Source organism: Nomascus leucogenys, chromosome 11 (genome assembly GCF_006542625.1).
Source record: "Nomascus leucogenys isolate Asia chromosome 11, Asia_NLE_v1, whole genome shotgun sequence".
Lineage (NCBI taxonomy): Eukaryota > Metazoa > Chordata > Mammalia > Primates > Hylobatidae > Nomascus > Nomascus leucogenys.
This window is the reverse complement of record NC_044391.1, coordinates 10,179,937-10,468,294: the sequence shown is the minus strand read 5'-3', so window position 1 is coordinate 10,468,294 and position 288,358 is coordinate 10,179,937. Positions and strand designations below refer to the sequence as shown.

At 39.5% G+C, this 288,358-nt stretch overlaps 1 protein-coding gene across 1 annotated transcript; it reads right to left on the bottom strand.

Annotated features, from left to right (window-relative positions):
- Positions 1-74,387: 74,387 nt before the first annotated feature.
- Positions 74,388-243,560, bottom strand: MACROD2 (mono-ADP ribosylhydrolase 2). The gene is made up of 10 exons (XM_030822001.1): positions 243,519-243,560; positions 236,302-236,385; positions 195,480-195,542; positions 190,835-190,903; positions 160,623-160,700; positions 139,278-139,352; positions 138,919-139,011; positions 84,578-84,655; positions 81,219-81,287; positions 74,388-74,601 (listed from the first exon to the last, which is right to left on the bottom strand). The coding sequence occupies exons 1-10, from the start codon at positions 243,532-243,534 to the stop codon at positions 74,558-74,560; spliced, it is 669 nt and encodes a 222-aa protein (XP_030677861.1). The 5' UTR covers positions 243,535-243,560; the 3' UTR covers positions 74,388-74,557.
- Positions 243,561-288,358: the final 44,798 nt, after the last annotated feature.

The window sequence follows — 288,358 nt, the reverse complement described above, 5'->3', positions numbered from 1 at the left end:
TCTCTGTGTAAACCAGCACAAGATAAGGATGCCCTCTCTCACCACCCTTATTCAACACAGTATTGTCCTGGCCAGGGCAATCAGGCAAGAGAAAGAAATAAAGGACATTCCAGATAGGAAGAGAGGAAGTCAAACTATCCTGGTTTGCAGATGACATTAACTTATATCTAGAAAACCTCACAGTCTCAGTGCAAAACCTTCTTAAGCTGACAAACATCTTGAGCAAAGTTTCAGGATACAAAATCAATGCTCAAAAATCACCAGCATTCCTGTATGCCAACAGTCAAGCAAGAACCAAATCATGTATGAACTCCCATTCACAATTGCCACAAAAAGTGTTTAGAAAGAAAGCTAGAAACAGGCTTAATTTGGTTTGGGTGACTTCTGTTACCATTTTGGACAATTGATTAGCATGGATTCTCAAATACACATGTCTTAAGAGCTTTTCAGAAGCTACATTCCACATTTTGTAATCCAACTAACTGTTGCAGAACAAAAACCCATTAAAGCAAAACCTTAACTTCCAGCTACTGAAATTGACCAATTGTATGTTGCAATTTCCTGTACAACAAGATTTTACAGCAAAGAATTTGGATAGTCTTTTAAAGTCTGATAGAAGGCTAGATTGTGCTTTTAAAAATAGAATCTGTTCAGTACTACCCTTTGCCAATTGTCAAGATTAGTGCAAATCCCACTTAACACTGCCTTTGAAAATTGTCTTTGTGCTATCTTAGTCCCCTTGGGAAATCAGTGAAATGGTTAAGGAGGTTGAGACTCAGTGGTGTCAAGTGACTTGCCCCAGGTTGCAAAGCCTTTGAATGACAACTGGTACTTGGACTCCAATTATTCTCCAGGAGCATCGCCAGGTTCTAGGGAGAAGGACGCTGCCTCTTCTGTGTGCCATAGGAATAGTAACCCAGCCAAACCCCCAGATCTCCTCCTGTCAGCCTATGAAAGACATGGTCAGAGTGACAGGAGCTGCTCTCCCTCAGAGCTGGTGTGGACAGGCACGGGGCCCTGTGACTCCTTTCCAGCACAGAGGGACCCATTTAAAGGAGCTTTCCACTCAGTTGGAAAGGGGCTGCTTTGTGGGATCTTGTGAGGAAACAGCAAGGGTAACAGTCTCTGTAATATTTTGGAAAACGAATAAATTCAGCAAGCTGAGTTCACCCATAAGGCATATTGCCTAGATGGGTCCCATGCTCAGAACACACTTATTCTCTCTTCCCCTTTATAGCATAACAGGTTCCTTCAGCTCACAGGACCTGGCCCCTGGTGGGAGGTGGGGAAGTAGGGAGAGGGAATATTATCTGTATTTGATGATGTGAACCAGAGTTTTCTTGAATGGGTTCAGAATATGAGTTCACACAGTTATTTATTTGTCCCTTTCTTCCCTTAGGTAGTCAGGCTCCAAGACAGAATGAGAGGAAAATGGGGACCTTTGTTATATCCAAAACTAAAATTTACAAAAGGCTCTGCTTTTGAAGGAAGAATTCTGTTTGCAGGGAAGAAGTAGTTAGCAGATTTGTTTAAACACTACTTTAAAATGAATTTGTTGGTATATGTAACATGGCAAGGACATATTGTCAGCTGGCAAGGAGCTACTCGTTATGAGTTTGAGATCTTGAAGACATGTGAATGCAGAAATCATTTTCTGCTGCCTTGATCGTACAGGTATGTTGATTATTTCATTCTGCTTTAGAATCTATGTCTGTATCAATTAGCTTTCACTGTATAACAAACTGACAAACTAACCCTAAACTTAGTAATCTAAAGCAACGATTTAGTTTAGTTCACAATTCTCTGGGTAGGGTGAGTGGCTTCACTGATATCTGCCAGGCTCTTTCATGTGTTTATGGCCTGGTGGGAGCTGGATGGTCCAGGATGGCCTCACTTATGTGTCTGGTGATTGGCAGGTAGGTTGGTCTTGGGGGAACCAGCTAGGGTGCCTCAACTGCTCCGTGTCTTCTATTCCAGCCTTCTTCACATGGAAGCTCAGTTCCAAAGGCAGCCAGAGGGCAAGTCTTCCTGAGCAAGCACTTTTCACGCCTTTGTTTTCATCATGTGTGATGATATCTATTAACCAAGTCAGGCCACATGGATAAAGCTGCCGTATCTTGATTGACAGAGCTTTCAAGTCACATTGCAGAAGGAAACAAAAATGGAAAGAATTTGTGGCCATGTTTGCTATGCGCCACAGCTATATAGTGGCATAAAATATGGCATATTGTGAAGGAACATGAGGAAGACTGTCTGTGCCAATTGATAGCTCACTTTTCCTTCTTTTCACTAAATTCATTTTCCAGATGTGAGATCTCAACCTAAAAGTGGTGAGTTTACATATATATATTAGGGCCAGTGAAATATTCAAATTCTTTGCCCTAGGAATTGTACTTTTTAAGACATTTTCTAAGTAAATAATTCTAACTGTGGAAAAAGTTGCATTCATAAAGATATTCTGCAAGCTTTATTTATAGGAATGCAAACTGTAAATAATTTAAGTGGCCAACTAAAGTGTGGTTAACACTATATCCACTTGGGGGAATAGTATAAAAAGTGAAATCATGTTTAGATGTCTAATAATAGAAAAAATTATCCTACTATAATGATAATTTAAAACAGAATATCAAATACTAGCCAAAAAACAAAAAGAAAATATTGTATGGAAGATACAGAGAAGCCCAATATGTGTATTATTGTTATTTGGGGAATCACGGGACTATGAATGACTGTTTTTTTCTTCTTTTACTATTCTCGTTTTTTCCTTCCATAATCATGCTTACTTTTGAATTGAAAATAAGTTTTTTATTAACAATGTTTTAAAAACAGGGAGAATAAAACTACCTCTGGTATTATTCTTTATTCTTTTACTCTGAAAGAATAACCACCATTTTTATGTACTTCCTCTGGGATTGTTACACATTGACTAAGTTGTTTTGTTATTTTCTTTAGGGTTGGTTAGGATGTAATTTCTTTCCTTTTGGGTTCCTGGCTGCTTTGAGTATGAAAAAGCAAGGATTTTGCTACCGTGTGACCACAAACTCAAACAGCATGCTCTTCCCTAAGTTAGCTGTGTTGTCATCCCTCATGTGACTTGCCTGTCATCTCAAACACACCAAGTGTTCTTGCTGATATGAGTCAAAAAGAAATTATTTAGGCAGATAGTGAGGGTAAGGAAGTCCTCGGTGAGGTTTTTGTTTTTGTTTTTAATGAAAAGTAGCCTGAAAATCATTTCTTTTCTAACAAACAGGAGCCTGGAAAATCAAGCTGCAGACACAGAAAGGCAAACTAGAAGCTTGCACAGGTGAATGCGGGCAGTTGTGCCAGTAGGAAAAGGCTACCTGGGACTAGGTGTGTTCAAAATGGCTGCTCCATCTTCTCTTCTCTTTGCCAAACCACCAGTAAAGTAAGGAGAATACAACATGGCTCCAGCCAGGCAAAGACCCCATGTGCATAATAATATTAGGGTGGGGCAGTGTGCTCCACGTGCTATGTAAACATCACACCTGGTTCAACCAATCTCTGGGCCCTATGTAAATCAGACACTGCCTCTACAAACCTGTCTATAAAATCTGGTGCATTCTGCCTTGGGCCAGAAATCCCATTCAGGTGTCTCTCTCTGTCTGTCTCTCTCTGTCTCTCTCAGTTCTCTGTTCTCTTTCTTTTGCCTATTAAACCTCAGCTCTTAAACTCACTCCTTATTTGTGTCCATGTCCTTAGTTTTCTTGGCACGAAGCAACAAAACTCAGGTATTACCCCAGACAATGATGCAGCTTCAACATTGCATGAGGAGCTCTGGAAAACGCTATGAGAGGGCAAACTAAGCCATCTCTGTTCGATCTGTGCAGTTTTGACAAGGCTTCATGAAGTAAGTAACTGATACAGGCCAGGCTCAGCACTCATACCAGGGTTGGATGAGCTTGGCTTCCGGGAACTAAATTCTAGTCTAAGTAGCAGGTGTGTTGATCCCTGGCTCTGTGGCCAGGCAGACAGTGAGCATCATAGAAGGAGAAGTGAGTTTTATTTAAGGGTAGAGGAAAGTGAAGTGTGGAACTAACCTCAAGATCAATCCAGCACAGGTGGATGGTTAGTGCCTGGGAGGTGGGACGGAGAGCTTGAGGGCATGCTGAGAAAGCCTTAAGTAGCAGGTTGGACGTTTGGGTTTTATTGAGAGGTGATGGAGCAGAGGTATAATAAAGTCATGTTTGCTCTTAGGAAGTTAACTAGAGTAGAGCTTGCAAACTGGTGACCCATGGGCTGAATGAAACCAGCAGGAGGGGTTGGTTTGGCTCCAAGATACTTCATTTTTAATGAACTTTTTCATGATGGAGATTTAACATCATAAAAAATTAAAGATTTCAAACTTTTTCTTCAAGAAAAAAAAAAAGAAAAGGAGATCTGTGAATGGCAGATCCCGGTTTCTGTGTCTGTCTCAAGTTTTCTACAAACTGTTGCTCCCACATTCTGTGCATTTTGTCACTGGCCTTGTGCCTATAAGCCTGGAGGCTGAGGACATCAGCTAGGTGAGCTGTGGAGAATCTGCTGCTGTGCTGTTCAATGCAGCAGCCATGAGCATATGTGGCCATTTAAATTTACATTAAAAAAATTTAAATGTAAAAACTCTGTTTCTCATTGCACGGGCCCCATTTCAGGTGCTCACTGGTCGTATATGGCTCATAGCTTCCATATTGGACAGTGCTGACATAGAACATCAGAGAAAGTTCTATCACTCAGGGCTGAGATAGGGGCAAATTAGGAGACTACTGCAGCAGTCCAGGGGAGAAACAACAAGGCTTCTAAAATAGGCAGTGGAAATGGAGTGTGACATCGTTCCTCTAAAGAACGCTATTTAGGTTGGCTTCTCACTGACACAATTAGACTGAAGTCTGCTGTTGAAGTCTCATTTTGTTGAGTGCTTGAAAGTACATTTTTGTCACTTGTGGAACAATGTTTGACAAGTGTTCCAGGAGTATGTATTGTGTATGTTTAACAATACTGATAATTTTCACCCTAAGTTGGTTTCTTTGGTTTCTGGCAAACCCGAAGAGCTAAGTGCTATAAACACTCATGAAAGCCCCAAGTGGAAAGTGTTTTGAGTGCTTTAGAGAAATGGTGCTCCAAATATTTGAAGCATTACTATTCTCAAAAACAGTATCAAGACACTTCTATCTGTAACCTCCATCTATGAAGATCATAGGCAGAGGGAACTTGTTGGTTACAAGGGTGGTTCTGCCAGATTGATTATCCCGGATACAGATTTCTCACTGAATGCTGCTAGGAAACTCAAGGACCTGCAAATGTAGGCCTCATCTCCCTGTGCACAGTGCCTCTCCATACACACAAACAATGTTGAGGTTGGCGGAAGTACAAAGGGCTCTTTGGATTGACCCTGCTCTGTTCCTCTATAGGAGTCTCAACCCCAGGTGCAGCCTGGAGACTGAGAGATGGTGCTTAGTCAGTTAGTCAATACAAATAAATGTCAGGAGTTATGTGCTGGGTGATGGATGGACAAAAAGAAGGAATTCCCAGTCTCTGTCTTCGAGAAGCACTGAATTTCAAGACAGGAGAGCTAGTGATTAATTATGGGACTTCTAGGGAATTCAGATTCTTCATCTCGTTCCCTGGACTCTTGGCAAGGCTGATGGTATCCCCATGTGAACCTTTCCAAGCAAAAACATCCAGAGACTTACCCACTTTTCAAGTCTTCTTTGTTGGAGAATAATGAACTCCACTCTTCAGCCCAGTGAGTCTTCTCTCGGTGAATAAGATCATTGTCTTTGTACAAACAATAATCTTCACAAAAGCTAAAAATTCTTTCTCCTTTTGGAGAGAATAATTTTATTTCCTCAACTATTTTGCATGTCTTACCCTCCCTTCATTAGAAAAAAAATCTTTAGGGACCATGTCTTCTATTTCATTGATTCTCCCTCACTTCTATGTCCAGCAGAACACATGACATTTTAAAAATTAATTTAAACATTTAATACGTGTTTTATCTTTTCTACTTTCCCGGTATATCTCAATTAACCCTTCTCATCCCTAAAGGCTCCACTCAAAGACTACCCCTCTCCAAAAATCCTCCTTCTTTGCTTTGTCTGCACTCCCTTATCATGGGTAATATGAACTCCTTTCCCAAGACTCATGTGGTAGTCAGCCTCCAGGATGGCCCACAGTGGTTTTCATTGCCTGATATTGACCCCTATGTAGTCACCTACTATATGGAATGGGATATTGAGAAAATGAAGGAGCATGACTTCAATCATAACAAACATTGTGACTTCAACTTTGCTCTCTCTTGCATCGCTCACATTGGGTGAATCAGCTGCCATGTTGTAAGGACACTCAAGCAACTCTATGGAGACGTCCATGGGATAGGGAACAAAGTAAGTCCTCCTGCTAACAGATGGCATCAACTTGCCAGGTATGTGAATGAGCCACTTGGAAGTGGATCCTCAAGCTTGGCCATGCCTTCAGATGACCAGCTCTGGTCTGACCAGATCTGCAACATCCTGACTGCAACCTATTGAGCGATTCCTCCCAAATTCCTAGCTCACGGAAACCGCATGAGATAATATATGTTATTTGTTATTTTAAATCACTAAGTTTTTGTATTGTTTGTTATGCAGTAATAGGTAACCAATACAACTCAGCTGAAGCATTATCTCCTCTGTGAAACCATGCCTGATTCTGCCACGTGGTCTTCACTACTCCCTTCTTTGAGACTATACATTTTTAAGTGTATCCAGCATCAGAGGTGCTATTAGAGAAGGTTCCAAAGTGACTGTGGATCAGTTTGCAAATTTCTCTAATAGCACCTCTGACACTAGACACACTTAATAATGTATATGTCTGCATCACAATAGCGGACCACTGGTTTTTTTCTACTTAGAATTTTTCCCTCATTCCTTACTTCTGGCATCAACCCCACTCTTCTCATGGGAAACTGCCCCACCTCAGTGTGTTTTCTCTTAACGGTTCTGAAACTCTATCTTCCTGGAGTCATGTCATTAATTTCTGCTAGGTCAGTCATAGTACCCCTTGCTCCAGCCACTGTGATTGGCTCAACAATCAGCACAGGAACTTGATGGATGTTTCAGTTGGGATGATTCGTTCTGACTCAATGAACAATAGACTTATTTTATCACATAATAGAAAGTATACAGGGAAGGAAGGGCTAAGGCATTGTGCAATAATGCCTTTGGTTCTATCTCTCTGTCATTTTCTCAGCTGCAGCCTTCCTGTAATGATTGTTTTCAGGCTGGCTTCTCTCATGGTCACAAGATGGTTACCCAGAAACTGAGGTCTTATTTTTCACTGTGAATGTTTGGAAAGAAAGAAAGAGGAGGGAAGAGAGAGCAAGTGAATGAGAAAATGTCTTCTCCATTTCAGTAAATATCCATTCCTTTAGCCTGATAGACCAAGATTGAGTTAGGTGCTAATTGGAGACCTATAACAATAGCCAACAAAATGTCCTGTATTGATGAGCTTCAGTCGAGATTCTAGAACCAGTCATTCTCAAGAGCAAAATGATTACTTGGATTGTCTTAAAGAATAGACCTACCACGGGAATTAGGGATGGGGTCAGCTTCTCTGATCCCATGAGATGTTTAAGGGAAGAATACATATTGAACAAGGAGGAAGGGTTTCGTTAGCCATCAGGCTTCACGAAAGACTATCCTTGCAGATTTTCCAAACTGAACCTAAAAAAGAGAAATTTCTTTTCATCTCAGAGCTCTAGCATTGAAGGATCCAAGGCCAGAACATCTCTTGCATATTCCTTGCTATTTGAATGAAGGAATGATGGCCTGTGGTTAGCAGAAATGAATGAGTACAGAGGAAACAGAAGATGAGGAACTCATGAGAGTCCTTCCAGCACAGACCCTGGGTGCAGCCAGCCATCCCAGAGGCAAGAGCCAACCTGTCTGTTACTTGTTTACATGGATCAATAAATCCTCCTTCAGCCTCACTGAACTTGAGTTGGTTTTGGCATTTGCAACTGGAAGAATCTTTATGGTATATGCTCCTCCTAGGTTATATCTGGCTGACCCAGCCAAGTCTCAGCTCTCTCAGCTCTATAGCTTCTGTTTTTCCCCTGCTATGCCTTGAATACGTCAGGATGGCCCATTGGTGGGAGGAGGGAAAAGGATAGAGAGAACATTAATTTTTTTTTTTTTTTTTTGGGACAGAGTCTCACTCTGTCACCCAGGCTGGAGTACAGTGGCATGATCTTGGCTCACTGCAACCTCCGCCCCCTGAGTTCAAGTGGTTCTCCTACCTCAGCCTCCTGAGTAGCTGGGATTATAGGCTCCTGCCACCATGCCCAGCTAATTTTTGTATTTTTAGTAGAGTTGGGGTTTCACCATCTTGGCCAGGCTGGTCTTGAACTCCTGACCTAATGATCCACCCACCTCGGCCTCCCAAAGTGCTGGGATTACAGGTGTGAGCCACCGAGCCCAGCCTAGAGAACATTAATTCTATCTGCAGGCCATTATCTCCACTACCGGTTTATCATTATTAAGAGTGATCCCCATCTAGGCTCTTTAGTCTATTTCTAGCATGGTTTAGGCTTTTGCTTTTCAAACTGATCCCTGGACCAGCAGCATCAGCATCTCTCAGGACCTGTTGGAAATAGAGAATCTCGGGCCTCGTGTTGGATGTTCTCAATCATAATCTGCATTTTAAAAGGACCCCCCAGTGATTGTTATGGACCCTGCAGTTTGAGACACACTGGCTTATACTTGGCAGTGAGAGGGAAAAATGATTCGTTTTTTCTCAGCTCCAACAGTCCATATGGTGGATGGATGTCTGACTCTGCCCTGACCACTTGGCCCAACCATCTTTGGAAGCCTGCACAAATGCTTGCTGGATCCCCTGTAATATAAAGTAAAAGTGAACCTTCAGTTTTGTGGTCTCTGATTATTCTGGTCCTCTTGCATGCCGTGATGTCAGAAGTGAGTCTGAACACAAGAGATGAGTGTTTGACCCAGTTCCCCTTCCACTAGGTGTGATCACCTGTCCTATACGTAAGACAGGTGACCTGGAGGTTTCTTCTTTCTCCCTGCCGCCATCACCTGCTCTTGACCTTGCTCAGGATCTCTATAAACAGATGGCCTTGGCAAAGCCGAGGCTGCTGCTACTCCCTCCTAATCTGCCTTCCTCTATCCTTCCCGGCCCCAATCCCTTCCACTGCCCTTCCTCTACAATTCCTACATAAGGGTGCCGGGGACAAGGCACAACTGCTCCCTGGACCTGCTCCCAAAGGACAATAAGCCAAAAGCTAAGTCAGAAAGTGTGCCAAGCCGAAACCAGAGCCAGTGCTGCTTGGAGCCGAGGCTGTTGTGCCAGGCTGAAGTTATCAGATGACAAGGTGCAGGCTGATCTGCTGCTCCAGTCCCCTGCCCCTGGTTGGCCTTGTTTTGGTCACCTCCTTCTTCCCTTTCCACACGCTGCTGGCAATTCCATGCGAGAGCATTGCCAACCGAGGCCACTGTCTGCTGCTGGGAGCTGCTTCTTCCCTGCTGTTTGTGAAACCAGTTCTTCGCAGGAGCACAGCCTGATGCCTTCCACAAAGAATGACTTTCATCAAGCCTGTGTCCTGGAGCTCTGCAGTGGGGGCTGCTGGACAGAGAGCCAGGAGGGAGGGGAGGAGAGCTGGCCACAGTAGCAGATGGAATCTGGCCCAGGGCGGATGTCGAGTGCCTTCTTCAATATGCCTTCTCCCTTTTAATCTCCTCTTGAGCAGAGCTGATCAATTAGAGCTGTAATTATTTTAATCTTCTTCTTTGCTGTCCTGTCTGACTGCCTGCCACCGCCCATTGACTCTTTCTGCTAACAATGTACTTAGGTGGCAACTTTGCAGAGGCCACGTCAGGCAACACAGCTTCATAATAGCCCAAAGAATGATGCGACATTGCCTGGCCAGAGGCCATCCCTTCCCTTGCTGGGTGACCTTTGGTGAAGCTTTCACCTGTCTCTTTCCTTTGCAAAGTGGGTCAGCTCCATGGGGTGGGTGATGGAAACAAGATATCAAGATAATAGCTCTACAGCCTTTAGATCATACATTTCAGCATCACAGTGGTTTAAGAACATCAGTTTTGGAATTAGCAAGATCTGGCTCTTCCACCTGTGTGTGGATCTTTTCATCTTAGACTCTCTGAGCCCTTGTTTGTAAAATGGGTATCATAATAAACTCTCAGAGCATTGTAATGACCGGGCAAGGTGATGGAGATTCAGGTCAGAGTACAAAATGCAGGTCTCCCGGTGACATCTGGCAAGGGTGAACTATTTTTTATCATTATTATGTCCAGCTATTCCCTATGACCAAGGGAAACTGGGGTTTGGGGAAAGAAGTAAAACTGGTAATCCTGGATTTGTGATGTGTCATATGGGCATACAGAGTCCGTTCCTGTCTCATCATGGGAGGTGAAATGAGAAAAATAACATAAAATGGGTGTCTTTGAAATCTTTGAATAAAACATTTTTTTTTCCTGTAAATTGTTATGAAATGAAAGAGGTAGATAATCCATCTCTCACAGGACAAAGACCTCTGTGTTCTGATGGTCCTGGGCCAGATAAGCATTAGTTTATTTGGATTTTGTGAGTTTGGTGGGTGTGGATTGTTCCAGGGGAGATTCTAGACTCCAGCTTGTGAGTAATGCAAAGCATTGCTGGCTGCTTTCCCTACCCTCCCTCCCCATGCTCATCTGAGTCAAATATTTCGTTTGTGCAGCTCAACATAACACAGAATAAATGAGTTAGGGGCTGCAAGTACAAAGACAATTAAGACATGGTTTCTGCCTTTAAAATTTCTCAGTCAGAGAGTAGAGGGGGGCAGATAAACATAACTGGAAATTATAGGGACAAGTATTAGGCAGACATAAACACTGATTTTGTAGAACATCTGAACGGTCACCAGCCTAACCTACATTGGAGCTAAGGCTACATGGGAGACAGATGCTCAGGGAAGGCATCCCAGAGGAGGTAACATTTCCGAGATGATTTCTTTCTTCAGATAATCTTTAGATGTAATCAATATAACTTTTTTTTTTTTTGAGACGGAGTCTCGCTCTGTCAATAGAATCAAGTGTATCGGTTAGCTTTTGCTGTGTAACGAACAACACAAACATGAGTGGAACTATTTATTTAGTTCACAATTCTGGGGGTCAGCTAGATAGTTCTTCTGTCTAGGCCAGGTTGGCTGATCTCTGCTGGGCTTGTTCATCTGTGGTCGTTTGGCAAATTGTCTGGTAGGATGAACTAGGATGGTCTCACTCACAGCTAAATCACATGGATTCCCCTCTACGTGGCTTCTCATTTTTAAGCTACTCACGTGGGCTTATTTACATGGCAGTCTTGGCATGAAAACAAGCCCCAGTGCTCAAGGATTTTTCAAGTCTCTTCCAGCATCAAGGTTTCTAATGTCCCATTAAGCCAAAGCATATCACCAGGCCAACCTGGATTTAAGAGGTGCTAAAATAAACTTCACCTCTTGATGCAAGGGGAAGAATCTTTGGCCATTTTTGCAACCTACCATATTGTATATCTTTAGGAAATGGAAGGCAAAAGGGGGTAGACATATATAAAATGTGGGTTAAAGACAGCTTGATGCCAAAGAAACAGGTAATTATCTAAAAGATATGGTCTGTTTTTCAATGAGCTCAAGCGTTCAATATTCTATCTCTGAAGGCACATTCTGCTGCATTAAGCATGGCCCAGCCTAGATGTTTTCTTTTGGAATAAATATACCCTTGGGAGGTGGTGACACATTCAAGTTCAATCAGCCACTTTGTTGAGCTGTCCTCCAGGGCTGGAATAACTTAATAGCAAAGAACAAAGCCTTCCTTGGAGAATCATTGGTTGTGGATAGAAAAAGAGAGAAGGGGCTAGGAAAGGCAAAGGTGGAAGACCCAAGCTTGGTTTACCTACATACCAATTTTGCCTGAAGCTGAACCTGCATCTGAGTATTCAGAGGTGAAACCCATTACAAAGTAATTTATAGGCCTTATCTCATAGAGCTGAGAAACCAGATGTCCTGGAAAGGATGTTAGCTGTGTGTCACGGTACTTCGCTGACAGCCTGATAAATGGTCTCCTTCCTTGTCCTTCAGCCACCCCTGCTCTGATGGAGCAGTTGGTGCATCCAGCCCACTATGGGCCTGCCACCGTCACTGCCCCTAGATAAGAGTCCAACTTTCAGGGACTCATTTACAGGGAAGCCAAAAGCTTAGACTAATAGTTCCCCAACTTCAGCAAGCCTCAGATTCACCTAGTGTTTGTAAAACAGATTGCTGGGCCCTACCCTCAGAGTTTCTGATTCTGCAAGTCTGGGATGGGGCCTGAATTTGCTTTTCTAGTAAGTTCCCAAGTGCTACTGATGGTTATGCTGATACTGCTGGGCAAGGGACCACATTTTGAGAACTCCTGACCTAGGGGTTTGAATATCATATAAGTCTACATAAGGTTCCCCTTATTGCAGAAGTTCTCAACCTTGGCTATACCTGGAGATCATTTTAAACACATTAATGCCCAGACTTTACCTGTAGAGAGTCTGATTTAATTAGTCTGAGTGGAGGCTGGTATTTATACTACCTAAAAGATTTCTGGGTGATCTGAGAATCACTGTTTTATTGTAGCAGTTTTCAAAGGGTGGGTCCCCAGACCCACAGCAGCACTACCTGGGAATTTGTTAAACATGCACATTCTCAGGCTGTACTCCGAAAGCCTGATAAATGGCCTCCTTCCTTGTTCTTCAGGGTAGGAGGCCCAGAAACCTGTATTTTAACGAGCTTTCTAGGTGATTCTGATGTGCACTGAAGTAGGGTTAACCAATTTTTAAAAATGAATGGGCCCCATGAGAACTATCTTATGTTCTTATAACATAAGAGAAACTTCAGCATGGAGAGGGGTTCTTTGGAAGATGGGCTCTCAAGAAGTGACGTGCAGTTTGCAGGATTTGGGGTTCCGGGTGTTCCAACAAAAATCTCTGAAATAAAATATTAAACAGAAACATGAAATACATGCAGACTGAAGAATTCTTAGGCTGGAATGGAGGAGGGGCTTTGCACACCTCCCTGGCTGTGGCCTTCAAGGTAATCCCTGAAGTCCCTCTTCTCTATCCCTCAACATGGAGTGGGGACTGGGAAATTCAGCCCTATCTGAGGCACTAAGTTAATTGTGTAACCTCTCTGTGTCTTTGTTTCCTCATCTCAAACATATGACACAATTTGCATCAACCGAATCATCTCCCTTATAGTTCTAAGTAGGTCAAGTGAGATTTCACAGATATAGTTTTATAGTGTATTATCATTGTTGGGTATGAGGAATATTAATAAAAGCCTTGTTCTTGTCATGTGTATGTGCAACTTGCATGACATTCCTCTGCTTGGGAAAAAGCAAAGCTATAAATCATATCCTTCTGCTTTTAGAAATTCATTGTTTTGAGTCCCTGCATGGCAGAGTAGCAAGGGAATGTAAGAGCTCCTCATTGGAGCCTCCCCAGACCCCAGGTGTCTGAAGTCTTCTAAGATTTCCCAAGTTTAAAGCCGTCAGACCTGCTTTCAGATTTTGCTTAGAGAGGGCACTGGAGCATAGTGAGGGCACACCATGGCTGCTTCTTCCTCTACTGCACAGATGGATCTGTGCCACTGGGGAATGCTCTTTACTGCTTTGTCGTGCTCTTGCCAATCTCGACAGGACATAGAGATGACCTCTTATTAGGCCCCAAAGACCTAAAAAAGATTGCACTTTCATAGACACACACACACACACACACACACACACACACACACACTCTTCATGCTCAACAGGTTCCCAAGTTAGAAGGTCACAGAATCCAAAGAGGCTTTCAGCCTTAGCCCTGGTTGAGCCGGAGCCAGCCCATCCCCATGATCCTGAAACCCTCACCCATGTACCTGCTGGGGGTAGCCAGGACATATAAATGAGGGATTATGGCCAGAAACCACAGCAAAAGCGATACAAATTCCCCTTGCCTAGGCACCCATTACCACAGTCTGGTCTCTTCTCTTGTATACATATAAATAGTCTCAGAACCTAAGAAGTTCCATGAGGTCTAAGAGATAGGAAGGCTGTATTTCCACTGGATGTTGTCATTATTGGATGTCTGCTTCTTAGGGCACTCTCCTTGGCGCCAGATCAATGTAATGAAAATCATCTTAGAGAAAAGTGTTGGCACTAATTATTTAAGCCAGTGGTTCACACAGGGTGGTCATTGGGCCAGAACATCAGCATTGCCTGGGATCTTATGAGAACTGGGGCTCATCTGCACCTAGGACTTGGTGGTGGGGTCCTGCAATCTGTGTTTTATCCAGCATGCTGGGTGATTCTGAGGCGTGCTAAATTTGAGAACCATTGTTTTTAGCCAGTAGATTTCAAGCATGGCTGCACATGAAAATCACCTGGAGAACTTGAAAAGCTCTCCATGCCCAAGACACACCCCAGACCGACTGAATCAAAATTTCTTAGGGTGAGACCCCGGCATCAGTATTTTTTTAAAATTCTGGGTGATTCCAGTGTGAGCCAGGGTAAAATAAGAAACAAGAACAACAAAAAACCAAGCAAACAGAAAACCCCCCCAAACAAAAACACTTCTTTAAAACCACTGCAAATAACCAAATTAAATCAACTGAACAAGCGGCTTTATCTATTGCATCTGTTACTGATGGGTGACAGTAAAGACTGAAACCAAATAGACCTAAAAATTTCAAACACCGACTGAGTCTCGTAGGCAAGGTACACCAAAGAATCGGGCATTAACTCATAAATCTCATCATTGTTGATTGTCCCACTGATAACTCAGGCTGTTTTTCCTTTTAGTCTCCTGCAATTTCTTGGTGTGGGAGAATCACTAACCAGTGCAAGAGAGTGAAAATGGGCAGATTCTCATGAGGATCAAATGCCATAGATGTGAATCTGTTTTAATGTAGAGACTTAGTTCAAAGTAGTATTTTGTTTGTCTAGAAGCCAAATTCAGAAAAGTCAGGTTTTTGTTTTGTTTTGTTTTGTTTTGGAGATAGAGTCTCACTCTGTCACCTAGGCTGGAGTGCAGTGGCGCAATCTCAGCTCACTGCAGCCTCTGCCTCCCAGGTTCAAGCGATTCCCCTGCCTCAGCCTCCTGAGCAGCTGGAACTACAGGTGCATGTCACTACACCCCTCTAATTTTTTTTTTTAATTTTTTGTATTTTTAGTAGAGATGAGGTTTCACCATGTTGCCCAAGCTGGTCTCAAACTTCTGAGCTCAGTGATCCGCCTGCCTTGGCCTCCAAAAGTGCTGGGATTACAGGCATGAGCCACCGTGCCCAGCCCAGAAAAGTCAGTTCCTACTCATAAATGCCTTTGCCTACTAAAGTCCCTGAGTCCTTTTGGAAGCACTGAATTTAATCAAAAGCCTTATAAAGCAGCCCCACCCCTGCTCTGTTACTACACCTTGCAGTGAGATCACACTGCTGATTTCCTCCAGCTGCCTTCTTTCTGGGGTTCTGAGGACCAAGCCAGGGGTCTGACCCTCTGACACTGTCAGGCTCAACTTTAGCAGTGTTCTGTCTCTGTAGTGACTCTGGCCTTAAGAGATGTGTGAGGTGATTTAACGTTAAGTTAGAAAATCAAGCTCCCTGATATGGATGGGCAATTCACCCGTGTGATTGATTTCACGAATCTGTTCTGTTGCCTCTTGGGTATCATGGGCCTGGGATAAGAAAGGATGGGGGAGAGAGAAGGAGAAAGAGAGGGAGAGGGAAGAGGGAGAGGGAAAAGGGAGAGAGAAAGAGGGAGAGGGAAAAGGGAGAAAGAAAGAGGGAGAGGGAAGAGGGAGAGAGAGGGGGTTGGGGAGAGACGGTTCGAGAGAAAGAGGGAGGAGAGAGAAGGGAGAGAGGAGAAAAAGAGGGGGAGGGGACTGAAGTCTTAGAGGCATTCATCTGCATGCAGAACAAGCAGGTGGCTTCTATTCTAACTTTGAGCACTACCTTTAATGAGAGTAACAGTCCCTCTTCTAATTGCCTTAGCAATGCTCGTTTGAGGTCACCTATCCCTTCATCTGTTCTCTTTGTCCACGGCGCCGTTTCTGCATTCATGGCGCACCAGCCTGGTTTCAGAATTCATGACACCTTTGAGTTTCCCTAAAGGATCTGCTCTTATAAAATCAACAGTGGCCTAATAGATTTTTCTAAATAATTTGTATCAGAATGGAGAAGCGAATTTCTGTAATATATTCCAAAGCAAATGACTAAATCTGCATGGAAATTTCCATTCTCCAAGGTTTTTCTTTAGCCACACCATCATAGGGTTGCGTTGTTGAAAATCCACCCTAAGATATTCCCCTGAGAATTGCAATATTTTTCTCATCTCTAATTGATTATCCCAGGAATGATCGAGGTGGAGAGAGGTGAAAGGGTAAGGAAGGGGCGCTGTGGAGGGCACTGTGTGGCTGCTCCGTGGCTCCCCAAGTTTTCTCCTTTGGTCTCCTTGTCACTGATCTGGACTTTGGCTGCCAAGCAGAGGCTCTTGGCAACTGACATTGACTTTGTCTCTCAACTGAATCTGGCAGGCACCATTCCCTGTCTGAAAGAGATGGCCGCTGACCTTTGCTTTGGCTCAGTCCTCAGCTGGTAGATAACATTTACTCACAGAGGTTTTGCTCGACATTCAGCCTAAATCCCTGCAGTTGCACTTGAAGTTCTTTCCCCTTTGTTTTGTCCTTGGTGAGGGAGAATGCCCACCTTTACAAAAATTTATCTTGCCAGATTGAGAAAAGGAGGCTCTCATTTGTATTTGAAGCAGCTAGTTCTCATCAGTCTTATTGCAGATAAAGCATAGCTGGAGATACTTGGGATCATGCGAAAGAGATGGCTTCTCAGCTCTGTGACATTTGTCCCTTTATCAAGGGCTCCAGGTGAACATCTTCAAGTTGCATCGACCAAAACTATATATCATCAAGAAGAGAGACCAAAAAATAGACCATGTGGGACGATGTCTTTAAATGCTACCTCTTGACCTTGCATTTTGTGCTGCAGTTTTAAAGGACTGAAGGCAAAAATGGAGCTTAGCCTGTTTTAACACACACACACACAAATAGCCTACCAAATAAAGCTGAAGAACTGGAATGGTATAGTTCTTTAAATGGTGTTTGAAATACAGTTTTGAAATGCAGAAACATGATCCTGTCCTTCTAGTTGGGGTAAATAGGAAAGAAAGTTGTTGCGACACAAGAGTAGGGTATATATTTTTTTTTAAGACTGCAGAGCTAATAGGAAAAAAAATGAACTAGCAAATTCTATCTTGGTTTTGAGAGAAGATAAATGCAAAGGAAGATTTCCCCCACAGCCAGGACTGTTTACATGCGCCGCTCAAATCAATCTTTCCGAAGCATGCGCATTGCATCCCATTCGTAATGATCTGGTGCCTTTCTCATTGCCTCTGTTCATTCTCTCCTTGCTGAATTTCATCCTCTGCTGGTTAGAATTGCGACTTGATTTAAAAAGAAAATAGGCTTTATGTTTTCTAATGAAAGCTTTCTTTTAATCCAAGTAAGTACAAAAAAGGGTTTGGTTTAAATATGTGTTTCCAGCCAGTTTATGCGAAGTGTGTTTTCACCAAGTAAGAGGTTGGCTCTAACATTTACCAATGGAGGCTGTGTAACTTCAAAGGCAGTGCACACCAGGGCGGGCTGGCTTTTCCAGTGCCGCCAAATTTTTGTCACTGTACTCTTTACTGTCTTAAAAATTATTGCAGATGCCAATGAGCTTTTGTTTACATGAGTTAAATTTATCAATATTCACCATATTACTGTCAAAAAATTGACACAGAGGTCAAAGGAAAGACCACTTATTTAGGAAACCAAGATGTGCAGGTTAGGTAAACTGAGTCAGATCAGCTCTGAATAGTGTCCCATAAGGTAAGCACAGAGAGGTTTTTTTAATAGGGGATTTCCACCAAAAGTTATTTCTGAAGGTAGTTCAATGGCTGGTCAGAAATCCTCAATTGCAAACCCATTCTGATTGATTACTTAGGGTATTCCCAGCTGAGAGGTGTTGAAGGCAGACGAAGACAGACTTCGGTTGTTTTCCGAGTCTATTGGAACATGCTGTGATTTGACTTTTAGCAGGTGAGTGCAATCCCCTTGAAATCTTCCAACCCCTCTTTAAAGCCTTAGCCTTAATTACTTCATTTTCTTTCACAGAGTTTAACATTGAGAAAAAAATGTAAATACTGTACTTAGTTATTAATTCACTTAAAATAATAAACTGATTACCTGTTAACATAAAAATATATTTTATTAAAATAACATTTTCCAAACAAAACAATTTTATGGAAAGAGCAGAATTGTTTTACAGTTTTGCAAGTGTTTTAAGTGTCTGGCCTAATAGAAGACAGCCTGCTGGGTTCTCTTATCTGCTTTTGCCTTCAACCTCTTGTGATATCACATCATGCAGCCTCTGGAAAACTACACTGTACTCATGAGACTAATGAGGGTGAAAAGGGTAAATAACATCTCAGGATTATTACGAAAATAGTTTTGATCCTACGAATGTACAAGGGTCTTGGAGGCCCCAGGATCCCTGGAACACACTGTGAGAACCACAGTGGTTCATGAACAAAGGCCGTTCAAGGGTAATTTTATGAGTATACAGATGCTTATTTTTGGCTGTGGTTTTTTTTTCCTGCTTTTTTTTTATGTTTGTGTTATTTAATAATAAGATAAACTGATGGAAAGATAGAAGGATAGATATGTGATAAAGCAAATATAATAAATGTTAATGATAGAATCTCTTTATAGTAACTGATACAATTTTTATTTTGTTTTAGTCGTAAAATGTTACTTTAAAAATTATTTAGTTTGAAAAAGTTATTACCATATAATGTCATTTATATGAAGTTTTAGAATAGGCAATGGGAGGAAAAACATCGAGACAGTAGTTGTCTCAGTGTGGGGATGGGGATTGACGTGAAGGGACTCCGGGGTGACAGTAACGTTCTGTATCTTGATAGTGGTTTAGGTCAAAACTCAAAGTAGTATACTTAAGATTTTTGAATTTTATTTTATGTAAATTTACAACAAAATTGTAAAATGTATTTAACTCTAATCAATTATATGCATGCTGGAAGTAAGGAGGAAGTATACTGATATCTGTAACTCACTTATAAATGAACCAGAAATAAGATTAACTGATAGAAAGAAGAATAGACAGATATGTGGTAAAGTAAATATAATACAATGTTAATGATAGAATCTAGGTGGTAGGTATATAGGTGTTTTACGTAAAATTCTTTCACCTTTTTCTTATTATAAAAACTTCCATCTTAAAATTTTTGAGGAAAGGGAGTAGATGTGAAAAAAATCAAATCATAATGGTGATACGTGGATGGGCAAACATTGTGACCCTTGACTGGCCAGTGGGGAATCAATGATCAGAACGGCGAGTGGATGTGTTTCTCGCTTCTCCACATCACTGCCTCTGGTTACAGGTTTCAGTCGACCTGTGGATAATGAGGGCTTAGCAGGTGCCAAGGCCTGTGGTGGTTACTGGGGGCAAGAAACAGACATAGTTATAACATGGGCCTTTCCCTCTTGGAGCTTACAATTGAGTGGGGCAGAGAAGGGGCCAGAAAAATAGTGATGATGTTGTTAGAGTGTGAGCGTTCAGTCAAATCCTTTTAGAGATGGGGGTCTCACTATGTTGCCCAGGCTGGCCTCAAACCCCTGGGCTCAAGCAATCCTCTTGCCTCAGCCTTTCAAGTAGCTGGAACTACAGGCACACCCCACTGCCCCTGGCTAACTTGAATCTCTGTAACAGCGTTTTGATCTAGCTTTTATCAGTCCTGCAAACAGGTGGAGAAACTGAGGCTTAGATAGCTTGTAAGTAGAGGCCACACAGTTAATATGTGATGGAGCTACATTTGAACTTATGACTCTATGGCTCCTACATGTAACTACTTAATGAACCAATTAGAGCCATGTGCACATAATGATGTTTTGGTAAATGATGGACTGCATATACAGTGGTGGTCCTATAAGTTTATAATCCCATATTTTTATTGTACCTTTTCTATGTTTAGATACATAAATACTTACCATTGTGTTACAATTGCCTACAGTATTCAGTACAGTAACATGCTGTGCAGGTTAGCCTAGGAGCAATAGGTTATACCATCAGCCTAGGTGTGTAGGAGGCTCTACCATCTAGGTTTGTGTAAGTTCACGCTATGCTATTTGCTCAAGGACATAATTGCTTAACGATGCATTCTTGGGATGTATCTCCATTATTAAGTAACATGTGACTATATAATAAAGGGCAATGTTAGATATTAGGCTAAATAGCCATTCAAGTGAATTGGTACACAAATATAGAGGAAAAAGAAGTCAATTCTGACGTCATCCAGGAAGTCTTAAATGAGAACAGCCTTGAAGAATAAGCATCATTTTGATAAAAAGAGAAAGGGATGGGGAAATGCTGTACAGACAGCATGAGTTATGGCAGCAAAAGGTCATTGAAGAGAGATGCCTCGTACACATCCCAGCCAGCTGTGTGACTTTGAAACATGTCCAAGGTTTAGTTTCCTCACCTGTAAATGCCAGTAATATTAATAATAACTTCAACTGGCTGTTATGAGAGTTCAGTGAAATGACGCATGAAAAGTATTTAGTTCAATGCTTTTTAACGGCTCAATGAATATGAGCTATTACTATTTTAGCCATTGGCAAGAAAGGGTGATTTCTTGTCATGTGATTTTTTTTTCCTGTTATATTAATTTCAGTCTCAAATGTATAGAACATCTTGGCCCACAAAGTGGGAGAGGAACACATAGAGTTGCTTACCCTGGGGCCCACAGGCAATGCCTTGATTATGAACCCCAAAGGGGATTCTAGAGGGCGTAGCTTTTATCTTTTTGTGCTGACTCCTGTGGTAGACAGCACAGTGCCGGTTCTAAGCAGAATCTTAAAAATATTTATCAAATTGTATTGTGAGTTCCAAACTCCATCTAGTCAGCCTAGGTGAGAGTGATTTTCAGGCTCTTTATCCCCATTCATGGCTCCCCAGCTGTTTCTCTTCTTCCGGGGCCCTGCCCCAGTCCCTGCACACTGCCCATTGCTTTTCTGTATCTCTACCCTAACCCTAACCCCACTCACAAATCTGTCCCTTCTTGAAGCTAGTCATACTTCATATCCAAATGTCTCCTCTTGCCTTCTTCCTCACTTTCCCCACACCCCTCCCAATCCCCCAACACTGAGGTGGAACTGGATAAAATAGGTGATCAAAGGGTTGAGGCTGGCATCTCAGGGCTAGTGGCTGGAGTGGAGGTTTACTCACTCAAAAGAATGAGGGATGGAGAAGACCTAGATAAAAGCTGGAATATCCAGTTGGTGGCTAAAGGCAGATGTTAAGTCAGGGCATTAAACCAGAATACCAGTGCCTGAGAAATGGAAGCAGATGCATCTGCAATAAATGGCCCAAAAGAATGTTGGGGCAGAGTCTCAAAGCCATTAAGTTCATTCATGCTTCCCAAACATTTACTGAGCTGTGGTCATGGCAGACACGACATTGGGGAAAGAGCTGAGCAACAGGACAGCCAGACTCTCTGTCCTTATGGAGTTTCCATCCTGGTGGAATGATCAAGATGCATAATGCATGAGGAAAAAGCAATGTTCAAGGTAATTGTCAGGGACTAATGAGTTAGGAAAGAAAGAGAGAAAGGGAGAGGTGGTTCAGAGAGGCTTCAGGGAGAATGGGTATTCTATGTGGTCTGAGGAGCTGAGAGCTGAGGGATGGGACAGAGCCAGCCACATTAACATGGGGGACAGAAGCTAGCAGTGGGAACTGCAAGAAAAAAGACCCTGAAAAGGAGACAAAGCTGGCATTTGCAGGGAGGAGAAAGATGGTATGGTGGATACGAGTCATTGGTTGGCTGCCCTGTACTGAGCCCATCTCCTAGTTTTGGAGAATGTTCCATTGACAAGAGGCAGAGCCCACTTTTCACTAAGAAAGGAGATACAGTCTGATGCTTGCTCTCTCCTCATATTAGCCGCCAGAATTGAGCATGTGGCCTAGGGCCTCCAGCTAACTTGATGTTCCCCACGGGATTTTGAGCTTTGAGCAAGTTATTCAAAGATGAAGGGTCAGAGAGATTAGGACCCGCCTAGCCTGTAGTTAATGAACACACGTTGAATACAATCACACTGAAAACTTCTGCCTTTAATAGACAGACAGGAATAAGAATGCCAGACGTCTATGGTTGGGCCAGAAGGGGAAGGTTTCTTCCTCAGATCAGATCTTCATCCTCTTAGACATGAGACTGGCTCTCACTAAGCCATCTTTTGGCCTAGGACTAGACTGGGATAGTGCCTTCACCTCTGCAACCATCTGGCCAATGGCCTGTCTATGTGCCAGGGAGATGTCGTGGTTTAGTGTTGACATGCTGAGTTTCTTTGGTTGCACATTATGGCAAGTCTAGGGTAAATTCTAAACACTTTCGCTGCAACAAAGCGTGTTTGACACAATTCTGTTTGCTTTTATTTATTGCTTTTTAAAATTATTATCTTATAGTGATTCATTCCCTGAACTAAGAGTGCCAATATTTGGCGCTAATTGTTGAGGCTTAGTCCCGTGTTTATGGACTGGTGGTCCTTCCATTGAAAGATATGATAATTTCTCTTGCAATTCACTCTTTTGGTGCCTATGATTTCACTCATTATGCTTTTAAAATGTGAATATTTAAATATGTCTAAATAAATTGTTTGTAAAATGTTATAAATAAATGTAAATAAAAATATACTTTCTCACCGAAGAAGATACCTAGATGGCACATAAGCATATGAGAAGATGCTTCACATCATATGTCATTAAATAAATGCAAATTAAAAAACAATGAGGAATCACTACACACCTATTAGAATGGCCAAATCCATAACATGAACAACATCAAATGCTGATGAAGGTGTGGAAAACAGGAACTCTCATTCATTGCTCATGGGAATGTGAAATAATACAGCCACTTTGGAAAACAGCTTGGCAGTTTTTTACAAAACTAAATGTACTCTTAACATATGATCTGGCAATCACACTTCTTGGTATTTACCCAAATGACTTGAAAAGATGTCCATACAAAAATCTATACACACTGTTTATAGCAGCGTTATTCATAATTGCCAAATCTTGAAAGTAACCAAGATGTCCTTCAGTATGTGAATGAGTAAATTAACTGTGGTACATCCAGACAATGGAATATTATTCAGCACTAAAAGAAATGAGCTATCAAGCCACAAGAAGACATGGAGAAATTGTAAATGCATATTACTAAGCAAAAGAAACCATTCAGGAAAAGGCAAAACTATAGAGACAGTAAATAAGGATACATAGGTGGAGCACTGAGGATTTTTAGGGCAATGAAAATACTCTGTAAGATATTATACCGTTGGATATATGCCATTATACATTTGTCCCAGACCCATAGAATGTACAACACTAAGCATGAATCTAATGTAAATTACAGACTTTGGAATATAATGTGTCAATGTAGATTCATCATTTGTAACAGATGCGCCACTCTGGTTCAAGATGTTGATAGGGAGAAAAAAATAAGTGTAAAATCTCTATAAAATTAACCTTTCTTAAAGAAAAAAGCTCCATGGAATGTTTCAAAAGATGTTATAAATAAAAAGTAATAAATGTAAAAAATAATTTAAAAAATTTTAAATGCTATTGTGATTCTGTTTTAGGTTTTAGGATTGGAAGCAAAACATCTGGTATCTGGTTGTCATTAGAGTAGGCTAGGAGCCCCAGAATAAGCATGGGGACACTGAGGTTTGAAGGGGCCTTTAAGCAGACCATCTGTAGGGATGTCATGCCATCCTGCCCAGATACATAGGTAGTAGCACTATTTTATTTTAATAGTCAGGATAAAAGTAAATGCCTTTCCCCATAGCGCCCTTTCACTACTGCCTTTGGGATTTGGAAGACCATGGCTTCTGTTAGAATAAGACAGCAGCTCAGGAAGAGACAGACAATAGCATTTCAAATTGCAACCACATTTAGCGTATTTAATAAAGACTGCCCTCCACATGCGACCTTAACCTAGCAATTCTTATCAATGCCGGAAACCTGACTCATTAATTAAAGCTGCCCTTGGACTGAGCTGCATCCAAAATGATAATTTGCTGAAGAAAAACAAAAAAAGGCCTTGCAGGCAAGGATGCCTAAAAGGGCGTCTAGGAGCTAATACCATCAGTGCATCTGGTCAGTTGAGGATTCTGGGGCTTGTTCTCAAGGATTCAGTATCTTCAACCTCACATAGGACCTTTAATTATAATACCCTGACGTCTAAAAATCTCACACAGGACAGCTTCCGTATTTCTCACCAAAGCAGATGTGGGAGCCTTACAGTATAGCAATGTGAAAATATAATAAATCAAATTTATATAGCACTTTGTGGTTAAGAAATGGAGATTTTGGACTTGGAGGATCATAACTAACAGGTGGTGACATCCCAATTTGAACCCAGGGCTGTGTGCCACGATCTTGTGCATTAAGCACCTAGCACAACGCTGACACTTATTCAATGCTTGAAAAAAGTATCTGTTGGTAGGAGGCATAGTTAAAAGATCATCACTGAAATTCTAAAAAGTATTTGGCGAGCAGGTGATGGTAAATGAAATGAATATTATAATACCCAATAATACTACTATTATTCATTAAAACTGTGGAAAACATAAATAATATTCTTCTAATTGCCACTTAGTGTTTTTTTCATGAATGAGATGAATGTACAAGTGTTTTCAACAGTTTGTTCTCATCTTCTATCCCCTATGAAATACAGTTTTTCTTCTTAAAGTTCTAAGTTGCTTCGTGTGAGCTCTCTTAACTTGGAGTCTTTAGAAACTTAATGCTTGAAGTTGGGAAAGGTTTAATATCTAAGTGAAGGAACATGACCAAGCCTCTGCTTTCAGTAGCATTTAGTAACACTGTTTCTATGAGATTTAGTTGAAGCAAATCTCGAAAGTGATTTTTTTTTCTCCTCAAATATCATCATCAGGTTATTTCCACCTTTCAGGATGCTATAATTATACTTTTCTTTGAAAATGTCAAATGAGTCTATGAATACAGTATAATTACTGTGCAGGAAGGGAGCTAAACAGGTGACTATTGATGCTAGAAAGAAAAATCAAAAGAACTTAAAAGTGTGGTTTTTTCCAGAGAGTTCCATGAGCAGGCAGTAGCTGGCTAGGGGCACAAGGCTCGCCTGGGCAGGGAGCATGGCAGATCAGGGATGCGGAGGAGGTCTAGGCAGTGGATGCTGCAGGAATCTGCGTGGGCTGATGAGGAGGTAAGCCTGAGGAGGCAATTCCACAGGGCTGCCCTCGCAAAGTGAGCAGTGTTTCAGGCTGAATAAAAATCAGGAAATTGGGTATAAGAATTGAAAGAGACGGGACTTCCTCTAACAGGGCTCAAGTTTATACACATAGGTTCAAATCAGTCCTTGCGACTGAAAACTGCAATAAGCATTGCTGGTTTGGCTTTTCTCAAATGGCGGCTTTAGGTTGTGAAACAAAAAGTCCCTAAGGTCCCAACCATGGTGACTGCCTCATACCACTGATTTTACCTATATGGCTTTTAAACTTGCTTTAGTGAACAAAATCTCTATGGAAAGAGATTCTAAAAGTAGAAAGGCTTGCCTTTTTATAAACAACAGTGTTATTGAGAAATAATTGACATAGAATTCACCCATTTAAAGTGTAGAATTCAGTCCTTTTAGGATACTCACAGAATTCTGCAAACATCACCACTAATTCCAGAATATTTCATCACTCCAAAAAGAGAGCTCATATCCATTAGAAGTTAGCCCCCATTTCTCTCTAACACCCTCACTTCAGCCCTAGGCAACCACTAATTTATTTTCTCTTGCTATGGATTTGCCTATTCTGGACATTTCATACAAATGGAATCACACAATATGTGGCCTTCTGTGACTGGCTCCTTTATTTAGCATAAAATTGTCAAGGTTTATTTATGTTGTAGTACATATCACTACTTCATTTCTTTTTATTATCAGATAATATTTTATTGAATGCATATGCAATTTTGTTTATGCATTTATCAGCTGATAGACAGCTGGGTTGCTTCTCCTTTTTGGCTATTAGGAATAATGTTTCTGTGAACATTTATGTACCCGTTTTTGTGTAGAAATATGTTTTTATCTCTCTTTGAGTATTAACCTAGGAGTTTAATGTCTGGATCATCTAGTAACTCTATCTTTAGCCTTTTGAGGAACTGCTGGACTGTTTTTCACAACAGCTGCACCATTTTACATCCTCATTAGTTGTGTATGATGATTCCAATTTCTCCACATCCTTGCCAACACTTGTTACTCTCTACCTTTTTGATGATAATCATTTGAGTGGATGTGAAATGATATCTCATTGCAGTTTTTGGATAGATTTGCATTCGATTTGCATTTTCTGATGGCTAATGATGTTGAGCATCTTTTCATGTGCTTGTAGACCTGTTGTATATCTTTTTGGAAGAATGTTTGTTCAAATCTTTTGCCCATCTTTTAATGGGATAATTTATATTTTTATCATTGAGTTATAGGTTTTTAAATATATTCTGGATGCAATCTCCCTATCAGATATGTGATTTGTAAATATTTCTCCCATTTTATAAGTTATCTTTTCATTTTTTCATAGTGTTCCCCTGAAGCACAAATATTTTTAATTCTGATGAAGCCCAGTGTATTTATTTTTTCTTTTATTGATTTTGATTTTGAGTTCACATCCAAAAACACATTGCCTAAACCAAGGTCATGAAGATTTATGCATATGTTTTCTTTTAAGATGTTTACTTGAATATTTTGAGTTAATATTTACCTCCTGTGAGGTAGGAGTCCAATTTCATTCTTTTGCATGTAGATATTTAGTTGCTCTAGCACCATTTGTTGAAAAAACTATTATTTCCCCCACTGAATTGTCAAGGCACCCTTAAAAAACCAATGGACTATAGATGTGTAGGTTTACTTCTCAACTTTCAATTATATTCCATTTATCTTTATGTCTGTCCTATGGCAGTACCATACTGTTTTGATTACTATAGCTTTGTAATAACTTTTGAAAATCAAGAAATGTGAATATTTCAACTTTGTTCTTATTTTCCAAGATTGTTTTGGCTACAAAAACAATTTTTATATGGAAATCTTGAATTCCCACATAAATTTTAGGAACAGCTTGTCAATTTCTTCAAAAGAGCCTGCTGTGATTTTGATAGGGATTGAGTTGAATTTGTAGATCAATTTGGGGTATAGTGTTATCTTAACAATATCATTTTCCATTCATGAACATAGGATGTTCTTCTACTTATTTGGGTTATTAATTTCTTTTAACAATGTTTTGTAGTTTTCAGAGTATAAGTGTTGTATGTCTTTTGTTACATTTATTCATAAGTATTTTTTCTTTCTGATGCTAATGTAAGTGGCACTTTTTCAAATATCATTTTTAGTTTGCTTATTGCTACTGCAAAGAAATAAAACTGTTTTTTGTACGTTGATCTTGTATCCTGCAACCTTGCTGAACTCGTTTATTAGTTCTCATTTTTTATTTTATTTTATTTTTAGACAGAGTCTCGTTCTGTTGCCCAGGCTGGAGTGTAGTGGTGCGATCTTGACTCACTGCAAGCTCTGCCTCCTGGGTTCGTGCCATTCTCCTGCCTCAGCCTCCTGAGTAGCTGGGACTACAGTCACCCACCACCACGTCCAGCTAATTTTTTGTATTTTTAGATGGTGTTTCACTGTGTTAGCCAGGATGGTCTCGATCTCCGGACCTCATGATCTGCCTGCCTGGGCCTCCCAAAGTGCTAGGATTACAGGCGTGAGTGGATCCCTTAAAGTTTTCTCTATGCAAGATCATGTCATCTGCAGATAGAGATAATTTTACTTCTTCTTTTCTAAACTGGATGCCTATTGTTTAATTTTCTTGCCCAATTGCCCTGGCTAGAAACTCCAGTACAATGTTGAATAGAAGTGGTGAGAGCAGACATCCTTATCTTGTTCTTGATCTTAGGGAGATAGTCTTTCTTATGTGACACCATTTTAAAATGTAATACCATTGAGTATAATGTTAGCTGTGAGGTTTTTGTAGATGGCCTTTATCAGGTTAAGAAAGCTCTTTACTTAGCCCACGCCTGTAATCCCAGCACTTTGGGAGGCCGAGACGGGTGGATCATGAGGTCAGGAGATCGAAACCATCCTGGCTAACACTGTGAAACCCCATCTCTACTAAAAATGCAAAAAACTAGCCGGGTGTGTTGGCAGGCGCCTGTAGTCCCAGCTACTCAGGAGGCTGAGGCAGGTGAATGGCGTGAACCCAGGAGGCGAAGCTCCCAGTGAACTGAGATTGCGCCACTGCACTCCAGCCTGGGGGACAGGGTGAGACTCCGTCTCAAAAAAAAAAAAAAATTCCCAGTTTGTTCAGAATTTTTAATCCTAAGGGGTATTGAATTTTCAAATATTTTTAAGCATCTATGGAGATCATCATGTAATATTTGCCCATTATTCTATTAATATGGTATATTATATTAATTGATTTTCTTATCTTTTTCTACATTGATAAAATGTGAGAAGTATGGAGGGAAGAACTCAATGCTGGCATATCAATAGCATTTTTTCTGGAAGGGCCTTGCATAATTAGCTAGTATAGATATCATCTCCTAGAAAATTGTTTTTGGGGAGATATTGTTACATTGATTTAAAGTTTAAAAAATTGCTTTAAGAGGAAAATATACACACACACTACATACAGCAGGTTTGTTTCTTAAAGGACTCTTTTTTATTAGGCCACCTTTAGCCCCCCATCAAACTCTCCCTTTTATCTTTCTGTGAAAGTTGTCAGAATCAAAGTAGAGTGACTTGTGTTAAAAGTCTGACAAATGGAGCCAGGAAAAGTCACAAAGAGAGGGCTCTCATTCACATATACCTAATAACAAGAACTATCACAAAAGAATTTGCAAATATGACAACCTTGCACAAATACCACCATAACCTTACACAGAAAATACTTCTGCAAGGACATCTGTCTGGCAACTGCCTGTCTAATCTTGGACTAATTACACCTCTGTTATTGATGCTTGTAGCCAAGGATAATTGATTCAAAATAATTTATGTAATCTTCTTCATTTCGCCTTTAAAATCTTTCTTTTACCCCAAGAATGCACACATAATTTACTATGGCATGTGTATTCCCATTGCAATATTCTGAAAAATATCTTTTTATTTTACAGTCTCCTCTCTGCCTGTTATTTAGGTTGACATATCTAGAGTCAAAAGTGGGATCTAAAGCAAGACCACTTTTGGAAGGAACTGACAATTCTTGGAACCAGTGTGCAGTGCTCACTTGAGCCCTTTGAGCACTCTCCTTCCACAACCCACCTTTTCTGCCCTGGTGAGTCTTCTCTCAGGCCAAGGCTTGCTCTTATTGGCAAAAGTTCTTTGACTTCATTTGGATTTGATTTGGAGAAGACCATCTTAATAAAGGACTTTTCATCCTCCTGGGATGGTAAAAGACTTTTTGTCTTTTCTGGCAAGCCCTTTCTGATATAAAGACAAACACTGTCTTTCTGGTTTGAGAATTCTAGTTAATCTACAGAAATTACATTCTGCCTGTGAGGACCTTATATCTTTTCTGATAAATTCACTTTTTAAAAATATTTTTAAATTGACACAATTGTACATATTTATGGGGTACATATTGATGTTTTGATACGTCCAATGAATAATGATCAGATATGGGTAATTAGCATATTATCATCTCAAACATTTACCCTTTTTTGTTTGTTTTAGTAACATTCACTATCCTCCTTCTAGCTCTTTGAAACCATATATTATTGTTAACTATAGTCATCCTCCAGTGCTGTAGCACATGATAACTTATTCCTCCTCTCTAGCTGTAATTTTGTATCTTCTAACAAATCTCTTCCTATCCTTCCCAGCCTCTGGTATCATCTACTCTACTTTTTACTTTTATGAAATTAACTTTTTTCAGCTTCTACATATAAATGAGAACAGGCAGTGTTTGACCTTCTGTTCCTGCCTTATTTCACTTAACATAATATTCTCCAGTTCTATCTCTGTGTTGCTGTGCATAACAGGATTTCATTCTTTTTCATGACCGAATAGTATTCCATTGTGTAAATATACCACATTTTATGCATTCATTTATCTGTTTTTGGATACCCAGGTTGTGTTTATATCCTGGTTATTGTGAATAGTTTTGCAATGAACATGGGGGTGCAGATGTACTGATTTCCATCCTCAATGTACTGATTTCCATTCTTTTCAATAAATGCCCTATAGTGGGATTGCTGGATCATACGAGAGTTATATTTGTAGTTTTTTGAGGAACCTTCACACTGTTCTCACAATATCTGTGTTGTTTACACTACCACCAACAGTGTATAAAAGTTTCCTTTTATCATTTGTTATAACAATGATGTTGAGAATTATTTCATATGTTTGTTGGCCATTTGTATGTCTTCTTTTGGCAATGTCTGTCCAGATCATTTGCCCATTTTTTAAATTAGATTGTTTGTGTGGTTTTTGCTGTGGATATGTTTGGGTTCCTTTTATATTCTGGATATTAATCTCCTGTTAGATGAATACTTTGGAAATATTTTCTCCCATTCAATAGGTTGTCTTTTCACTTTGTTGATTGTTTCCTTTCCTGTACAGAAGATTTTTTGTTTAATATAATCTCATTTGTTTTTGCTTCTGTTGACTGTGCATTTGCAGTCTTATTCATAAAATCTTTCCCTAGACTAATGTCCTGAAGCATTTCTCCAATCTTTTCTTGTAGTATTTTTATAGTTTCAGGTCATACATTTAGGCCTTCAATCAATTTTGAGTTGATTTTTACATTGGGTGAGAAGTAGCAGTCTAGTTTTATTCTTCCACATATGAATATACAGTCTTCCCAGCACAATTTATTGAAGAGAGTGTCCTTTCTCTAATGAATGTTCTTGGTGCTTTTGCCAAAACTAGTTGGCTGTAGATATATGGATTAATTTTTGGGTTCTGTATTCTGTTGTATGGGTCTATGCATCTGTCTTTATGCCAGAACGATGCTGTTTTTGTTACTATACTTTTGTAGCATATTTTGAAGGCTGATACTATCATGCCTCTAACTTTGTTCTTTTTGCTTAGGATGACTTTGGCCATTCAGGGTCTTCTGTGGTTCCATATGAATTTTAGCTTTTTTTTCCAATTTCTGTGAAGAATTTCAATGGTATTTTATTGGGGATTGCATTGAATCTGTGTATGGCTTTGGATAGCATGGTCATTTAAAAAATATTAATATTTCTGATCTATAAGCATGGAATGTCTTTCCATTTGTATTTTGTTCAATTTATTTTATCAATGTTTTATAGTTTTTCCTTGTAGAGGTCTTTCATCCCCTTGGTTAAATTTATTCCTAGAATGTTATTTTATTTTTGCTACTATAAATGGGATTATCCTTATTTCTTTTTCAGTAGTTTGTTGTACGTGTATAGAAACACTACTCATTTTTGCATTGGATTTTGTATCTTGCTGCTTTCCTAAATTTGTTTCACAGTTCTAAGAGTTTTTTTCATAGAGTTCTTAGGTTTTTCTATATGTAAGATCATGTGATCTGCAAACAAAGACAATTTGGCTTCCTCATTTTAAATTTGGATGTCCTTTATTTCTTTCTCTTACCTAATTGCTCTGTCTAGGACTTCAAGTACTATGTTAAATAAGAGTGGTGAAAATAGCCATTCTTGTTTCAGTTCTTAGAAGAAAGGCTTTCAGTTTCTGTCTGTTTGGTTTGATGTTAGCTGTGGGTTTAATCAGATATGGGTTTTAATTTATTGCGATACTTTCCTTTTATGCCTGGTTTACTGAGAGTTGTCAATCACAAAGTAATGTAGAATTTTATCAAATGCTTTTTCTGATCTATTGAGATGATTGTATGGTTTCTGTCTTTCTTTTTGTTTATGTGATATATCACACTTATTGATTTTTATATGTTGAGCTATCCATACATCACTGGAATAAATCTCACTTGATCATGGTGTATTATTTTTCTAGTGTTTTGTTGGATTTGGATTGCTAGTATTTTGATGAGGATTTTTGCTTCTGTATTCCTCAATGTTATTGGTCTGCAGTTTTCTTTTTTTGTTGGGTCCATGTCTGGTTTTGGTATCAGGGCTATGCTGGCCTCATGGATGAATTAAAAATAATCTTCTCTTTAATTTTTTGGAATAGTTTGAAAATAATTGATATTAATTCTTCTTTAAAAGTTTGGCAGAATTTAACAGTGAAGCCATTCAGTCCTAGACTTCTTCGTTGGGAAATTTTTTATTACTGATTTAATCTCATAATTGTTATTGGTATATTCAGGTTTTCTATATCTTTTTGGTTCAATCTTTGTAGGTTGTATGTATCCAGGAATTTATTCATTTCCTCTATATTTTTCACTTTTTTGAAATACAGTTGTTCATAATAGTCTTTAGTGATCCTTTGTATTTCTGTAGTACCTGTTGTGATGTCTTCTTTTTCATTCCTGATTTTGTTTATTTGGGTCTCTTCTCTTTTCTTAGTCTAGTTAATGGTTTGTTGCTTCTGCTAATCTTTTCAGAAAACCAATTTTGTTTCACTGATTTTTTATATCTCAATTTCGCTTATTTCTCCTCTGATCTTGATGATTTCTTACCTTCTAATTATTTTGGGTTTGATTTGTTCTTGCTTTTCTAGTTCCTTGAGATGCATCATTAGGTTGTTTGAAATCATTTCTTTTTTGATGTAAGTTTTCTCTTTTTTTTGTTTGCCATAAACTCACCCCTTAATACTATTTTTTGCTGGGTTCCATAGGTATTGGTATGTTGTATTTCTAGTTTAATTTGCTTCAAAAAAAATTTAAATTTTCTTCTAATTTCTTACTTTACCCAGTGGTCATTTGGAAGCAAGTTGTTTGATTTTCATGTATTTCTATAGTTCTGAATGTTTCTCTTGTTATTGATTTCTAGTTTTATTCTATTGTGATCAGATATGCTACTTGATGTGATTTTAACTTTTAAAGTTTTTTGAGACTTGTTTTGTGTCCTAACATATGGTCAATCCTGAAGAATCTTCCATGTGCTGATGAAAAGAATATGTATTCTGCAGCTGTTGAGTGAAATGTTCTCTACCTGTCTATTAAGTCTATTTGGTCTATGATGTAGATTAAATCCAATGTTTCTTTACAGATTTCTGTCTAGATGATCTGTCCATGCTAAGAGTGGAATGTTGAAGTCTCTACCTATTACTTGTTGTGTTTATCTCTCCCTTTGGTCCTAATAATATTTCCTTTGTATTTAATATATCTGGGTGCTCTGGCTTTGGATGCATATATATTTACAATTGTATGTTCTTGCTCAATTGATTCCTTTATTATTACATATTACATTTCTTTGTCTTTTTTTTTACAGCTTTTGACTTAAAGTCTGTTTTATCTGATATAAATATTGCCACTCTGCTCATTTTTGGTTTCTGTTTGTGTGGAATGTTTTTTTTCCATCTCTTCACTTTCAGTCTATGTATGCCTTTACAGATGAAGTGATTTTCTTCTAGACAGTATATAGTTGGGCCCTTTTTTTAATCCATTCAGCCAATCTATATTTTTAATTGGGGAATTTAATCAATATCCCTTCAAAGTTATTATTGATAGGGGAGGACTTACTCCTGTCATTTTATTAATTTTTTCCTGGTTGTTTTGAGTATCCTTTGTTCCTTACTTCCTCTTTTATTATTTATTTTTATAGTTTGGTGGTTTTCTGTAGTGATAAGTTTTGCTTCCTTTTTCTTTCTCTTTTGTGACTCTACCAGTGAGTTTTATAATTTTACATGTTTTCATGATAGTGTTATTGTTTTTTTTATTTCTGAATATAAGACTCCCTTGAGCATTTCTAAAGGGAGAAGAACTTCTAGTAAGACTGGTCTAGTGGTGATGAATTTCCTGAGTTTTTCCTTGCATGTATGTAAAAAATTGTATTTCTCCTTCATTTCTGATGGATAGATTTGCTGGATATATTATTGGCTGACTTATTTTTTCTTTCAGTACTTTGACTATACCATTCCATTCTCTTCTGGCATGTAAAATTTGTGCTGAAAATGTTGTTCTTAGTTTAATAGAGATTCACTTATATGTGACTTGACACGTTTTTCTTGTTGTTTTTAGTATTCTTTGTTTTTGACCTTTAACAATTTGACTATAATGTGCCTCACAGAGGACCTGTTTGGTTTGAATTTATGTAAGGACCTTTGAGCTTCCTGGATCTGGATGTCCATGACTCTCCCAAGACTTGAGTAATTTTCAGCTATTATCTTACTAAATGTTTTCTATATCTTTTTGTTCTCTTCTCTATGACTCCCATAATGGAAAAAATGGTTCATTTAATTGTGTCCTATAAATCCTGTAGGCTTTCTTTATTCTCTTTTATTTATTTAGTTTGCCTAAGTTATTTCAAAAGACCTGTCTTCAAGTTCAAAAGTTATTATTTTTTGCTTTATCTAGTCTATTGTTGAAGCTCTTTGTTGTATTTATTTCATTGATTGAATTCTTTAGCTGTAGGGTTTTTTTTGGTTCTTTTGTTAATGATATCTGCTGAATTTCTCAGTCAAATCATGAATTGTTTTTCTGATTTTGTTAAATTGTCTGTTTATATTCTCTCGTATCTCATTGAACTTTCTTAAGATTATTATTTTGAATTCTTTTTCCGGCATTTTGCATATTTTCTTATGATGAGGATCTGTTATTGAAGAGTTATTGTATTCCCTTGGAGGTATCACATTTCCTTGCTTTTTCATATTTGATGTGTTCCTACACTGATTTCTATGTGTCCAATAGAACAGTCACTTCTTCCAATTAGATGGAATAGGTTTTGTAGGGAGATACTTATTCATATGGATAGGTGGTATCATGTGAGTGGATGCATGGTTTTGGTTCTAGTTGGGTATACTAGTGTTGTCTTCATGTAGTTTCTTCAGCTATAATCCATGATATCATAGTAATCTTTGCAAGTGTCTTGGTGACCTAGGCTGCTAAAGTTTTTTTGGTGGTGGTGGCATGACTTTGCTGGTGATGGGCTTGCTAAGTTGTTTCTCAAGTCAGGGATATGTGCATGCACACAGCGGGTTGGACAACTTGGGATCTGGCTTGCTGAAGTTGGAGCCTTGGGGTTGTTACTGTGTCAGAGGGCTGCCTCACTGGCTTGGATGTGTGTCTGCCTGGGATGGGACCGCTGGACTGTTCCCTGGCCCAGAGTGTAGCACACAGCTGCTCCACCAGCCTGGGGGCATGTCTGTCAGGAGTAGGCCCACAGGGCTCTTTCTCAAGCCATGCTGGTGGGTATGTGACTTCCTGGCTGACCTGTGGGCATGTCCATTGGGCTGTTTTTTTTAGGCCCTAGGAGTGGGCACAGGGCCACTGGGCAGGCCTGAGGGCATATCCTCCAGGAATGGGTCCCCAAGGCTGTTTCTCAGGCACTGGGTGTGGTGTGTCATTGCTCATTCAGCCTAGGGGTATGTCTGATGGTGGTGGCTTGTGGGCTAGCTCAAGGGCAGATTCACCCTGGGCGGGACTGCCAGACTGTTTCTCCAGCTGGAAGTGTATCCAGTGGAGGTAGGTTTCCCTGCTGTATAGGACCAGAGTCACAGCCAGCTTGGGGTCTAGGCTTTATGTAGCCAGAGTTGTGGCATTCAGCTACTCATGTGGGCTTGGCAGAGTGAAGATAGACCCTCTGGGCTGGAGAGGCGCAGTGGCTATTGGCTTCCAAGCAGGATATACCCCAGAGGTGGCTCTGGTATCACAATGGTGCTCTCTTGTAGCAGTTTCTCTCAAAGGGGGTAGATGGGAGATGGGGAGTGCACACCTTATGCTTCTAATTTAGAGCAATATAGCTGTGTGAATTTCTGGTAGCTCCCTAAATTGGGCTAAGGGCTGGTGAAGACCGTGGGCATTCTTCTGTAGCAAGGACTGCAGGTGTTGCAGTGACATTGGGGGCTGGTAGGAATCTTCTGCTTACCTTTGTTCTGCAAGGGAAGTCCCTCCTGACTCTGGGACAATCTGGACAAGAGAGACGGGACAGCAAAGGCAGGGTGCCTCCATGCTGGGCAATCACCACAGGTACCTCTCTATATCCACCATTGCACTCCAGCACTCTTTCATTCAATACTTCAGTCACATTTTAGCTGTTTATCTGTTGCCTTGGTCCTGTCCTGTGAGGGAGACCAGAGCCAGGTGCCTCCAGTCAGCTGTCTTGCTGACTCTGATTCCTGCTGAATGCCTCATTTTGTTTGGTCTGCATGCCTGGGCTAAAATTTTTGTGAGAACCCTTACTTTAGTTTCATTTTGGTTTGGTTATGCACATCTGTAAATAATGCGGATCTTTTATTGTTTTTCTTCCTGCTTGTTTCTGAAAATATTCTAAGAGCAAAGATAAACATTCTAAATGAGGGACTTGAGATGGCCAGTTAAAAGCCACTAAGGCAGTGCCATCATCTAAAACACTAGTCCAAACCCCCAACATTCCCTGCCAGGGTTTATAGGATTTTCTCTCAAGACAGTAATAAAAAATGGAATGGAATCCTCAAATTCTGAAGGCATACAAGGTGCAACCTTCTTTCAGGGATTCCAGCTGGCTATATATGGCTCATCCTTGTGCACATTCTTAAGCTGATAGGCAAATTTCATCAATAAAAATTTGGTTTCTGTTTTTGTGGAATTTTTTTTTCCATCTCCTCACTTTCAGTCTATGTATGCCTTTACAGATGAAGTGATTTTCTTGTAGACAGTATATAGTGGGGCCCTTTTTTTTTCATCCATTCAGCGATCTATATTTTTTAATTGGGGAATTTAATCAATTTCCATTCAAACTTCCTAAGAAAGTTTGTGCTTCTAATTTAGAGCAATATAGCTGGTGCCATTATTGGCTGTGGCCATTATTCAATGGTTGTGGCCATTATGCAAACTTCCTAAGAAAACCACAACTATAGGGTTAAAATGTAGAGACTTTAAGATATTTCTCTCTTTTTCTTTCATTTTCTGCTTACTCTTAATCTGTTTCACTTGTATTAAAATAAATCTGTTACTAAATTCAAGGCCACTTGGAGTTAGTTTAATTTTCCAGCCAGTCCTAACTGCAATATTAACATCCAAGAGTAAACTAAAACAAATCATCTGAAACTTGAACAAAGCAGGGGGAAAGAATAGATTTTTTTTTTAAAGCAAACTACTACCCCAAATTTTGGTTCACGGCCTTTATTAGATTACCAGTCAGGGACAAGTAGAGCTTAGCCATGTGTACAGATCCCAATTAGTCAAAAATAAACTGTTAAATTTATATTACTATGTCTTACTATCTCATGACTAAAATTATTAAATTAAAGCTATAAAATCTGTGTGTTTATATATGTTTATGCATACGTGCACGTATTATGTTGTATACCTACATGGTAGAATCTGATGTTGTTGGCCAGAGATCCCTTAATTAATTCTATCCAGACTGGATTATGTGCTCATATAAATTGTTAAAATGTACAGTAATTAACCCAAATGCCTTTTAGTTCATGTGACTTCAGCATATCTTTGATAAATAAACTGGTTTTAAAATTGTTGGTAAAATTGAAATAGAAAATGTCTTCGGAATTGTCAGCATACATTTTTGCCTGGGTTTACTACTGGTCAATTTTATATTTTTCTCTGCTAGATGTTTAAGGTTATAAAACTCTAAGCTCTGCCTACAAACAGAATGATCTTTGTGTAACTCTTGGATACATAACGCTAATATTGTTGGTTTAATTGAAATGGCTGTTATCTTCTGATTTGTCTGCAAAATATTCATTTATTTAAGTTGTTTGCTTAGGTGAGCACCTGATATTCACAGGCTATAGAAATAGTTAACAGGGAAATAACATGAAATGATAACTAGTTTTGTTTAGTATCTCAGTTTTTATAAGTACTCTAGGTATAATTATTAAAATAAGTAAATTGGGTGAATATAAATGAAATAAACATTTATGAATGGGTAAAATACTGAAACATTTATTGCTGAGCAGAAATGTAAGTTTATTCTTGTCTTAAATTTTATTGAAAAACTAAATATATTTGGGTCTATTAATACACATACAAATGATGTTACGGGGGAAACATGTTTTAAAAATTATAAAATGGGTCTCATCTACCAAATACTGATATGTGACAGTTCAAAATTACCTGCTAGCTAGGCTTTCACCAGAAATTAAGGCTAGTAAGAGTTGAAAATTCTAATTTTTATATATATAATTATGTATACAAAGTGTGCTGAAAATATAAGACATGTTTTTGATTTAAAAAATTTAAAAGGCCAGTGGCTCATGCCTGTAATCCCAGCACTTTGGGCAGCTGAGGCGAGTTGATCACCTGAGGTCAGCAGTTCAAGACCAGCCTGACCAACATGTTGAAACCCCATCTCTACTAAAAAAAGGTACAAAAAATTAGCTGGGTGTGGTTGCAGGCACCTGTAATCCCAGCTACTTGGGAGGCTGGTGCAAGCGAATTGCTGGAACCTGGGAGGCAGAGGTTGCAGTGAGCTGAGATTGTGTCATTGCACTCCAGCCTGGGCGACAAGAGCAAGACTCCATCACAAAATAAATAAACAAATAAATAAAAATTAAAATTAAAAAGGCATTAAAAACATGTTCTTTATTAAAAAAACATACTTTAATCTAAATTCAGACGTTATTTAAGGTCGCTTCAAAAAGTAAATTTAGGAAGGAAATACAAGCAAGATACAAAGGAACAAATAAGTAGGAGAAAGATATGAAAAAAGTTATAAGCATGAAGATGTATTTTTGGTAAGAATTCTGCTATATCTTACTGCATGTGATTGTACTGGTCATACATCATGGCCTTCTGCCCCTCCTTCTCTCTTTGAGAAGGTACATGTTTTGCTTGGCTGGAGTGATAAAACTCGCTTTCAATTTTTTTTCTCACCTCCTGAAACATTTTTCTCTGGTTCTAACTCTGCTGTGATGGCCTGATGCTGAAATGTTTGTATTGAAGGCCTAGAAAAGCAGTGCTTTTCTCCAGTATAACTTGATTCTGTACTCCTGGCTTCTGAATTGTTCTACTTAACCAGAAAAATTTCCATTATTTTATGGAATGCCATATATGTTCCTGCTCAAGGTACTGGTTTTCTTGTTTATCTTCCTCTATACTATGGTGCACCCTTACAACGTCGAACAGACACTTTTTCTATGTTTGATTAAATTTAAGTACCTTTTTATCAGGTTTGACTTCCCCACTATCTAAAAGAGCTTCTCATAAGGAGAAAAAGAAACCACACTGTAGGAGGTTTTTCTTTACCTTTTTGGTAACTGGCCTACAAAACAAAGATCTTATGCTTTTCCAAATAATTTCCTGTGTTTTATGTTGTCTTTATTAGGATTTTTTTGATTGCTTAGGAAAATGTAGCTTTGAAAAGGTTACAGTTCTTTTTTTTTTTTTTTTTTATAACCATGTAACTTTCTATATTGCTTTTGAAGTCTTTGATTATTACTCTGGTGAAATAAGTGACTATTATTTCACAGTGACCTGTGATCCTGTTTTAATCAAGTGTTTTGAACACTTTAACATCTTTGGCAGGCTTCCCCAGGATCAAATTCTAAACTGTCTATTTTAATCTTGAACTAACTTTGGGATGTTCCAGAGGGTCCCAGCACCTCTCAGAGGTTTATAAAAGAGAGATATTAAACTGACTCAGGCTTACTGAAAATACTAGATTATATAAAAACATTGTCAAATTATAAGTGATGCTAAATCTTTTTTTTTAATTTTTATTTTTTAAGAGATGGGGTATCTCTATTGCTCAGGCTAAAGTGCACTGGGGGGTTGGGGGGGCTTTCCAAATTTTATTTTTGGTTTACAAGATCAATGGGCAAAATAAAAATGTTTCAATACTCTAAATAAAAAACTTATACATTCATGAAACTGCTAATCTAGATCAAGTCAAACAAAAATTAATTACATAAAATTAAATAACTAACAAAGATAATGTTTTTATAACTTTTATTTGAAACATAGTTCTTTACTTAAATGTTTTCCAAATGTAAGTAAGTTTCTCTCTTAAGCTATCTACAGTTTACAACAATTTGGTGAAGTAAACTTTTATTTAAAAGATAAAAAATTTACTTTTTCTTCCTACTTAACCCCTCCAAAATTCTGAAACTATTTGCAAGAGTTCATATTTTTATGACAATAAGAACTTGCTCTCTTTATAATGGGATACAATAAAAAATGGTATATTCTAAGGCTTTGAAATGTCATATTTAAGTTGTTTATAAGGTACTGCAGGCAAAATCTAAAGTCAGTCCTCAATCTGGCTTTTTAGCCTCAAGAGGCTTTAAAAATCTGAGATTGCTACACAATCAATCACTATCCTAGTTGTACTTATGTAAATAATTGAGAAAACTAAAATTATTTTAGAAAAAAATTTGTCTTACTCTGATTATCTTTGGTAAAAAAAAATGGAAGACTATAGAGAAAAAGTTATGTTTTTTTTTTTTGAAAAAAGCTGGAATACCCCTGTTATTAAATTATAGCCCTATATATTATTTTCAAGATTTTATTTTCTATCTGGACTGGACTAGATTCTGAAGATTTCTAAGTTCCTCCAATCCAAACTTCCTCCATGGAATTACTAAGAATGGAAACTGCTCTGCTCCTGAAGCCCATAAGCCCAAGTGAAATGAATTTTAAGGAAAAAATATTGTTCCTGATGTGTGGACCGCACAGAGTTCACCAAACTACTCAATGCCATAGTCAGAGATGTTCAAACTGCAAACCAGGTTGAGAAATTGATGGCTTCATGCTGTAGACAGCGTTTCCCAAGACATCAGAACAAGACTCCATATTATAATAAGACTTATGTCTCTTAATGCCTTCCCTTTTCACTTGGCAGGATAATGGTATAATTGAAATTACACCATTAGTAGCTTCTGCTGGTAACTTGACAGAACCTGACCTACGAGATCCTTCAGTCTACCTAGTGGATAACTTTGGCAATACCCCTAATATAATTGTTGCTCACTTGCTTTAATTCAACCCAGTCATGGAGTGCTAGACGATAAATTGATCTATATTATTTATTGGCTAAATGAAGACATGTCTGTGCTATTTCTAATACTACCTACTGCACCTGGATACTTTTCTCTGGGGAAGTTGAGACCCATATACACAAAATAAGAGAACAGGCCACATGGTTACAACAGGTTTTACCTAATTTTCCACGGATATTTAATTTATTCAACTGGTTTTCTTTAAGCCTAGGTTCATGGCTCAAAACTATTACGCAAACTGAGATCATTCTATTACTATTAATTTTACTTTGTTTTTTTTTTGTGTTTTTTTTTTTTTTGAGACAGAGTCTTGCTCTGTTGCCCAGGCTGGAGTGCAGCAGCGTGATCTCGGCTCACTGCAAGCTCCGCCTCCCGGGTTCACGCCATTCTCCTGCCTCAGCCTCCCGAGTAGCTGGGATTACAGGTGTCCGCCATCACGCCCAGCTAATTTTTTTTTTTGTATTTTTAGTAGAGACGGGGTTTCACCGTGTTAGCCAGCATGGCCTCGATCTCCTGACCTCGTGATCTGCCCACCTCAGCCTCCCAAAGTGCTGGGATTATAGGCGTGAGCCACCGCGCCCAGCCGTATTTATTTATTTATTTATTTATTTTTAAGCTTGGTACCTGTTACTTATTAAAGTTCTGCAGCAATACAACTTCTAACAGAGTAATACTGGCCCAGCACTTTGACATAATAACCAACACCTATGAAACAAACACAATTGAACTTAACAATGGGCTCCAGGTAGATTTAGCCTGAAAGCCACTCCCTCAAAGCCTCTCTTGTAGCTCACTTGTGGCTAAAAGGGTTTGTTTTTACACTGATACCTAGCCACTAGTCACTCCCTCTGATGTGAGATCAGACCAACAATCCAGGACAGGTCCATTCCAGCAATGAGGAACAATTAAAACCTAACTACGAAATGATTAATCAGCAATGGCTTCAGAGTTAAGATCTTGCTCAAGAGAGAAGCGTGAAAGTTGTCAGAATCAGAATGAAGTTACCTGATTTAAAACCCTGAAAATTGGAGCCAGAGAAGGCCATGAAGGGAAGGCTCTCGTGCACATACACCTGACAACAATAACTATCACAAAGGCTTTGCAAAAAACACAACGTTGCATAGGTTTCACATGCAAAGATAGTCTTGACAGACTCAAAGAGATTTGACTCCAACATAGAAATGAGACATCCTGCACAATGGCCGACTCTACTCTTTGCCTACCCAATGGTCATCTCTCCTTCTTCCTTGCGAATAGAATTTTAACTTTGTTTTTAGGTAGTGAGTGATAATCCATTGATTTCCAGGAAGCCTAGCCTCTCCATAGGAATGAGTTATGGTAGGTCAAATCCAGTCACAATAATACTATTTCTTTTTCCCATGGATTGGTCCAGAAATCAACACATGATCCAGTGTGAACCAATGAGGCATGAGAGAAGTCTCTTAGGGAGTTTACTCTTCCCATGTAAAAGATAAGAGACATCTCAAGATAAAACCCTTTGCCTCCTGCCCATCCCCTATTGCTTAGAGGGTCTACCATGTGCCAGGAATATTTTGAACTCTTGAGAATAATGTCGTAAAAGACAGCCAATGTCTCAGCTACCAGAGGGATTATATTCTGTTAATGAAGACAGAAAATAAACAGTGGACACATGCTTAAATAGGTCATGTACTACGAGGGGGAATAAATCAGGGTTATTTCACAGAGAGTGAGCGAGTGTGTCTTTTTAAGTTGAGAACAGAAAATATCTGGGGAAAGAATCCTTTATCAAGTGAAGAGGTCATTCTAGAAACAAAAACAGCCAGTGTAGGTGGACTGTGGAAAGTAAAGATGAGAGGGAGAGTGGTGGGAAATGAGGTAGGAAAATGGTAAGAATAGATGATGTTAGAAGCCATTACAAGGAATTTCGAGTTTATTCTCAAATGCGATATGAGTCACTGGAGGGTTTTAACCTGGGAACTTATTTCTAGAAAAATGTTAACACAAACTAAGGTTTTGATTAATTACCATGTATTTTAAAGGCCTTGAGTTGAAGGAGAAAAATCTAAGTAGGAAAGAACCAATTTACTAGCAATCCTTCTCCTAGGCTTGCTTATTTATTTATTTACTGAATGGCATTTTCTATAATCTTATTTGATAATTTGGGTATTTAAAAATGTTTGGTTTTACTTTTTCATTGTGATAGTGTTCATTTATAATTACATACAGACTTTTACAGGTTATAAAATAGGAATGAATTTAACAGATATTTTGTCACAGAGTTGACGAGTTTTATCAACTTACTGGGTGTGGAGAATATAGTAGAAAGTAACATAAAGACCCCACTATACTTTCAGGTCTGCCATCTGTTGCAGCGGCCTCCAGTTTTACTGCTGTTGAATTTTTGTTAACAGTTTATCTTCCTCCAAATAAGCAGTGAGTTTTTAAGGCAAAAGTCTATGTATTTCTATTACTCCCTCAGAGCCCAATAGGGTGCCTCATAAGAAGGAAATGCCCATACATTTAGTTGATTAATTATTAAGAGTCTGAGTGTCTGTTTTTCTGACTCCAAGCTGCAAGCTTTGGGAAGAGCTCTGAGAACTTCTATTTGGGTCAGCTGCCCATGCTTGGGCCATCGTGGTAGTTAGGGGCCTGTGGTCCAGTTCACATCATGTCTTCCCCTCATTCCTTGACTTAGGAGGAGTGAGGGCTACATGAAGATCTTGACATCCCTATTTAAACCAGCAGGTTGGGGCCACGGGGTGACTGTTTCAAGTAGAATAAACATTAGATGTCCACCTTACCTCTCTTCTGAGCTCTTCACCTACACATGGAACTTTCCATTCTACATTTGCCTTGAATGTTTTGCGAGTACTTCAAAGTCAATCTCCTTTCCTTATGCTATGTCCAAACCTGACACTCCATGGTGTATGGCTCTGCCACATGTCCAGCTGCTCAAACCAGACACCTAGAAGTTATCCTTAACTCCTTCTTCTCTCTCATCCCTCATGCTTTCTTCCTGTCTAAGCCAGGTTTATTATTTTGCTCTGTTTCCTGCTGCCAACACCTTATTCAAACCAACATCATTTCTGTCCTGAAATAGTTGTCCCACTGGTATGCTAGCATCCACTTTTGTTTATCTCGAATCAATCTATTCTCTGTACCCATGCTGTCTAATATAGCAGCCACTAGCCACATGTGGCGATTTAAATTTAAATTTCTAGTTAAGATTAAATACAGTTAAAAGTTCAATTCCTCAGTTGCACTAGCCATATTTCAAGTGGTCAATCAATATCTCCATGTGGTAGGGACTTCCATATGGAGGCCCTTGTGAAACATCCAGCTGGAGATAAAGCATTGAAACTGTCAGCTGCAGGTGGATTGCTCCGAAGTGACTGGTAAGCTTGGCTAAAGCAGACTGTTGATGTCCAGATGTTAACACTATTTCCGGCATCTTCCCATCCTCATTTGCTTATTCCATTTCTATAACACAGCATGCTCTTCTCACATTGTCTTGGTCAGCTAAAGATGCCATAACAAAATACCATAAACTGGGTGGCTCATAAACAACAGAACCTTGGAGGTTAGGATTTTAACATATGAATTTTGGGGGATACAAACATTCAGACCATAGCACACCTCAAGGATTTCATGAACCCTAGGCTTACTCCTCCTCATCCTTTCACGCTTTTTCCCAGGTGGCCATCCAGTCCAGTTTGAGCACTTAATGCCCTATATCCCAGGAAACTCCTTAGTGCCAAGCAAACGAGAACAGCTGGTCTATCTATCTTTAACCTGGCTATCTATTGCTTATTCTTCAGATCGCAGCTTGAGTGTCCTCCAGGGCCTTGCTACTCAAAACATGATTCCTACACTACCACTCCAATCCTATTTAACTGACTCTCTGTTTAACACAATCCACTGGTGATTCAGATGAACGATAAAGTTTGGATACCTTCAGGGAACCTGTCCTGACCTCTCAGACCAGATCACATACACCTGTCTTCTCCATTAGACTACAAATTCATGAGGGAAGGGACATCTCTGTCTCATTCTTAATATGCTGTGAACCCTAAGTTTGGCACCTGACGAAGTGTAAAGGCTGAATAAATACTTGCGTGGGTGAATGGACAAACCTAGAATACATGAGGTTAAATCAGGCAGACTGTGGTGGATGTGGTTGCTACTCTAGCCCATAACCCCATGACCCAGCTGAGTTCACCTGAAATTGCCCCTCTCAGGACAGTCTCAGCTAAACACTTCAATTCCTGGTAACTCTTCTTTTATGCCTAAGGCCTTTCTAAGAGTTTGAGAACCTAAGTTGAAACAGTTCTCGAACTTCAGTGGACATCAGAATTCAATGGAAAGCTTTTAAAAATACAGATTGCTGGGCTCCACCCTCAGGTATTCTGAATCAGTAGGTCTTAGATGAAACCCAAGACTGCATTTCTAACAAGTTCCCAGTGGATGCTGCGGCTGCTGGTGGTGGTCTGGCAATCACAGTTTGAGAACCACTTTTCTGAAAGTCTTAGCCAGAGCGATCAAGTAAGAGAAAGAAAGGGCACCCAAATAGGAAAAAAAAGAAGTTAAATGATCTCTCTTTGCAGTCTATATGATTCTATACCTAGAAAACCCTAAAGACTCCACCAAAAGTCTCCTGGAACTAATAAACGGCTTCAGTAAAATTTCAGGATACAAAATCAATGTGCAAAAGTCAGTAGCATTTCTATATACCAATAATATTCAAGCTAAGAGCCAAATCAAGAACACAATTCTATTTACAATAGCTGCATATACATACATACATACATACATACATACATATATACACACCTAGGAATATATCTAACCAAGGAGGTGAAAGATCTCTACAAGAAGAACCACAAAACCCTGCCGAAAGAAATTATAGGTGACACAAACAAATGGAAAAGTATTCCATGCTCATGGATTAGAAGAATCAATAGAATTAAAATGAGCACACTGCTCAAAGCAATCTACAGACTTAATGCTATTCCCATCAAACTACCAATGTCATTTTTCACAGAACTATAAAGAACTTTCTAACTTTCGTGTGGAATCAAGAAAGAGCCTGAATAGCCAATGCAATCCTAAGCAAAAAGAACAAAGCCAGAGGCATCACATTATCTGACTTCAAACTATCCACAAGGCTACAGTAACCAAAACAGCATGGTACTGGTACAAAGACACACAGACCAATGGAACAGAATAGAGAACCCAGAAATAAAGCTGCACACTTACAGCCATCTGATCTTTAACAAAGTCAATGAAAATGATAATAAGCAATGGAGATATTCAATAAATGGTGTTGGGATAACTGGCTAGCCACATGCAGAAGAATAAAACTGCACCCCTACCTTTTGCCACATATAAAAATTAACTCAAGATGGAATAAAGATTTACATTTAAGACCTTAAACTGTAGGAATACTAGTAGAAAACCTGGGAAACACCGTTCTGAACATCAGCCTTGGGAAAGAATTTATGACTAAGTCCCCAAAACCAACTGCAACAAAAACAAAAACTGACAAGTGAGACCTAATTAAGATAAAGAGCTTCTGCATGGCAAAAGAAACTATCAACAGAGTAAACAGACAACCTACAGAATGGGAGAAAATATTCACCAACTGTGCATCTCACAAAGGTCTAATATGCAGTATCTATAAGTAATTGAACAGGTGAAAAACAACCCCATTAAAAATTACATGAATGAACACTTCTCAAAATAAAACAAATAAGTGTCCATAAACATATGAAAAAAAATACCCAACATCACTAATCATTAGAGAAATGCAAATCAAAACCACAGTGAGATACCATCTCACACCAGTCAGAATGGCTATTAAAAAGTCAGAAAACAACGGATGCTGGTGAAGCTACAGAGAAAAGGGAATGTTTATACACTGTTGGCAGAAGGAAAGTTCAGACACTGTGGAAAGCAGTTTGGAGATTTCTCAAAGAGTTTAAGACAGAATTAGTATTCTACCCAGCAATCCCATTACTAGATATATATCCAAAATAAAATGAATCATTCTCCCAAAAAGACACCAGCAACAGTGGATTAGATAATGAAAATGTGATGCATATATACCATGGAATACTATGCAGCCATTAAAAAGAATGAAATCCTGTCCTTTGCAGCAGCATGGATGCATCTGGAGGCCATTATCCTACGCAAATTAATGCAGGAACAGAAAACAAAATATAACATGTTCTCACTTATAAGTGGGGGCTAAACACTGGGACTCATGGACATAAAGATGGCAACAATAGACACTGGGGACTACTAGAGCAGGAAGAGGTGGGGAGGGCAAGGGTTAGAAAACTAACTATTGTGTGCTATGCTCAGTACCTGGGTGAAGGGATCAATCATATCCCAAACCTCAGCAGCATACACTATACCCAGGTAACAAACATGCATATGTACCCCCTACCTAAAATAAAAGTTGAAATTCCTTTTTTTAAAAAAGAACTACATTTCAGTAAGGTAGCTCAGCTACTCAAAAATATAATTTGGAAGTTTAGGAGAGTTCATGTCCCCTGAGAACCCTCAGTCAATGACGAATTGAAGTCATTGGATAAATGCACTTCTACTTCCTGGACATCACATGGGATGACTCTGAAGTTTGAAGTATGTCTTACCCAGTTTCCCTAAGGGTCCCCAATAGTATTGACCCCCAGCCTCTCACTGATGTTCCCTTTACTGGGTTCCGTTTTTTCCTTTCACCCATTTCTGTTTCATGAGATCTCCTCACACATAAGCTATCTGTATCCACGTCCTTGTCTCAGACTCTGCTTTGAAAGAAACCTTACTTGGTCAAACTCTTATATCCAAATCTTTCTAAGTCTCTTGACTTGAATCATTGATTTTCCCTGGTACATTCCCACTGCACCTTGTAGGGAGCTCAGAGAAGTAAAACCCCTCAACTGAGACACAGGGAGGTGGTTGCAATGTGTGCTCACAACACGGCTTACTTTCCTTTTGTGGCATTCATCAAAATTATATTTTTAACTAGTGATATAATTAAGTGTTTAATATCTGTCTTTCCCACTAGACTTCGAAGTCTTGACCTTTCTTGTTTACTACAATATCTTTTGTGTTTAAAACCACACTTGTCAAATAGTAGGCATTCATTTAATATTTCGAATGAGTGACATAATAAACCAGCTATTCATATATCAGTTAATATTAGTACCTCATATTTGTAAAGCTGTTTACAAAGCACGTTACCATAAGTTTCTGTCTTATTCTTCAAGACCATGAGAATCAGAATAGACATTTTCATTAAAATTTCTCTAGAATTTATCAAGCAGCTGTTACATTCCAAGCTCTTTGCTAGGGGCTGGTATACAGAGGTGTATGCTTCTCAAATGTCAACAGGCAGTCAAATTACCTGGGAATCTTGTTAAAGCGCAGGTTCTAATTCAGTATGTCTGGGATGGAATCTGCAAGTCTATGGGTCTAACAAGTTCTCAGCTGTTGCTTATTTAAGCTGCTGGTCTGGAGATTACGCTTTCAGAAGAAAGGATCTAACAGCAAGGTTCTCAACCGTGATTACACTTTGGAATTTACTGGGAGCTTTAAAAATACTGAGACCTGGGTCCCAAACCCAGCAACTCCAACTTAGTTGGAGTGGGAGTTTTGAAAACTTGCCAGGTGATTCTAATTTCCATCCAACTGATCCAGGATAGTGGTTCTGATATCTCAGTGTGCACCAGACTTTCCTGGACAGCTTGTCAAAACACATGTTATTGGGCCCCAACCCCAGAACATCTGATTCAGTAGGTCTGAGGTAGGGCCTGGGAGTTTGCTTTTCTAAAAATTTCCCAGATGATGTTGATGATGTTGGTCTGAGAAGCACTAGTCTAGAAGCAAAGACAGGCAAGTAAATAGGTAAGCTGCAGTAAAATGGAGGCAAACAACAGAACGGTGTACAGATTTCCAAGATGACGCTGACGCTATTGGTCTGAGAAGCACTAGTTTAGAAGCAAAGAGAGTCAAGTAAATAGACGAGCTGTAGTAAAATATGGGCAAACAACAGAACTGTGTACAGACATAATGAGAGAGAGGAACCAGGGTTAGAAAGGGCTTCATGGTCAAGGTGGTGTCTAAGTTGGGTTTAGAAGGACAAGTCGAATGGGAAGGATGCATGAGAAGCACAATTTTAGCCAGAGAAAATATGTACAAAGATATACAGAGGTGAATGGGCAGGGTGCATCTAGGGGACTATGAAGCTTGAGATCGTGAAGGCATCAACTCAGGGCAAGGCAGTTACTGCTGTAAACACTAGATATGATCAATAGGCTAGAACCAAGCCATGAAGGAGAGGTATTCCATGTGATTCTTAGACTTCATTCTCAAAACAACAGGGAGTCAGTGAATGGGAGAGCGAAGGTCACTGAGGTAATAGCCTGGAGGATAGTGACTGTGTGTCTAAGAAATGATAGATGCACCCAGGAATAATTGGAACATCTCAGGATGGAGGCAGTGAGTATATAAGCCCAGGTAGTGAACATCCATGAGAAGGCAGTGGGATGAACAGAAACGAGAGTATCAATCTGACGGCAATACCAACCTGATGGAGTTGGGGTCAGGAAATGTTGGCTTAATTAACCAAATTGATGGCAGCACCAAATAAACTTGGAGGAAGGTGTTTGGGAGTGGAGGGGGGAAGAGGATGGAGGAGGTGAGAAAGATTTGTGTATATTGGGACTATCTGGTGGGCAATTAGATATACAGCTCTGTAGCTTGAGGGGGTGAGGGGTCCAAGCAGATAATAATTTAAATAATGGGAGTGGTCAGATTGTGCAAAAAGAAAATACAGAGTGAAAAGAAGACCCATGGAGTAGTTAAAGCCATGTTTTAAACACTATGATTGCATTCAAAAATATCCCCAAACTTTGAGGTTAAAAGGAATAAGGATCATTTCTTTTGCTCATAAACCTGCCATTTGGGCAGGGATCAGTGGGTACATTGCTACTCCACATACTTTCAGATGGTGCAACCTGATGGGAGACAGAGAATCCATTTCCAAGATGGATCTGGGGAGTTTTTAGACGTACAGCTCACTTATGTGGCTGGTAGGTTGATGTTGGCTGTCAGCTGAGAGCTCTGCAGGGCCAAGGGGCAAATGGCCCCCGTGGCCTCTTCACTCGGGTCTCTCCATGGATGATCCTTGGGCTTCCTCCCAATATGGTGGCTGGGTCCCAAGAGAATCATGGGGAAACCACCTCACATTTTTATGACTTACCCGTAGAAGTCACAGTATTACTTCTTGGTATTGCAAGCCCAGCCTAATTTAAAAAGAGGGCACGTAGGCCCTACCTTGCAATGAGGAGAGTCAAAGTCACATTGTGAGGACAGATAGATCTTTGGAAGATACACCTGCTACACCCTATGCTTTGGGGGAAGTCTGAGGAAGAGAACTAGCCCAGGTATTGTAATGACAAGTCTATGCCCAGGCTACTCCAAGGGTGAGCCACAGAGCAGCAGCACCTGGTGCTTACTCGCAATGCAGACTCTCAGCCCAGCCTCGGGGACTGGAGTCTAATAGGAGTCCCAGGTGATGCATCTGCACAATAGATTTGAGGAATAGTTCTCTACACCACATTAGCTCCTCTGGCTGCGGATGTCCAGGGCATCATCCCAGACCTCAAGTGCTTTGTAATGTCCCCTCGTGCCTTCTCTCCAAGTCCACGACACAAGATGTGTCAAAACTGCATTCCACAGAGACGCCTCAGAGGCAGGTGCAAGGGTTTATGAAGTGGTGTGTACACACTTCCTTCATGCTCTAATCACTGGCAGGACTTTGCAGGGAGAGCATTTTTCTAGGACATGGCAAACATCCTCTGACAACAGGCTAGTCCCAGCTGACCTGCAGACCGGCACTTGGAGAGAGCTGCTCAGTTCATTACCTTCCTGCTCAATGCCTCAGCCCAGGCTTTCGGGAAAACACAATGTACTTGAAGAGCCTTTGGAAGTCCCATTAACCTTTATGGGCAAGGACACAGACCCTCAGGCCATCTGCCCCTAGCAACAGATTTAAAAAGAGAAAAGAGCTTCTGTTGTCATTTGTCAGAGTTTTGTACAGCAAGGGAAGTAGAGACAATTCATTTGGAACAAAAAAAACCTCCGGCCCCTTCTGCATGCTGATATATGAAGGCCACTAGTCAATTACAGATACTCCAGACCTAAAGACTGATGCCACCAAACATTCAGCATCTGATCCTCCGTGTCTATTTACTCATCAGTGATTTTTGAGCTCTGATCCTGTGCCATGCACTGGGATGCGATAGCTAGCAGGCCACCTCCCTGCATGGGGTGGGGATAGATGTAAAAGCAGGAAGCCACATGTTCGAGTGACTAAATCAGGTTGGTGGCATTCAGCCTCACCAGCCTATTCCAAGACTGAGTTCTTTAAACTCACAGTCATTGCCCCTGGGCTCTGCAGTTGTGAGGCTGTGAATGGTGGGCTTGGCAGAGACTGGCCTTTAAGTGTCTTGGCCTCTGAGATGAGAGCCTGTGCTGGCCAGGCCTTCCCAGCCTTGTCCTGAGTGATGACGGAGCACCTGCTTAAGGGACAGTTCCCTCACTGGTGAGAAGCCAGGGCCTTTGCTGCCATTATCAACTATTCACATTCCTGCAGTACTTTGTACCTTTCAAAGTCCTTATACAGGTAAAATGCCCCTTAAATACATGGACCACCCGGAGTGCTAAGGATAGTTTTATAGACAAAGGAATTGGTGCTCCAAGACAGCGAAGCTCTCTGGGGTTCCCACAGCTGGTCACCTCTCAGTGTCACTCACCTTATGGCTGCTTCTCTGACCTCAATGTGCTATGGTCATCTTGGGAACTTGTTAAAAACAGACTGACTCGGGAGAGTTCTGGGGTGGGTTTGGAGCTTAGGTATTTCTAACATATCCCATGAAATGTTGATGCTGCCACTCCAAGGACCACAATTTGGATAACAAGGGCCTAGCGTAGGGCCTGCAAACTATTTTTGTAAATACATACATTGCCTAAGCCACATCCACTAGTGTTATCTATGGCTGAACAATGGCAGAGTTGAGTGGTTGCAACAGAGGCTGAAAAGCCCACAAAGCCTAACATATTTACTTATCTGGCTTTTTGCAGAAAAAGTTTGCAGACTGACCCCTGCTCTAGAGTCAATTAAGGCTGTTGATTCAAATTGCCTGGGAAATTTCCAGACACACTGATGCCTGGACCCAACCCCCAGAGATTCTGATTTAATTGCTCTAGGGTGCAGCTTAATTATCTGGGTGTTTAAAGGCTCCCAGGCAATGCATATGGGCTGCAGGCCCCAATGGGTTAATTGGAGCACCCTGTGGTGCCCTTCCTCCCTCCTCTCCTTTCCTCCTCCCAAGTTCAAACATGTGACTTTCATTTTTAGATTTGGAATTTGCAGCTGATTTCTGCAGCTGCTTTGGGAACAGATTTTAAGGAGAAAGTTAGAATGCACAGCTGAGTACTGTGGCTCCCCTGCCCCCAGCACATTTATATGCAAATAGCCAAGAGCCTTGTTTTTGCAGCCACTAAAATTGAATCAGAATCCAGAGATCTTTTTCTGTTGCTTAACCTTCCCTGATTTTTCCCTTTGCTTTTCTGGGCACATTTCTACCTCTCTTTTGTTTTTCCTCCTGCATCCTCCAGTGCATGGTCAGGCTTTTGCTGCCTCCTTGTTAATCAAAACAGATTAAGCCTCATTTTCTTGCAGCTGTATTTCCTGGGAGACATAGGTATTTAGCATTTCCCAATTTCTACAGGGAAGGGAGCATCCTACTCTGTAGCAATAAGACAAAATTGTTGGAAAAAGAAACATCCCAAAGCCGAAAGTGGAGGTGAACACTTGTCCAAGGCTGGAAGTGATTTTAAGAGACCCTCTGATCTCTCTCTCTTTCCCAGAGAGGCAGAGAGGGACTTGGGAACTACAGCTAGCTAGCTTAGTGCAGATCTCCTCCAGGAGGAACACTCAGATTGAAAGGGTGACTCTGTAGGCTCAGACTCAGACCACACCACACTGGTTGCAGTCAAGAGATCTTTATTGGAGGAGTCCGAGGGAGAGCCGAAGCAGAAGAAGAAAGAGAGCGAGGGTTCTGCAGCCTCCGTCTTTTATGCCTAGGGACGTTACGTGGGGGTCGCTGGTTGGCTGAGGGGCTGGGTCTAGGCTGAGGCAGGAAGGCGTGACCTCTGATTGGCTCCTTTTGGCAGGCCTGTGTTGGGGAGGAAGAAGAACCTGGAACCAGCGCCATTAGGGTGCTCTTGTTACCTAACGTTCCTCCCTTTTTTATTTTTTAAGAAGTGGGGAAGTGGGCGTCGCTGTTTGTCTGGCTACTTCCTGCTGAACGGGGGCGTCGTGGGGAAGGGATATTGGAGGACCATAGGGGCCGAACAACAGCAGGAGGCCAAAGAAGACGGCGCTGAAGGTGAACACTTCCCGGGGTGTGAAGTCTAAAATGTCCCTTGTAAGTAGAGGTCATCTATGGACGCGAGCCATCCATATGGCAGGGAAGGATCTGCTATGAGCCACGTATCTTCTTGGAGGGCCTGGAGGAAATCTAAGAAATTACAAGTCCTGGAGGCGGAGGCCATAGGTACGGGAGTCCTGGTAGTCTTCCTCGGTTGCTAGGAGTTGGTAGTGCCTAATGAGAGGCTGGTTAAAAGTCTGGTTAGATAAGGAGGAGATTCGTTGTTGTATGAACTTTATTAGGCAAGGGAAGAGAATACACAAGGGCGCTATGCCTAAGAGGGGTCCGAGAAATGGTAGGACCCAAGCTAAAAGAGGCATTTTTAGAGTGTCCCAGGAGAAGGAACGAGAATCTGAGATGCGTTGTCTGATCTCAGAAGCCTTGTCCTGTATACGCTGGGCAGCATCTCGCACTATCCCTGACTGATTAGTGTAAAAACAACACTCTTCCCCTAAGAAGATACAGAGTCCTCCTTTTCCAGCAGTGAGGAAGTCTAGGCCTCGGCGGTTTTGGAGAGTCACTGCTGCTAAAGAGGCTATTTGAGATTGTAAAGTAAGAATAGATTTTGTTATTTCCTGTAAACTGTCTGAGAAATCTTTTGAGAGGGTGTGGTAGTAGGATAATGACGTGGACAAGCCGGCTATTCCAGTTCCTGTGGCAGTGGCTATTTCTAATCCTATAAGTAGGGGTATTGGTTGCACGGCTCTTCGCTGACGGACTTGAGCTTTGAGGGGTACGGATAAGGTCTGATTCCCTGGGGCAATGTCAATGTGGGGGCTTAGAAAGACTAAGGTGCAGGTGCCTGTCCAGTTAGTGGGGAGGCAGATATAGGTTGACATTCCACATAAGAAGAATATGCCTTGGCTGGGTAGACAGAACTCGTTATGTATGTTAAAAAGGTGTGTGAGTTTGTTGTTTTCATTCTCCCATACTCCTAGAGTACTTGCTAAGGTGGCTCCAGTGAGCGGCTGGAAAGGGGTGTTGGGAGCAAACTGAGTGGCTCCCTGTGTTTTATTTTCCCATTGGAGGAAAAAACGTTTTGTATCTACTAGGAGCCATTCGAGAGAGTGATTGAAAGAGGGGATGAGAAGGCACTCACTAGTGGTGGGGGCACTGCTGCAGGGAGTCCAGGGGTGAATGGTCATGCAGGGAGTGTGTCTGCCATTACAGAACCCAGACTGTTGAGTAGGGAGGAGGTGAGGATTTTGGGGGGCCCAGAGAAGCAGACAGGCTGGTTGAATGGAGCTGTTTGGGTGACTTGAAAGCTAGCATGATCCATTGGGGCTTGAAGTTGTAAGGTGTAATTACACTGATGTGGTGGTAGGTGCCCTAGAGGCAGGCCAGATGACAGGTTGCATTGTATGCATAAAGGGGCTTGGAAAGTTAAAATAGTATTTGTGGTTACAGGGCCGTGTATGGGCTTTTTATTGTTTGTGTAATGGGTGGTGTTGGAAATGTAAGAAAGCAAAAGTTGGGTTGCACGTCCTGTCATGGTATTTTTGGTCGTATCAGAGATGGGGAAGTCGGCTAATGACTGCATGTTTAGAAGTTGGAAAGGGTCTTTTCCTTCATAACGAGGGTGGTAGGTCAAGTTGGTGAAGACCCAGTTTTTTGCGGGAATGGGAGTGGCAACATAGCCAGAGGTTGATAGAGAGATACACAGCCAACAGTCATTTGCCAGGGAAGGATTGGACTGGTTTAACAGAGTGAGTTAAGTTGAGAGTCTTGTAGAGGTAATTAGGAGCTAGTGGAAGGGGAGAGGTGGTTGTATGAGGTGTTGAAGGAAGTAGGAGGGACAGATAGGCAAAGAGTAAAAAGGAAGGTAAAGAGGGTGCTCTGGAAAACGAGACCATTTTATCCAGTCTGAGTTCTCTCACCTATGTTTTTTGGAGGAAACGGTCGTTCCTCAGGATTAGTGGTAGGAGCCTTTTAGTCTGGGATGTTTCTTTCTGAAATAGGAGGTGCAAGTCCTGTAATTGTTCACAGGTGTCTTGGGATTCCTGAGCAGATGATCCCCAACTATGGGAGGGCCAGAGGTGGAGACAGCGCCCCAATACTCCTGCAGAACCGAGAAAGTAGCTCCGGTATTAAGGAGGAAAATGACGAGACGCCCATCCACTGTAAGAGGCACCCTGGGCTCCTGCGTGGTGATGGTGTGTGTCAGGTAAGAGGTCCTAGGGCCCTGTCAGTCGTAGGCCGCTAACCTAATGAGATTGGCTTCAGGACTAGGGTCTGGCCCAGCTCCCCCGAGGGAGCTGGGGCAGTTGGTCGCCCAGTGGCCGGATTGCTGGCACTTGGGGCACGGTCTTTTGGGTGGCCTGGGATTAGGACACTCATGAGCCCAATGACCTTCATTCCGACATTTAAAGCAGGGTCCAGGGGGTTGGCGGTGAGTGATGGACATAGAGGCATGGCGTCTGATAGGCTGGGTTGAGGCCTTGAAGGGCTGAGCCAACATCTGGCACTTTTCCTCCTTGCCTGCTCGTCACGGTTGTGGTAGACTTCGAATGCGGTGGCGAGGATCTCGGTCTGCGGGGTAAAGGGACCTCTGTCTAGCTTTTTTAGTTTGGCCCGAATGTCTGGGAAGCTTTGTGCTAAGAAATGGGACATGAGAAGTTGCCTGCCGTCGGGGGCTTCGGGGTCTATGTTGGTGTATTGTTGGAGTGCCTGTGTAAGGCGGGCGAGGAAGGCGGACGGGTTTTCATGTTTTTCCTGAATGATTTCGTGAAGTTTTTCAAAATTGACTGTCTTTTGGGCTGCCTTGCAGAGACCTGTTATTAAACAGGTGGCGAAGTGGTCTCGGGCCAAGACACCGTTCTGGGAGTTATAGTCCCAGCCAGGGTCATGTTCAGGGACTGCCTGCGCCCCGATGGGTAGGGCTGGGGTTGTTTGGTGAACCTGATCTGCATAAGTACGGGCCTGCTCCTAGACCGGTCTGCGCTTCCTGAGAAGGAGGGGGTTAGAGAAATTCTGATGTAAGAGGTGGAGTTACAAGTGTATGAGCCTAAGCGTTGACAAGACAGTCACAGAGAAGGGAACATGGACAGGAACAATATATTTTGTTTGTGTAACTTCTGTAAGAGGGGTGAGGACAGAAAGGTGTGATGTGGAACGAGAGGTGGGAGGGCTGAGCGGCGGAGGGGAGGGAGCTGGAGGGGTTGTGGAGGAAGGGGAAAGGAGAGAGAGCTTGGGGGAAGTGGTAAAGGGCGGGGCTGCCACTGGCCGGGCGGCGGCCGGAGGGTGGGGCTGAGGGTGGTGATATGGAGTTAAGATTGGGGGAAGGTGAGGGCAGCGATATGACGTTGAGGGTTATACGGGGCTGTGGGCATAGGGGATCTCTTCCCATTCTCCTGTTCATTCACAATATTTAGAGGCCCATAAATGGGTCATTTATTTTGGTTGTTTAAGGGGTTGTGAATTTGATTAAGCGTTTAGGTTTGAGGTCGGCAGCAAGGCCTAGGGTAGCCAGATTGTCTAGAAGGCATTTTAGGGGGGAGCCGGCCAGCAGGGATGCGGAGCCTCCCATAGTGGGAACCAGGTTCAGAGCCTTCAGTTGGTCGTCACCAAGGCGAAGGGACTGAAGGGCCAACAGGATGGCCGAGGGACCATGAGCCACCTGGCACCAGGATTTTGTATGTAGCCAACAGTATGGTGTGGGGCGGAGGCTCAGGCTGGAGGGGCGAGGAGGAGAGGGAGAAAACTCCGTTCCCTGGGGGTCGAGGAGGGGAAGCAAATGATAGGGGCCTACCACTGCCGTAGGGACGTCGGGCGAAATGTGTTTGTCACGGGAGTGGCTACGGTCTGGCGATTTGCCCGAGAGGTAGGCCCAGGAGGGGAAAACTTACCGAGATGAGGCCGGTGGTGGGCGAAGAGCGTGGCGAACAGGAAAATGGGCGAAGACTGACCGGGGCCTGGTCTGAGCCTGAGAGGGATTGGGGTCCCACCAAAGGCGGGGAGTCCCAATCCGAGTCACGGCACCAATGAAAGGGTGACTCTGTAGGCTCAGACTCAGACCACGCCACACCGGTTGCAGTCAAGAGATCTTTATTGGAGGAGTCCGAGGGAGAGCCGAAGCGGAAGAAGAAAGAGAGCGAGGGCTCTGCAGCCTCCGTCTTTTATGCCTAGGGACGTTACGGGGGGTCGCTGGTTGGCTGAGGGGCTGGGTCTAGGCTGAGGCGGGAAGGCGTGACCTCTGATTGGCTCCTTTTGGCGGGCCTGTGTTGGGGAGGAAGAAGAACCAGGAACCAGCGCCATTAGGGTGCTCCTGTTACCTAACAAAAAGAAACATCCCAAAGCCGACAGTGGAGGTGAACACTTGTCCAAGGCTGGAGGTGATTTTAAGAGACCCTCTGATCTCTCTCCCTTTCCCAGAGAGGCAGAGAGGGACTTGGGAACTACAGCTAGCTAGCTTAGTGCAGATCTCCTCCAGGAGGAACACTCAGATTCTTCTAGAGTCTCAAAGGATGCATCTCTTGTGACTGCATGATTACATTCCCCCTTCTTCTGGCCTCATATCTGATCCTACCTACAAGAGGTTCCTTTTGGGCCTAGGGAGGCAAACTGGGAGGAGCTGACACAGCCTCAGAAGAGAGGGCCTTTGTGTGCCCTATGGACATTTTGCCCTGGGCAGAAGAAAACTTTCAGGCAAAGCCCCCTGAAAGCTCTAAAACTTTAAGGTGGTGATTTGCAAACATGGTTGCACTTTGAAATCATCTAGAGAGCTTTTTTAAAGTGCCTATACCTCAGACCTCAATCTCTTGATGTATTGGGTCTGGGGTGTGGCCTGAGCAGTGGTTTTTTTTTCACATTTTATTGTGAAATAATTTAGACTTTCAGAAAATATACAAAGGAGTAAAAGAATTACTATGCATCCTTCACCCAGCTTTCCCACGTGTTCATAATGTGCATAACCACAGTTCTATAATGAAAATAAAAAACCACATTGCATGTAGTGACGTGTTCCACAGAGCTTATTCAGATTTTGCCAATTGCCGCACTCATGCTTTTTGCCAGCATCTCGCATTGCATTTAGTTGTCATGTCTTGTTCTCCTCCTTTAATCTGGGACAGTTCTGCAATCTTTGTCTTTCATGACTTTGACAACTTGTAAGGGTACTGGTCATTGATTTTGTAGAATGTCCTTTAATTTGGTTTTGGGCAGAATAGAATCGAAAACTCCCTAGATGATTCTAATGTGCAGTTAAGATTGAGGACTCTGATCTAATGTAGTGGCCATTATACTCAGCAAATTACCCTTTAGGGTCATGTGAAAACTGTGGTAGAGGCTGCAAAAGAGAGTAACGGTTGACAGAACCTGGATTCATCTTGGGTTTGGTCCCTCCCCAGGTCTTTTTCCTGCACCTCTGTTTTTTATTCTCTTTTTCTCTCTTTCCACCTCTATATCCAGGTCCCGAATTAGAGACCTCATTTGATATCAGCCCAGCTCCCTCATGCAACACTGACATGGAGTCAGTTTCAAAGTTGGATCATTTTTCTCTGCTGAAAATCCTGTGAGTGGGGACCTGTCTTCCTACAAGGCTTTCCATGATGGGAGGTGGTCTCTGCTCTACCCCTCTGTCCTCACCGCTTCCCACTCACTCACCCTGGCAGTTCTGGGAGGTGGGCACGACTCAGCCTCCAGGCATTTGCTCTTGCAGTTGCCACTGCCAGATGCTCCTCTTTCAGGAGACCATGCTGCTATATCCCCATTTCCTTCAGGTCTTTACCTCCCGGTCTGGCTCAACTCTTCCTCTACATCCTCACATCACCCTCCCCTGCTCCATGTGGAGGCAATCGGCCTGTTTTGTTTATCCCTACATCTCCAGAACCCAGGGGAGTGGCTGATACAAAACAGGGACTCAATATATATTTGTTAAATAAATGAAAGAAATAGTAGCTAGAAGGAATTTTTTTAAAGTTCAATAATTGCTGGAGAGGATATTTCATTTATAACACTGACTAAAATGATTTCAAGTGATCTCTCTTTTTTACCAGTTGCCCGGCTTCCCTTTGTGTTAATTGCATGCCTCCTTTGGGGACTTCCCATTTTTCCAGTTCCTCTGTTTCTTCTGCACACAGAAAGATGGCCTCGGAGATGAGGACTGGGTGGGAGCAGATTGTCAAGTATGTGTATTTTCTGTTTTATCCTTGTCGCAGTTATAAGCTGTAAAGAAAGCTTGAGTGCCCCACATGACCCTGACAAGTCTTTCTGCAGTGCCTTCTCAAAGATAAATACCTCTGCTGGTATTTGAGAGGAAGGAAGGGAATCAGATAACTTTTTCTCATAAAAAATAATTAACCATCATTTTTTTCTGTATGCTAAGCAATGTGTGTGTATAAAATTTACCTTTATTAAAATCGTAAGTGATAAATAATGATCATCAATATTTTAGAGATGTGACAGCAGAGTCTTGGAGAGGTTAAGTCAGCTGGTAAACTATGGAGCTGGGATTTAAACCCAGATGTTTTGATGCTGCAGCCAGTGGTCTTAATACTGTCTACTATTTTGATAGCTGCATATAAACTAATGGAAATAGGAGGAAGCTGGCACCTTGCAGGCAATGGCAGCTTTGGGTTGCTTTAGGGAGTAGGAGAATACAGATACTCTGATTTTAGAGACTGAGCTGCAGGGCTTAGTCATTGTCCAGGTCTGTTCATCCTGCTTTGCCTTCATGGGACCACACCTGCCAACCATTTCAGTGGTTCGCAAAGTGTGGTCCCTGGGCAGCAGCAGAAGTGGCATCACCTGGAAGTTGTTAAAAGTGCAAAATCCCAGCTTTTTACCCATGACCTCCTGAATGAGAAACTCTGGGTTGGGGTCCAGGAACTGTGATTGATCAAGGCCTCTAGGTGATTCTGATGCTGACCCAAGTTTGACAGCCTTTAATATAGCGGTTAGGAAAGTAATCTTTGGCTCCAAACTTCCTGTTCAAATCACAGCCCTGCTGCTTACTGGCTGGGTGGCCTTGTTGCAAATTACTTTGTCTCTTGGTGCCTCAGTTTGCTCATCTGCATAGTGGGGATAATCATAGTACCTACATCATTTTTGTTAAGATTAAATGAATCATATATGAAGTTATTTAAACAATGAAAAGAGCTATTTCACATTAGCTATTTATACATTCTCTGTCTATAATTATGATGCTTTCTGTTCACCAAAAACTAAAAAAAACAAAAAACAGTACTTTTTACCCCCTGGCTGGCCTGGATCATTTAAAGAGGGCCCAGCATCTTTGAATTTGCAGTGTGTAAGTCTTTGCAAGGCCAGGCTGCTAAAGAGTCTAGGCTAAACTAGTTTCAGTTTTCTTCAAGAATAACCCAGATCTATGCCATGTGTAACCAAATGCTGTATTCCCGTGCCTGCAGATTGAGAGTCCTGTAGACCAGCTCAGTTGAGCCCTTCAGCATTTGTTTGCAAAGCTGATGGTTACTTAAAGAGGGTGATCACTCAAGACACAGTGATATTTACCTAGCTTTTGCCTCCTGAGTCACTATGCAGAACCAAATGACTCAGACGAGATTGATGAGACCAGAGGCCAAGACAGTCAGGAAAAGGCTTTGTAACACAATATTCAGAAACCAATCATTATTCATACCACAGCCCAGCCTTGTCAGGAGGCCAGAGATGAACAGAAATGTTCTTCTCTGGAACATCTCAGGAAGCTGCATTTATAACAGATGCCCTCCCACTTTAAACTAAGCATAGGCTAGCTAAACTGACTGGCTTATTCATTTTTCTGAGGATATTGAGAGAGGAAGAATTAGAAAAGGGGGACTGTAGGAGGGAAAGGTGATTAGGTTAATTTAAGATTTGTCTAGACCACTAAACAATAAGTGATAGCCAAGAACATTTGAAAGCAAAGAAGAGTAGGTATTGAGTTTGGCTTAATAAACATCAGCACATATTCTAAAATTACACTAATTAAAACAGAATGGCACTAGAGAAACCAAAGGAAGATGTTGCCAAGAAAATAGATCCTTGTATAAGTGTAAAATACGTATATGTTAAAGAAATAAACTTGGAGCAAAAATATCTGGATGTGTTATTTCATAATTAGTGCTAGAACTGGTTTTTTGTTTGTTTTTGTTTTTTTTTTTTTTTTTTGAGAAGTCTTGCTCTGTTGCCCAGGCTGGAGTGCAGTGGTGTGATCTCTGCTCACTGCAACCTCCACCTCCTGGGTTCAAATGATTCTCCTGCCTTAGCCTCCTGAGCAGCTGGGACTATAGGCATGAGCCACCACACCTGGCCGATTTTTTGAATTTTAATTAGAGATGGGGTTTCATCATGTTGGTCAGGCCAATCTTGAACTCCTGACCTCAGGTGATCTGCCCATCTCGGCCTCCCAAAGTGCTAGGATTACAGGTGTGAGCCACTGCACCCGGCCGGTGCTAGGACTAGTTTTAAAGCTACTCAACCAAGTTATTCCCTTCTAAATATCCACTACTGAAATAAATTCAAAGTGCCTTAAAGATATAGGTGTAAATCACACATCCAAACACAAAGAATTTCTAAAAAATAAAATATAGGTGAACATCTTGTGGAACACTTCCCTATCTCTGGACAGGGAAAGACTTTTGAAGTTCAAAAGCTGCACATTTTAGGACTTAGAAAAATTAGACATACACACCTCCCCTGGACCAGGTTTTCTTTTGGTGTTCTTAAAAACAAATAAAAAGTCAGTTCTAGGACAACAAGGCCAGGCAAAAGCTTACCTTACTACATCCTCAACTTTCTGTCCAAGGCAACGTAGAGCAACATTCAGGTTTTTCCACTCTGCTATTAAGCCCTTTGCCCAGTGTGAGATTGCTATGAGCATCTAAGATATCCAGGTGGTACTTCTTCCCTAAGCCACTGTGGCTGACATGGTCTTGGGGAATGAAAATTGAGGGCTGATCCACAGCCCACAGCTATGACTCAAAGGAGGGAAAGTAGAAGCAATGCTAGGTAATCACCAAACATATGTGTTTTCCTATGTACTTGGGCACACTACATTTTCCAGGAGATCAAGTTGGGCCAGTTGACTGAGTTGTGACCCGTGAAATGTGGGCAATGGAGAAGTACAATGTTTCCTGTATCTGGCTGATAACAATCTCCATTCTCTCTTCTTGTTCCATGGTGACCTTGAAGGCCACACATTGAAGGTAACAGCACCAAAGGATGGAAGCCTGTAGGAAAGCTGCTCAACTCACAAGGGGTGTGTTGCAAGTCAACCTTCACTGTGTTCAGCCATAGAGATGTCATTGTCTTCCCAAGGTAGCCTGGCCAACCCTAGCTAAACAGTTCTTGTCATCATCAACTCTCAGATAAAAAGACGGAACATGGTAACATCAAAACAAAATCCAATCCCTTGCTCAGCTTGAGGAAGGCTCAATGAACAGCTTCCCCCTTTTTTGCATTAAGTATGGAGTAGACATAATTTCTGAACCAAAAGCGAGTTCTCACAATAATATTGCAAACATTGCTTGCTCTTTCATCGTTCTTCATTAATATTTTTCTTCTGGGACAGGGTGCAGAGCTTCCTATTAACTTGCATAATAATCAGAGTTGAATTTCATCTCTCCTCTACATTTTTCTCCAAAAAGAAAAGAAGGAGACCTTAGCCAGGTGGTCACCAGTCTCACAAAAGGGGTTTTGCCAAGTGTTTCCCCGAACACAGTAGTCAGTGGAATTCTTTCATTTATTCAGTAAACACTAAATGGGAACCTAATATGTGTCAGGGACTGTTCTGGTGCTTGGGGTACTTCAGTGAGCAAAACAGATAAAAATCCCTGTTCTCATAGGGGCTACCTTTTCCTCATCAAGCAGTGGGAGATTTTCGATATGGTTTTCTTTGAAATGAATTTAATAATAGTTTTGTAAATTACATAAGTGTCATGGAAAAGGAAAAAAATAGAGCCAATGGAGAGGGCCTCAGTTGGGGGTTGTTTGCAGAATTAAAGAGGGTGGTCATGGCAGATCTCACTGAGAAAGCTTTGAGAAGACTCCAAGGAGGTGAGCACAGTAGCCATATATGTATATGCATATATATAAGAGGAAAATTCTAGAAGGGCTAGTGCCAAGCTTTAAGGCAAGAAACATGCCTGGCATATTTCAGGAGGCCACTGTGGCTGGAGTAGAGAAGCCCATAGGGGAGAATAGCAGAGGATGAGTTTGTAGAGGTATGAGGGAGGCGGGTACCATGACATCATAGGGAGCCCTTAAGACATTGTAAGACTTTTATTCTTTGGGAGATTTGGAGAGCCATTCTGTCACGTGAGACAGAAACCTAACTCAAACTTGCTTAAAAGGGGAGTTTATTGGCTCACATTTCTGAGTCAGTACAAAGGCTCTCCAAGTCAAAGTGTTGGGGAAGACATCGAGGGGCACAGTTTGGGTCACATGTTCTCTCTAATCAGTCACTGAAAACAGGGAGATAAGTCTTGTGATTGTCCAGCCTGGGTCCTGTGTGTGCCTGTCTGGGCAGAGAGTAGGAGTGGAAGGCCAGCTCCAGAAATTGCATAAGAAGAGTTTTCTCCCGGGCTGAAGGGCTTTGTCCCCAGAAGCAGCAGGACTGGATGATTAATAGGCAAAAACCATCAATGTCAACTCCAAAAGTGATGAAAGCCAGCGTAAAGGGAGAGACTTGATTGTCTACAAACATAAAAAGAAGACTGTGTGTCAGAAAATATCACAATCAAAATTATAAAGCAAAGCACAAGTAGAAAATTATATGCAGGAAATATGACAAAAAGACAACAGTCTCAGTACATAAAGTGCTCATAAATATCAATGAAAATTTAAAATCCCAAAGCACTAGGGTTACAGGCATGAGCCACCATGTCCAGCCTTTTTTTTTTTTTTTTTTATTTAGGTTTTAGGGTACATGTGCACAATGTGCAGGTTTGTTACATATGTATACATGTGCCATGTTGATTTCCCGCACCCATTAACTCGTCATTTAGCATTAGGTATATCTCCTAATGCTGCCCCTCCCCCCTCCCCCAACCCCACAACAGTCCCCGGAGTGTGATGTTCCCCTTCCTGTGTCCATGAGTTCTCATTGTTCAATTCCCATCTATGAGTGAGAACATGCGGTGTTTGGTTTTTTGTCCTTGTGATAGTTTACTGAGAATGATGTTTTCCAGTTTCATCCATGTCCCTACAAAGGACATGAACTCATCATTTTTTATGGCTGCATAGTATTCCATGGTGTATACGTGCCATATTTTCTTAATCCAGTCTATCGTTGTTGGACATTTGGGTTGGTTCCAACTCTTTGCTATTGTGAATAGTGCCGCAATAAACATACGTGTGCATGTGTCTTTATAGCAGCATGATTTATAGTCCTTTGGGTATACACCCAGTAATGGGATGGCTGGGTCAAGTGGTATTTCTAGTTCTAGATCCCTGAGGAATCGCCACACTGACTTCCACAATGGTTGAACTAGTTTACAGTCCCACCAACAGTGTAAAAGTGTTCCTATTTCTACACATCCTCTCCAGCATCTGTTGTTTCCTGATTTTTTAATGATGGCCATTCTAACTGGTATGAGATGGTATCTCACTGTGGTTTTGATTTGCATTTCTCTGATGGCCAGTGATGATGAGCATTTCTTGATGTGTTTTTTGGCTGCATAAATGTCTTCTTTTGAGAAGTGTCTGTTCATGTCCTTTGCCCACTTTTTGATGGGGTTGTTTGGTTTTTTCTTGTAAATTTGTTTGAGTTCATTGTAGATTCTGGATATTAGCTAGGGCTTTGGGAGGCTGAGGTGAGAGGATTGCTTGAGTCCAGGAGTTCAAGACCAGCCCCTTTTCTACAAAAAAATACAGAAATTAGCTGGGTGTGGTGGCATGTGCCTGTGGTCCCAGCTACTGGGGAGGCTGAGGTAGGATCGCTTGGGTCTGGGAGGTGGAGTTGCAGTGAGCTGATTGTGCCACTGTACTCTCAGCTGGGAGATAGAGTGAGACCCTGTCTTTAAAAAAAAAAAAAAGACAATATAAATCAGTTGTATAGTATAAATGTAACTTTTTTTTTTTTTTGGCAGGGGGTGGTGGAGGGGGGATGGAGTCTCCCTCTGTTGCCCAGGCTGGAGTGCAGTGGTAAGATCTTGGCTCACTGCAACCTCCACCTCCCGGGTTCAGGCGATTCTCCTGCCTCGGCCTCCCAAGTAGCTGGGATTACAGGTGCCTGCTACCATGCCCAGCTAATTTTTGTATTTTTAGTACAGACAGGATTTCATCATGTTGGCCAGGATGGTCTCGAACTCCTGACCTTGTGATCCACCTGCCTTGGCCTCCCAGAGTGCTGGGATTACAGGCGTGGGCCACCGTGCCCAGCCTGTAAATGTAACTTTTATATGCACTGGGAAGCCAAAAAAAATGCATGTGAGTTGCTTTATCTCAGTGGTCTGGATCTAAATCCCTCAATATCTCTGCGGCATGCCTGTACAAGCATGGGGGTGGCAGGGGGTGTGAGCACACACTCTTCCTTTTGCCCTTCATTTCACAAATGATAGCATATACCCGCTGTTCATTTAACACATCTCAAAGACCATTCCTTGAAGATCGTGTACTAATATACAAATAAAGAACTTACTCATTCTCTTTAAAAAAAAAAAAAAAAAAAAAAAAAAAAAAAAAAAAAAAAGAAAATTTAAAATCCCAATTGACAAATGACCAAAGAACATCAACAGATTAATTCCTTAATCAGGAAATAAAAGTAGCAGATACAAATTTGTTTACCCACCTTAGTAAACAAAAAATGCTAAATAATAATGACAAACGTTTCTCATGCTGACATGTTTTAATGTCCATATTTATAGGTCCCTCAAGGCCAGTGAGGGTTCTACAAAATGGAAATTCTCACTTTTAATTGCTAGCAGTTGGACTTTGCAAAGTCATTTGATAATAAATATCAAGTGTTCATGAACCCTGAAAATCCCCTTTTGGAAATATACCCTGATGTAAACAAAAATTTGTGACCAAAAGTGTTATTTGTTGTTTCATTCAAAATAAAAAAAAAATCAAGGAAACTAAGTATCATAGAATAGGGAAGTGGAAGTAAAAATTACAGCCATATGAGGAAATATTTTTAAATGACTTGGGAAAATCCTTAATTGACAAGAAAATGTTTGTGGTACAACCACTTGAAAAAGTAGTATACATAAATGATATACAGTATGATTCAATTATAAAAATAATATGAAATGAAAACAAATCAAGAATATTATCTGTGATTGTTCTTAAGTTTTTGACAATTGGTACATAATTCTTAGATAGCTAGATTGATCGATTGAACAATCAATTAATATATGGGTAGATACATAGATATAGTTAGCCTGGGTGGCTTTTTGATATCTTTTCTCATTTCTGTTATGAAATTGTTTGTGCATTTTCTGCCTCATGTTATATTGATCTTGGTGAATTTTATCTTAAAAAAATCTCCAATTTCTTTGACTTGTTATTGGTTAGTTATGCATAAAATTTAATATTGTCATCCTCAAAATTTAATTTCTATGTTGCTATCGTTTAAAAATTACTCATAAGAGTTACAGATTATTTATCTATTTCAATGGATTTTCAAAGAACCTGGATTTAGTTTGATTTTAATAGTTTACTGCTTTTAAAATTTCTCAGTTTTATGTACATGTGTGTGTATACATATGTATAAAATCCTCATTTTCTTTGGAATTTTTTTGTGTTTCGAAAATCTTAATTTGAATGCTTTTAATACTATTTTCTTTTTTATTTTTAATGCAAAAAATGCTCTAATACACAATTAGAGCATTTAAAACTAAATTTTCTTCTAAATAGTGCTTTGGATTCATCTCACATTTTTAATAGTGTTTGTTGTAGTTTGTTCAGGCTACTGTAACAAGAAACCTTAGACTGGGTAATTTGCCAACAACAGAAATTTATTACTCACAGTTCTGGAGGCTGGAAGTCCAAAATCAAGGTGCTAGCAGGTTGTCCGCCTGGCAAGGGCTCTTTGCTTCCTAGCTGGCACCTTGTTGCTGTGTTCTCACATGGCACCAGAGGCAAGGTGGTTCCCGTCTATCTCTTTTATAAGGGCACTAATTCCATTCGTGAAAGGAGAGCCCTCAAGACTTAATCACTTCTTATAGGTCCCACCTCACAGTAGTATCACATGGGTATTAGGTTCCAACATATAAATTTTGAGGCAGGGTGGGGGTCACCAACATTCAGACCATAGCAGTGTTCTTGGTTTTCTTACTTTCTAAATAATACATCATTTTATTCTTGATACCCTCTTTGAGAAAACATTTAAAGAATTACTTTTAAAATATTATAGTAACTACTATTTTAATATTTATTGGCAGTTTTATTGCATAGTGATTAAAAAATAAAGCCTTGGCAGGGCGTGGTGGCTCACGCCTATTATCCCAGCACTTTGGGAGGCGGAGGCGAGCGGATCACGAGGTCAGGAGTTCTAGATCAGCCTGGCCAACGTGGTGAAAGCCCATCTCTACTAAAAACACAAAAATTAGTTGGGTGTGGTGGCAGGCACCTGTAAACTCAGCTACTCGGGAGGCTGAGGCAGGCGAATCACTTGAACCCAGGAGGCAGAGGTTGCACTGAGTTGAGATCGTGCCACTGGACTCCAGGCTGGGCAACAGAGCAAGTCTCTGAAAAAAAAAAAAAAAAGAAAGAGAGAGAGAGAAAGAAGGAAAGACAGAGAGAAAGAGAAAGAAAGAAAGAAAGAGAAAGAAAGAAAAAGAAAGAAAGAAAGAAAGAAAAGAAAAGAAGGAAATAAAAGGCCTTTATCTATGAGAAGGGCACAAAATTTAGGTGGCAAGAAATAGCATTAGTGTGGAGTTTAAACCTTGAATCTGACCAAATCTTTATTCCAAAGCATTTTACACTGGAAATGACTAGATATCTTTACTTGACAAATTTAAATTATTTTACCACAATCCCCTCTGACCATTTGAATTGAGCTTGGAAACAAGATAAACTCAGGGTTTTGTTTTTCTCTTTTTGGTTGGGGGGGGTCAGGGGTTGGAGAGCAGCTACATTATTTTATACATCTGAGTTGTGACATATAATTTTTATCCCTGCCCTATAAACAAATAAACAATTACAAAATTATTGTGGGTGTTCTGAAGTAGCAAATAGGAGTTAGATAGGCAAACACAAGTAGGGAAAAGGGATCTATTTTCAACTGGGCCATTAGGGATGGCATGTCTAGAAAGTGACATTACAGCTGAGATCTCAGGGATGACAAGGTACCAGACCCATGAGAATGGGAAGAAAGAGCTTTCAAGTTTAGAGGCCTTAAGGATGGAAGGAACTTGGCCTGTTCCAGCAGCGGACAGAAGGCCAATATGCTGGCAGCATCGTAAACCAAGTTGAGAGTCACCAAAGAAGAGGTTGGAAAAGAGGATAATTTAGATTCTTACCCTTTTTACTTAAATGTTGATGGCCTATGTATCAGTTAGTATAGGACAGGTTACCATAGGGTAACAAATGACCCCCAAATTTCAAAACACTGTTTTATTTCTCAGTCATGACACCTTCTCACTGGGGTTGCCTGAAACTCTACTTCATGTCTTCACTCCTGGATCTATGGTGACAGGTCAGCCTGTCTGGGATATTGCTGATTATTACCATAGGGGAAAGAATAGAGAGTGAGTCTTCATGCTTCTGCCTGATGTGACACATGCCATTTCTGCCCATATATTGAACAAAGGAAATTACACAGCCACGTCCAATTTCAGTAGGATGAGGAAGTATAATCCTCCCCTGGGGAAGGGAAGTGCATATTGGTATAGTTACCTCCTTGCAAATCTATGTCCTTCTATACATGTGAACCAAGAAGTAGACAGAAGTGTACTGCCTTTTTTCTTTACAGATACACTGGTTATTATCAAAGAAAAGATGACTTTAAAAAATTCATGCCATCAGTATTTTTGTCAGTGTGTAGATGTTTTAATTTTAAGACCTCAAATTTCCCACTTCTCTAAATTATAGCAAAACAATTTCTCTTAGCCTCATGGGTCCTTAATTTGAGGGCAAAGTTTAAATCAACTTAAGTAGAACAAAATCTCATATTTACTGATAGTAAAAATCATTTTTTCTTTTGGCAGAACATCCTCAGCTAGAGAAAGGACCATTTGCCAACAGTACCAAATAGCATAATCTGATGCTAATAATTGACCAAGTGCTTTTCCAAACGTTAAAGTATCATATTTTGGCATTTTATTCATGTTTACATTTATAAGAGAGTTCAGGTATGTATTAGTATTTACATCTTCTAAACCAAGAAATTGAGGCAGTTTCATTCTCAAAACCCCACAGCTGGGCCAGTCTTGGCGAAAACAACTTAAATTGGTACCATTATCCCTTTCAGCCCTGAGAACCACCAGTACAGTTAAGCAATCTTTGTTGGCACCTTTGGTCAATGCAAGGCACAGGGGCAGAAATGTTGGGGGAGAAACACAAGAGGGCCAGGCAAAGACATGAAAATTGGTTGGAGATGAAAAACTGCATCTAGCAGGGCTAGATTCATGTCACATTATCTTTTTTTCTTTTTTTTTTTTTTTTTTTGTTTGGTTGGTTTTGTTTTTGAGAAGGAGTCTCTGTCACCCAGGCTGGAGTGCAGTGGTGCGATCTCGGCTCACTGCAACCTTCATCTCCTGGGTTCAAATGATTCTCCTGCCTCAGACTCCTGAGTAGCTGGGATTACAGACGCCTGCCACCATGCCTGGCTGATTTTTGTATTCTTAGTAGAGATGGGGTTTCAACATGTTGGCTAGGCTGGTCTCAAACTCCTGACCTCAGGTGATCCAACTGCCTTGGCCCCCAAAGTGCTGGGATTACAGGCGTGAGCCACTGCACCCGGCCATTTCACGTTATCTTCACTGCTATTCTGAAGCATTTGTGTTGAGGTTGCCCATTGCAGCATAAGACTGTCCTATCTATAATTTTTGTCTCATCTAACCTTGTTTATTATGGGAAAAACACTCCGGCGGTACAGCAGTTTGGAAAACCTTATTATCCTTAAACTGTTAAGTATCTGGCTTTGTTTGATAAAGGGGTTGGCTTTCTTTATTGCCTCCTCAAATAATAATGCTGATACCTTCTGTAGGAGATGAAGGGAGCTAAATTTGGTGGAAAACATATTCCATTTTCAAAAGAACGCTGAGTTTTTCCTGTAGTGATTTTTTGCTAAGCTCTTAATAATTCCGTAATTCTGTCAATACCATCAGCAGTAGGCTGAGAATCATTGCTGCCATGGTTGTGGTGTCAGCGTAGTGACTGGCTCATAAAAGGTGCTCACTAAAAATTCCAGCAATGGTCATGGGTTCTGAAAGATAGACCAATGCTCACAGGACCATTGGCTTTATCTCAACAACTTATATCTTGCATCTCAGAGGCTGATGCTAGGGTAAGTAATTATCTAGTGTTCAGAGAAAATTTAGACATTGGGATTTGTATCTACACGAAACTACTCTATAGTTTAAAATGTGAAAAACACGGCCAACATGCTGACCAGTCTTAGTAAGGGAAAAACTATCAGTAAGTTAAAGCTGACTTACGGGAATAATTTTAAATATATATATTTGCAATCAAATAGTATTGAGTATTTTTAGTTACTCATTGCTTGTGGCTAAAGAACAAATTTCACAAAACACAGATAATTTCACATTATCCTCTCAAACAAATTTTATTTGTATTCTCCTCTAACAAATATAGTATGAAGGCAACAGTTGTTTTTTAGTGTATGGCACAGATGAAAAGAAACAAACAGATTTAGAAGCAGTCCAGCATTTAAATGCTGGTTTAACAAAAGAGGCACGTATTATCCTATTTAGCAGTTTATACCAGATATCAGAAGCCATTTTTTTCCTTGCAAGCAACAGACTACATTTATTTGCATTAAGTAAAAACATATCTTGATCAAGAAAATTACTTTTTTTCTGATTTTCCTTTATATCACAAATGTCAGGGTAAGGCAAATCCTTAATGAATCATGTAATAAAAACCCTATTCCCCAAGAAAATATATTGAACATATTCTGCTAACTTTGTTATTTTTCAAAGCAAAGCCAACATGCACCACATACAGAGAAATGTCTTTTCAAATCAAGTGCATCAAGCAGAACTGTATTAATTCACAAAGAGGCTTTTCAGTGTTTCATAGAAAGATTTACAATTAGCTGCGGTGATTAATATGTGACCCAGTATCACAGACAGTGATTCGGATGCCTTCTTTGTAATCTTTTATGAAAGAAGACTTGTCCATCATCTGAATAGTTACCAGCTAGAGGAAAAGCCCCTTTGTCTCTCCTACAGCGAGGACCATTTTAATTAGAACTATTATGTTGAAGGCCTACTTTGATCCTCTGTATGCAAACATGACTAACATAGGGCTATTTTCCTCCCTCCCTCCTGTAACCCTTCATGCCACATAGCTGGATTGGAGTTTGGGTGGAAATTGACATTCAGAATTTATGTGCAGGAAAATCAATCAGCTTTTCAAATCTATTCCATTGTACAGCCTGTGCAATGGCAGCACCAGCAAGTAAAGGTTTTCTGTGTTCAGGTGTCTTTAATCTGGCTATAGTTAGATTGTTAATATTTCACTATTGAATTGGAAATTAACTTTATCATTTGTTTTAAAGCATAAAACTGTATAGCCAAATAACAACCAAAAAGCATGACGAAGCAAAAATGAAAACACAATCTAATTATAGATTGAAGAATAAACAAATTCAGGAGTGGGGCTGAAGATATTTATTCCTCATTCTCTTAGTTTCCTGGATACAAAGATTACTTTCATTCTTCTAGAATTTTTAGGCAGAGAGAATTCCATCCTTCCACTTCTACCCCACCCACATTTAAAATAAATGAATAAAATGACTGTCATTGATGATAAGGAGAATGCCAGGGCTGGATAATTCCCATCCTGGCTGTTTCTAGCAAGGACATTAGGTCTCTTCCATCATTGTTCATTAGAAAATCTCTGTCCCTCTGTTTCCCTCATGTTTTTTTCAACTGTAACTCATTACTGAGGCTAAATAGCATTAACATTTGGGAGTCACAAGAAAAACGAGCTTCTAGCAGATTGCACTTGTCAAATACTTCACAAGAATGATGGCAACTTTCAATTGAGTTATAAAGATGGCATGAAATGTAGAAACTGTCAATATTTGGATGACATCATTTCTTGGATTCTTTAAAATGAGCCTTTTCCTTACTTTTCTGAAAAGCAACATCTAATGGCAACAGAGGATATAGATGCTTCCATATCAAACTGGAATAGCAACAGAAGGCCATAATCCCACATTATGAGGTCACGTAAATGTCATTCTTGCTGCTGTCTTGATTTTATTAAAAAAAATTTGTTAGAATATATTGCATATGCTGAAGTATAGCTTGTTAACTATTCCACTATATCAAATAAGCCATCCAGAAGCGGTAACAAATTCAGAAAGGCTAAAACCAAAGTCATAGGAAGATAAGAAGATGAATTTTCCATCAAAAAAAGTGCAAAACTGAAGATTTTGATGGGGTATTTATAAAGCAGAACATCCTTTTATTTTAGAAATAATAATCCACTATTTTTCTCCCTCTGTTAGGAAAAACAATATAAGTTTTAGTTCTAAAGCCCTTAGAAGTAAGATGGATTTAAGAAGACACACAACAAGCTATATGTTTCCATTGAAAACAATGACATGACTTTGGAACCCGGGGAGGCTGTGAAAAGTAGGCATCTGGCCTTATACTGGCTCTAGGATAGATATTGGTGATGACGCCTGGCCTCCTCAAGGTCACCATCCCTTGTGTCCACTATACCACTGGCATCTTGGGTTTTTAGTACTGCTGCCCCCCTTCAGAGCTGTATCCTCCCCTTCAGGGTTTTCTGGGTGAGGGGACCAACCATTGAATCAGCCCTGAACTTGGCATAAACAAGTGACACCATTTAAACACAGGCCAGGAAGGCAGAACTGCAAGCAAAAGCTCTAATTTCCTGTAATTTCAAATGAGACTACTCTGTGGGCTGTCAAGCCTTGGGTGAAGACAGGATGTTCTTTTACGGAAAACTCATAGCGATTTCAGGAGGAGCTTTTGATATTCATAGGCATATGTTTGGGTCCTAAATGCAGTGTCCCTTGTCTTAGCTTTTAACTGTAACACCTAGCAAAGGGCCTTCCTTTACAGTTATGCGGCAAAGAGTCACCTCTCGCTGGTGGTCTCCATGTGAAGACCTCATGAACCAAGTAAGCTCTGCTGAAAGTCAGTGTCAAAGAAGGATGCACCTACCACCCTGGTTAGGAAGGAAGAGACCCAGATGGCTGCCAGGGCCCACCCTTCTGTTATGCCTCTGCACTCTGCTCTGGAAAAAATTCAGCTTCCATATTTCTCATTAGCCACTTGGAACAAACTGCCTTGGGAATCCCTGAAGAAAATATTTTCACCTCATTGCCCAGACCTTTTCCAAGTGGTTTCCAAGGCTTTTGCCCATTTTCTATCCTGCCTCCTCTGTCTGGGGATTATACTGCTGCTGGGCTCATTGATTCCTAAAATTTAGCCTGTAGCTTATCAAACAACTGTCTTCCTCCTCTTCCTTTGAATAAACCACTGTGTGACCAGCTTTGTGAAATAACCAAGAAAGCAGACAGGGGCCAGGATACACATGTGAGTGTTCAACCAAGCCACTGTGACCCTGGGGCAAAGTTGTAAGAGAAAAGACAGAAATTACAAGGATAATGCCTGAAAGATGCGTCAACATGGGTCCCTCCACCAAATTAAAGGAAACTTTTTTTTTATTTTTCTGCAGATAAACAGAACAAAATGCAGCTGGAGAAATTAGAGTAAAGGATTCCCCGTCCTTCCATGGGACTTGCCTTCCCCCCACCCCCACCCTCCTCCACAGCGTGCGCTGCTATCTTTCTGAGCTCCCCCAGAGCCAGGAGAGGCCTTGCGATGCTGAGGATTGTCATTTAGTTCCATTTCTTTGTTCCTTCGCTTCATCTTGTGCCCCTGCTGAAGACAAAGAAAAGCCATTTGTTAGATTAAAGATAAGATGTCTTCACAGGCTTAGCAAGGAATACCTTTTTAATACAGCCATTTAAATGTCTCTGGCCCCTCACATAGGCCAAGGAATACCTTATTTGACTATCAAAGAGCTTTGGATATCTGAGCTGTAATTGCCGGCACATGGTATCTTTAAAGAGCATATAAATCACTGCTAATAAATGTATGCCACATTAACAACGAGCTTTGGCTGATGGGGACAATTAACTCAATTCTTCAAAGTATTCTTTGAAAACTGTAACCCTGAGTTGATGTGGCTTCCCTTTTCAGGCCCATGCACACACTCTAGTTTCCAGGGATCAGCATATAAATAATAACAATTTTCATAATGCTGCTTTGCAAAAGTCATTGATGGTTATGCCACCACTTCAGACTGTACTTATTAAATTATCTGCCTTATTCACTACCCATGAGAGAACACTAAAAAGACACTGTGCCTTGGGAAAGCCTATACTCTTTATTTTTTTTTTAGATTTTTAAAATTGAGGTATAATCCACCTACAGGAAAACACACAGATCTTAAGCATACATTTCAATCTGTTTTGAAAAATGCATACATTAAACCCACACCACCATCAAGATATACATTATCTCATCACCCCAGAAAGCTTCCTTCCCTATTACCCCACTCCTGCTGGAATGAACAAATGATCTGATTTCTATCTCCATAAATTAGTTTTTTTCTGCCCTAAGACTTCTGCAAATGGAATCATACAAGCATCTCATTGTGTCTGTCTCCTTTCACTCGGTGTAATACTTCTGAGATTCATTCATGTTGCTGCTTTGTTAACAGTAATCTGTTCCTCTTCGTTGCTAACTAGAATTCCCATGTATGTATATTTCACTTTTTTTTTTTAATTATACTTTAGGTTTTAGGGTACATGTGCACAATGTGCAGGTTTGTTTCATATGCATCCATGTGCCATGTTGATTTCCTGCACCCATTAACTCGTCATTTAGCATTAGGTATATCTCCAGATGCTGTCCCTCCCCCCTCCCCCAACCCCACAACAGTCCCCGGAGTGTGATGTTCCCCTTCCTGTGTCCATGAGTTCTCATTGTTCAATTCCCATCTATGAGTGAGAACATGCGGTGTTTGGTTTTTTGTCCTTGCGATAGTTTACTGAGAATGATGTTTTCCAGTTTCATCCATGTCCCTACAAAGGACATGAACTCATCATTTTTTATGGCTGCATAGTATTCCATGGTGTATATGTGCCACATTTTCTTAATCCAGTCTATCGTTGTTGGACATCTGGGTTGGTTCCAACTCTTTGCTATTGTGAATAGTGCCGCAATAAACATACGTGTGCATGTGTCTTTATAGCAGCATGATTTATAGTCCTTTGGGTATATACCCAGTAATGGGATGGCTGGGTCAAATGGTATTTCTAGTTCTAGATCCCTGAGGAATCGCCACACTGACTTCCACAATGGTTGAACTAGTTTACAGTCCCACCAACAGTGTAAAAGTGTTCCTATTTCTCCACATCCTCTCCAGCACCTGTTGTTTCCTGCTTCTTTAATGATGGCCATTCTAACTGGTGTGAGATGGTATCTCACTGTGGTTTTGATTTGCATTTCTCTGATGGCCAGTGATGATGAGCATTTCTTGATGTGTTTTTTGGCTGCATCAATGTCTTCTTTTGAGAAGTGTCTGTTCATGTCCTTTGCCCACTTTTTGATGGGGTTGTTTGATTTTTTCTTGTAAATTTGTTCGATTTATTTGTAGATTCTGGATATTAGCCCTTTGTCAGATGAGTAGGTTGCAAAAATTTTCTCCCATTCTGCAGGTTGCCTGTTCACTCTGATGGTAGTTTCTTTTGCTGTGCAGAAGCTCTTTAGTTTAATTAGATCCCATTTGTCAATTTTGGCTTTTGTTGCCATTGCTTTTGGTGTTTTAGACATGAAGTCCTTGCCCACGCCTATGTCCTGAATGGTATTGCCTAGGTTTTCTTGTAGGATTTTAATGGTTTTAGGTCTAACATGTAAGTCTTTAATCCATCTTGAATTAATTTTTGTATAAGGTGTAAGGAAGGGATCCAGTTTCAGCTTTCTACATATGGCTAGCCAGTTTTCCCAGCACCATTTATTAAATAGGGAATCCTTTCCCCATTTCTTGTTTTTGTCAGGTTTGTCAAAGTTCATTTTCTTGCTGCTAGACATTTGTGTTGTGTCAAGTTTGGGGCTTTTGTGAGCACATCTGCTATGCGTATTCTTGTACAAGGGTTTTGTGAGTATAGGTTTTCATTTCTCTCAAATACTCGGGAATAGAATTGTTGGGCCATAGGATGGATACATACTTATTTTTACAAGAAATTAACAATTTTTAAAAAGTGGCTGAACCATTTTATATGTTCCCTAGCCATGTATGAGTTCTAGCTCCTCCATATCCTCTGCAACATTTGGTGGTGTTAACTTTATAAAATTCAATACTAGTGGGATCGTGGCGGGATTTCCTTGTGGTTCTGTATTTTATATCTGCGGTCCCTGGTTTTCAGTAATCTCAGTCCAAATTATGTTAAACCTGGAGAGGCTTGGTGGGTATCAATCAAATACACAGCCCTACACTGCCTAATCTCCTTGTAGAACTCTTATTGAACTTAACATGTCTTGGTTATTCTCTGCTTCTCCTTCATGTCTCTTCATGTGTCTTTTATATTACTACATTTTAATTTGTTTTTTTCTATTGTTGTTAATTATTTAGTGTTGCTCTTTTCTTATTGTTTTATGTCTGCTTTTATTTGTTTTGTCATTCAAATGTAGTTATTTTATAAAATCTTCAAAATTTCCTACTCTCTTACGTTCTCATAGTGCTAATTGTCCGGTAATTTTACCTACTGACTCTCACTCAAAATGGATCATTTCCTTGTGTGTTCTGTAAGTCTTAAAACTATGAATTCAACTTCAGAATTTGTTTTTCTTTTGTAGAAATTCCATGGGGTAATTTCATATTTCCATCTGCCACATGCACCAGGGATCACACTGGTCTGTAATCAATTATTAAATTCATTTTTCAATTTGTTTATTACTGCATGACTTTGGATCACATAAAATTGTGTTTCAAACTCACAGTGTATTTGTGGTTTCTGTCTATCTTGGGAACCTTTTTCTTTCCCCATGCAGTACCTGGTGCAGATCCAAGTCTTTCTGTTAATTTCTTGAGTTAGAAGTCCCAGATTTATTTATGCAGAGGTATCAGTTCCAACTCCTTACCTTGAGTGGTTCAAGGTCCAAGGTGGGCATTAAAATGCAAGACTGTGGCCATAAGGCCTGTCTCTGTATCAACAATCTGAAGCCCCAAATTTAGTGGCTTATAACATGAGTGATTCATTATTTCTCATGATTTTACCATCTGGCCTGGACTCAGCAGGACAGTTCGTCTGCTTGAGGTGGTACCTGCTGGGGCCAGAACATCTGAAAGGGACTCTCATTTTCTAGGACTTTTCTCCATGTGACCTCCTTCATTCTATAGGATAACCTGGGCTTCTTCCAAGGTGTCTGGATTCTAGGCAGCAAGCATTATAAGAGTGCAAAAATGGAAGTTACAAGCCTCTTAAAGCTCAACCTAGAAGCCACACTCAGTCTTCCATGTTTCTCCAGAACCAAAGGTTCAGATTCCATAACCATCGTTACTGCCCTCAAATACTTGTTGGAAAACATTTACATTTGGAAAGTGTTCCACTGATGCATTTAACCCTCCCCCTGTTGTATCCTTATGCTATCCCTGGTTTTTTACAATTACAAATTATACAACACCAAACATTCTTGTATTATGTCTTTGAGTTCTCTAATTCTATTTCACTGTATTTCTTTAATTTCCTTGAAGGTATCATTCATGGAGCAAAGGTTCCTTCTTTCTGTCAAATGACCAGATCATCTTAACAAACCCTTCTGTGTAAATATTGCTGTGGGAGTCAGTGACGTTGCACAAGTCATTCATTCTGCCTCTGTAACAACTGTGTCCACAAACTTGCTATTCCTTAGGGAGCAGAATTTTGAATTGGAGTATTTAAATTTCCATTTATTAGCCAGGTGACCCTGTGCATGTCACTTCTCCTTCCTGGAATTTAGTTTCCTTAAACTAATTTTGGACTTTAAGTTTTGATACCTGGCCTTTAATCCCAGCACTTTGGGAGGCTGAGGCAGGTAGATCACTTGAGATCAGGAATTCAAGACCAGCCTGGCCAACATGGTGAAACCCTATCTCTATTAAAAATACAAAAAATTAGCCAGTCATGGTGGTATGCAACTGTAATCCCAGCTACTCAGGAGGCTGAGGCATGAGAATCTCTTGAACCAGGGAGGTAAACGTTGCAGTGAGCCAAGATCGTGCCACTACACTGTAGCATGGGTGAAGAGTGAGACTCTGTCTCAAAAAAAAAAAAAAAAAAAAAAAAAAGTTTTGACACCTGATTAATTTGGGTTAACATATAAATTCATTTTTATTTTCAAGAAAAATATCATTTTGATATTAACCAAGAAAACAGATTAATCCTGGCACTTTATCTGGACACTGGTCACACAGGAAAGAAATAATGCCTGTAAGAAAAAAATTTAGACAAGAAGTCTATAGTTTATTAGCAGCAAAAGGGTAAAAGGAAAGGAAACACTGGGGAGCTTGCATTTAAATTGTTCAGGTTTAGTCTCACTTCATTACTTTTTAATGGAAACTCCTCAACCGTATCATTTCTGCAGCTTAGCAGGATATTTTAAATATATAAAGAAAGTAAAAAAAAAAAGAAATGTTTATAAGAACATGTTTGTATGAGCTTATACTTTTTAGCAGTCTTATGCTGTACATGCATTACACAGATACCATTACATTTAGTTTTACAGGATGTTCAAGATCATACAGGAATAAGACATGTATTCTTTCACACATTCCCAAATTTTATTCTTCCATGATGCTGGAGCACAAGAGTGGTACAGCCAAGCCTCTTAGGAAAGTGTAGAGAACCATCAAGGACATGCAGTGAGTGCAAGGAGGTACAGGGGCAAGGGTGTCAACACATCATTTGTGCCTTACGATGACCCATGATTCATTTATTCCATAGGTTTTTTCTTTTTTTTAACAACTAAATATTTTAAACCAGAAGTTGGAACAGTTATAAGAGAAAGTATAATTTCCTTCTAATTCTTCTCATCAGCCCTCAGGGTATGGAAGAGGATTATAGACCACTCAGGTAGCAGTGTAAAGGAGGTTTAGCATGACTAGCTCCATTTTGCTCCCCACCACCCTCGTGCAGTGATATCTTTTTTTTTTTTTCTCATTTAATTGAATTGTTTTCTTATTAACTTTTGAGATTTTACATATCATTTACAGATATCCTCTTCTGGTATGTTTTTTCTTTTTTTTTTTGCTTTACTTATTCTTTTTTTTTTTTAATTTTATTTTTTAGGTTGATCGCTTTTGCTCATCTCTTCATGTAGGGTGAGCTAACTACGGCAAGAATTTAGTTTATGGTTTAACTTTAAAGCAAAGATGACAATAGTTCCTTCCCAAAACTAACCACCAAAGACATAAAGACAGTATGCACACAAGTAACAACATTATGTTAAAGATTTATAGGAGCAATGTGACCTGACCAAGGGCAAAGAATTTTCACAACTCCCCCTTGTACCCTTGCTGCAGTCCAGATGTCTGTCACCTCTTGATCTCAACCACCTCCCTCTTCCTTTTCCTCAAAGAGAAAAGGAGACTAAAATTCTATAAATTTAAGGTGATTCTTTAGGACAGTAATTTGCCATCTTCTTGGTTTGCTGGCTGTTGGAATAAAGTCATTTTCCTTGCCTGAACATGTTGTCTCTTGATGTATTGGCTGCCATGAAGCAAGCAGTACTGGCTTTGGACTCAGTTACACTCATCATTCTAAATATATTTTAGTCTCTACTGAGAGATTTAGAATGTTGGTCTGGAAAAACTCCTAAACACGGTCTGGACCAGGCTTTTTATTTTCCTGGGAGTTCCCTGAAGCTCATTCAACATAACAAACCCAGGCTTTTTATTTTCCTGGGAGTTCCCTGAAGCTCATTCAACGTAACAAACCTTTGTGCAGACGCACGGGTCCACAGGTAGTGGTGTGAAAAAAACAGGACCTAAGGCAGGCTTGTTTCTGTCCAAACACACTCATATTCCTTTATACAAACTCCAGGGCAAAGATTGAGTGTTATGCTTAAAGACAGATATACCAAGGAACTCAGCAGGTAGCTTCTAGAAAAGCAATGCTTCAGAATCAGCTTGGAGTTTCTGAAATAATTTGACCACTCCAGGAGGCCAGGGGGTGAGATGGATGGAGACATTTTTCACTTGTCAAAGCACAGAAAACCAGGGTATACATGATTTGAATGTGCTGTAGCTCATCTTTTCCTCTTCAAGATGGCAAGCTTCTAGGGGTGATCCTTTCCCCTTACACTGTGTTATTTGGTTTAAAGATTTTCAAGGTTTATCCCAAGCCATGCTGTGAGAACTTGGCAAAACCAAGGGAAATCCAGTATGTCATTTGCAAATAGTTCTTATGGCTGGTTGATCATTGAAAATCTCACCACAAGGGGCATCTTACCTATTAGTTGATCTTCTTGTTGACTCTCTGTTGGGTCATTTACCTTGTCAACCTGACTATTCATTTCAACTGTCACCAGAAAAAAAAAAAAAGTTAAATATTCATTAAACCTAAATCTCTGAGACACATTAAAATGGCCCGTGATTTGATACTTTCCTGATTTCCTATTTGATGCCTCTTTTCCATTTGTTTTCATTCATTCAAGATTTGGGGACTATTCTTGTAGATTTTTACTGGTGGGGGTAGAGGATATACCTCAGACGCCCCCTTCAAAGCTTCTGTTGAAATGTAATCCCTAATGTTGGAGGTGGGGCCTGGTGAGAGGTGATTGGATTGCAGGGATGTGTCATCATGAATGGTTTAGTGCCATCTTCTTAGTGATGAGTGAGCTCACATGAGATCTGGTTGTTTAAAAGTGTGTGACATGTCACCTCTCTCTTGCTTCTAGTCTGGCCATGTGAGTTGCAGACTCCCCCTTCCTCTCCCGCCATGATTGTAAGCTTCCTGAGGTCCTCATCAGAAGCAGATGCTGGCATCCTGCTTCCTGTAAAGCCTGCAGAACCATGAGACAATTAAACCTCCTTTCTTTTTAAACTATCCAGTCTTGGGTATTCCTTTATAGCAACACAAAAACGGCCTAACCCAGTGGGGGAGGGCAGGATTACCTCTTCCCTCAACTGCAACTGAGTTGTCACTTCAGACCAGATTTTTGGGTTGACAGTTTGGATGTACATATTATGATTCTTGGAAAAACGCAAAGGCTTTAATAGATATCTAAGAAAAGAGAGAAGGCAAAGCAAAGCACATCACTGACATGCAGAGAGGTAAGCAGCTCGCTCCAAAATGTCAATATCAGGCCTGTTTGGTTTGCCATACTTTCAATTTCAAATTCAAAACAGACCTTGTAGACTTGCCGATGGCTGCTGTAGTGGCAGTGAGCGGCCATGAAATAAAAAAGCCGACCATCTAACCAGATCCTGTAGTCGTGATAAAACATGTGCTTTTACCTGACTCAGTGTATTCTATGTGAGAATTTGCATAAAAATAGAATGCATGATTACTGCCATTCTCCAGAAGCAGCCAGAGCAGGCATAGCATTCACTCTAAAAATTTCCAAGGGTCCATAGGCTTAATTAGATTCATATTTTTTCAAGCATCAAAGTCCACATTATAAGCTGAGAGACTGAATATACAAACAGATAATGGCCAGGTCATATATAACGATAGAATTCTGACGTAAAACCTCTGCAGAAGCTAGCCTAGGCAACCAAAACACAGTCTCTGCAGCAATTGACTCAGAATGGTCAGGACTTGGTCAGTGACTGTCAGCGTCCCTATTTTTTACCCCTGCTTCCAACTTGGGACCAACCAGGGAAAGCCAAATGTATTTCCTAATACAATCACTTAAGGTGCCCCACTTCTAGTTAGCCACGTCCAGCTTCTCTATGCCAGCAACCTCCAACCAGAGGATGCTTGAAGTATTCCCTTTTCTTAACCTATAAAGGGGGATTTCCTATCCCCTGCCCGCCTTTGAGCCTGCTAAACACAAGTGACAATGGCCACCCTTGCTATAGTTACCTTTGAATTTGTAACCGCTGTTTATTCTCATTTGGGCAGTTTTCATTTATTTGCACAAAACTAACAGCCTGTATCTCCTTTTTCACAAACATGAAATTAGTGTAAAGTAGCGGCAGATGCTGATTTTCACACTTCAAAGAGGCTTGACAGAGAGAATGACGTTACACGGCATCCACCAAACTCTTTCCCAATAAGGAAGGTTTTAAAAGCAGGTCTCAGTGTTCTCACCTGCAAACTGCCCTGAGTTTCTAATGATGTGTGAACTCATTTTAAACCCCATAAATAAACTGGCCCCAGATGCAGCAACCCTATGTAAGTATAAGCATTCATCCACCGTCCATCCTGCTCTGCAAAGTTATTGTGAGTTCACCCTTCTCAGTGTGGGAATGTGCAGGATAAAACACAGAGAGTATTCCTTTTCTGTTTCTTCTTCCAACCAAGGGATACTAGTTCTAAAACCCACTAATAAATGGTACTATAAAAAGCATTCCATCACCAAATAAGTTTGGAAAAAGCAACTTCAAATCATGTTAAACAAGTCTCTTTACCTCTGAGACTTCTGAGAGCCTGCAATCCTCTACTTTGTATGGTGAATCTCCAAGTGAGGACTAAAACTCAGTATTTCACATTTACTTCTCTTTTATTCATGGGCCTGATATTCCTCAAAACATGATTTATAAATAACTAATTAAGAACCATGTCTGTAGCATCACAACCAAGCTGAAGCAGGTTTAGTTCAACTGCTCATAACTAACGTGCAGTGGCTCTTAATGGATGGGTCTGGGGCTTAAAAACATTGTTCTCATGGGCAATGCTTGCCCACGAGTAAAAAGCCAATTTGGGCAATATAAGCCGACGGGCTTATAATTAAGGGAGGCAATTCAGATGATGATAAGCCAGTGGGAACAGGGAATACCTGGTATAGGAAATTCTATTTAAAACTGCAAATAACATCCACCATTGGCTAAATTTTTTCCAAGGTCATTATCAACTCAAAGTAATTTTTTTTTTCCTTTGGCTAAAATAACCCAAATGGCAAGATACTTAAATGACTGACTACCTAACCAATTCTGGTTCTCCTAAACTCTATGGGCCAGTGGAATCAAATACTTATTACATCAGGTAGGCTCAAATAGTTGTTTCTCTAATGTAAGCAATGGTATTTCAAAGGGCCCTTAGCATCGTTGTGCAGGGGAAAAGGGATATTAACATTCCTGAGGCTCAGACTCTTTAGATGCCTACAAAATTAGATGTAAGTTTTTAAAGGTCGTTTGAAAATTTATTTTTAAGGTGCTTTTAAAGACTCACTATGTTTTTAACCAAGGCAATGGATGTGATACAGTGGAGTGAAGTGATGAAGGTACAAGAACAATCTTAGCCCACACCCAAGGTAGGGCTCTCCCGAATGCTGAGTGGAGCTGGGTAACAGGAGGCTAAGTAGGCTAAGTACCTTTTGCAGAAGTAAGTAATGCTTCCATAAAGTTCACTAGGTAGACTTCAGTTCAGTTTAGTCTTGAAAGTATCTATTGAGTCCTCAGTATTATAAGATAGGATTAAACCAGGATATATGCTGTTTTAAAACAGCTAGAAACAGGGTTTTTTTTTTTTAAATAAGAGGTTGCCATTTTTATTAGTTTGTAGTACAAAATGGTTTCTGAAATTTACTGTGTTCTAACCAAATATGTTGCTTTATGGAGCAGATAGCTCCCTTAATCCTAGATTATACACAGAAAATATGCCAGATTTGTAGTTTGCATGGGCTCCAATAGCCCGGAACTTACCATCAGGACCTGGAGTATTTTCTAGGTCACTGGAGCCTTCACTTTTCCCAGGCACCCTAGGTGTGTCCTCGCCTGGAGCTGAAAGAGAAAAAGACCACAGTCCCTGATTAATAGAGAATTATAACAGCCTGAGGGCCAATCATTTCTGTCACCCTCCATTGCCCTTTTAAATTCAAAAATACTCCTGGGATTCAACTTCTCTTGCAGAAAAAGTTAAAAGAGGAAACAGAGGGTTGAGTTGCTTGAATACTTTTGTATGGCCTTCTAAGTTCTCTTTAATTTGTGAGATGATCACATATATACATATATAGTTTCTCAAATTAGAAATCTGGTAGCATCACAGCAAGAAAAGTTGATTTCCTCAGAACAACCTACAGTTTAAATTTAGGGAAGTGTGTCTGTATGCATGGGTGGGTGTGAGAGAGAGTTTATGTAGTTTAACCTTAGAAGAGGAAAAAGAGAAAATGAATTTTGCCTTAGGCATGCCTGAAAGCTGAAAGATTCATTCTCCTGGTAGTGAGAGTTGTTGTTGTTGTTTGTTTTTTAAACAGAAACGAATGGTTTAGTTGTTTCCTTAGGAGACCTCTGATGCTGCCATTTTGGATTGCTGAGAATTTAGTCGTCAGTAGATTTCCTTTGTGACTGGCTTCTATTTGCACAGCTTCACAAGGTGCTTGAATAAGATGCTTCAATGTAGTAAAGGAATTGTGTTTCATACTGTAAAAACATTTCCAGGTATTCAAAAGGACAATCATTTCTTGCTTCTTAGTTAAATCTCTCTTAAGTTTTTATAATTTGAAGAGCAAGGACATTTGTAAATACAAATACATATATAAAGTGCTAGAAAACCCATAATTTTAAAGGTTTTATGATTCCTGTACGTTTTTAAAGAGAGGATTAAATTTATTTTCATTACCTGATTACTTACTGTGCCCAGAGGATGTTAAACTTCATGTGCCTATTGATGAGAAAAAAGCAAGGACAGGAAAGATCCAGTTTATGATGTCTACAAAGAAAGAGATCTTCAGAGGTAGAATTTGTACTCTTGGTAATGGTGTATTGAGGTTGACAATTAAGAAATATGATTCAAAGGTGACAGGGCTCTGAGCTTAGGTAGATGAATGGCAAAGAGGTCATTAATTGATGACATATAAAACAAGCAGAGTGGGAAAAGAAGAAGAAAGCCATTTTAGATTTAAAGCCTGAAGTGCAGGGGCATATATGTGAGGTATCAAACAAGTTTTGCATCTAGCACTGAGGAGAGAATTATGAATGGAACATGTGGGTATTTGGAGGACACCAAGATAGGGTAACATTCATAGTATGAGAGCAGATGAAAAAACTCAGGAAAAGGCTAACACAAGGGAAAAAAAGGACTCATGGTCTCCTCAACTCTTCAAGGACAAGATGAACGTCACTGTGTCCACAGTGCTTTTCACTAGCTCCGGAGAATGAGGTGGAAAAGGAAAAAAAAACTTGGAACTTTCAACTGGACTTGTTAACACTATAAAATACCTTTCTCACACTGCCTATTCGAGGAATGTATCATTTTCCAATTGTTCATCAACATACTCCTTGAACACACAATTACAGAAGAAACCATTGGTGAACTCCCCTAAGCCTGGGAGCAGGAAAACTTTGCTAATTACGCCTTAGAACACAGAAGTAATAGGGAGCGAGAACAAAATATTTGACTTTATAAACATAATAAACTTTTCAATGGAAAAAATACCAAAAGAAATGTTTAAAAAGCTACAAATTGAGGGAAAATATTTGCACCTTTTATCATAGACAAAGTGTTGCTAAAATCTTTATAAGGCCTTCTAAAAATGGAGATGAAGAAGACCACCAACTTAATAGGAAAATGGACAAGAGATTTAACAGACAGTTAGTAAAAGAAGATATAAAACTGGCCTGCAAAACACATGACAAGGTAATTTACTTTGCTAACAACAAAAGGAATGCAAATTAAAATTATAATGAGAAAGGGATTCTGCCTAAGGTGGACTGTAATAATTCAGACTAACCCTCTATCAAGAACAGCTAGAAACACCGAATACATTATTTAAAAATAGCATTGTAAGGCCCCAGAGTGCTACGAATGCAGGACAAAACCGAGGAAATGCAAAATGATGAAGCTGACATTGCACATGTGTCAAGAAGTTGAATAGAGCTTGCAGGTGTTTTGTGAGGCTAGGGGCAGGGAGCAAAACTTGAAGGTTGGGTTCTACCAAGGAGAGGTACCCTGCTAACTACCTCAGGTTGTTGGTGGGGTCCCCTGAAGGGTTATATCCTGGGGGCAAGGATGAACTTGAAATAGACCAGCTCTTTAAAAAAAACCTGAAGTCTATCTTTTAATTAATACAATTCCTGATTGAATTATAGTGCTCTGCTGTCAGAAGCAAAAGTAAATCTTCTCTGGAGGAAGACTAAAAGCCTCAAGTTATCTCTACAGTTTTTCAAACACAGTGTCCAGAATTCAATATGAAAATTACCTGGCATTTCAGAGGAACAAGAACAAGTCACTGAAAACCAAGAGAATAAAAGAGATGACATATGGATACACATCAGAGATCTAGGTTATTGCAGATGCAGCTTAAATAACGATTAATATATTTTTGAAATTGGATGCCAAGTTGAATAATTTTTATGACAAAGTAGTTTATCAGAGAGCTGGATACTTTTTCAAAAGGCAGATGAAAATTCTAGAACTGAAAAAAAAAAACCCCATAAAAACAAGTTAAGAATTAAATAGGTGATTTTGACAGCAGGTAGACCCAGTTGAAGAGGAGATTAGTAAGCCAAAAGTTACATCGGAAAAAGATATAAAGCCTAAATTGCAGATGAAAACCCCAGATAAGAGTGAAGGAACCATATGAGATAGGATTTATCATATGTAAAATGGAGCAAAAGGAATATTTAAAGAGATAATGTCTGATAATTTGCCAACATTAATGAAAGATATCAGATATTGTCTCAAACTACTGTTTCAAGACTGTTATGATTCCTAAGCAAAATTAATGAAAATACTATCACTCAGTCTAATGATTGTGAAACTGCTGAAAACCAACATTAAAGAAAAAAAAGTTATCTAGTGAATAAAGATCCATTAACTTCAAAATAACAACAATAAGACTTATAGATAAATTCATAACAAAAATAATGGAAGCCAGAGATGATGCAATGACATCTCTGAAGTGTTAAAAAAAGACTTTCAAATTTGAATTTGAAATAAAATATTTTTCAGAGAATACGACTGACAGAATTTGTTGTCCACAGACCTGTACTGAAGAAATAGTTTCCACTACCCTCAAAAAGAAAGAAATGTGAAAGGTAATGTGGACAAAGACCTTCACAGCATTATGCAAAATTTCTTACACAGGACAAAGCACCAACCATTAAAATAAGTTTATCAAAACATGCTAAGGGAGAGGAAAATAAGCCAAAGACTCCTGTACAGAATATATAAGAAATAAACATACAAAATAACCTTGAAAAGACAGGGAACCCAACAGAAAGTGGACAAGACACAAACAGACATGTCACAAAAGAGGATATTGTGGCTGGTCACTTAATTTTTTCAATAACCTTTACCAAATCTCATAGCACTTAAAAGCCTTGACTTTTTCACTAGTAAAATGATTATAAAATATTCTGACTCATCTTAACTCTCTGGGACATCATCAGACCTATTTAAAATATAATATTATTTATATGAAATGATTACTGTGGAAAAATTAATTGAGAAGCTCTATCTAAGCATTACTTTCTTGACTATTTTCTTAGGGTCCTTGTTTCTGATGGGATCTAGAGGTACCTGTAGCTGATTGTTTCAGGAAATATCTTTCTAAGTTGTTACTCTCAATGGTAATAACCCTGGTTACATTACTATGGAGAAACCCCTCTGGTATCACAGAGAATTTTCTATCTAATAGGCAGAATTCTAGTCTATTAAACAATGCTTAGTGAAATAAGAGAGGGTACAAAACACTTTCAAAAGTTAGGTGAGAGAGAGGAAAAAGTTGAAGAAAGCAAAATGCAAATAGCAAATCAGAAAACAGTAAACATTTAAATTTCTAGCCCTATGCTCGTCCTTCTAACCTCATTTCACAATGGAATGTGTGAGAAATCTCAGGTTGTGCCACAGGCATAGATTAGTATGAGATTCAATGGCAGATTTGAAATCCATGAAACAGGGAGAAAAAAACAGAAATCAAGGTTGCAACTCTGTATACCGCTATATTCCTGGAGCAGAGGGAAGTATAGTCTGTTAGATCTGCTTTCCAAGACTCCAATATCATGTTTGGTAGAGATTGTTCATTAATTTAATATCATGAGTGCACATGAGGTTTTCCAGTATGTGTGGACATGTATGTGTGGACATGTACTGTGAATATGATACATATGTGTGCAATGGTATGTTTATGTGAATTTGCATGTGCATGCGTGCATGTGTGTGTGTGTTTGTTTGGAAAGTGGGAGAGGAATGGCAGATATTTCTTACTGTGTCATGCATGTGGAACTGGTACTATCCTAATAGCTTCTGCATTGCTGGGCAGTGCAACTGGATGCCCTACAGAAATGAATCCATTTCACATAGACAACATAATCTGATAAAAACAAAAATGGCCTCTGTGGCCTATTTATTACAGTTTGCCTGTCCCTCCTTCCATTTTGATTGCTGCTGGTTGAAACATAAACAAGAGGTACATTCCAGAGCTCCTAGCAGGGGATAAAAGATGCAGAAATAGAAAAAGTCTGGGACATTCAGTACTATTTTCATTTTCTATCAACAACTGCAACTGTACTCCTCAAACCCTTGATTATAGCAATTTTTTCTAGGTTAGTGGAGTTACATAAAAAGTCATAAATGAGGCCGATGTCATCATAGAAGAAAAGATACTGAGATGCACACAGCATGTAGTTAATTAGACTTTTAAATATATAAACGTGAGAGATGTTGGGGGGGGGGTCCTCCAAGCTTTTCTTTTGAGATGTGTATTGACAGTAAACTTCGCACAACAAATAGAATTACAAGTAATTATTTGGCAGAATCTGTAGTTGCATAGGTGACATGATAGGTACAGAGAGCAGGGCCTGTCAGGATTCAATTGCATTGAATTAAAGTGGTATCAACCAAAAGCAAACTTTCTTGAACCACCTTGACAACTTTTGCCATACCTATGTTCCAACTTCACTATTAATGTAATTGGATTAGATAATTCGTTCAGAAATGTTTCCTTCCTACCTGCCACCCTCATGGGAATCTACTTCACTCTGTCTTGACGCTGGGCTTAATTATGAAATTTGCTTTGGCCAATGGGATGTTAGCAGAAGTGTGTCAAGGAGAGACTTGAAATGCATTTGACAGTTGGGGCTTTCCTTCTCCTACCTTTTACCCCAAGGATAACATGCTTTAGGGGCAGCTCATCAGAGGGGGATGAGACCAGGACTCAGCTCACAGCTGGACATACTTCCTGGCCCAGACTAGTTGCAGTTGCTCCTAATATCCATCAGCAAAAGAACAGACAACTGTTCTAAATCCCCTGAGGTTGAAGACGGCTTGATATGAAGCATTATTGTGGTGATAGCTAACTAACACACATAATAATATACTTCTAATTGATTCAGTTCTAAATTTTTCTTAATTTTGTCCCATAGAAATTATAGCTATGAAATCTTGAGCTTCATTTGTGGCTAATTGTTTAACATGCCATAATGTGTTAATCTCTACATCACCTAAAATCATCTATCAAACTACAAATGGTGCATGTACAAAACTTTGAGAAACACTGAATTAATTAAAGGAGAAGTCCCTCAACAGGCTAAACTCTGCTCACTTGTTTCCCTCTGGGTAGATACCCAGTAGTGGGATTGCTGGATTAACTGGGAGTTCTACATTTGAAAAAGATACTTGCACATGCATGTTTATAGCAGCACAATTCACAATTGCAAAATCGTGGAACCAACCCAAAGGCTCATCAGTCAATGAGTGGATAAAGAAACTCTGGTATATATATAATATGTAATATTTTATATATATAGATAATATTTTATCTATATATATGATAGAATACTACTCAGCCATTAAAAGGAATAAATTAACAGCATTTACAATAACCTGGATGAGATTGGAGACTATGATTCTAAGTGAAGTAACTCAGGAATGGAAAATCAAACATCGTATGTTCTCACTGATATGTGGGAGCTAAGCTATGAGGACGCGAAGGCATAAGAATGATGCAATGGACTTTGGGGACTTAGGGGGAAGAGTGGGAGATGGCGAGGGATAAAAGACAACATATATGGTGCAGTATATACTGCTCAGGTGGTGGGTGCACCAGGATCTCACAAATCACCACTAAAGAACTTACTCATGTAACCAAATATCACCTGTACCCCAATAACTTACGGAAAAATAAAATAATCATAATAAAGTGTTAAAACCGAATATAATACCAAAAACAAACAAAAAATAAAATGTGCTCACTGTGATATGGTTCTACAATGGAAGAAAACTGGTCTTGGAGTTTAGGGCATCTGCACGTACATTTAACTCCCAAGCTCAAATGGAAGAAGGCTCTTATTCCAAATACATAGACACGAATTTATGTTCTTTTTAAGCCAATGATTGTTGGAAAAGATGAGCTCAATTAGATTTCATTTTCCCCTAGACTTCCCAGTTCACTATCTAGGTCTAGAATGCATGTGCAACTAAGTGAAAGGAGATCAAAGACCAATTTAATGAGGAATAACACAGTGTCAATATCAACACCAGCTTGAAGAGAAGCTGAGTCCATGGTACACTATGCCGTAATGATGCTTTCCCACAAACTGCTCCTTATAATGAAGTCACCGGCACTATCTAAAATAATCATCATGTGGTTCCAACAGCCATAAACTAAATAAATTTAACTTCTAAAAGAGTGTTCCAGTCCTTGATAATGACATGGATTTATGCATTCACATAGCTGTAGTAATGTCCAGGTTTCATATTCAGGTATTTTGTGAAAATCCATAGGGGTGCAAGGGTAAACACTTGCTCTTAAAATTCATCCAGTGTGAAACGAGGCAAAATAAAACAGGTAGCAATTTACCCCACTTCCCCTACAACAAATGCCATTCAACAAACCACAACTCCACCCTCTAGAAATTCCTTTTCTCATTGAGTATGCCTTTGTTTTTTTCTCTCTCTGTGTCTCTCCCTTTCTCTTTTTCCCTCCCTACCCCCTACTGTGATAGCTTCTGAACCTCAAGTCTGCTTACTTCTGGCTATCTTTCTCAGAGGTGTCACTATTAGTGAAAGGGGATGGAGTTTAACTCACTAGACTTAGGCAGAGCTGATTTCAAATCCAAGTCCTGGCATTTCTATTTATGTGATTTGGGGGCAAGTTCTGTTCACTTTCAGAGTCTTGGTTTTGTCACTTGTAAAGAGAGTTAATGATATCTCTCTCATAAAACTGGAGGATTGAAAGACAAAAAGACTATCATAACTGCCTGATTAATATTTATGGCTACTTCTGGGTATCTCTTTATCACTGACCCTTAAGAACACAAACTTAGCTGAATCACCTCTTCATATCATTCAATAATTTACCACATATCCCTCTTCTGGGGTATCATTCATTCATTATTCTATTATACAGCCAGCATATTGTGCTGCATACCTACTATGTATGAAGCTTAATTAAAAGAGTTAAATGAATTAGAGCTCTGATGTAGCTAGATTAAATCTCAGAGGAGAAAGCACTGTTGCTTTTCGGCATTGTATTTTTCTTTTATTCCTTCTCCTTGTCCATAATTAGCTTTCTTGCATTCTACATCTACATGAAGAACAAATAAGTATCACAAATAAAATGTCACACAGTCTCTCTTTCTGACTTTGAAACAAGATTTATTCTTTTCAATTTACTATAGGTAAATTGGTCCAGTCTTTATTTAAAAATCAGATTCCATATAAAAACTTTATTAACATGTAGCTATTTTACTCTCAGTCTTTAAGTTTTTAGTTGGAAATGGGCTGTTTTAATTAATAAGTGCCAAGAATAATTGTTTTTAGTCACAAGTAATGTTTAAATTATTTAGTCACAGTCACGCAGAATAAGTCAAAGGCTTTTAACCCATTGTGCTGCTTTTCAGAAGCATTTTCAGTTTTTACCTCTTAGTAGATAGAGTGTCCAGAGTCTTCCCCTCCTCTCCTGTCCTTCCTCTTACCTTTTCCTCATTTTCCTTTTGTTTCTTCCTTCCTTCTCTCTTTTTACCTCCCCTTCCCTTCCTGTCCTTCCTTCCTCTCTTCCTTCCTTCCTTCCTCCCTGCCTCCCTCCCTCCTTCTCTCTTTTCCTCCCTCCCTCTCTTTCTTCCCTTCTTCTCTCCTTCTTCCTCCACCTTTCTTCCTGTATCCTAATTTTTACCCTCCTTCCCTCTTTTCATCCATCTCCCTTTCCTTCTTTTCTTTCTTCCCTCCTTCTTTTCTTCCTTCTTTTTGTCCCTCCTTCCCTCCTTCCTGTACCTTCCTTCCTGCATCCTAGTTCTTTCTCTCCCTCTCTCCTTTCCTGCCTCCCTTCTTTCTCCTTCCCTCCCCTCTTTCTTCCTTGAATTTAAGACTTATTATTATGGATACTTTCATGTTTTATGAAGATTTAGTTAACCAAAACAAACTACAATTTAATGAGATATTAACATATAATTTTTTAATGTCAAGTTTCATTTTAGATACAGGGGTACATGTGCAGATTTGTTACTTGGGAATATTGCATGATGCTGAGGTTTGGAGTATGGATCCTGTCACCCTGGTGGTAAGCATAGCACCTGTTTGGTAGTTTCTTCACCCACTCCACTCCCTCCACCCTCCAAGGGTCCACATTGTATATTGTTCCCATATTTATTCCACGTGTGCTCAATGCTTAGCTCCCACTTACAGGTGAAAACATACTATATGCTAACTTTTTAAAATAGCATGCATTTATTTCTAAATAGAAATAAAAATAAAGTTCAATAAACCTAACCCTTAAATAACTGTAGTGACATTAAAAAACAACAGAAAGGACACTTACACATAATTAACACTTTCAAACTGCTCAGAAAAATGCTAATGAAAAATGACCCTGAACAACTCTTTCCATGTTAAAATGTTCCTATGATCTTCCCAGAAAAAAATAATGCACACAATTCCCATCTCTTTCATTCTCTCTCTTTGCTCTTCTCCCACTCTTGCCCTACTTCATACCCTCTCTCATCTCGGTTTTCATTTACTTAAAATATAGATGATACCTTCTATTCTCTGCAGTCTGGCCTTTTTATGTTCTACATAAATATATGTATTTATAATATATTAACAGGTACTAGCATATGTGCATTGATTAGTATTGCATTTTAATATGTGCATTGATTTTAGTGCCTATTCAATATATGCATTTACTATGTATCAGTGAGCATGCCATTGTAATCTGTGTTAATATCTCATTGCATAAATATGGATATATCATAATTTCTTTATCCAGGCCCACGTCAGTGGACTTCTGATGTGTTTCTACACTGTTGCTTTTACAAACAGCTTCAGTGAATATTCTTGCACTTATATTTTGGAAAGATTTTGTAAATATTTCCCGAGGATAAATTCCGAGTGAATTTCTAGATCCAGTGTATGTGAACTGTTAATCTTCATAGATGTTACAAAATTTCCTTCCAGAAAGGTCAGATCAATCAGATCAATTAGAGCATGATAATGATAAAGATAATGATTTCTCCGCAATCTCTAGCAGTGAGTATCCTCAAACTTTTCAGGGAAGAAAATAGTATGTCCTCATTGTTTTGATTTATATTACATTATGAGTGAAGTTACCCTTTCTACCTCACTTCTTTTCTTCCTCCTCCCTGTCTTTTGTCATCTGTTTTTATATTTTACCAATTTCCTATTTGATTGTTTTTTTCCCATGATTTTTGTATATTCTAAACTAAGAAAATTAACCCTTCCCTGTCTAATACATTGTGAGTATTTTCTCCTGGATTGTCATCTTTTTATTTTCTTTAAGATACATTAAATAAATTTAACTATGTATTCTTCTAAAAGTTTTAGGTATTTTTAAGTGACATGTCATGTGCCAATATAACCATAAATTCTTTATTAAAAATCGTTAAACTATCAAAGATGTGTTTCAGGACGAGATTTCTGTATTGATTTTTTAAAACATGGTTTGCCCATTAGATCATTAATTCGGCTTCCCTTTGTTTTAAGACATTTTCTGTTCTATACACTGACTTCTAAATTTCAGGGACACCAATCATTCTCACATAGGGCAATTTATGTGTTTTCTCTTCCATATGTATTATTTTTTCTAATTGTTTTAGAGTGGTCGTGCTCTTTTTCACTGTGAAAATCTCAACCTTTTCTCTTTGTCAGTAATTTGGTCTTTGCTGTTCTTAACTGATTTATTTCTCTAAGCGTGGAAAATTTATCTCCTTAGTTCTTACATTTCAGATCAGTTATTTTATTTTTATCACTGCATCTTCAAGCTTGTTAACATTTTTTCAAAGTTCATCTGTGGTCATTGCAGGGAATTTGGATCTTTCTCTTGGTTTATGTTTTCTTCCACAGTACGTTCTTCACCTGCCCTTTACTGGGTTGCATGCTCACTTGCTCTCTTCCTTCCTTCCCTCTCTTTCTCAGTCAAGGTTTCAGTGCGCTTGCAGGGTGATGTGTATGCCACATGCATGTCAGCAAGCTGCTCCTTTCTATCCTGCTCTGTGGCTCCTTGGTCCTCCAGCAGCTGCCTAGAACCCTTTCATTTGGAGGTTTTCCTTGGGAGGGGTAAAGCAGCCACGTTCATTGTGTTGGATTTCTCAGCAAGTGTATAGCATATCCCATGCCCAGCCCAGGTTCCCCCAAAATTTGTCTGCACAGTTGCCATCTTGGACTTCCATAGTGGGTTTTATCTTTGGGGCTTGGACTTCCCATAGTGGGCACTATCTTTGGGGCTTGGATAATTCCTTCAATTCAACATGAGACTCAGAACTTTCCAGGAGAAAGAGTCAGTCTGGAAGTTCCTCTATTCTCTTTTGCTGTTTTCTTTCTTAGCCTTCCACACTAGCAGGTGATAAACCCTCTGCAGCCTTGTCAGTGAGCGAAGGTGGCTCCTTCTTCAAGGAAGCATCACCTGGGGCCTGCTAGCACCTCCTTCCCTGCTTGTTGCTCACCCCAGAGACCTTGCCTTATGTATGTCCTCTTAAATTTTCTATTTTGTGAAATTCCCAGCATTTCGCTAGAGATAATTAGTTCTAGTCATTTGTTATTGGTCTGCCTTTTCTTTCCCATTTTCCTTCGGAGGTATTGACATGGAGGATTACAAAGGTTATTCTTGTTTCTCTGGGAAAAGGTTGAGTAAAAGGTGTTCATGGCTGACTTCATGCTCTTGTGGAAATTGCCTTGGCCTTGTCTCTCCTAGTTAGGGAGGTAAATGGTAGCTGGTGTGATCTTATTCAGGATGATTTCTGAGCCTGCAGAGTTAGGGATGGGGTAGGGCAACACCAGGCTCATTCCTTCCGCACATTTCCAGAAAGGTGCCTTCCTTTTGCTGGCTACCCACCCTTTCTTTCGTTTAATTACTGTTTTTGTTGATGATACCTGCTTGCTTGTTTTACTTCTCTTCTTTCATGTTGTTAAGTTTGGGGGAGAGTGAGGTTTTAAAATGTGACTTCACACCACCTTCTTTCACCGAAGATCAGGTGTTCAGAGGCTCTTGATTCTTCTGGGTATTTATTGTGGGTGTCACATGCACCTGGCCTTTGCCAGCAGCTGGTTTCAAGAATATTTTTCAAATGATGGTTCTGATCAGACTTGATATGATGGATTGATTTGTGTCCTCCCAAAATTCAAAGGTTGAAGCCCCAAGCCGCAAGTTACTGTATTTATAAATAGGGCCTTTTGGAGACAACTAAGGTTAAATGAGGTCATGAGGGTGGGACCTTAATCTGATAGGGCTGTGGCCTTATACAAAGAAGAAGAGAGAAATCTCTCTCTCTGCTCTGCCATGCGAGGACACAGTGAGAAGACGGCTATCTATGAAACAGGAAGCAAATTTTCACCAGAAACCAAATTAGCAGCACCTTGATCTTGGACTTCCAGCCTCCAGAACTGTGAGAAATACATTTCTGTTGTTTAAGTGCCCCAGCCTATGGTATTTTGTTACGGCAGCCCAGCAGATGGATACACTTGATTTACATTTAGTCCATGCTTCTTTAGGACAAAGGTACAATTGATTGTATGCCATCTGTTACTCACCTAGTCTATTTTTTCCAAATAGCCTCCATCCTAAAGCTGCTACTTGACCACTGAACCTCTCTTCATCACTTGGACAAACATTGTAGACACACACATTTGGCCCCTTCTCCAAAGTCAAATAGTGAATGATTACACTGACAGGAACATACTTGTGGAAAATGTGCCTGTGCCTGTTTTTACAAAAGACCCTTTCCATGGCAACAGAAATTTTCATGTATTAATTGGGAATACTCTACCCTAATCAAAATCAGAAACTGTCTTTACTAAGTGATGAAAGGCAGTGATGATAGCTGAGGGTGAGCACGAGATCCTGATATATAGAAATACTTTTATGTTTGGCCAGATAATATGCCTCCATATGCCACTCTGAGAATGGTTTGGAAATGCTTCATCAGTCATTGTCAGAATAACTACTCTACAGAGAACTCAGTATTTAGGAAGAAGAGCAAAAAAAAAAAAAAAAAAAAAAAAAAAGTCCACCAGGTACTTCAATGCCTATTATGTGCTGGGATACAAAATGAATGAGGCACGCCTCTGCCCTCATGGAGTTCACAAGCCAGCCAACGAAGAGAGAAAGTCATCCCCCACCCACGAGGCCAAATGGCAAGCACTGTCATATGAACCAAGCATGGTGGATGCACAAAGGAGAGAGTGAGTCACCTTTTGTGAGGATGAAGAAAAATCTCTGAGGACAAGAAAATAACATTTGAGTTGGAACTAGATGGATGAGTCAGTTTCAAAGGAGTTCCAGCTTCTCTGTATAGTGGTCCCAACCACTGAAGCCTTCCCAGGTGTCATCACATTTGGCTTAACTGAGCTGCATTCTGATCACATTCCACATGTCTGGCTTTTTCTTTCCCTTTTCCAGGCCTCAATTAAGCATCGAATTCTCATTCAGCCTCATTATGCATTCTCCACCCCTCCAGGGCTTGGCTGGAATGAAATGAAGACTCTAAGGAGGCCCTTCTCAGTTGGGGGCTGCCAGAGCTGATCTCAGATCAGGGTCTTTCCAGCAGGAACAATGCAAATTGGGTGTCTGTAACACTCCCCTCCACCCCATCATGCACCCTTTGTGGCTTTTGTTTCTCTGCAGAAACCAGCTAAATCTGTACACAGCAAGGTCCTAGTGAACACAGAGATATATACTTTTTCCAGAGGAGTTTCTTGATTCTTTTACTCTAATAGGGTTTTAACTATGTAAGGAGCCACAGTGGGGGCAACTTCTGTCTTTTCAATGGTTCTTTATGTGAAATCTCACAAGGAAGGAACCTAGTGCTGAAAATAACGAAGGCTGAATTCTTGGAAACTTCATCATACACTTATGGCCCGCAAAAGAAAGCATCTCTGACGGCGAGGGTTGAAATCCTGCGTGATTATGTATCTAGCTCTTTAGTCAAAGAATAACTTAATCCTATACGTTCTTAATTATAGATGTCTTTAATTATTTGCACCATATCTTGTCCTGTTTGTAGGTCACATTTTCCTAAATAGCATAATTTGTTCTGAATATTTAATAAAATCTAGTGCATCACCTTTGTCCATGACCAAAGGACTAGAAATGTACACTGCATCCAAGAAATAATCAGCTGGTTTATAGAAGCATTAGAGGAAGGTTGTCTGAGGGCTCTGAACTGGAAGTAAATGCATGCGGTTCTGCTAAGCTAATTCCATTTCCGGTCTCAGTCTCTCAACACCAATTCTTTCAGCTTCAGAGAAAAATGATAGAATTTTTTCCTACTAGAAGTTTCCAAACACATCTGCATTAAGTGAAAGCCCATTTTCTAGGCAGCTTATTTTCACAAAGCAAAATCACACATACTTGGGCCTTAATCTTTGAACTTTGTTGGGTTTAACCATTTTTATGCCTTCTGAGTTAATTACTCCCAGAGCAAACACATACACACACCTGAAAGAGTGTCTAGGTCACATTCACTAAACATGCAACCAAAAGTGCTACTAAACTCAGCCAGATGACTTTGGCTAAGGAGAAGTCAAAGCTACCTGTGAGATGTTGATGTTATATTTGCTGAAACCCTCCTCATAGGGGCTGTATTCCACTTTTTAGGCTTATGAACAAGTGTTGTCTTTTGTTGTCTGAAAAAGGGCCACTTTCCTCAAAAAATAAAAAAAACTCCTTGACTGTCTCCCAGTCCAATTAAACCCCTTAGAGATGTGAACAGAGGACCCCAGAGAAGTGGCATGACTGCTCCAGGACATCCAGCAATGAGGTTGGGACCAAATGTTCTCCTAACTCTACTTCTGGGATATTTCCACCCCATCACTAGTGACAGTGGTGAGACAGCCTTGCAGAGGCAGGTGAAATGAGGCTGGAATTTGAAAGGTGGCCCTGAACCTTCTTTCACAGGCCTGCCTGGTCAACTGTAATCCACTTGAAAGTAATGGACTCAAACATCTTCCGTATTCCTGAGATTCTTGGGGGAGGCACAGTCAAGTAAACTCAATCATAAGGAAGACAGTAAGTTCCTGTCACATGCTAGGGACATCCCTATGATCTGCACCATCTGTGGCAGTGAGTACTGTAAAATGGTGGTGTACTGAGGCTTTCCCCTCCTGCAGGATCTGCAGAGCCCTGCAGCATGGACCTCATTCCCCCTCAGATGTTTCAGGATCAACGCTTGGTGGTTTGATTCTCCTTTGTTTTTGTTTGTTTGTTTTTGTTTTGTTTTTTGAGATGGAGGTTTGCTCTTGTCGCCCAGGCTGAAGTGCAGTGGTGCAATCTCGACTCACTGCAACCTTCACCTCCTGGGTTCAAGTGATTCTCCTGCCTCAGCCTCCCAAGTAGCTGGGATTACAGGCGCCCACCACCATGCCCAGCTAATTTTTGTATTTTTTTTTAGTAGAGACGGGGTTTCACCATGTTGGCCAGGCTGGTCTCCAACTCCTGACCTCAGATGATCCACCTGTCTTGGTGTCCCAAAGTGCTGGGATTACATGTGTGAGCCACCATGCCCGGCCAATTCTCCTTTCTAAGATGGGATCACTCTGTGGCCCTACTCTGGAAAACCAGATTAATGTTGCTTTGGAACTCTTATCCCTGTGGTTAGAAATGCATTATGGCATGGTTTAGAATGCCAGGGAACAGATTCTAAAAATGAGGCAGCACAAGGCTTTATGGTTTTCTTGAGCACCAGAGTGCCTGGGGTCCCAGGAGTAATGGCAGAGGTCAATCCACAGCAGTCGGGTCTGTGATGATGTCACCCAACACCCCCATCCCCAGGTGGCTTCCTGAATTCATATCAAAGCACCAGCTCTGCTCAGGCCTGACATCTCTGGGTGGCTCAGTACTCCTCCAGAACCCCTGGGTGCTAAGCATCTTAACTGGCCTTTTCCTTCAAGCTTGATTGACTTCTGCCTGCTGAAAATTGCTTTTGTCTTGACTGCTGATATCTCCAGGTACCCTGGTCTCTCCCATAGTCAAGAATCTTTTGCTTTTTTCAGAATGTTGACAACAAACAGATGTTCTTTGCCCTCTGTTTGGGCTTTGCCTCCTTGCCTCATCTCTCAGGCTGCCACAGCTGTTCCTGCAGTTATCAAGCTGACTTCATTCTCTGTGTGAAAACAGCGCCTCCAATGACAGAATGGGCTCTGCGAGCACCAAATAATGGGCCCACAGCTGCTTTAGCTCCTGACATTTAATCTCTTGTTCCAGGAGACAATTCAGGAAACTTTCTCTACCATAGAAAAAAAATAGCGTCCAGAATTTTCCTTTCAGGCAAAGAAATCTTAATCCTTTTCTTGTTCATGTATTTTTACCAAACTAGAGTTTGTCACATAACCTCTTCGGCAGGATAACAATTCACTTTGAGGAGAAGAAGGCAATCCAATTTTGATTGATTGATCTCAGGGCACAATGCTTTTCTAAAACAAACAAACAAACAAACAAAAAGCCTAGACCAGCCTGCAAATAAAAACCTGAAGAGCAGGCTTTTTAAAGAGGAAAAAACCCCAACAGAGTTAATTTCTTTCTTTTTATAGAATTACATAGACATTTTTGCTTGTAAAAAAAAAATTTGAAAGTTGAAAATAATGCAGCTAGAAGCAGGAACACCCCCTCCCCCTTTGCCCTGTGGCTTCCTTTGAGCAAATAAAAGAGTTATACGAATAGCTACCCTCAATTTTCAGCTTCCTGGTTCTGTTGCATTTAATCTGGTTGCTATTTGGCTGACTTCAATAGAATATTGATCATTTGCGTAGCTGTAAACCTGAGAGAAAGAAAGAAGACAGGTTCTCCTTTACCAGTCAATGTCCTCCATTATAAAGAGGCTATGTGGTAGTTGGCGTGTGTGTGTGTGTGTGTGTGTGTGTGTGTGTGTGTCTGTGTGTGTGTGTGTAAACATAGCTGCATGGGTTGGGTGAAAAAGGAGTGCTCTTTACATTTTTATTATGTAGGAAGGAAGTTGTATTTATTTTATGGCTATTTGTTACTACTGTATTTCATTGTTTTGAAGACATTTTTTCTACATCTTCACGTTGAAGAAGTTGAATAGAATGATCAATAGCCTTACAATGGCTATTAACCCGGATTGAAGCCACGTTCAGACAGAGAGGATTTGCACTTGCTTGTTAGTCACTAGACAGCATTATCAACCTAAAACCACTCAAAGTCCCTAACTGAGGCTTCTATGAACCACACTTGTATGGATTTAGGACACAAACTTGCATGATTAGCATTAGACTGTGATCGAAATTATTAAGGGGACATTTTTAAACCTCCATTAATTGATGGCGAAATTAAGACACCTAAGTCTCCTAGCTATTTGGAGCCGCTATTGTTGAGGCCTGGGCCATCACCCCAGCCCACCTCTGAGCTCCACTGCAGCTGCAGGGGACAGTATCTCTGCACTCTGATGGTATCCCTCCTCAAGTGCCTACATTTTTCTACTTCTCCACCAAAAGCACCAGTGTAGCTTGTTCAGCCCTTGCAGAGGACAGCCCAGGGGTCCTGAGCGCATAGAATTTGGGAATCATTTGCTTACTGACTGCTCTTCACTAAAAGTGCTGGAGATCTACTCGCCCCACCCCCAGACAAACTTCAACCAATAAGGAAAGGGAGTCACTAGGTAACAGCCCAGCTTCCCTAGCCATGACTGTACAATTCTGAGGTGTGTTCTACAGAATGCTTCACAGGGGCCTCAGTGGGATTGAGTCCCAACTGCTAACAATGACAGTCTGCTCATGATCATACTTCAGTGGGTGCCTTCCCTTCTCGGTCTCATTTCCCCACCTCCTCACGCGTGCTTCCTCGGATTGCCTCCCAGGTAACCCACCTGCCCTCAAGATCTGGCCTACAGATCTGCTTTTAGAGGGCCATAAACCAAGGCACCAGCTCTTTTCTTTTCTTTTTTTTTTTTTTGAGACGGAGTCTCGCTCTGTCCCCTAGGCTGGAGTGCAGTGACAGGATCTCGGCTCACTGCAAGCTCCACCTCCCAGGTTCAGCCATTATCCTGCCTCAGCCTTCCAAGTAGCTGGGACTACAGGAGCCCGCCACCACGCGGGCTTTTTAGTAGAGACGGAGTTTCACCGTGCTAGCCAGGATGGTCTCGATCTCCTGACCTCGTGATCCGCCTGCCTCAGCCTGCCAAAGTGCTGGGATTACAGGCGTGAGCCACTGTGCCCGGATGGCACCATCTCTTGTATCTTCTTCAATCTCATCTGAGAGTACTGCTCTTTGTTGTCTTATATTAAACTCTCCACTTTGAGCTTTTTATTTTCCTTCTCAGTGACATATACAGAAGAGTTGTTCTTACAATGGAAGGTACCTTAATTTCAGTAAGATATCATTAGTAGAAAAATAAAACTCTTCTGAGATGCCATAAATACATTGATTATACAAAATGAGTCATTAGCTCTTCTTCTAAAAATACCAAGTTTTAAATAGTTATGAAGTGCTCTGTCCAGCATGATTCAGTTAAGCAAAGTTGGCACATACATGCATTCATGCACAATGTATGATTCAATTGGCACATACATGCATTTGTGCTACAGGTCTCAGGTCTTATAATATAGCTCTGAAATCATTATAGGAAACAACGGACATCACACTGTTTTATCCTTTTGAAAAGCTATGTGTGTTTCAAGGTTTCTCATATCTGACATGGAGGCTGATTAGACAACTGCCAGCCCCACTGGTCCACCTGAATTTTTCAAGATGTGGTCCAGGAACCATCTACATTGGATATACTCAGGATGATTATAAAATGCAGACTTCCAGGCATCTTACCAGCTGTACAGAATAAGAACCTGTGATTGGCAGAGCCTCGTAATCTGCAATTTAACAAGCTGCCTTAGTGATTCTTGTACATGTGAAAGCTTGAGATTCATTGGCTTACTGATTGCTTTTCACCAAAACAACAATGTTAAGGTTCTTGGACCTCTTCTACTATGCATGTTTAATGTACTCGCTACTAGAAATTTTATTAATTACATAACAGCTATAGCTAAAAAAAAAAAAAAAAAAAAAACTGAGGCTGGGCGTGGTGGCTCATTCCTGTAATCTCAGCACTTTGGGAGGCCGAGATGGGTGGATCACGAGGTCAGGAGATCGAGACCATCCTGGCTAACATGGTGAAACCCCGTCTCTACTAAAAACTACAAAAAATTAGCCGGGCATGGTGGCGGGCACCTGTAGTCCCAGCTACTCGGGAGGCTGAGGCAGGGGAATGGCGTGAACCCGGGAGGCAGAGCTTGCAGTGAGCCAAGATCGCGCCACTGCACTCCAGCCTGGGCGACAGAGTGAGACTCTGTCTCAAAAAAAAAAAAAAAGAAACTGAAACATTGGGAGCAGCATTTGCTTACTAAAATGACCTACTTTTTGCTAAATGACCACAATACACATAATTCTGGACAGAATTTCTGGAAAAGCACCTTATTCATTCATTCATTTATTAATTCAGGAAACTCTTATTCAATGCTTATATTTTGTTGGATTGTGTAACTACAAAGATGAATAGAAATAACTCAAAAGAAATAGCGGTATAAAAGACCCTGGAGTCAGAGTGGAGAACATACATTTGAGATTTGAATTCTGATTCTCCGACTTACTGGCTGAGTGATTCTGGGCATGTTATTGAACCTCACTGTGATTCAGGTTCCTAATAAGTAAAAGTCAGAAAACCCACGCCTACCTCATAGATAGGTAATGCATTTAATAAAGCACTTAGTGGAGTGTTAGGCTCATAATAACCAATTATGAACAGCTACTATTTCAGTAAGAATAAAATGCACTATCCATCTGGGCAGGGGAAGACACAGACAGTACAAGGCAGTACGTAGGCCACTGGTTTCTGGAGCTCGCTTTGTCTGGTTTTGATCCTGGCTCTTCCATTTACTAGCTGTGCACCCTGGGCAGGCGATGCCACCTCTGTCTTTCCCTGCACAACTCTGCTGCTTCATTCGACTTCCGCATGTCTTATTCCTCAGTGAGCCCTGTGCTCTCCTAACTCCAACTAGGTGTCTACTTCTTGGAGGATCCAACACAAAAATCAGTTAGAGAGGGAGAGATGGCAGTCACTGATGAGGCAATGTCCGGGGGAGAATGCGATCATGAGTCAAGGAGGCTGTGGGCGAGGGGAAGACAGTGGTTGCTACTCATGTTCTGAGTACAGGTATTATTTTAACTTTTGGAGAATAATACTGCTTATTTTCATGTCCCTGGGAAATGTTGTCATATTTTTAAAGTGAATATCCCTGAGTTTATCATTTTCTATTAAAAATTTGCCCACCAGAATGAGTCATGGCAGAAGCATTGACAGGAACAGGGGACTGATTCAGTTGGTGGATGAGTAAGCTACTGAGAGATCTTTGTTGACCCGCTGGCACCAGAAAGCTTTATTTTTCTCTGTTTTCTAAACAATGTAATTTGATTACACTTCAAACACTGTGCTTCCTTATTTTCCTATTATGTAAATTACATATGTAAATTAATGTAAGATGAAGACATGCAGATTTTTGTCTGTGAAAAAGATGGGCTGACTGTGACCAGAGCCGAGCAAGGCTTTGAGTTAACTTTCTGTCCATGGGGATGGATTTCCTTCCCCCCCAATCCCACTTGTACGTGGCTGCATGCTTTTAGTCAGTGGTGAAGTTCTTGGCTGCAATGAAGATGCAGTACCTAATTAAGGAAGAGTGAATTCGTTAATAATAAATTTTAGCCAAAGTATGAGATAGACAATCAATCAATGTCCTCATCGATAAGCACCCACTAAGTGTCTAGTAGGCCACTTTGCTTTCGTTATGTAGCAGACATTTGCTGAGCATCTACCATGTGTCAAGCTCTTTACAGGCAACAAAGAAGCAACTAAGTATAAGACACAGTCTTCCTTCCACAGACTGATGTGATTACAAGCCAAAGTGATTAAGGATTATTCTGAATTAGTAGAGACTATCTAACCCAGTCTTGGGTGGAGAGGAGGTAGAGAGTGGTTTCAGGGAGATATTTCTAGACAAAGTTACATCCAGCTGAGCTCTGAAGGATGAACGGGAATGGCCAGGAGCAAAGGACCATGGGAAGAGCAGAAGGTGCAAAAGCCCAGAGCAGAAGGCACAGGGCCGGGTAAAGATCAGCCAGGTGTTTTTGTAATAGTTTAAGATGGCTGGAGTTTAGAGTTCAGGGTCAGGGTGGGATGGCAAACCATGAAGCCAGACAGGCAACAGGAACCAGCCTTTGTGGGACTAAGAAATGTCATTCAGTAGGCCATGGGACCCGTGGAAGTTTCAGTCAGCCAGTGTCATCACAGATTTGCATGATTAGCTGAGGCGAATGAGTTTAAGGGGAACAGACTAGCAGTGGGAAGAACAGTTGAGAGGTGAGCCCTTTCTTCCTGGGCACAGAGCTGGACTATTTCTCAGCTTCTTGGATAGTTAGGCAGGGCTTCAGGACTGAGCAGCAGCCAACAGACTGTGGGCAGAAGCAACGTGCTACTGCTGGGGCTGACACCTGAAAACCCTCCTGTGTGATCTCTATGTGCCCTACCCTCCTCTGCCAGGCCTTGGGCAGGAGTTGGTAAATGTGACTGAGCATTAGAACCACCTGGACAGTTTGGTAGAACATTTGTTTCTGGATCCTCTCACAGCCTGTCATTCAGCCAGTTTGTGGTGGGCCTAAGAATTTGCATTCCTAACAAATTACCAGGTGATGCTGTTGCTGCTGGGCCAGGAACCACATTGTGGTTACTGAAGCCCTAAACAATACAGAGTTACAAGATGCACAAGAAGGAATAATCCTGGGTTCCTGAATAACTGTGTGGAGTAGTCCCTTGCACACCTCCCTCCAACTCAGAACTCCCATGGATATGAAGCAAGCAAGGAAAGTGTCCAGTGAATGTGGGTGCATGACGGCTAGCGCCACACTGTGCCACATTGTCTTTTCCTACAATGCTTGACTGTACTGCTCCTTTTCCTTGCAACATCCAACCCACCCCCATCCTGAGGTAGCTAACCCTACTCACACTGCAGGTTCCAGCCTGGCCCTCATTTCCACCAGTGTGGCTCCTCAGATGCAAACCCGGCTAGTTGTCCGTCTACCACCCTCTACAGTATACAAAAATGTGTATATACGTATGGTACCATTTTATACCTTTTATTCTAAGTTGGTTTGTTCTTTTTAAACTTTTTCAAATTTTGGTTCTCTTTGTACCCCTGGAAAACCATAATTATGTTTGCCTCAATGTTTATCCATCTAGTCCAGTGTCCTATTTCTATGACTCATTCAAATGTTTCATGAATGATGCCCAAACAGTGTCTGGCCCTCAGAATGTGCTCAGTGATCCTGGAAATAGATTTATTGTTTTATTGGGGAGAGTAGAAAAACTCTTAAAGAGGACTTTATAAATAAAAGAAGAGAAGCCCCTGGGATGTCTCATGTTAACACAGCTGAGACCTGAAACATGAGGGTTCCATGATAGTGAAGGACTATATGGTGAAAGAATAGAGTAAGTCATGCAGGCATATAAGACACCTAGCCACAGAGGAAAATATGGTGGCTTGAAGGGGGGCAACAATTATTTTTTTGCAAGACAAGAAAGACTTCTGTATGTTTGAAGGTCCAAGAGAAGGAATCAGTGGAAAGAAAGATTTGTATAATGCTGGAAAACTGGAAATAACTGAGGACACAATGTGTCAGATGATTAAAGAAAAAGAGAAAGGAATCCAGATGCAATGTTAAGGTCAATATTGGAAGGCTATGATGCCAAGACCAAAGAGGATGAGGAGGGGACGTATATACGGTTAAAGATAATTTTGGCGGGGAAGATGGAAGGTTAGGAGATTTCCTCTTTAATGACCTTGATTTTCTCAGCAAAGTAGGAGACAAGACCATCTGCAAAGAAAAGGGGTTTGGAGAGGAAAAGTAAAAAAGAGAGAGAATGGGGAACATTGAAACAGCTACTATAAAGAGTATGCTTTGGTAGTCAAAAGGATGACTTACTCACAGGAACCATTACATATAGCACATCAGTAACATCATGTTTTAGCCTCAAAAAAAAAAAAAGGCCTTGTAAATTTCTAGCACCAGAAGGCTGGCATTGTTCTGAAATGAGTACCTAAACCGATTATCTCACTGCTGCATTTCTTCTCCCTATGGGAGCTAATTCTAGGCACTTAATTTCTCTACACCTTTGCTCTGCATTGTCCTCTTCCTCATAAGGCCTTCTTGAGCCATCTCATAATATTTACTTTTTAATATTTTACCTTCTGTGCTTCATATTCCCCATGTCTCAAGTGAAATGAATTTGATGAAGAGGGCTAAAGGCCTTTCTATAGCTTCATGTTAGTTCAGCAAACATCTATGGAATACCACTAGATGCCACTAGGTGTAGAAGACGGTGGGGCAGTGACTACTAATTAAACATTATAACTGTCTCAGAGGTTCTCCCAGACTCTGTGGGAGACAGACTCACAAATATATCATTTCAGCACCACGTGGCTGGTGCTGTCATGGGGGCATGCATCTCATGATCTTTAGAAGCTAGGCTAATGACATTTATTCATTCTCCAAATATTTTGTAAGTACCCACTATGTGTCATGAAATGTGAGCCTCTGGCAATATAGTGGTAGAAGTGACAGGTAAGTTATTTGCTGTTGATATATGTACTCTGAGGAAAATAAAGGAATGTGGTGTGATAGAGAGAAAGGAAGGGCAAATTATTTAGCTTGAGTGATTGTAGAAAGGCTGCCCTAGGGTAGGGGAGCTTCAAACTGAGACATGAGTGAGGAGTCAACTATGTGAAGATGCAGAAACAGATGTTTCTCCTCAGGGGGCACCTCCAGCAAAATGGCTCAAAGGCTTGGCTTATTCAGGGAGGTGAAAAGAGACCATTGTGACTGGAGAGTGGTGAAGGAGGGAGAGAAAGGAGGGAGACTGACAAGGCCAGGAATTTGAATTTTATTCTAAAGCAAATAAATCAGTAAGTAAGCAGTATCATCTTAGCTCTAGAAATTCAACCAGTTCTGCAAAGACCACATGATGCCTCAAAATATCCTTTACAACACCACCAAAAATGATTGCTAGTAAGTATGGTTCAATCAATCATTCTGCAATCATACATTGTATACCAGCTGAGTATTAGATACTCTCTAGGTCCTGAGGATACAGGAGCCACAAAGCAGAAAATGTCCTTGCAGCCAGTGTGCTTATATTTGAGTATGTGTGGAGGTTGGCATTTCAGGGAAAGGAGTAGTAGTAAGTACAAAGGTCCTGAGGCAAGAGTACGCTTATACTGTTTGAAGACAAACAAAGGCATGAGTGAATTAAAGAAATTGATATCAGAAAACAAAAAGAAACTTGGAGGGAAGACGGCAGTGGTTCAAGATTGTTATATTCTTATTTTGTAAAAGGCTTGCTCCAGCTGTGGTAAGACAATAAAATACAAGGAGTTATAGATAAAGCAAGGGAACCAAATAGGAAGTGATGACAATCATTGATGTGAAAGGTAGTTTTGATTAGGTTGAGGGTGGAGGAGATGGGAGAAGTGAACATATCTGGCAATATTTTGAAAATAGGCCAGTAGAATTTCATGATTAATTGGATGTTTGGGATACAGGGAACATTCAAAGACTTCAAAATTTTGGATCTGACCATCAAGAACAATGGAATTGCCATTGCTCAGATGAAAGAGACTAAGAATTGCAGATGAGGAAGCAGATATTAAAAGCTCAGTTTCATTCGAGACCAGCCTGGCCAATATGGTGAAACCCTGTCTCTACCAAAAATACAAAAATTATCCAGGTGTGGTGGTGGGCGCCTGTAATCCCAGCTACTCGGGAGGCTGAGGCAGGAGCATTGCTTGAACCTGGGAGTCAGAGGTTGCAGTGAGCCGAGATCGCGCCACTGTGCTCCAGCCTGGGCGACAAGAGTAAACCAAAACAAACAAAAAACCCCTCAGTTTTGAAAAGGTTACGTTGAAAATGTCAATGAGACATCCAACTGGAGAGATGCTTTAGAAAAATCTAAAGTTCAAAGGAGATATCAACTTTTTGGCAATAGCCAAAAAGTGATAGAACTGGAATTTTCTTCTAGTCTATTTGAAGACATGGCATGTTGCTCACTTGCATAACAGGCAGACCTATATTTTAAAGCCGAATAGAAGTGATAGGAAAAAATTTAGCAAAGCCCAGAGTCCAACACTGACAAGATTTGGGAGTTAGCAGTTCTTGGTGATTCATTGTAGAGGTAGAAAACCAACTTATTGTTACTTCTAATCAAATCAAGTAACCTGATAGTGTCAATTTAAGAGGAAAAAGACAAAACTGTAGACAAGGAGGCAAGTAGTTGAGAGAAAAACCTCATAATAAGGACCCAAAAGACCTATTTTTAGTCCTGATTATCCACTAAGTTTCTGTGTGACAATGGAAAAGTCATCTCACTTCAGTTTCTTAATTTGTAGGAAAAATGGATAGGATAGGATAATCTATAAGTTCCCTCACACCTCCAAACCAAAGATAAAAAAGTCATAATATGTTTAAAAAATACTCTTATAAATCAATAAGAAAAAAAGATGAATAACTGCTAGAAATACAAAGAATATTAACATACAATTCTCCAAAGAAAAGCTAAAAATAGCAGTGAATAACCAAAATAGTTCTGGCACTCAGCTTTGATAATGTTGTTAAATTATCAAAAGCTTGGCCGGGCGCGGTGGCTCACGCTTGTAATCCCAGCACTTTGGGAGGCCGAGGCGGGCGGATCACAAGGTCAGGAGATCGAGACCACGGTGAAACCCCGTCTCTACTAAAAATACAAAAAATTAGCCGGGCGTGGTGGCAGGCGCCTGTAGTCCCAGCTACTCGGAGAGGCTGAGGCAGGAGAATGGCGTGAACCCGGGAGGCGGAGCTTGCAGTGAGCCGAGATTGCGCCACTGCACTCCAGCCTGGGCGACAGAGCGAGACTCCTTCTCAAAAATAAATAAATAAATAAATAAATAAATAAATAAATTATCAAAAGCTAACTATACAATAGGAACAATAACAAAAAAATTTAGTCAACAGTAAACGCAACAAAAATATTAAAAGTTTATATAACTGAAAAATGTAAATTCTATGAAAGATTAATAACAAAGGCTACTTTGAGAAGAAAGACTCATTGTAAGGATGGCCTAAATTTAACTTAATTAATCCCAATAAAATACCCTTTGTGATTTCTTTTTTTGGTAGAACAAGACAAACCAATTATAAAATTTGCATGGAAAAATAAACATTTGACATATCCAGGGAAATTCTGTAAGACAGCCTATTCAACAGATAGCTCTTTTTCTTTAAAATGGATAAACAGAGCTGCAACCTCTGAATCAGGACTAGGTGAGATAGTTTAATAATGACAATTGGGTGGGGACCTCCAATTCCCCAGATCACTGCTTTGTTTTATTTTCTACAGAGATGGAAAAAATAGAAAAAAAAATATTAAACTACTCAGGATGTTACTTCTGGGAAGAGTGCCGTAGTGTTTCAGTTTGGTGTATACTTAACACATGGTATTTAAATTGCATTTAAATTGCCTGCTTAGTTTTAATAATTAAATCAACAGTAAGTTACTTTATAACAATATTGTTAAATTAAAAACAAATGGCCAGGTTTCTATACATATAGACAGGTGATTCCTTCTTAGTCTTTAAGGGCAAACAATATACAGTCACAAGGCTAAAATAATAAAGTCTCTTTTGCAGGACTGAATAAATATTGCTTCTATTAAAAAAAAAGGAAACTGAAGAGTAAGCGATGTCCAACAGCAAAATAAACTTGCCATTAGGATATAGCCTTCCCTTCCTGACTCTTCTGCCTCCCTCTCATTTTCCTATAGATAGAATATGAGAATATAGGACTTGATTTAATGGATTATAAGAGAGCTCTAACCCCAACCCAGACAGAAGGTGCACAAGTCAAGGAACTTCAAAGGATGAAAACTGGTTACCTTGGGAGGTGAGAGTGGGGTCTTTACTTGGCCAAAGGAATACTTGACCTGACAGGAACCCTCACCAAAGGACATGCATGGAAGGAAGGTCAGGTGTATTGAAACCACAGCAGATGCTTAGGCTGGGGAGCCAGGGACAGGAAGGGGACATGGCCTGTGGATATTTAATTTGCTGTCCTGTTATTTTTCTTGGCTTCTGTTGAACCCAGATGGTGATCAGAGTTTTCCCTAGCACACAGACTCTGTAGTGGAACAGAAGGCTAGTTGCTTTACAAATGAGGGAAATGGGAAAAATCTGACCTAGTAATCTGCAAATCTACATAGGACTTTTCCTTGTGGATTTATGATAACCGGTCTTCCAATCTTGGGAGTATGGTATTCTTCTAACTTCTTCATTAGTGTAACAAAAGTTGCTATTTATCAAGAATCTTTTAGAACCAGAGAATATACACTGCAACTTCAAATCCTCATAACAATAATAAACACCCAATCCCAACTTTGTAGGTGAGAAGCTGAGGCTTGAAGAAGTTAAGTAACATGTCCAAGTTCATCCAGCCAAAAAGTGATAGAACTGGAATTTTCATCTAGTCTATTTGAAGACAAGGCACGTTGCTCACTTGCATAACAGGCAGACCTATATTTTAAAGCTGAATAGAGGTGATAGGAAAAAATTTAGCAAAGACCAGAGTCCAACACTGACACTTTCTATGCTAAAAGAAACCCTTGATGTGCAGAGTGTTAAGGCTGGATGTTAACTTGAGTCAGTGGATCCCTTCATTTTGCAGATCCTACAGAAGTTAAATGTCACAGTTAAAAATGTGGAACCAGTTGATGGTAGATACAGCCAGGATGGGACATCACAGCTCCTCTATTCGATATAGTGCTCTATTTACACAGGGTCTATCTCAACAGATATTCTCAGAACACCTAAAGGCACCTGGCGCATAGACCAAAACCATCTGCTAAACCTTCTGGCACTAATAGAATGCCATTACTTACAGTTATGCTCAGAGGTATCTGCGAGGTGGTAAACTGCAATGCTACTCTGTGTAGTCTCCATAAATGTTACTTTTTCTCTCTCTCTCCTGGGTATGATACAACATTTAAGAGACAATAAATATAGCAACACTGTGGTAGGCCATTTGCTTACTAAAATGGAAGAACGTGGCCATGGAGAGTCAGAGCACTGGCACCTGGGCATTTAACACTGCTGCAGGCGAGGGCTCAGGGGGCAGCATTCTCATATGCAGCAGTTGTTGTAGACAACATGGCCTTGACTGGACATGTTCTCCCAAACCACCCCTTGATATGCACTGAGGTACAGAATCTCAAATCTATTTTTTAATTTGTTATTTTTTTCAGATACATGTACAAGGTAAAGTACAGACGTCTTCCCTATCCCAGGTCCACCCCTACGAGTCAAGTCTTTACAATTTATATTTTAGGTTCTTCATCATCTTACATTTACACCATATGGAATTAGGTTGCTATTTTTGTTCAATCTGCCTTAGGTGATAGCTGTTGACTCTTGCAGCGACCAATGGTGATATATATTACTTATGCCACCCTCTTCTTTTCCTAGATTTTGATAATTAACATAACTTTCTAGCTCTCTCTTTTTTTTTTTTTTTTTTTGAGACAGAGTCTTGCTCTGTCACCAGGCTGGAGTGCAGTGGCATGATCCTGGCTCACTGCAACCTCTCCATCCAGGGTTCAAGCGATTCTCTTGCCTCAGCCTCCCAAGTAGCTGGGACTACAGGCACGCACCACCACACCCAGCTAATTTTTGTACTTTTAGTAGAGATGGGGTTTCACCATGTTGGCCAGGATGGTCTCGATCTCTTGACCTTGTGATCCGTCCGCTTCAGCCTCCCAAAGGGCTGGGATTGCAGGTGTGAGTCACCGTGCCCAGCCAACTTTCTAGCTCTTCTATTGGTTATCTGTAAATCTTTAATTAATGCTCCTAGAGGGTACAAGTTCTACACACTTTCCCTCTAGCTTCCCTTCTCTTGTTACACTTCCTGCCTTCTGTCACACATGCTCTCCCATGGTCAGGAATGGTAACATTGACATTCTGCTCTATAACCATAGTAAACCAAAGTAACTTATCCTAAATGTTAAAACTAAGCATTTGTATGATAAAAACTGCAATCAGATAATATATTAGAAATATTATTCTGCTTCGGCTTCATTCTTCTACACTACACATCACATTTCCTAAGCAACGAATTACCATTGTAGTCATTGAGAAGCTGGAAAGGCCAATGTCATCCTGAGAAAGAAGAGGATTGTCGAGGAGGATTGATGAATCTTGACTACACATTGGAGTCACTTAGGGAGATTTTTAAAATACTGTGACTGCTTCCCATCCCAGAAATGCCAGACTTAATTGGTTGGGAGTATGGCCTAAGTGGAATTTTGAACGCTCCCAGATAATTCCCGTTTACAATCAAAGCTGAGAACCACCAATGTAGAAGCAGCTCTATTCAGAAAGGAAAAGCAAATGGAAAGTCTACTCCACAGTGTGTCCTTTCTAACATGGGGAAAAGGCCAAAGACCCAGAAGAAAGAGGCTTGTAGATAAGTGGGGCAAGGTGGGGGAAAACCAAAAATTGAGAAGGGGCTTTGCACCGGCTTCTCGTTTGGGATTTGGAACATGTGTGCTAGGAGAGTGACGCCTCCCCCTCTGCCAATAGGCTCAGGGAAACTGGTGTCTCAGCATCATTAGGCCTGGCTCCCAGAATCTCTTCATGTTCCCACATTCCCTGAACGGGGAACCTGGAAAGTAGCTGATGATGCCGACTGGTGGGTCTGCCTGGGTAGTCACCATGGTGGGGAGCAAGTGACCCTAAGCAGGAGCACCGTGTGGAGCTGTGCAGGCCACGCAAGGCACATCACTGGGGGCATCACTGATAATAAACTATGCCCCCTGGAGTTGTGAGATGTGGAGACTTGATCATGGAGCTGAAAAGTGCAAGACGAATCACCCTCTGGAATCCATCGCTGCGTTTGCTCCAAGGCCAGAGCCCCCGACAGGCAGCTCCCAGTGAAGGACTGATCACAGCAAGGATACTAAGACAGGGCTGTTCTTGGCCTAATTTGCCTCAAGGGCATCTGGATGCTTTGCTAAAACTTCCCTACACCGCAACACCTCACAGGCTGCCTTCCCTTTCTCCTTCACTCGGGCTTGTGCTTGAGCTGGGGCTGATGGCTCTCCCAGTCGACTCCAGCACCCTCTTTCTTTCCTCTCACACAGGCATTTCCTTTAATAAACTCCTTGCATTCCCCCAAATAAATCCCATCTTAGCATCTGCTCCTGCAGGACTGGGACTGACACTCTGCACCTTAGAACAATTTGCACTGCTCAGGACCACTGGGGCCTAACATTTTTACCACTGGTTCAACTCTGGACAACTGGGACTTTGCATCTACCTCAGAGATGTCAGGCAGAAGCCAGTTTCAGCCAAACGGTGTGGTTAATTGGCTCATTCTAGAACAGTGGCTTTGTTTTGGCCTCACAGACTCTGACCATGTGCAGCTGGTGCCATTTTATCCCATCAGTGAGTGCTGACAGCTTTCACAAAGAAGTGCCGCGTGGTCAACATTTGGTCTCACAATTTCATTGTTCAACAGGGAGAGGACTGCCAGAAACTCGATTAGAACACGCTTCTTCAGATTCCCGGCTCACAAAGCCATCGATGACACCCAGCATCCCTGCATCACCAACACAGTCTCAGCACAGGTTGACCCAAATGATCTTGTTTCCCATTTGGGAAAAGATACTCTGTCCCAAGTGTTATACATTTAGTCTGCCCAGGAAAGCCTTTCCTCATAGCCTGTCACACATTTGAAATGTATTTTCACCATATGAAAAGCACTAGCTTGGTTTCTAAAAGGAGAACACCACGTCTGGGGAGAAAGGTCTTGGTTTGGAAGAGACTATATATGATTATGTGCTGTGTTGAGAGGGTACTCCAGTTACTGATTTGCCAGAATCCAAATCCTAAAGAATCGAGATTCACAGGGCTTGAAATGTGCTTGGTACAAAGTGATTGCCAGGGGCTTCTAAATCTTTCCGCAGAAGGGATGGAGGGGATGCTGTCTCCCAAACAGACTCTAAGCTCTGAAGGGTCCCAAAGACTGGAAGCCAGAATCAGCACACCACACCTTGGAGGTCTTACGAGGGCTGTCAGAAACCTCGTGGCCGAACACCTGAGCACGCTTTAAAGAGGATAAAGCCCAAAGCAGTTTGATGTAATAAGGTTGTGGTATCATAGTGTTATTTTTTTCCTATTCTTAGAACTGGCTTTATTGTTACAATATGTCTGGTACAAAATGTAAATTCTAGAGGGACAATAAGATAAAATGGTAAGAAGACAAAGTACTATTCTTTTATACTCTGTCCCCTGGTTTCTGTGGCTGTGATCACTGGCATATGCAGAGATAAGAGATGAGCGCCTGTGAGATTTTGTACACAGAGCAAAATGTCACAAGATGCTGGTCCTGTGGGAGCCCTGCAGCCAAGGGCCTTTGAAGGTCACTTCTGCAATTAGGCTGTGTGGTGCTGTACAGGTAACTCACATGCACCAGGACATACGCCACTAGCCCAACTGACCCACTCACTCACATGCTCTCTGTCTCCTCTCTCTTCTCTTTTTCTAAGGTGTGATTTTCATAATAATTTAAATGATGGAGACTTTAATTATAATGAAGCTTATATGAAGCAAGACCCTCACCCTGGCGTTTAAAATCAAGCACAGTAAGAGAAAAATTGGACTTCTGCCATTATCATCTAAGGTTGAGCACATCAGGAATGACTTACAAGGATTATAAGAGATATCATTGTCTCTCCCAGCAATTTCTTCTAGTTACTGATTTGCCAGAATCTAAATTTCTGTTTTTCCTCAGTCCGCTGCTTCTCTCTGAGAATGTGGCTCCTTTGGGGATGTTGAGTTTTTCAATAGGAGGGGCGGCAGAAGGAATGTTACAGAGCAAGGCAGGAGGTGGTGTTTGTCCCCTGCTCCATATTATGCTTTTATGATTTTTTTTTTTTTTTTTGAGACAGAGTCTTATTGTGCAGGCTGGAGTGCAGTGGCAAGATCTCAGCTTACTGCAACCTCCGCCTCCCAGGTTCAAGTGATTCTCCTGCCTCAGCCTCTCGAGTAGCTGGGATTACAGGTGCCCACCACCACGCTTGGCTAATTTTTGTATTTTTAGTAGAGACGGGGTTTCACCATGCTGGCCGTGCTGGTCTCGAACTCCTGACCTCAGATGACCTGCCCGCCTCAGCCTCCCAAAGTGCTGGGATTACAGGCATGAGCCACCGTGGCTGGACCCTCTTATGCTTTGATCTTAATAGAAACAATTGGAAGAAGTTCTAGTAAAAAGAAAACCCCAAGACAGGGAACATGAGTAAGGGGATAAAATTAATGATAAATCTCGAAACTTTAAATCCCTAAGCTGGGGGGTAGGGGTAGCTGTTTCCATGCTCCTGTGTCCCTGTTTTGTCAGGCTTCTACACAAATGTCAACTGTGACTGTCACTGTCCTATGGTACATGCTGCAGCATTTACTCTTTGGTGCCTGACTAGGAATAAAGGCAGTGGGTGCACATCGATCCACCTCCATTCGTGTTTTCTTCCCTAAGTTAGCAGGTTCATTTTTGCCAGATTTCGGGGTTGTTTGCATGGCCCTGTCACTTCTGCATGGGGACAGAGCCAGCTCTGACAGATGCATTCTCATGACACAGCACATCTGCCAGACACCAAGGGCTGGAGGGAATTTTTCTTGACCAGCTGCATCTCTTCAATGAGGTCTCTTATCATCAAAGATGTTGGCAGCAACAGGAAAACTACTGGCCTTCTAGCTTGGGCGCACTTAGAGGATGAAAGTAACTTGAATGTCTCTTATGGTTCCACACTGTGCTAGACTAAGGGAGGAGATTAGCAACATAATTATATGGCAGAAGGTAACATTTCATCCGGTGTTCTGTAGTTCTTAGGTTTTTCACCGTTCATCACAAACAAATGAGAGGTTTGGAGTATAGCCTTTTACTCAGAACAATGATAACCACAATAATTAATATTGATTGAGAGTTTACTATATGCCTGGCACTACTGCCGGAACTTTACGCATGTTAAATCATATCATCCCTATAAACAACCTGCTGAGGTAGGTGCTATTATGATCCCCATTTACAGATGCAGAAACCAAGTTAAATGACTTGTTCACGGCTCATTAGAGAACAAGCTGTCTGCAAACTGAGGTAGTCTGGCTTCAGAATTGGGCTGGCTGTTAGCCTCACTGCCAGAATACTTCTTCAACTCACCCAGGGAGAAGTTCATGTACTGAGTTGCCAGGGGCTGAAGCAATTTCTATTAAAAATAAATCTTTAGCTTTGAATCAGACAAATGAAGGTCTGGATCACTGTGTGCAATCTATATCCACGGTTTGAGAGCGAAGTTGGCAAATCTGACTTGCTTAGACGTACATAGCCAAATGATGAAAGGTTTGGAAACCATGTAATATGAGAGACGTTTGGAATAGGCGAGATAAGTTAAATGACTATCCAGAAGACAGTATAGGGGGCGCTATAGGAAGGCTTTGCCTTCAAAGACAGGAGACTCTTGCCATACAGGCCAGGTTCATTTCCGTTCCCTCTGCAGAGCAAAGCTGGGATGAGTCAGCAGAAACGTCAGGAAAATCCAGTTCATTTATGAACAGTCAATCTTTGACGATAAAAGAACTCTTGTGACAGGTAGTGAGCTCCCCATCGTGCATGTCCCTTGACAGAGGCCACAGCATCAGCTGGGAAGGAAATCATTATGGCTTTCTTCCTCACAGCGGGAGGTTGAACTAGGTGACCTCCAGGTTCCAACTGTGAAACTTATATAAAGTTGGCTGATTTTAAGTTAAAATGGTAAGTTACAATTAGGTACATACCCTCTTGAGTGTCATACTCTATTAGCCACAGCCCCTCAGAGCAGCTCAGAGGGGAAAAGGGTAGGGTGGAAAGGATGCTGGGTCACAAGTTAGATAATAAATGTCAGGGCCTTGCTCCACCTACACCTACTGAAGGTATATTTTACTTCTCACACCCTTAATTCCTGTAATTTCAGTTTGAGGAAAAGTAGATACCACTGTTTTGAAAAATTTTTAAATATTATTTTGACTGTGCCTAAAAATTTTTTAAGCATCAGTTATTTGAAAAATGGAATAAACAAGAGCTTTCCTGCCCATAGCACCATGGCCGTGGTGAAACTGTTGTATAAGAAGCCTTATAGAAGATGACCTCCGCACATTTTCTGGACACGGTGGTATCAGGTTTGCTAATAGTCCTTTGCCTCACTGTATGTTATTATAAAGTGAAGGTGTTGTTAGCAGTTTCTTTCTTCTAAGTCTTACCTATTCTGCACCAATGCAACTGGTTTCTGTGGTTCAGAACTGCCACGTTGGCTGGGATAGTCTAGTTTCTTTAGGCCTACTGTATTCAAAGCAATAATAGTGAAACTCTACTGTAATTTATCAGTCTCCTATGGAAAACAAACATTTAAAAAATGCAGCTACATTTCTGTCTTACCTACCAAAAATGTTCACCCTGCTTATATCATTTTGTAAGCCAATTTGTACTTCAAACATTATGTCATATTTTTCAGACAGCAATAAATTAATTCATAAGTATTTGGAGTCTGCTTTGCAGGCCAATTCCAGGTCATACCACGGCTCAGAACACACGTCCCATATTTTACAAGGAATTTTCCTCTAAGCTGTGATTGTAATGTCCTCTAACGGTACAGTAGATATATAATATTTAATACAGGCACATCTCCATACCTATGCATCACTGTTCAAAGAGCAGCTGATTAGTGCACTTGAGACAAAAATAGGTCATTCTAATCAAATGTTGGCATTGGTTCCTTTTATTTGAAAAAGAGGGTAGTAGATTTACAAAAGGAATTCCCCTTTTACCCAAGTCTTGGTAATGAGAAACTAGACATGAGAACACACTTAATCATCCTATTACCCAACACCCGAGCCTCCGAGTCTCCCACTTGAAAGCATGGGGAAAATACACATCACACAATTCGAGGGAGAGCCTGGGCCCCTCTCTTAACATCCCACCAACAATCTGTGCTTCACACACTTGAGCACTACTCCACTCCATTTCAATAAAAATAGAGTTTAATTTGGTCTCAAAACAACTTGCTTTTTCCCAGGTATGGGGAAAAGGGGCTTGGGCTGTGGGATCAACTACCACAATACATGTGGCTATTCAGGAATCAAGGGGGTTCACCATCACTCAAAGGTAGGGTGCAAATCTGTCTTGCAGTTAATTAATTTAGATTTCATATGAACTGCTTGAACTACAAAGAAAGCTGGCCAGCTAGTTTCCAACAACCAAAGGATAAAGAAAGGAATGAAAAGGCTAAGAGACTTAGCAAACAAACTGTTGGCCATTTGAGAGTAACTTAAGGCTCCCCCAAAATGGCCCCTTGATTGAAATCAATTAAAAGGAACCAACTGACCCACTGATGAGTAAGAGCTTAAATATCCCACCTACTCAATAATGGTCCAAATAGAGTCCCAAAGCCCTGGAGGCCTCATGAATATTCTGAGAATTTAAAGTGCCTAAAGAAGGAGGGATGGGCGGAGGAGAGGGTCTTTGCTTCTAAATAATAGTGGCTCTCCTGTGGTTACCCTTAGCCTTCCAGGATCCGCTTTTCAAGCTCTTCATTGAAATTGCTCAGGTCTTTAACTGATCTCCCTTAAGGACTCAAAAGCCTTAAGCTAATTACACTTGGCTGAGAGATGCTTGATGAGATGGGAAAAACATAAAGCTTTTGAAAGGGTGAAAATCTCAAGCCATCTGCTGGTGGTGTTACTGAGAGAACAATAGGGGAAAAGGAAGAGCGCAGCTAGCCAGAGTGGAAAGGTACAGGATTTCTTTAATTACTGGATCAATGAGACCATTACTCCTTGGAATGTTGGGAAAGGCAGGACACACAAGCTTAGAGAGCTAGGCAACAACAACTGTGCTTGGTCAATAAGCAAAGCCAAAGATCAACAACAACAAAAAAGACACATTGTGAGGGAGAAAAGGAGAATTAGGTCAGCTGGGTTTAGAAAAGCATTTTTGATTAGAAATCACAGGTAGTTTATGGAAAGGAGAAATAAATGCTCCTAAGTTGGAATTAGGTTTCAGAACAACCTCTGTACTTTTTTTCTGATTATCTCTGGTCCTCAAAGGCAATTGCAGATGGAGCCCCGGTGAAGTGCGCTCTCTCTCATGTCAGTGAGCCAGTTGCTTCTGTTATACTTGGCAATCCAGGTGAACAGCCTGCGTTTAGCTTTCAGATCAATGCCCCAGGTGTTGATTCAATATGGCAAACAGCTTATGTGTGTTGCTCTAAAGGCCCTGTTCAGCTTCTCCTTTTTTCTTTTCTTATTAAAATAAGCCCCTCAAATTCAACTGAGAAAATGTTAGATTTTGGAAGACAAACTCACTTAAATCAGATAGGGGCTGCTGAAGCAGGGTTTATTTTTACTTTGTGTGGGGAACTCCCCCAAGTTGAGCAAGAGTTATGCCCCCGATCCTATTTTTGCTCTTTTTTCAACCCTTGTAGAGAGAATGCCATCTTCTTTCACATGAATCCTTCTTGTTTCTATGTCTAAAGATAAGTAAAACTATGAAAATGATGGGGAAACTTTTATCTTCATTTTCCCCCCTTATATCCTGTTCATCAAAATAAGGAAAGAATGACTGTAAGGTATATGGATGTGCTTTGTTCCAGAATAGGCCAAGGCGGACATCCATGCCTGCATGACTTAGTGAGTTTAGGGTGCAGGTGTATACTCCACTTGTTATATAACCTGTTTAAGTTCATACTTGGCTCTGAGTCACTATTGTCTGTAAAAAGTATAACTGCCCCACTGATGCCGGACAGGCACTCTTGCACTGGGGCCAAGAGAAAGAGAGAGAGTACTGCAAGACGGAGGGAAGGGAGCCATGGCTTGCACTCGTGCCCAGAGAGAGAAAGTTAAGCTGCTAACACTGTAAGGGAGAGCTGGCCTTGCAGGCCGGCCATGCGGCTGTGTGTGGGAGTTGGCTGCTGACAGGGGCCACAGAGCCAGAGCAAACAGCCGAGATAAAGGCAGAGAGTATAAGAGAGTTAGTGTGAGAGAGCTGCTGATAAGAGAGCTGCTGATAAGAGAGCTCCTAAATAAAACTACTTTTCACCTGCCATCTGCCCATCCACCCACTCCCATCGGACCTCAGCTGGGGCTGGAACCTGACCCGGAGTGTGACATTTGGAGTAGTCGTGGCCCTGGCATATCAAGGACCGTTTAGTAGCATACATGATTTTGTATACACAACTCCAGTATATGCTGCTCAGGATGCACTTTGAGTACCCCAGGGCTGCTTTCCAATAAACAAACACAGGCCTTGGTTCTGTACTCTTCTAACCTAGGCATGCAGTCTCTGTGTTCCCTTGTCCATAACACCTGCCACTGTGGGAGAAATGTGTTGTGCAATGACCACAAAGAGGGCATATGTGGGAAGAGAGGCTTATAAGTGGCTGATCTCCGACATACTGTGGGTTGGAGGTGGGAAGAGGTCCTCATCCTTACCACAGGTACCCTAATGCCCTGTGTCTCAGCTGCAGGTACTGGGGGTCCACAATGACGCTAAAGGAGCATCTTCTCCCACAGTGGCAGTTGTGAGCCAGCTGGTTTGGATAATGAGGGCTTTGCCCGTGGTTCTCAAGCTGTGGTCCCTGGACCAGCAGTACCACCATCACCTGGGAACTCATTAAAAATGCAAAATTTTGGCTGGGCACGGTGGCTCAAGCCTGTAATCCCAGCACTTTTGGAGGCTGAGGTGGGCAGACCATGAGGTCATGCGTTCGAGACCAGCCTGGCCAACATGGTGAAACCCTGTCTCTACTAAAAATACAAAAATTAGCTGGGGGTGGTGGTGCTTGCCTGTAATCCCAGCTACTCAGGAGGCTGAGGCAGGAGAATTGCTTGAACCCGGGAGGTGGAGTTTGCAGTGAGCTGAGATCATGCCACTGTACTCCAGCCTGGGTGACAGAGTGAGACTCTGTCTCTAAAAAATAAAGCAAAATTTTGACTGCCCACTATCTCCAGATCTACTGAACCAGAAACTTGAGGGATAGGGCACTAAAAGCCATGCTTTAACAAGGCTTCAGGTGATTTCATGCACATTCAACTTGGAAAGCCTCTGCCCTCACTTTGGGCTACACCTGATGGAGCTAGGGTTACTGGCAGACCAAGCAGTGTTACGCAGCCTGTTGCCAGGAAGGTCTGGACCATGAGCCTCCAAACTCTGCTTATTATTTGCTTTCTATTGTTTTCACTGTCTTGTCTCTAGGATATATAAATGTGAATTCCTACGTATAACACGAGATACACACACACACACACACACGGTTCAAACTTTCATAAAGTCCTAATATTCTAATAGAGAAACCAAACCACAGCAATTATTGTATAAGAAATATACTTGAAGGGGAGCTCAGGAATTTGCACTTTTTGCAAGTTCCTAGATGATGCTGAAGCTACTGGTCCAAGGAACACATTTTAAGAACTTCCATCCAAATGAATCTGTTTTCACTACTGAGGGCCTAGCTTCTCCTCGAGGGTAGAGATTGTTTTTGTGGTTTTTTTTTTTCTATTTTGTTTTTGCCCCAGCCCTGAGCTCAGTGCCTTGTACATATTCATGCTGGATAGTTATTAAATTAATAAACATCATTGAAAGTGCAACTGAGGAGACTCAGAAGGAGGGTACTCTGTTTGCCTACCCCTCTGTCAATCATCTTTGCCTCATCACCAGCCAAAAGAAGACAGTGGGAAAGTCTAGGAGTTTCAAAAGGAGTGTTCTAAATTTGGGTGCAAAATACTAGAGTAGTGGTAGAGGTAATGTACTAGTTTCTACTTGCTGCAGTAAATTACTACAGACTTAGTGGCTTCACGCAATGCAAACTGATTTTCTTATGGTTCTGGAGGCCAGATGTCTGAAATGGGTCTTATGAGGCTAGCATCAAGGTGTCAGCTGTGCTATGTTCCTTCTTGAGGCTCTAGGGAAAAATCTGTTTGATTACCTACTACAGTTTCTAGAGGCCACCTGTATTCCTTGTTTCATCGCCTCCTTCCTCCATCTTCAAAGCCAGCAGCATAGCATGCTCAAATCTCAATCGCTCTCTTGTTGTCTCTCCTCTGCCTCTACCAACGCATCTCCTTCCCTCCCACTGACTCTCCTGCTTCGCTATTTGCTTATAGATATACTTGTGATTACACTGGGCTCACCTGGACACTCCAGGATATTCTTCTCTTTTCAAGCCCCCTAACTTAATTACATCAGCATAGTCTCTTTCCCTGTGTAATGCAACACATGGAAAGGTTCCTGGCATTAGGAGGAGGACACTTTTACCATTGTTCTGTCTACTCCAGGCAATTAAAAACAGTAACCCTTAATGTTCTCTTCAACCCCACATTTTATTTGGTAACTGGACTAAAATTTTTATTCCTTATTATAGGTGATAAAATAGTAAGATACCTTCTGGATATGTTCCTGTATTGGCAGAGATAACTTTGAGATCTACTTATTGAGTATCTCTTAAACGGGTAGACTTTGGAGATATGGAATATACATATTTATGTATAGACATGCATGTGTGTATATATATATACAGACACATTATATCATATAATTATATTTATCTTGTCTAGTAGTTATCCGATCTAATTACTAGATATTATGCAAGTTTTATTTTCTGATTGCATAAGGTTTTCCATAATATTCTGTTAATGGAAAAATAAGAGTAATGTAACAAAGTGTAAAATATTGGCTATATTAATTTCGAAAAGTACTCCCTTACATTGAAATTATATGACCATATCTTAATACATTATGAAACATGAACCTCTTAATCCTGAATATTTTTACTTTATGAACTATGTTTGTAAGTATATGAAACAAAAGAACAGATGAAGTAAATTATGTTTAAAGTTTGAGGAACAAACTAAATATGACAAACGGAAAAAAAATGCTCCTTTGAAATTTTTCTTTCAGAAGAAATATCTATTTTCCCCTTTTTCCCCATTTCTCTTCAGTTTATAAAATTAGGTTCAATTTAAAATGAAGGCTAATAAACTATGACAACATCTCTGAAAAATGAACTCATGTGCTTCTATGTAAAAAATGTAAATTCAAACAATGGGATGATATTATTAGTTAGAAACGCGACTGATTCATCTCGACATTTCCTTTGAAGTTTCACAATGAAATAAAGCAATCACATACAATCAATCCAAACTCCTTGCTATTGTTCAAATGCTTGCCTCCCTTTTTCTCTTTTTTCTTAATCATTGCAGCAGATGTCATAAAAAAAATGTAGTGAAACATTCAGACAGCAAGTTCCCTAATTGTTTCCATCTTGATTATAAAAACACATTGAAAGGTAAATCCTCATGGTGAAATAAATGAAAAAAATAATTAACATTCAAAGTACTCCTTATACCACCTGCTCTTTACATACTGTGCTGAAATGAAGGCATCTGATGTATAAAGAGTAATGAAAAAAATGAAGGCATCTGATGTATAAAGAGTAATGAAAAGAAACTGAGTTTCCTTCTGAAGCAGAGAGAAAAGTAGCACTTACATTTGAAATCCAAATCAAAATGGATATATCTTTTGCACAATCAGTAGGATCTGGAAGTTCTTGCACCTGATGTGAAGTGGTTAAGTCTAAATCCAAATGCAGTAAGTATGTCATCCAAAACCTATGACATAATAGTTTGTGGCTATTTGTTTACTAAAATAAAGCCTTTTATGTAAATGTTGAGCCTCTATTCCAACCACTGTATAAATGTACAAATTAAATTTTGGGTTGACAATATTTTGGTTTTTACAAAAAATGTATACATAAACATCCGCATTATTACAATCACTACTCCACATACATTATAGATTAGACTTGCACTTGTTAGTTCTGTCACTGAAATGGTCTGTCTGAATGTTTATGATTAGGCTCTTTCTTTAGTTCACAGTCATAATGCAAGTCTGACTTGTAGTATACTAAGAGAAGGCAAAGATCAGTTCACGGGAAAGTAGGTAGAACCCTCTCTACTTTATGAACTCTATGTACAGCGGCAGAAAACTGTATTTAAAGGAAACTTAAACTGTTATTCTAAGAGAGAAAAAGCCAAACAAAGTGAGACTGACCAGATAAAGCCAAGTCAAAGTAAGGTAATAGGCTTCTGAGTACAGGGTTGTGGGGATTACTCCATTCCACTTATGGCCTGAAATACTTGAGGCCCAAGACATGCTACTTTGGGGCCCCTTTAAGGGAGGCTGACATCAGAGGGCACCATTTTCTTCCAATCTATCAGGTTGGGGAGGGATGCAAACACAGCAAAGACTATGCTTACAGAAGGGCATGGCATTGTGAGAATAAATCCATGTTTCCACGGAAACATCTCAAGTGTATGCATATATGTCTGTGTGTGTTGACAAAGATTCATAATTTGAGAGTTACTGTTATGAAATGAGGGAGTTCACATTCAGGGTAACATTGGGCTTTATATAAATAGACTGGGGCTCAGCATTCTTTTTCTATAAAGGGCCAGGTAGTAAATGTTCTAGGTTTTGCATGTTCTAAGAAAACTTTATTTATTTCATATAATCCCATATGAATTCGATACCAAAGGCTGGCAGAGTGCAATAACTGTCATAATTTTGGGTTTTATTGACTTTAGTCTGTAAAATGATGTGGAAAACAAAGGAATCAATGATGAATCAAATCATTTGTCTGCATTCCAGTTGGCAGTGAGTCTCCACACTCCTTGGCATGGTCAGAAAGGTCATGCATGCTCTCACTCTAACCCTGGGTTTTCACCCTATCACTTCTACTTTAATAATTCCGCTCCACCATTCTAGCTTTTATTGACAGCTTGGGCTGCCAAAAGAGAGCAAGGGTGGCTATACCTATACTAGACCAAATAGACTTTAACTAAAAAACAGTCACAAGAAACTAGAAAAGGTCATTGTAACAACAAAGGAATCAATTTATCAAGAAGATGTACAATTGTATGTATTTATCCACCAAACATCAGAGCATCTAAATATATAAAGCAAATACTAATAGAACTGAGAGGAGAAATAAATAGCAATACAATAATAGTAGGGGACTTTAATACTCCACTTCAATGATAGATAGGTCATCCAGAAAGAAAATAAATAAACAACAGATTTGAACAACATTATAGAGTGAATGAACCTAACAGACACCTAACATTCCATTCAATAACTGCAAAATACATATTCTTTTCAAGCGCACACAGAACATTCCCTAGGATACATCATATGTTAGGCCATAAAGCAAATCTTAAGTTCACTGAAATCATGTCAAGTATCTTTTCTCATCACAAACATATAAAACTAAAAAACAATAACAGGAAGAATTTTGGAAAATTCACAAATACATGGAAATTGAATAACACAGTCCTGAACAACCAATAGGTCAAAAAAGAAATCATGAAATTGAAAGAATCTTGATACAAACAAAAATGGAAACACAATATACCAAAACTTAACTTACTTACAGGATGCAGCAAAAGCAGTTCTAAAAAGAAAGTTTATAGTTATGAATGCCTACATTAAGAAAAAAAGATATCAAAAAGCCTAACTTTACACTTTAAGGAACTAAAAAAGAAATAAAGCCCAAATGAGTAGAAGAAAAAAAAAATACAAATTTAGGACAGAAATCTCTAATCTCTCATGAAATCTCTAATCTGTAATGAAATAGAGAATAGAAAAACAATAAAAAAGATGAACAAAAATGAGGTTTTTAAAAAAATTAACAAAATTTACAAACTTTTAGCTGACTAAAGAAAAAAGAGGACTCAGCTGGGCGCAGTGGCTCACGCCTGTAATCCCAGCACTTTGGGAGGCCGAGATGGGCAGATCATGAGATCAGGAGGTCGAGACCATCCTGGCTAACACGGTGAAACCCTGTCTGTACCAAAAATACAAAAAAATTAGCCAGGCATGCTTTGGCAGGTGCCTGTAGTCTCAGCTACTCAGGAGGCTGAGGCAGGAGAATGGCATAAACCCAGGAGGCGGAGCTTGCAGTAGGCCAAGATCACGCCACTGCAGTCCAGCCTGGGGGACAGAGCATGACTCCGTCTCAAAAAAAGAAAAAAAAGGAAAAAGAGAACTCAAATAAATAAAACTAAAAATGAAACAGTGATGTCACAAGTGACACCGAAGAAATACAAAGGTTCATAAGAGACTGCTATGAACAATTATATATGAACGAATTGGATAACATAAATGAATAAATTGCTAGAAGCATACATCTAACATGACTGAATCATGAAGAAACAGAATATCTGAATAGACTAGTAATGAGTAAAGAGATCAAAATAGTAATCGAAAACCTCCCAATAAAGAAAAGCCCACAACCAGGTTACTTCATTGGTGAATTCTACCAAACATTTAAATAAGAATCAATGCCAATATTACCCAAATACTTCCAAACAAATTGAAGAGAAGGGAACATTTCCAAATTCATTTTATGAGGCCAGCATTACCTTGATACCAAAGCTAGATAGAAACACTACAAGAAATAAAAATTAAAGGCCAATACCCTTGATGAAAATAGATAGAAAACATTTCAACAAATTACTAGCAAATTCAACGGCAGTTTAGAAGGATGGAGGGATTTACACCTGGAATTCAAGGATGGTTCAACATATGGAAATCAATAAATCTGATATACCACATTAACAAAATGAAGGATAAAAATCATATGATCATCTGAATATATGCAGAAAAAGCATCTGACAAAATTAACCATTCTTTCATGATTAGGAAAAAAAAAACTCAACAATTTGAGTATAAGAGGAATGTACTCCAACATAATAAAGGCCATATATGACAAGCCCACAGCTGTCATCATACTCAATGGTAAAAAGCTGAAGGCTTTTCCTCTAAGGTCAAGAACAAGACAAAGATGCGCCTACTCACCACTTCTATGCAACATAGAACTAGAAGTCCTAAACAAAGTAATTAAGCAAGAAAAAGAAATAAAAGGCATTCAAATCAGAAAAGAAGAATTATGATTTTCTCTATTTGTAGATGATATAGTCTTATTAAAAAGCCTTACAGATGCCAACAAAAAACTGTTAAAACTAATAAATTCATTAAACTTGCAGAATTCGAAATCAACATAGAAAAATCAGGTGCATTTCTATACACTAGCAATGAATATCTGAAAATGAAATAAAGAAAACTATCCATTTATAGTAGCATCAGAAATAATAAAATATTTAGAATATATTTAACCAAGGCAGTGAAAAATCTGTATACTGAAAACTGTAAAATATTGATGGGAAAATTGAATAAGACACAAATAAATATAAAGATATTCCATACTTACAAATAAAAAGAATTAATGTTGTTAAAATGCCCAAATACCTAAATCAATCTATACATTCAATGCAACCCCTATCACAATTTCAAGGGCATTTTTCACATAAAAAAAAGAAAACAATCCTAACACTCATATGGAAGTACAAAATATCCCAAATAGTCAAAGCAATCTTGAGAAAGAGGAAAAAAGCCAGAGACATCACATTTACTGATTTCAAACTATATTTCAAAGCTATAGTAATCAAAACAGTATGGTACTGCCACAACAACAGACACACAGACCAACAGAACAGAATTGAGAATCCCAGAAATAAACCCACGCATATAAAGTCAACTAATACTTGACAAGGATGTCAAGAACGCACAACAGTGAAAGGATAGTCTCTTTAATAACTGATGCTGGGAAAACTGGATAACCACAAAGAAAAGAATAAAATTATACCTCTATCTTATACCACTCACAGAAATTAACTTGAAATAGATTAAAAACTTAAATGTAAGACCTGAAACCATAAAACTCATATAGAAGACATAGGAAAAAACTTCTCAATGTTTGTTGGTCTTGGTAATGATTTTTTGGATATGACATCAAAAGCACAAGTGAAAAAGGCAAAAATAAATAAACAGATTTTCATTAAACTAAAAAGCTTCTAAACAGAAAAGGAAATAATCAACAAGGTGAAAAGGCAACATATAAAATGGAAGAAAACATTTGTAAACCATATATATGATAAGGGGTTAATATCCCAAACATATAAGAGTTATAATAAAACAGATTATCTGATTTAAAATAGAAAATCTGATTAGACCAAAAATCAGTAAACAGTTTGAGTCAGTAATCAAAAACCTCTCAACAAAGAAAAGCCCAGGACCAGGTTAATTCGCTAGTGAATTATACCAAACATTTAAAGAAGAATTAATGCCAATCTTACTCAAACTCTTTCAAAAAAACTGAAGAGAAGGGAAGACTTCCAAATTCATTTTATGAGGCCAGCATTATGTTGATACCAAGACCTGAATAGACATTTTTCCAAAGACGACTTACGAATGGCCAATAGATATGAGATAAGGTGCTGAACATCACTAATCATCAGGGAATTGGAAATCAAAATCACAATGAGATATGACCTTACACTTGTTAGGGAGAGTTTCATCAAAAAGGCAAGAAAGAACTAACAAGTGTTGGTGAGGGTGTGGAAAAAAGGGAACCTTTTACACTGTTAATGGAAATGTAAATTAGTACAGCATTATGGAAAATAGTATGGAGGTTCCACAAAAAATTAAAAATAGAATTACCAAACAATCCAGCCATCCCACTTCTGGCTACATATCTGAAGGAAGAGAAATCAGTAGCTTGATGTCTGCACTCTCATGTTCATTGCAGCATTATTCATAATATCCAGGACACAGAAACAACCTAAGTGCCCATAGATGAATAAATAAATAAAGAAAAATGTGACACACACACACATACACACACACACGCATCTCACATTTGTATACATAATATGTATACAATGGAATATATATGTATAATGGAATATTACTCAGCTATAAAAAGAAGGAAATCCTGCCATTTGTGAGAACATGGATGAAACGACGGCATTATGCTGAGTGAAATAAGACAAAGACAAACACTGTGTGATCTCATTTATATGAGGAATCTTAAAAAGTTAAAAAATAAAAAAGTCTGGGCGTGGTGGCTCACACCTGTAATCCCAGCACTTTGGGAGGCTGAGGCGGGTGGATCAGGAGGTCAGGAGATCGAGACCATCCTGGCTAACACAGTGACACCCCGTCTCTACTAAAAATACAAAAAAATTAGCTGGACATGGTGGTGGGCACCTGTAGTCCCAGCTACTCGGGAGGCTGAAGGAGGAGAATGGCGTGAACTTGGGAGGTGGAGCTTGCAGTAAGCTGAGATTGCGCCACTACACTCTAGCCTGGGCAACAGAGCGAGACTCCATCTCCAAAAAAAAAAAAATAATAATAAAATAAAAAGTTTTTTTAAAAAACACTTACATCCTGAGCTCTATGCTTGGAATGAGCCCAGCAGTGGCTTTGTCTGTTTTCCTCAGTTTCAGTGCTAGTGTCTATATAATTTCTGGTACATATTACATGTGCACTAAAAGCATTTGCTGAATGTATGAATAAAACCATTTATGACTTTCTTAGTTACACAAAGTTATACATAACTTTCTTAGTTATGCAGTAGGGTAATGGTGGACTGCTGTGCTAGTAAGGATCCCACTGCTAGTCATTAGAGTTAGTAGAAAAAAAACCTCAATTATATATCAATTGAGTATATCAAATATACTCAATTATATCACTTGTAATCAAGTTTCCATTTTCTAGTCTCAGTGTAGTAGTTTTCATTGTGAAATAAATACTATATTTCCTAATATAAAGTATACTGCTTTCACATCTTAACATGTTTAAAACAGTGAATTGTTAGAAAATTTTTGTTGGTCAGGACACGATGATACAATTTATCATACCCATATATGCATTAGCATCAAAACCAAAAGTACTCAGACTTGCAGAATGAGTTTCAATGACTTGGGTGAAAATCTCTGAAAAATAATAAATATGGAGAGAGTTGGTGAATCAGGAGTGTTTTAACAGCCTCTAAGTAGAAGCAAAAAAGAAAAAACAGGCTAACTCTATGAGAGCAAGATAGACTTAAGTCTTAAGAGACTTACAAGCCAATGAGTTTTAAATTCTTTATGAATTCGCTTAAATTCTGAACCATCAAAGATATTGGCAGCGGACAATATTGTGTAAGAAAAACAGATATTGATGACTTTGACTGAAAGTGATTTAGAAGTAGGACCCTGAACCTGATGAAGTTTTAGCAATATCATAACTAATTCCTTTAGACTTACATTTTCTTTTTATGTATTCTCAAGAGTAATATATGAAAACGTTCTACATCTTGTTCGAAGAGTTTTTTCAAACATATAAAATAAAAATCCTAAATGATAAGAAATTGTGTCTTACTTTAATAAGCAAAATTTTAGAAAATTTGTTAATAATATGTACAATAATGGCACATCTTACAATTGAGGCATCTTAGAAGTACACCTTCATCTACGGTGTGTGTACAACTATATTAAATGTAGAATAGCAGTACTTGCCGTAAAACAATATCAAGTAAACTACAACCTCAGATGAAATTGGAAGCTACTGCCCTACTCTGATACTACCTTAGTATTTTATCACAGTCTATCAAATGTATCAAACAGTGAACAGTAACAAATAAGTGAGGTGGTAAACAGGTAAAAAAGGGCAGTTTTGCCTTCAGTATACTGTCAAGAAAAATTGTCTAAGACTTGACAATGGATAAAAGAGATCCCTGGGTGTCACTGGGGTGGAAGGTTGGATGTCGCCCTCCAGACTCTCTGGGATTATCTGGTTCTATGAGGGTGTATTCCTTTGACCAGCTTTCTATTCACTAGACTATTTTACACATCTGTACAGGTAGAAGGTAGCATGTAGAAAACTTGTAGTAATGAAAATGAGATTTGTTCATATCAGTGAAAATGAATTTTGTCTGATAGAAAGAAAGGATATGTTGTATTGCCCTGTATGATATTAGCCAGTTTGGAAACTTTCAGTGCTCTTGAATTGTGTGTGTTTGTATGGATATATTCAGTGTTTCTGAATGTGTGTGTATTATGGATCCATGTGTATATCCATATAGCCATAATTCATAACCAATATGCAGTCATGTATTGCTTAAGGTGAAGATACATTCTGAGAGACATGTTGCTAGGTGATTTCATCATGCAAACATCATAGAGTGTACTTGCACAAACCTCGATGGTATAGCCTACTACATACCAAGGTTATATGGTATAGTCTATTGCTATTAGGTTACAAACCTATACAGCATGTTACTGTGCTGAAGACTGTAGATAATTATAACACAATGGTAAGTATTTGTATGTCAAAACATATCTAAACATAGAAAAGGTACAGTAAAAATGTAGTATCATAATCTTATGGGACCACTGTGACATATATGGTCTGTCGTTGACTAAAATGTCACTGTATAGATGATAGATGGATTTTACACACACACACACACACAAACACACACACACAACTCTTCAGATTCTCTTTTGAACCAGTTTTAACATCTTAATGATTCCCTTACTAGTTAATCATTTAAATAAAATATTTTACTTGTATTGATTTTATAGTTGTATGACAGTCATAATTTTATCTTTCTGAAAATTTCAATTCAGCATTATATAATGTCTTTGGAAGGAAGTTAAATATAAGGAATAAATGTTAATAATTGTACTCACTATCTTTAGAGAAGGTTAATTTTCTGAAGCACTTCAGGATAATATATGTAAAACAATATTATGTTTAGATGCAAGTACAAGTTCATCTTTTTATTAGTTGTGAAAAAAATTCAGGTACTTTATGCACAGAGAGTTATAGAACTCTAATTTGGCAGAGAGGAGTAAAAAGTTCAACATTTAAAGACAGAATTCCACTTATGTGAGTGATCTTTTGTTTCTGCAAATTACTTTGATAAGCCATGTGATTTGATAAGCCACACGGTTGTTGAATCATACACCTCAGGGCAAGACCAGGAGGACATAGGCATGATACAAAGTTAAACTGTAAATGAAACTGGAGTGTTATGAACTGCAAGAAATCGAAGAAGACAAAGGGTAATACAGGATGTAGCTGGATGCTGGAGACTTAGAAGAGATGGTCTCTCAAAATTCGCCAGATGGGCAAGCACAAGTTAATTACAAGTACTGACCCTGACATTCACTTAAACCTACACATATCTCTGAGTTTGTGGCACTGCACAGAGTGAAGGGATGAGAGGTGGTAGTGGTGTCTGAGTGGGAGCCATAGTGAGAACTAGAGACAGCTTACGATAAAAAGGAAAGGTAAAGGCTGAAGTGCGAACCAGAGGCAGGAGCTTGGAGCCTGAGATTAGAAGAAATAAACCTGACACCAAAGAATTCTCAGACATATTGGAAGGAATGATAGATTTCTCCTAACATGAAAAATGGAGGTTCAGGGCAATTTCTTTCTAAATCTTTAAAGACAAGATGATTGCAGCAAGCTAGAGGATTTGAACAAACTCAAGAGGCCTGCATAACTTTCTTACTGGGTAGATACATGTGAACTTTATACATGTAAAATTTAACTTTACACATGTACACATGCACATATGCTATCCACACCAACATCATTATTGTAGCAAGAAATCAAAGTGCAAGACAAAGTGCAGTGAATATACCTTTTATTCTTCTATGTTTTTAACCTTAAAATTATAGGTCAGATATGCAGCATAATTTGAATGAACTGGTTCTATATGTTTACACTGCATACATAGAGACATGTAGAAAACCTAAACAGTTTAGCTTAAGACTTTATAATTTTTATGTTCAAGGTACTTAACCAATATGAGGAATTTCATTAGACACTAAAATATTCATAAAAGTCAAACAGAGACCAGCATTTTTAATTTAACTGATATCCTAAAACATAATTTTGGTTGTTGAATTTCAGATTCAAAATATTATTAAAAAAGAAGAAAACAAATGGTAAAACTGCCTTAGAAAACTAAATAATGGTGCTGCTAATATGGATAATATAGTATTACTAAACTTGACTTCATTTGAAAAGAGATACAAAGACTTTCTGAAAGTAGAATGTTCCAGTAAGTTTGTTACTCAACATGCAAGTGTATATAGTATTTCGCATGAATCAAAAATATGCCTGAGCAATGATTCTTTATAGCCAAGAACACAGCCTGTATATGACGGCCCAGGTGTTAGGTATTCTATTCCCAGGGATGCGTCCACTGTGCTATTGTGTAATACACAGGTACGCTGTGTATGGCAACACTGCTAGTGCAAGGTCTGCTTTTCAAGGAGAGAAGAAAGGGCTCTGCCAGTGACGTAAGAATCCTATGAGAAATGGAAAACACCAAGGGCTATACAGGGGTGCTTTGTAGATGAGACAAACCTCTCATGGATTTGATGGGTGGAAACAGAAGAGAAAGTCGCTCACTTGATATGTGTTCACTAAAAGATGAAATCGTAGCCAGAGGAGTTGCAAAAAAAGATGTTTCCTACGTGGACTAAGAAAGATGGTGATGGAAATGCAGCTTGGTTCTGAGTAGAGTTTCTGTGTAAACCCACCTTGAGCTACAAGGCATTCCCCTCCCCGTTTAAAGTATCTTTAGGGAATAATTAGCTGTCCAATCATTGGTAAGTCCTAATATAGTTGGCTGATTTTTTTGCCTGGCCTAGGGCACCTCTATATTTTTATCAATAGGGTACAATAACTAAAACTGAGGAAAACCCATGATTTCAGCTTTCAGCATGGCTGACCATTGGCTCCCATGCCATCGCTCTTGTTTCACCAAAAATGTGGTTCTTCAGAGTTGGCCTTCTAAGAAAATTTATAAAACTGGAGAACCTTATAACTACAATTTTGAGTTCATGCGCCTCATTATTACCCTAGAGACTGGGATTCTTTGAAGTTTAAGGATTGCCAGGAATCACACAGGCAGGGCTAGAAGCCATGGCTGTCTGTACACTATGTCTCAAGGTCATGCTGGTCAGACCATGCTTGGTTCAAAACATGAACCCAAGGGCATGATACTTTACAGTTGTCACTGGCTTGCACTTAACTCTTTACTTGCACGCCTGCCCATATGCATCTTTTTCTAAGAAAACATTAAACCATAATATACTTTAAGTCTCTGTCAACATTTTGCTCAATCTTAGGTAAACAGACAAACGATTACTATTCCACACTACACTTATTAATTGATATGAAAAATTATGGGGACCAAATGTATTCATTCTGTGTAACACTTAGAGAAAAAAAATCCAATATATATCATAATAAAACATATATGAAAATTTTGTGAAATAATAACTTGATGTTGATATAGTTAAGATTTTATGTCAAATATTTCTAAATTTGCCTAAATAACAAATGTAAGAAAGATATTTTAATGCTGACTTTATATTTTATACTAAAATATGAGATCCTTTTCAGAGGAGATCTTCTATAATGTTACTTTCCTATTTGGTTATTAACCTAGATGACGTTATTCGACTGGATTTCATATGTGTTGCAGGTCCTGCTGGGAAATCATAAAACTGGGCTCATTTAGGAAAAGGCAATGTGGCTATATCGGAAAAGCTGCCATATGTGAAACCTCACTTTCTGCCTGTTGAAATTTTTGTATTTCAGGTCTCCCAGGGACATGTCCACTGCGCTATTGTGTAATTTTATCAGCATGAACTTCTGCTGAATATTTTTCCTTCTTTTCAAAATCCATATTTTAGTAGAACTAACTTCAAAACTTAATGTTGCAACATCCGTGCCCATACACCTGGGAGCCATAGAAGATGTATCCTGAAGATTATCTACATTTTCTAATCTTATAAAATGCTACAAAAAGAGAGAAAAAGGTTATATATTTTTCCTGGTCTGGATTTTTTTTTCAAAAGGAATCACTTTCTGCCTCCTTAAAAGGATTCTTCAAATAAAAGAGAATGAATACTTCTAAAGCTATAAAGAATGTCTTTACAAATGTAATAAAATACTCATTTGTTTTGTTTACAGATAATTCTTAATATATATGTACAACTTTCCATTAAGACACTATTTTGTGAATAAAAATCTGGAGCTATAGCCTTGAAATGTTTTCAAACAAGACTTTTTAATAACTAAATAAAAAGAAAGTAAAAAAATTGCTACTTTGAATTTATTTACTACTTTTGTGGATCTATCAACAGCTGAATGGTTTCTTTTTGTAAAAAATAGAAGTTATGGTTGTATTTATTTCTCACATGGAAGATTGAGATACTGACAAACAAGAAAGTGTTTATGAATGGAGAGAAATGCCTTCCACCTGGCTTCCTTCTATTAGTTCTTTTATCTCTTTAGAATAAAATATGCAGCAATGTAAAGAGTTTAGAGCATATCAAAACTGCCGGCCTGAGATGGTGCTGCCAACCAAATGGATAGAACCGGTTGTCGTTGTTGAAGGATAATGTAGAATATGTGACATTCTACAGACTCAAAATAGTGAAGAAGGATGATGAATGGACTTGGGGAAATCACATGTGGATTTCCTTGACTTTGTCATCAATTTATCAAATTATGATAAACACTAAATACTTAAGGAGTGCATTCTATGTATCACACATTGTTTTAATTGCTTTGCACATTTTACTTATTAAATTTTCACCACAACTATATGTGACAGGTACTTTTGCCATCATCATCTTACAGATGAAGAACCTGAAGCAGATAGGTTAAGTAACTTGTCCAAAGTCACCCAGCTTGTCAATGGTGGTGCAGAGCTACTGCAGAGCACCATGAATCTACATCGCCCCCTTTTCCTATGAGTACTTTTCATATAGGGAACAAAATAGCTTTTTACTCTTACTTTGATGCAAAGTATAAGATGACAAAGGTGATGCATTTAAAATTATTTCAAATTTAAAAACCAGAAATATTCAAGGCAGGGCCAAGTGAAATATCTATGGTAAAGATGGGAAGAGAAAATGTGGTTAATTCAAGACTACCAGCATTGTCACCTCACAGTGAAAAGTCAAATTTTAATAAAGAAATTCAACCTCATAGTTGCTAAAAGCAAGTAGCAGAATTTCACCTTGCTTTTTTCCCACATGCTATTCCGCCATTATCAGAAAAAGATTGGCATATTTACAAGGAAGAGAGGAAAGGTGGGTATTTAATTCTTCAGTCATCAGAGTAGTGTTCAATGCTTGGGAAGGCTCTGGGAGAAGGGAAACATGTCAATGTGCTGAATGCCAGCTTTTTTCTTATAGGTCAAGTCAAAAGAGGAAAACGTACAGCTGTTTGATGTTCCTCTTTACCATTTGCATTTCTTGAAATGCAATAAACAGAGCAAACAATTCCTGTTACAGAGAAATTAAGCTAACATGCACAGCATTGTCTATTTTACACTTTTAAACTACAATTGAAGACAGCAATACCATATATCTGATTCTGAGTAAGGGTTGTATCAATTCTCAGTTATCAATATTAGACATGAAATAACTTTGAATATACCCTTTATTTGACTTGACAGGAATGTGGAGTCATGAGTCTGAACGAGGATTTGCAATAGAGAAAAGCTTATTAGAGGCATAGACGTGGAAGAATATTGTACTGAAAATGCAGTCAACATTTTAAAAGTGTCAAAATCTCTAATATGGTTTTGCAATTAAACTGTGTCAATGCCCCTGCCAAGAAGAGTTCATCATTTGGAAGCTGTAGTTGCTATTGACCTGATTCTACAATTGAGATCATGTCTGAATTTTAATTTGGAAACACAACTGATCACTGTGTTCTATACACAAGGCCTGTCAAGTTATTACTCTGCAACTGCTTTGAAAATACATATTTAAGAGCAGTATGATTTATGATATACTGTAACAAAAATTATTTTATTAGCTTCTTTTAAGAGATTGCTTTATATTTAAAAATTGAATTAAGTTCTTCAATTAACACTAAATTAATCAGAATAGTTTTTTAAAACACATTTTAAAAAATATTTCTCTTCACTCTAATACATTGTCTTCTTGCCCCAAATGCTGTTTTAATGTTTAAGGAGTGTTCATTCCTCTTGAGTTTTCAGAAATCATTATAATGCTCACTTTTTTTTAAAACAGTATTCAATATGATTGCATCCTAATATTAGCAAGCAAGATTGCAATTTAGGTTCATATAACGTGCATATTTTACATAAATTGTTTCTTTCATCACTACTATACTAAGGAAGACAGATGAAATCAATACAAAAAGGTCAGTCTATTTGCTTTAAAGCCATTTCAGATTTTGTATGAACTTTATCCCTCTAGTCCATAATTTTGATTTCTTGCAGACTTTCTCAATACTGTAATTTTAAAAATTTTAATTGAATCTAAATGAATAACAAAAACATCTTTATGCTATATGTAATTGCTGTAGGTCTTCCGAGTATTTTCTTTTGCTACTTCTAGATTTTATTCTACTTTCAAACGGAGATTTGGGGTTAAGGAAATGTTCATTTTCCCCCTTTACAAACTGTAATTGCATGAGAATAACTTTGATGGTTGAATTCTAGGCAAGAATCCAAAGAAACTCTCCATTCTTGGTGGGTTAATTTAAGAGCAGTCTTACCTTTTTCACCTTCTTTTTCTTCTTGGTCATCTGTTAATGGAATCACTTCTGGTTGCTCCACAATCACGGCATCTTCTTGGTTTGATGACAGTTCTAAATAGAATGACACAGATGGACACTCAGGGTTGTTTTAGTTGGAACCATTGAGAGAATACTGTGACTATGGCATAGAAGGTTAGAGTTCTTTTTTCCCCCTTCAAGTTTCAATAGGTACACCAAGTTGAACACTATTGCTATCCTCCAGTAATCATTGCCTAAAACATACACACATACCATGCACACACACACAGGTTTATATAGAAGTCATGGTTCACAGTTTCATCTCATTCTCTGATAACAATATATTTTGGTTTCAGTACCTTCTGTTTCCATATATGAGCTCTGGGATTCTGTTTCAATTTTTATTTCATTCTTCCTTGAATCATTCTCTTGTCCTATTCAAAACAGTGATTGAAAAATAAAATAAATGTGACATGCATGACCGTAGCTTTATTCCTGACCTTCAGAAACCATGCTTTAATCATGCTTGGAGAGATAGAGAACAGTTTTGAAACCAAAGGGCAAAGATACAATTTTTCTAATCATCAGATTTGTATCAATTATTTTCTGAGAAATATCCTGATAATTTAGGAAAAAATCTTTTTTTTTTTTTTGGAAACTGATGTGAAACTGGCATACTTATTTAGCTTAGGAATGCACAGGATATGGATAGAGGACACAACCTGGAAATTTTCAAATTTTACAATAATTTCTGGGCTGTATGGGTTAACTACATTTAATTTCCTTTTAAGACACAAATATTTCCCATAGTGAGGATTCCTAGAAAATGAAAACACTACTTGCACTTTCATTTTTCCATCAACAGAGCATAAAAAACTTGAGTAATGTGGACACAAGGGAACTGGGGGGATAACAGCTCTGAGGGAAGAGAGAGACCCTCTCATATTGCTTTATATTGTTTTATACTCAGTACCTGTTTTAAGAGAAAAGCAAGGAAGTAAAACCAAAGACAGGCAGCCCTGCACCAGGCCCGAAACCAGGCCTGGGCCTGCCTGGCCTAAACCCAGTAGTTAAAAATCAACTCATAACTTAGAAACCGATGTTATTCATAGATTCCAGACATTGTATAGAAGAACACTGTGAAACTCCCTGCTCTGTTCTGTTTCACTCTGACCACCGGTGCATGCAGCCCCTGTCATGTACCCCCTGCTTGCTCAAATCAATCACGACCCTTTCATGTGAAATCTTTAGTGTCGTGAGCCCTTAAAAGGGACAGAAATTGTGCATTTGGGGAGCTCGGATTTTTTTTTAAGGCAGTAGCTTGCCAATGCTCCCAGCTGAATAAAGCCCTTCCTTCTACAACTCGGTGTCTGAGAAGTTTTGTCTGTGGCTCGTCCTGCTACATTTCTTGGTTCCCTGATGGGGAAACGAGGTAACTGACGGATGGCTGAGGCAGCCCCTTAGGTGGCTTAGGCCTGCCCTGTGGAGCATCCCTGCAGGGGGCTCCGGCCAGCCTGAGTGACAGGATCCAAAGAGCGCTCCCAGGTAGGAAATTGCCCCAGTGGAACACCTTGCCAGAGGAGCGCATAGCAGGCCCCTGCAGAGGATTAACACAGTGGCTGAACACTGGGAAGGAACTGGCACTTGGAGTCTGGACATCTGAAACTTGGTAAGACTAGTCTTTGGAACCTGTCCCACTCCATCTGAGTGGAAGAGTGGCCTGATCACCCGCGGTGTGCCTGCATTGGCACTTTTGTTCTGGTTTTGACTTGACTTGAATTGAATTGCTAGATACTTTGGTTTTGGTTTTGACTTGGCTTGAATCTTTTGGAACTCGGATTTTGAATTTCGTGATTTTGGTTTACTATAAACTGTAAAAGTGTGTGTGCACCCTCCATACCCATTCTTTGTCTTATGGTGAGTGTGTGTGGTGTAAGCATGGTATTTTGTCTCAGGAAAAAAAAAGAAAAACAAAAACAGATCAGGTGCAAGTAAGCCCACCCTACTAAGAACTATGTTAAAAAATTTCAAGAAAGAATTTAAAGGAGATTACGGTGTTGCTGTGACACCAGGAAAACTCAGAACTTTGTGTGAAATAGACTGGCCAGCATTAGAGGTAGGTTGGCCATCAGAAGGAAGCCTGGACAGGTCCCTTGTTTCAAAAGTATGGCACAAGGTAACCTGTAAGCCAAGGCACCCAGGCCAGTTTCCGTACATAGACAGTTACAGCTAGTTTTAGACCCCCTTCCCCCGCACGGGGGAAGTTAAGAGAAGTTAAGAGAACAGCAGCATAAGCGGCTGGCAGAGGCAAGGAAAGACCAGCAGAGAGAAAAAGAGGCCATCTATACCAATTCTAAGTTAATTTAGACTAAACAAGGTCTTCTTAATAGCAAAGGATAATTGAAATCCCAAACTTACAAAGTTTTCAACAAAAGTGAAGTTTGCTAAAAGTTAACAGTGTAACATGTATTATAGTAACTTCTAATCTTGTGACCTTAGACAGTCTAGTCCAAAGACATATAAAGAAAGTTTGCTTTAAAAAAAAAAGGGGCGGGGGGGAGGCAAAATTTATGTAAAAAGAGTGTTATACAGTAAATTCTTGTCCTGAAATAAATTAACTAGTTGTTTAAAGAAAAAAGTTTGTAATAAGTCAAAAAGTTAAGACGTTGAAAAATTGTCTACAAAAGTCATGAAAGAAAAAATGTTGTAAAAAAATTATGCAAAAAATGTTGTATAATTTAAAAGTAATAAGGCCTCCTGAGTACTATTAAAGAAACAGTTTATGTGCAAGGTGTATAAGAAAAGTAAAATATACCTTTAGTAAAAAAATTATAAAAGGACATAAAAATGTGGATTTTTACCTACATTAACAAGTTAAAAAAATTATTGTTTTAAAAATGTAAGCCAGTTTTAAAACGTTAATTGTAAAGAAAATTCTGTGTATAAACATATTAGCTAAAGTTAAAAAGGTATCACCCAGTTTTTCTGTGAACTGGTTATTAAAGTAAAAATGCAACAGGTTTTTCTTAAAGCATCAACCTGCTCTTTAACAAAAATTATAAAAAGTTAAAAAAAGTCTAAAATCTTACCTTATGGTCAAACATAAAAAATTAGATAAATATGTCTACAAGGTTTTATTAAAATTAAGTTTAACATTAATAACACACTAATATAAAAGTAAAATTTAACTTATCTAGTGTAAAAATCATACAAGAAACATTATTAAATATAAAATAGTGTTTACCTTTCTTTAGTCTAAAAACTAATAAAAATAGGTGCTAAAGGAAACATTCATTTTACTAAAGGATCATAGAAGTTAAAGACTTAAAACAAACTTTGGCAATTAAGACAGCATACCAAGAATGCAAATGCCTTGGTGAAATGGATCAAATATTCCATCTGCACATTAAACAAAAGCAATTGTTATGATTGTGCACATGGCAGGCCAGAGGCCCTAATTGTCCCCCTTCCACTAAGATGGTCCTCCAGTCGACAAGGCGTAGGCTGCATGGTAGCTCTTTTCCAAGATTCTACAGCCTGGAGTAATAAATCATGCCAAGCTCTCTCTGCTGTATCCTGAATTCCCTGCAGGTCAGCACCCGAGGGCCATCCAGCTTCCGTCTCCCGACGCTAAGTTCACTTCTTGTCTCTCACGGCAAGGAGGAGACTTAGCATTCCTTGGAGACCTGAAGGGATGCAGTGAGCTTAAGAATTTGCAAGAGCTTATCAATCAGTCAGCCCTTGTTCATCCCCACGCAGATGTGTGGTGGTATTGTGGGGGACCTTTACTGGGCACTCTGCCGAATAACTAGAGTGGCACTTGTGCTTTAGTCCATTTGGCTATCCCTTTCACCCTGGCATTTCATCAACCAGAGGAAAAACAAAAAATAAGACATCATAAAGCCAGAGAAGCCCCTTATAGGTCTTTCAACTCTCACATCAATTTAGATGCAATTGGAGCCCCACAAGGAATACCAGATCAATTTAAAGCTTGAAATCAAATAGTTACGGGATTTAAGTCAATATTTTGGTAGATGACAGTCAATAAAAATGTAGACTAGATAAACTACATCTATTACAATGAACAGCAATGAGCTTTTCATGAGTTAAAAAGAAAAACTCATGTTGGCCCCAGCCCTGAGGCTACCTGACCTGACAAAACTCTTTACACTCTACATGTCAGAAAGAGAAAAAATGGCAGTTGAAGTTTTAACCCAGACTGTAAGGCCCTGGCCAAGGCCAGTGGCCTATCTCTCAAAACAATGAGACGAGGTTTCTAAAGGCTGGCCCCCATGTCCAGGGTCCCTGGTAGCAACGGCCCTGTTAGCACAAGAAGCAGATAAGCTAACTCTTAGGCAAAACCTAAACATAAAGTCCCGCCATGCAGTGGTGATTTTAATAAATACCAAAGGACACCATTAGCTAATGAATGCTAGACTAACTAGATACCAAAGCTTGCTCTGTGAAAATCCCCGCATAACCATTGAAGTTTGCAACACCCTAACCCCACCACCTTACTCCTGGTATCAGAGAGTCCAGTTAAACATAAACTGTGTAGAGGCGTTAGACTCAGTTTACTCTAGTAGACCCAACCTCCAAGACCACCCTTAAACATCAGTAGACTAGGAGCTATACGTGGATAGGAGCAGCTTCGCCAACCCCTGCAAAGTGACTCTGAAAAAGACGACAAGCCCTGCTCCAGTCACACCCAGAAGCTGACTGGTCCATGCACGGCCAAAGCATGAAGAAACTCATCACAGGACTCATTTTCCTTAAAATTTAGACTTGTACAGTAAAGACTTCAACTGACCTTCCTCAGACTAAGAACTGTTCCCAGCATATACACCAAGTCACTGAAGTAAGAAAAAAGATTGCTACAGTCCTATTATTTTATAGTTATTATAAATGCCTAGGAACTCCAAAAACAACCTGTTTGTACAATAACACTCAGTACAAAGTATGTAATTCAGGAAGTGATCCACCCGACGTGTGCTATGACCCCTCTGCACCCCCCATGATCACAGTCTTTAAAGTAAGACTAAGGACTAGTCCTGTTCTAGGTGACACAAGTAAAGTAATGGCTAGAACAGAAGAGAGGTCCCCAAAAATGTAACCTTAAAATTTGACGCTTGTGCCGCTATTGATAGTAAGTAGCATAGAATAAGATGCCGTTCTCTAGATGAGGAAAAAAAAATTACACAGCAAAAAAAAATAAGTATGTCTGTCGGGAATCATATTTATGTAAAATGTGTCAATACTGGTCTTGTGTCATTTAGGCTACTTGAAAAGAAGATAAAAAAGATCCTGTTAGGCTTCAAAAAAGAAAAGTCAGCCCCTCCTGCACGAGTGAGAACTGCAACCCTTTAGAATTAGTAATCACAAACCCCTCAGACCCAAAATAAAATTTTAAAAAAATACGTATCATTAGGCATTGATAGAAAAAGACTAGACCCTAGCATAAACATCCTAATAAGAAAGGAGGTTCAAGGATGCTCTCCAGAACCAGTATTTCAGACTTTCTATGATGAACTAAATGTGCCAGTACCTAAGATTCCAGGAAAGACTAAAAATTTGTTTTTGCAATTAGCTGAGCATGTAGCCCAGTCTCTAAATGTCACTTCATGTTATGTTTGTAGAAAAACTGTAATAAGAGATCAATGGCCATAAGAAGCCCGAGAATTAATGCCCACAGACCCAGTTCCTGATGAATTCTCAGCCCAAAAGAATCACCCTGATCATTTCTAAGTTCTGAAAGTCTCAATTATTAGACAATATTGCATAGCTTAAAAAAAATAAAACAGGAAAAGAATTCACTCATTCTGTAAGATGACTTAGTTGTCTAAGGCAAAAACTGTATAATGATACTGCAAATAACAGTTACATGGTGGAGTTCCAATTACACAGAAAGAGATCTATTCAGTAAATTTCCAAGGTTGCAGACTGTCTAGGCCCACCCAGAATTCCACCAGGACTAGCCTGCCCCTACCAGGTTACACTGGATATGTAGACATAGAGCCTACGCTGAGCTGCCTGACCAGTGGACAGGTAGTTGTGTTATTGGCACCATTAAACCATCTTTCTTTTTACTGCCCATAAAAACAGGCGAACTCCTAGGCATTCCCTGTCCATGCTTCCTGCGGAAAACGAAGCATAGCCATAAGTAATTAAAAAGATGATAAATGGCCCACTAAAAAAAAAAATTATACAATATTGTAGGCCTGCCACTTAGATACAAGACAGCTCGTAGGAATACTGGACCCCCATTACATGCTGAACAGAATCATACGGTTGTAGGCTGTTTTAGAAATCATCACTAATAAAACCAATCAAGCCTTTACTATTCTGGCCTGGCAAAAAAACTCAGATAAGAAATGCTATCTATCAAAATAGATTAGCTCTCAAGTACTTGCTAGCAGCTAAAAGAGAAGTCTATAAGAAATTTAACCTTACTAATTGCTGTCTACACATAGATAATCAAAGGCAAGTAGTTAAAGACATAGTTAAAAATATGACAAAACTGACACATATGCCTGTACAAGTGTAGCACAGATTCAACCCTAAAGCCATGTTTAGAAGGTGGTTCCCAGCACTAAGAGGACTTAAAACTCTTATAATAGGGTTTATAATAGTAATAAAAACCTGCATACTGCTCCCTTGTTTGCTACCTGTACTTCTTTAAATGATAAAAAAGCTTCATCGCTACCTTAGTTCACCGAAATGCTTCAGCACAAGTGTACTATATGAATCACTATCGATCTATTGCACACAAAAACATAAGTAGCAAAAATAAGAGTGAGAACTCCCACTAATTAAAAGTGAGAGTCTCAAAAGGGGGAAATGAGGGAAGAGAGAGACCCTCTCATATTGCTTTATATTGTTTTATACTCAGTACCTGTTTTAAGAAAAAAAACAAGGAAGTAAAACCAAAGACAGGCAGCCCTGCACCAGGCCCGAAACCAGCCCTGGGCCTGCATGGCCTAAACCCAGTAGTTAAAAATCAACTCATAACTTAGAAACCAATGTTATTCACAGATTCCAGACATTGTATAGAAGAACACTGTGAAACTCCCTGCCCTGTTCTGTTTCACTCTGACCACTGGTGCATGCAGCCCCTGTCATGTAGTCCCTGCCTGCTCAAATCAATCACGACCCTTTCATATGAAATCTTTAGTGTTGTGAGCCCTTAAAAGGGACAGAAATTGTGCATTCAGGAAGCTGGGATTTTAAGGCAATAGCTTGTCGATGCTCCCAGCTGAATAAAGCCCTTCCTTCTACAACTTGGTGTCTGAGAAGTTTTGTCTGCAGCTCGTCCTGCTACAGCTCAACCATTCTCTTAAGACACATACTAAATACAGCAAAGGTCAGGAGAGAATTCAGCCAACTCTTGATTATTCTTAGGTTGATTATCTAGTAATGGTTTTTCTTCCACACCCCTTGGCTTCTCCTTCTACCCTCCCCTGTAGCGTTTAAAACATTTAAGTGCTCATTAAGAGAGGAAATTGAAATCTGTCCATTTTGCCTTGGGCTAATGAAAGATTTCGTGCTGAGGATATTTAACTACTGAATTTTTTTAAAAAAACATTCTAGAGCTAGGGTTGGTTATAGGTGCAAAGCAGATTCAGGGGAGCCTGGACTCTTTGCCTGAGTCCATCCCTGTGGTGGCATTATGGTTTCAACTTGTCTCTACTTCTTCCTAAAAGAGGATTATATTTCCCTGTCTGTGACAATGTGACATGCAGCGGCCCTTGTGGGACAAGTGTATGTTCCCACCACATTGACACAGGCCTGTTCATGTGACTTGTTTAGAAATGGCACTGGAACAGACATCATGTGTACTGCCACCAAGCAGAAGCCTTAAGATCCATTGTATGTTGCCTGCGGCTCTTTTTCTCCTAATAAACCATGTTCCTTTGTCTGGATCCTGAACGGAAAGCATGTGGAACACAGCCAATCAGGGCTAAGTAGAGACACAACCAGCCTTTATGGTTGAGCCCCCAATGAGACTTTTGGGGTTATTTGTTACTGCAGCAAAGCTGACTTATATAACCCCTCATCTTACAGTTTCCTCTTTGATACAATTATTTTTAAACTGCCCATGCTACTACTTCCTCTTGATTCATTCTCTGCTAGCATGACCTGGATAAGGGAAAAATCATGTTTTTTGTGTGATATCCACTCCTTCTGAGCTCAATTTTAGTCAAAAGGATCCAATAAAATAATTAAAACTAAAGCATGTTTATCTATTTGATCATTGAATATAAAAACTTCAAGCTGTTTTTGATGATTTTCTTCCATCACTCCTGAAGTTTAATGAAATGCCATCCTTATGGTTCTGCAAAATATTTTGGTTTTCCCACTTTGTAGTCTCCTGCCTTCTTTCCTCATTTAGGGATATATCATCTGTCTCTTGGATCTTTCATTTTCTTCTCCTCTATTCTATTTTGTGATTTGATAGCAGAAAGGCCTTTTAAAATTTGAACTTGATCAAGACCTTTCTACTTTTGAAAAAACCCATTTATCCTCATTCTTCCCCATTGCCACTCAAAGTTGTAAGGTTAGCTGAGAGAAAGGAAGAGAGAGAGAGAGAAAGAGAGAGAGAGACCCAAGGTCAGGCGAGTAAGTTTATTAGCCTGCTGGGCTGCTCCACCACAGTCATAGGAGGCAGCCCTGAGCTTACAAAATCAGGGGTTTATATGGTGGAGAGAGACCCTGGGGTTCTTTGTCGGTTAACTTTACCACATATCATCTCGGGACCAGCTTACAATACAGCAATTTACAAGAGGGTGTAACTTAGGTTTATCCACATTTCTCATGCCTCCCCCATGCCACCCAGAGGGCTGTAAGCAAGTCTGGTGACCTTGCTGTAGTGCCTAGATAAGGGTCCAGGAATGCAGCTGCAGAGTCTTCGGAGTAAGGGTCAGCTGCATTGTTTTGGAGGAGGGGGGTGGTCCTGGGGCAGCTTGACCCTAACAAAAGTATGGTCCATGGACAAGCAACATTGGAATTACCTGGGAGCTTTTCAAAAATGCAGAATTTCAGGCCTCATCACAGACCTACAGAATCAGAGCCTGCATTGTATAACAAGATGTCCATGTGATTTGTATGCAAGTTAAACCTTGAGAAGCACTGGCCTAGAAGATGTAATTGAATCTGCAAATTATTGATCCCATAAAAAATGCCAGACTGTCCCTAGATACTTCACATGTATTATCTCTAATCATCACATTACCTCTGGAAAGTAAGTGCTGTGATCTCAGTTCTGCTTTCAAAAATCAAAACCAGCTCTACCTGACTACAATCCCTCTTTTCTTTTTGTTTCACCTGGAAATGTCTTTATTTTGCTTTTTAGCTTTTAAAATTGAGATCTACTTGCATATAGTAAAATGTACAAACCTTAAGTGTATATCTTTATGACTCTTTAGATATATACACATGAATTTTCCTAATTACCATCCAGATCAAAAACAATTCTCATACCAGTGGCTTCTTCCTGTTCATGTGCCCACCAGGTAACAGTGTTGTGTGTTTTTGAAATTAATTTAAATGTAACATGCAGCATATGCTCTTTGGTATCTTAGTTGCTTTTTTTTTTATAACTGTTGTCTATGAAATCAATCAGTTGCTCTGCACATCAATTGTTCATTCTTTTTCATTGATATATACTATTCTACTGTCTGAATATACTATGTCATATGAGTGTTGAATTGTTTTTAATTTGGGGCTGTTATCTGCTAATACATTCTTGAATGTTTCTTTTGGCAGACATATTTTAATGGACTCATATTCCTTGGGTATAAACCAAGTGACAGAGAACAAGTAGGTTATATAATACAGAATATATATGTTTAGCTTTACTAGATGCTGCAAAACAGTGTTCTAAAGAATTTGTTCCATTTTACACTTCTCCCAGAAATGTATAAGGATTCCATCTGCATCCTTTATTCTGTAGATTATGTCATGCTACTATGGGCCACAAAATATGCAGCAGAAAGCAATTTAAAATCTTCCACCTCAACCCAGTTTCTACCCGTTCACCTTTGGATACTATATAGAATGGTGATGACTGTACTACTGGTTATTCATTCTACAAGGTATTGAGTGCCACCAATGGTAAATATACCTGGTGCTGGAGTAGATCTTAAGTAAGATAGATACAGTGCTTGTCCTCAAAAAGCATACAGTTGCTGGAACCAAGTATTATTGTGAAAAAATTCTTTCTATTAAGATATAAAACAATTCCCACTTTTTGAGGAAAAAATCATTTTGAGCAGATTTTTGGATTATGGGAAACTGTGTGGAATAAAGACTATATTAGAAAACAAAATGAACGCTGAAATACTCAGTAAATTAAATCAAACCAGGACATTTAACAAGGATTCATGTAAAATGCTAAATTCAAGTTTATAAAATCAGCCTCAAGAAATGGGATGGGAGGACTTCAACCCCATTTCTGATAAAACTAGGGCCACGGGTTTTGCATTTCAGATCTGCTATAGATAAGTTTGGACCGCAGAATAACTGCATGGAGAGAAGGATTCTGTTATAGAAAGTAAAGGCGATATCTTCAATTAATCTCCTGGCAATGTCTTGCTTGGAGAGCCACTTCCCACTATGCAAACTAAGAATGTCCCTAAAAATTAAAACATAATATAATTATGCTGAGGGAAAATACTTTTGTAAAAGATATATTCAGAAAAACAAAAACTATAGAAAGTGTCTTTGTATCTACCTGAAATATAAGAATTGGTAGGTAAGGAAACGAGAAGATTGAAAGAATAGAAAATTGATGGAGACATTTAGAAACAAATACATGTTTTAAATATCAAACTCGAGTTCACTAAGAAAGCAAAGGTAGTCAGCAAAATGAAACATGAAATGATGATAGATACAGAAGATAGAAAATAGCAATGAATTTCTAATCTAAGGATTACCAGAAGTCTAAGCAGCAACATTTCATCAATCTCAAGGCAACTACTAAGTGACATATTATGAGGTTTAAAAAGATTGTAGAAGGTAGAATGCAATTTCACTTTTTTAAACTACATACACATGACATGTGTCCTTACACACATTTATATTATCAGGGGCAAAAACTGAAAGGTTGTATCTCAAATGTGGTTGTTGAGATTTAAATTCATAGGATTTTTATTTTGCTAACCTGCATTTTATAACAATTGCATATTATATAATTTAATAATTATAACAAAACAATTTCAAAAAATAGGCAAAAATACCGAGTGATAGCTTAGAAGAAAAAATTCTAGCTAAAACCTATGTGTATGTAAGTTAGGTGTCTAACCAAATTTAATTACTTTTTCTCAGTCTCTACTTGCACTCTAGAAACACTTGAGAAATAAAACTTTCAAGCAATTCTTGTTCTGCTTAATGTCTCTCTTTTTTGTCTTTTGGCCAATCACCTATCTTTCCCTGTGCTCTATATATACCAACCTAATCATCATTTTCTAAACATATTACTTTATTTCTTGCCTTTGTACTTACTTAGCACATGTTCCCAATGGCTGAAATACCCTTTTTCTTCCTTTCCTATATGGAAAATTATCCTCATCTTTCAAAGCTAAACTAGCAATTTAGTTTTTTTGTATCGCATCCTTGGAATCACTAGGCAGAATTAATCATTTTCATATCTTTGCTTGTTGAGTTCTTTTGCCCAATCATCTATTTATTATTATCCTGATCACACCGTGATGTAGTTGCGTCTGTGTTTGTCTCTCTTACCAGATTGAGAGAAATTTTGTTTTATTCATAATTTCCTTCCCAGCACCTACTTAATAAGAAGTCATCAATCAATGTCTGTTTAATTGGACCTCTATTAGAGTACTCATCAAGGTCTGTAAATAGTCATTAAGGACTATAACTTACTTTCTCTTGCATCCTTTAACAACAAGGTCAAGTCCCCTATGCTACTAAGCACTCCACACATTATATTTGTTGCAGAGAACCCTGGAATGGGAATAAAGATAACTGGATGTTTTAGGCAAATCATAACCTTTTTGGCCTTTAGTTTCATCATCTATTGAAAAGAAGAAAGGCTGTGGAATGAGATAATCTCCTAGGTTCATAGCTATGTCTTCAGATGAGGTTTCCAGCCACATTGACGTCTGTTTATTGGGTGGGTGATACTGAGAGGGAACCTTCACTGTTTGTTTATTGAGTGAGCTTCATTATCACTGTTGCTATAGGGAACTGGCCATTCCACCTAATCATCGCACCGGGTCACTGCAGGGACCTTTAACTCACTATTTGTGATCTGGCTTTGTCTATACCATGAAGGGAAAGAGTAGAGCATCCAGAGAGGGGAAGAGGCCAAAATCTGTATTCCTGTGCGTCCCCTGGTGCCAGTGCTCCACTTGATAAATTTTCAGAGGAATTCAATCAAGAATGAGAAGGTCACCATTCACTAGAGCCTGGGGCACTGCTGAAAAGGTGGGCCTGCTTGAGGTGGCAACCTGAGTCTGTTGATGAACACCAGGGAATTTCTGTGACTTGTAAGGCTTGACCCTTCACTTTGAGGATGGAGTGCTATTTCAAATATTTCTTGGAATATTTCTCTTCCTTGCCCTCTAAACCTGTCTCTACTCTTGATCTGTTTCACCTGTGTGCTTTACATATTTTGACAATCTTTTCTTGAAATAGATTTTTTTTTCTGATTTTTCTTAAATAAAGTTAGTTAAAAATGGGGGAAGGAACAAAACAAGGTGCCCAGCTTTGAAAACGAGGCAGGCTTTGGCGTATTGCACAAAGACAAGTTATGCCTGAGTGCCTTGCGCTGCACCCAGGCCTGCTGTGTGTTAATGACTCCTCCCGGGGCTTCCAGCCCATCTGCCTTTCTCCTCAGTGCATGCAGACCTTACACATTCCATCTTGCTTTCTTGGCCCCATGGGGGCAAGCTTTATGTTTCCCTCTTCACATTCAGACTAGTTGAATTCTCTCCCACTGTCCTCTGCCCTAATCCCTCCTGGCTGAGGAAACAAAAGAACACAAAGAATTCCACAGTTTATGTATATATTTTTCATACAGTGAACTCAATCGGCCATACTTATGGGAGGGGACCATTAGAACGGATAATCCAAAAATCCATTCGCTTTTCTTTAGAAATAGATCACATGATTGTTTCTTGGAGCCTTGGTAATTAAGTTTGGCTCAAGCTAATGCTTTAGCTTTAATTAATTTGCATAAAAATTGGTCTGGGGACATCAGTCTAGAATTAAGCATTTCTAGGGGATAAACCTGAACTCACTTTGTAAATGGACTGTTTCTGAACAATAGCAACAACAGTATAATTTTATTGCTTGCAGATTATTAGATGCTCAAGTTTTCTTAAGAACAAATACTTTGTTTCTTTGATGCTTGTGTTGAAGAAATCATGTAAATTGTGTCTTTTTGTTAAACTTGAAAGTTGATTGCTGCTAATATTCAAAACTGTACTTTTATAAAAATTTCTAAAAATATCCCAGATTAAGAACAAAAGTTAAGCCTAGATTAGTGTGAATTTGATTATCTTCTAGACATCCTTGGTTTTCTCTTAGAGCCAATAAAACTTACTTTCCTATTGTAAGTTATTTTTAAAAATTATTTTTTGTCTTGTAGTTACAAAAGAAATGCAATTTCCTTATGGATACACTAAAAATGCATATAAGCATTGAGAATTGTGGATAATTTTATAACTAAGGGATAGCCAGTTTTAATATTGTGAGTTGTCATATTTCTCTCGTATATGTGTATACACACATAGATGCAGACATACGCAAAAATATGTAAATATATCCTGGGATCAAAACATATTTACACTTTGAGTCCTGCTTTTTTATTTCATATTTTAGTAAGCATCATCCTCTGTCATTACAATTAATTTGGAAATCTCATTTTTAAAAGATACATAATATTCCACGTTATGGGTGAGCTTTCAGGTGTTTACACTTTTTTTTGCCATTAAACATCATATTGCAATGAACATTTCAGTAAATAAATATCTCCATACTCTGGGTGGGTGTTAGTTTAGGATAAATCTCTGAGGCATAATTTTTCCATCAAAGTATGAACATTCTACCTTTTATTAGGTTTTCCCAAAATTGCTGATGAGGAGGTTATGCCTTTCTGTCTCCCACTAATATTATGCAAGTGTGTTTGGAAACCCTATTTCCACTAATTTTGTGTATTTTCAACTCCACTTAATCTTATCTAGTTCAAAAAGAGAAGATACTATTTTATTTGCATTTCTTTAGATAATAAAGAGATAGGGCATCTCTTCATATTTATAATGGCTGTATATCTTCTTTTGTGAATTATAATGGAGCCTTTTGTCCATTTTCCTCTTAGATTGTTTATGTTTTTTCTTATTGGTTCACACACACTTTTTTCAAATAAAAAAATTAGCTCGCTCTTTGTCATTTAGGTGAGACTATTTTCCCACTAGTTTTCATTTTTAATTTCACTATAACCTTTAATTATTATGTCAACATTTATCTATTACAATTTTGTTATTTTCCTCTTTTGTGCAATATACTGACATATGCACACACATTATAGATATGTGTATGCCTGCATTTTGTAACATATGCATACCATCATGTGTCTGCAAGTATGTGCTCACAGTTAAAAAAGCAGCCTGTAATTGTTTTATTTTGTTGTTTTTAAAAAATACTATTTTTGTAGAGCAGTTTTAGGTTTACAGCAAAATTGAGAGGATGGTACAGAGATATCCCATGTAACTCCTACTGAAGTCCATAACTTACATTAAGGTTCACTCTTGGAACTGTACATTCTATGGGTTTGGGCAATGTATAATGAAATGTATCTACCATTATTGCATTATACAGGGTATTTTCAATGCCCTAAAGATCCTCTGTACTCCTCCTATTCATCCCTCCCCACCCCCACAACTCCTGGCCACCACTGATCTTTTCATTGTGTCCATGATTTTGCCTTTCCAGAATGTTACATAATTGGATTCATACAATATGTGGCCTTTTGACATTGGCTTTTTTCACTTAGTAATATGCATTTAAGTTTCCTACATGTCTTTTCATGGTTTGATAGCTCATTTCTTTTTAGTGCTGAATAATAACCTTTGGTTCTTTTACTCCAGTATTTTTATAGTTTCATTTTTATGTTTCATCTCTGCTCCTTCTGGAATTTATGTTGGTGAAAGGAATGAGGTTGGGATTCAGTTTATTTTTCAAATGGCCAACTAGTTGTTTTAATGCCATTGATTGAGTCATCTGTCTTTGAAATGTCAGCCAGAATATGTACTGAAATCCCAGATCTTCTTGGGTCTATTTCTAAACTCTTTCATCTGTTTCATTCATCAGCCTGTCTATTCCTATAGCAAGGACTACCCTGTTAAGCACATTTTTCAAACATGCCATGTCATTCGTAGTCTATTTGTTCTGTCCTTGACTAATAATATTGCATCTGGGAACTCCTCATTGCATTTTCAACAGGTTTTTATTTGTATTGTATCTTGCCATATCATCTGACACATAAAGCCCCATCACTATTATATTTCATCAGGAATTTAAATTGTTATCAATATCAAATAACCAACTCTTTGTCACTGGAGATTTTTTTGCTAGGCTTCTAACCGAATAGATTAGTTCAAATAGAAGTAGTTCTTCATGTTTTCCTTTGATGCTCCTTTCTCAAATATACATTTTTCTAACTTTGTACTTTTAAAGCTTTACCTTTTTATCGAGTTTAAGTCAATCTGAGTGGCTTTTACACTTATTAAAGTAACCTAATTACACTTACTGTTATAACCATTTGCTTGTGTTTCTGTCATCTTATTTGATACATTAGGCTTTTGTTACACTGCTAGTTTTTGTTATTATTTGCATTGCTGAGTATACTCTCTTGTGATCTCTTTGGGAAATTTAGAAAGTAAGGTATCTTCTTTTAATTTTATTATTATTTAATTCTATTTGTGATTATTGTACAATTTTTCAGAGATATTCTGAAAAGTAACATATTGTCAGAATCCATAACACTGTGGGATTTTCAGTTTTTGAGCATTTTAGTATTTACGGAGTCAGGCTAATGTGCAACTCTTCCTTCTTCTAGCTATAATCTAGTTTTACAACCTCTGCCATTGATGCTTCCTTTCTTTCCTCCTTTCTTCATTCCCTTCCTCATTTCCTCTTTTTCTTTCTTCCTCTTTTAGACAATTTTAAAAAATTGCAACATATATATAGAAACACAGACAAAATATAGAGATCTCGAATAACCAAATACAAATACAAAAACTATATATTTTTATGATAACCATCCAGCCAGGCAGCCCCCTCATGGCCCCCTCCCAGGCAGTATCTCCTCTCCAATCACCAAAGTTTAATAAAAACCCTGACTGTCACAGTGATCAGTACCTAGGTCTTCTTTATCATTTTATCACCTTAACAAGCCTTTCTAAATGTTAATTTTTTTTCTGCTTTTTGAACTTGATACATATGAGATTATATAATAAACAATATATGCTTTCATATCTTCTCTAATATTACATTTGTGAGATTCATCATGTTTTTGCATGTCATTGTAGTTTCCAGTTTCCATTGGGACCTTTTATTTATCTTTTTTTTTCTTTTTTGACAGAGTCTTGCTCTGTCGCTCAGGCTGGAGTGCAATGGTGCTATCTCAGCTCAGGAGGCTCATTGCAACCTCTGCCTCCTGGATTCAAGTGATTCTCCTGACTCAGCCTCCCAAGTAGCTGGGATTACAGGTGCCCACCACCATGCCTTGCTAATTTTTGTATTTTTAGTAGAGACGGGGTTTCACCATGTTGGCCAGGCTGGTCTCGAACTCCTGACCTCAAGTGATCTGCCCAACTCGACCTTCCAAAAAGCTGGGATTACAGGCGTGAGCAACTGTGCCTGGCCTGACTTATCTTTATCTTTGTCTTCTGTATGTAACTTGTCATTTTCCTCTGCTTGTTTTTGTGATTTTTCTCTTTATTGCTGGTGTCAAATAAATTGATTATGATGTGCTTAGGTGTAATTTTCATTATGTTTCTTATGCTTTGGGGTCATAGAACTTCTTGCATATGTGGGTTCATAATTTCATCACATTGAAACATTTTAATCACTTTTACTTCAAATATTTTACTGTCCCTTCCTCCCACATTCACCCTCAGAGATTCACATTCATGTATATTGTAATTAGAACCACCCTTCAAGATGTCTCATAGCTCATGGATGCTCTTTTTTTCCCCCCTCAGTCACTTATTCTATGTTTTCATTTGGATAGCTTCTATTGCTTCATCTTCAAATTCATTAATCTTTTCTTCTGTAGTATCTAATCTGCCACTGTTCCCATCAAGTATAATTTTTAATTCAGGCACTGTGTTTTGAATTCCTTGAAATTCAATTTGGGTCTTTCTATAACTTCGTGTCAAATTAACATGGTCAGTCCTAATTGTAATTTTGTAAATATGTGGAATAGAGTTATAACAACTTTTAACATGCCCTTTCATATTAATTCTATCATCTGCATCATTTATGGGTTGAGTTCCATTTATTGACTTTTCTTTTCCTGTGCATCATACTTTTCTGCTTCCTGTCAAGAACTATGAAGACTCTGAGATTTTACCCTGCTTGAGCCATAATTCCATGGATGCCGACAGAAGACAAAGACTTCTGGGTCAAAGATAAAGGACAGTTTATTATTCACAGAAACCACAGTAACCAGAGTATTAGTGTCTGTTCTCTGAGTCCTGATTCCCACATGGTGCCATAGGTAGACCAGCTGATTCCTGTACACTCAGTGGGTGATATCATAGGGGAGGAATCTTGAACTTAGAGAATGTATTAGTCTATTTTCATGCTGCTATGAAGAAATACCCAAGACTGGGTAATTTATAAAGAAAAAGAGGTTTAATGGACTCACAGTTCCACATGGCTAGGGAGGCCTCATAATCATAGCAGAAGGCAAGGGAGGTGCAACTGCATGTCTTAAATGCAGGCAAGAGAGTGTGTGCAGGGAAACTCCCCTTTATAAAATGATCAGATCTCATGAGACTTCTTCACTATCATGAGAACAGCATGGGAAAGCCCACCCCTGTGATTCAATTACCTCCCACAGGGTCCCTCCCACAACACGTGGGGATTATGGGAGCTACAATTCAAGATGAGATTTGGGTGGGGACACAGCCAAACCATATCAGAGAATCTCAAGATTCTCTGAACCTTTTAAAATGCACAATAAGTATGTATGCTCTTTAATTTGAAGAGAAACATGATCCTTTTCAAAGATACAAGCAGTGCCTCTGCTCACAAAATATGCAGAAATATGAAAGATGCATGGAGAGTTGTCTTGCAATAATTCTTTGCATGCCTGGTAATTTTGTTGATTTTACTTTGTTGGGTATGAGATATATTTATAATTTTTATAAATATTTTTGAGCTTCATTCTAAAATGCAGTGAAGTTACTCAGAAATATTCTGATCCTTTCAAGTCTCACTTTTAAGCTCTATTGGAGAGGACATGAGGAGCATTTAGTCTATTGCCTGTTTTGCTCTGCTACTAAGGCAAAAACCTTCAGAGTTCTTTATGAATGTTTAGGCTTTCCAGTCTTGCTGAACAGGCACTTCTTCTAGCCCTATGTAAGCTCCAGTTATCACTCTCTCAGATCTTTTCTAGTGTTCCTACCCAGTCGAAGACTGAGGAGTTCCTTCTGTAGACCTCTGAGCATTCCCTTTGTGGAGCTCTCTTCTCTGTAGAATGCTACCTTGCAAACGTTAGCTACCTTGGCCTCCCAGGACTCTCACCTCTGTCTCCTCAACGTGGAGAGTTTGCTGGGCTCCCCCTGGGTTCCTCCTCTCTGCACCACAGCCTGGAAACTCTCCAGGCAGCCAGCTGGGCAATCACAGGGCTCACCTCATTTCCTGACTCTCAGGGGCCACTGAGACTTACAAAGTTTCAACAATAATTGGTACTTTTACTCTTCATGTTAATGGAAAAACATTAGAACACTTAAAATTAATTTACCTCATTCCAATAAATGCCATTATTGTGGTATATTTTAATGTTATGCATATCTTAACTCCACAAGACATTATTGTCAGTATTGATTTATACCATCAATATTTATCTAGACTTATCCAATAACTACCATTTACCTTGCTCTTAATTCCTTCCTTTATCTTTGGCCTTCTATCTGGGATTAATAGCTTTCTACTTGCAGAACACCAGAATTCTCTGGTGATGAACTGTGCCTTTCTTTCTGGTCCAAAATGTCCTTAATTAACCTTTATTCTTGAAACATACTTTTCCCCCTGGGTTTAGAATTCTTGCTTCACAGGTATTTTGTTGTATTATCTTCTTATTTTCATTATACATATTGAAAAGTCAGCTCTCAGTCCAAGTGCTTGAAGATAGCTTTTTAGATGTTTTGTTTATCTTTGGTTTTCAGGAATTTTACTATGATAGGTGTTGTTGTGGATTTATTTGTTTATATTATTTATAATATTTACATTTATTTATATTATTTATTTATTTACTATAATGGGCCTGGTTGTGGATTTATTTATTTGTTTATATTTATTCTGCTTAGAGTTCAAAGGGCTTTTGGAACACGATGTCCTTCATCAGTGTGGGAAATTTCTCACCACATTTCTTCAACTATTGCTTCTGCCCAATTGTCTCTCTCCTTCCGTTCTGGGACTTCAGCTGTACTTGTGATAGACTTTGTCATAAGATCCTTAATATCTTTTTCTCTTTATTTAGTATTTGCCATCCTTTCTTCCCCTACTATTTGTAATTTTGGGTATATTCTGACCTAACTTCTAGTTCACAAATCTTCTTTCAGCTGTGTCCAATATGATGTTCAATCATAAATTCATTTGTTGAATTCTTAATTTCAGTTACAGCATCATTTACTTCTACACTCTTTCATTGTAAAATTTGTTTTGAATTTCTAGTTCTCAGCTAAAATTTCCAATCTTTATCTCCTTATACATACTCAACATATTTATCTAATACTTTGTGTTTATAACTCTAATATTTTCAGCTCATATGAACTTACTTCTCTTGCCTTATTGTTTTGTTTTTCATGTTACCTTTTTTCCCTCATTTTTTGGGGTATTTTTTTATGTGTGTGCTGGACATTATATTTTGCAAATTATTTATATAAATGATTTGAAGCCTGTAACACTCTTTTTCACTGCTAGTAAATATTTTACATTTGCTTTTCTTAGATGCCTGAGGGGACCAGCAATCTGGGCTGGTCTTAATGTGAGGATTGAGAAGATTTGAAGCTGGGAAGCAGTCCACGGCCAATCTACTGCTCGTTCATTCTTCCTGCTAGGATACATATCTTTGGGGTTTCAACCCCAAAACAGAGAGTTTATCAGGGGTCATTGCCTTTGTCAGCAATGGAGCTCCAGACACCTTCTGTAGAATCAGCAAATGCCCTAAGGTAAAAACAGCTTCAAATTCTGGGCTCACATATCTGGAGATTCATTGCCTCCCAGAGGTCAGCTTTACAGTTCTTCAGTATCTTATTAGCTCACTGATGCCTTTAAACAGTCTCTCTCTCTCCATATGTATATATGTATGCATAATAGATATGTTTATAATATATAAATATATGTATTTTTTGTCTAGTTGTCTTCAGTAGGAGAAATAGTCTAAATTATTTAGACTTTCATTATTGAAAGGTAGTCTGTCTTTTCTGTCATTTTCAAACAACACATACTATAGATTTCAAAGTTAAAGACATATTTAGGTAAGACATTTTCATCCTAATTATGAAGGGTTATTTCAAAATTATTTGATAGAACAATTATTTCAACATTTTCATACATTTAATTAGTCTCTTACCATATAGTCCCTTTCGAATGTGCCTTCCTCAGTCTTGAGTTTTGCCTTCCTTTCTATATTATTGTTTTTGCTCAGGCCTTCGTTAGTTTATTCAGAAAGGATACCTGGGTGGCATATTTTCTTAATCTTTGTATTCCTGAGAAAATATTGCTCTGATTTCATGTATAAATAATAACTTCATTAACTATGGAAACTGCGCCCTTTTGAGCTCCGGAAACTGTGACTCCATTTTCTTCTAGCTTTTAGGGTTGTGGAAGAAGAAGGTTAAGGCTAATCTGACTCTGGTGGTTTTAATCACTACCTGATTTTGACTACGCTTAAAAAGCCTTTCTTTATCATTTATCTTCAGGAATTCCATGAAGCTATGCAGGTGTCTGTTCTGAGTTTTTCCTTTGCCTATAAATATAATGTGTACTGTCATATTTTGGGTGGAAGAACTGGTTTACATTAGGAAATTTTTTTCTGTTATTTTTCTAAAGATTGTTTCACTTCTGTTTGTTATGTACTCCCTTCTTGATATCCCAAGACTATGTGGATTTAATCCCCTGCGTTTATTCTCCATGTTTTTCAATGAAAATATGTATTCTCATTGTTATAACACATTCAACTCAGTGTTTGCAAACCCAGTGCTTACAGAATTCAGGCAAGTAACAATAAATGATGCCAGCCTAGCACAAAAGTAATGAGTGATGAGGATTCTGGAAAGCAAAAGTGTCATCTAAAGATGGCAGCTACTGATCAACTGGTATTCAGTGCTCATAAAGTGTTATTGGAATTCAATATTTTTCCAGAAAAATTCAAGTCTGTGAGTTTTTTTCTTTTTTTTCTGTTTCCCAGCAGAAGAAAAGAAAAGCTAATAAAGGATTTCACAACTTACCATCGGGATGCTCTTGGTCACACACAGAATGATCTGTCACTTCACCGCCTTTTGTAATATTGTCATCCTTTGCAGAATCTAACAACAAACAAGCAAAACCTTTGGTCAGCATTTTTAACTTGGAAATAGAGCAGCTTTCAGCACTAACATGATAGATTTATGTTTGAGGAAAAATAGAATTTATTAGTTTTAAAAATAACCACTCAAATACATATGTTTGCCAATAAATTGGCGCCCTTTTTCCCCCACACTACGTGAGATATCTGCTCAAAGCTTGCAAAGGTAGAGATGAAGCTAGCTGGGATATCTTTTTGCAACAAATAAGAAAATAAAAGCAGGCTTTTTGCATCAGGGAAAGTCTTAGAATTGTGGGAAAGGACATAAAAGGAAGGCAAAATAGAGAAGATTAAAGGACTATCTAATTTTAATGTTCTTAATGCTTCCATTACTGTGGTTGCTCACATATGGGAGTCTTGAGTGCTTGAAAAAGTCACATACAGAACCTTGAAATCCAGTGGTAATTAAGTTCATCTTCCTCGGGAGCCATAACAGTAGAACAATAGCATAGAGGGAATGCAGACCTTCTGGTCTCTGCAAGGTCATTCCCTCCCTCGCTTAGTACATTTAAACATGGAATCGTTGTACACTTATCTTTTTTTGTTACAGGATATGGTTAAACATATCCATGTTTAACATGGCTAAAAGGATTGTGTGACTATGGGCTATTGCAAAACTACAAAGGGCTCCTTGTTAAATGTTTAGGCCTCCCTGGAGGCTGTTTAAAAAGCATTGGAATGATCCTGTGAATGGATCAACAGGAAGACAGCAAGTAGGTCTCTCATTCATTTTCCAAACATTTAATAATGGCCAAGTATATGCCAGACACTTTTTTTAGACAGAGTCTCACTCTGTTACCCAGGCTGGATGCAGTGCTGCAACCGTAGCTCGCTGCAACCTCAAACTCCTGGGCTCAAGCGATCCTCCTGTTCTGGCCTCTGCAGTAGCTAGGACCATAGGCACAGGCCACCATGCCCACTTAGTTTTCTAATTTTTTGTATAGGCAGGATTTTGTAATTTTGCCCAAACTGGTCTTGACCTCCTGGCCTCAAAGGATCCTCCTCCCTCATACTCCCAAAGTGCTGGGATTATAGGTGTGAGCCATCACACCTGGCCAGACACTGTACTTGATGTTGGGAAGCCAACAGGAAACAAAACACCAAATCTCTGCCCTCATGGAGCTTATAGTCTAGTAGATATTTTTCATGCTGTTGAAAGGAGAGCAATCCAAAGATATCTAAAAGTCATAAGCTAATCTTGTAAGCTTGTGGCCATGGAGAAAGCTGGGGGTGGTACAGCAACACCTTGATTACTTACAAATGTGTTCTCTGCTGAATTTGTGTCGCTTGGTTGAGTTTTAACTCCCCAACAGAGCTGAATCAGATGGAGTCTAAAATAAACTATTCTTTGTTTGTTTCCTTTCATTTCTCCCTCTGTCTCTCTCCATTCATTTCCTCTCAAAATTAGGAGATAGCTTTAAACAATATGGTTTGGAATATTATGAGAAAGTTTGTTTCTTGAAACTGCCACAAGCAACATTTGATGGACAAGTGAGAAACCTGGGTAGTTAACATATGATTCAAATTTAATAACCAGTGAAGCAAGTATTAATATATACCCGAAGTGTGTGGTTTTAATTAACTGCAAATAATTCCCCCAAGGCAAATGTTTAATTATCTGCACTGCTTCTTATTTCTTTCTGAGGCTGACAATAAGTCTAAAAGTCCAAATTTGGAAGCAAAACTGAGCACAGACACATTTGCCAAACTGTTATCTAACTTAATGTCAAATTGTTTTAAACCAGCTCCCATTAAAATATGTTCTTTTAATTTTGGAGCTAAGATGTCAATTGAAAAAAAAAATTTGAATATTTTTCTCACATTAACACTAAAAATATACAATGATTTAAAAAGGTATTATATAGATCAGGCTAAATTTTAAATTTGAAAGTGTTTTAGTTTTAGTTATTTATTAAAAATTATATTATTTGATATTCAGTCTTGTACATTAATTTCTCTCAACATTAATGTTATAGAATTATCCAAGATTTTATATTTAGTTAAAATTTATTCATTTACACTGAACAATAATTCACTGTTGTTAATCGTAATGTTACATAAACATTATGATCCTGCACCAAATATTACATAAGAAATGTCTCCTCAGTGGTGATTTACATCGAGTTTACAAATTTATGATCTAATGAGCCACATAAGATGGGCGAAAAGCATTTGAAAAATTACTCACCAGACTGTATCTGTTTTATCACCAAAATCTGTGTCTTTAGCAAATAAATTATCTTTGTAATTTCAATATTCTTGGGGAGTTACTTTAACATTATTAACGCACCTTCTGATATGTTTCTATATAATGCATTTCATTGCATCCAAGATACCATCAGTTGTTCTTTGCACTATTATTTTATGTAGTATTAGAAGAAAATGCTGCCAGATGAACTATAACACATTATCAATTCTAAGACATGTCCTGACTTTAGAAATAAAATATATGAAAGAATGTACATCTTAGAAACATGCCGTTGCAGTATATTCGATGTGTGCACACAAATATATATGTCTTTATGTGATGACAAGGATTTCATATCAGCATGACCCACCACCAAACCCACAAGTTCACTGTCGGGTATGTGAGACTTTTCTCCAGAAATGGTTCTACCTCCACACACATCAATAAAGTAGGAGGAAAAGTATTATATAACCTCATGACAATATTCACAAATAAGCAGGTACCTATGGAAGATGGTTTCCACCAGTTACTTTATTAATAGGGCTCTCTGAATTTCTAGTCTCATAACCTTTAGCAGGCCTAGATTCGATTCTGCATGTTTTCAATCATGGATCTCATTACATTATGTTTAGTTGTAGGTTTGAAGTGGCAGTGCAGCTTTTCTGCTTAGGGGGTGATGAAAGCTGCACTGAATATGTGCATGAAATCCTTACTCATAATGATGGAGAAAGAAAATATATATATTCATGGTCTGAATGTTTGTGTCCCCCTAAAATTCCTAAGCTGAAATTCTAACTGCCAAGGTGATGGCATTAGGGGGTGGGGCCTTAGGAAGGTGATTAGATCATAAAGGGGGAGCCTTCATGAATGAGATTATAAAAAGATTTAAAAAGATCCCTTATAAAAAGATTTAAAAAGGTCCCAGAGAGTCCCCTTACCCTTTCCACCATATGAGGACACAGAAGGAACCAGAAAGTGAGTTCTCACCAGATACTGAATCTGCTGGTGCCTTGATCTTTGATTTCCCAGCCCCCAGAACTATGAGAAATAAATTGCTGTTGCTTATAAGCCACCCAGTTAATGGTATTTTGTTGTAGGAGCCTGGACTAAGACACCAGTGTATATGGTCACAAAAATAACTTATTATTTCCATGTAAGTTCTGTAAACTACCCTGAAAAATGTAGTTGCATATACTAAACTCTTGCAGCATCTTGGATTTGCATTTTACTTAATTCTAAAAATTATCATTTGGTAATGTTCAAAAACATGTAAAACAGTTATCACCTAATTCTGAGATTCAGTCAATGTTATTTTAATAACAAGAGAACTGGAATTAAATTTATATGTAGCTTCTGACTTTCAAAATCTTTAAGGTCAATGTCATATTTAAAGAATTTTTTTCAAATGCAAATATTAAATCAAATATTCAAGCCAAAGGGCTGTAGATAGATGTGCTTTTCAGATTAACAAGAATAAAAAAGAAACACTTTCGTAAATTAAAAAAGGAAAAGCCCTCACTTAGAAAGTTGAAAAGGTTTAAAGGAATATTTAAAATAGATTAAAATAAAATGAAAAACCTCATAAAACAGAAATTCCAAAAAGTAGGTCACTTTTAATGCAGGTAATTACACATATCTACACAGAATATTACATGTATGGATTTAAGCTGTGGCGAAAGATGATGAAACTATTGAATTTTTAACAAAAATATCTTAACTACAAAAAAATACTATCTCTAAGATGTCCCTTTAGAACAAAAGTTCTTAACCCACGGGGATCCCTGGGTATGCTATATGGGTCTACAAGTCCTTTTGAAAATATATGCAAAATGTGTGTATATATTCGTATTTCTGGGAGAAGATAGCATCCACCATATTAGCTCTATGAACCCACCAAGGTTAAAAATAATTAAAAATGTGTACCTTAATGCCAGTGACACTGCCATTTTACAAAAGATTTTCCAGATCATTTTTGAGGAATTAGCTACTGAGCTTGATTCCTGCTCCATGAATTAATCAATGATGGCAAATCTTGAATTCCTAAGGTAGATTTGATTTGAGGAAATAGCCAACAAATACAGAGATGTGTTAAATAAATGAGAGGGACAATCCAACTGGCAAAAAAACCATGTTGCACCAAAATTAGAGTGAATATAAAGTATAAAACTAACTGCATGATTAACTGTCTTTGAAGATAACTATTCAAGCTAGGTGGTCTAAAAAATGCATCGAGTAAGAGAGGAAGCCCCTATTATTCAGAGTGACGACAGCAGGTCATTTTGGCGTAGAAGTTCTAATGGGTCTGAACAAAAAAAAACTGCTATACACAAAAACCTACACATAAAATAGTCTTTCTCTATAATGCGTAAATGTCTACACATGAGTACCAGAGCTTGATGCAAAAATTGCACAGAAACACCATCACCTGGATTTTCTTTGATTCTCGTTAACTGATTTGATTATACCATGCAAACCATTTATCCTGGCCTGCTCTATAGAATCTCTGGCTTATTATGTGAAGCAATTAGGACAAAGTAATTTTTCCTCCATCTGAACCAGGTGCTTATCTAAATAAACTAGAGTCTCTCCAGCAGATAATGTTCTTACTGAAACTTTGCAGCGGTTACTCTTTTATACAGGAAAAAAGTATCCTGCAGCACATTCCCAGACTGTTCTGATGCTGATGATCTGAACTGTGCTTGGTCCCAGTGAAGCTGGATAAATAAGGCTGAACTATATTTACCTGAAAGGTAACAGGGCCCACAGACAGGACATTGCTCAGGGCATCAGGAGACCCAAATGAGCTATAGTTGGTCATTTGTCTTCATTATGGTCTCATTAACCTCCATTAAAAGATGGCCAATCATTCCCAGAGATATGGAATTCAGGGACAGGTTGATGTTCCTTATCTGAAATGCTTGGGCCCAGAAGGGCTTCAGATTTCGGATTTTCAAATTAGGGATCATCACCCCGTGCTAACAGTCTTTGAGACATGGCTGGGAAAACTACCATAATGCACAACTAATTTGATTTCTATTAGAAAACACAAATTTCAAACAATAAACTTGGGTGAAACCGCTCATTCTTACATTGAAGGTGATATTCTTCTGCAAGTTGTTATTGAAAATACTAGCAAATGAGAGATTCAGTCATGGGGTTGTGATTCAGAATTTAGAGCTACAAGCTTCATAACTCTAGGGAAATTCACGCACTTTACATAATCTCAGTTTCTGCACCTAGGAACTAAAGGTGCTGAGCTGGAAAATCTCTCTAAGATACCTTACAAAGCTAATCTGATTTGCTCAAATTCTCTCTTTGTTTCAGCAACACTTCTTTGTAAATGTTCCCACTCTTCCTTCATCATCCACCTACCCGAGTTGGACAGTTCTCACTGAGATTTTTACCGTGTACTTACAAAATAAAGGTTGATAGTGGGAGAAGCACTAAGGTGTGCACCAGTGCCACACTGGCTGTTTTCAAAGAATCATCACAATGTAAAACAGAACAGCTGGAGATGAAGCTGGTTTGGACCATGATGGAAACAGAAATGCTTAATTACCCTTTCAATCAAGTTAATTTTTCCCATTTGGCAATGTAAACAAAGGCAAATCTGCTCTTATTTTCAGTTGTCTGTCACTTGGTTGTTTCAGTATCCTTGACCTCCATCCTTCTGATTTCTTTCTCATCTTGCCTCCCTCTCTCTTACTAAGCCTCACACCGCAGGCTCTCTTGATAACATTAAAAAATAAAATCTTACCAGACCATGGGTGTGAAAAGTATCTGTGGTTCTAAATGTAAATGGGCTTGGAATTCTGTTAAAATGTTCATCTATAAATCTGGGAGAGTAGAAGTGTTTTATTTACAGCTTGGCTTAATTTGATCTGATGATGAAAGGTCATGGTGACTGTATTACTGAAAGAACCTTCTTAGGAAAAATGATAAAGGTTTTTGTGGCCTTAGCTCTGAGCCGACAGCCTGGCATCACGTCACTGCTTCTGAGTTATTTTATTTTATGGAGAAGTTGAGGCAGGAGGCAGAATTTCTCTCCAGATTCGTAAATGCAGCAACTGCTGGGCTCAGATTGCTTTTAGCCAGACACTTGGAAAGTGTGGCTGAGTGTTGCTGCTGAGATCCAAGAATTTCAAGGACTAAGATATAACCTACCTTGTTGGCTCAGAACTTGTCTTGTTTTCCAAATGTAAAGGCACATGTTTGGAGAGTGAGACAAGCATTTGGGTCCTTTGTGGGAGTTACTATGTTGAGCTTCAAAGACCTGTATGACTTCTCCCGAACATCAATCTATTCCTCCCACTTAGAAGGATCCACAAACTCATCTGAGTGAGAAAGAACTGGGGCATAATCATGGGCCCCCATTTCGCCACGTGCTTACTTTTTCTGTTTTTTTCTTTCTTCAATTTTCTCCATGCCATTGAATATAATTTTAAAATATGGGTGGCTGCAGAGTGGCTCATCGTGTCGATCTACCACATGCTATTTTACAATCGTTTCTATTTCTGGACATTCTAATTAAATCCAATTTGGGGACTTTCTAAAAAATTATAAATTGTTGTAGTAAAGGTTCAAAGGCTGGATTCACTCTTCTCCTTCTGTTACTCCTTCCCAACTATCTCCACCTCTGACATCTAGAGAGGCTAGATCTTTCTAGAGCTAGAGTAGTGAGAACAAAAACAGCCCATGCAAGCTAAGCCTTGTAGCCAACATGCCCCACCCATCTCCCTGTGGACTATCCCTGAGGTTGGAGCCGATGGTGCCAGTACAGAGGGCATTCTTGTCCTGGATGAGCCAGAAGTACCCAGGAATTAATGCCCAGCTCTGGACCCCCAAAGATTTGGGAGATAAATACCCCAGCTTCCTCACCCTTCAGGGAGATGTTTCTGAATGCGCTCTATACATCTCTTAGGGGAACGGAGTCTCAGTTTCCCTCAGCAGTAACTTGATCATCAATATCCCCTAGGGGCTGTCCTCCCTTCCCTGTCCCACTTCCTCACACCTCACCTGTGCTTCCTGAGAACACCTCCCAGATAAAAAGTGGGTGCACCTTTTGCACCCACAACCTTGTCTCCAGATTTGCTTTTGTGGATCCGAAACTTAGAAAACCAAGATAGTCCTTCATCTGGCTCCTACCACTTAATAGCAAATATGAGAATGCTCATCCTATTCTCCTGACTTCTAGCCTGCTGCTCTCTCACACCATGCTGTCTTTAATTATGGAGTGTTAGGGAAAGTTTCTGCCACCTAATTAGGGCAAGCTGGGAAAAAGGGTTACCATGTTTTGCACTGTATGACCCTAGTAGCTGGGTCACAGATGACTGGTGAGTAATAGGCCCTAAGCAGACACCTCTTGCTTGGCCAACAGACACTAAGGTGGCCTGACATGAGAGCTCCACATACCAGGAGAGAATTAATATTCACTTAACTGTGAAAGGAATTGATCAGCTCTTTGAGTGGATGGCTACCAGAACAGCTGCTGAGTCCCTAGAGGAACTGATGGAATGGCTGTTGCCTCCTGGGTGATCCAGTTCATGGGGCTGCTGAAATGGTTTCCTCATTCTCTGACTTTCCTGCCAACCAAGCATCCTCAGTGCGTATCACTTTTGTATAACCTGAAATAGTCTAACTCACTTTGTGGTTCTTGCAAGTTCATTCTTTAACTTTAATGTGTGTATGTACTTTAAACATTTCTAAAGTGTTTTTTTACAAATAGTACTTTAAGAAGTTTGGGCTGGGCGCGGTGGCTCATGCCTGTGATCCCAACACTTTGGGAGGCTGAGGAGGGCGGATCACGAGGTCAGGAGTTCGAGACCAGCCTGGTCAACATAGTGAAACCCCACCTCTACTAAAAATATAAAAAACATTAGCCGGGTGTGGTGAAGGACGCCTGTAGTCCCAGCTACTTGGGAGGCTGAGACAGGAGAATCTCTTGAACCCAGGAGGCGGAGGTTGCAGTGAGCCAACATCGTGCCACTGCACTCCAGCCTGGGTTGACACAGCGCGAGTGTGTCTCAAAAACAAACAAACAAACAAAAAACAAATATCACTTTAAGAAGTTTGGCATTATTCTAGATCCATTTGTAAAAACCACTCACCTTCTTAGTCCTGTCAAACTGTACAGTACTCACGAAACTTATACATAGGCTGAAAGGCATTATGCCAATGAACTTACAGAAAATTAAAAGCCTGGTCATACAAAGTAAAACAGGTTCAGTAAATTTCATTTTCAAATATCACCCTGATGGTAGAAAAAAATCAGGGGACATCTAGTATTACAGGAAATAGGGTGTACAGAGGTATTTGTATAATGTGAACAATGTTTTGCCTCATCAACTGAGAAAAATGTGTCAAAACAAAATGCTGTAAAAAACTTACAAGAACCTTAAGAAGAATAGTTAAGATTAAAAGTGTTATTTTCAATTATAGAAGGATTTTATTTTAATCTGCTACTATTTTATTAGAGTAGGCTTAACTATGAATTCTAGAAATTCTTATAATAGATTTTCCTAACGCAATGACTATATTGTCAGCTTGGCCTGACATAACAAAATACCATAGCTGGGTGGCTTAACCAACATTTATTCCTCACAGTTCTGGAGGTTGGAAATCTAAGATCGAGGTGCTGGCCAGTTCATTTTCCAGTGAAGGCTCTCCTGCTGGCTTGCAGATGGCCACCTTCTGGTCATGTTCCTGCATAGCCTTTCCTCAGTGTGTGTGCCTGCTTTTTATAAGGACACTAATTCCATCGTGGCGACCCACCCTCATAACCTCATCTAGCCTCAATTACTTCCCCAAAGGTCCTATCCCCAAATACCATCACATTGGAGGTTAGGGCTTCAACATATGAATTTGTTGGGGGTGGAGGGGACAAACACGATGTCCATAGCACTGACATACGCATTTATGCACATGGATACTTGGATGGTTTATTTCCCTTTGAATGTTAGCCATTCAAATTAGTATACCTGCTGCACATCAGAAGAAAGCCTCAGAATAGATTTGGAAATGGGATTTTACCCAAGTCCAAGGTTCTCTTTCTCCATTTCAGTTCTCTGGCATCACATTTTCATTTGATCCTTAAAATACACCACATTGTCAGTGTTTGTATAGCATGGATAAAGTAGTCATGAGGGAATCTGAAGCGATATTCAAAACAGTTAATAACTGGTATGGGTGTTGGCTAATCAGAATGCACATGTCCACAGCGGTGGGGCAACGCCCTGGAGCCCTGCTGGTGTCCTAGGATGGCAGGGAGGTGGTGGGAAGGGTCACTTGAAAGGAGAGGCGTTAATCATTGTTTGCCGAACACTATGTAAATGTTTCAGTATTTTAAAAATGCTTGCAGCTGGATTAAAGTGTACTGGCAGAATATCAGTTCTGTGTATAGTAGAGAAATAGATTGATAAATTTTCTAAAAAGTAATGAGAGTATTTCATTAACTGTAAGTCTCTGATGTTCTCATATTGATGAAAAGAATAAGAAGTAGCTTTCCCTAAGAGTCTATCATCTAAGGACTGAATAATCCTCAAACATATTTGTGATAAGCTCTTACTTTGTGGTCCTTATCTGATAAGGCACCATTGCAAATAGAACCAGCAAAAACTTTGGGTTAGTCCTTCTGTGTGGAACACCACATCTCTTTAGGCCAGCATCACATCCCCTGCCTCTCTGGCACACCCACACCACCCCACTGCTCCCTACATCACTGGAGAGGAAAACTCACGCAATCAGATCAGGCCAGCCTCGTTGGTAGGTGAAGCTGATGGCCACCAGGTTGGGAGATATAAGGGGGCCAAATAAGGCCATCTGTTCCTAGGTACCCACTCCGACCCCTCACACTTCCCAGAGGAGTCTTCCTTCTTTGGGCAGAATGCCTTTTGAGACTTTTTAAAATGGAGAGCTCCTTGGAAGGATCCCACTTGTGACATTTGGAGTAATGACTTAATAACTAGTTGCCAAAGATTAGTCCAAAGTCAGCTGAGAACAGGAAAGGATGGCATTGAGCAGGGACCAAGAGGGAGGGAAGGACCTTAATTAAACAGAGGTCATGAGAGAGCATCAAGGTTATGTATGTTTATGCTCCAACCTAGAGACGAATGAAGTGGGTCACTTTAAAGGTAAACCTCTATTTGTTATGTATGAGAAACAACTGTGAGACCGCCAAATTAAAGTGCATGTTATTTACATTACTAAAAAATTTCCCAAAAGTTGCATTCATAATTTTTGTAAAAAATTCAAATTCTTAACTTTACGTTAAATATAAACATACCTAAAGTACAAGATTCATAAGTGTTCAGCTTGATGAATTATCACAAAATGAATACTCCTGCATAACCAGGACCAGCCCAAGACGTAGAACATGTCTACCATTTTCCTCCTTTCTACCCATTATCCTCCTTTCCAGCCACTACCCTCACTCTAATCATCACCACTCCAACTCCCAACAGCATCTATAAGTTGTGCCTGTTTGGGGACTTGACACAAATTGAATGACACATAATCTGTTCTTTTCTGTGTCTTCTTGCTTTTGCACAACATTACGTTTGTGAAATTCATTCATATTTTTGCATGTCAAAGTGAATTTTAATTGCACTCTGAAGGCTGGCCACATCAGTAGATTCTATGGTAAATCTTTTTTGAAGAGTAAAAATAGTATTTTTTCTTTTTCAGACATAAAACATTCACTGCTCTCCTATACTCTGTCTCCAACTTACCATTTTGTTACTACAGCCATTCTTAAATGTTAGTGTACATTAGGAGTAGGATCCCTGGAAGGGCTTGTTAGCATACAGACTGTGGGGCCCCAACCCCAGAGCTTCAGATCCTGAAGGTCTGGGGTAGGGAATGAGAATTTGCATGTCTAACAAGTTCCCAGATGACACTGCTGCTGCTGTTCCAGGGAACACGCTTTGAGAGCCATTGCCTTAGCATATACTGAATCTGTATCTATGTGTATGCATTTCTTTTTTGTGTCTAAGTCATCTTTCATTTAAAGTAGGATTTTTGGATAAGTATCCTTACGTGGACTGTCCACAGATTTTCCACTACAGAGAGAGCAGCCTCTAACATGTAATGAGGAGGGATGCACAGCTCTCTGAGTGACAGCATCTGGGAGCTCCCCATCAATATGTGAAGATATGAGAGACATTTTCAAAGCATCTCTCCTTCACATTAGATTTATTGGGTCTTACTGTTAAAAATCTGAAACTCTTCGGTTGGCATGCATTCATAAGATGAAGAACAGCAACACCAAACTAATCTGTGGAATCAAGAAAGGCTCAGGTCATATCATTACTGATTGCATCAAACTCTGCAGGCAAGAACTCCTTAAGAACAAAGCTTAAAGACTAAAAGTAATAGATAATTCCTATAACACATTCTCCTCAAGCTAAATCCAGACACTGTCCAATCCATTAGCCACCAGCCAGCCACATGTGGCTAGTGAGTATTTGTGATGTGGTGAGTCTGAATGACATATGCTGTAAGTATAAAATGCACACCAAGTTTCACAGACTTAGCTCATACACATACAAAGAATGTAAAATATTGTATCAATAATTTATTTTTAGGTTTTTTTCCTTCAACTTTTATTGTAAGTCCTGGGGTACATGTGCAGGATGTGCAGGTTTGTTACACAGGTAAACATGTGCCATGGTGGTTTGCTGCACAGATCAGCCTATTACCCTGGTATTAAGCCCAGTATCCATTAGCTATTCTTCCTGATGCATGTATCAGTAATTTTTATGTTGACTACGTTTTGCAAATATTCTATTTGGATATCATGGTTAAATAAAATGTATAATTAAAATTATTTTCCTTGTTTTTTTTTTCTTAGTGTGCCTTTTTGAAAATTTAAAACTACTAATATGTAGTTCTCATTTGTGGTTCACATTTATTTCTACTGGACAGTGCTGTTCTAGATAATTTAGCATTAGCCTGATTTATACAAATACTTAAATACGTGTTTATTTGAAGGGCAGAATTAGGAAGATGGAAAATTATAGCTTGCCAAAGGATCATCCATTAGAAACTAGGAAATCTAATTTGGCTTATAAAGAAGCATCTGCAAATGGTGACAGAAATGGCTGGGAAGAAGACCTAACTAGAGAATGTTCTGAGAAGGAATTGGAGGATGAAAGAGAATGGTACATTTGTAACGGCTACCCAAACCACCTTACACCCGAACAATACCCAACGGTTGAAAATTTTTGCTTTATGTTGATTGGACCTAAATTTCTTAGTCTGATACTCAGAGTCCTCCATAATCAGGACTGTGTGTCAGCAACGAATTAATGAGTGGGTGATGGATCCATCATTTAAGTCAATTGGGTTTATTCATTGTACCTAAAATAGGTCTTCTGATGTCCTTCTTCCAATCTTTCATAGATGCTCTTTTTCCCAACTAGAATACCTTGCATTTGCACACCCTTCACATTCCCAGCCCAAATCTCATATTCTCTACCCACATTTCACAGACAACCCCAAGCAGAGATGCTCCTCAACCCTAAGCTCCTTAGTATGTTTCAATGTAATCCTTTTTTGACACTTACCATGATCTGTCTGACTTTCTTTGCTGCCCAGCATCCTAGTTATGTGGCCTCAGGCCAGCTATGTTATTGCTCTGTGCTTCACTTTCCTCATTTGTAAAGTGGGATGGTAATTGTATTCATATCATAGATGAGAGCAGAAGGCATGAAAACATGTGCAGTTCTTAGAATAGAAACTGATGTATAATAAGGACTTGATAAATATTAGCTGCTAATATTATTGTTGCTGATATTAGCTATGTAGCACATGCTTGTATATCTCATATTTCCATCTAGATTGTAAATTCCTTGAAAGGCAAGAACTGTATTTTCTTTTTAATATTGCATAATGTCTTTAAAAAGTTAAGACCCAATAAATACCTGTTGATGGCCATAAGAGATGTCAATAAATTTTAATTGGTACCTCTGTAGGCCACACTGTGTACCAATCACAGGGATAAAACGGTGGACAACATAAATACTGTCTCTCCACTCATGAAACCTAAATTATAGTAGGGGGAGATGGATAGGAGGAAAGTATGCAAACAACAACAGAAAAAGATTTACATAGTTAGAGATGGCAGTGAGTGTTATAAAGCAACACATAGGAGGCTGAGATGGAGGTTTAGTGGAGGTGGCTTTACCAAAAAGATGACCAGAGAAAGCTGTGTTGAGGCAGAAGCACAATGAGAGGAGGCGGAGAGGTGTGAGATGAGACTGGAGAGACAGGGAAGGTCTGCAATGGAAAGGTGCACCTAACGGGCTATAGTGAGCTATTTGCATTTTACTTGGAGGGAAACCTGAGGGTATTATGGGCATTCAAGAAGGAGTGTGCTGGGATCTGTTTACTTTGCTTTGTCTGGTAATGGCGGTAGACTTTTTACCTAATTTACGAAATGAAATTATCTTCAAGTGCAATATAATAATACGACCCTGAACTTTGACTTATATAAAGGTTTGCTAATTTATATAGGGTTCAAACATAAACACTTAATCTTGGGCTCATTAAAGCCAGCTATCTGTTTAACACATGAGAGTGTGAACTCCAAGACCAAAAATACAATTACTTATCTGCCACTAGAAAAAACAGCGAGCAAATTCATGAATCTGGGTTCTATCTGAACCTCCATTGTGACATTCTCATTTATTAATTTACGTAAAGACCCTGTTGCTTCATAACAGGTGTCAGTTTTGAGGGAATGACTCCAAATATGATTTTGGAATAAGGATGTAAATAATGAAAACATAATAAAAATTATAGAGTGCGTCTGCTATAAAACACAGAGCAGGCAGAAATCAAAACATACTATCATTTAGTTCCAGGCATCACTGACTTTAAAAACAGCAGACAACTTGAAACATACTATTTTCCTTGAAAACAGAAACATTTTTACAAAATCAAGTATTTATCACTCATTTTTTCCTTGCTGAATTAGCTGACATTCACAAAAGCCTTAACTTATGTGTCTGCGTGTTTCCTTTTTTAGCTAAATTTTTAAATGAAATAAATTTATTTCATTTTTAAATTGACAAAATAATTGCTTATATTCACAGGGTACATGGTGATGTTTCAGTACATATAATATAGAGTGATCAGATCGGGGTAATCAGCATAGCCATCATCTGGAACACTTATCATTTCTTTGTGCTGGGAACATTCAATATACTCCTTCTGGCTATTGGAAACGATGATGTATATTATTGTTAACTATATTCATCCTATAATGCTATAGAATGCTAGAATTTATTTCTTCCATCTAGTTACCATTTTGTATCCTTTAACAAATCTCTTTCTATCCCTGCCACTTCCCCTCCCCTTTCCAGCCTCTAGTATCCTGAACTACCTTTTACTTCTGTGAGACCAACGTTTTTTAGCTTCTGCCTATGAGTGAAAACATGCGGTGTTTAACTTTCTTTTCCTGACTTATTTCCCTTAACATCATGTTCTCCAGTTCTATCCATGTTGCCACTAATGACAGGCTTTCTTTTTTTATGGCTAAATAATATTCCATTGTGTATGTTTATCATGAGCAGACTCATAAGGAAAAGAAACCCCCAGAGAAATGGGAGAGTTTTCGAAAAGTCTCTTCTCAAAACTATTCTTTTGAGATCAGACTAGATTGGGTGCATTCAGGGTGGTATGGTGGTAGACGCAAATCTATTATTCAGCCTTCAACTTGTGTGGCTTCAGGCATGTTACCCAACCTAAGTCTTGGTTGGATAAAATTAGAGAAAATTAGGGAAATACTAACAATATCATCCTTCTCTGGAAGATACTGGGCAGCTGTTCAACCAACGTGTTCCCCTAAAGTCTGGTGTGCTCTGTTGGCTCCATCTTGAGAGAAGCCCCCAGGAAAGAATCTGGGAGGGGCTTTGACCATGGACAATACTGTGGAGAAGAGGGAGATGTACGTGTGGAAGGATAAGCTTGAGCTGGATGCTTGGTGGTGTTTACCTGCTTCTCCTCCTGCTGATGCTGGTATATGTCAGTATTAGGTGATAAATCAAGTGGTTGGATATCCAAGTCTAGAGTGGTCTACACTAGGATTCTGGTAGGAAGAAAGCTGCAGGAAGCAAGAAGCTGGAATCCAGAAGGAGGATGCAGAAAGATGCAGGACTGATAAAAAAAAAAAAAATGGTTTCTGATTTTCCTGAAACCATGAAGGAAGATTCAGGGAAACCCAGTGCCTGGTACTTGGAGTGGTCTCAAGGCTGTAACCATCCACTCTGAGGAAGAGGATGACAGAAATATTTGTCTCATCATGTATTAGTCTGTTTTCATGCTACTGATAAAGATATACTCAAGGCTGGGAAGAAAAACAGGTTTAATGGACTTACAGTTCCACATGGCTGGGGAAGCCTCACGATCATGGCAGAAGGCAAGGAGGAGCAAGTGACATCTTACATGGATGGTGGCAGGCAAAGAGAGAGCTTGTGCAGGGAAACTCCCCCGTATAAGACCATCAGATCTTGTGAGACTCACTATCACCAGAACAGCATGGGAAAGACCTGCCCCCGTGATTCAATTACCTCCCACCGGGTCCCTCCCACAACATGTGGTAATGTAAGATGAGATTTGGGTGGGGATATAGCCAAACCATATCACATTACACGTTTAGGATAGAATTCAGTGAATATGTAGTAATTGATTCTGCCTCATTCCATGTGTAAGATAGATGTGGTTGGCACAGATATCATTTACGGGTGGTTTAGGTAAATTGAAACAGTGTAATGGGTTTATATGCTTTTTGAAAACCATAGATCTTTATGAGACCTTTATGTATGAGTCAGGCTGGGAGAAATGTCGCCTTGCACATATTTGTGTTTGTTCCCAAAACAGGGTGTGTATGCATGCATGCGCTTGCATGTTGTTTTGAGTACACATATATGTTTGTGTGAGTGTCACTGCCCCTTGTGCCTGAGGAAAATAATCAATTTTTGCCTTTCCATTCTAATTTGACACATCTGGTGCAAAATAACAGGGCTAATTTCAAAATGAAATAGGAAAACAATCTTCTCATTAAATGCCATCAATGCTTAAACCTTGTCTTTGTACTTGATTAAAAAATGTTCCAGTCTTTGCCACTAGCCAGCCAATTATTCCTTTCTTCTTATTAAAGAATGCAGCAGTTGAGACATCTTCCCCCGTGCTCTTTCTCTCTCTCTCTCTCTCTCTCTCTCTGTGTGTGTGTGTGTGTGTGTGTGTGTGTGTGTGTCTAGATAAATATATCCTCCTAGGAACAGTGGCAGAATAGCTGACAACAAATGTCATTAGAAAAGAGTCAGAGCAAAACATTCCTGCTTGTGAAAACCTATTGTCAAAAACTAAGATAGGCTACATCCCTTTCTGAAACTTGAGAAAATGTTTTTCTGATACCACTCCATAACCATAAATTCAAGAAGGCCAGGCACCATTTTTAAAAGGTAATTTACCATTGCCTATTTTGTATTATAACAATGGGTATGATTTCTTAAAATCAAAACTTTAAACTGTGTTCTTGAGTTCTTCCAGATGGGATGTGGAATGGTTTCCCAAACTGCGTTTTGTATGACCTTTAAAAAGTTCTACCAACAAGAAAGGGGGGAGCAAGCAAACAAAATTTCACAAAATCACATTTAGTCAATTAATGTGGGAAACGCCCCATACTTCCATCTCCGGTGAGCGTTTCAATTCATGTTAGCATGCTGAAGGCTCTGAGTTCTGTATTACAGAAAAACTACTTAACTTTGCCTGATTTCATAGTTTCCAAAATGTTTTGACTACTGAACTCATTTATCAAAGAACACTTATTAATATCATCAAAGATGCTATAAAATTTTAAACATGGGAATATCTGAGCAACAGCCCCACTGTGTTTCTTATAGATCTGAATTCACTTCAAAAGAAGTGCCTTTCTCCAGCGTTTTTGCCCAGTCAAAATACAATGACGTGCCATTCTACATGAACTATTGTCATAATTTCTGTTTTCCAGTAGAGCCTCTTTGTTTAGTTTTTGTTTTTGTCTTTTTTGACAGGGTTAAAGACGCAGGTCCACTTTATTTACAATGATCAGTTGGTGACACATGGATTTTTGGGCTTTCTGTGGACTTGTGGAGACTCCTGGGTGGAGGCCACTCCTGTTAGGTTAACACACCCTCCTTCCTCATCCTGCTTTGAGAGTCCTGCTGCTGTCAGAATCCATCTGCTCTGAGTACAGTCCTATCTATTTAGTGTCAAAAATACATACCTTCAAAATTAACTCTGGAAATACTTTTAAAAACTCTTAAAGAAGTACAGTATTTATTTTTAAATTCAAATATTAATGTGTATTTGAGTCCAATGCACAATAAAGTTTGAGAGCCACTGAGCTAGTCTAAGTGATATTTTATAGAAAAATAGACTACACTTAACTAGTAAATGTTTTATGTTTACTCAGATTGGCTAGACACACCACCTTTTGTGGAAATACTCTAAAGAGTTACTTCAAACATTATTTTTTATACTAATTAACAAGAAATGACAGGGTCAGAAAAATACATACTCTAAAAGTAGTACCCTTTTGGGAGTCAAAGTTAAACCTTTAAAAATATGAGTCAAAGATACTATGATTTTAATTTGTAGACAGAAAAGACTTCATGCATTTTTGGTTGGGTAAGTATACATCCTGAGTTTCTCTAGTCCTAGTGAATCAGGTCAATTCTGGTATAATTATCAACAGCTCCCTGCAAATCACCCTAAAAATTGTGCTGGTTTTGAAGATGTATGATTACTTTTATTAGGTGATGCCCACAAAAGCATTTCAAAATATGGACTAGGCACCTTCCATTCTAGGTCTTATCTATAAGAGAATAAAACACAAAGCAGGCAGAAAAATCTATAGAAGGCACTAATGGAATATCTGGTATTCAAGTGAAGATACCCGGTTAACAAATCTCCACTGGGGAATGGGGGCTAGGTAGAAATTTCTTAGGTGTTTCTGCTTGCTGGCATAGTTTACTCTGGTTGCTTTTCAATATTCAACTGGTGCATGCCCTATGGTGTACTGGAAAATGCTCATCTTGATGGTCAGGGGCTGGGCAACATCTGTTGTTAAATATTTTGAATGTTACCTGTTATTGAACCTCTCTAACCTGCGTTAGCATATCAATAGATTTCTTGATTTGGTGATGATTCCATGACATATGACTGTCCCACCTGGGGTAGTTAGGATTTTAAAGCCAGCAGATAAATCTAATAACAATAATTGTAAAAGACAATAATGCTGCCAACTCAAAGTTTACTATGTTTGAGAAGCTGCTGTAAGCACTTTAAATATATTAACTCTTTCAGTTTTAGCAATCCTGTGATATAAATACTATTACAATTCCATTTTTTACACGTCAGAAAACTGAGGCACAAGCTAAAAACATTACCTAAGGCCACACAGCAGTGGTGATGTGAATTTGAAATAAATTGAGACTCATAAAGGCTTCATGGCTTGGCCCAAGGAATTCAAAAACAAGGCCACTAAATTTGAAAATGATCACAAGGATGCTCATATAAATTTGGACCTATTTGGACATAAATTTAGGTCCAAAACACTATGTTGGACAAAGGAATTGTAAAGCCATTCAAATAATCTCCATGTCCTAGTTTAGGATGATTTTGTTTACAAGTCTTATTCACAAGATCTTTAGAAATGTGTCCCAAGGGAGCATGTAATGGAATTGACTGTTATAAATATATTATTATAGCCATACTTAATTAGTAAGGAAAAATAATATATGCATATTGAAGTGTATTTGGAAGGGAACTACCACTTACCTTCCAATTGCCAGTTAGGAATATTTTAAACTATATTAAATAGTAGATAAACATGTACTTCTTTAAAAGAAGTTTATTTTATTCTCTTAGAGGGGAAGAATATCCAAGTCTGAAAGTGAACAAATAGGAAAAGTCTCGGGCTTGAATGTACCTTTTATATTTCTGCACTGTGACAGTTTTGGGAAAATTTACTTCTGAAACAAGAGAATTATGAAAGGGAATTTCTTTAATTAGGAATCTTAATCATAGTAAAAAACAAATTTGGGAAAGTGGCTATAATATTAGAATTAAAAGTGGCCCATTTTCTTTTTTTTTTTGCAGTTGCAAGATTTAATAGAGTGGAAACAGAGCTCCCATAAAATGGGAGGGGACCCAAAGGGGGTTGCTGTTGCTGGCTCGAATGCCTGGGTTTATATCCCGATCATTGTCCCTCCCACTGTGCTCTCAGGTGATAGATGATTGGCTATTTCTTTACCTCCTGTTTTAGCCTAATTAGCATTTTAGTAAGCTCTCTTTACTACCTTACTGGTCGGGTGTGAGCTAAGTTGCAAGCCCCGTGCTTAAAGGTGGATGCAGTCACCTTCCCAGCTAGGCTTAGGGATTCTTAGTCAGCCTAGGAAATCCAGCTAGTCCTGTCTCTCAGTCCTCCCTCTCAACAGGAAAACCCAAGTGCTGTTGGGGAGGTTGGCCGACGATGGCTCTAACTGCTTCCTGCTGAATTGGGGCATAGTAGGGGTCATGCAGTTGAGATTTCCTCAGGAGGGGTGCCTTCGATGTCATCAACATCAGATGGGCTAGCAAAAAGTGGCCCATTTTCTATGATAGGTTCCAGCTCCAATTCTCTAGTTAATTCTTGTGGAAAAAATTCCAGATAATTTCTCATTCACACTTTCTAGAGTCATGTGAAGTCTCTAATTTTATGCATGGCTCTCAATTAAATTCTCCAAGAAACTTAAATCATCAACAGCATTATAGAAATTGTTATGTACACACCATTTTATTCCTTTTGATTAAACAAATATGAGGACCTACTATGTGCAAGCCACTGTGTTGAGTGTAGGGAAAAGAAAGAGCGATCAGACTGTTACTGTGTCTATGTAGAAAGGGAAGACATAAGAAACTCCATTTTGACCTGTACCCTGAACAATTGCTTTGCCCTGAGATGCTGTTAATCTGTAACTTAGAAACATGGGTTGTATGGAATCAAGGTTTAAGGGATCTAGGGATGTGCAGGATGTGCCTTGTTAACACAATGTTTACAGGCAGTATGCTTGGTAAAAGTCATCGCCATTCTCCAGTCTCGATAAACCAGGGGCACAATGCACTGCGGAAAGCCACAGGGACTTCTGCCCTGGAAAGCTGGGTATTGTCCAAGGTTCTTCCCCATGTGATAGTCTGAAGTATGGCCTTGTGGGATGGGAAAGACCTGACCATCCCCCAGCCCGACACCTGTGAAGGGTCTGTGCTGAGGAGCATTAGTAAAAGAGGAAAGCCTCTTGCAGTTGAGATAGAGGAAGGCCTCTGTGCCTGCCTGCCCCTGGGAACTGAATGTCTCGGTATAAAACCCGATTGTACATTTGTTCAATTCTGAGATAGGAGAAAAACCGCCCTGTGGCGGGAGGCGAGACATGTTGGCAGCAATGCTGCTTTATTATTCTTTACTCCACCGAGATGTTTGGGTAGAGAAAAGCATAAATCTGGCCTATGTGCACATCCAGGCATAGTACCTTCCCTTGAACTTACTTGTGACACAGATTTCTTTGCTCAGATGTTTTCTTGCTGACCTTCTCCCTACTATCACCCTGCTCTCCTGCCACATTCCTCTGGCTGAGATGGTGAAAATAGTAATTAATAAATACTGAGGGAACTCAGACTGGTGCCGGTGCAGGTCCTCCGTATGCTGAGTGCTGGTCCCCTGGGCCCACTTTTCTTTCTCTATACTTTGTCTCTGTGTCTTATTTGTTTTCTCAGTCTCTCATCCCACCTGACGAGAAATACCCACAGGTGTGGAGGGGCTGGCCCCCTGCATTGGGCTTTGTGGAGAACATAAAAATGAATGAGACTTTGTGCCTACTCTTAAGAGATCTACATTCTAGTGAGTTAGATAAGTATATAACTAATATTGATACAATATAGTCCATGATAATATTTAAGGTTTACAAACAAATTTATGAGAAGCAGGATAGTTTACTACTCTATGGGGTGAATTGTAATGAAGAGGACAGAAATCAAGAGAGGTGAAAATATGCACGCACCACCCCCCTCATTATCTATTATAATTTCTGTCAATGTAATGTTTGCTCAGATAATTTGTGATGGAAGAAGGAAGGATGGGAGGGAGGGAAGGATGGAGTAAAAGTTGTAGTTAGGGTAAGAAAGATATTGAGAGTGACTTTGAAAAATGGTCAGGATTTCCATATACAGAATAAAGAACAAAATGGATGTGACAGCATGAGGGCAGAATGCTTTAGACCAATGGCATTTGGGAAAGGACAAATAACTGAGTTGGGCTATATAGAGTAAGGCACATGCAGGGTCTAAGGAAGCACAAAAGGACCAGGAATATCATACAAAGTGCTTTGGGTTTTACATCTAGTTGGGGACATGACTGGAGGTTTCTGTGTACTCATTTCATTGTAGTTCCTAGGTTAGGGTCAAGGTCACGAGGTGGACCAAACAGCTAGCTCCAAACTGCCCTCCCTGTTGCCATGGTTCCAATCCCTGCTCACCTTGCACAGGTCCCAGGGTTTCCATGACACCCTCTGCCTTCTCTAGACACACCTGCATCCTACCCACTCAGGCAAAGAAAGTCCTCTGCTCCGAATTCATGACATGGGAGGCAGTGTGGTGGATAGAAAATGCATAGGCCTTGGGTTCAGACAGATTTGGCTTCCAAATTCTGGTTCTAGCTTTTGGGAAACTGATCCAGCTATTCAAACTTTCTGAGCCTCAGTTATCTGCAAAATTGGGATAATAACACTGATGACTTTTTAAAAGTAATAATGAGAGATTACACCCATTGAACTGTCAAAAATCAGAAAGAACAAAAATAACAGTTGCTGATAGAAATATGAATTGCTATAGCCTGTTGGGAAAGCAATTTGGCAACATCTATTAAAAGCACATACTCCTTAAAGCAGAACTCACATTCCTGGAATCTTTCCATACAAATAAAAGCATCAGCATATAAGGATATGTGTGCAAAGATGTCAATTGCAGCATAGTCTATGTGGCAATAGAGTGGAAAGAAAGTGCTTGCTTATCATAGGAGAATGGTTGAATAAATTATGGTACAGCCAAACTATGCAATATCATGTGAGTTTTAAAATGGATTAACTAGATCTTTGCAAACTGACTGGCAGAGACTCCCACCAAGTTTGGCTGCCTGTAGCAGAGCAAGATTTAGCAAGGTATGTGGAATATAATACAATATTTGTAAAATAAGCATATATATATTTAAGAATGACTAAAAAATTGAGCCTCCTACTGTGTACCAGGTACACCTTGAAAATGTTTAAATGGACTGAATGATTTTAATGCTAAATATTTTTTAGGTAGGTGCTATTAGTGTTCTTATTTTATGTATGAGGAAACTCAAGTTGAGGAGTAGAAAGACTAATTTGCGAAAGATCACACAGCTTGGTCAGGGTCGGGTTGGAATCTGGGCCCAAGTAGTTGGAAGAAGAGATTAGACTCTTAGTCCATGTATTTTACTCTCTGAGTGATTGATTGAATGGTGAGGAGTACATAAGCAACAAAAAGAGAAAAATTGCATTAAAATCATACATTTCACATAAAGCTGTGTATGTTCGTATATTCAGAAAGAGATGCATGATAGATAGTCTCCAAAATGAGAATGGTAGTTAGCTCTGGGTGGTGTGATTATATGTAATATTTTTTACTCTCTTCCATTATTTGAATTTTCTACAATAAATATACTAACTAAACAATCAAAAAAATTAAAAAACTATTCACTGCAGAAAACACAAAAATTTGCATGCATTCACATTTACTAGAACTTTCTTACAGAAGTGATCATGATCATTTTACAAAGTTACAAGGATGTTTCTGGTCAGTATGGAATTTAAAACTGAAACCACAGAAACAATTCAAAATTGAGACCGGATAAGAATATAAACATTTATTTACTGGAATACACAATTAAATGATGATAGACTATCAAAGGATGTTGGAAGAATTTTACAATGTACTGTTATATTTGAAAGACAGGTTCAAACTTTTATGTGTTGCAGAATACCCTAAAAAAAACCCTCCATATATGTATGAGGTTGCCTAGAAAAACATTGAGAGTTTATATATCAATATATTACATATGCTTATTTCTGGGCACCGGGGTTATGAGTGATATTTTTCCTTCCTTCTTTTGTTTATTTTTTGTGTAATAAACATACATTACTTTTAAAATAAGAAAATATATGTAAGTAATAAAAATGTTTTAACCTTTTCCCTTGTAAATCAATAAAATCCAGGAATTTGTCCTGAGGAACTGATCATAGATTTATCCAAAATGTAGGCACTGCCTTTCTCTATCATTTATAATAGGAAGAAAACTATAAATAACTAAGTTATCTAACATTAGGGCACCGGCTATGTAAATTGTGGGATAACCAGACGATAAAATATTATGACACCAATAAAATTCATGCCTTTGAGGAACTTTTAAAGACATGGGTAAATATTCACAATATTATTGTTAAATGAAGCAATAGAATAAAGACTTTTATTTTCCTACAATTTAACCCTTAAAGGGAAAATGACTATATGCTTTTATTTTTATATTTTTCACATTAAAAAATATTTTACAATAAAGATATATTATTCTTATAAGCAAAATTAATTTTTATATTAAAAATATGATAAATACTGCCTTTTAAAGGGATTGCGTAAGCTTATGTAGGTATTAGCTATGGCAGTTAACCATAATAAAATCATTTTCCTATCCTCACTTCCCACACACAGACCTTTTTCCTCTCTCCTTCTCTGAGTCTCAGGTTACCCTTTTGAGAAATGAAGACTACATTGTTACAATTGTAAAGCATTGTGTACAGGAGACACTCAATGTATCTTAGTTCTTTCCCCTTCAGTATACTAGCAGAGGACAGCCACTTTTATTCTACACTTAAGGCTCCTAATATCCAAGAGGGATAACTCAGAGATGCTTAAGCATATTCAGACACTCTACCAATGCAGATCCAGGGCAGAGGACAGCCTTGTCCTCGCTCTGATGAGTGACGGGGTGAGGACGCTTAGTGGGGGGTGGTGAACACCAAGAATGGGAATAGGACAAAGAAAAATTAGCCTGGAGAGTCTCGAGAGGAATTCATTGGTGGCCTTGGTTTTGTTTCTCCTCAACAGTTCAGAAACAATGCCATTTCCCAGAGCAATTTTGAGTCCATACCACTGGCCAAGCCTGCAGTGCTCAGTGGTTGGAATAATTTGTGCTCTCATCTCTTGCATACTCCTGAATTCTCTTCCTTGTATGTAATCTTTCTCTTTTGTTCACTATGGCAAGGCTGACTCTTGGCTCTAGCTTTCCCCTTTTCCTACAGTAATTTTGACTTCTAAGAGGTCTGAAACTAGATTAAGGGTTAATAAATCCTTTGCCAGGTGACATCCCATTTCATAAATACCAAAAACAGCAATTATATGACTGACATGGTGTTCCAAAGGAATACAAGCTTGGGTATGCACCTGAGTATTAATTGATTTTGTTTTTAATATTAATGAGCATATGATTTGGTCTAGTTGACCTTCAAATTTAAATTAGGTACTGATTAAATAATGAGGCAGGTGAATTAAGATGAGTTTAAACAGCACTTTATTTTCCCCCAGAAAGCTGCCTTGGCCTTGGCTCTGGGTGAAAAATGAGCTATTAGAAGTGTTGAAAAAACTAGAACAGAGTATATTATTTATCTTAAGGAGGTTGACTATATCTTAAATAGTAATAATAATAACTTTGTAAAAGTTTCATCTGGAGTACTTGACATTCCTATGAATTTTACTTCTGTGTTTATATGCCCATTTAATGTGATTGCTTGTATATTTGTTAACTTAAATAGCCTTAATACTTGTACTCCTAAATTTGTTTTTAAGGATTTAAAGTGTAAACTACCTTAAATCAACAGAGTATTTTTAGGCAGTAGAGAAAGAAGTCCTCAATAGATAAGTACACATCCTGTTTCACAAATAACCTCAAAACGCCTACCAACCCCAAAATTTTTTCCCGGGCCAGCTTTACCTTGGAGTTAATTTCAATTCAATCCTGGTTGCCAAATCCTTGGCATGCATTCCGGATGAATTATTCATCAGCATTCTTCCTGCTAATATCTCATGCTCCCAACTCAACTCCTCCCCACCCTATGGCTGTAATGAGTCACTGGGAACAGGTGTCATCAGTGTGTAACAATCTAGCTCCTGATCCATGAGCCAGTCAGTTGCATCTCCTTCTGTTGGCAGCTGGCACAGTTAGCAAGTACATGGGGGTAAGCAGGCAGCAAGCATGGGTTCCTGGTTCCCAGTGGAAAATATGTCTAGAACATTAAAACAAAACTGCTGGCATAGAGGACTCCTGTGTTACAATACTTCCTTTTGAAATTCTTCAACTTTCACATGACTGTTCGAATTTTTTAAATATCTGGTCTCCAAAGTGACATTAGCCATCTTATTTTTTATTTGTTTGTTTTCAATCCTTTCACCCTAGAAGATGCTAATTTCCTGTGGAAACCAAGGTTATAACAAATGTAAAGCCAGCCCACTAACAAGCAAAGCTGGAAATAATTGAATGAGTCTCAAAATCCTTGGGAGTTTTATTAGAAAGAGAAAAAAAGACCTGTCCATAATATCAGTGATTCTAAAGCCCAAGAAGATGCTTGGTCAGGATCCAAGTCTGAAAACAAACTCAAGAGAGCAAGGGCTTCTTCAGGACATTTGATCAGCAAAAATGTTCTGCCACTTAAATTGGAGAGTGTAATGAGCATTTCTATAAGCAATCTTATAACTGCAGAGCTCTAAAATAGCCCAGATGTCACTGAGAAGAGATATTTCTGCATGAAAGCTAATAATGGAGAATGTTTGAAATGAATCCTCAACACATATGACTGCCTTTTAACCTTATCTTGACCTCAATCTTGAAGGATTTCAATGGATTTTTTTTTTCTAAGCTAGGTGTCTATCAGTCAAGACGACAGTTCCATAAGCATTAGACACTTGTTCTAAGCTGGTCTAAGCTCTGAACTGATAATCAATTAAAAACAGTGGTTTTCTGTACATTCTATTTCAGAAGAAAAAGGCAAAAATCATACCCTAGGCATTCTGTTTTTAATTGAAAGAAGATTGCATACTAGTGTGGATTTCAAAACATTTCTATTTTCCCTAAGTAAATAGGTTAATGGATATTAATGGCTTAGTTCAGTAATACTCATAAAACTTCACACATAGTCTTACATAGGAGCTGCATTTGTGATACATGATAGAACTCCTTCATGGAGTTACCATCATTAAAATTTTATGTTAAAAAGAAATCCTAAAAGTATTCCAAAACACGGATCCTGGCATAAGCAATTAATGGTGTGAGTTCCTAAAAGCATCAAGAAACATCACAAACAGTGTGCTTCTGTGAAGGTGCGACATCTCCAAACTAAACAACTCAACAGGAAAAATCCCAGCCTGAAACATGGTCACATTCAAATTAAATTATCCCTCTTTCGTGTTTCTTAAACTCTGCTACTCAACTTCATGACACTTTAAAATTTTTATCACAAACTAAATGATTGGTATCTCCAAAATTTTTGCTTAAGATGAACACCACTTTCTGTCTTTTCACTCTGATCGCATTTGATCGCATTTATTTGTCTCTCTAAGATGACCTAGGGTTTCCTATCAGAGCCTATGTGGGTATTTGACATCAGTTATATTTTTAGATACACTATGTCTTAAAAAACAGTCAATGTACTCTAACTAAAAAATGCTTTCTCACTAAAATATGCTAATCATCATCTGAGCCTTCAGCAACTTGTAATCTTTTTCCTGGTTGAGGGTCTTGGCCACTCAATGTTGATGGCCACCACTTGGTTGCTCAAGGTTGAGGTAGCTATGGTAATTTATTAAAATAAGACAGTGATGAAGTTTGCCACAATAATCGTCTCTTCCTTTCACAGAAGATTTCTCTGTGGCATGCAATGCTGTTTGATGGCATTTTACCCACAGTAGAAATTATCTTAAAATTGAACTCAGGCCAGGCACAGTGGTGCTTGCCTGTAATCCCAGCACTTTGGGAGGCCAAGGCGGGTGGATCACCTGGGGTCAGGAGTTCGTGACCAGCCTGAATAACATGGTGAAACCCCGTCCGCCTCTACTAAAAAAAAAAAAAAAAAGAGCCAGGTGTGGTGGTGCATGCTTGTGATCTGAGCTACTTGAGAGGCTAAGACAGAATTGCTTATACCTGGGAGGCAGAGGTTGCAGTGAGCCAAGATCGCACCATTGCACTCCAGCCTGGGCAACAAGAGCGAAACTCCATCTCAAAAACAAACAAACAAAAAATTGAACTCAATACTCTCAAACCTGCTGTCTTCACCAGGAGCAGATTCCATCTCAAGAAACCACTTTCTTTTTTTAATAAATAAGCTGCAACTTCTCATTTGTTCAAGTTTCTCATGAGATTACAGTTCAGTCACATCTTCAGTCTCCACTTCTAGTTCTCTTGACATTTCTACCACATCTTTAGTTACTTCCTCCACTGAAGTCTTGAACCCCTCACAGTCATCCATGAGGGTTGGAATCACCTTCTTTCAAACCCTTGTTAATGTTGATATTTTGGCCTTCTCTCAGGAATATTCTTAATGTTATCTAGAATAGTAAATCCTTTCCACATTTTCAGTTTATTTTGCCCAGATTCATTAGAGGATGACATCACTATCTATGGCAGTTACAGTCTTAGAAAATATATTTCTTAAATAGACTTGAAAATCAGAATTACTCCCTGATCCACTGGCTGCACACTAGATGTGTTAGCAGACATGAAAACAACATTACGTTCCTTGTACATCTTCGTCAGAACTCTCGGAAGACCAGGTGCATTGTCAATAAGCAGTAATATTTTGAAAAGAATCATTTTTTTCTGAGCAGTAGGTCTCAACAGTGGGCTTAAAATATCCAGTAAACAATGCTATAAAGAGACGTGCTACAATACAGGCTTTCTTGTGCCATTTACAGAGCACAGGTGGGGTAGACTTTGCCTAATTGTCAAGAGCACTAGGATTCTTGGAATAGTAAATGAGCATTGTCTTCAACTTAAAGTCACCAGCTGCATTAGCCCCTAACAAGAGAGCCAGCTTGTCCTTTGAAGCCAGGCATTGACTTCTCCCCTCTAGCTTGAAAATGCTAAATGGCCTCATCGTCCAATAGAAGGCTGTTATGTCTACATTGAAAATCTGTTGCTTAGTGTAGCCACCTTGATCAGTGATCTTAGCTAGATCTTCTGGATAACTTGCTGCAGCTTTTACGTCGGTACTTGCTGCTTCACCTTGCACATTAATGTAATGGAAACAGCTTGTTTCCTTAAACCTCATGAATCAGCCTCTGCTAACGTCCAACTTTCCTTCTGCAGCTTTCTCACTTCTCTCAGCGTTAGTAGAATTGAAGAGGGCTAGTACCTTGCTCCGGACTAGGCTCTGGCTTAAGGGAATGTTATGGCTGGTTTGATCTTCTGTCCAGACCATTAAAACTTTCTCCTTATCAGCAATAAGGCTGCTTCAGTTTCTTATCATTCATGTGTCCACTGGAGTAGCACTTTTAATTTTCTTCCAGAACATTTCCTTTGCATTCACAACTAGGCACCAGAGGCCTAGATTTCAGCCTATCTCAGCTTTCAACATACCTTCCTCATTAAGCTTAAACGTAGCTAGCTTTTGATTTAAAGTGTGATTTAGTATGCAACTCTTCCTATCACATGAACACATGGAGGCCATTGTAGGTCTATTAATTGGCCTAATTTCAATATTGTTGTGTTTCAGGGGACAGGGAGGCCCGAGAAAAGGGAGACAGACAGGGGAATAGTGGGTCAGTGGAGTAGTCAGAACCACATTTACTAAGTCAGTCCACTATCTTATATGGGCACAGTACATAGCACCCCAAAACAATTATAATAGTAACACCAAAGGTCACTGATCACCGATCACCATTACAGATAGAATAATAGTAAAAAGTTTTGAAATGTTGTGAGAATTATCAAAGCGTGACACAGGGACATGAAATGAGCACAGGCTGTTGGGAAAATGGTCCGACAGACTTGCTTGATGCAGGGTTCCCATAAAACTTCAATTTGTAAAAAATGCGATATTTGCAAAGCACAGTAAAATGAAGTGCAAGAAAACAAGATAAGCCTATATTACCTTTTCATCTGGGGACTTGCCAATGAACCAGGAGAGAGAGAAGAAAAAGCACTATTTTGTTTTCCTTTAGATATATATATTTTTTTAATTGTAGCATCCCCACATCAATGTCTCCCTACTTCTTCCTTCCTCAAACTGTCTCCTAGAAAAGTAATTTTTTTTTTTTTTTTACTTTTTCTGGAAATACTTGGGTCAGCAACATTTTCTCAGAGTAACTATCGACAGAATGGAGAATGATGCTCTTGCCAAAGTTTCATTTCTAAGGATGCCTTTCAAATATTTCTTTTTGAAAAATGGTGCTCCCTGGTTGGTGGGCCTCAAATGCCACTCTTTCAAACCTTTTCCTGATGAGTGGCTATAAAGAGCAGAACTGATTAATTCTGGTGTTTTAAATAAACATCTCTAAACATAATTTCTCTGGTCATTCTCTCATTTCATAAACAGTTATTTTCCAAAGGAACAAATGTAAATGTCATATATATATATGTATATAAATTTTCTATAAAGGCTAGGTATGCAATAAAAGAGAGTAGGTGGGGTAGTCAATTGTATTGGAAACAGAGACACTTAAGAAAACCTAGTTATATTTGACTTACTGCTTCATTTTTCCATGTAAACAAGCCCAAATAGTCTCTTTTAAGAGTCTGCAATTATTAGATGTAGTTAGTAGCCTCATACCTTCATCTTTACAGTCTTCAACTGCCTCTTCTGAAGCAGGGCCGGGCACAGTGACAGTGTTGACACCATCTATAAAGCAGAAAAGAAACACTGCCTCAGAGTTCATCCTTCCGGAAGTCCAGCTGTGGTTTTCCTGCCCTGCACCTCCCTCCACTCTCCACCAAAGCAAGCATGAGCCTGCCGCATGCTTGAATACACTGAATGCTCTTTGAAGGGGCTAGTGGCTTGGGACTCTCTTTTATAATCAGTGAAACAGGAACCTTCAGTTAAGCCAGAGACCAATGGGCTACAATCTATTTTTTAGTGAAGAATGCCACTTGTTGCTAGTAGTATCCTTTGGCATTTTGTTTCTTCCTCATCCCTCAAAGGATGGTATATTATTTTTCTTGATAACAGATTGTGAAAGAAAGTATATCCTTGCAAGTTGCTACAAAGTGCTTTTATGTGCGTGTTTCTAAAGTTTGTTTTTTTCTTAGCACAGCACTTCTGCTCCATTATGCCACGCTGTCAAACTGCAGGGAGCAGCTCTGATGGCTGTCAGCACAGAGGCCTGGAAGAAGGGGAGCATTTGGCACAGGGCACCAGAAGCCACCAGGAACTTTCATGTCACCCGAGAACAGAATGGGAAAATGGGGACTAAGGACATGGAACTCTCTGTTCCCCTCACGGCAACAACGAACTGCATTAGAGTAGACCTCTCTCTTCTCAGTGTCATCAGCCCCTAGTGACTCTAGTCACGTTTGGCCTCCAGGATAAGAGCTAACTAGCCTACTCCCTCCCATTCAAACAGTAAATCTAGACAGGCAGGATTGCTAAAATCATTTGCAATGTTTAATACCTGATAACTGGAAAAGGAATATATATATATATACACACATTATGGACAAAAGATGGGCTGGAAAATATGTGATCTGTGATTTGATTCCAAATGTGTGTCAGTTTTCATGCATATGTGAGTTATCTTTAGTTCCATGACCCTGTTACTATAGAAAAAAGTATTTATAGTGTGCATATGTGTATATATATACTATATATAGTTTATATGTATAAATATACTATATATAAACTATAGAGTATATATAGTATACATATACATATATAGTGTATATATAGTTTTTCATGTAGCAGAAAATATGTATAGTTATATACTTATATATAATAGTGATATATAGTTATGTACATAGTTATATATATATATATATTCCCTGATACTACATGAAAAACTATATATATACACACACACATTACATATATATATATATATACACACACATTACATATATGTATATATATTACATGGACTCTATAGTTTATATATAGTATACTTATACAAATATGGTATATTTATACATATAAACTATATATATAGTACATATGCACACACACTTATTCATAGTTTTTTACGTAGTAGCAGGGTCAGGGAACTAAAGATAACTCATATATGCATGAAAACTAACACATATTTGGAAGCAAATCACAAATCACTTATTTTCTAGCCCATCTTTTGTCCATGATGCATGTACTATTACTTGCAGGTCAGGTATCCTTTGGAACAGAATTCTCTGTCACTATCTCATCATTTAGATCTCATTTTAACTATCACATCCTCAGAGAGTCCGTCCCAAACCCAGACAATGGAAATTTGCCTTCTGGGCATTCCTTCTGTATTTCCTTATTTCTCAGCAAGGCATTTATCACTATTGATGTTGTTATCATTTTTATTTGTTTATTGTTTGGAACCCCCACCAGAATATAAACTTCAAAGAAACAGAGATGTTGTTTTTATTGGTTGTTGGTTTATTCTTCAGTGCCTGGAATGGTGCCTATGACACAATGAACCCTTGATATGTATTTGTTAAATTTTTTGGAAGAATATTATCTACAACTTTGATCTGATTTGATCATGACAACAGTCAAAACTGCTGGATTACACTGTTTTAAGATTGTGTTTTTTCATGATGTGTAAGAGGCCTGCAGAGTTATATATATAATCAAAATTGAAGCTGGAAATTATATTGAATGAAAAGAAGACACTTTTATTTTGGAAAAATACCAGCAGGTCAAAAGAGCTTTAATGACCCATAACCACATCTTCGATTTCTCTGAGCTCTGATTAGAGAGGATAAGAAATGAGCAGTGTGAATGTAACAATGCGTGTTGACACTGGCCAGGATTATAGGTGGACTCTGCCATTGGCCTCTGTGCCAGCTGGTGAGCTCACTTGGAAAAGCAGGGGGAGTCACTCAGGGATGCATTTAGGACTCTTCTTCACATTGAGAAGTGCCCCTATTGTGGTGATAATGCTATCAGATTCAAGGGCTGGAGAAGAGGGCTGACATTCTACCACTCCCTCCTCACAGGCAAAAGGATCTCGAATCTACAAACTACTTGTTCTCAACTGGTTAAAGGGAAAAGGATGAATATATCAAACACATGCAAATGTGAGTGCATGCATACATGTGTGTGTGTGTGTGCGTGTGTGCATGTATGTACAGGGATGGGAAACAATCTTTGTTGATAAGGACAGTTTGGGCCTGGGTGTGGTGGCTCATGCCTGTAATCACAGCACTTTGGGAGGCTTAGGCGGGCAGATCACTTGAGATCAGGAATTCGAGACCAGCCTGGCCAACATGGTGAAACCTTGTCTCTACTAAAAATAAAAAAATTATCCGGGCATGGTGGTGCGTGCCTGTAGTCCCAGCTACTTGGGAGGCTGAGGCACGAAAATCGCTTGAACACAGGAGGTGGAGGTTGCAGTGAACCGAGATTGCACCACTGCACTCCAGCCTGGGTGACAGAGCAAGACTCCATCTCAAAAAAACAAAACAAAACAAAAAACAAACAAACAAACAAAAAAACAGTTTGGGACAGAGTAGTGAGTGAATAAAACCTTTGAAACCTCAACAGTCACAGAATGGCCTCAGCTGTCAGCAGTTTGTTGACTAATACTTGTCAGCCCCAAATAATAAAAACAGTGACAGCTTTTCACTCATCTGCTATGCAGCATAATGTGTGGGTTGGGGGTGGGGGAGGGTTGGATAACAACAGATTCCTGCATCAGAAATTCATTTCATTGCAAGGACTATCTTGCAACAAAGGACGCCAGCTGACCCAGTCGCAGGTACACAAAGTCCTTGCTGCCTTGCTTCAGTGCTTTCTCTGATTGGCCTTCTTCAATTCCGTCTTCCAGGTTAATAATAAAAGCTTCCAGATCCCTAGCAAAATCTCCAAGGTTAATGTAAGAAGTTTACAGTGAAAAACTTATCACGCTACCTGGCTTAATTCCAAGGGTTCGGCATATGGCCTAGGATGTGCTTGGCAAACAGTAGCGCTCGCTATTTCAAAAGTGCCCCTCCATGGGGCTCATTAGAATTGGGAGAATAACTGGGAAACTAAAGGGAACAGGGATTTTTATTTTTATTTTTTTGCTGGTTATGTTGTGAGTGAATGATTGTGCCTATCATTCTTTTAAAGGAGAGCATGACTGAGTACAAAAATGGATAGGAAGAGATAATAAATCACAGGTGACTTCAATCCCTTTTGAGCCTTAAGTGCTATTTTATTTAAAAATGTTCAATTTATAATCTACAGTGTGGAATCTATAAACTTTCAATGGACACATCTGTCCTTTAGTGAACAGAGGAGATGTCAGGAAGGGTTTAGATCTTACTTAGAGCTCTGTGTGTGGGGTAGTCAGGCCCACTGCACCGTCTCCTGCAATATGCAGAGAAATAACCTGAAGCATAGCTCTTCAAAATTTAATGCAATACACTAAAGACATTCTACTCACTGTACAGGCCAAGCCTCTTCTTTATTTCCTTTCATCAGTTTTTATTTCATTTTTTCCCTCAAGCTAAATGTACTAATTTGAGCTTGACCTAACTCAGCCAAGCTCTGGCTTGGCACTTCCAACCTCCACCCGTCCCTCTTAGAGCTTTGCCAGGCAAACTGTTACAGGGCAGAAAATTGAATTGGTGAATGAGATGTGAGAATGTACCACTCTGCTTGAAAGTAGTCAACTCATAGTTATTGGAGATGGTGGCTTCCTGGGGGAGACCTAAATGAGCACTGGAGTTCATCTGGTGAAATGTATAAGCATTTTCAGACAATAGCATTGAGTGAAGTTATTGTTCACCTCTGCAGATGAGGCCTAGGTGACTTCTCAAAAGAAATCCGAGCCTATGTCCATGAGTTCTCATTGTTCAATTCCCACCTATGAGTGAGAACATGCGGTGTTTGGTTTTTTGTCCTTGCGATAGTTTGCTGAGAATGATGGTTTCCAGCTTCATCCATGTCCCTACAAAGGACATGAACTCATCATTTTTTATGGCTGCATAGTATTCCATGGTGTATATGTGCCACATTTTCTTAATCCAGTCTATCGTTGTTGGACATTTGCTGTTGTGAATAGTGCCGCAACTCATGGACACAGGAAGGGGAACATCACACTCCGGGGACTGTTGTGGGGTTGGGGGAGGGGGGAGGGACAGCATTAGGAGATATACCTAATGCTAAATGACGAGTTAATGGGTGCAGGAAATCAACATGGCACATGGATACATATGTAACAAACCTGCACATTGTGCACATGTACCCTAAAACCTAAAGTATAATAAAAAAAAAAAAAAAAGAAATCTGAGCCTACCTGCATCTTGGCTTTGCCCTTCCATTTCTTCCACACTTTGCTTCTCCTCTGGACCGTTCTCATCTTTCAAGAAAACCACAGAGGAAAAAACATGCATCAAGTCAATTTGTGAAATATCTCTTTATGGCTAATATGCAGCACTGAAATTAATTGTAACCAATGTAGCATGACTCCTCATAAAGCCAGGGAGAGAGATGAATCAGAGGCATGAAACAGAAAAATTACCTACAAAAATTGGTGCATTTATACTCATCCCTTCTCACATGATTTGTTAGATGAAATGTTTAACTGCAGTAAACAAAATTCACTCAGCAGTCCTGGTAACGAGTCTCTCCTTGCTCGGCATTTCCCAAAATATAACAGAAACTTCAACTCCAGTCCACTTTTCTCCCCTGACTTAAGTAACATGCACTGTGTAAGGAAGGTTGGCTAAGTTTCTTGCCCTTTATTTCTCTGTATGATATATGCCGCAAAAAAAAAGGTCAATTTTCACTTAACTTGCATATGGCAGTCTAACATACCTATGCTATAAAATATTTTGTCTTGAACAGGTTATGTTGGTTGAGTTTATGCTGTCATATATAGCTATCTGAAAAATAACTGGTCAGGTGCAATGAAGGCTGTATATTAGCAACTACCTAAAACTTTCTTTTTTCTTAAAATAGCTACCGTATCTGTGGATTTATCTGTAGAAATGATAAACTTTTTGAAGGTTAAGTATAGGCATCATTTTATAACTCATTGCTGGGAGGGTCTCCAAATTGCTTTTGGTTTGGAAAATGAAGCAAATAAAAATGATGAATTTATACAAAGACATAAGAATAAAGTATAAAACATATGGTGAAGTACAGAAAATAGAAGCAGAGGTTACCAACTTATATTCATGTGGGTTAAAGATGGCCACAAATGCTTTGTCTCTGAAGGAGTGGAGCCCATTCCTTCTCTTTAAGTCCTGACTGGCTGTGAAACTTCTTTAGACCAATGAAATATGGTGGAAGTAATATTCTGGGGCCTATAAGCTACCCTGCAAGGCCTGGCAGCCTCTACTTTCTCCCCCTGGGAAGCCAGTCCCCATGCTGTAAAGAAGCTGAAGCTGGCCTGCCAAATGGAGGGAGACACACGGAGAGAGGGAGAAAAGATGTGTGGGGAGCATGAAGGGCCAGACCTGTGAGCCAAGCCTTCTTGAACCTTTCCACCCAGCCAGCTGCCAACCAAATGCAGCTGAGTGGTGACCTCAGCCAGTGTCACAAGGAGCAGAAGAGACATCCAGCTGAGCCCTTAAAAAATTCCTGACCCACAAGCAGGACCAAATCACTTAACATTGTCTTGCTTGAGTGCTTTGACCCGCCATCTCCTCCTCCTACCAACTCTTAATTCCAAGGCAAGAGAATCCTCCCAAGAGGAGGCCACTAGTAGCAGAGCTGAAGCAAGAGCCTCAGAAGCAGTGGGGAAGCATTTCACATGCAGCTCTGGAAAACAACCTATTGAAGAAAGTTTCAGATGGGGAAACATTTAGATTTGACCTAAATGGGAAAAAAAAAAGTTTATAATAGAAGGACAAAAAAAGAAAAAAGAATCATACTCTGAGGTTGGCAAAGAATGCAGTCAATAAATATATGTACAGGATCCCCTGTGTTGGCTTAGCCCTGTGCTGTTTGTGATGGTGGACACAATATAACTACTTTTTTTTTTTTTTATAGACACAGAGCCTTGCTGTGTTGTCCAAGCTGGAGTGCAGTGGCATATTCATAGCTCACTGCAGCCTTTAACTCCTGGAGTCAAGCAATCCTCCCACCTCAGCCTCCTGAGTAGTGGGGTCTACAAGGCACATGCCACCAAGCCTGACTAATTTTTTAGGAGAGAAGGGGTCTTGCTTTGTTGCCTAGGCTGGTCTTGAACTCCTGGCCTAGGCCTCCCACCTCAGCCTCCCAAACTGCTGGGATTACAGGCATTAGACACCACACCTGGCCTGAATATAATGTGAGAACCTGGGGTGGCTCTGTATGCCACTTAAATTCAGTGTTCTAGATGGCATATTTACAAGTACTAAATGATTATCTGATATTTTCCCTGTTCTGGTTCTCCATGAAGGAAACAGCATTGGCCTTTGCTCTAGGGAGGAAATAGTCACTTCTGCTGTTCTTGCTGTCTTAACAAGGCCAAGTTGGTGCAGGAGCATGTGCCAAAAACTTAGCCAATATCTGTCCCTTTCCTCCCACCAAATGGACTGTGAGTCAAGCAGGAAAAAATCTGCCAGCTTCTGAACAATGAGAACTCATGGACACAGGAAGGGGAACATCACACTCCGGGGACTGTTGTGGGGTTGGGGGAGGGGGGAGGGACAGCATAAGGAGATATACCTAATGCTAAATGACGAGTTAATGGGTGCAGGAAATCAACATGGCACATGGATACATATGTAACAAACCTGCACATTTTGCACATGTACCCTAAAACCTAAAGTATAATAATAAAAATAAAAATTAAAAAAAAAAAATCTGCCAGCTTCTCTGTCTCCCTCAAAAGACAGACCTTTTAACACATTTCACAATAGCTGTGAAGTTTGCAGGTGACAAGCTTCCTTTAAAATTAGTTGGGTTACCACATCTTCTACAGAGTAGGGGTAGGGAGATTTCTTATGAAGAGAGGTAGATAAGAAGGGAAAGAAAAACAGCAATTAAATTACAGAAAGGTGAGGAATTGGTTCTAATAGTTGTAAATGCATAAGAAGGAAATCCATGGTCAGACCTGGAAATCCAGCTTTCTAATAGTAACAACCAGTCTGGCAGTTTACCTAGTCTACTGCTTCTGGGTTTTTACCCTTAGTTCCTTGTGTGCCACCCCCCTCCCTAGAACAGACATCTGAGTGGCACGCTTTTGTTTTCTACTTTGAGTCTCAGCGGCACAGTTTTCTATTTGCAGTATTTCTGCCCTTGGGAGTAAACTCAAGAAACACTTGGCACGTTTATCACGGAGCAAATGCTTTCTAGAAGAATGCTGGATTTGCCATTCCAGTAACATGCCCTCAGATAAAAAGGTCCAGGTATGTTGCTTTCATCAATTTCCAAGACAGTGCGTCCTCAAATCCAGCAGGGGGAACCAATGTAGAAGGCTTATTTTCCAAGCCCAGCATATGCATTCTTGGGCAATTAGATTAGCATTCATTTCATTCTTTTAGAAGGACATTTTGGCTGGCTTAGAACTTTCCATCCATTTTAAATGCCGCAAATGGGTGAGTTCTTAGTGAAACAGGGGGCTTCCACTGGTAGAAAAAGCAAGGCACATTAACACAGTTACCCGTAAGTCTTTGATAAGGACAAGCTTTCTTTTTTATCAGCCTCGTCTGTCTAGCTATCATCACAGGAAGCACATAAACAATAAAAAGTTAAGTAGAGGGATGTGTAAACTTGAGGTTTTTAGAAGGGATTTTAAAAGCCTTACGATAACGGTGAAGAAATACAGGGAAGTGCGAGGCTATTTTGTTAGCTTAAATAATGCCACATAGAAGCTAAATGTTCTTAGTTAATATTTCTTTAAGATCACATATTTACCTTCGGATGATAAATTTCCATAGCATTCATGCTGAGTGTGATATAACACTTCACTTTCCCATGCCGAAAAAGCACAGAAACCTGTGAGAATTCTACTGGTTGTGTCCTTCTAATTTCTCCCATATTAGTACTCTGCCTCTTACTCTTTCAACCAATATTTATCGAATGTGTACTGTTTGCAAGTACATTTCAGAAATTTTATAGAAATAAAATAAGAGGCTCCTGCTGCAATGTGACTATGATAAGAAAGCAGTCCATGTTTGATTCTACATGGGAGAGCTTTGCAAGGGCAAAATCTCAACAACGTGACCCCAGATTGCTATCCTGATATTTGTAGTTCCTTTTGTGAACTCTACATGGTGATAGGAAGATAAAGGAGACATAAGTCTGAATAAATCCATCCCTATACTGGGGAAACAATCTGATGTGTACTTCCTGCTGGTATACTTCTGTCTTTTCTTCTAAAGGTCTATAGATTTCCGGGCACAGACAGACTATAGACAATTCAAAACCAGTGCTTTGCAGATTAGATTATTGGTCTCAATTCTTCAGTCCCCTATAATAAGATTGTGCATATATATATAGATAGATATAGATATATAGATATATATACATATATAAAATCAGTGTGCTCCCACTGTGAGCAGAGAATATTTCCATGTTGGACTTGACCATGGGACTTCATTTAGCCAATGAAATGCTAGTGGAGAGAATGTGAGCAAAGGATTTACATGTGCTGCATAAAAGGATTTGTTGCTTGTGTTCCTGACATTTGCCATGACAGGAAGATGCCCCTGTAGCTCCTGGCTTAAGGAGGATGAGAGATACATGGAGCAAGTTTGAACCCAAGTCACAGTCTGGAACCAAGCCCAAGCAACTCACAGCTTGCAGTAGAACCACCCCACTGAGCCCAGCCTACATCAGCTGAACCATAGTTATCTTACAGACCTGTGAGCATGAGAATAAATATTTTTGTTGTAGGGGAATGCATTTTGGGGTGATTTATTGCACAGCATTACTATGGCAATAGCTGATTAATACACATATGTTTATTTTTGTCAGCTCAGGAAGGCTTTAAGTTAACTTTAAAAAAAATTAGCACTCTCTTATAAAAAATCTAGTCTTTAATTTTTTATTTCCCCATCTATATTTTCATCTCATATGTTCCAAAATTCTCTAGAAGGTACATATTTGAAAAGTAAACTTAGCTGATATAACAGAGGAATGCTCTTAAAGAGTCTGTACTGCCATCAATATAATGATGTTTATGGTTTATTTAACTATAGAGCTCTGTGAGCAACAGAATAATATTAGCGAATACCAGCTAACACTTATTGAATATTGAATATGTTCCACTCAGTGTCTAAATGCTTTGCAAAGGTTATCAAACTTCATTCTCATAACAACTGCATGAGGTAGGTATTAGTATCTGCATTTCACGGATGAGACAACTGAGACACAGGCGTGTTAAGATTCCACAGCTAGCAAGTGATGGCAGCAGGGGACAGTTTCAACCCAGCCTTAGCTGATGTTGGGGCCTACGACTGCCTACTTAGAAATGTAACTATTTATTGTCTGGGTAAGATATGTAAATTATGAATCAGCAAAAATGTGGGAAACGATAATCTCATCTGGATTAATTCAATTAACATTGAACACAACAAATATTGAGAATCAAACCCCTCTGGCACTCATCAAGTGAGTGCAGTGCTACAACTCTAAAGTTTTGTGTTTATTGCTAAAGGTATTTTTATTCTGGAATAATTTCAAGCAACAGAAAGTTGCAAGAATTGGACAAGAACTTTTTTTTTCCTGAACCATTTGAGAGTAAGTTGCAGACATAATCACGTCCTAATCATGCCCATCAGCCTTGAATACTTTAGTATATATTTTCTACAAACCAGGACATTCTTTTTCATAACCACAATACAACGATCAAGATCAAAAGATTAACATAGATGACATTCCTACTATCTATGCTACAGATCACATTTGTGTTTCGCCAGTTTTCAAGAATAACCTAATAGCAATCTAGGATCATACAGCATTCAGTTGTTGTGTCTCTTTAGTTCACAGTAGTCTGGGACAGAGAAGCCCTTCTGACTCTGTCCAAACTCTGTGACCCCTCAACACCATCCTCCCTCCAATGCAAACACCTACTTTTCTCAGCCCTGCTTAATGGCTTTAGGAAGAAAGGAAAGAAGGAAGGAAAGGAGGGAGGGAAGGTTAGTTCCAAACCTTTACGAATTTTGTTCTGCAGGTGTCATTAGCTGATTGATCTATTTTAATAGCTTACTCTTAGAAAAGTTTCCGCGTTGGCTGCCTCACTGTTTTAATGAAACGCCTCATGTGCATCTTTTAGTGCAGATAAAAAGGTGTGCAGTGAATAGTCTCCACCTAGCAGGAGTCATAGCTCCCGCTTCCTATAGGTGTCTCCTTTGCACCAGGCTTTTACACGCTCGCACACCTCACACACACAACCATGAACGTCACAACCATCCTATTCGACTTTATCTCCATTTTTGCAGATGAAGAAATCAAGGCTGTGGGAGATCAACGTCACTTCCCTGAAGTCACACAGTGCGTGGCAGAGCTGAGACTTAAACACAGGTCTGGATCATGCCAAATCCTGGAGTCTTTCTCACCTTGCAGATTCCTGAGACCTCTGCTCACCTGCAAGAGCTAAGCTGTAAGCCCTCTGCAGAGAGATGTCCCTTTTTTCTGTGGGGTCCTTGGCACCCAGCACAGTGCCTTATCTGTTAAGGGCTCCGTAAACACATGTCAAGGGGTTAGGAGGGAAATTTCATTTTCCCCCAAAGCATAATTATTTTTTTCCTTGAATCGTATTTCAGTTCTCTAGGCAGATGAAGTATGATATCTATCTCAGCTTCTGCTTGAACTTCATTAAATTGTGGATTCGTTTAAACATTTCATGTGTCTTTGATCTCAACTAATGGTTCCCAAAAATCAAATGGTGAAGTGTGGGGAGCACAAGTATTAATAGTTAGTTAATAGTTAGTGCCAGCTGGGGTCATCCTCCATCCCCTCTCTCCTGGGTGGTGGCAATGGCTTCCTGATGTGTTTTGCTGCTTCAGTTCTTGTTCTCAACACCTCTTCTCAGCCTACAAGCTGGTTTGTTTTAAAGTGTGAGGCAGCTCATGCCACTCCCCTGCTTGAATGCTCTGATGGCAGCAAGACCCTGTGTGGGGGAGACCCTTGTTTCTCTGCCTTCATTCATTCTCTCCTAGTATCCTGCTGGTTCAGTAGCTGCAGCCATGCTGGCCCCTGTGCTGTTCCTCCAGCACACTGGGGTCTCTTCTCCCCAGGCCTTTGCATTGCCTGACCCCTCCACCTGGAGTGCTTTCTCTCCAACCCCTTCAAGTTACTGCTTAAATGTCCCCTTCCAATGAGATCTGTACTGAACCTTCCATTTAAAATTGCATCATCTCCCCACCCTCACACACTCCATCCTTCTTATCCCGATCAACTTTTTCTCTTTGGTTCTTCAATTGTCCATCATCTTCTAATATATAATATCCTCTAATTTAGGTAGGTATCACGTTCATTGTTTATGTGTTCCTGCCCCTCCTTGAATGTAAGCTCCACCAAGGCAAGGATCTTTGTCTGCTTTGTGAAACACTGTTTCCTAAGTACCTGGTAGGGGTTCAATAAATATTCTCCAGTTAACGAAATAACGCTCTTGCCTTACCAGGCCTTGTCTGGATATTTCACAAATGAATCAGGAAAATAGATAAATTATCTTCTATTCCAGGATCTTTCAGTTACTTATGAAGCATGAGGTTCCACATGTCATTTAGAACAGAATTTTTCAAGGATGGTGGCCCCAAAATAAGATCTCAGGACCTTGTGATAATACACCCATTGCCATTGTCTCCTTATTAGAGCAATTAGCTAAGAGAAGGAATTGCCTCCCCAGGCAGGGGCAAATTTTGTATGGAACTCGTTACAATATAGTTCTCTAGACTAATGACTTACAGCCTTCTGGGAAGGTGGCGCAGCATGTGTAGCCAGTTTGGGGAAATGCTGGGCAGTGCTCTCCTGGCTGCCAGTTCTACCCAAAATAAACTCAAATAGTGCTGCACCCATGCCCCATTAACAGAAGGGGTGCAAGATTCATGGGTTAGTCTTCAACCATCAGGACAGACAAGACAATCGTGTCAGCCCTATCTCTGTCATTGTGGCTCAAAACAGCATTGTTCATGTAGAAGGAAGAGGAAAACTGGAAGCTGTAATTTTTTAAGCCTGTGTGTCTGTTAACGGGGACTTCAGTTTAATAACATGTGTTCAAAGAGAGGAAATGCCTGAGACTGTAGGTGCCACTGGGCCTTCCATATGTTTTGTGTAATGGTAAGCAGAGAGTCAAGTGCTCAATAAGGAGCTCAACAAATACCTGTGGAAGGATTGAATTTTGAGGCATTTCAACACTGAAGGTATGACCCAAGCGTACCAAAACTTGCCGTGGCATATCTTGGTATAAAAATAGCACAAAGCGATGCACCAGAGAGCTATTTTCAATACCACACATAGCCTTTTAATAGATAACATATGGTTCTCCCATATGGCATGATAATACAAATACTTTTACTCTGATACCGTTAGTTTTTAATCCAAGGATTTCCAAGTACTTTATAAACACTATTCATTAATGTGGGCTTCCCTGGGGAAGTTGCAGCACCTTGCAGAGATACAAAGCATCCTGTACGCAATCAATAACTATTAAGGAACGACAATAATAAGAAATATATTCATGTGGCTGTTTTTTAAAAGTGACTAACAAATGAGAATTAAGTAACTTTCCCAGTCTTCCAATGACTTCATGGTACAACTGAGGTTAGAAATCGACTTATACTGACACAGTTATTCTACTAGTTGATCTGTGCTCACGAATTGATGATAAATTATGCCGGTTCTCAGATATGCACACAACCTAGTGTCCACTCTATAACTGGGCAAATCATGGCCAAAATGAGGTTAGCATAATAGCATTACAATGCGATTTCCTTGTTCTCTCCCTTTCTCACTCTCTGATAAAAGAGCAACTGCATTTTTTTTTCATTAAGTCCTAAGGTTAAATTTTCTTCTAAAAATCACATTTCTCTGTATTGTCCTTTACATTCCTGAACCTAGATAACCAGTGTGCCTACACATTTGTTTAAAACAGGCACACACTGTGCTCTGTGCAGATGTTAAATACAGAACTGGCAAGATGAAACATTTTTTTCTTTGCTTTTTTTTTTTGCTGAAGAATGGAAAGTATATAAAGATGTTCTTTAAATAGAAGAATCATCCCATGAATAAATTCAAAAGCTGTTATATAGCTTTGTCATCAATTAATGTTTGTTGAGTACCTACAACGTTCAAGATGCCGGAGAGAGAATACATTAGGCTATTCAGAAGACAAAAGCCTTTCCCTTTAGGAGTTGACAGAAGGGAGAGGAATGGAAAGGTTTCACGCGATGTGTCTGCCTGCACAAAGTGAAACTGAGGCTAGAGATGATTATCCAGAGAAAAATTTTAAAAAGTTGTTTCTTCTATGTAGATATGAATAAATGTTGGGTATTTTTGCTGGATGAAAGGGATGCTTCAATCCTCCACTTGGCATTGTCCAAATGGCTCTTTGGGAAGTCAATGATTGAAGATGTACATGTGTGAGTGCAAGTGTCTGTCTGGGGCAACTCACAAAGGGGAAGTCTCCTGCTCTCTGAATAGCCTAATTTATTTTCTCTCCAAAGTATAATTCAATACACATATATCTGAGGTTGTGGGCAGCCCCATATTATCATGGGAAGCAAAAACCAATTCTGTGTTTCTACCACTTTCTTCCTTTAAAATACTTGTTTCTTCCATGTTGAGACATGCTATTTCAAGTAGTAGGAATAAAACTTTTAAGATGCTGATTTGGAATTTTGAAGTTCAGGATGAAAGCAATATATGGGTTTCCCATGGTTTTGTATGAACTTTTTCCAAAAATGTGCTCTTGCCTTCAGTATGATCCCATAGATGACAAAACTCAACAACCACCCCAAAGCTGACTGACGAGTATAAAAACAAGAGGGCTGTCTATGTGTATTTTATCTCTCTTTAAAAATTACAGATTTCCAGTAATGGCTTTGTTTAGCCACATGTTTTGCTAATCGCTATTTGACATTGTACCAGAATAAATTTCAACATATTCTCTTTACTTCATGAAATTAATTTGCAAGTAGAGAAACCACACACCTTTAGGCAGATAGACCAAATGTTTTCTTTGTGTGGAATTTTAGGCACAGGAAGCTGTTGTCTGAGATCTCCTGCTTTCCTTCTAAAGGAGTAACTTGGAAATTACGCTATCCGGAGTACTGGTCCTCAAACTTCACTGTGCATTAGAGGCCCTTGGAGGGCTTGTTAAAACACAAATAGCTGGGTTCTGGTTCAGTGGAGATGGGACAGGGCCTGAGCACTGCAATTCCAATCAATTCTTGGGTGATGCTGCTGCTGTGAGTGTGGCCCCACTCTTTGAGAATGATTGGTGATATGGTTTGGCTGTGCCTCCACCTAAATCTCAACTTGAATTGTATCTGCCAGAATTCCCATGTGTTGTGGGAGGGACCCAGGGAGGTAATTGAATCATGCAGGCCAGTCTTTCTTGTGCTATTCTCATGATAGTGAATAAGTCTCATGAGATCTGATGGGTTTATCAGGGGTTTCTGCTTTTGCTTCTTCCTCATTTTCTCTTGCCACCGCAATGTAAGAAGAGTCTTTCACTTCCCGCCATGAGTCTGAGGCCTCCCCAGCCATATGAAATTGCAAGTCCAATTAAACCTTTTTTTGTTCCCAATTTCGGGTATGTTTTTATCAGCAGCATGAAAACAGACTAATACAATTGGTCTAGACTCTAGAGTATTAACAGGTAAAAGTAGAAAGTATGCTGTGATTTATTTTTGTTAATTACATGTGGCTACGAACAGCCCACTTTATTATTGCATTGTTCATTGTCCAAATTCTGAATCTCTGTAGCCATGAGTTGAATAATCCCTCAAGGCTATACTAATATTTGTGAGACAAAAAGACTTCTCATAAAATCAATGTATAGAATTTACCTTTTCACTAAAATTTCACTAAAGATGATAATGTAATCACCTTATCTTAAAATGGATTCATCATTGAGCAAAACTTTGGGGAAGCTCCCTCTGTTCTGGACATTGCACCAGGTGCTGCAGACACAGGAATGAACAAGTTGGGGGCCCACCCCCTCCAGAAGCATGCTGGGGAGACAGATGAGTGAACACAAGACCCAGTTAGGTACAGCTAAACATCATGCTGGAGGAAGCAGGGAGGGCAGCAGGTGCTCTTAAGTTAAGCACCTAATTCCAGTCCTGGAGGCGGTCAGCGAAATTTGCTCAGGGGAGGCACTGCCCCAGCTGAGACTTTTGTCACTGAGTATTTTTTGAGGTCTCAGTCTCTCCCAGACTCTGTCCTTTAAAGCTGTATTGCCCACTGTGATAGCCACTAGCCACACATGGCTATGGGCACTCCACGGGCTACGGGGCAAGTCCACATTGAGATGTGCTGTAAATGTTACATACATGTCAGATTTTGAATATAGTGTGAAAAATGTAAAATATCTAAGGAACGATTTTCATATTGGTTATATGTTGAAATGATACTACTTTGATCTATTGGGTTAAGTAAAATATAGCGTTGAAATTAATATCACCTTTTTTATAAATGTGGCTTCTGAAAAATGTAAAACAACATATGCATTTGTAACTCGTGGTATATTTCTGTTGAACAATGCTGCTCTAGAGATAACTAGTGGGGAAAAGAGCTGTGGAGCTGAGTCCAGTGGGACAGATGGATATTGTAGCCGCAGCTGTCAAAGCCCTGGCCATTGTCCCTGGCACTTACCTCTGATTTCTGCATGCACCAGAGGCTTCTTCTCCTGAATATGCGGCCTGAGGGCTTTTTCTGGTCTCAACAGGATGCTTGGCCTGCCAATACTGAGGTGCTGGGGAGTTAATATCCCAGAAGCAGCCCTCAACCAATGATGGACAGGAGGGGATGAACTAATACCCCTACCCTGGCATCCATGCCCCTGGAGTGGGACTCCTCGGAGGTACATCCACACTATTCCCCGGAGTCCTCCCACAGGACTGAGTCTCAGCTGCCCACAGGACAATCTACTTGTTCATGCACCTGTTTTTGTTTCCTCCCCTTCTCTATCTCACTTCACTGCTTCCCTACTGGCCCTTCCTGGGAATAACTCCCCAGATTAACTGCTGGCCCTTGAATTTTTGTCTTAGCATGTGCTTGGAGGTATCTGCTCTCAGAGATTTTTAAACCAAATAATTACACAAATATAGTATCCCCAATCATGATAAGTGCTAATGAAGGGAAATATCGGTTGCTAAATGGCTTCTAACAAACAAGGGTATTGGAGAGGACTTCCCTGTAGAAGTGGCATTTGAGCTGACAAGCCTAAGGCACTTGTGAAGCAAAATTAATCAGTAGCAATGAATGGGGTAAAAGGGGAGAGAGGGATGATCGCTCCAGGTGGAGTGAAGAGCATGTCCAGGAACTCTTATGTGAGAAAGCCTTTGGCATCTTCGAAGACTTAGGAGTGGGAGTGCCGATGGCGGGTGCTTCACGATGGATCTAAGTGGCAAATGTTCATGCAAATGGAGTAGGATGAGTTGAGGAAAGAGGGAATGTTTCACTGGGTGGGGAGTGAGCCCCAGAGGTGAGAGGGAGCATGTACGTTTGGGGACTCACAGTAATTTAGTACGGCTGGAGCAGACAACAAACGGAGTGGGGAAGGATTGAAGCCAGGTGAAGACTGTGGTCACATTAGAAAGGGCTTTGTGCTCTTTGCTGGGAGTGAGGCACTTCTACGGGGGCAGTTGGGAGCCATGGGCGGGTTGTCTCTCACCTGGCTGTTTTGTGGGGTAGGAATATGTAATAGCGTGAAAAACCCACTTGAAATGGATTGAAATACTCCACACAAGAAATAGCAGAAGCCTGAGATAAAGGGGCAGCAGGTGAGGAGGGAGAGAACAGGAGGGACTGAAAAGAGATTCAAGAGATTGAACCAACTGGCTTTGGTGAGTGGTTGGACGGAGGCGCGAAGAATGAGGAATGGTGTCCACCTCTACTGTAAAAGCTCTGAATTATCCTGAAGAACATTCTTAACAACTTAATAATACAGACATAATGAATATTCTATTTTTCAGGTGGAGAAATGTTGTTCTAGTCTCAGCAATTCTCCAAAGCACCCATAGCTAGCAGGGAGCAGAATTACGATTTGAGCCTTCATCATTTGCCAGCTAAAGGCAAGCTGTCAGTCACCATGCTTTGATGCCGCCCTGCATTCCACCCTAGCTGACAGCCTAGGAAAACTGCATGTTGTGGAGTCTGGGAACAAGTGGGACATTCTGGCTTACAGTGACCATGAGAAATGCAACAGAGATCTTTTAATAAAAAATGAGGCCGTCCTGGCTAACACGGTGAAACCCCGTCTCTACTAAAAATACAAAAAATTAGCAGGGCGTGGTGGGTGGCAGGCACCTGTAGTCCCAGCTACTGGGGAGGCTGAGGCAGGAGAATGGCGTGAACCCCAGGGGGCGGAGCCTGCAGTGAGCCGAGATTGCGCTACTGCACTCCAGCCTGGGCGACAGCGAGACTCTGTCTCAAAAAAAAAAAAAAAAAAAATGAGGTCAAATGAGAAAAAAAAAATTAGCCCAGTAGAAATCCCTCTAGAATAACTTCTAGAAATTTTGTATAAGATTTTATTCAGTAAAATGTGCATATAACAGTCAATTTTAATATAGTTATGCTACTTCCTGATACCCCGTTAGCTTTTTATTTTTTCCTTTTGTGATCTTGTCTGGGTTGTACATTTTGACTGATGGTCTGAGACAGTTGCTTCCAATATCTGTTCTCTTTATGTCATAAATAAGAATATAGCCTATTGTGGGCCCTCGGGACCAGCCTAAGCAAAAGGAGAACTCTAACCCCCCTCATCTCCTTTCTGCATATATTTTGTGATTTCAGATCTATTGCCATTCCTTCTTCTCCTACATATATCCAATATCCTCATGGTTTCTTTCTCATCAAGCTGTGCTTTTAAAAGGCATCAGCTGTCATTTTCAATTCAGGGTAAATTACTTTTATTTAGTAATGAACCTGTCACTTCTCCCATGACTACTGATAACACTCTAATTATCTAGTCTTCCTACCTATAACCACAGTTCTATAATTACTGTATGGAGCAGGGAGTGCTAAGACCTCCTGGTATTGAATTTAAATTTACCCTCAATTTTTCATTAGATCTATTCCAAAAAGTCTTACTGGGGTTTCACTCCACCTTGAATAAATAAAATACTATGTGATTTTTTTTTTTTTCTGTAAGTTCACTTCCCAATGGTCTCTGTCTTTTCCCTGTAACAGGGCAATACCCGCTGACAGTGGATCGTCTTGAGATGATAATCACATTCTTTTTTTTCTTCTTCTTTTTGAAATGGAGTCTCGTACTGTCATCCTGGCTGGAGTCCAGTGGCGCGATCTCAGCTCACTGCAACCTCCGTCTCCCGGGTTCATGCAATTCTCCTGCCTCAGCCTCCCCAGTAGCTGGGATTACAGGCACACACTACCGCACCCGCTAATTTTTTGTATTTTTAGTAGAGACAGGGTTTCACTATGTTGGCCAGACTGGTCACGAACTCCTGACCTCATAATCTGCCCACCTCGGCCCCCCAAAGGGCTGGGATTACAGGCATAAGCCACTGTGCCTGACCCACATTCTTAATAGTCACCTGAAACAATTAGCCAACCAACTCAAGGACTAGGAAAAAAATTTTCTAGGGTAGCTGATGCTATTTTAGACAAATCAATGTAAGTATCAGAAGCTACATCAAAAGACAGATAGGAACATCTGTTTCCTCTCTCCTGGTGGCACAGTAGGCCACAGACAATTATGCATTGCCAGTATGTACAATGCTATAGACATAAAACGACACATGAATCCCTCACTAAGGAGTACTCTAGCGTGTTCTTTGTTCTTTCTGCCAAATCGGTCAATTTGCAGAAGTTTGCCCTTATCAAATGTCCTTTTTTTGGATAAATGTAAATGAATTCCAGCCGCCTTTTCTCCACAGAAATATGTTTGGTAAAAAATATATCAGGCAGCCTTGTGATCTATGAAAAGAGAGATCTCTGCAAGTGACTGCATTCATTGAAAATGAGAATCGGTCTGTCTAATGGACATTAGCCTCATCCCTCTCATTGGTTCTAGGGTCAGTCATTTAATATGCAGAGCACCTCATTGGTTCTGGGGTCAGTTATTTAATATGCAGAGCCCCTTACTGGCTCTAGGATCAGTCATTTAATATGCAGAGCCCCTTTCTCCCTAAACAGGTGGAGCCCCATGAGGAGGCAGTGGATGTAGCAGGCAAAAACAGTCCAATGGTGGAGGGATGATAGAGCACTACCCATAAGGAAGACTGCAGGAGAACAATCTTACAGCAACAGCTTGAGAAAGGTTTTCAAGTCTTTCTATCTTCTCAGCAGTTTGCTTATAAGAATAAATTATTCGCCGGGCACGGTGGCTCACGCTTGTAATCCCAGCACTTTGCGAGGCTGAGGCGGGCGGATCACGAGGTCAGGAGATCGAGACCACGGTGAAACCCCGTCTCTACTAAAAATACAAAAAAATTAGCTGCGCGTGGTGGCGGGCGCCTGTAGTCCCAGCTACTCGGAGAGGCTGAGGCAGGAGAATGGCGTGAACCCGGGAGGCGGAGCTTGCAGTGAGCCGAGATCGCGCCACTGCACTCCAGCCTGGGCGACAGAACGAGACTCCGTCTCAAAAAAAAAAAAAAAAAAAGAATAAATTATTCTAGTTCTCCCAGTTCTCATTACTAATGTCAGATAATCTTGGAATTGATAAACCCAATTTCTCTGTTTTATGGAACCCAGAAGATCTTTTGCTTCTAGAAGTGTCTAAATGACCTTAAGTTTTTAACATTTAGGCTGTAATAAGGTTTTCTTATGAAAACCCCCAAATAATGGTATTGTAACAAATGCTGTCTTGTGACATAAAATGTCAATTAAAACATGTCAAGTCAGAGCAAAAGTTTTCCCGATCACATGAAAATGTTAGGATAAATACTTAAATATATGCATATACTACTTGAACCATTCAAATAAATGGCAAGTAAATGATTTCTTCAACAACTGGCTAATAAATTTTAAATCAGAGTAATTTACAAGAATAAATAATTTCAGGAAGAAACATTATGTATCCGAAACAAAATATGACCCTTCAAATTCTGTCCTATTAACACTAATTAAATTATGATTTTTTGGTCAGTTTTAATTACAACTAATAGTGAGTGCTGTGAGGTAAACCTTAAGAGGGTTAAACAGACTTGAGACCACAGATTTTGTGATCAGAAAACGAGGTGTATACCTGATTCATTGACCCTTTAAACAATGTATTTATTCATAGAACTCCCCACTCTTGCAAGAGTTTTCAAGTTTCTGCACGGTTTTCATGTAGGACCTTGAGTCAGCAATTTTGTAGCACTACAGGTTTGGGCATGGGAGTAAAATCAGAAAGCAGCACTGCTTCTCCGGGGCTACAAAACATTAATACGATGAACAGCCTTTAGTTTCTTCCTTCAGCTATTTTTTTTTTCCTTTTTTCCCTCTTCTAGTATGAATTCATTAATCACACATACATATTAACACGTTTTCTTTTGTCAACTTGTGGGCTAAGTAATACATTTCTTACTAATGCCCTGGTAAAAATAAAACGTAGATTTTTTTGATTTTGAGAATTCTCATCCAAGAATTTTGATTTCACTTGCTGATAAAGACGCACAGAAAAGGCTTTTGGTTTGGTTTGGTTCGTGGAGCGTTCAGTGTCATTCACGAGGCATGCTGATGTTCTAGAAAACAGCAAAGGCATAAAAGCCAAAGTATGAGACTGGATTATTTTCCACATTAAAAGCCAACTCCGACACAAATTCCCATTGCCATAGAAAGCCTGTGTGGTGCCAGCATTTAGCCAGCAGTAAGGAATACTTACTGGCAGTCCACACATTTTTCACTCTGCTTGTTGGAGAAGGTTATTGTTATTCACGTGATGCACAGAAACGCAATATGAGTTTTCTGAGACCATAACCCTGCAGGTTCATAATTCTTCTCTGACAGTACCACATTAGTTATTTTAGTGACTTAATTTTTGAACCTGTTTCTGTCTCCCTGAAGGAATGAGAGAAATCCTATGTAAAACGTATCCAACCTGAAAAAAGGACTCCCAGCTCTTTGTCTGAAGTAAGATAAATTGGATCTTTTAGGAAATTTGAGAGACACGGAAAGGAGACTCTTATCATGGCTGGGTGGTATGGAGAAGCATATCTAAAATATTTCCAAGGACACAACAAGCACCTCTCTAAGATTATTTTAGAGCAGGGGTCTGCAAACTACATCCTGCAGGCTTGTCTCGATACAGCCTGCCAGCTAAGAATGGTTTTTATATGTTCAAAGGGTTGTAATAAAAATGAAGAAAATATGTGGCAGAGACCACATGTGGCCCACAAAGCCAAAAATATTCCCCATCTGGTCCTTTACAGAAGTGTACTGACCGCTGTTTTGGGGAGACCTGACGAAATAGCAGGAGATGACTCAGCGTAGGAAACCGCACACCTGAACTCATTGCGGAGTGATTACCCTTGTAGTATAGGAATTGGCTTGATCCTCTGTTAAGATAACCTCCAACTGCCTCCTGTCCACCAAAGTCATTACTTTCCGCAAGATAGCAAAGTGCCTGTGTCTGATATGTTTTCACTGATTCCAAGACTTCAGATGGTATTGGAAAGGACTTTTGAACTTAAGTCAATAAGTGGAATTTAATATTTAAAGAGATCTCAAAGAATCCAAAAGCGGAGACAGAGACATAGTTGGGATGTAGGAAGTCTAGGAACAAGAAACTGAAGAGAATGTTGTTTGGGATGACAGTGGTTTTAAAAATATGCCCACAAATTCATAGAGATTCCTCCCTTCAAGAGATGGATTTTAAGTCCCCTCCTCTTGCGTGTATGCTGGGTTTAGGGACTCGGTTCTAATTAACAGAATACAGCCAAAGTGATGCTATGTCCTTTTTGAGATTAGACTATAAAACGACTGCCACTTCAAGCCGGGACATGCTCTCACTCTCCCCCGTGCCTTGCTCTCAGGGAAGCCAGCTGCCATCTCATGAGGACACATATCCCCTATAGAGAGGCCCCCGTGGCAAGGGAGTGCTGTCTCTGGCCAAGAGCCTCCCCAAAAGTAGGGTGTGTGTGGGAAGGTGGGTGGTGGGGTAGGGGGTATATGAGGACTTCGAGCTAAGCAGGCTCCACAAATATGTTACACAGATTTATCCCACCTTCTAATCAGCTGTGAGCATGAAGAACCCAGCAAAAGTTGAACTAATTTTTAATATATTTTTGTCCTTTTCTTTTTTGCATCCTCATTTTAATCTTCATACATTTTATCTCTTCATGATCCAGCTTAGTGTACCTAATACTCCCTCTTTTATGGAAACTGATTTTTACCTTCTAAGTCCATAACAGGGGGGATTTCCTTCCAAGAAACCCCAATATTGCATACAAAGAATTAGCTCTGGCATGTCAAGCTCTTCACCATGGCACTCTCCCTTCTCCCTTTCTCCCCGCCTCCCCTCTGTACTTATTTTCCTTTTCTTCTACCCTAGCTACCCTCTTCCACCCATCCCCTATTTTCCCTGCCTTGTGCTCTTTGAGACACCACTGCCAGCAGGAAGCATCCCAACCTGCCTCCCTACACCCCCACACCCCTGTGCCTTTGGCTCAAAAAACCATGGGTGTGAAATACGATTTCTTCTGACCTGATCAGGTCCTCTCACGTGTACAAAGGAGGAAATGGAAACTTGTGTGAGAAGAGTTTCATAAATAATCCTTCTTGACACTTGGCATCAAAATATGTAAAGGTGGGGTTGACCACTATTTATTTTCCATTTATTGAGAACTTCCTATGCTTTAGTGTGATACTGTGATATAAATAAGAAATATATATTTAGTCTTCATCCTGGTGCCTGGCATAGAGGTCCTAAAACTCTCGTAATTTCCTGAGTGATAGAAGCATCTTTTGTTTCATAAGTCACTTTTAATCATACCTGAGTTAAGCTTAATAATAAGGTGGTTCTTGGTGGGCCCCTCGATAGCTTCAGGGTGGAGCTAATTGCCAGGGCACCGAACCTTGTGACTAGAGAGCTAGAGCTTTTGGCCTCATGTCCTGACCTATGGAGAGGAGAGAAGTGCTGGGGATTGAGTCAGTCATCAATGGCCAATGATTTCATCAATTATGCCACTGTCATGGAACCTCCATAGAAAACCTAAACAACAGGGGTAGGAGAACTGCCATGTTGATGAATGCACTGACATGCTAGGATGGTGGCACACCCCAACTCCATGAGGACAGAAGCTCCCACGCTCGGGACCCTTCCAGATCTCACCCTATGCACTGCTTCATCTGGCTGTTCATTTACAACCTTTCCAACATCCTTCGTAATCAACTGGTAGTCGTAAGTAAATTGTTTTGCCTGAGCTCTGTGACTCATTCCAGCAAATTATCAAACCCAAGAAAGAGTCATGGGAACCCCCCAACTTCATGACTTTGTAGCTGGTCTGTCAGAAGTACAGGTTGCCTGGACTTGCCGTGGGTATCTTGAAGTGGGGGGAGTCTTGTGGGACTGAGTCCTTAATCTGTGCCATCTGATGCTCACTCTATGTAGTGTAAGGCTTGACTTAAATTGTAGAACAACTAATTGGTGTCTGGAGAGTTAGAGAATTGGTTAGTGTGAGGGAAAAAACACATATTTGATGTTAGAAGTATTATGAGTAGAAACAGATCACAGTAGTGGTAGTCCTTACGCATTATGGTAAATGCTTTCCACCTGTTATCTCATGTAATCCTCACCCCAAATACTGAAAGGTGTATGCTACACTTGCCTCACTTTTTATATAAGGCAATTGAGGCTTCCCATTAAATAAAGTACACAAATTCCCACTGATCATGCGAGGTTTAAACCTGGCCCAACTGCCTTAAGTTCATGTCCGGGTTCTGATGTCCATCTCCTTTTATCATTCAGAAAACAACTTAACAAATTCATTGCTGTTCAGCACTGGCCTGAAATGACCTTCACCTCCCAAAGATCTTTGTTAATAAGGACAACAGAAACTGCTCTGCAGTAGATAGAGCTGTTTTCCAATAAACACAGGTCTGATATTCTGGGACCGATTCTCTGCCCAGGAAAAGGAAGATTTCAAAACCTAAATTACACACAGGGCAGCCAATTCTAGAAAAAGAAAGGGGTTAATAGTCTTCCTATAACTGTAACTACCATATTCTGCTTTGGAGAACAATGTTTTATTACCATGTCCACTACTCTGGTAGTCCCTAAAGAACTCTTTAAACAATGAGATTTATCTCAATTTCACTGCCCCCTCCACGCACACACAGGAAAACAAACAGTATGCTTCACTTAAGAGAAATGATTTGCAGTCATGGTAAATTCCCATCGTTCATTTGCTTATTCGTTTATTCACTCACTTGGCCACCTAAAAATATTTACTAAGTGCCTAGTATTTAAAAAATGCTGTTTCCCTAAAATACTATAAGCCCTTTCGGTTTGAGAGGTAAATAAATATGAGACTTTATGACTGCATTTGTGCTCAGTATATTTTTTTATAACACACTGTCTACTTTGACCAGAGTTGAAATTTTACAGTAGAAATCTATTACCCTAGAGATGAAAAAGTGGCCAACAGCCAGTAATAATGGACAGTTTTTCAACATAAAGAGCAAAGTATTCTATAAACTAAAAAAGAAAGACGCAAACAAACAAGTACATTCCAAACTTATGTATGTTACAATTTTCAGGAAACTGTTTTTTTTTTTTTTTTATTTCTTTTCTTGGCTGAAACTTCACTGTTAGCTCATAAGGGCTTATGATTCTTTGGGCTGGCACCTGTTGAAAAAATAATTGCAGACTTACTGAAGGGATAGCAACAGAGAGATGGCCAAGAATATTGCTACACAGACGAAAGTAAAAATTATAAAAAAAGAATTTAGGGAAAAAATACACACAACAAGAAAAAAGTAATTTGACAATACTTTTTCTGGGAAACTAGCAAAACTCTCTCTCAGCCTTAAACATAATTTTGTTGGACAGAGTCAGTTTGAATTCTACAACCAGGTTATTTAAAAACGCATTTGTTTTCTGGAATTTTTTTTTCTATGAAGAGAAGAGGGACAATGGATATCTATTCCCCAGAAGAAATAATAATAATAATAATAATAACAATAGTGATAATAGCTACCATTTTTGAATGCCTAATATATTTTTAAGTGTCAGGCATTATGAATGGTTTTTTTAAATAATACATTTTACTTCTAATTTTTACCAAGTAAGCAGAATAAGAATTATTATTCCCATTTTACAGATGAGAAAACTGGGGCTTAGAACCAGTCAGTGGTAGAGCTGGGATTCAAACCCAGATGTGGCTGGCCTTGTAGCCTGTGTCCTTTTTATTATGACACACTGCATGGTGCCTTTCCAACTGACTTTAGAAAACTTTCCTAACTTACTGTATGAGAATATTCATTGTCATATAAATTTTATGCAGAATTATATTTCAATTAAAATTTAAGTTTCTGGGCACACCATTCAATGTCAAATCATCGCTACCTGTTGTTTTATAACCTTATTTGGTTTTTATTCCCAGTTCCAACAAACATCCTCTTTGCATTCCAATAACCTCCACTGAAGGCACCTTTCGGTAGATGAGAGATGTGATGTTTTCATCATGTTTCACCGATAACCAACTTTTGTGGTCAATGAAGCTAGACTGCTTCAAACCTGTCCTTACCAAGATCCATATTTGGAAATACAACATACTGTATAGTGAGTAAGTTGAAAAGAAAAACCTCAGGATTCAGCCTCCTAAGAACTATGTCTGAATCTCAGAATCAGATTTTAAACCTATAAACTGGCTCTTCACATTACTTCTGGTATCTATTTTTTAAAATGCATCCTGAGGAAACCATGGCTTGCAAAACAACACTGCAAGGCACTAGTTATTGAAGCCTATTGCTGGTAAAGTGATTGGAAAGTGAAGCAGATGATGAGGCCCAACGTTTCCTAATTTAATGGGCAGCAGATAAGGAAATTGGACAGCAATTGAACACCCAAAGGGAAATAATTCCCTGTGGCTGCCAATATATAAACATCAGGCTTCTAAAGACAAGGTTACCAGACAATCCAGAGAATTTCTAAATGTAAACAGAAGTTCAAATTTCACCTTTGCTTGGGGCTGCCATTTAAAATGAAGCCACTCATAATCAGTACTATTGGCATTTCTTTGACCCACTGTCAAAACAGCTTGGAAACACAGAATAATGTCTTAAAAAGCAAACATGCAAATTTTTTTTGTTGTTGTTTTGTTTTTTGGTTTTTGAGACGGAGTTTTGTTCTTGTTGCTCAGGCTGGAGTGCATGGCACGATCTTGGCTCACTGCAACCTCCGCCTCCTGGGTTCAAGCGATTCTCCTGCCTCAGCCTCCTGAGTAGCCGGGATTACACGCACATGCCAACACGCCCAACATGCAAATTTTAAAAGTTGAATTCCACATTGCTTTCCAAAGGCTAACAGTACTATTTACTTCCTGTACACCCTATTCTTAGTCACAAGATCCTTTTCCACATGTCTGTTTCCTATGGATAATCCCAGCAACAACATACAGAGGTGGCACTATCTCTTTTGTTTAGCTTTTATTTCCTCCCCTGGTGTTTTCTCACTTCTCTCACCACACGGATTTTCAGTCCATACCCTTGCACTATTCACCTTCACCTACCAGTGCTTCTTGCCTATCCTTCACATTTATCCTGGCTGGGTCCACTTTATATATAGCTTCTCTCCACACCTCCAGTCTTCGAGGTGGGGCTTTTAAGCAGTGTTAACGCTTTCCTGAAAATTCCCTTTGATCTTTTATAATAAAACGAGAGTGGAAAGAGAAGAATTGACAATGAATTTACAAAAACATCGTTAGCCATGACATTACGTCCTCTCAACTCTTATTGTCTGCCTTTAAAGAACATGACACAAGAATTCAATGATCAAATAATATTTACTGACGATGAACTAGAATAGAAGGCAAACCATCTATTTTCCCTGTTGATACTTCCCCTGTTTTCCTCTGGGGAACCACTCAGCTCCTACTTGGTCCATAGTTTTAATTATAGTTAACCATATTGCTCCACCCCTGCACCTCCCGGTCCCAGAGTTGCCATGTGTCCTAGACCTAGTCAGGGCAGTACATGTCCATGGCCACAGCGATTGGTTCAAGGGTAGACGCTCAGCCAGAGTCTAGCCATTCAGAGACAATGAAACAATTTCATTTCTTTCATGGGAGCTATTGAGAAAGAAGTATGCCACTTACACCAGGGTTGATGAGAGAGTAGTTAGTGGTCATCTTTGTCCCAGAGAGGTGAGAATATGAAATAGAGCCAATACAGAGGGAGGCAGAGCACAGAGATGGTTAGAGAAACCTAGTTCTGATGCAACTGGTAAATTATCTAATTAAGTATCAAGTAGACTTTTCAGATACAAGTTTGCTTAAAACAGTTTTAAATGGCTTTTTTATCGTTGAATCTGAGAGAATCTTGGCCTCTACAAACCATGTGGTAGGTTGCTTGTGGTTCTCACTTATTCTCACACTGGCAACACCTTGGGAGTTTTTAAAATTACAGATTTAAAAACACTCGTGGACTGACGTGTTCAATTTCATATACAGTGCACATCATTTCAGGGCTTCAGCCATTCTGAGCTCTGTTGTGACCGTCGTCAGAAAGTGCCTACTACTTGTGCTGTTGCATATGAAGATACTTTACAAAGAGAGCTTCATAGACAACTCCAGAATTGTGTTGAATCTATTTCCAAATTCTTTTACATCCTCCACTTTTGAATCTAGTGGTTCTACGCCCTCATCTAACATCAGAACTCTCTTTTAGAGAAAAAGAATGGTGATAGTTACACACACACACACACACACACACACACACACACACGTCCTCTGACTTGGTCACAGCACAATCCCCAATTTCCCATTACTTCTCTGATGGCACACATTCAAAATGCAAATTTGCATACACAAAGGAAGAATAACTCTTGAAATAATGCTTGGTGCCACTGAGGACTTGAAGCTCACACTTGATTTAGTGGAGCTGCATGGACAGCAGTGTGACTGTCTTCTCAGCAAAAGCAACAGAATTTGGAGTCAGCAAACTTTGAGGGAAAGTAACTTTAAACAGGAAACAGAAAAGTGAGTTGATGATGGCATAACAAAACCAGGGGTTTTGAGAGAGAACATCAAAATCATAGGATTAATTCTTCATTTGATAGAGATCAGAGACTTGCTTGACTCAATCTGCATAGGCAGGAATCCAGAGTTCTTATTTCCTTGACTGTACCTACTCTTGATCTTCTCACTCAGAAATCCTGAGCCCCATTATTATACAAAGTAGGTATTAAGACCTCCTAACTGACATCTTCCTATCTCTGCTTGTTTTCCATTGGGTAATTTCCAGTATTTTCTTCTGAACCCCAGAGGACTTCCACAAGGTCTCAAAAACTGTATTATGTACTTACGTGTATGATACTGAAGCAGATCAGATTGTTTTTCCAAAAATGACTGTACCTATACATATCTCATTCCACTTTTTAAAAATATACAATGTGACATTGACATTCTCCTTCAAGAGGTAGGGTCTAAGTTCCCTCCCCTTAATCCTGGAGGGACTTGTTAACCTCGACCAATAGAATGTGGTCAAAATAACACTGAATAACAAGATCTTTCTCTTGACATAATCAATACGGGAGCTCTGAGTCAATGTGTAACAAGTAAGACTGCCCTAAGCCCCCCATGCTGGTAGATTACTTGGAGAGACTGCATCAAGCTAGAGAGATGCCCAAAGAGCTCCAGTTGTTCCAGCTTTCAGTTATTTGAGTCTTTTAAGCTCAGGGCTCAGACAAGTGAGTAAGAGAAGCCCTGGATATTTCAGCCTCCCAATTTCTGAGCCACCCCAGCCAATGCTGAGTAGAGCAGAGACAACTATCCCTGGCAAGCCCTGCCAAGCTCGCAGATGTGTGAGCAAAATAAATGTCATTATTTTAAGCCAACAAGTTTTATACATCCCTAGTACCTGGAACAGCCATTGTCTGCTCTTGCCAGCTAAGATCACTAACTTGTGGGAAGAAAGTACTCAAGAGCCTGTCAGGGTGACTTGGGTGTTTGGAAAGCTAAGAAAGAGAAATGTCAAGCATGCAAGGGTATAAGATGCTATGGCTTAGTATCCAAACAAAAATCCCATGCAATGCCAGTGAAAATGCAACAGGAAGGGAAAGAATAAGAGAGATAAAGAAAACCAAACCACCACCGCAAAGGTGCATTTTAATGGGCAGACACTGTTGCTGAGTAAGAAATAAAAGACAGGTAAGAGTCCAGAAAGGAAAAAGAAAAGCATAAAGAAAGACTGTAGTTGAAATGAGACTGCCTGACTTGGAGACTACGTCACAGAAGGTGATATGGTTTCCAACTAGAAGAGACTAGTCACAGTCCCAGCAGGAAGCAGGACACATTCAAAGGGGTGTAAAAAGTTTAATGTGGGATATTTTAAAAGATGTGGGCAGAGTCAAGGGAATCAATGAAGGAAAGTAAAGATGTCCAAGACTAGCAGTGGATGGGAGCTGTTACCACCCATAGGTCTGAGAAGAGAAAGGGAGTGGTCACCTGAAACCAGGCAATAGCTGGAGGTGGAGAAGGCCACCCACAAGTGCAGTGTCCTTGGGTGAAGTCATTTCTGTCTGGCAGCAAGGGTCAAAGAGAATAAATGTCTTTTTGTCCTTAGTACCTTTCCCCCCATTCTCCAATCTCCCTTAAGTGACTTCCACTGGTCTAGCTCATGCCTTCTCAATGGGAAGCAAACATTTGTTCCTGGCAGGGCAAAAAGGAAAAAAAAAAAAACACAGCAAAAAACCCTTAGCTATTATAATGGTCTGTGCCCTCCAAAAGACACAGTTCATAAATAGATATGCAATATATTTATGGTATTAAAATTTCATGGTCAGGCAGAGACAATTAGAAAAAGAATGTCTAAAAAAGCCTCCTTAGGGAGTGTAATCATGAAAATAATTGAGAAATATTGGTTAACCAACCCAAAGCTTGAGGGTGAGGGAGTCCAGTCAATGCAGCCCCTTAGAGGAGGGTCTCAGGCAAAAAGCAGTCTAGAGAACGTTCTAGAGAGACAAACAGAGGCAACTGAGCACACAGCCCTTATTAAAATTCTTCCTGACCTCTACCCTTTAGATCTCTGTATCTATGCACAGGAACAGATGGCAGTTATGATGGCTAATTCAGGGAAATCATCCATCTAGCGGAAGCACCAATGAGAAGAATTAGCAAAATGACTGTCCACACTCACAGCACACTGCGTCATCAGTGTAGAAATGTGACCTTTGTCTCGTGTGTATTTTAACATTCACAATAAAAAGAGAACAAAAAAAGAGTGCATAAACAATTCAAGGGCATGCCTACATATGTAATATTAACCCTTTGCTAATTAGTTGATTTGGTGTTATATAATGGAAAAGCAAAATTTGACAACAGGACTGAGTTAACACTTTTAGAAACCCTGAACGCCAAACAGATTTCCATGTTCTTCTCATCCTCATTGGGCTGTACTCTGCCAAACTTAACCAAAGTTGGACAATTTGCTCTCTTGGCCACAGCTATAATGGAAGGTCTATGAGAAAACCATTCTGGCAATTGGATGAATTCATCAGGAAGATGTGATTGACTGATCTTTTGAGCTGGTTCCCCACATTGAACCACCAAGATAATCTGATCATTCTATTTTAAATAACATATCTCAAATTGTGATCCACACACTTAATACTCAGATCTAGCTTCCAAATACACTTCTTTACTAAAAGAAACCAAACCTCCTTGAAGAATTGGTGGGTACCAAGGCTAGGGTGTTATTACAATCCATTGAATAGAACGGGAAATGATGAGTCCACGAGGACATAAATAAGTACACAAATGAATAAACTGAAAGTTTAATGAGGAATGGGCCATTTACCTAGTTTCACTGTGCCTTCCCACAAGGGGTACTCATCAATTACAAACAGAGGAAAAAGCAGCTGTGTAGTTGAGGAGCTTCTGAGACACCACCTTAATCAAGTAATCAAAGTGAGTGAATATTGTCAATAATGGGACAAATTGAGATAATGGGCCCTTCATAGCCTGCCATGAGAAGAACACAGTATCACTTCTGTGATAGTTCTTCAAAGATGTATCACTTGAATCCAGCCATGAGAAAACATCAGACCAACCGAAATTGGAAACATTCGAGCAGATAACTGACCTGCAATCTTCAAAAGTGTCAAGGGCAGTAAAGTCGAATTAAGGTTGGGAAACTGTTCCAGACTGGAGGAGAATAAAGAGATGTGACAACGAAATGAGAAATTTGAGTTTGAAAGGGTTTTTATTTTGTTACAAAGAGCATCATTGGAAAACTGGTGAAACTTAAATGAGATCTGAAAATTAGTTAGTAGTGATATATCAATATTCATGTTCTAATTTTGATCTTTTTATTGTGCTCATGCAGGATGAATGCCGAATTTGTAGAAAATGCTCAGTTAAATGTTTGGGGAGAGAAGACACTAGATTGGCAACTTATTCCCAAATGGTTCAGGAAAAAATGGTTATTTTTACTGTACTTGCAAATTTGCTGTAAGTTTGAGGTTGTTTAAAATAAAAAACAAAGGCAAAAGAAATGGTGCTCCAAAGATGCATTGAATCTAGTTAGCATGCAGCTTTCTGATTTGGTGAAGGGTTGGGCTAGGTGCAGGAATCTGCATTTTAGGATTCACCATAAGTGGTTGAATGAGAGGTTCTCCCAAGGGTGGCAGTTTGCAACTGTTCACTAAGCACTCAGCAAAAACATTCCACTTTCGCTCCACATTCTAGAGCCAGTCTCCCCTTCCCTCTGCCCCTTTCCTCTCAAACCCCATATCTACTTTCCTTCTGCCAGCAGCAAAGATTGTTAGAAGCCGGTGGGGAATTCTCAGGATGGAGAATTGAGAAATGATTCAAGTGGTTCTGCTAGCATTTTCTGTCTACAGAGAATACAGTACCCTGGGTTTCTGCATATCATTCCTCAGGAATGGTGATCCCTGGAGGTGAAATCATTTCCTAAGACTGTCTCTGATGGCTCCAGAGTGACAAGAGGTAGGAGAGAACAGGCACGCTTGAGCAAGGCATTAGGAGAGTGTGGCGTGAATCCAGGAAATTCTAGTGTAGGTGGACAGTTTTAAGGCTCTCTCTGGTATAGTAGGAAAGCACCACTTTGTTACACTAGAAAACTGAAATTTTGAAATACAGCTACAAAATCATAACATGAAAATTCAACACTGTTCAAATAGCAGTACCTCTCCTTAATGACAAAAGAAAACTTTTCTCTGTTGAAAAATTAGTACCTAATATTATAAGTCCTCAAATGTCCTATTGGCATGGTGTCAACATTGAAAACAATCACTCTAATGCTTTAGTTCTAAAAACCCAGGGACTGAGTTTTCAACAAAACAAAGGCAAACGCATCTGACTGATGTATTCTTCATCCTTGGTTTAGAAAATCAAAATACACAAATGGTTAAACACATAGTCTAAATTACTCACAGACATCTATAACATTTAAAGAAAGGTACCTTTAAAGTTACTATAAAAAGACCCACTGTCTATGCCATGATAAACTCATCTTTTCCTTTAGTTTTTTAATAGTGAACTTAGTGTCACCTTTCATGAGCCCTCTAGACAATTTCAGAGGAGTTTTAAAAGAAAGTTTCCTCATCTGTGAAATGAGAGTGTTGCCCTAGATGTTCTCAGAGGCCCACTTGGCCATTAAGAGCCATGATTCTGTGCTTTGAATTAAGGATGGAAATATTTACTGAGCATGAAGAAAAGAGCTCATAAAGAATCAATTTTCATGAATATGATGGTTTGTAGAATTACAGAATTTGATATCTAAATGGACCTGAGAGACATGAGGTAAAGAATATGATCATACACCTAAGGGATGAAAACAGAATTCAGGGGTCTGATTCCTAGTTCAGGGGTCTTTCCACTAGCTTGCAACTATATTTTCCCTTTTCTCCCTCTCCCCCACCTCTTTCCTCCCTCTCTTCCTCCTTTCTTTACCTCCTTTCCTTCTTTTTTTGTTTTTTTTTTTGAGACGGAGTCTCTCTCTTTCACGCAGGCTGGAGTGCAGTGGTGCGGTTGCGGCTCACTGCAAGCTCCGACTCCCAGGTTCACGCCATTCTCCTGCCTCAGCCTCCTAAGTAGCTGGGACCACAGGCGCCTGCCACCACGCCTGGCTAATTTTTTGTATTTTTAGTAGAGACGGGGTTTCACCATGTTAGCCAGGATGGTCTCGATCTCCTGACCTCATGATCTGGCCTCCTCAGCCTCCCAAAGTGCTGGGATTACAGGCATGAGCCACCGCGCCCGGCCTCTTTCTTTCTTTCTTACTGTCTTCTTGAGCTTGGCAATCATAAATGATAGCAATTACATGATCATTCCTTAACTGGGAAGTTTCTTATTGAAAAGCAACAAGACAACAACAATAAAAAAACACCTTTTATGGGGAGAAACATCGTGAAATCATACTATCTAAATCACATAAAATAATCTTTTTACTCAGTTTATCTTGCTTGTCAATATTTTTGTGCTTTTACTCTTTTTGATATTTAGGAGATTTTTCTTTGTGCCTGAAAATTTTGCTTTTGCTTAACTGGAAAATTTGCGCTGGGCACGGTGGCTCACACCTGTAATCCCAGCACTTTGGGAGGCCGAGGCTGGAGTTCGAGACCAGCCTCAGCAGCATAGTGAGACCTTGTCTCTAAAAAAACAAACAAACACAAATTAAAAATGTAAAACAAGGAACTTTGGCCTTGGGGTGCACTACTATGGCCTTCCTGGGGTGAGGAGAGCAAGAAGACATGATGGACAAGAAGACTGTATGAATAGTGAAGAACTGTTTTTCCTGCAAGGTTTGAATTAAGTATAACCAGGGTACAACTTCTATTCTGGATTCAGTAGTGGTGGAGAGAATGAAAACACTCATCTATGCCTCCTCTCTTTCTCTCACATGCCACATCCAGCGTGTCTGTGAATTCTGTTTGCTTTACCTTTAACATATGTCCAAAAGTGACCAATTATCACTCTTGCCTTTCGCTGCTACTTGGGTCAAGCCATTAAGATCCCTTGCTCCAATAAACTCTTTCCTGTTTCTGCCCTTAGCCCCTCACAGTCTATTTCTCAACACAGTAACCACAAGATTCCTTTTAAAATGTAAGTTAGAGCATGTCCTATCTCTGCTTTAAATGCCCTCTTCCCATTTCACTGAGAGAAGCAGCCACAGTTCTTACAGAGGTCAACAATGCCCAAGGCAGTGATTCTCAAGATATAATCTCCATCGTAGGGCATCAGCATCACCTGGAAAATTATTGGACGTGCAGATTCTCAGCCCCACCCCCAAACCTACTGAATCAGAGACTTTGGGTAAGACCCTGAAATCTGGGTTTGACACACCCTCTGGTGATTCTCATGCACACTCAAGTGCGGAACCCACCCCTCTCCAGGATGGGCCTCCAGTGACCTCTCCAGTTACTCTCCTCCCCTTCGCTCTCTGCCGCTGCTGTCACATGGACCTTCTTGCTTTTTATTAGGGTAAGTCAGACGCCTCGATCATGGGGGCTTTAGCATTTACTGTTTTTGTTGTTGTTGTTTCTTTTTTTGAGACAGAGTCTCACTCTGCCACGATCTTGGCTCACTGCAACCTCCGCCTCCCGGGTTTCAGCGATTCTCCTGCCTCAGCCTCCGAAGTAGCTTGAATTACAGGCGTGCGCCACTACGCCTGGCTAATATTTGTATTTTTAGCCTCGAACTCCTGACCTCGAGTGATCTGCCCGTCTCAGCCTCCCAAAGGGCTTGGAATACAAGCGTGAGACACCGCGCCTGGCCCACTTACTGTTTCCTCTACTGGAACACTCTTTTCCCAGATTGCTGCCTGGCTTACCCCTTTATGTTTTTCAGGTTTCTTCTCAAATAGAAACTTAATAATCAGAGAGATCTCACATATTTTAAAACCCAGCCCAGCTGTCTCCTAATTTCCCCCACCACATACACACACACTCACTCCCACATTCATACACACTTGGGCATTCCCTAGCTCCTCCCCTGCTCGATTTTTCTCCATGGCTCTTGGCATGACGCCTCCCATGAAGTTGTTGTCACAATGTCAGCTACGTCTGCAGTCATCTGGGGGTTTTCTTGGGACTGGAGGATCTGACTCCAAGATGGTTCGCTCAGATGACTTATATCTTGGTGCTGGCTGCCAGCAGGGGGCCTCAGCTCCTTGCCGTGAGAACCTCTCCACGGAGCTGGGGTCCTCAGACATGGTGGCTGCCTTACCCCAGAGCAAGTGATCCGAGAGGGCGCAAGGTAGAAGCCATCTTTTGTGACCTAAACTATCACACATTAGCATGAGATATGGTGGCCCAGAACCTCAAGATATGCTACTGTCCAATTCCTGACTGACAGAAACTCCGAGATAATAATTGCTTATCGTTGGTTGAAGCTTTAGGATAAATTTTCAGGCAGCAATAAATAATTTATTATACATTGTATCCATTTTTTGTCTGCCAACCCCCAATGCCACATACCCTAGAATAAAAGCCCCAAGAGAATAGGGGCCTCTATTGTATATATCAAATATAAGCCCCAAGAAAGCAGGGGCTTATAATATATTAATATAATACATATATATTATATTGTGTTCAGGGCTTAGAACAATACCTACACTGTCAAATGGTAGGCATTAACAAAAGTATGTGGAATGAGTGCTTGGAGAAACTGGATGGTAGGCAGCTATGCCGATGTGGTTGGAGGAAGGATGCAGTGGATGTTTCTGCAGTAGCATCGTTTTGTACAACTATAGAGGACCTCATGCACACTGAATTCCATGTGAGTGGAGACTTCTGGGAGGACAGCTCCATGCAAAATTAATTTTGACCTTGTGGATCGCTGGAAGGGCTTTGGGGGACCTCCCCCAGGGTTCCATTGGCCATATTTTGAGAAACACTTATCAGGGAAAGAAGACCACAGGCAGTAAGAATAAGGCCCAGCCTCAGAAGAGAGATTCTTGGTCCCAGAATCTTACAGAAATAGCTGAGAGTCAACAGATCTCAAGAGACCATGAGGACCAAACAATGGCTGTCTCAGTGGCAAGGTCTGAACTGAGGGCCGATAACTAGAAACCACCTCTTTCCTCGTGCCCCTGACCTAATCTGGTACCCTCCTTAAAGTTTTAGAGACAGTTAAGTAGAGATTGAGAAATTATTGAGGTGTGTGGTTGTGTAAATATTGGAGATAGGCTGCTGATGCTCCTTGACTTAAGATGGGGCTATGTCCTGATAAACCCATTGTAGGTTGAAAATACTGTAAGCAAAAATGCATTTAATACACCTAACTTGCACAGATGGGCATTTTGTAGACAAGTGTGAAAACACAAGACACCATATCCAAAAACTGCTGACAACACAGGCCACTCTAGAGTGCAGTATCAGTTGTTTACCGTCGTGATGGTGCGGCTGACTGGGGGCTGCGGCTCACTGCACAGCATCATGAGAGACTATCATATCGAGAGTCCAGAAGAACATCAAAATTCAAAACCAAAGTAAGATTTCTACCGAATGCCTATTGCTTTCACATCATCAAGTCAAAAAATCCTAAATCAAACCATTGTAAGTGGGGGACCTTCTGTAGTTTCTTGGGAATCTGGACTTTAAGATAAGAGGAATAGAGATCAGGAAGATGAAGACAGACTGGAAGAAAGTCCCTTTGGGACTGGAATTAGTGCAACTGGGGGCTGGGGTGGGGAGGCATGCAGAGTGTGCTGAGTGAACCTAAGGGAAAGAGGACAGAAACAAACCAGCTGGATGTGCGACGCAAGCAATGCATTTAAAAATGTATCTCTGCTTGCAAAAGTATTTTGTTCACGTTAAAAGGAATTTCAAGCATTAATAAGCAAGGTGGGGGAGTTTTCGGTGAGAGGGAGCTCTTCTTGTTTCAAATTCAATATACTCACTGACCAGCTCTTCTGTCTAGTCAATGTGCCTCGTGTTTTCCATAAATCATCTTATTTAAATTGCCCTGCAGTCCTGCAAGATCAGTTTCCCTTCTGTCCATTTAATGTATGAAGAAACTGAGTCTTAGGTTAGAAAAACTGCCCAAGTAGGAAGCAGAACATGGACAATTGAGAGTTCTGTCCATACTCATACTGAACTGTTTCTCTATGGGTATGAGGGTCCATGTATGTTATCACCAAACTTGGGTTACCTCCAAGAGTGAAAGGGAACATTGCTAACAAATGCCAATGGCAATATGCATAAATTGGGATCGTTCCCGGTCAAACAGAACCTGTGGTTTCTCTGCCTTGGTAGATTCAGCCCTTCTCACAATGGAAAATGCCTTAATACTCACATTCTCGAAGTCCCATTTAAAGTCCTAGAGCTGACTGTGAAACAGGACTCTGTGGTCTGTTTAATGGGTAAGTATGGAGAGCACCAGTACAAATGAAAATAGACCACTGGGTCCTTCTACTACTTTGTGGTGGGGGATAGTTCAGAATTGCCTGGAATCAAGCAGAATATAAGAAAAATATGATTAAAGCAAAATGGTGGTATAGGCATTTATTGTATTCTGATTTTTCACCATGGAAATTTACACATTTTGCTTAAATTCTTGATATTTTAAAGTCTAGAGGATAAAACAAAGCTTTTCTTCAGGGGAAAGCTGCTTTTCCTGAATCCTTATTTTGTTAAAAGCTGGCCAATCACTAAGCTCATTTTGAGTGATGGCAAAGTCAAAATTATGACTGCCTGATTTTACCCTTCACTGCACTTGTCAAAAAAATTAAATTAAAAATCGTGCTTATGAATATAATGCATGAACTGCTGCACGGCATTCTGAAAGATAGAATGTCCCTTCTGTCCAGCCACTCACAAAACAGCATGTCACACGATACTTTAATATGCATAGAAAATAATGGGGCAGAGAGAAAATTCTGCCTCTTAGGAAATACAAGCTACGTTCCATAAATGGTTCATGTATTCAGAAAAATTTATTTTAGTAAAATAATAATAATAATAACTTTAATATTATCATTAGATCCCTCAAACTGGCATAGTGCTTTCTAGTTTCCAAAATGTTTCCACGTATAATTTCGTCTGACAAAAGACATCATTAATATTTTAAAGTGCAATATAGGTTTGCTTGATTTAGAATTGCAAGGGTTCAGTTTCCTGATGAATGAGCATCCCACATATGCTTATTGAATATTCTATGTAAAGGCAATTGTGGAGCAAGAGTCAAAGTGCTAGTGCTTTCTGTAAAAATATGATGGAAAGTGCCATTTGTTACCAAAAGCCACTGAAGGCTTTGGAGACTTAGGTATGGAGAAAATTACTGTTTGAAACATGCTACTGAACTTAGCAGCATATAGTCCATTTAGTTCTTTTTTAATGAAAATATGTGTTTGTTTTATAAAATAATTCATTATATGTGTGTATGCATATTCAATTACACATACATTTAGAAAGTGGAATATGAAACTCTCCAAAACCCAACTGTGCTCCTTCTTCACTCCTCCAACATAATTTCTGAGGTCAACTTGATATGTATCTTTCCAGGCTATGTATTAGAAATGTATGTATGTGTATAGATATATGTGTATGTGTATATATGTATATATGTACACACATATGTGTATATATCCATATGCATGTAAAGATACATGTATACACATGTGTACATATACACATATACATATATACACATATATGTGTGATTAGATAAGTAAATAGATGCATACATATAGACAGCACATACCTACAGATATATATACACCCATATATTCGTATGTGCATACATACATATATACATACATATAGATAGCACATACCTACAGATATGCACACACATGTATGTGCGTGCATGTATATGTATGTGCATGTATGCATATATGTATGTATATACATGCACATACATGTATACATATATACACATACATTCAACAGATAGCACATACCTACACACCTATATATATGCACACACATATAGGTATGTGTATACATATATACATATAAGGTATACACATATACATACTATATGTGTGTGCATATATATATAGTAGGTATGTGCTATCTATATGTATTTACATATATATGTATGCATCTATCTATCTAATTCTTGAATACATGGCTGAGCTGGTGCTTTTGTAAGGGAAATTCTTAGAAACAGAAATGATAAAAGTGCCAGGATCAAGAGTTCTAAGCAGGCACTGAAATCAATATTTGCTTTGAGGCATCTGCCAATCCCAGGTAAACTAGACTCAAGAACAACAGTTCTCATGTTTGAGCGTGCATCTTCAGATGAAGAGCTTTTGAGAATACAGATTATAGGACCCCACTTCAGGTTTCTGATTCAGTAGGTCTGGGATGTGAACCTAGAATTTATTTTTTGTTTTTTTGTATTTTTTTTTTTTTTTTTTTAGACTGAGTCTTGCTCTGTGGCCCAGGCTGGAGTGCAGTGGCTCCATCTCAGCTCACTGCAACCTCCACCTCCCAGGTTCAAGCAATTCTCATGCCTCAGCCTCCTTAGTAACTGGGATTACAGGCACATGCCACCATTCCCAGCTAATTTTTGTATTTTTAGCAGAGACAGGGGTTTCACCATGTTGGCCAGGTTGGTCTGGAACTCCTGACCTCAAGTGATCCACCTGCCTTGGACTCCCAAAGTGCTGAGATTATAGGGGTGAGTTTCCAGGTGAGGCTAATGGATGCAGATTCAAGAACACTCTTTGAGAACCACTAGCTAGAGCTTGGATTTGAATGAGCCACACGTGTGAGGCATGGAGGGGCCCGTGCTAGCGTCGTAAATAGAGTGGGAGATTTGCCTATGTCAGTTTTAGCATTGGTCGCGAGAAAAAAGGGAAAAAAAGGTCTCTGTTGAGATTTCCTCATCTTATACATGGACTAAGATGGGTTTAAGGACCATTAGCCAACAAAATAAAAACAAAACTCTAAGCCAAATATGTACTTTAAGGTATTGCTAAGGTAATACTTCAGTTATCTTAGAAAACCAAGTGTAAATAAATGAGCTCTTAAAGCACCATCAAAAAAGCTTCCATAAGTAAAAATCCAAGGAACGTGATCATCAGAAAGGCAAAATACACAAGGAAATAACCAAGCGCATAAGTTTGCAGAATCAATAAACTGCAGAATCAGACTTGTACAGACTAGAGATATTAAAATTTATGATGCAGATTATTAAAGGTATTTTATGTGTTAATTAAATAAAAAATGGCCATGTATATTTGAAAAGGAACCAAATAAAACCTATCAAAAAAGAAAACTATATTAGAAATTCAGTGAAGAGTTAAACATCAGATTAAATAAAGTTGAATAGAAAATTAGCAAATTAAATGACAGACTTGAGAAAAATTAACCAGAAGGCATCAGAGAGAGAAGAGACACAGAGGACAAAAATGCGATATGGGTTAAAAGTCATGAAGAATAGAGAAAGAAAGAATAGAAAGTAATAGATCAGAAGTTCTATTTGGTGCAGTGATACATGAGAATTTGTCAGAACTAATGAAAGATGCCCTTTCCCAGATCCAAGAAGTACAGCAAATTCTAAGAAGGATGCATAAAAATGAATCTATACCTAGGCACATCATAGTGGTACTATGGAACACAAAAGATAATGAGTAGATTGTCAAAGCAGACAGAAAGGAAAAACAGATAAGCTTAAAAGAAGCAAAAAACAAACGGAAATATTCATTAACAACTACAGGAAAACTTCAAAATGTTGCAAGAAAATAACCATCAATCTCAAATTTTTACCCACCAATACTGCTTTTAAAGAATAATGCAAAATAATACCATTTTCTGACAAATAAGGCCTGAGAGACCTTCAGTAAAGGAACCTGTAGAGAATTTACTTCTGAAAGACAAAGGAAGAAGTATGAGAAAAGTATGCTTTATTAAAGGTGCTAAGTTTTCTACAATAATATTCTTTCAACTTTTTGTAAGAAAAAAAAAAAAGATCTAAATTATGGGTAGTTAGAATTAATGCAACTGGTACTAACCAGGTTTTTTTCCAAACAATTCTGTGTATGCCTTGCTGGTTCATAGATGGCATTATCATTTATAGCACATGACAGCCAATCAATTAGTAACTTGAAATTACTGATAATTTCATTATTGGTATGGTGTTGAGTGTGTGAAACCAAAGTATACAGCGGTTCATGAAATTTTAATTAAAAATAATAAAACCACTATATTCAAAAGTACACAGCATAAAAATGCAAATAAATACATTTAGAGGTTGATTTTTAATTTTGATGTTCAGTATCTTAGCGAGATTATTTACTAAAGTAATAATGCTTCACTCGAGGTTATAATGTTGACAATATTTCTTCCTTCAAAAAATTTGTTCTAATTTCCAGGAAAGAGAAAGAGAAAAGGATTACAGAAGCTGTGTTTTTTCTAGAAAAAAAAAAAAAAAAAAAGAAGAGATTGTGACATTAACAAACTGCATGGACTTGGGCAAGTTAAAGAAGCATTTGCAGTCTGTACTTTAAAAAAATTCTGTAGAATGAGAAAATTTGACCATATGTTCTTAAAATTTTTCTTCTGAATCTAAATACAGTTATTATGACTATATATGCTGGAAAATCTAGGTGAGTTTGTTTTCTACAACCCTTTCTGAAAATGTGTGTTATCAGGTAAAAGGAGGAAATCAGTAGTACCTGTGAGGGTGGGAAGTGGGCCAGGGAACCCTAAAGAAGGAGGAGAAGAGAGATGTGGCCAAATGTTGGGGCATTAAGCTGAGTGATCTATAAATAAAAATACCAGGAGCTTCTCTTTCTAAAAAAATATGAAATGACCAAGCTAGAGAAACATTGATAACTCTAAGCTGGGAAGAAGACCTAGAGAGAAGAGTAATGATCGGCCTTAAAATTTGCCCCTCTTTCAGTGGTACCAGATTTCATTTGCATATGCACTAGGAAAGAATGATTGTAACTCTTTGTATCATAACAGAAAATGGAACACATGCAAGAGTACAATGCGTGAATTCAGGGACATAGGTTATTTTGTCAAAACAGAAACTTTGATAAAGTAATAAGTGCCATATGTATGGTAAACCCAGCTGATAGCAATCACTTAAGCATATCCTGAGAATGAACCACGTGGTGGATGCACCTCAATGCGGTTCAAAGTTCTCAACTAGAATCCAGGAGTGGCAACCTGGAGATTGATTCCTTATCTACAGGGAACATCTGAGTCCCTGGCCCATCCTGTGGAACTCAGGCTGTACAAGGGATGGAGGCCCTTTGTCTTGGGTTAAGTAAAGGTTGCCATTGCATGTTTTTTTTATAAGCGGCTGTGGTCCTCCTGCCCAGGCTGCTGCCACCAGGCTCTCTCTCCTGTATGAAAGCCCCCAGGAAAACCCCATGTCTCTTTCAGTGATTCTGGGGCTCTTCAGCCTCTCGAACCTGGTGTCATATTCACTAAAGTTGGGAGGGGTTCAGCACAACAGCACATCAGGGAATCATCCACCGCTGCCTGCCGGATGGCGCTCCCTTTCTCACTCCTTGCCCAGCACTTTTCCTTTTTTATTTGTCTTTGAAGCCCTCTTAGGAACAAATGCACAATTCCCATGTTTCTGGAGAATGCCTCACATTCACATTTCACCACAGACAGAATGTCCCTGCTAGCAAATCCAGTTACCACATTTTCATCTTTATGATTCAGAGCAGATTGTTAGACCACATAATTACAGGAGGTGAAGCTGTATTATTGAGTCATATTAGGATTCGGGAATGATGTTCCTAAACAAAGCAACCGATTTAGGAAGTAAATGAAGTTTTCACACATTGGAAGGAGTAACTTGGAAGAATTCCCTTCTTTAATCAAAGGCGGAAGAACTGCTACAGCTTAATAGCGGTTATATGAGGCTCAGAAATGACAACAGGCTCAGGTTCTGGAAAACAACTTTTGACACAGGTTATGGATGTGATGGGAATCATTTGGTGAGGTAGAGTTTCTCCAGGGGAAAGGTGAGTATTGCTTTGCCCCAGCTCATTACCCTAGTGTGGCCTTAAGAGATGGTCTAGAAAATGACCGAAGTACAACAAGAGATTTGGAAGCCCCAGCTACTCTCCCAACCAGGCAGTAACAAAGCTTAACATCTTGGGTGAATTATTGCAGCTGGCCTTTTCCCTGGTTCTAAGTGTTCTTCTCTGAATGATTTTAAACTCTCAAGCACATTTCACTGAATTAGGGCAGTGCATACCCTACGATGGCCATGATTATTATATCGATAACAACAGCCATCACTGACAGAAGGCCAGGCCAGTGCTAGGCCAGTACACATGCCATTTCTACTCTTTACTGTGAGTAGGAAACATTCCTCCTTCGCTCCTTGTCTAGAGGAGGGGTCACATCTATTTCTGTGCCTTTCTGCACTTCTCCTCACTTACAGTAAGCCTGAGAGAAGGAAACAGTTTCATCTTGTGTCTCTCTCAGACCCACCTGCCTACAGAGAAGGCGTGTTCCTGGTCTGCTCGTCCTATAACAAGCTGACCAGGGCAGTCTTGGTCTAGGAAGCTGAGGACACCTGCACTTGCCTGTGAGGGGACAGTGATTAAAGCTTTCCTATTTAGAGCTGAAATTCAGGATTAGGAAGCCCGTCTGGGGGCAGGGCAGCCACATTAGCATTCAAGCTAATGCTTTGATTTCCACCTTTCTTTCAGCTTTGGCTTCTCGACTGGTGCTGAACTCCCAGGAAGGTGAAAAAGCAGCGTCATTCCTTAGCACCGGAAGCCCTGGCACTCACAGGGATACTGTGCAGTCCTGCATGTGGGCAGCTCCAGAGTTCAAGTGAGACCCGCTGGTAGGGGAGAAGTAAGCTGACAGCGCCCAGCAACCACACTCTTGAGAACCCCTGTGGCATCGTGTTCCTGCGGAGGCCGGCCACTTTCTCGCCAAACTACTTGCAGCCAGTGACCGTGCATGGGAAAGCGAGACCCTAGAGCCCAGCTAATCCTGCCCAGTGCAGGACTCCTCCAGACTTCGAGACTGCACTGCAGACTGAGGCATTTCCTAGCTGAGCCTCCTTCTTTTCTTCTCTCCTTTCAGCTGCTCCTGCTCCATTGCCCATTTCTCTCACCTTTATCTTGCACTTCGGCTTCCATCTTGGCATCTTCTTCCCTCAAGACCCAACCTGACACCATCAGTATTATTACACTCTTCATTTCCCAGTGGAGGAGGTGGGGATCCAGGCAAGAAGGACAAAGCGTAAACATGCTCCCTTTAAAAAGTTTGTACTGCTCTATCGCTTCTGGGCCTTTGAGCTAAGGTCAAGTGTAAAAGTTTGTACTACTCTTAGGTTTGAGGTTCACATGAAAAGAACATCTCATCAACATTTCAAAAGAAAATTTGAATGAATTGTATGTTGTACTAGTGTGTAAAAGAGAGACTGTCGTTTATTCATAAAACTGAGTCCAGTGGGATCTGCCCATTCAATGCAAAAATGCAAAGGTACCTAGGATCTTAGAAAATGAAAGACAGTGCTAAAGACAGGAACCATTTCCAGCATCTGTTGTTGAGGTCTGAATCTGGAAAGACTCAGAATGTATTTATCAGAAAGACAATTTCCCCAATAAGCCAATAGCTGCAAAGCTGGTCATCACATGCAAATCTTGAACTTCGCTTTTACACAATTTTGGAACATGTAACTGGTAAGCACTACCTACAGTTTTTTGCTTTGCAGACATGGAAAACACATCACACTGACAAAATGGACTTTTAAAATTTGGGTTTTACCTTAACAAAATAAACGAGTCTGATTTCAACTTCAAACATATTAGAAAGGGATAAAAGAATTTCTCTGTGATATTTTAACCCTTAGGAATATCTGAACATGAGTGTGTTTGTACACATAATTTAAAAATTAAATATGTTTCTTTTCATGGCATAATTTTCTAAAGGAAGGAGGGACAGGACTTACCCTCGCTAGAGTCTTTCGAACATTCTGGCTTCTTTGCTTTGCTCTTTTTGTAGGGTGGAGAGAGGTCTTTTGGCTCTAACCCCTCTGGAATCACAAAGATTTAATATTCTCATTTAAATATTTACCAGGAGGGTTCAAAATTATGTTGAAATTTAAAAACGTTTTCTTCTTAGTAAACCTACACACACGCTGAATCTTAGTTGCAGTTTCATCTGTCATCATGGCTGAGCGAAATTCTGGCAAGGACTTGTGGTTCTCCAACCTACATAGACTTAAACTTAAGGCTTAAGCTAAAACATTTTTGTAGATAACATTAGTGATTCACACAAATGTAAAATCTTACACATGTGCTTTTATAAATTTAGAAATTCTCCATAAGGGAACCCTGTTAATATTTTTTCCTCCAAGAGTGTTCGATTTCAATCTTCATAGATTAATTGACAATTGTCATTGTGCAATTTCATCTTACTCAGTACTGAAAGCAGGGCTAGAGAAATGGAGAAAGGAATGGGGCTAGAAATTACCCTGCTTCTATTTAACAAACTGCTTTTAGTAATCCAGATTCTAAACAACTTCTGTATGTCCCAGTTAAATTACTGTGCTTCCTATTTTCCTCAATGCCCCTTTCTAAGTCTATCCGTGGGGGCAAATAAATTAAATTCTGATGACAGTGTCAGGAAAGCATCTCCGAGTTTATTCCATTTGGATATAGAACACTTCATTAGGTGTTAATTTATGTATTTAGCCCTGGTCTTCCTGCTGAGCTCATGACTTATGTCTTCAACAGCCTACATGGCATCTTGCCTGGGATTTGGGAATGGATACCTGTTTGCCACTCTAGATCCACTCCCCACCTTCACCGCCCCTGCTGTGCTCTGGGAGGCTGAATTTTCTGGATTGCATCAATGAACTCCCTGGTTCTCTGGCTTCCTATTAGATGTAGCCAGTGGTGAGCTCAGGGCATTTACTTTCTAGGCACCTGGTGATTTTCATGAGCTGGTTGTATCCCTCAATCTAAGGTTACAGACCCTAGAGTTGGCCTTCTCCATGTGGCCCTCTAAGTTTCTTGGCTCCCGTAGCCACCTCCTTCCCATTGTCCCTTCAGGGCTGGTACTTAACTATGCCCCACACTTCACGGCACTAATAATCTCCTTTCCTGCACTCAATCCCCATCAGGCCCTTTCAATTTTTTTGTAAAGGACCTCATCAGGCATTTCAAATTTAAAATCAGACAGAATCATACACTTGATGTTTATAAGCATGTTCTTTCCACAGTATTGCACATCTCAAGGAATGGTATTACTGTCTACCCAGGAATTTAAACTCCAAACTGAGATGCCATTCTCAATATTTTTCTTCATTTACTTTTCCAGTTGAAGCAATCATAAGTCCTATCATAAGCCCTATCAGCTCCATTCTAAAATAGATTTCATATTCATCTACTGTGTTCAATCTTTGTAATCACCACAGTAGCCCAGACCAGCATCTCATAACCCTCTAGCCTTCTAATCTCCCCGCTTCTACTCTTTACTCTCTACTTTCTATCCTCAACACAGCAGCCAGTGTGAACTTTTGAAACATAAACCAGATCACATTGCTCACCTGTTTAAAAACCATTGCTTAGAATAAGATCCAAATCCAATTCCAGGCCTAGCACAGCATGTCATTTGGGCCCCACTTACCACACTAGCCTCACCTTCCACTTGTGTTTGGCTCTAGCTTTGTCAGTTTCCTTTCCCTTTGTGTTCCTCAATCACTGCTAGGCTGGTTCCTGCCTCAGAACCTTTGCACCTGCTGTTCTCACCCCCACTTCTGTAACACACATATTCATAGGTCTGCTCCCTTCTCGCCCTTTGAATCTCAGATCAAATTCAACTCCCTAGAAGACCTTCCCTGACTGCCTAATCTAAAGGCTCACCAGAAGGGAAATGTCTCTCGAACACACCACTTTTATCTGAAATTATCTCACTCTCTGGTGTATCCCTTTATTGCATGTCTCCTTCCTCATCTCATCCCCAAGAATGTAAATTCCATGAGAAAAGGGCACTTGTCTTTCCTAATCCCTCTTGTATCCCTGGTGCCTAGCAGTGCCTTGAGAATTTCATTTCAAATTCTATTTTATTTTCACTTCCCCAGGCCTTTCTTTAAGGCCAAGATATAATGGGGACCCTGCCTAATTCTCTCTTAGCAGCTGTCGCCTTCATGCCAGGATTCTAAAATTACATTACAGAGCTATGGCGACTCATTTCTCATTTCCCATTTATTAAAAAAAGGAACAGAACAAAAAAAACCCACATTTGATAGATGTGCTATTAAAAACTTTGGCATTATAAACTGCAAAGCTTTGGGCACTAGGCTAGGTTTTCCGTGGTTGCAAGTCAGTCACATCTAAGGTTATTACCACAGCCAGGGTGAAAAATTTTGCCAACGACTACATTAGCAACTCCCACAAACTTCTGTCACCAGGTGCAAGATGGATGTTGACCCTTGGAATGGGTTCAGCAAAAACAGAAATGAGATGCTTGGAGCAGCTCACCGAGTGCAAATACTGGGCTCAAATGGATTCATACAATGGGCAAAGAGACATTTGCAACCTCACTGGGAGAAAAATCTAACCCTTCTATGTCACTGCAATGTGTCGTCTGCAACTGGGATCAAGAAGAGAGTTTCCAATGCTGAAAATTCAACTCCAAACCAGCATTTCTCCAAATCACTTTTTGCATTTTTGTGAGTTACATTTCTAGGTCTTCATTTTCCACCAGAATGGGAATTCCTGGGGAGTGGGTACTATTTAAAAAGACATTCATGTGCCACATTTTGAAATATCTAAGCACCCCCCAAAGTACTAATATTTTAGTTTTGAAAAAGTTGTAGAGCACTCCTTGGGTCAGTGGGCATGCTTACATGTTGAATATGAACATGAAACATGTTCTATGAAACAGTATTGTATCATTTCATGATAACCACGGGTAAAGTGTTTTGGGGCATGCAAATGAAAGTCACAGACACATACGGCCTCTGTGCCCAAGTTTCTACTTGTGGCTTGGGAGGAACAACTTTCCCTCTTGGCCTGGTGGGAGTGAAGAAGAGAGTTGCTTCTGCTTCTCTTCAAAAGCACCCCCATGCTTCTCCTTGACAATGTATCATGTCTTCTAGCTTGCCCTGTGTCTGGCAGAGGGTGGAAACCTGGAGATTTGCCAGGAGCATGGCTTTGTCCCCTGAGGGACTCAACTGTGCATCCAGCTGTGATGTGGTTGAGTTTCCATAGGTGGTTGATAGTTGATAATTTTCTGTCCCTGCTGGCTCACATTGGGGCTAATTTCAACAGTGCATAGTCATGGAAATGAAAGGACATGGGAAAACATTTGCCATTAAGGAATTAAGGATGAAGGAAGATGATTAAAGGACTTACAAGGAATTCTAGGCATTTAGGCCAGTCTGCTTCTTCTACCTCCCATGGGAGTAGAGCCTCCCCTTGCAGATGACCATGTCTGATACCATCTGAAATGCTCCTGCCTCTACTTACTATAAAAGTCTGGAGACAGGAGCAAAAAAGTAAAGGACATGAACTTTGGGGTCAGGCAAACTCGGATTCAAATTCTGGCTCTGCTATTTAAGCAAGGAACTAATCCCTTTTAAGCCTCAATAATAACAGTTCCTGCCTTGTAGAATTGTTGTGTGTATTAAATGAGTTCATGCATGTCACGTTATTGGCACAAAGTACATGCCCAATTAAAGTCTGGCTCAGCAGAGCTGTGCTGCGGCTGACTTGAGCCAGCTCACACGAGCTAATTGTATCATCTCTCCCCAGCTCTCCTATTCATTGACCTCATGCTTTGGAAGCTTGAAAAAGACCATGGTATTTGTGTTTATACCATAGAAATCTGCAAACTCTTCACATTGGGGCTCTTCTTACCCAGAGAGTTAATTTACAAGCACCCCAGTGGGTTTAGGCATTCAAGTTGTTATTTACTATCATTCACTAGCATGTCTTGGCCAGTTGATTCACTCAAGTAGCCCTTCATTAGTGTCAGTTGCATTTGTAAAAATCCCTCCAGCTTTTCTATTTGAATGAGAAGAATTGATGCAGGGCAGGGGAAAGGCAGCAGTTAAAGGCCTTGGGAGGCTGGTTCAGACTCATCTTCGAGACTGACATGCTTAAGTGTGAGATCTGAATGAAGTCAGCATGCACACCAATGTCTGGTGAGGCCAGCTGGAACCATTCAGCACAAAAATCCTCCATGATTTCAGCACTCAGGTATCAGGAAATTGGGAGTAGCTCCCAAGCCCATTCTGCCCGAGCGGCTTAGCATCCCTGGGCCATTGAATATGACTTGAACAGCTGCATGCAGCTGCTGGTGACAAAACTCCCAGGAAACCTGGTGGAACTAAAATCAGAAATGGTGATCCAATTAATGCTGCTGAACCTCAAATGCTGACTCCAAACTTGTAGACTCTGCATTAGCATTAATAATGATTTCCTTAAAATCATTCAGTGATTTGGATAGCTATCTAAATCTCATTGAGAAGCCAACTCTCTTTGCTTAGAAATGTGTACTTATAACACTTAGGCAAATGATCCATGGCAAGATAAGGCCCTTATACTGGGTGCTTGAAAGGGCAGTACCCCTCGTAGCTAAAAGATACTCCAAGGACATTTCATGTGAGGAGGATAAATGAGAACGGCAAGCATTAAGATTAACTTCATGAAAGTTAATTCAAGACAGAGTGACAATTTAAAGTCTTTTTTAAACATATGGTTCTTTTTAACAATAAGACATTCTACATGGGTATAGGAATTGAAATTTTAATTTAAATTTTACCTTGAGCTCTATGGTTTATAAAAGGCAAACAAAGTCCTTGTCTTAGGTCATATTCTCTCAGAAGCAAACATAGAAGGGTTTGAGTTTTAAGCAGTTAATTTGAGAGATGATTTTAGCAAGTTTCACAAGAGGAGTAGGGAAGAAAGACAGGAAAAGGAAAGCAGCCAATACTGGGTGTGTTCATGAGCACATTCCACTGTGGGCAACCAAGACTCAGTCCTATTGGGGACCTCCAAACAATGTTGTCCAATACTGTAGCCACTAGCCACATATGGCCAACAAGTAGTTGAAATGTGGCTAGTTTCAATTGAAATGTGTATGTAAAACACACACCAATTTCAAAGTCTTAGTATGAAAAAAAGAATGTAAAATATCTGACTATTTTTATATTGATTATACATTGAAATGATAATGTTTTGGATTATTGTGTTATACAAAATATTGTTAAAGTTAGTTTTACGTTCTTCCTTTCACTTTGTTCAATGTGGCTACTAGAAAATCTAAAATTATACATGAGGCTCATATTTGAGGCTCACATTATGTTTCTACTAGACAGCATTAGAATAGAACATGAGTCAGATGTGAGTATTAATCAACCAACTCCTGTCTATTATTGGTTGAGGGCTGCTCCAGAGAAATTAACTCTCTGGTGCTTTGAATTTGCTGCCAGGACAAGTAGAGCACTCAGAAGAGAGTCATAAGGACTTTCCTTGGAAAGCTGTTGGTGCTATAAAATAACGGTAAGCACCAAGGAGACATAAGTAGGGCACCAACAGCCACTGCTACAGTTCCTCCTCTACCTCCTTTATTCCTGCTCCTGACTTTTAGATTCTGCTTCTACTTCTCATGCCCTCTGAATCCATTGCATTTGGAAGTCCAAGAAAACCTTAGGAATCAGACATGTTTGGACTGGAGAAGAGTAGATAGAAGCCATAATCCTTGTTTCAATGAACTTTTATGAAGAAAAGAAACTGGTGTTATTTCCCCTTGAAGATAGTGGGCAGTCCAGGGAGGGAGAGAGATATAACTTAACATAGAGAAGGACCACACCGATCAAACTTCATGTAATGAGATCAAATGTATCAGAATTTAAAGAGCTCCCTGCTGATGGAGCTGCCCAGACTGAGCCTGTCAGTGATTTGAAGGGGATGCTGGCATCAAATGAGAAGCAACACAAAATTAGGGCCTCTGAGATACCTCTTTCATGGTCAGAACACTGTGACTGACAAAATGAGGAACAAGGAGTTTTAATCATAGAATTAAGCTCTATATCCTTCTAATATCTGTTAGAATGAGAAAGAAAAAAGCAATAATTTACGAATCTTTACTATGGTCCAAGCACTGTATGAAACTTTAGGTATGTTATCTGATTTAATCCTCCAAACAAAACTATATGGTAAGAATTATTGCACCCAGGATTGTAAACTGAGGCTTACAGACATTTGCCTAAGTTCAATAATTGATAGAGCTAGAATTGAATTCAGGTCTACCGATTTATGCTTTTATTATCAAAGACACATTGAATGGCTACCTTAGGCCATAACCTGTGCATTTAACCACTAGATTTTCCTCATAACAACTGGGCTTTGTTGAGGAGTTGGCATGCACCTCAATTCTGATAATGAGAGCAAAATATAATATGTGGAAAGTGTATTTTCCAAAGATGGCCACAGCAATATTTTAGGTCTTACACGCTCTATAGAACCACTCCCCAAAAGAGATTGAGGTCATTTTCATTTCCTCTTGAATTTTGGCAGGTTCGTGACTATTCCAAAGAATGAATTACATGGAGTGATGCAATGGAATGTCTAAGCCTGAGAATACAGTGTCTCCCTTTTTCCAGGAGAAGCTCATTTTGGAAGGTGGCCGCCATGCTTTGAGGAAGCCCAGGCCACATAAAGGTGGCCATGAACAAGTGTTTTAGGAAGTTGACCCAGCTAAGATTTTAGCTGACAGTTGAGATCAATCACTAGACAGACAAGTAAGTGAATCTTCAGATGGTCCCAGCTCCCAGCTGTTGAATCTTCCTGCTGAGCCCCAAACCTTGTGAACAGGATGATTAAGTTATCTCTGCTGTGCTCATGAGTATAAGAAGTGGTTGTTTTCAGCTTATTCTAAGTTTTGGGGGTGATTTGTTATATAACTGTATTAACTACAACATCATGTTCCATTTTTACCTTCACTGTCAGGAAACTCAAGGTCAAATTTATTCCTTAAATACAGTAGTTGCATTAACCTTAAGTCTTAGAACAGCTACTTTTTAATTTTATAACACTGAGCATATATTTCTATTTTATTAATCTTATTTTGTCTTTCGTTGAAAAAATATGAAGTGTACATAAACAACAAAATGACCCCTACCTACCCCCAATAATAAAAGTATGAATTTAATACCTGAATCTTCTTTCATTTCAACATCCTCTTCTTCTTCATTATTATCATCTGTTAAAAAATAGGAAAAAATAAATAAATACTTGTATGAAAGTGGGAAACACAAGAATGTTCCAGATGGATTAATTAAAAAAATCAAAGAAAAGGATAACAGATCAGTAGAAAAGAGACTGTTAAAGCATGCATTTCTGTTGTCTTATTATTATCATGCTAAGTTAAGAAGAAAGTATACACATTAATGCACAATTTAAAACCTAGAGTTTACATTTCCTTTTAAAAATTGTTATATTTATAACAAACTATATATGCAATCATTTGTTTTACTTATAGAAATTATATATGGTCACTTCAATCATTTCAGTTGCTCAAAATTAAAAATCACCGACTTTAAATGCCACATGTTCTAACTTTGTTAGAGGTCTGCATGCTCACTTCAAGTATCTGAGAAGTATGGACATCATTATTTGCTCATAGACCGACACGTGTCAAATCCCCACACCATGAAAAGTGCTGCTTTGCTGCATTTGGAAATCCCAACGTTCACTCATGTGCTTTCAAGTGTCCCACCAGTTGTACCATTCCCATTTAGCTCCCCTCATCTCCCAGTATAATCCCTTTTAACTGGACAAGGACATGTGATTCCTCTGCACTATGGATGACACGCTTGCTCTTTTGAAATTCTGACACATTGTCATCTCTCTCCTTATGCTGCCCACATCCAGTGCTATGTTCTGAATATCTGTATCCCCCCAAAATTCATATGCTTAATCTTAACCTCCAAGGTGATGGTGATTAGAAGGTGAGGCCTTTGGAAGGTGATTAGATCATAAGGGCAGAGCCCTTGTGGATGGCATTAGTGTCTTTATAAAAGAGACCTAAGAGAGACCTCTCACCCCTTCCTCCATGCATGGACACAGGGAGAAGATGGCTCTCTGTGAGGAAGAGGGCCCTCACCAGACACCGAATCTGCCAGCACCTTGATCTTGGACTTCCAGCCTCCAGAACTGTCAGAAATAAATTTCTGTTGTTTATAAGCCACTGAGTCTATGATATTTTGTTACAGCAGCCCAAATGGACTAAAATATCAGCTAGCGCCAAATCTTCTCCTGTTTCTATGTTTGGTCCTCTCTCCTCACATTATTGCAGTACAAATTCAGACTCCCAGTGCCATTTGCCTTAGCTATTTTAGCAGTTTCCTAACTGCTCCTCTCTTTTTCTCTCTCCTGCATCTCACTCCTTTTACACATGACTGACAAATCAATCTTAAAATACAGCTCTGATCTGGTTCACAACAGTTCAGTGACTGCCCTCTGCCTAATGAGAAAAGTCTAGACTCTTCCCGATAACACTCAAGGCCAATGATACCTGGTTCCAAACACTTTTCTCAGTTTCACCTCCTCTGTTACATGCATGCTATCACCCACATGGATGGCAACACTTAACTCTTCTCTGATCTCTCAGGGTCTCCCTTAGCTTCCTCTACCTGCCTTGGTCTTGCTAGCAATGCCCTTCTCCCTCTCTATTCACCTTCATCCTTCAAGTGCAAGCTTAAGTGCCATAGCGTCTGATTTCCCCAAGTTTGAATGAATCATGTGCTCTTGGATGTACCTTATTTTTACTGCCCTCTTGGTATGGACTTTAAATACACATGGGCTTAGGTTTGCATCCTGGCTCCTCCACCCATCCATCCCCTGGGCATGTGATCTTGGAGAAGTTACCTGGATCTTCCTGAGCTTCAGGTTCATTGGCTATATAGTGGGATAATAATAATGCCTACTACACAGAGCTTTCCTAAGGATTAAATGAGATAATGCCATGTAAAGCACTAGGACAGCTACTGAAACATTAACTGCTAAATATTAGCTGTTATTATAATAAAATCACACAGTCTACTTGTTAATTTATCTCTCTTTCAAATATCCATCTCCAGATCATAAATTCTGCAAAGACAGAGACCAGGTCTTGTGTTCCTGTATATTCCTTGGCACTTAATGCTATTCATTTTACATACCAGAATCAATAAATGTCCACTGAATTAAATTGATATTATTTTCTATGTGTTTTATACATATTAGCTATATGATCCTTTGTAAATAATGGGAAGTCAGTGAAGATTTGCACCTTTCTCCTGTGTATGTGCTTTGTAATTTAGTCATCCTAGCCAAATTTGCTCAGTCTGGCCCTCTTCTAAGAATTGATTATCAATGATGAGTAGAGATTTATTAGTCAGTGGAAAGAGAAAATGCCTTTCATTTGAGGTTTTAGAAAAGCAATTCTTGATGACTACAGTTAACTTTTAAAGAAGTAATTTTTTTTTACCGTGGAAATATTTTAGAAACATTGATGATTTTCTACATAATTTTTTTAATTCACTCTATGAGTGCAGTTTTGGAAGGAAGAATACCAATTTCTTATAAATACAATCTTCTAACCAAATGATTATGAAAATGTTACAAAGTAAACTTCTTAGATTCTTCCCTGAACTTAATATCTTTAAATATAATTTTATTTTACAGAGCCATCTAAAATCTATATGACAACAGACTCTCTGGAATCTCAGAGAGAGATAAAAAACAGTCTCTACAGTTTCTGGGGAAAAATAAAGGAAGAGTCAAAGATCCCTTTGCTTGTCACTTATGTTTCCATTATTCACCTGCCAAACACTCATTGGTTATCCTATTGTGTACAAGACTTTATGTTTGGGGCTGTAGAAAACACTAAGATGAATAGAAACTTAAGCAGGTTGTTTTTTTTTTGTTTTTTTTTTTTTAAAGAATCTTATCTGTAGTAAAGAAACCAAGACATGCAAATACATTCCAATATATTGTAGTCAGTGCTATTAAAAAGGTGTCAGACGAAGGATTGATACTTCTAGTTAAGCTACTTGGAAGTCTCCTTGTGTGTAGAACATAACACTGAAGCTAATATTTGAACTACATAGACTGTCCTGATAACGTCATCCCCAGAATGACTCCTGTGTGTGGAAGGATCAGGCTTGGGGTTATTATTCATTCATTCATTTAATTCATGCAATGATTTAGTCATACAGTGGTTAAGAGTCTCTCCAGAGTCTGGACTCAGACTGGTTCGGTTTACTTCCAGGACAAACCACATATAACTATGCAAATCTTGGGTAAGAAGAACACCAGAATATTTCACCCTGAAATATGAGGGACCTTACCCTCACTACCATCTCTCAACCCCTTGTCTTTCCTAAAGCATGGGGTGAAGATTTTCTCTGCAGTTCCCTTATCTATCTAGAAACAGTAGCCCCAAAAAAGGAACAAAACTGCCTTCCATCCTCTCCCTGAAATCAAGTTATCTATTGCAGAAAAGCTGAGAATGTAACCACACCTGGACAGATGTTTTTCACAAGGTAATGCCTGCCTCTTGGGCTCATTCAAATTCCAAAGAGAATAATTTACAAGTTAATTTCTGTCTCCTGGGTCCATTCATTCTCCCTAATAATCATTTATTGCTCCTCAAAAACTTTTCTACTTTCCCCATCTATCCACTCCCCTATGAAAAAGAAGAAATAAGCTTCTGTGCCCAATTTAGCTAGTGGATAATCATTCTCATGCGATTCCCCCATGCTTATGCATGTTAAAATAATTTTGCATGCCTTTTCTGCTATTAACCTGCCTTTTGTCAGCTTATTTTTAGTGAACTTTCAGAGGGCAAAGGGGAAGTTATCTTTTGGCCCCCAAATAACATAAAACCTATATGTCAGTTTCTTCATCTGAAAAATAGGGATAATAAAATTATCAACTTCTTAGGGTTAGGATTATATGTCAAGTGCTTACACAGAATAAGCATTCAATAAATACTGATTATTGCTATTATTAAGATCACCTTTGCAAAAATTGTGACAATGAGAGAAATCTGACATAGAAAAAGTATGACAATGAAAGAAATTTGACACAGCAGACTGCGTCTTGCTTCTAACCTCACAAGCGGTTCTTGTTCATTTCTGGGTATAGCCCAAGACAACTTTGGAAGGAATTTAGTTTAAAGTTCAACCTAAAAGCAAGAATGACAATAGCCCTTCTCAAAACTATCCCTTCCTTGTTTGGGGACTGAAGCTGCCTTTGTAAAACTAATGAAAGGCCCCAAGGTCACGATTATGAGAGAAGCCTGAATTCTACTAAGATGTAGGTACAGTTAAATAATAACCAGCCATTGTTCCAGAGGTCCCAAGATGTGTAACCTCTACAATTGCTCTAATAGATAACTTCACTATTCTAGAACCTAAGGTTGGTCTTTTAAGTGTTTTTCAGACTTTTGCATTCTGGCAACTGACTGACTCCACTGGGACCTTTGCCTCATTACTCAACTGGTCCTGTGGCCCATATCCAGAGGCTGACTCAGTGCATGAGGACGGTTTTCCACACTCCTGTGATTTCATCCCCAACCAATCAGCAGCACCCTATCCCTAGACCTCTGCCTGTTGTCCATAAAACTCGTAGCCTCCAAGCTTTTTGGGAGACTGATTTGAGTAATAAACTTCTGTCCTCTGCTTGGCTAGCCCTGCATTAATTAAACTCTTTCTCTGCTGCAATACTGCTGTCTCACTGAATTAGTTTTATCTGTGCAGTGGGCAAGAAGAACCCATTGAGTGATTACATTGTGTTGTCATTTTTATAACTATTTTTGCTAGTCAAATAACCATTTCTTGAGCTCTACCTTGTGTACCCATTATGAAGATACAGGTTAGCAATCTTTTCCCTCAAGGAGCTCACAAAGTGGACGATATAGAAAAGCAAACAACAGAGAAGAAGGTAACAGATTATCTGATGGAGGTAAACAGAAGTTGTATTGGAAAATATACAAAAGCCAGCTCAGTCAGAGAGAAGGTCTATGAAGGCATTGCAGAAGAGGCAAGACTTCAGCTGAGTCTTAAAGAGTGAGTTAAAGTTATGTAGGGAAAAAGAAAGGCTACAGAAGATGCCCAGATGTGGATGCCCTGCCTATACCTCCTTGTTCCTTGACAATTCAGTGCATGCCAGCCTGCCTTTGAGCCACCAGCTCCTGGGTCTCTTTGCCTGAGGGCTCTCTCTGCTTGCTGAATCCCATTCAAGTAATACCAGAGAATTAACACCCTTTAGGGTTGAGCCTTTCTCAAATGATGGACAATTTGCATATAAGTACCCCAGCTCCCTTGCTTCCCAAGTGGCCTAATTCAAAGCATGTTCTGTACTATCTCCCTGAGTCTCCTCACTCCTACTGGGGTTGAGCCCCAGTTGTCCAGTGGTAACTGGCTTACAGCTTAACCTCATTGCCTCCTGCTCTTGCTTGTCTCACTTCCCCACTTCCCTACTGGTGTTTCCTGGGATCATCTCCCTGCCACACCCCCGCCGCCCCAAAATACTTCTACTTCAGTCCTTGTTTTAGGATCTGCTTCTTGGGGAACTCAAACAAACAGAAGGGTAATCACACTCAAGCAGAGGGAAAAACATCTGTGAAAACCTGTGGATGTGAACCATCAAGATGTTTTTAAGGAAATAAAACTAGCTATGAATGGCCAAAGGAAGAGTTAGCTGAGAAACTGCAACTAACCCGATCTGTTCTGGCTAGATAATACAGACCTTCCATGCCAGGAGTGATGGTTAATTTTATGTGTCAAGGTGACTGGTCCAGAGTGTTCAAACATTTGGTCAAACATTATTCTGGGTGTGTCTGTGAGTGTTTCTGAATGAGATTAAAATTTGAATGGGTACTGAGCAGACTGCCCTCCCTGATGTGAGTGAGCCTCATCCAATCAGTTGAAGGTCTAGCAAGAACACAAAGGCTGACCCCTGGAGAGTAAGAGGGAACACTTCCTGCCTCATCGCCTTTCTACTAGTTGGCCATTGGGGTTTTTTTCCTGCCTTCAGATTCAAACTGAAACATTAATTCTTCTTGGGTCTGAAGCCTGCCGGCATTCAGACTACAACTACACAGTTGGTTCCATTGGTTCTCAGACCTTTGAACTCAGACTGAAACTATGCCATGAGCTCTCCTGGGTCTCACGCTTGCCAACTGCAGATCTTGGGACTTAACAGCCTTCATAATCATATGGGCCATTCATTATGATAAACCTCTTTCCATGTATTTTAATATATGTTCATTTTCTCTGCAAAAACCTGACTAATATACAAGGTTGAAGCATTCACTTTATTTGAAAAATCATAGAGTGATTAAACAACTGTAAGCAGAGCAGTGACATACCATCTTTTGAAAGATAACTTTTTATGAGAGAAATTTACTGAAAATTATAAAGCACATGCCTTAATATTTTGCAATTATTTGTATTAAAATCAAGCATAGAGTCCTTTTGCTCTACAAAGCACCTAATGTGCCATTACATATTAATGAAATCTACTTTAGTTCAACATTATTCTATGTAATATGCTTGCTTGAGTCATATTTGTGCAACAAATTGCTAGCAAGAATTTTTCTAACAAAACCAGGAACAAAAAAAATATTGAAAAAAGGTGATAGCCTATGGAAGTAGGGAGTCATGCCATTCAAAGTTTGAAAGTAGTTAGGAGACTGATGAAGCGTGGGCACAGAGTTGCGGCCCTTTTAAACAGTTCTCCAAGCATCATACTTCTTTGTTAGAGGACAAAAATGAAATAAAAGGTTTCTACCAAAATGATAGAAATACTATTTCAAAATAGAGAGCAACCCGTCAGATGGCATTGTTCTGTGTGTTCAGAAATGCCAATTCCAGAAAAATCCCCTTTCCTTCCCAGGCACAGACCATACAGAGGCTAAAGCTCCATTTAATCTTACGGGACCTCTTTGATGTTAATTTCATAATAGACCCTGTTTTTATTCACTGCATCACCCTGTGTTAGATTACCCGGTTGCATTCCACACAAACACATGAATATGACTGAAGTTCTTATTTTGATCACAAAATATATGTGAAAACCAACTAGTTTCTCATGAATAACCAGTTTTGGGTAAAAGCTAGCTTTATATACTTCAGAATCCCCTTCATAAGGAAATGTCTAACCTACTTTGAGCTCTATAACATTGATTTCACCTTCTTTTATTGGAGACAGAGTTAATGTGAATGATTTTTGTTTTAATTATTATACTTGTCTTCTGAGCAGGTACCTGTCATTTCCCAATAGCAAATAGTCCACACTTCTATGGAAAATGAAGTATGCTATGGGTTTTGGAATGACTTCAGGTTTGTCTTACTCCATTACCTACAGCCACCATAATTAATACAGCCTTTTGGGGAAGTGAAATAAACAAAAACAAGCAAAGAAAACCCCGTAGAACTTTATTTAAGGTAATTATCAAAGTGTACTCTCTGGACCAGCAGCACCACTATCATCTGGACACTTGTTAGAAATGCAAATTCTCAGGTCCCCCTCAAGATCTATTGCATCCAAAGCTCTGGGGAAAGGACCCTCCAGGTGACACTCACGCACACTGAAGTTTGAGAGCCACTGGTCCAAAGCACCAATATTGGTGTGTTGAAGAAGAATCTTTCAAAAAAGTAGACGTCCAATATTTCAACTGAACCAACTTGTGATGTCTCACTGACACTAATGTGGTAAGAGGTGCCCAAGCCACAGGGTTGCTGGGTTTGAGGAACAGTTATGCTTTTCATAAGATATGGTATGCTTTCTCATGCCCTTGAAGTCACTCAGCTACCAAGCAGCTGAGTGGCAAGATTATCATGGTCCACGGCCAGGATTCCTAGATTGGCTAGGAGACATGAGCATGAATGGAGACTAGCCTCAAGGAGGTCTGTGGGTGGCATGAAAAAAGGAGGGTGTTATGAAGGGGAATGTTACCCTTACGAGCTGTTAAGGCATCCTCTCTACTCCCAAGGGAAAAAAAATGGACAGACACCTGAAATAGATCATAAAATTCCCTTGTCAAATGTTCAAGAACATCCATACATATAGGCAGGTCTGTCAAGGAGAACAATTACGATAATCCTGCTGTGGTTTTATTTCACAAGCTTCTAAGTTCTCTCCCTTAGAGTTTAATTTCTTACCACAGGCTTCTTGTGCACTCTTCATCTTTTTAATATTTAATTACCAAAAGCTTCTAGGAACAATTTGGATTTGCAGAGAAAAGAAATATTATTAGCAAAAATAAAGCTTTGTTTTGGGCTTCTATGTAGTAGGGAAGAGGTTGTTATCCTCATGGCTTCTTGTAGGACTTGACAAAGCAGAAACTTCAGGCAAAGAATGTCTGATAAGGGAGAGTCCTCCCTGAGTAGGATTCCTGCCATTAAGTTGAATACCTGGACTCACTGCATCTAACAAATTGCTAAATCTACTCTCTGAAGGTGATTGATGAAGCCAGGAGGAATTTTCTTTTTTTTTTAAAAAAAAAGGGAATTTTTTTTTCCTTCAACTGATCCTTGGCCAAAATGAGCACTCAAATCTAATTACTTTATAAATCAAGCAATAAATACAAGGCACTGCTTAGAAAACTGCCTGATGCTGCTGCTTCTGGCGTGCCCAACTGGTCACAGGATAGCATCAGTTACTGATATATGGGATTTAGGAAGAGGAGGATTGAGGAGTGGAGAAACAGATTTTGAATTTAATTTTGGATGTATTCAGTTGAAAATGCCTGACAGACTCCCAGCTGGAGATGGACGTGTGCAAACAAGTATACCAGAGAGGGCTGAGCTGGACACAGATGACGTCAGGAAGACAAGATGGCAGAGCAGTTGCCAGGATAAAGAGTGCCCAGTCCAAGGTGAGAAGAGCTCTAAAGGGTCATGTGATCAAATATGCAGTGGTTTCAATTCCCACGCTCAAGCCATCAAAAAGGTTCTAATAACCTCAACAAGGATGGTTGCAATAGGAAGGTAGAGACAGTCACGTTATTGCAGTGGATTATGGAGTGACAAGCAAGTGAGGGAGACAGACAACTCTTCAAAGACATGTGGCTGACCAACAGACACATGAAAAAATGCTCATCATCACTGGCCATCAGAGAAATGCAAATCAAAACCACAATGAGATATAATCTCACACCAGTGAGAATGGTGATCATTAAAAAGTCAGGAAACAACAGGTGCTGGAGAGGATGTGGAGAAACAGGAACACTTTTACACTGTTGGTGGGACTGTAAACTAGTTCAACCATTGTGGAAGTCAGTGTGGCAATTCCTCAGGGATCTAGAACTAGAAATACCATTTGACCCAGCCATCCCATTACTGGGTATATACCCAAAGGAATATAAATCGTGCTGCTATAAAGACACATGCACACGTATGTTTACTGCAGCACTACTCACAATAGCAAAGACTTGGAGCCAACCCAAATGTACAACAATGATAGACTGGATTAAGAAAATGTGGCACATATACACCATGGAATACTATGCAGCCATAAAAAATGATGAGTTCATGTCCTTTGTAGGGACATGGATGAAGCTGGAAACCATCATTCTCAGCAAACTATCGCAAGGACAAAAAACCAAACACCGCATGTTCTCACTCATAGGTGGGAATTGAACAATGAGAACACTTGGACACAGGAAGGGGAACATCACACACTGGGGCCTGTTGTGGGTGGGGGGCGGGGGAAGGGATAGCATGAGAGATATAACTAATGTAAATGATGAGTTAATGGGTGCAGCACACCAACATGGCACATGGATACATATGTAACAAACCTGCACGCTGTGCACATGTACCCTAGAACTTAAAGTATAATAAAAAAAAAAATATATATATATATATATATAAAAGACGTGGCTGACAATAAAAGTCCATACATAAAGTGGAATATAGTTTGTAGAAATTTTTGTTTCCCTATTGTTTATTTTTGTCTTTATTCTTACTTCTGTGCCTTCTTAAGAATTATTTTATTTATATATTATTCCTCAACAGACTTTTTTTTCCCCTGCATTTGCCTCAATGTTTTCAACTAAAGAACCAAAACCAGTCTACCCAGAATGTTTGAAAGGTCTTTCAAAAGCACCCTGCAGGGGTCTCTATAAAGATGACTACAACATCCTCCCTCCCTTCTCCAACTAGCATTTAGTTGTGTCTGTTTTACCAGAACTTCCTAATGAGATCAAACTCTGCTTAGCCAAGGCTCATGTTCCCAGGTCTTCATTTGTTCTGCTGTTTATCAGCATTTGCTACACTCACTGCACACTCCCCTCCGTTGGAAGGGACAGATTGCTTTCTGTCTATGCCGGCTGCTTGTTCCTGCATTCAGGTTGCTTGGTTACAGCAACACTTCACTGGATTTTCATTGAAGGCAAAATGTGTCTGCAGCTTTTGAGGCCCATGAAGTGGAAATGGTTAGCACCTATTTCCTAAGAAGGCAGTTAACTCCTTTATGTTACATTATAGAGAGCATGTCTTATAGAATTCTAAACATCAATGTGATCTGCACATTAAAAGTACACAAATGTGCCATGTACTTGTAAACATTCATAATTAAAGAAAACACTGAATTCTTTTACTCTAGTTTTTCTCTACATTGGATGTATCATTTGGGGGAAAAAATGTACAATTCAGACTGGGTAAGAAGTTTCTCTTGTGTTTCTTTTACTTATTCATAGATGACTGGTGTATTAGTTTTCTATTACTGTTGTAACATATTTCTACTAACAATACAAACTTATTATCTTACAATTCTGTAGGTTGGAAGTCCCAAATGGGTTGAACTAGACTAAAATCAACATATCAGCTAGGCTGCTTTCCCTTCTGATGGCTCCAGGAAAGAATCTGTTTCCTCGCTTTTCCGGCTTCTAGAGATGCCCACGTTCCTTAGCTCACGGCCCTCTTCCTCCAGCTTCAAAGCCAGCAACAGTGCGATTCTCTGAACATTCTTCCACAGTCACAGCTCCTTCTGGCTTCCCTCTTCTGCTTTCCTCTTTCAATTTTAAGAACTCTCTTGATGACATTGACCCCACTCCTATAATCAATCCAAATTAACATTCCTATCTTGTGGTCAGCTAACTGCAACCCTAACTCCACCACCAATCTTATTTTCCCCTTTGCAATGCCCCCTAACATATTCACGGGGTCTGGGGTTTAGATTGTAGACATCTTTGTGGGGGACATTTTTCTGCCTACCACATTTGGTAAATCAGGAAGCAGATTGTTTTGTATACAAAGTGTCTGAAACATATTAAAAAATGCTCATCATTGCTGGTCATCAGAGAAATGCAAATCAAAACCACAATGAGATACCATCTCATGCCAGTTAGAATGGTGGTCATTAAAAAGTCAGGAAACAACAGATGCTGGAGAGGATGTGGAGAAATAGGAACGCTTTTACACTGTTGGTGGGAGTGTAAATTACTTCAACCATTGTGGAAGGCAGTGTGGCGATTCCTCAAGGATCTAGAACTAGGAATACCATTTGACCCAGCCATTCCACTACTGGATATATACCCAAAGGATTATAAATCATGCTACTATAAAGACATGCACACGTATGTTTATTGTGGCACTATTCACAATAGCAAAGACTTGGAACCAACCCAAATGTCCATCAACAATAGACTGGATAAAGAAAATATGCCACATATACACCATGGAATACTATGCAGCCATAAAAAAGGATGAGTTAATGTCCTTTGCAGGGACATGGATGAAGATGAAAACCATCATTCTCAGCAAAATATCACAAGGACAGAAAACCAAACACTGCATGTTCTCACTCATAAGTGGGAGTTGAACAATGAGAACATATGGACACAGGGAGGGGACCATCACACACCGGGGCCTGTTGGGGGGTGGGGGGCTGAGAGAGGGATAGTGTTAGGAGAAATACCTAAGGTAAATGACGAGTTGATGAGTACAGCAAACCAACATGGCACATGTATACCTATGTAACAAACCTGCACATTGTGCACATGTACCTAGAACTTAAAGTATAATAACAAAAAATAATAATAATAAAATGTCTGAAGAGGAGGACTAGAAACAATCTAATTAGAAATAAAATGGTTTTCTGTGAGATGAAGTCCATAGGCTTAAAATCGAGGTCATTTTTGAGTTTTTGGTTTAACCTCATTCTTTCATTAAAAAGGGTTTCCTCTTTTCTTTCTATTTTTAAACCTTCAGACTTTTCGTCCTTTCATCTACCCTTTTTTCCTTCCTTCCTTCCTTCTTTCTTTTTTATGTATTCTAAAATCTTGTCTTTATACCTTTTCTCACTGTTTTGGTTATAAAAGAATATCACAAAGACAAATGACAAACTGGGAAACCACTTGCAACATATATTTGAAAGATTAATAACCTTAATATACAAAGAGTTGTTATAAATCAATAAGAAAAAGATGAAATAAAAATGTACAAGGGTTATGATCAGCAATTTTATATAAGAAATTTAGATAAATAACTGGAAAAATGTTAAACCATATTAGTAATAAAATAAGTGAATGTTGTTACCCATTAATTAGCTTCTTTTCATGGATAAAAGTGCTAACATCAAAACAGTAGGATGTAACCCACTGAGAAAGGTAGGAAAAAAATAAACTCTCATGTACCACTCATTGGAATGTAAACTCAGGTTGCTTAACGCTAGGCTCAGGCATTTATATTTCTGTCCCTATGGATGGTAATCCCTGTAAGTTGTATAGTACATGACATTCAACTGCAGTGCTGCAAACACAGTGAACAATCTGACAATTACTAGCAAAAGTGTCTTGGTTTTGCATATATTTTGAAAAAGTGATTCCACTTTTAGAAAAGTATTTTTAAAAATGAGGATGATGCCAATATTTAACTACAAAGATGATTTTTTAAAATTATTATTTATAAGCAAATAGAGAAATAATTTACAGAAATAATTCCTAAGTTCAGTAGTATGGTTTTGAGTAAACTTTGAGTCTATTAAATTTAAGTTATGGAAGAATTCATAATGACGTGAAAAATATGTTCATGATTTATGTCAAATGACATATAGCAAGTTACAAGACTAATTTCTGGCTGTTTGCATTTTCCATTTCTAAAGATCAGAAGGATAAGCAACAAAAATGTAATTCATCTCCAGATTATAGGACAGAAAATAGTTTGTATTTTTTTCTTTTTGTTTATCTGTTTTTCACTATAAACCTGTCTTACTTTTGTGATAAGAAGTTTTATATATTTTTCATAGATGATCACAAAAGTTGAACTACTTACTTTTAAAATTGTAACAAGAAATAAACATGGATATGTAAAAATTTATGATGCTTGGTGTACATATCTAGTGAATTTTCATTTATATTACTATTCCTTATATTTGGAATTGGTCCATTAGTATGTTTGCACATGACAAAACTGAAGCAGAAAAAGGTTAAACAACATGCACAAAGCCACACAGTGTTAAGGTGGCTGTGACAAGATTAGAGACCATTTCTTACAATAACAAGCCTAGCATTTCTTCCCCTTTACCATAGATGCTTTTGTCTCTGTTGACCTCATTATTAGACAATTGCTACCTTTCTCAGAAATTCATCACCCCTCCCTTCAAGCTTCTATCTTCCAATCATTATTCTGACATAGCAAGAGGAAAGAAAACCTTAGCAGCTCATGACACCATGTGCTTTATTATTATTCTTGGAAAACTGATGACCAGAGAGGAGATGAGAAGAAGAAGGAAAGAGGACATGTGGATATACCATATGACTGGAGGAACTCTAGCTTTTCAGGAGCTCTAGCCCTACTAATGCAAATGGATAATATGTGGCCTTTTTAGCAGACAAGTAGCTTCAAACAATTGTCCATGTTTTCAGGATTGCTAAGGGAAGAAGCACTACATAGTGGAAAGGATTTGAGCTCAGACATACCCAACTATGTGACTTTGGCGAATTTATCGACTTTTCTTTAGCCTTTGTTCACTACTATCTCAATAAAAGCAGATGATGAATCCATAGCATGGGTGTTGTTGAAAGGCCAGTCTCTCAAGTCATGAATTGAGTTAATCCTTCTTAAATACAGAATCTATCCTATTTCTCAATCAAGGACTTACTGTTAGGCCCAGTTGCATAATGCGTTGGCAAGAGTGTCAAAATTTCTCAGTCAGGGCTTCACAAATTGGATATAAGCATCATATTTTATTTTACAATTTTTCCAATCTGAACTGCCATTCTCCCTCTACGTTGCTTACCCAACACCAGATGTGAACTTCTCTACCCTTGTTCATTCTTTAAAGATCAATGAAAGTGCCACATTCTTCATAAAAACTGTCCCAATCAATCTGGTCCTCATACACATTTGCCTCTGAATTCCTGGGTGCTATGACCGTATCAATGTTATACTTGATTATTTGCTAATATTGTTTTCCAACTGTTTTACATGATATGTGCCCTTCAGGACTATTACAAGAACAATATCTTTAATGTAGCAGCCTTGGGAACATAGTAGGCACATAATAAATATTTGACAACTGATAGAAAGATAATGAATGATAATGGATGAGACAAACTTTTAAAATCAGTGTAAAGGGAGGATGCAGAAGACATAATGTGAGTACTTTCTCTTGATTGCTTTTAAAGAGCTAAGATTTTTAAAAGTGAAATCCAGGAAAAATTTTAAATACTGCCTGGGTAAAATTTTAAAGTATTGTGCCTATTTGTCAGAGAAATAATTTTTAATTTTTGAGAATTTTAAATGTTAATTTTATAATTTTTTTTTTTTTTGAGATGGAGTCTCGCTCTGTCACCCAGACTGGAGTGAAATGGTGTGATCTCGGCTCACTGCAACCTCAGCCTCTCGGGTTCAAGCAATTCTCCTGCCTCAACATCCCGAGTGGCTGGGACTACAGGTGCCTGCCACCACGCCTGGCCAATTTTTGTATTTTTAGTAGAGACGGGGTTTCACCATATTGCCAGGTTGGTCTCAAACTCCTGACCTTGTGATCCACCCGCCTCAGCATCCCAAAGTCCTGGGATTACAGGCGTGAGCCACTGTAACCGGCCAATTTTTGAAAATTTTGATAAATATGTAAAAAGCAGTGCTATACCCTTGTCTAGCTGTGTTAACAATACTTAGAGTTTCTAGGAAAAACTGACTTTTTACCTGAAACTTTGGTTAAACATTCTCTCTGTCTTAATCTGTTTTGTGCTGCTACAGACTACCCCAGACTAGGTAACACATAATGAACAGAAATGTATTGGCTCACAGTTTTGGAGACAGAGGAGCCCAATATCAAAGTGCTGGCATCTGGTGAGGGTCTTCCTGCTGCATCATCACATAGTGGAAGATATTACAAAGTGGAAGGCAAAGGGTAAGAGGGTGAACTCACCCTTTTATAATGACACCAATCCCTCCCATCAGGCTAGAGCCGTCATGGCCTATCACTCTTAAAGGTCTTACCTCTTAATACTGTTACAATGGCAATTAAATTTCAACATGAGTTTTGGAGGAGATACACATTCCAACCATAGCAGTTTCAGTCTAGGCTCATGGTACGTTTTTATTTACATTAATAAACACCTACTATATATTTAGAATTTTTCCAGATTCTGAAAGGGCAATGGAATATTAGGAATAATCTCTGTTCTCCACAAATTTATTTTTTCATTGATGAGATCAAGATAAAAAGGTCAAATAATAATAATAATAATAATATAAAACCCAACTAAAGCTGCCTTTCAGGAGTGTATATAATTTAGACAGAAATAAATGGCAGAAATTCATGATTGGGAAAATAAACGAAAGATATATTCATATCAATAACATTTATTGCATGTTTAGAAGACTACAAGGAGGTCAAAATAAGTGAAATGTGGTTGATAAGTTTCTTGATTTGTTTTGTTTAAAAAATTATACACATGCATTTAAGATACTAAAAATTATTATCAAAATATGAATTTGGAATTTTCTTTATCACGATTATGCAAAGCTACACTTTCCCAGTGCTATCTATATCTAAGAAGGTAAAATACACGTAACCTAAATATGTTCACATACTCAAGTAAAGTGAATTAATAACATGTCTGTCAATATTTGAGAAATAAAATGTATGCATTTTAGCTAGACATTGAGATATGTAAAATATTCAAGAAGTTCCTGAGATATAATTCTCAAACTTGACTCAGGGTTTTACTTTATCATCTATATGTTTTTATGTTATATATAATACAAAATCTGTATTTAAGACCACAAAACATCTCCAGTAAAGTTTATAATTTATAAACTTATAATTCCTTTGGATTAAGTTTACCTAGTTCTAACTATAAAACACTTGTTATTCATGTTTTATGTCTACTATTTTGCAAGCTCATTTTTAAGGCATTCAAACTTCTTGCAGTTTTATAAGGTTTATCATTTTATGTTGTACCAGATAGATGCCCCAAATATCAATAGGTCAAATAGCTCATTATTTTACTATTTATATCAAGAACATTGAGAATATTTTAGCTTTTTTTCTATTAATTTTTTAAACATAGTTTTAAAATTATTTTCATAGACATAAATGGAGTTTTTTTTTTTCTTTTTGAGACGGAGTCTCGCTCTGTCGCCCAGGCTGGAGTGCAGTGGCGCAATCTCGGCTCACTGCAAGCTCCGCCTCCTGGGTTCACACCATTCTGCTGCCTCAGCCTCTCCGAGTAGCTGGGACTACAGGCGCCCGCCACCACGCCCGGCTAATTTTTTTGTATTTTTAGTAGAGACGGAGTTTCACCGTGGTCTCGATCTCCTGACCTCGTGATCCACCCGCCTCGGCCTCCCAAAGTGCTGGGATTACAAGCGTGAGCCACCGCGCCCGGCTGGAGTTTTTCATCTTAAATAAAATCTTCCTCTTATAAACAGGTGTCAAGTTTGGGATGAGCACATGGATATCCTGGAATTAATTTTCCTATCTTATTAGTTTTCCCAGCATTGCTATATATATACACGTTAATCACATTTAAGTAAAGTTGACATGTATATTGTGTATATGTTATATAAATTTCAAAGCTGGAAACAAAATTGGCAAATTTAATTGTTTTTATGGTTAAAAAACTAAAGAGATTAGAGCTGGGCATAGTGGTTTACACCTATAATCCCAAAGACTTGGGAAGCTGAGGCAGGAGAATTACTTGAGCCCAGGAGTTCAAGACAAGCCTGGGCAACATGGTGAGACCACGTTTCTAAAGAACAAACAAATAAAATTAGCTGGGCATGGTGGAGTGTGCCTGTAGTCTTAGCCACCCAGGAAGTTGAAACAGGAGGATCCCTTGAGCCCCAGGAGTTCGAGGCTGCAGTGAGTTATGATCAGTATGATTGTGTTACTGCACTCCAGTCTAGATGACAGAGTATGACCCTGACTCTGAAAAACAAATTTAAACAATAGTAGTTGGTAGTTTCTTCCGTCATAGGTGATTTCATTGTGAATGAATCTGTTACTATGCAGATAATGATAAGGGCTTGAAGGTATCTAAAATTAAAACATATTCTGTGAGCTCACAAGGTAAGTTTATCAACCAATAGTCACCTAACTAATGATAAAAAAATGAAAAGTATTAGCCCAAGAAGCAATGAACCTTGCTTAAGGTATATAAAGAAAATAATTAGTGAATTTGTTCTTCATTGCTCTGTATACTAGCCTTTAGTTCCACACTTTTATTAGATATATAAAACCTATGTAACGATCACATTTTCTGAGATTATTACTCTAGATTCATGGGCAGTAATAGATAAATGATACCAAGAGTGGGGTGGTGCCAGGAGGACCTGGAGAGTAGGGGGCTGGGTGGCAGGTGTATGTGGTTAACAAAGGTCAAGATATGGAAATCTATGGGTACAGAGTGAACGGACAGGGTGCAAAACCAGAAGTGTGGACTTAGGAGGGTCATGAATCCAGGAAGCCAGAGACCAAGCTGAGGGTACATGTTCCATATCCAGCTAGATAGTTACTTATGGGTAAAGCATCAGCAGTCGAAACACTGTAAAATAACCCCAATCCAAAGGCAAAGACTGCGGCGATGGCCTGAGTGGTAAGCAACAGTACCAGTAGACGGAGCCTCTCAACCTCTGCACTATTGCCATTTGAGGCTGAATAATTACCTGTTGGAGGTTGTGGAGGGTGTTGTACTGTGCATTATAGAATGCTTAGCAGCATCCCTGGCCTCTAATCACTAGAGAACAGTAACCTCTCCCATCCCTCAGTTGTGAAAAACAAAAATGCCTCAGAATGTCCCCAGGAGGGCAAAATCGCTCCTAGTTAAGAATCATTGCAGTAAGCAAAGGTTGGTTTTCCCTAAAGGGAGGAGGGGAGGAGGGTTTACCATGACACGTCTCAAGCTTCCAACGTCAAGATTCTTTAATATCATTATAAACTGTATGTTCTTTATTGTTATTATGGGGAAAATTAATATCCTTCAGTTCTCTAGTAGGACTAAGACTCTAGTAAAAAAAAAAAGAAAAAATGTCTTCCACATTCCAGATCAGGAATTGACTTTTCTTTTCTTTTTTTAATTTTTTACATCTAGTGAAAACTGCACACAATAAATTCTACACACTGAAAAAATACAAGCCTTTTATGTAAAGAACAAAGAGATTTCTGAGTTGAATCATACAAATATTATTTGCTGTAGGCCATGTAATGGTGCACTGTAACTATAAATTATTTGCAACCAAAGTGTATGATAATTCCATAAAGCTGCCACACTCTACTTTCAAATAATACTTGTGGAAGGAAAAAGTCAAATGTGCTTTACCCCACAGCAAGACATAAAACTGTTGAAAAAAATTCGATGCTGGTTTCTTTCCCTGGAGTTTCTTAATGCATTTCTACAATGGGCAATATTATGGGCTGAACTGTGCCCTGTGAATTTTTATGTTGAAGGCCTAACCCACGTATCTTAGAATATGACTGTATTTGGAGATAGGAACTTTAAGAGCTAATTAAATTAAAATAAGGTAATTAGAGTGGGTCCGAATCCCATTTGACTGGTATCCTTATACAAAGAGAAAGATACAGCACAAATGACTCAGAGGGAAGGTCATTTGAAAGTACAGGGAGAAGACAGCCACCTACAAGCCAAGGAGCGAGGCCTCCGAAGAAATTAATCTTGCCTCCACTTGGCCTTGGGCTTCTAGCCTCCAGAATAATCAGAAAACGTATTTCTGTGGTTTAAGCCACCTGCTCTGTGGTACTTTGTTTTTGGAGGCCTGGCAAACTAATATAAGCCATTTTCCATCTTCTCCTGTGGATGTGCTATAAAGGCCTTTGGGCTTCTCATTTATCACTTACCTGCTCATTTGCAGGTAATAGCACCACAATACCTCTATGATGTGAATGGAATTCAATTTTGAGATGAATGATAAAAGTACTAATTTAACTCATATTAGAAGTTTCCATGAAGGTATTTATAGGTACTAGAAGAAAGAGAAGTGTGGCATCTCTGAAAAATGATAGGCAGCAGATGAAATGGGACTTTCCCCAATACTCCAAATGCAGCCTGGAAGTTGATCTCAGCCTTCTCTAAAGATGCTCTGAGAAAACAAACCTATTATCACTTTGGCAATGACAGATGCCATTCTCAATTTTAAAATACGGCTCTGTTGCTTCCTAGCTGAATCCTCGTTTTTCATGCTTAAAACATAGGGAATCATAAATTTGTTTAATATAGTTGCTGCCTTGGCGTCCATTTTTTTTTCTTTTTTTCTTTTGGTTTGAAAATCTCTACAATATTTATTTATTTATTTATTTATTTATATTTTTTAGAGATGGGGTCTTGCTTTGTCACCCAGGCGGGAGTTCAGTGGTGCAATCATAGCCAACTGCAGCCTCAAATCCCCGAGCTCAAGTGATTCTCCCACCTCAGCCTTCTGAGTAGTTGGGACTACAGGCATGCACCACCACTCCCAGCTAATTTTTATTTATTTTTTGTAGGGACAAGTTCTTGCTATGTTGCCCAGGCTAGCCTGAAACTCCTGGATTCAAGCAATTCTCCTTCTACAGGTATGAGCCACTGTGCCTGGCCAACATCCATTCTTAGGCCTGACATAAGTTGTTTGAAACCCAGTTGTATCCTGTCACCTTTGGCCTACTTAAACTTCCCTCCCTGTGTGATCGTTTGAGATATGTTCCACTTGTTCCTCATCCAGCTGACCCCAAACCCAATATACTCCACAACTGCTGATCATGGTAAAAATCTAATAGTGTCAGAATCATAGAAGTAAGTTCCTGCTTCCTGAGTGTTTTTTTTTAAACTAGCCAATCCAGAACCCCCATGGGAAAGCCTCAGGGGTGGTGCATACGGAACTAATAAAGACAGCCCCCAGGTGCTCGCTCTCTCTTGCTCCCCACTTGCTGGCTGTGCTCCCTGCCACCTCCAGGCTTCCTTTTGGTCTCCTGTGGGCATCCCTCACCTGTCTGGGACCTGTGAGTAATAAATGCCTTCTGTTTTGTGCATTTTAGTTTTACTTCCTCACTGTGTCTCCCCTGACACACATATCTGAACCTAACTTTTCCCCCAACCTTTTTCAAAGCTTTCCTGGAGAGTGGCTATCCTGGCTGATGGCCATTCTCGAGAATGAGAAACCTTAAGACCAAATTAGAAAAAAACCCTAACAATGGAACCACGGCACAGGGTTAATACAGTGTCTCCTTTCTTAGAGTTATCATGAAGATTAATGATTTACCCATATAAAGAAATGAACGCTGTGGCTGGCTAATAGAAAGCAATTCAAAAACGTTTGACTTATTAGTAACCATTATTGTTATGTTATTATTTAATATATTAATTATGATTATTATTAACCATTATTATTATTGAACTGTAGTAGTAATTATCATTGAACTCTTATTATTGAACTGTAGTAGTCACGCATGTGTCATACCTTTAGTATGATCTCTTTGAGTCTTCTATTGTTTTATCACGCATTGTGTCTCAGATTCCCAGTTATAAAATTTACAGACATAGGATTAAAGTATCCCAAAAACACAGATATTTTGTTTGATTATAAAAATGACTTATTTTCTAAACTATTATCATTATTGCATTGGGAAAGATTACGAACACTAGTTAGAGATATTATGAATAATAACAATGCAGTCTAGGGAAATACATGACAAGTAGGAAGAAACATCCTAATTTAAAGATGGCATAGTTATGAATTAAACACAAGTTCAAATTAATGACAGGTAAGGCATATTATCTATATTAGCAGTCACATTCCATTATACATCACCCTTATTTCATATTGCATATTTAGAATTTTCAAATACCTAATGCTTCAACATTGCAGAAATACTCCACAATTTTTGAGGATTTTGACATTTAGTTTAAAATGTACTTACTATTGTAAATATGGACTGAAAATAATTTCATTGAGCACTGTGTGCTTCAAAGCATTGATGTGAGATTGAGGATGATTTTGTTATTTCACTTGCTCATGTACTGCAATGCATTTTAAAATTTATTTAAAGTAGCAATTTTTCAAACAATAATTTGTTTGCATAATTATTAATATATTTTATACTCCTAAAACTGTCTCACTTTTTAAAAAATTTGCATCATTGGAAATACCTGCTGATAGAAACATTTGTTTCAATATCAATAGATCATAATCATACAATTATTTTTTATCTTATATTAGTATGGCTTCCTGCAGACTTTATTTTAGAAGACATGAAAATGAATGTGATGTCATTATTTCCAAACATCTCAAGGAGTCTGAAATTTATAAAATCTTATCAATTATGATGTGATACTGACAAGACATGAGAATATTTGCTTCACACATCATAGCAAGTCACATTTAAAAATATAATTAACATTTTCTTTTAATAATACTTAAAAATACAGGTACCAATCAGCTCAATATTGTTATAAAGCAAGTCAAAAGGAAAAATGGAGCAAGGACATTGAAACAAAAAAAAGTCATCAGATTAAGGCAAGAAAAATTTATTTAATTCAACTCATCTCAACAACTACTTATTAAACAGCTGTTATGTGCTTCCACTCTGTAAAACACTGAGAAGCTTGAAAAAAATGAAGAAAGGTGAAAGGAGGAGAAGGAGGAGAAAGAGGAAGAAGAGGAGGAGAAAAAGATTATAACCACAGTCCTGTTCTTTATCACATGCGAATCTGAGGAATTTACATTATGTTTCAGTTAGAGAAATACTTTAGTTAAAGCCTTAAATTAAATGCACTTGGCAGATCCACCTTTCAATTATAAAATTAGGGAGAACTTGAAGTTACTTAGAAGAACTTGGTCCACTTAGGGCATTAGCAGAAAGCTGACCATCTCTATTGGTTTTTTGGTTTTCTACAGCAGTTCTGGATAGAATACATCCTACTCTGATCTACAGGCAAGGCATCCCCTTTATTGTTTGGCTCTGACAGACTGCTTAAGGGGATGAATGTGCATCAGCACCCTTTATTCACTCCGTCCTACCTGCCAGAGTCACCTGTGATATGACAAACTACTTCAGACGGAGAAGGAAACCTCAAAAGAAACCTCGCTGAAAGGCAAGTACCAACAATGCTCACAGCAGCTTGAAATTTCCTGGAAGCGATTCTTGCCATGGCTAAGGAAAGCACTTTGGACACTGTGACTTTAATGGCACCATAAAAATAACAAGGCATTAAACAAGCCTCAGCCTTAATAGGCTGGAAGAGGGAAAGTGGAGGAAAATATTCAAATTACCCAAATCCAACTAATGGCACATTCAATCGATGTAAATACATTAATTACTCAAGGTTCTCTAATAACCCTGAGGTTTCTCCTATTTTCTAAAAAGAAGTGTTAATGACTGCTATTCTCAGACTGCCCTAGAAGTGCTACTATAGGCATTGAAATTTGGAGTGAGAAACTTGGGAAGGAATAGGCATGGAATGCAGGAACAGTTTGAATTCTGACTATGAATATAAATGGGCTTACAATTTCCAACAATGGTATTTAACACGGCAGATGCAGGCATGGGGCCTGGCTTACAAGTTGGAGAAGGAATCACAGATCATGCAATATAAGGCCAGAGGAAGCATCTTTGGAAATCATTTATTAATAATTAGCCCCTCAGTTTTGATGTGAGGCACCAAGAACCAAAAGAAGAACTGACTTCCCCAAGACAACACAGTGACTCTTGGGGCAGGAGTTCCACAGCCTAGATTTTCTGTTACCTTGTTCAGTTCTTAGAAACTATGATACAAGTTGGCAGGATCCCCGTGTGTAACAGTCCTGAAGATGAAAAACAATAGGAATAGAAGTGACGGCTCCACTTCTTCCATCCTCAATTTGAAAGAAAACAAGAAGTTGCTTTACTCACCTACAGAGAAAAACTCATTCATTTTCTTTTTGTAGATTTTGAAGTCAACTTCTAAGAAGACACAGAAAATGATCCGATCCACCTAGAAGCAAAAGATAAACACTCAAAGTGAAAAAACATATGGCAACTGCCCTCCCAGAACAGTCTTAGAACAAAAAGAAATGGAAAGGCCTCATACAGATTTTTGGTTCTATACTGCTATCTACATCATAGCACTGAGTGAAGTTCAGGGATGTGTGTAAGAATGTGTGTGTGTGTGTGTGTGTGTGTGTGTACTCTCTATATAAATAAACCTATGGGCTCTTTGGTGGAAAGATGCTATATAAATCAAATAAAAAATAAAAAATGACAATAAGCCACTTTGCAGCAAGCTATAAATAAGATCTGAGATTCCGACAGGATACCTAGACTTTATGTCCTATAAAACAGCCACACAAGAGGTATACAGCAGAATGACAATAAAGTATGTCAGTAAACAAAGAGCTCTTTGTCCTACTCTTGCTAGACAAATATATTTATCAAACCTGTTAGTATTTGAACAAGGCCTAAAAAGCTTCCATGCAGTTTAGTTGGCATGAAGCCACTTGCTTTAACACACTTGGAAATGCAACAGAAATAAAAAGTAACTAGTTGACAGTGACACAAGGTTGATATAACATTTAATTTTGTAGATATTATTGAATAAGTAAATGCCACCTCAAAAGTAAAATGTGTGCATAGTCCCTTTTTTGTTTTGAGAGAACTTCTGTACGTAAAGAGTTTCTTGGAAACATTCAGAGAGTAATACAGTAAATGGAGAAGAGATACGGAGTATACATAATAGCTCACATATATCTGATTAAATCAGTGACTTAATTTTGTGTCCTGGAAATAAATACCCCTTTAGTTATTTTGTTTTAACAACATAAAAAAAAAATTGAAAATCACTCACTGGCAAGTTGCATAGAACATCAAATGAGGTGTTTCTCGTGGCAGTAGGAAATGGAAGTGGGTGTGCACATGACAGGACAAGAAAGAACCCTCATGGAAGTCACCCACCTAACCTCCCTACTTTCCCAACCTGTGTGATACAGATCTCACTAGTAAGACAGTTCCCAGTAGAAAAGGAGATCTACAGGGGCAAGAAGTAGGGGCTGGGTTACAAGCAATCACCGATTTTCTGATGGAAGCCCAGAGATTTGGCTCCTTAATCTCTGCACAAGCCTAGACCTCACTTAGGATAGACTGCCTCTTGGAAAATCACTCAGCTTCTAACCTGTAATCATCAAAGACCATGCAGCCCTTATAACTGCCTTCAAAGGATGGATTATAAGGGAAACAGGAAATGGAACAACTAGGGTACAAATAACCACATTTCTTTTTTCTTGTGTTCACTTTCGTGTCTGGTGTCCAGTCCTATCTGCCTATCATTAGCATTTTCTATAAATGCTAAACCTGTCATTGTCAACTCATTCTCCAGGTGAACCCTAAATTTAGTTGAATAAATGTAAACTGTGCAATAGTGAATGCCCATCTCCACTCTGTGTATGGCATGTTTATGTCCTGTGGCTAAAGCACAAAATCATAATGTTGAGTGATAGCAACAAGTTGCAGAAGGACACATACTCTCTGATACCATTTCTGCACACTTTTAAAACGTAAAGATACAAGAGTGTAGGGATCTATTCATAAGTGCTGTTTAAATAAATTAACTGGGAGGCTGTTAGACTGAGGTGGCTTAAGCATCCTAGATTTCTACATAGTCAAACCAAAGTGTAAACAGTAAAAGGAAATTCAAGCTTAGCCAGTCATACACGGCCAACTAATTTCTAACTAGGGACTTTCCACTGGAATGATACAAATAAGGCTATTGCTCCACTTTGAGTGATCATATATTTTCTTTGACTTGTTTTCGTGTCAATTTTACAAAAGCCCTTCATGCCCCTTCAGTGGAGCCCAGAATCACCTGCAATTTGGAGCTGCCCAATTCATGAATTGCTGTCTGCTCAAAAACATTCCAAAAATTTAAAGTGCCTCAGGAATATCACACATAACTTTTTGAGAACAATGATTTCTGGGGAAAGTGGGGAGGTAAAGGAGGAGGTAAGCAGGGAATTGACTGAAGAGCTAACACTTTATTCCTTTAGAAAGAAAGGGGATTTGAGAAAAACGTGGCAAATGGCTCATAGTTGCTAACTATGGGGATAGGTGCATGGCTTTCATATTATTATATTTTCTATACTTTTATGTATATTTTAAATACTTCATAATTAAAAATCCTAAAATTAAAAATAAGACTGTGTAGCCTCATTATCCTCCCTCAGAAATAAACGACTCTCAAGCCACATTGAACTACCTGGAATTTCCAAAGATTGTAATTATTCTCACTTCTGTATCTACGATTGTTGACTTTTTTCCCCCAGGCTTTACGTGATCAGAATATTTCTAAAGTCAACCAAATGATCAAAAATCAAAACAAGAAAATTTGGCTTAATACAGATCTGAGAAGACCAGGCTGAACAGTGTCATTCCTACACATTGCCCCCATACTTAAAATCATTTAATATAAATTATGAAATTTGTTTAACACTCATGTTTCTTGTGCGAGTGTGTATAAATATGTGCGTGAGTGTGTATGAGTGTGTGTTTGTGTGTGTGGGGGGGTTAATGGCAATGTTATTCTCTGCTAAGTGTACTTCTTTGTGTTTATTTGTTTTCTTGAGATGGAGTCTTGCTCTGCCGCCCAGGTTGGAGTGCAGTGGCGCGATCTCAGCTCACTGCCACCTCTGCGTCCCAGGTTCAAGTGATTCTCTTGCCTCAGTCTCCTGAGTAGCTGGGACTACAGGCACATGCCGCCATGCCTGGCTAATATTTTGTATTTTTAGTAGAGACAGGGTTTCACCGTGTTAGCCAGGAAGGTCTCAATCTCCCGACCTCGTGATCTGCCTGCCTCGGCCATGCAGACCATATACAGACATTCCAAATATTGGAAGGAACTATAATCTGCCTTTTAGCATTTAGTCTCTGTTGCCATGGAAATGATTTAAGTCCAAAACTCAGCAGCCTAACTTATTTTCCCAGAAAAAAAAAAAAAAAAAAAAAAGCAGGGGGATGGCGACAGTGAAACACTTTTAGTTTAAGTTAAATGAGTGGCCCAATTCCCTGCCCTTACCCTTAGGCATAACACGGAAAATGTCTTGGAAGCAAGGTGAATCCAAGAATTAGTCTTATTTACTACATACTTATTATGTATGTATACGTGTATGTATTTATATAAGTGTGCACAAACATATTCTCTGGGGTTATTGTTGAACAAGAGCTCATTTAGTTGACAAGCTCCATGTTTATGATTGCACCATGTGTACTGATCAGTGCTCGTGGCAGACTGTGTCTTCCAAGATGGCATGCAATGCGCTTTCCATCCCACAGCTCTTCTTACGGTGTAATAATGATACTCCCCTCATTGGGAAATGGGATCTACAGTTATTCCTTGAGCAACACAGGTTTGAGCTGCACAGGTCTACTTATATGTGGATTTTTTTCAGTAAACGTGGATTTTTTCAGTAAAAGTTAAGCAGATCATGCCTGCCTCTTCTGCTTCCTCTTCCACTTCCTCCACCTCTACCACCCCTGAGGAATGTATACCTACCCCCCTTCCTCCTCCTCCTCAGCCCACTCAATGTGAAGACAATAAGGATGAAGACCTTTATGATGACCCACTTCGATCTCATGAACAGTAAATATATTTTCTCTTCCGTATGATTTTCTTAATAACATTTTCTTTCTCTTACTTTATCGTAAGAATACAGCATATAATACATATAACATACAAAATATGTGTTAATCAATCTTTTATGTTATCTGTAAGGCTTCTAGTCAATAGTAGGCTATTAGTAGTTAAGTACCTGGGGAGTCAAAAGTTATACATGGATTTTTGACTGCACTGGGGATAGTCACCACTTACCCTCATGTTGTTCAAGGGTCAATTGTACCTCCACTTCTTGAATCTGGGAGGCCTATGACTACGGTAGAAACGATGCTATATAACTTTGTAATCCATGAGGTGATACAGTTTCTGCCTGGTCTTCTTGGGAGGCTCGCTCTTGTACCCAACCACCATGCCATGAGGAAGCAGAGAGGCTATATGGATCCAACTACCCTCACTGAAAGTAGGTAGATTTTAGATTATTTCAACTCCAGGCCTTTGAGCCTTCCCAGCTAATGTCACATCAGCAAAAAGAGGTCATTCCTGCTAAATGCTGATTTTAAATTCATGAGCTAACCATCAAAATACACAACTAGAAATCTGATATTCTTCCAGCTTCTCCCTGTAACTGTTTTTCCAGAGTCTCTTGTTTTTCCAGCTATGTAGTACTTGATTCCTACTGAAAAGCCCAGACCGAATAAGTAAAAAAGAAGTCACAGTGGGTGAGGAGAAAGTCTAATTGTTACATGGCTGAGAGATTGGAAATCTGACTTGTGGAAAGGAAAAAGGGCCCAGGTGCCCCATACTAGCCCAGATAAATTTCACGAGAACCTGTAAGAATGCCTCGCTATTGAGGCCCAGGAGCATCGTTTCTTTTTTTTTAAATGTTAGGCAGTAAAATAATTTTGTGAAACGGTTGTTCTCGAGAGATTGTATTCGTTCATTTATTCATCAGTTATAAAGTGATCATTTCCAATTTGTTGGGCCTAGCCTACATGCCATTCACTTATAGAAAACATGAGTCCAGAAATCGAGTGATTTTTTTTTCCCCAAGGCCCAAGCAATCAAGGCAAAAACTCAGGTGTCATCTTTTTTAGAATTTATTTTTAATTTTTTAAATACATAGAGATGGAGTCTTGCTATGTTACCAGGACGGACTCAAATTTTTAGGGTCAAGCAAACCTCTTGAGTGGCTTGACTATAGGAAGACAGTGTATGAACCTCACATCCAGAGACTGTTTGCTTTTTCTGTGGTATCACCTAGAGAGACACACACAGAATTGAGTTTCTAGGCCTGTCACTAGTTCTGTGACATCAGATAAGCCATTATCTCTCCTCACGCTAGTTTTTACATCTTTCTAAAGAAAAGATGGAATTATCTCATCTCTATAGTTTTTTTTTTTTTCTTTCTATGCCTCTGTTACAGTCTATGTCAAAAGTTAGTCAAGCTGAAGTTACATTTCTCTGAATGGTTCTGGGTTAGGGATGGCCACAGAGAAACTCCCGTGAGATTTGTAGGGCAGAAGTGCAGTCAGAGACTTTGTGCCAGGAAGGTGGGTGCAGGGTTTGGGCAGGTCATGCATGCTGTTGCTTATCACATGGGTGTGGAGTAGCAGCTGTCCCCATAGCTTCTCCAGTTCTTGATGGTTCTTCTGTCACATGTTCTTGGAGCTGGGCTGGGCACACATGAAGTTCTGCAGCAAGAGCACTGGCTCCTTCGGCAGGACATCACAGCTTTGGGGTTCCAATCAGTGAGAGACAGATACGTGGGCCTGTACATCTCTGTGGATTCCAGTTTTCCCTAGTGACTTTCATTTGTCTTTGTTCTCTCCCGCTTTGCATGCAGCTTTCCTACTTCCTCTTTTATCATCTGCCCTGTTGACATACTTCTGGCCCTGTTCAGATAGAGAGGCAAGGGACTTCCATAGACATCTTCACCAGCTCCATTCCATGGGCCCCGGTTGGAAGCTTTTCTATTCAGTCAATCATCCACTTGTGGAATGTTACTTTCCCAGTTTCTCCCACAATTGTATAAGATCTAATCCCTGCAATAAATCTATTAACCCATATCATTCAAGGATTCTGCTTATCTGACTTAACTCCAACTGATGTAATCTTCAATATCATTTCAGTGAATATTATGTAGAGAAGAGCAATGAAGTACAAAGAATAACAATGTTCTTTGTTAGAGGTGTGCAACCTGTCAAGGCTTCTCAAATTCCAATTACTTCTTTTTCAATGAACTTTTGTTGGTCCTGGCCCATCTTCTTGGTTAACTTCCTAAAGTTTCCATCCCCTCTTGTAATTAAAGCAACTTTGTATGTTTAAAATAATTTACTCTTTTATGAACAAGCTGTTAATAAACTCAGATGATTCCCTAGTCTAAAATGTAATGGAAAATAATACAAAAAAACATTAATATTTTTAGAACTAACAACCTGACAGTTCGCTTTATGTCTTAAACTGCAACCTAATGAAGAATCAGGTGGCACTCATCTTTGCATCACCAGTGCATAGTATAGGTCCTGACACATAATAGGAGCTCTGTAAATATCCACAGAGTATATGTTTAGACAAACAGATTTGACTAAAATGTAGGTATGTGGCAGATAGTTTTCAAGGTTACTTAGTTCTAAAACCAAAAAAATAAGATATTGTGGAGGACTTTCCTTTAAGTTTGCCAGAAGAGCTGAGAACAGAAATATAGAGAAACCTGGATGGTTTTGCAAAGCACTATATAAAAAAGAAAAAGAAAAGCACTATATAAAGGGCATGAGGCATTATTGTCACCAACTGTCATCCAATGATACTATGTTGAGTACAATGGCTCTTCAGCCCAGTTTTCATATAGGTGTTTTCATATAGAGTGCTTAATAGTTTCACAGTAGCAACAATGATGCCCTCTAAACTAGGATGTATTAAAAACTAACAGCTTTTTAAAATGAAAAGACAGTATCAAGTATTGGCAAAGATATAGACTGACAGGAATTTTCATGGGCTGCTTTTGAGAATAAAAATTGGAAACCTCTTTGGAAAATATTTGGCAGTACATAGTAAATTAGCTGAATATGTACATGTCTTATAACCTAGCAATTTCACTCCTACATAGATACCTAGTAGAACCTACAAATATATTCACCAAAAGACACACACTAGAATGTTCATAGCAGCACTATTTGTAATATCTCCAAATTGGAAGCTACTTAAGTGTTCATAAATGATAGAATGGATAAATCATGATGTACTCATATAATGGAATATTAAAAACCAATGAGAACAAAAATTTTATAACTATACAACATAATGTAGGCAAATCTCACAAGCATAATGTTGTATAACAGAACCCAGAAAAAAAGAGGACACACTGGATGATTTCATTTTTATAAAGTTCAAAAACCTTATAGAAATAGGCAAAATCATCGATGGAGTTACAAGTTAACGTAACAATTACCCTGGGGTGGAGGGTTGGTGCAAAGAGACCTAGGGAAATGCCTGGGATCCTGGTTTTTTGATCTGGATGCTGGCTCCCTGGCTGTGTTCAGTTTGTGAAAATTCATCAAGCTGTGCACTTAGGAACTGTGTTCTTTTCTGTATGTTATACTTCAATGAGAATTTTTTTAAAGGTTAAAAGTCCTATGTTACAGCTGTCTTGGTCAACAACCAAAAATCTATTTTTGTTGACCTCAGGGTCGAAAAAAGTACTTTACAAGCTGACCTCCTAAAGGTAATCTCTCTGTGCATTTTCACTGAAGCCAACTGTAGCTCACCCATCGAGGCATAAAGGAGTAAAGATGTATGTCTTTCACCGAGATATCTATTAATCCACAGTTGGGGGTTTCCTACCCCATAAATGTGATGACATATGTTCCATTAATCTTTTCCAGCATCATATCCACTGCCCCTGAAGAGGGTGACACAGCGAAGCAGGTTTGGAGTATCTGCAGCCAACCTCCATTTTTCACAGCTACCAGTCATAGGGCAGCTGACACAGCCAAGATTATCCTGTGTTCAGTGACACGAGGAGAATGAATGGATTCTGATGAATGTAATTTGCTTCCCCAACAATCAACATTTAGAGATCTGGTGTGATGCAAATGCTGCTTTAACTGAGGACTGATGGAGGGCTATCCTGGGTAAATATAGCCTGATGGACAGCTGGGCTGAAGTCCTAGCCTTCATGAAAGAGAAATCAACAGTCTCACCAGTGCAGGGTTGGATGGGATGATTTCATAAAATAGTGGCTGCTGCTTAATAAGTGAATTAAATTTCAAAGCTTAAGTATCAAATTTGTACAAAGACAGGTTTTGAGAGGGTGGAGGACCAGGGTAAGTGAAGTTTCCTCAGTGCTCAGAGTAACTCAAGGATAAACAGAGCAGCAAAGGGAAGCAGTCACTACAGATGAATTAAGAACAAGAAGTTGGGGTGCCTGGGTCCTATTCCCTCTTCTCCCACCAAGTGAAGCAAAAGAGAGCAATCTGCTCTTCTCCCAGCATGTCAGTTTTCTGCTGCTACGTGACAAATCACCACAGATTTAATGGCTTAAAACAACAACACTTTATTATCTCACAGTTTCACAGTTGGCTGAAAGTCCAGGCCCAACCTAGTTGGGTCCTCTGCTTTGAGTCTCAAAAGCTGCAATCAAAGTGTTAGTTGCACTGCAGTCCTCACCTCAGGCTTAGAATCCTCTTCTTTCTTCCAAGCCCATTCGAGCTTCCAGCAGAATTTGATCCCTTACAGTTGCAGGACTGATGTCGCCATTTTCTTGCCAGGTGTTGACCAGGGATGGCTTTTATCTTCTAGAGGCCACCTGCATTTCCTTGCCATATGGCCCCCAAAGCAGTTCAGGACATGAGCGCTCTTTTTCTTCCAGGCCAGCAAGAGCATGCCTCTATCACTCCACCTCCCAACTCTACGTTCCTTCTCAAAGTCCACCTAATTAGGTCTAGTCCACCTGTTTGTAATTAGCCAGACTGATTCAATACCTTTATTCCCTCTGTGGAAATCTCTTTTCCTAATCAACAGAGTGACTATCCCATCATATTTGAAGGTTCTACACACCCTGAAGGGGAGAAAACTGAACAAGGTGTGCACACCTAGCGGGGGTCATATTGGCATCTTGGAGGCTGTTTTGAACTTCAGCCTCCCACGCAGTTCCCTCCATGTAAGCAGCTGCTTGTGTCCCTACTTGACTTTACCATTTACCTGTGACCTTGAACAAGTTACTTAAGTTTTGTAAGCCTCAGTCTGCTCATCTCTAAAATGGAGACATTGACCTGTGGGGGTTAGTGCCTTAAAACACACCTACTAATTAGCTCACAGCTCTGTAAGTCTAAAGTCTGACATTGCATGACTGGGTTCTGTCTATTCAGGGTGTTACAGGCTAAAATCAAGGTGTCAGCTGAATTGAGCCCTTGTCGGGAGGCTCAGGAGAGAAATCCACTTCTAAGCTCCTTTTCGTTGGTGGTAGAATTCAGTTCCTTGCAGTTGCAGGGTGGGGGTCTTCATTTCCTTGCTGGTTGACAGCTGGAAGACAGCTCAGCTCCTAGAGGCCTCCTGCATTCCTTGCCATATTTCTGCCTCCATCCTCAAACCAGCAAAGGCATGTCAAGTCCTTCTCAGTGTTGATTCTCTGACTTCCTCCATATCTGTTCCAAATTTAAAGAACTCATGTGATGAAGTTAGGCCCACCTGGATAATCTCCCTATTTTCAGATTTGAGACCTTAATTACGTCTTCAAAATCCCTTTGCAGTATTATGGTTTGGAAAATTGGGAGGTCTGTGTACACCATGAGTTAGAAATCTGGAAGATCATCGTAGAGTCCTGCCTGCCACTGTTGATTATAATGACCACATAGAAATTCTACATAAAGTCCTCAGCAAAGGGCCTGACATAGAGTAAATGCTCCATAAACATCAGTTGCTTGTTTGCATAGTTATTATTCATAAGGTACCTAAAACACCTACCCTGGTGCTGGCATGGAAATAAAATCAGTGTTCACTTGGTGAGTCCTTTATTTCTACCCTGACCTTGTAAGCCAGGTTAAGACGAGGTATAGCCAGATGAGAATATCAGGGGCACCTTTTTTAGCTGTTATAGTGAAAATCATTTTATTGTTACTATTATTGTTATTATTATTTTAGAGACAGAATCTCATGCTGTCCTTCCGGCTGGAGTGCAGTGGTGCAAACATAGCTCACTGCAGCCTAGAACTCTTGAACTCAAGGAGTCCTCCCTCCTCAACCTCCTGAGTAGCTGGGTCTACAGGTGTGTGCCACACCATGCCTGGCTAATTTTTTAAAAAATATTTGTACAGACAGAGTCTTGCTATGTTGCCCAAGCTGGTTATGAGAAATTCTATCTTAAAAGAAACATTCATGAAAATAGCCCATAGTATATATAAGCAGCTCTGTTTTTGTCTGGTCATATCAGCCAATGAGATAAACGGGAAACAGGTAAGCTGACAGTGGAGATGGTATAACGGAAAAAGATTTCCCAAGACCCCACAGGAGTCCCTATTCTGAGATTTTAACATCCTTGTCAAGTGTCACCGAATATCATTGTTCTGCTTCTTGAAAGTATTAGCTATGTTCACACTTGTGCACACCACCACAGAACCTGCTACTTCAATCTCCAAATTACAGAATGGGAAAATTTTTCTCCCCATGTTCCCAGAGATGTTTGGGTGAGTTGGAAAACATTTATAATCCACAAACTCTCAAAGGGCATTTTTGCATTTTAAAATTGCTTCTACATGCATAAAAAGGATCCTTTATTTTGGGGGGCTTTTTTGCAAAGCCAGTACATCTGTCATTATTCTGTGGCAGCACAATTCAGAATCTTCCTGTTTTGTTTTGATAAATTGCTCTTTTTGACTTTTCTTCAACTCAGTAAGAAAAATGGCCATGCATCTGAGGAGCCAAGAGTTATTTTGGCTTGAGCTGGAGGCTCATTCGCACAAGTTAATTTCTGAGCCTGCCTCATATTGATCAAAATGGACACTTTCACAAACGACACATCTGTCGTGGTCCTTGAAGCTGCTCCATATGCTTAGTGTGGAACAGACGTGCACACACACACAGGCTTAGGGCCTGCCGTTCTATATTCTAGCACAGCAAGCATGACCTGTTCTGCCCTTGTATTCAAAGAGATGATCCTGGGAGAGATTGAGGGGAAATGCCAGTCAAAGATGAAAAATGGGCTTTCTTTTCACGATTAAAGAGGAAGCTGCCATGTGCTCCTGGTGGCTGCCCCTCCCTTCAGGACAATGCACATCATCCTTCCCTTGCTGGAGGTGCTGGTGACTGACAGCTCCAAGGAGTGGCTCTCAGAGGACTGTACTCTGCTGAAGCAGGCACCTCACCCACGCTGCTTCTCTCTTCCTGAAGTCAGCCTGCATCCGATGACTGACTCATGCAGTAGCCTCAAGGCCCAGACCCCCTTCCCTCAATTTGATGCAGCTCGGAAGGGCCATCTGTTCTGGGCCGAAGTGTGTCTCCTCCAAATTCAGTCATAAAAGTCTTAACCCCCAGTACCTCAGAATGTGACTGTATTTGAAGATAGAGTTTTGAAAGAAGTAATGCGGTAAAAGGAGGTCACGGGGATAGACCCTAATCCCATATAACAAGTTTTCTCATCAGAAGAGGAGGTTGGGACACAGACATGCACAGAGGGAAGAACATGTAAAGACACAGGGGGAAGACGGCCATCTGCCAGCCAAGGAGAGAAACCTCAGAAGAAATGCACCCTGCTGACACCTTCGTATTTGCCTTCTACCCTCCAGAGCTTTGAGAAAATAAATTTCTGTTATTTAAGCCACCCAGTCTGTGGTACTTTATGATGGCAGCCTGAGTAGACTAAGACACTTTCCCCACTCCTGAGCCCCTGTTGGGATCAGCCGAAGCCTTTGCTGTGACCGGATCACAGTTCAACTTCTCCCAACCCTGCTTCTCACATGCTTCCTCTCCATTCAGGTATGAATCAGGAACATGATCCAATAAACTTCCTACTTGCAATTCCCTCTCACTCTACTTCCACGGAAACTTGACCTATGACAATAACACTCTATTTTGGACAATCTGAATTATTTTCTTCCCATGCCCATTTTTTCCATCATTTCCAACGTTCTGAGAGGCAGCAGCCAATCACACACGAAGCTGGCCACCTGAGCTCTGTCCAACAGTGACTGCTACCTGCTCCTTGCTTACTAGTAATTTCAGGAGTGACAATATTTAGCATTTGGCTGACCAGGCGTAAGAAGTCAGGACTTGTTTTGTAAAAGAGCATTTGAAGTCAATATACGCTATACATGTAACCCTAACAAAGTGACAGCAGATTTGTTGAGATAGGGGCCCCATCCGACACTGACCATTGGGAAACGTGTCTCTCAAAGTTCTCTGTGGACTCTGTTCTAAGGACAGGAAACTGGCTCCGAGGGCAACCGTGCAGTGACTGCCATCAGCAGTGAGGGTAAATCTCACATGGCCAAAGCCACCCAGAGCCAACACATCTCTGCAGATGTCTATCTTGCCTAATGCTGGGTAGAGCCTTCTGGATAAGAGTTACAGATCTCGGCCAGGCGCGGTGGCTCACGCCTGTAATCCTAGCACTTTGGGAGGCCGAGGTGGGCGGATCACGGGGTCAGGAGATCGAGACCATCCTGGCTAACACGGTGAAACGCTGTTTCTACTAAAAGTACAAAAAATGAGCCGGGCGTGGTGGTGGGTGCCTGTAGTCCCAGCTACTCGGGAGGCTGAGGCAGGAAAATGGCCTGAACCCGGGAGGCAGAGCTTGCAGTGAGCCGAGATTGCACCACTGTACTCCAGCCTGGGCTACAGAGCAAGACTATATCTCAGGAAAAAAAAAAAAAAGAAGAGTTATAGATCTCCTTCTATGTGAGAAATGGATTACTTGATGGTTTGTTAGCAAATCCATAAAAGATAAGTGGGCCCACACAGTCTGGAGGTGTGACAGCACTGAGGTGCCCTGTTCATGTCCCCGTGGGTCTACGAAGTAAGTGTGAGCCAGACAATGGCCAAGCACCTGTACTTCTTTGCCTGAGGGCTTTCATAGTGCTGGCAGGCTCTGAGCAAATATTTAGTGAGCTGGAGTTTGGAAAATTAATGCCTGTCATCCTGGCAGCCTCAACCAAAGACTGATGGGAGTTGATGTTTAAATCTCCGTGTTCGATCACCCTTGGGGGAGAGATCCCAGAGTTCTCCAGAGAGATAAATGCCTGGTTTCCCAGGGTGGTGCTCTTGGTGGCATGCTCTGTGTCAGCTCTCCTCACCTCTGCATGATCCACAGATAATCTACCTGCACTCTAATTCTTGTCTTAGGGTCTGCTTTTGGGAGAATCCAAATCAAGAGGTGAGGAGAAAATTGGTCAGATATCCACTTCATCTCTCAACATTCAGCCTATCAAGTGTTAATTCAATGTAATTCATCTTCTCACTCTGATAAGGTACAGGCTCCTGCCTATACTTTGCCATCACTCCCATGGTGCCCTCGGTACCCTTATACAAAGAAGACAGTGCCAAGAATAGGTCTCCTGGCTCAAACTTCTTCCTCACCATCTAGTCTGTGACATGAAATTACCCTTCCAACCATGGAGCCATTGTTTATCCAGCACACATGCAGTGCTCATGTCACCCTGCAACCCAGCTGCAGACCCCTATTGTCTATTTCATCCTCCTGCTTCTCAGAAAGCTCTGCTTCCTCTTTCTTTTATTTGATTAAGAACATCTGCAGAGGTGGTTCAGAGACAAAAGTTAATAATTATTTTCTTTGTTGCAGTAATTAAAAATTTCAAGGAAGAATTGTCATTCATTGCTGCTTATGAGGTTGCCCAGGGAGGATAGTGTTTATAAAGCCAACACATCTTGACTTTCAAAAGATGCCATCACTGGGAGAAACAAAAATCTCCACTCAAAATGAGAGTGCTATGCCAAGTCACAAGGTAGCTCTGCAGCCTGATCACGATGCTCGAAGGAACGGGGCCCACTGCATAACCGTGCAATCGTTCTGTGCCTTATCGTTTTCTCGACATTTCCATTAGCATCTGACGTGCATGCAGATGCCATTTACAGTTCAAAGGAAGCTCATTAACATATCTTCCAAAAGAGCATTTTTGTGAGGACAAAAGCTGTTTTTCTCAAGCTGATGTCCCTCCCACTCCTGCAAGAAAGGATCTTTTTGTTCAAAAGGCAAACCTCAACAGAACAATCTCCCTTGAGTAATTTTCCATAGGTTCATGTCCTGCACAATGTGAAACAGCAAACCAAAAGCATTCTGGTGGCAGCAGTGCTGTGTGTGTGAGTGTGTGTGTGCATGTGTGCATATAAAAGAAAGGAAGGAAAGTGGTGAGTTACATCTGTGCCTCTCCTACTAGCCACGCTGTCCTCTACTTCCTCCAACATGCATGAGCTGTTCCAAACCTTTGTCACTTTATATCTTTATGAACTTGTAGCTATTTCATATCATCTCTCTCTTTAAATGCCAGATAGAGGAACATGTCCCTCAGCTAGACTGTAGATCCCCGGAGAAGACACCCCTTTTTAGTCATCTTTCCACCTTGCAATCAATGTAGCCAACTGGAAGATATAAGAAAAGGTCTGCCATATCTCTCCACTGTACCAGTGGGCTCGGAGTAACCTAATTATGACTACTAACTGACTTAGAGACCCCAAAAAGAAAGATCACTTGAGGAAAAAGGTAGAAACGTGGGCCCTCTGGCTTTCTCTCTGCGGAAGAAATAGCCTCTCCTCTTCTCCCTCTTACACTCAGTAGGTTGTCCATCCACCACAACATCGTCTGCTTCATATTTTGAAAATTGAACTCACAACTTCCAGTGGATTTATCAATTCATTAAGTGCTTTTCAAATGTTTATCTGCAAATACTCCTGAGGGCTATTAAATCTCCCTCGGGAACTTGGGATGATGCCCAAAATGTCCCCTACAAAATCTTATTTAATTTTGGGTTTTGTCACATGGGCTTTTAGTAATGTAGTATCTCTAATATTCAAGCTTGACTGTATATAAAAACAATGTTTTTCTTCCTAATCGTTACTAATCCTTGAGGAAGATGCCCCCCCCCCACCCCCCGCTTGTACAGTGACTTTGGCCTCTCTCCGGCACACCACACCAGATCCTGTACGGGGGCTGGGAATCCGTTCAAGGCGGAAAATCATGACTTAGTGGCATGGAGCCAGAATGCATGGTGTATTGGTACATTTGCATGGGAGAGAGAGAGAAACAGAGAGAGAGAACAATTGATACAGATGTTTCAAGATATTTTAACTTCCAAAATAACTTCTCCTTCAGTTATTATGGTCTTAAGGTAAAATTCAGTCTTGTAAACTTTACATTTTAAAACAACATTTATTATGAATATCAAAATCTTCTCAAAGGAATGGAAAGGGAAAGAAAATAATTAATAGCTATTGAACACTTCTCTGCTACATTCTGAGGTATGTCGGTTCCTATGTGTAAGGTAAAGCCACCCTGAACACTAACTGAGAAAAAACAATTATGATACTAATTTTGTAGTAAGACAGTCTTTTTTTCCCTTTTAAGCAAAATGAACAATTAAAACAATGACAAAAGAATAACTAACCAAATAAAAACAAAAACATAAAAAGAAAGAAGAGAAGACTATAGCATAGAAATGTCAACTAAATGTTAACCTTTCTCACTGGGGGTATATGGAAAAAAAGAACAATAACAGTCAGGTATCCACTAAGATTATTTTAATAGAGGATAATAGAACCATGGCTTTCTGAAAACAGCCAACAGATGTCCCACCCATTATACTAATCTTGTTATATAACATCTGCTGCTGTAATCCCTTAAAAATTTATTTTCTAAACTCAATTCTGCTCCAGCATCTGTGTCGCTAAATGCTGCAGTGGCTGTTTCCTGGTTTTCACTGATGTTTCCAATGCCAGTTACAGGTCAAAATTTAAGGCCAGTCAAAATAAAGCCTTGGTTTGCATTTCAGCAGGAAAACGATGCTTTATTACCATTTGTGCTATATCCAATAATGTTTTATCCAAACATCTTTCAGCAGGAGAGGAAGTGTCCAAATTACAAAGATATGCAAGTGGAATTGGCGTATTGGCACAGTTTAGAGTAACCACTCAATTACCTAGAGAGATACATTCCTAAAATAATGCTGCTGAAAGTTCACGCTAAACCATCTACCTTAAGTATGAATTTGTTCCATGGGCTTAGCCGAATGATTATTTGTTAAAAACAAACCAATCCTCTATGTTATACTTTTGGAAAGGTTGAGGGGAAGAAAGCTAAAACTTAATTCTGTGAAAAGCTGTAAAAAATATTTGGAAAGATCCACTGATGATGTCTTCACTGAAAAACTTTAACAAGGATTCTATTTTTTCTATGTAATTTAATTTCTGAGTTGTGAAACAGATACATTCCAGAAAACAAATTATTTAAGATGCACCTAGATCCTAAGTTACAGCTTTGGGAAACTGGATGTGAAGAAGCCATACATATTTATTTTTGACTATGTCAAGGTCCACTTTAGAAAAAGCCCTTGTTTTTAAGGAGTTATTTTGTTGTTTTTTAGGAGTTATCTTGTTGTTTTTTAGGAGTTATTTTGTTGTTTTTTTCTTGATGCTGAGGGTCTCGCTGCTGGCATGTTGGGTCACCATATGTTCTAGTCATGTGGCAGCCTGTATGTTTTCTATCTCACTTAGCAGCTCTGACCTTTCACCATGTTTTTTCTCTAGCCAGTGGGTGTGAGTTTGTTAGCAGGACGGCTCTAGACTATATGAGCCATGGCTTACGTAAGGCTTGTTATGACATATTCTTGATACTGCTTAGTCATGGAAAAACCATTTTTTCCTTTTGGTGTCCAACCAGGAAATTCCTTTGTTCTGCCAAAAATGGACTAAAGCCACATCATCATTGCCACCCACAGTGAAAATGCAGTAGAAAGAAAGGTCAGGATAACTAGATGAGAGAAAATCGCTGCTGTCTCAAGTCAATAAATGTGTGTGATGCCTTCATTTTGTAGACTACATTGGAGGGGTGGGGCAAACTAACACAGGAATCAATTGAAAAGAACTAATTAAAGCAACTAATGAAAGTCTGTGACATCCCAAGCAGTCTAGCATGGGATAAAACCAGTGGGGGAACCTGTGAGATTATTTCACAATGTTTACCATGAAGTATCCTCGAAGGCTGAATATTCTAAATGGGGACCCTTCCACACTCCAGTTCATGGAGGATAGCCTGAGAAGTTCTGGTCAATTGCAAAGTTTCCTTAAACATACATCTTTTATTTTAAAACTGCATTCCATATTTTACAATTCTACTCAATTATTTATATGTTTATGCCTATGTTAGGATAAAAAGTGTTTCTTACCTTAAATGTTTATATAAAATTGAAGCTCCTAGAAGAAATAGCATTTTTACTCTCTGACTTCAAGTTTATCCAGTCCACGTGGAAAATCTGTTTTAGACAGGCCATGTGGTTTAAAAAGAGGTGTTCTGTTTTGTGGGAGAGGGGGTTCGGATCAAGAGAATAGGCTTAAATTTCATCAGTCACAATTTTGTGTGGGGGATTGGCCACTTCCAGTGAATCACTTAACTTCTCTAAACTCAGTGTTTTCATTAGTTAAATAGGGCTAATAATAGACCAATACCGTAGGGTAGGGTTGTCTAGAATATTCAAAGAAATGTTGTGTGTGAAGTAATTATCACATAGCAACTGATGAAAATATGGTAGCTATTGGGGGTGGAGCCAAGATGGCCGAATAGGAACAGCTCCGGTCTCTAGCTCCCAGCCCCAGCGACACAGAAGACCGGTGATTTCTGCATTTCTGCTTGAGGTACCGGTTTCATCTCACTAGGGTGTGCCAAACAGTGGGTGCAGGACAGTCGGTGAAGTGCACTGTGCTCGAGCCAAAGCAGGGCGAGGCAATGCCTCACTCGGGAAGCACAAGGGGTCAGGGAGTTCCCTTTCCTAGTCAAAGAAAGGGGTAACAGACGGCACCTGGAATATCGGGTCAGTCCCACCCTAATACTGTGCTTTTCCAACGGACCTGGAAAACGGCACACTAGGAGATTGTGTCCCGCACCTGGCTCGGAGGGTCCTATGCCCACGGAGTCTCGCTGATTGCTAGCACAGCAGTCTGAGATGAAGCTGCAAGGCTGCAGCGAGGCTGGGGGAGGGGCACCCGCCATTGCCCAGGCTTGCTTAGGTAAACAAAGCAGCCAGGAAGCTCGAACTGGGTGGAGCCCACCACAGCTCAAGGAGGCCTGCCTGCCTCTGTAGGCTCCACCTCTGGGGGCAGGGCACAGACAAACAAAAAGTCAGCAGGATCCTCCACAGACTTAAATGTCCCTGTCTGACTGACAGCTTTGAAGAGAGTAGTGGTTCTCCCAGCATGCAGCTGGAGATCTGAGAACGGACAGACTGCCTCCTAAAGTGGGTCCCTCACCCCTGAGCAGCCTAACTGGGAAGCACCCCCCACAGTAGGGACAGACTGACACCTCACTCGGCCGGGTACTCCTCTGAGACAAAACTTCCAGAGGAACTATCAGACAGCTGAATTTGTGGTCTCACGAAAATCCGCTGTTCTGCAGCCACCGCTGCTGACACCCAGCCAAACAGGGTCTGGAGTGGACCTCTAGTAAATCCAACAGACCTGCAGCTGAGGGTCCTGTCTGGTAGAAGGAAAACTAACAAACAGAAAGGACATCCACACCAAAAACCCATCTGTACATCACCATCATCAAAGACCAAAAGTAGATAAAACCACAAAGATGGGGAAAAAACAGAGCAGAAAAACTGGAAACTCTAAAAAGCAGAGCACCTCTCCTCCTCCAAAGGAACGCAGTTCCTCACCAGCAACGGAACAAAGCTGGATGGAGGATGACTTTGACGAGTTGAGAGAAGAAGGCTTCAGACGATCAAACTACTCTGAGCTATGGGAGGAAATTCAAAACAATAGCAAAGAAGTTAAAAACTTTGAAAAAAAATTAGAAGAATGGATAACTAGAATAACCAATGGAGAGAAGGGCTTCAAGGAGCTGATGGAGCTGAAAGCCAAGTTTCGAGAACTACGTGAAGATTGCAGAAGCTTCCATAGCAGATGCGATCAACTGGAAGAAAGGGTATCGCTAATGGAAGATGAAATGAATGAAATGAAGCGAGAAGGGAAGTTTAGAGAAAAAAGAATAAAAAGAAATGAATAAAGCCTCCAAGAAATTTGGGACTATGTGAAAAGACCAAACCTACGTCTGATTGGTGTACCTGAAAATGACGGGGAGAATGGAACCAAGTTGGAAAACACTCTGCAAGATATTATCCAGGAGAACTTCCCCAATCTAGCAAGGCAGGCCAACATTCAGATTCAGGAAATACAGAGAATGCCACAAAGATACTCCTTGAGAGGAGCAACTCCAAGACACATAATTGTCAGATTCACCAAAGTTGAAATGAAGGAAAAAATGTTAAGGGCAGCCAGAGAGAAAGGTTGGATTACCCACAAAGGGAAGCCCATCAGACTAAGAGCTGATCTCTCGGCAGAAACTCTACAAGCCAGAAGAGAGTGGGGGCCGATATTCAACATTCTTAAAGAAAAGAATTTTCAACCCAGAATTTCCTATCCCGCCAAACTAAGCTTCATAAGTGAAGGAGAAATAAAATACTTTACAGACAAGCAAACGCTGAGTGATTTTGTCACCACCAGGCCTGCCCTAAAAGAGCTCCTGAAGGAAGCACTAAACATGGAAAGGAACAACTGGTACCAGCCACTGCAAAAACATGACAAATTGTAAAGACCATCGAGGCTAGGAAGAAACTGCATCAACTAACGAGCAAAATAACCAACTAACATCATAATGACAGGATCAGATTCACACATAACAATATTAACGTTAAATGAAAATGGGCTAAATGCTCCAATTAAAAGACACAGACTGGCAAACTGGATAAGGAGTCAGGACCCATCAGTGTGCTGTACTCAGGAAACCCATCTCATGTGCAGAAACACACATAGACTCAAAATAAAGGGATGGAAGAAGATCTATCAAGCAAATGGAAAACAAAAAAAGGCAAGGGTTGCAATCCTAGTCTCTGATAAAATAGACTTTAAACCAACAAAGATCAAAAGAGACAAAGAAGGCCATTACATAATGGTAAGGGGATCAATTCAACAAGAAGAGCTAACTATCCTAAATATATATGCACCCAACACAGGAGCACCCAGATTCATAAAGCAAGTCCTGAGTGACGTACAAAGGGACTTAAACTCCCACACAATAATAATGGGAGATTTTAACACCCCACTGTCAACATTAGACAGATCAACGAGACAGAAAGTTAACAAGGATATCCAGGAATTGAACTCAGCTCTACACAAAGTGGACCTAATAGACATCTACAGAACTCTCCACCCCAAATCAACAGAATATACATTTTTTTCAGCACCACACCACACCTATTCCAAAATTGACCACATAGTTGGAAGTAAAGCTCTCCTCAGCAAATGTAAAAGAACAGAAATTATAACAAACTGTCTCTCAGACCACAGTGCAATCAAACTAGAACTCAGGATTAAGAAACTCACTCAAAACCGCTCAGCTATATGGAAACTGAACAACCTGCTCCTGAATGACTATTGGGTACATAATGAAATGAAGGCAGAAATAAAGATGTTCTTTGAAACCAACGAGAACAAAGACACAACATACCAGAATCTCTGGGACATGTTCAAAGCAGTGTGTAGAGGGAAATTTATAGCACTAAATGCCCACAAGAGAAAGCAGGAAAGATCCAAAATTGACACCCTAACATCACAATTAAAAGAACTTGAAAAGCAAGAGCAAACACATTCAAAAGCTAGCAGAAGGCTAGAAATAACTAAAATCAGAGCAGAACTGAAGGAAATAGAGACACAAAAAACCCTTCAAAAAATTAATGAATCCAGGAGCTGGTTTTTTGAAAAGATCAACAAAATTGATAGACCACTAGCAAGACTAATAAAGAAGAAAAGAGAGAAGAATCAAATAGATGCATTAAAAAATGAAAAAGGGGATATCACCACCAATCCCACAGAAATACAATCTACCATCAGAGAATACTACAAACACCTCTATGCAAATAAACTAGAAAATCTAGAAGAAATGGATACATTCCTTGACAAATACACCCTCCCAAGACTAAATCAGGAAGAAGTTGAATCTCTGAATAGACCAATAACAGGTTCTGAAATTGTGGCAATAATCAATAGCTTACCAACCAAAAAGAGTCCAGGACCTGATGGATTCACAGCTGAATTCTACCAGAGGTACAAGGAGGAACTGGTACCATTCCTTCTGAAACTATTCCAATCGATAGAAAAAGAGGGAATCCTCCCTAACACATTTTATGAAGCCAGCATTGTCCTGATACCAAAGCCTGCCAGAGACATAACCAAAAAAAGAGAATTTCAGACCAATATCCTTGATGAACATTGATGCAAAAATCCTCAATAAAATACTGGCAAACCGAATCCAGCAGCACATCAAAAAGCTTATCCACCATAATCAAGTGGGCTTCATCCCTGGGATGCAAGGCTGGTTCAACATACGCAAATCAATAAATGTAATCCAGCATATAAACAGAACCAAAGACAAAAACCACATGATTATCTCAATAGATGCAGAAAAGGCCTTTGACAAAATTCAACAACCCTTCATGCTAAAAACTCTCAATAAATTAGGTATTGATGGGACGTATCTCAAAATAATAAGAGCTATCTACAACAAACCCACAGCCAATATCATACTGAATGGGCAAAAACTGGAAGCATTCCCTCTGAAAACTGGCACAAGACAGGGATGCCCTCTCTCACCACTCCTATTCAACATAGTGCTGGAAGTTCTGGCCAGAGCAATCAGGCAGGAGAAGGAAATAAAGGGTATTCAATTAGGAAAAGAGGAAGTCAAACTGTCCCTGTTTGCAGATGAC

What these genes read in the sequence shown, in the direction of transcription:
- MACROD2 (XM_030822001.1), bottom strand. An exon ending in TGAAGACTGTAAAGATGAAG is followed by an intron (nt 160,701 to 190,834) that starts GTATGAGGCTAC and finishes GTTTGTTGTTAG; the next exon opens with ATTCTGCAAAGGATGACAAT. An exon ending in CTCATATATGGAAACAGAAG is followed by an intron (nt 139,012 to 139,277) that starts GTACTGAAACCA and finishes CATTCTATTTAG; the next exon opens with AACTGTCATCAAACCAAGAA.